The 288,358-nt window shown below is 44.4% G+C and overlaps 3 protein-coding genes and 3 pseudogenes across 3 annotated transcripts; 3 read left to right on the top strand and 3 right to left on the bottom strand.

The window, feature by feature from the left end:
* Positions 1 to 6,574: 6,574 nt before the first annotated feature.
* On the top strand, positions 6,575 to 6,691 carry LOC136642949 (5S ribosomal RNA; annotated as a pseudogene).
* An 18,900-nt stretch (positions 6,692 to 25,591) lies between these two features.
* ARSI (arylsulfatase family member I) lies at positions 25,592 to 34,584 on the top strand. The gene is made up of 3 exons (XM_066614914.1): positions 25,592 to 25,877; positions 26,868 to 27,359; positions 31,459 to 34,584. The coding sequence occupies exons 2-3, from the start codon at positions 27,037 to 27,039 to the stop codon at positions 32,858 to 32,860; spliced, it is 1,725 nt and encodes a 574-aa protein (XP_066471011.1). The 5' UTR covers positions 25,592 to 25,877; positions 26,868 to 27,036; the 3' UTR covers positions 32,861 to 34,584.
* A 40,116-nt stretch (positions 34,585 to 74,700) lies between these two features.
* On the top strand, positions 74,701 to 227,584 carry CAMK2A (calcium/calmodulin dependent protein kinase II alpha). Its single transcript, XM_066613330.1, has 19 exons — positions 74,701 to 74,762; positions 98,662 to 98,756; positions 147,530 to 147,589; positions 173,668 to 173,722; positions 175,719 to 175,784; positions 177,063 to 177,135; positions 180,808 to 180,910; positions 187,702 to 187,785; positions 190,997 to 191,091; positions 195,175 to 195,297; positions 196,708 to 196,791; positions 199,079 to 199,121; positions 203,100 to 203,140; positions 210,765 to 210,797; positions 211,907 to 211,955; positions 214,275 to 214,350; positions 216,602 to 216,696; positions 217,549 to 217,777; positions 221,446 to 227,584. The coding sequence occupies exons 1-19, from the start codon at positions 74,701 to 74,703 to the stop codon at positions 221,447 to 221,449; spliced, it is 1,470 nt and encodes a 489-aa protein (XP_066469427.1). The 3' UTR covers positions 221,450 to 227,584.
* Positions 220,921 to 221,036, bottom strand: LOC136643238 (5S ribosomal RNA; annotated as a pseudogene).
* Positions 227,585 to 234,210: 6,626 nt separating the features above from the next.
* Positions 234,211 to 234,327, bottom strand: LOC136642393 (5S ribosomal RNA; annotated as a pseudogene).
* Positions 234,328 to 257,703: 23,376 nt separating this feature from the next.
* SLC6A7 (solute carrier family 6 member 7) lies at positions 257,704 to 287,756 on the bottom strand. The gene is made up of 14 exons (XM_066612931.1): positions 287,724 to 287,756; positions 274,404 to 274,587; positions 271,053 to 271,184; positions 269,854 to 270,088; positions 268,390 to 268,528; positions 267,865 to 267,999; positions 265,942 to 266,045; positions 264,749 to 264,873; positions 263,606 to 263,718; positions 263,382 to 263,513; positions 262,419 to 262,518; positions 260,899 to 260,999; positions 260,533 to 260,703; positions 257,704 to 257,916 (listed from the first exon to the last, which is right to left on the bottom strand). Exons 1-14 carry the CDS (start codon positions 287,754 to 287,756, stop codon positions 257,704 to 257,706), a joined length of 1,917 nt encoding a protein of 638 aa, XP_066469028.1.
* Between the last annotated feature and the right edge of the window lie 602 nt (positions 287,757 to 288,358).

The following is a 288,358-nucleotide window of genomic DNA, read 5'->3' as shown; positions in this document are numbered from 1 at the left end:
ACTAAGAGAAAAAAATGGGATTAAAAAAAATGAGTCTGGAATGACCCATAACAGCTAAAGCAAAGCAAACCTGACAGCCATGTAGCTCTGAACTCTTTGGTTAGGTTTTACTGTTTTCAAAGGAGTTTCTTTCACTGCTTCTTGTTTTGGTTTCTGATTTGCCTAGACCCTTTCATCAAAAGCCCAATAAAGGGGAAAAAATTACACGTCGGCTAGGGAGAACGGAAGCCCTTAAAGATCTAAGGCTAAGAGATCAAGGCCCTCTGCAATTGAGGCCTGGACCCCATTGCCCTATTAGGTCAGAAGTCTTGCTATAAGGAAAGCGATATGGGGCTTATTAAACTCCTTTCATATATTCGCTTTGACTTCATGTTAGGTGGGATGGGAGGTTAAAAGGGTGTGGGGGAAACAGGGGAAGGCAACCAACAGCCTGTGCAACATTTTGCCTCGCACAGAGCTTTCATTGTAAAGCCCTGAGAGTTCTGCTTTCAATAATCTTGCTACTAAGAATGCCCCATTGAGGCCAGAGAGAAAGACAGCATTGAAGGGCTACAGGGCTGGGTTTCACACAAAGGGTTAATGACCCAAAAAGTTGGTGCTCGGTTTGGAATGGTGCTGTGTGGCCTATATGGTCTGGCATGGCAGTTGAGAAGTATGCACAACCCACTGCATAGCCTGTTGGAAGTCATAGTTTTATAAGGCAAAACACAAATGCCCAGAAATGTGCCGGCTGCTGGCACAACATTCATGGAGAACCTGGGTTGTTTTCATTTTTGCCTCAGGCCACATCATTATTTTGTTTTGTTTTTAACAGCTAATCTTAAATATGTGGTTTAAAAAAAAGTTATGTCAATGTGGGGCATTTTGCCAACAGCAGAGCCCCAGAAATTTTCACCCAAGGTCAACTCAACGTTTGGCCATGTGCAACCAATACCTGAACATGAATGTATGCAGCTCCTCGAAGGAGGGGGGAGCTGTTTTTCAAATGGATAATGAGTTCCATTCCCATCCTTCCAGCCCACCAACCACACATGGAAATGAGCAGCATTGCTCTGTCTCAAAACTTGTAAGGCTGAGGGCCCTTTCAGAGAGGTGCCTTGTAACACCAGTCACTGCTTTCCCACATGCAGTCATGTGCAGAATGGCAACACTGGTTCCGTGCCACAGAAGACAGCCTGTGTTTTGGGGGCAACCAGTTTTTTTTAAATCCAGATATCTGAAATTACCTTTTTAAAAACGGTACAAAAATTACGTTGGGGTCTAAGGTAAGAATGAGGCTGACTCTCCCACCTTATCTTTCCTGTTTTGGTTGGATTCTGTTGTATCTGGGCATGTGCATCTCAGAAAAGATGGATCAGTAGTGCTAATGATCATCCACATATCCTGGATTTTCCCAGTTGATAATTGGATAGTTTGAATGTGAGGAAGATAAGGGTGGCCAACACATCGATGACGATATCATGTGAATTGCAAATAAAGGAGTGAACAAAACGTGACACTCCTGGCCCAAGCTGGAATTGGTTCAGTCTAAAATTGCCTTGATTTGAGTCAGTTATGATGAAATTCAGTTGACCCCAGATTATTCAAAGCCCCAGCTGTTTCATAGGGGCAGTGGCAGACCTCCCATTATGTTCAATGGAGCAAATGCTCCAGGCACAAGCCTTTAGGACTCTGCGGAAGCCTCTCTGAGGCTCCCGATCGGGTTGGAAACTGTGCTTCTGGTCTTCCGGAAGCATAGTTTATAGCATTGGGGAAGCTTCAGGAAGCTTCCCTGACGCAGCCTAGGGTTGCGCGAGTCTCCGTGAGCCTCAGGTGAGGGGGGGCGGATTTCTGTGTGGGTGTGGCGGGTGGCAACAGCCCACAGGGGGCACCATTGCAGACCTTTGCTCTGGGACGCAGGGCTGGGGAGGTCCGTCACTGCACAGGGGTGGTGCTAGGGGAGAGACAGGTGAGGCACTGACCGAAGGACTACACTTATCAAGGAGCCCAACTGACTGACCCACGACAAATCAGTGACAGTAGTGGCTAAGGAGATGCATGGGTTCAAGACCAGGTTTTGTCCCTGCACCCATAGCAACCTGGCATGGGCACTGCTGCTTTATAAAGGCCCCATAAAGCTTTTTGGAACTCTATGATGAGCTGATTCCATAGATCCAATTTCTGCAGGCAGACAGAACTGCAGGATCAGTGAAGGTGGCATCGTCCACACAGGGTAAGGACACGCACAATGCCAGCTTTCATATTCTTGTACTTACATCATAATAAATGTTTGTCCTGCATTTGTAACAGTGTACACATTTTCCCTATGTGTAGAAAAACCTTCATGCATTAAGTAACTCTTCCTGGATACAGACCCTGAGTCAAGCTGTAATTAAAAAATAATAAAATAAATAAAAATTATGTCCAAAGATTGAACAATTTTGGAAAAATTCCTATATATATTGTTAGATTGATGACTGGATATATACTCCCGTTATGTCCTGTAATTGTATTACTGAGTTATAAAATGCAGTATATAGTCTCTGAAGATTACTTTGACTTGGTATGGAGTTTGTTAACAGTTGTCAAAACTTTGATGGCCAAATACTGGGAAGTGAAAGCATACCTACGTGAAATGAATAATTAGCTAAAATCTGGAAGCAGTCCAAAATGGTAACATTAACTTGAAATAGGGACAGTTAAGGGAAGCAGCATTGTGAATCCCTTCTTAAATAATGGTCCTCTCTGATTAATATTATGAAAATAAGATATAACTTAGATCAGTGGTTCTCAAAGTGATGGGCCATGACCCACCAGCCTGAGAACCCCTGCCCCTTTTAGGGGAGGGGGCAGGGGGAAAACAGAACATGATCCCCAGGATTGCGCTGCTGCTGGGGAAGGGGACGTATTTTACATTACTTACTTGCTGGGGGGTTCTGGAGGTGTGTGGGGAGCCCTGCGGAACACTCTGCAGGGCTCCCCATGGCTTGTAGAGTGTTATAAAAATTATCGCAACCCACTTCTGGTTTAGCAATTGCAACTGGGAACTGGGTTGCCATAGTTTTTTTTTTAACATTCTACAAGCCATAGGGCTCCCTGCACTCCTGGACCTCAGCAGCAAGTAAGTAATGTAAAAAAAGCCCCCCTTCCCCCTCAGTGGCACTATCCTGGGGATCGCATCACTGCTTTCCACCCCACCTCCGCAAGAACTTACCCTGGTTCTCGAACACCTGGAGAGTTTGAGAACCAATGACTTAGATATTATTACTGCAGTTTCACAATGACTTAAAACTATATAACAAGGAGCTAAACACTGATATAAGGATTAATGAACTGTTATTATTCTGTATATACTGTGTTGGCAACCTTCAGTCTTGAAAGACTATGGTATCGCGCTCTGAATGGTGGTTCTGGAACAGCGTCTAGTGTGGCTGAAAAGGCCAATTCGGGAGTGACAATCCCTTCCGCACCGGGAGCAAGTGCAGTCTGTCCCTGGTCTGTCTCCCTGGCTATGGGCCTTCCTTCTTTGCCTCTTTGCCTCAGACTGTTGGCCAAGTGTCTCTTCAAACTGGGAAAGGCCATGCTGCACAACCTACCTCCAAGCGGGCCGCTCAGAGGCCAGGGTTTCCCACCTGTTGAGGTCCATTCCTAAGGCCTTCAGATCCCTCTTGCAGATGTCCTTGTATCGCAGCTGTGGTCTACCTGTAGGGCGCTTTCCCTGCACGAGTTCTCCATAGAGGAGATCCTTTGGGATCTGGCCATCATCCATTCTCACGACATGACCGAGCCAATGCTCGGAATATATATATTCTGTATATAACAAGTACAGTATCAGTATTATGTTACATTTTTTGGCTGAATATTCCTTTGTTTTGTATGGTCATGAATTATGATGAAACAAGATGGTTTTGATTATATGTAAAATTTTATGTATAATAAAACTGCTGCTTTCATTGTTGAAACAAATTAATAAAGCATGCATGATGTGAGAGACAAAAATATATTCCATATCCATTCTGTGCTGCACAACATTGTAGCATTACACAAGACAATAAGTTGCATGGATTTGTGATGCTCATTTGCCTTCGTTCAATAATGAACATAATAATCTATAAATGCTGGCTGAAGTGCTATTATTGACATATGTTCACAAGACGCATGACCAGAAAAGGTGGTGATTAGTGGCCCATGATGGACCAATCAGCTTGGGGGCCCCACACACAGTACAACATGTGTTTCAAATGTGTAAGTTCTCCAGTTCAGCCCCTAGCATTTCTCAGGTAGCAGGACTGCAAAAATACCCTTGCCAGAGGCTTTGGGTTGCAGTCACAAATCTGAGTAGACAACACTCAACTAAATGACTCACTTTATAAGACAGTTTGAAATGAAAGACAATGTATTTGGACTGCTGAGTGCAAGCACCCACAGCTAAAACAACATCTTCCTATTGGCTAATGTAATAAAAAATGTAGTAAACGTTCAAGTGCTATCAGTAGGTGCCCCTAGACAGATAGAATGATAATGCTTAACATCTATACAGGTGTACATCGCTTAACAACCTTCCACTTAATGACAGACTGCATATACCATGGTGGTCAAAGCACAACAAAGAAGCTCTTAATGAGGCAGTCAGGACTCCCATAGCCTGCAGCATAGTGTCTGTTTACACAACAAAGAGGCTCTTAATGCAAAGAAGAGGCAATAACCCTGTAAGGTAAGTCTTATTATCCCCATATTGCAGGTGGGGAACCAAGGCTTCTAATGACCACCTGATGAATTCATGGTAGAGGTAGGATTTGAATCTGAGACCTCTTCTCATTCAGCCTCTATGCCAAACTAGGAAATAGGCATACCATATGAAGAAGAGATGACGTGGGAGATCACTCCTCTCTGAGATTCATGGGTCATTTGTTAAAAAATATTTTTCAGTTTCCTTTGGATTCTTCTTTCACCTATGTTGGAACTGTAGATTATTCTGATAATATTAAACATATAGTAAGTTTGCATTTATCTTAGGGCCCAATCATACTGACTCCAGCACTGGTGCTGCACTCACAGCTGGGTGTCGTAAGTCACTTTGCCCCTGCAATGGGGCTACTCATTTTACTACTGACCAAAAAGTCAGCAGTAAAGGCGCTTGTGTAGGGCGCGTAGCCCTCCATGAGTGCCCTGGATTCTGTGGAGCTCAGCTCTGCGGATCCTCCTCCCACCCACCCCTGGCACGTCTCCCACCCGCCCTCGCCGGCCTCCCACCTCCTCCGAATGCCTCCCCCACACCCCCGTCCACACCTCCCGTTCCGCAGTCCAGCAGTCCGGGAGACTGCCGAGCTGTGGAACTTGGGCCACCACCCGGCGCTAGCCCAGCACCGGCTGGCGAGCCCGCCGACAAGCCCCGCAAACGTGCCTTATGGCATGTTTGTGACTGTGGCCAGTGGCACGGAGCTGTGCCGCCAACTACAGGATTGGGCTCTTAAAAATTTGAAATCTTTTAGATAACCTGCATCTCAAGAAGCAGTACTAGTTTGTACAATGTTTTAAGTGTGGTGTTGTGGACTGAATACTCATTTGCTCCATTTTCAGGCATTTTATTTATAGGGCAAAGAACTTATATTCAAGACACTTTTCCACCACACTTAGAAATTCTGTGGATGCTTATCATCATTCTAAGACTTTGGTCCTGGGTATATTCACACCAGACTGGTTTACTATAACCATTGGTATGTTAACCATGTGCCACACATCCCCCCCCATCTGTTTCCCAGGTTTTGAAGAACAGTTAATTTTTGTTGCTACTATGTTAAGATTTTATTACACTATGCCACGATCAGTAATATCATCATCATTACTGATGCCATGATAATGAGAGTTAACAAAACAATGTGAATTTTTCACGTTGACTCCTAGCATGGATGAGGACTGCATGAATAATAATAGCATTTGTATGCTTCCCACATATTATTTTGTTAGAGTCCTCAGAACAACCCAGTATGATGAGTATTCTTATCTGCATATTGCAGCTGGAGTGGGTCACCTAAAGCCACATAGTACATTCATGGCAGAAATGAAATTTGAACTTCTATTTGCCATTCAGACAGTATTGAGTACTGGCCTAGTCCTATCTCTACCATTTTACACTATATAGCCATGCTCATGGTTTCATCCTACATCAGGTTTCTTGAAATGAACTATTTTCTGCTCTCACCTTAACCTGTAGGAACATTACAAAAGTTATTGGGTACATGTTTGTATACCAGCAGTTCCCAAACACCATGACCCACCGCATCCTCTGTAGTGGGCTGCAACAGTCCTGATGGTGCCATCTGGAGTTCAAGGGAGCCTTGGGGGGCTTCTCCAGATCACACTGGGCTGCAGTCCCACTCTATCTGTGGGCTTCAGAATGGCCTGCAGAAACCTCTGAAATCCACTTCTGGTTTACTTCTGAAAGTGCTTCCGGTGGCTTCAGCAGTGGCTTCTGTGGGACATTCTGAGGCCCATGGAGGTCAACAGAGTGGATCTGCAGCCTGGCGTGACTTGGAGAAGCCCTCCAGAGGCTCTAGATAAGTTGCTCAGAATGGCTCTTATTTGGAGCCATTAAGTCAGCAACTGTTACCCTGCACATGCCCAATCTTGTCTGATCTCGGAAGCTAAGCAGGGTCAGGTCTGGTTAGTACTTGGATGGGAGACCGCTTGGGAATACCAGGTGCTGTAGGCTTATAACATAGTCTTTTGAGACTGAAGGTTGCCAGCCAACCATCAGGAGTAAGGATGAGTGGGAGGACCCAACCCGCAACCTACCTTGAATGGGCTCATGACCCAAGAGTGGATCACGGCCCAGTTTAGGAACTCCTGCTGTACACGAATGGCCCAATCTTTTAGAAAGCTTATGGTCACCTGATCTGCTGCCTATCCTCTTATGGCATTTTGAATGTTGCATTACCAGTCCATATTTCAGAGCTGCTAAGGTAACAGTCTGTGGATCTGCCAGAGACAGACCCAGCCCACGATGGAGCAGTTAAGGTACTGGTGGGGGTGAGTTTTGGACTGTTTGGAGAAAGATTGGGGTGGGGAGCAGGGAAGGCAGGGGGCAGGATTGCTGTGGATCTTGGTGGCAGTAGCACATGTTGGCTCCTATCCTCGTTTTCCCTGCCTGACATGCCCCCTACCTCTCCTTGGACTTACACCAGCAAAATAGCTTGGGTAGGTCTAAGGAGACCCATTGAGAGCCAGGCAGTCTACAGAGAAGTAAGTCAAAAATATTTTTATCTCCCTCTCCCAGGTCATCTGGTCACTCAGCCACCATAGCATGCAATACACACTCCATCAGCATGGTTGCATAGTGTAAAATGGTAGGGATCGGATTGGGCTATAGATCATGGGAGAAGGGGTGTACCATGTATCTTGCCCTGAACACATTGGAGAAAGGATAAAAATGCAATCAAGAAAAATATTTGAAGATGTGTGAATATTCATGATAAAAATTATCACATTCATTTGGATCCAGCTGGTGCAGGAATTTGGATCAATCAACATGTTGAATTCCCTTAAAACGATATACCAAGAATTACATTCCTGTCAAAGCAAGTCTGAGCATTACCAGATTACTTGTTGTCTAGCAACAGCTGTCAAAGGAACAACATGGAGCCAGAATTAAACTATCCAGCAGCTCACCGAAAGGAGACCAGACCAGTTTCCTGATTGTCTGAAAGATTATACATAATCCAAAGGAACCTGATTTTAAGGTGTTCCCTGCATACCACTGTTTTCTGCAAGGGTCTGGAGAGAGCAGCAAAATGCTGGCATCTACTGTAATTATGTCCTAGCCTGTAACTGCAGTCTGATGTGATGAGCTCAGCACCTTTAGCTCTCAGTGTGCAGAAAACTATGAAAAACAATTCAGGAATCTGGGAATTTGAGAATTCATTGAGCAGCCAGGTATGCTCCTAGCACCTCCTAGCAGTGCAATTCTATGCTTGTTTACTCACATGTAAGTCCCACTGTGTTCAGTTAAGACTCGGTTCAGTCAGTGTTCCCAAGAAAGTGCATGCAGGATTGCAGCTGTCTCTTTTACTTAATTAATAAATTTACATTTGTGTCCTACCTTTCCTTTAAGGAGCTCAGCATAGTCTGGATATGACCATCCCATTTATTCTTACATTAGGTAGATTAAGATTTAGCACAGAGGTCCTGTTTAGAGTTTCACAGCTGGGTGGAGATTTGAATCCATATCTCCCCAGTATGCTATACTTTATGTGGCAACTTCTTTCTTTCTTTCTTTCTTTCTTTCTTTCTTTCTTTGACTGATTGATTGATTGATTGATTGATTGATTGATTGATTGATTGATTGATTGATTGATGTGTGTGAGAGAGCATCCTTAGGAAAAGTGTCATGTTATATTATAATCATTTTAAAAAACATAAATAAAACACCATAGAGCCATGGGGGGGTGTTAATTATTTCATCCAGAGAGACAGCCAAGCCACAGCACTATTACAGAGGCACAGAGGGTGGACATCAACCCATCACTCAAATGCCTGATGAAACAGGCATGCTTTAAGCCCTCGCCAAGCTATGAGGGAGGGGGTAGCTCTTAATTCCTCCAGAAGGGAATTCCATAGTTTTGGCACCACAGCAGAGAAGGCTTGTCTCTACTAATTTTTATATCACCCTTCTTCCAGGCAACTCAGGGTACATAAGTCTCCCTCCTCCAGCTTTTTTTAAATTTTAAGGCTGTACTTCATGGGACAGAGCCCTGTTATTTCACTGTGTCTAACCTGGAAACAGCAGTCAAGTCACCTGCAGTTCTTTCTTCGACTGTATTCTTATTCTGGAGTCTAATAGTAGCTAAAGATATAAGAGCTGGGAGTCCTGGGTTCATCTCTCAGTCAGCTATAAACTTCCTGAGAGGCCTCAGACAAACTATGATTTTTGAGACTCTGTAACATGAATAATGCTGGTCTACCTTAAAGGAGTGATACAGAAAGTGCTGAAGTAGAATATTCTGAGCACTTGAGGAAATTCTACAGAAATACTAGAGATACGATCTAGTATGTTGCATTTCACACCAGCACTTCTCACCACTGTCCTCTTTTAGATACAATGAATGATTCACTGAGAAATGACAGCTACTTGCTATCTAGGAGCAAAGATAACTCTTTACTTGATTGTACTGTACTGGGTCAAATGAACTCTGATATTATGTGAATCACTCTTTCTGATTCATGTTGTCTGCGCACATATCCATGCTACTTATCTACAAAGGATGCATTTGTCATGATTTCCCCAGTCATTGTCCTGCAGCTCCTTTTTTGAGTTCTGTGGTATTCTGGTTTCATATCCCACATCTTGGCCAAAAGTCTATTTGCATGACTGAAAATTAGCCTAGGCAACATCAGGAGTCAGCGGGCATTGAGTTGCAATTCATTAGCTGTCAGGCAAACAGTGGTCATACAATAGGGGTCACATTGCTTCATCCCATGGGTAGATTGATTTGCTGCCTGTGAATTGTAGTTTCACCCCTCCCCCCCCCCCGCATATCTCACTGCATGTTGAAAACTGTTCTGTATGCATGACAGAGAAATGAGATGATTACCTCTTCCTGTGTCCAGCTATAGGATACACTGAACTCACTATGTGGTTGGGCAAATGACTGGTTATGAGAATTGGGGCCAAGACAGTGACTATTGCACATATGGGGCTGCATGCAACCCTTCTTCTTGAGCACATGTTCTGAGTGCCATAAGGCTGCCACAACTCTGACTGACATGCCTGTTCCAAGCCTTTGGTGCCTGAAAACATGAGATCAGGTGCTGCCCTTCCCTGCACTGTCGGTGCCAAGCATCTTACACAATTTTTTCCGTCACCCCGTACCATCCTCACTTATCTCCCCTGCACCTCTTGCCTCTTTATTCCCCTGCTGCTGCCGCCTTCCTGTCCTCACCTGAAATTTCAAAAGGCAGAGGTGGTGGGGAACGAAGAAGCGGAGAGGACTAGAGAACTGGTGGCCTAGAGAAATTTCTCTCTACAATTCCTTCCCCCACCCTGCCTTTTGAAACTGCAGGTGAGGAGAGGAAGGCAACAGCACTGACTCCTTCATTACACCATTGCCACAACTTCTCCTAATGGGCTGCCATGGAGTCTGTAGTCTCACTGAGGCTGGTTAGAAAGCTGGTGTTGGCTGAAACAAGTCCTGAAGCATTTTTTGTGACACAACATAATGTCTTTGAGAGCCCAATCCTATTGCTCCCAGCTGCCAATGCAGAGACACCAAAATGGCTACTGCTCAGTGGCATAGCTAAAGCTCTAAATGTTGCCCCAGAAGTGATGTCACAACCAGAAGTGACATCATTCCCGGGCTTTTTCAAAAGTGCAAAGGCATCTATCTGCTCCCTGGGGTCAAAGAAGATTTATAGCCCCCCCCCCCGACAAAATCAAATTAATTAAGTAAATAAATTAAAAGTGTGCCCCTGGTAGGTTTGAGACACTGTGTTGGTGTGAAGAGGGGTGGTTATTCTTCTCTTGCTAAATATAAGAGGGGCACCTCTTGAACAACAGTCAGCCTCATAGGTCAGTTCTGAGTTAAGAAAATCCACTTTTTGTTCTATAAATTGTGTTTTTCTTTTCTGGTTAATTGGCCATAACTTTTTATAGAATACAGATATTTCAATGGGGTTTGTTTCATTGCATTCTACATTAAATTACCTTTCCAATGATATATAACATGATGATATTAATCATATACATCAAGATTGTCACAATTTTGGTCACTAGTGTCAAGCTCAGCTTGTTGCCCCCCCCCAAAGCTTGATGCCCGGTGCAACTGCTACCCCCTTAGCTACACCACTGCTACCACTGCATCCTGGCGAGGAGGGGGCAGACAGTTGCAGAGTTCCTCAAAGGGAACAGTTGTTCCCTTACCTAGAGGTAAACCTCCATAATGCTGGAGGGATCTCCTCAGACCTACACTAGCTAAATAGCTAGCTCAGGTTCATGTGGAATCGGGTCTGGGAAGAGAGTTAGGATTTAGTGGCTGCTACTTCCACCAAACATTACCCCTTCCCAGACCCAATCCACCCATCCTCTGTTGCCACCCTCTTCCACCCTCCCCCACCCCCATTCCACCCTGCCCCATTCCTCCTGCCTTTCCACCACCTTAGCTCCATCAGTGGCAGCGTCTGCTTCATCTGGAGCACAAAGGAAGGCTCCAGCCTTGCTACTGGTGCTCCAGTAGTGTGCAGCTTCATGCACTGTCAGAGTACTTTTTACAACTGGTCCTGACTGCATTATGGCAGTCAGTGCCAGTGGAAGAGATGTACTGAAGACAGCTGGAAAAAGCAGAATTGAGCTGTAAGCCTAGGAGTGCTTGTCACAATCTCCAGGACAATTTTCACTAGTCACCTGGAGATCAGTAGTGATTTTGGGAGACTCCAGGACAATCCCGGACAGTAGAGTACTGAACGGCAGTATACAAAACAAGGATCACTTGTACTATCGTGCATTCTTTTTTCTGCTCTCTGAAAAAGTTCCAGAGGAAGTGTTTACTTCCCTTTCTATGAGAAAGAAATGGACATGTATGATGGTGCATGCAGAAGCCTGTTTTAAAACCCAGTCTCTCTCTCTCTCTCTCTCTCTCTCTCTCTCTCTCTCTCTCTCTCTCTCTCTATTTCAGTGGTTCCTAAACTGTGGAGCAGGACCCACTGGTGGATTGTGACCTGATTTTTGGTGGGTCCTATAGCAGCCAAGCAGAGCCATCAAAAGGACATACTGGTGATGGAAGGATCAGAAAATCCTGAGGTTTTTCAAAAATCAGATACCTGCTAACTGCCCTGCAAAGAGCTGAGCCCCTGCAGTTTGCAAAGATTGTTGCTAATTGCCATGCAAAGAGCTCCTGCAGTTTGCAAGCTTCTGTAAGTATAGGGAGATAAATGTTGGAGCATCTTTTTTCTGGTTATTATTACATGTAAATAAATCTTGGTGGGTCCCGAAAGAGTGTCATTTTAAAAAGTGGGTCCTGGTACTAAAACATTTGGGAACCACAGATCTATTGCATTTATTTAACAGGGTTTACACTGAATTAGAGCCCGATCCTGTTGTCCGTGGTGCGACTCTGTGCCGCGGACCACAGTTGCAAATGTGCCATAAGGCACGTTTGTGGGGCTTACCGCCGGGCTTCCGCTGGAGCTAACCCAGCGCTGGCCAGAGCTGGGCTAGCGCACGGCGGGCACCTGGGTTCCGTGGCTCAGCGGTCTCCTGAGGCTGTGGAACGGGAGGTGGGGATGGGACCGGGGGCATGGGGGAAGCATTCCGGGGAGGGGGGAGGCATGGCCAGGGGCGTGGGGGAGGCATGTTGGGGTGGGGGAGCGGCGGATCCACAGAGCCGAGCTCCGCAGGATGCAAGGCACTCAGACAGGGCTGCTCACCCTACACGAGCACCTTTACCGTATTTTTCGCTCCATAAGTCGCACTTTCCCCCCAAAAAAAAGTGGGGGGGAAAGTGTGTGCGTCTTATGGAGCAAATACTGCAAAAAAAACACAAAAAAAACTCCGCCCCAGCCCTGGCCCCGCCCCCTGCCCGCTCGCTCTGCTCTGCTTCCCAGGGCAGTCAGAGGCTACTCAGAAGTAAGACTCAGAGTCACTGGGGCTCACTCCCAGGAAAGCGTGGGTGGGGTGGCAGTCTCACTGCCCAATCCTGTGCATGCCTACTCTGAAGTAAGTCCCATTAGAGTCAGGGGGCTTACTCCCAGGAAAGGCTCTCTCTCCCCCTCCAAGCCTGGAGCATCACAGCCTCTCTTCCCCCCCCCAAGCCTGGAGCATCACATCCTCTCTCCCCCCAAGCCTGGAGCATCACAGCTTCTCTCTCCCTCCCCCAAACCTGGAGCATCACAGCTTCTCTTTCCCCCCACCCCAAGCCTGGAGCATCACAACTTCTCTGCAACACAAACACTTTCCCCCTCTCTCACACACACAGGCTGCCCCCTTCTCTTACACACACAGATGCTCTGCCCCCCCACACACACTCACACAGCAGGGGAGGGGCGCTTTCACTCACCTCATCCAGCATCTGAATGTAAGCCCCCCCCCCCCATCACAAAGAAAAAACTGTCTCCTTGGTCAGAATGCCAGTGTTTGCTTATTGCACAAGCCCCAGGTAAGGCTCGGTTCTCACCATAAATCCAGAGGTTTGTTGTGTTTTGAGAATTCAAGTTGTGGTTGAACTTTCCACTTGTTCATTTGTATTGGAATCACGGAAGAACTGGCGAGGAGGTAGATGTGGTGTCAGCAGTGGCCCCTTTAAGGGTAAGGCCTGGGCATCCAGCAGAGTGTGCTGCACAGCTGCAGCCACTGGAAGGCAATAGGGCCCTCAGGGATATAAGGAGCACCTGAGGCAGAAAGGGTTTGTGGGTTTTGAAGGAGTGCAGGTTGGAGGTAGGAGAGGAGACTGACTGACTGGGTTTATTGAATTTGGAATCTGACTGTGGATTGTGACTGGACTTGGATACCCTGATGGATTTGACTGACCTTGGACTGTAATTTGGCTTATTGGTTCTGGACTCTGATTTGGCAACTCTGATTGATGGGACTGATTTACTTGGCATCTGTGGACTGGAACTGGACTCACTTTTGCTTGCTGCACTGGTGAGTTGCACAAGGGGGACTGATCAGCCTTAAGCGGGCACAAGGCCCAGTGGATTGGGATTTGGCAGAACATCATTGTAGCAGAAAGATAATGTGATCCCCTATTTGTGTGCACCTGCTTTTGTGAGCTTCATAAATTCTGACTCTAGCGATGATGAGTTCTTGGGGTTTCCAGAAAACTAGAGTACTCAAACCTTTTAGTCTCTCCGTTTGTTAATGACAGTGATAATGGTTCTTAATGCCACTGTTGACTGCTGCTCACTTTACATGGTTCAAATGTTATTCTGTTATAGTTTATTAAATATTTTATTACACTATTTGGTTCAGAATATTTTTTTTCCTGTTTTCCTCCTCTAAAAACTAGGTGCGTCTTATGGTCAGGTGCATCTTATGGAGCGAAAAACACGGTACTTTAGCGGCGACCAGAAGGTCGCCGCTAAAGTGAGTAGCCCCATTGCGGGGCTGCTTCCCTTACTCAGGGGAAGGGGACATTTGTTCCCTTCTCCCAAGGAGCCTCCTGCAGTAGCACAGGAGGCGCAGGATCCAGCGGGAGCCTGCCATGGAGCCGCTGGACCTGGGCACTGCGGGCAGCTCAGGATTGGGCTGCCCATCTGTAGATTTGACATAAATCTGTATGATATGTATCAAATCTGGCCCAGGGTGAGTGAATTGGAACTGAACCAGAGAGTTAAATACTGATGAACCTAAACTGAAACCAGCCATAACAGATAATATTAAGTGTAGGTTGAAGCAAAATTCTTTACATGATCTAAGATACACAAAGACGTCAATTTAGAAAAAACCCCAGACTTTACAATAAACACAGGAGATCAGGCATTATATATATCCAAAAAAGGAAAAGAAAAAGATTGAAAAGAGAAAGCAAATTTTCAAGGCATTTATGGAAATGTGTGGAGATGAATAGAGTTTCTACAATGAAAAACGGTTTTTCAGAATAGGTCAAACTGTTGAAAACTACTCACCATGACATCTCTTTAAAAAGTTGTTCAGTTAATGGATGCACAGTGTGTTCCTATGTATGTTTCCCCATAAATAAATCCTATTGTGTTCCAGTACTCCCTGATAAATGTGCAGAGGATTGCAGCACAAATGCGACACTGAGAAATCAAAGAACATGTCCAAGGACAATCCACATGTGATGGGCAGAGCCAAGTCCAGGAGTGCTGGTTTTCAGTCCCTTCCTGTGAAGCCTCTTCAGTGATACAAATTTTCAATTATCTACATGGCATGTATTAAGACCATCCCCCTTTATCCATACCAAGAGTATCGATATAAAGTCCAGGAATGGTGGGAGTAAAGGACCAAGGCTGCAATCCTATCCACATTTACCAGGGAGTAAGCTGCATTGACTTAGGCAGCCCATCCTAACTTGTGCTGGAATGGGGAGGCCGGCAGGTCTGCCCGTATCCAACACAAGGTTGGGATCAAAAGCGGTTCAGTCTGGGGCAAGGAGAATCGCTTCCCTTACCTCCAGTAAAGCCACAGCAGCCCCCAATGGTGCTATTCGGATCTGTGCCACCTAAAGAGCTGCCCTGGGCTACCCAGGAATGGGGTTAGATCTGGCATAAGTGCTGGATCCTGATCTCTCCCCCTGCACACCCGCTGCCTGCTCTCCCCCGCTCTCCCCCTGCCCTGAAATGACCTCATTTTCCAAGTGTGTCTCACCTAACTCCATCTTGGTTCTTTAGCTGACATGCCTGAGAACCAGTGAGGACTTCTCCCTGGAAGGGGGTGAGGCAAGGCTCCCTCTAATCAAGATCATGCTAACAAAGGGCTATTGATCAGAATGGGAAGCTGTAACATTGCAGGGCATCTGTGTGTCACCCTTCCACTAAGGCAGGAGTCACAAAACCCTGGCCTGTGGGCAGGATCTGGTGCTCCAAAATTAACCTTCCAGGCTCAGCAGTGGCGAAGCCTTACCATACTGTGCCATAGCCCCCATTCATTGCCCCGGATCTTCGCACAGACTCACAACAGTCAGCCACTTCCATCCAGAAATCTGGGCACAGAGCCACCAGCTACCCCTGGTTCAGCCCACTCTCTACTGTTTCCCAAACACCCATGAACTTCCCCCTCTACCATCTTTACTGCACTGACAGTACATCTGGGCAGTTCTGGTGCATGCATTGAACCTCTGATCATTTCCACCAGCAGCCCTGTAGCATGCAACAGCAGTGCGCCGTCACAAGGTGAAGTCCTCCATTAGACAGGTTAATTAGCACCATAAAGTCATAAGGCATATCTACACCACATGTTGAAGTAACCTAATGGTCATGACACTCAACCAAGAACATCTGGAAACTGTGTTTCTGTGAGAGGATTAGGGCTGCCTAAAGAATGATCAGCTCAAAGACAAAAATCCCAGGATTTTAGTTGTTAGCAGGCGGTGATTAGCCTGTTCCCTCTGTTGAGGAATACCAGGTGTCCTGCCTGGGACAGTGTACTGTACCCAGATTCATGATGCCTGGAGAGGGTATTAATACACAAAGAGCCTCTGGCATGTCTATCAGGAATGAAACAGATACACTTGTGGCATCCATTTACTGACTCTTTATGTTTTACAAGCCCGTTCTGATGTTTTACAAGCTTTGTTCTCCATCAAATGGGTTCACCTTGCAAAGTGCTGGAGGGATGACCATAAAGTTAATTCATTTGACAACAGTACCATCATCAAATATCAGTGCATACATAAATTGCCATTTTAATTGTGTGTCCCTGATCAATGTGAAAAGACTAATGGAAAATACCTTCATCATTATTAACATGCTTATTTTGGTATAAGAAATATGATAAAATCAATAAATATAAAAGATCATCAGGAACATAAAATGGGGCAAGGAGATTCAATCAGCACATGCAACAAATGTTTTAGTAGGGAAAAGAATCAATACTTATGGAAAGGCCATTTTTAGTGGCAAGTGGCAAGTGCTCAAGCCTTAGAATTCCACATCCAGCAGACATAAACCTCCCACTGTATGCTTGGTCTGATGGTGAACTCCCAGACAGGATTGGTAGCGCTTTGGTACCAATGCAGCCCAATCCTTTGCATATTTACTGAGAAGCAAGGCTCACTGAGAAGCAAACCTCATTGAGCTATACTCCAAAATGAGCGCGTGTACAACTGCAGTTTAATCCTTGGAAAGATGGAGCAACTGCCAGCTGGCACTTATAGGGAAGTGGTTGGGCCCACAGCAGAAGAGATCCAAATCTGACAGGACCTTAAGAGTATCAAAACCATCTGCTTTGGCATTTGACTTCTCATCCCCTAGAGGAGCCCTGGATAAACCAAGATGGGAGCAGAGACAGGCAGAGGACAGTTCTTACTTATTGGGAACTTTGCTCTGTGAAATTTTGCAGGAGTTTTAAAAATGTGGCCCATAAAAATCCTAGCAAGTACGTCTTTCTCGCTATGGGAAGCAGAATGCTGGACCTCTGACCTTGTGCAGCAGGGCTTTTTTATGTTCTTACCAGAAATATGCTCTTACCATATGTCTCTCTTAAGTCCCCTGGAAGAGACTGCTTTTGTGAGGAAAAAGTTTCAGTTTTAGCCAGAGTGCTGCGTGACTGAGCTCCAGGATCTGTTTTCAGCACCAAGGCTCAACCTTGTGTTATGTAGGATCGAAAGAGACCACTGGCACCAAGCTAAGTTTAAGGCTTTTTATTAGAAGGAATGGAACCTGAACCAAACAAATGGAAAGACCTTATTTCAAATTCCCTCAACTGAGAGAGGACCTGAGGCAGGCAGGCAGGCAGGCACTAGGCAGGCAGGAGGCAGCAGGGCTTGAGGCAGGCCAAGGGCTGGAGGCTTGATGGAAGTTCTCTCTGGTTCTCAGCTCCAGCAAGAGTCTCTCTCTCCCAGGGCTCCTTCCAGCAGCTCTCTCAGCTCTCCCGCTGAGCTCAGAGTTCAGCTCCTCTCTGCAGCTCTTCCCTGGTGGTCTCTCGTCCTGCAGCTCAATCTTGAAGCTCCTCTCGGCAGCTTTCCCCTGGTGGTCTCTTGTCCTGCAGCTTGAAGCTCCTCTGGGCACCTCTTCCCTGGTGGTCTCACAGCTCTCTGTGCTGGTGCAGCCCCTTTTATGTGTGGCTGTGTGGCTCTGCATCTCCATCCAGTTCTATGGCCTTCCTCCAGCGAGACACAAGGGCATGTATGCCCTGTCGGTACCACTCCTTGTTCTGGTCACGAAGCCATTTCTGCACTGTCCGAATCACCTCTTCGTCATCCTCAAAATGTCTTCCGCGAATGGCATCCTTTAATGGCCCAAACAAGTGGAAGTCTGAGGGAGCTAGGTCAGGGCTGTAGGGTAGATGGGGTAACACAGTCCAACCCTGTTTAGTGATGTGTTCCGAAGTCCTCAAATTTGTGTGAGGCCGAGCGTTATCATGTTGAATCAAACATTCACCTGGGTTGTTATGGCACCGAAGTCGCTGGAAGCGCTTCTTGAGTTTGGTTAATGTCTTCACATAAGCTTCAGAATTAATGGTGCTGCCTCTTGGCATCACATCAATGAGTATGACACCCTCACAGTCCCAAAACATAGTGATCGTGACCTTACCGGCGGAAGCAGTTACTTTGAACTTTTTCTTCTGTGGAGATTGAGGATGACGCCATTCCATCGACTGTCATTTTGTTTCGGGCTCAAAATGGTGAACCCAGGTTTCATCACCTGTCACAATCCTGGACAAGAACGCTTCCCCCTCATCTTCAAAACATTTCAGCAACTCAGAAGAAATGTTTTTTCTGAGAGATTTGTGGTCCACCGTAAGACAGCGCGGAACCCATCGTGCACACACTTTTGAGTAATCAAAAGCACGGATGATTGCATCCACACTTCCTTTGCTGATTGACAGCTTCAGCGCCAACTGCCTAGTTGTTATGCATCGGTCCTCGCGAATGAGCACATCAGCAAGCTGCGTCTTGTCAGGTGTGACAGCCGTGGATGGCCGCCCCGAACGCTGCAAATCTTGGAGCTCTGCCGAACCGCCTTCTAATGGCCTCACCCTCTGTGCCCAGCGACTAACCGTACTTCTGTCGCTGCAGATTCTCCATAAACTGTACACAAACGTTTGTGAATGTTCCCAACAGTTTTTCTCTGCAGTGAGAAATTCAATGACGACATGCTGCTTGTAACGTACATCACTTACAGACACCATTTCGAAACACTGCTGCAGCTACGCTATCTGTCTGAAGAAACCAAAAATTTGTGTGCGCACTCCTGAAAATTCAAATAATGTATATCTAAAGTTTCGCATTCGTACCATTACTGTAGGCTGAGAAAAAAAATGTGGTGCATTACTTTCTGGGCGACCCTCGTATCAAGGCCCTAGGTCCAACACAGAAGAAAATTGCGCCTCTGAAGTCTGCTGCAGGTGAGGTCATCCAGGATCGGGCGCAGCAGATGGAACGCTGGGTGCAGTACTACTCTGAGCTATATTCCAGAGAAAATGTAGTCACCGAAGAAGCACCAAAGAAGCAACATTGAGTGCCTGCCTGTGCTGGAGGAGCTTGACAGTGAACTAACCCTAGAAGAACTTCACGTGGCCCTGGACTCCCTTACCTTTGGCAAGGCACCAGGAAAAGACAGCATCCCTGCTGAAGTCCTAAAGTGCTGCAAAGAGATCATCGTCACTGAGCTGCATGAAATCCTTTGTCTCTGCTGGAGAGAAGGTGGAGTACCTCAAGACATGAGGGATGTAAACATCATCACGCTGTACAAGAACAAAGGTGACAGGGGCGACTGCAACAACTACCGCAGCATCTCTCTCCTTAGCGTTGTAGAAAAGCTGTTTGCCTGAGTTGCACTAAAGAGACTCCAGGTACTTACAGAGAGCGTCTATCCAGAATCGCAGTGTGGATTCCGAGCCAACAGGTCCACCACTGATATGGTATTCTCCCTTAGACAACTGCAGGAGAAATGCAGGGAACAACGACAGCCACTCTTTATAGCCTTCATAGATCTCACAAAGGCTTTCGACCTGGTCAGCAGGGACTGTTACGTGAAAATCCCCTTTTTCCCTTCCAAGTTGTGATTTTATATATATATCATGGACTAAAATGCAGGCCTAAAACTTCTCTTTCAAGCCACAAAAGGAGTCAAATCATAAGCTCACTCATTTCTCATGCTGTTGGCCACCTCCAATCTGAAAGACTCATTCTCTAGAGAGACACTGGAAATGTCTTTATTGTTTAAGTCAATCACTGAATATGCAAACACATTAAAGGAGGAGGACTTTGGCAGCAAAGTCTATTGTTAACTAAATCACAGCCATTAAGCCACCTCCAGACTCCAAAATCCAGTAGCAACAGGAAGCAAGCTACTCCCCCCCTCCCCCACAGTCAAGCTTTGCTGATAGCTGAGTTCTGGACCCTTCCACCTTTTCTTTACATACTCCACGTGTACCATTGTGTGTTACTGAGCATGCCCACAGCTCTGGGATACTTCCGGTCAGTTTAGATCAACTTCCAGGTCAAAGACAACTCTTATAAGAGAGAACTCAGAGCACATGCGGTCTCTCTCTCTGATTGCTCTCCTGCGAGAGTGGTCCTACATGGGACTCTTCCTCCAACTGCCCCCCCCGGACAGGTAAATATATCTGGCGTCTACACTCCCTCCCTTCTCCCCCATCTTTAGTCAGCAACTGGGTTTAGCAGATTAAGGAACCCCTAAATACTTCCCTACACCCTATCCGTTTCTGATTCCTTTTCGGATGCACCCAAATACATAGCACATGCAGCCACCACTAGCTAGGTACACTATACATAAGTACTAGAAATCTATACTTATCAATTATCCATGTGTATTATGTTTACCTTTATGTGTTTTTGCAATAAAAATATAATCCTTTGATTGAAAGTTACCTTCCTCCCAGTCTCCTCTTTAAGCTAGACTAGGGATCTCTTTGCTCTATGCTGTCTTGGTATCCAGCCTATGGTCCCAAAAGTTTCCAAAAGGCTAATATAATAATTCCCCTAAACACAATAGCCTTTTTGGTAACAGGACGGCCTCTTCAAGAACCTCCCCAAGATTGGATGTCCACCCAGGCTCCTCAGCATCATCAGATCTTTCCACAAGAACATGAAGGGCACTGTTGTCTTTGATGGCTCCATATCAGAACCCTTTGACATCCGAAGCGGAGTGAAGCAGGGCTGTGTTCTTGCGCCAGCCTTGTTTGGGATTTTCTTCACTGTCCTGCTGAAGCAGGCCTTTGGAACTGCAACAGAAGGCATCTATCTCTGGACCAGATCAGATGGAAAGCTCTTCAACCTCTCCAGACTGAGAGCAAAGTCCAAAGTCCAGCTGAAATGTCTGCATGACTTCCTCTTTGCCAACACTGCTGCTGTCACTACCTACTCTGTCAAAGATCTCCAGCAGCTCATGGATCATTTTAGCAAGGCCTGCCAAGATTTTGGACTGACGATCAGCCTGAAGAAAACACAGGTCATGGTTCAGGATGTGGACTCACCTCCCTGCATTACAATCTCTGCGCATGAACTGGAGGTTGTCCATGACTTTGTGTACCTTAGCTCAATGATCTCCGACACTCTTTCTCTTGATACTGAGCTAAACAAACACATCGGTAAAGCAGCTACCACGTTTTCCAGACTCACAAAGAGAGTCTGGTCCAACAAGAAGCTGATGGAACATACCAAGATCCAGGTCTACAGAGCTTGCGACCTGAGTACACTTCTGTACTGCAGTGAGTCATGGACTCTTCGCTCACAACAGGAGAGGAAACTGAACGCTTTCCACATGCGCTGCCTCTAACACATCCTCGGCATCACCTGGCAGGACAAAGTTCCAAACAACACAGACCTGGAACGAGCTGGAATCCCTAGCATGTATGCACTGCTGAGACGCCTGCATTGGCTCGGTCATGTCGTGAGAATGGATGATGGCCGGATCCCAAAGGATCTCCTCTATGGAGAACTCGTGCAAGGAAAGCGCCCTACAGGTAGACCACAGCTGTGATACAAGGACATCTGCAAGAGGGATCTGAAGGCCTTAGGAGTGGACCTCAACAAGTGGGAAACCCTGGCCTCTGAGCGGCCCACTTGGAGGCAGGCTGTGCAGCATGGCCTTTCCCAGTTTGAAGAGACACTTGGCCAACAGACTGAGGCAAAGAGGCAAAGAAGGAAGGCCCATAGCCAGGGAGACAGACCAGGGACAGACTGCACTTGCTCCCGGTGTGGAAGGGATTGTCACTCCCGAATTGGCCTTTTCAGCCACATGAGACGCTGTTCCAGAACCACCATTTAGAGCGCGATACCATAGTCTTTCAAGACTGAAGGTTGCCAACTAACTGCAGCCTTCTCTGCTGCAGCTGTTTTCCATTTGGTCCTCCAACTCTCAAGGGTTTGTTACAAGGTACTCAGTTCACTTTCCTCAACAGTGAGCTCATTGGCTCAAACAAAACTTTATAATGATTATAAAGGGAGAGCACCAGGATAAGGTCTCTTGTTATATGGTGTGCTCCCTGGGGCATTTGGTGGGCTGCTGTGAGATACAGGAAGCTGGACTAGATGGGCCATGGCCTGATCCAGTGGTGCTGTTCTTATGTTCTTATGATTGGCTCAGACAAACTCAGACTGACTGTCTATTGGTTCATGAAAGGCACAGGCTACGATCAGGCCAATTTACAGCAGTCAACTTGAGCCCAAGTTCTGCACATATCACTTGGAAGAAGTACAGTAACCCAAAAGATACAGTACTGGAGCATGTGCAGAGGAGCATATTTCATCAGAAAAAATACAAATAGCCTCTACTTATCTAGAACCAGGGGGATGACTTTGAGATCAAAAGGCATATTTTCCCAGAAGGCTTGAGTCCTGGCACTTCTCTTTGCAGAGACAAACTATCTTTTGGAAGGCTGATGTTCATTATTATTTACATGCTGCTCAGTGACAAATCATGAGGAAGGAGAGCTGAGCTGTTTAAGAGCAGGCTAACATAATCTCAAATGCCTTGTTGAGCAAGAAGGTTGCTTAATTGTTTCGTTGTGATTCTTAGCCTGCAGTGAGGTTAGTGGAAAAGGTTACTCACTTCATCATTTACCAAAAATTGATGTGATCACAGGCCTTTCAGAATGGCATTAAAAAACTGGATTTTCCTTTAGAGTGACACTCATTGCATCAGCTGTTTTTGATGATACTTTTTTAAAAAGCAGGAGAATTTTCTATTTCCTCTCTGGAGAGGAGAAATGTACACCCTTCAAAGGCCTAACCCTCTATAATGATGTCCCACATCTCTGCAAGGGCATTCTGTCTGGTTCCTCTTCCTTAACTGCTTTGCCAGAAGGGGCAGGAGATCCATCTGAAATGGAAGGGGAAAAGAATGCTAAGAGATTGGCTCAGGGGGATCTGCAACTTTTCAGCCAGGACAGAGCACCCCAGATGGCCCTTCCCCTTTTGTACTGCACTGGGAAAAAGGATGGATTGCCAATGCTTTGGGAGGAAAAAATGCAGCACCTTTTTGACTCCAACAGAATTCCCACTCTCACCTCAGACCTATTTGCATGCTTAGTAATGACACACCTTGTTCTAGTGAATGCAGCAAGAATAAATGTGGGCAGATAGATGTGAACAAAATTCAGCACCACTGCTATCTGAACACACAGCTGACAGCAGGAAGGACTTGAGGAAGCAGGATGTAGTGTCCTCGGTTTCGATAATTTGATGGGTATTTTTTAGGGGTGGTTATAGGAGTGGTCTACAAGTAGCACTGGAAGGAAAAGAGGAAGGAGGCAGCTGACTTAAGGGTATAGGTGAAGCAGCAGACAGAGGTGAGGGTCCCTACAAGTGACAGAAAGGGAAGAAGCAGGGAAAACAAGCACAGTAATTCAGGTCTGATTATTATTTCCATAAGCAACTGTAGCTCATCTTGATGTCCATATTCCCATCGTTTGGTGGGCATCTTGGTACTTGACTTTTTTTTAATAATTCACAAATGGAGTGACATTGCTATAAGAGGGCACCTTTCTGATTTTTGCCACAAAGTTTTGTTCCTTTTGTTTTGTTTTTAAAGTTACAGTACATAAGTACTAGAAAGAATTTGGGGGAAAACATCATAGAATGCTATATGCATGGGGTGGATGGATGGGAGAGCTGTGTCATTCATCACTAGGGAAGTCACAAGTTCTGTCCAATATTCATACAACCAAATTCCAGTTGGAGTTTTTTTCCAGCAAATGCCATGTCTGCTTAATTCTGGTCTGTCACGTAGCTTTCAAAACTCACAGGGACTCTGCAAGAAGAAAACATTGCAGGACTGAAGAATACATTTGTGATGGCAAAAAGTCACCTCCAAGTTCAGAGACATGAATATTGGCAACTGGGGAGAGCTATTGCCTTTATCATAAGACAATACCTTGGGGCAACAGTCCCATGCAAATCCCCCCATCTCAGTTCCCATGCAATTGCCCCCCACCCCATGATCTCCACTTGTACCTCTTTCAAAAAGTGCTGGAAAAATGGCATTCTTTGCAAGAGGGCAGTGGGGATTGCAGTCTCTGGCCGCTTGCTTCCCTTGCTCTGGGGGCTGGGGGGGTGACTGGGGGGGCTTTGGGGGCAAGCAGGAGGGGGCTGCAGGTGGGGGAGAAGTGGCAGAGCAAGGGGAGCAAGTGGCCAGAGACTCCAAGTGCCATTTGCACCTCTTGGGGGCAAGTAGGAGGGGGGCTGGGGAAGGCAAAAGATTTTTTAAATTTTCAATTTTTTTTAAAAAAGCGTGTGTAACCACACCTGGAAGTTACATCACTTCTGAGTATAATGCAGGGGGCACCATTTTTAACTTTGCACCAGGGTCCAGGGTGGCTAGCTGTATACCACTACCTTGATGCCATGCTTGTGGATTCTGGGAGGCATCTGGTTGACCGCTCTAGTCCAGCAAAACTTTTCTATTCAACTCTATCATGCAGCCATTTTCATCCTCTGTGCCGTGGCATACTGGTGTGCTGCGAGTGGTCCACAGGTGTGCCACAGGAATTTGGGGGAAGGTCATTTCTTAATAAGGCCAATGGAGATGTGAGCCCCCATGGTGTGCCTTGTCAATTGTCAAAAACCTGGTGGTGTAACTTGACCCTTTTAGTGCCTTGACCCTTTTAGTGCCTTTAGTGCCTTTTAGTGCCTTATGTCAGAATGCCAGATGCAAGGGAGGGCACCAGGATGAGGTCTCTTGTTATCTGGTGTGCTCCCTGGGGCCTTTGGTGGGCCGCTGTGAGATACAGGAAGCTGGACTAGATGGGCCTATGGCCTGATCCAGTGGGGCTGTTCTTATGTTCTTATGTTCTTGTTGAAAATCACTCCTATAATGGGTTGGGTTCAAACAATATTGGCCAGCACTCTAAAGGCAGGGCAAATGGGGACGCACAGTGCTAGAATTATTATTTTTTTTGGGGGGGGGGGTAAGAGGCCCTTAATGAAATCCACAACCCCACCACCGACCAGCCTTCTAAAAAACATCTGAGAGCCAGGATGGTGTAGTGGTTTGGGAGCTGGATCCAGGTTCAAATCTCCCCTCAGCTAAGAAGCTTCCTGGGTGACCTGGTTTAGTCACTTTTTCACAGCCTCACCTACCTTGCAGGGTTGTTGTGAGGGCAAAAGGAGGGGAGCAGCTGTGCACACTACGCTGAGCTCTTTGGGGGAAGGGCTGTATAAAAATGTGAAAAATCAATAAAAGGGAACGAGCGAGTCAGATGGACTGTGAGCTCCAGCACAAGAAGAAGCCTTGATGCAGGCAGGCGGCTCCTCTCTCTCCGCACAATCCATTCCCCCAGTGAGCCCGCAGGGAGCGGCGGAACCGACCCCCTCTTAGGACCCTGGAAGATCCCGGGCTGCTCTTCCCGGCGCTCCCCTCCTTGAATCAAGAGCGGGCTGGGAGGGGCTGCCGCCGGGAGCTTCCCATAAACCTGGCCGCGGGAACCATCCCCTGGGCAGATGTCTGACAACTTCTGTCCGTCTCCCTGGCTCGGCTGGCGGCTCTGAAAGGGGCAGCGAAGGGCTGGAGGGCGGCAGAGGAAACTTTCTTGCAGAGGACCCGGCAGCGAGGAGGGGAGAAGGACGGCCGGGAATGACATTCTACTGCCCCGGCCGGCCCAGCCATTCATTCCATCAGGGGGAAGCGGAGAGGGAGGGAAGGCAGGCGGGGGCTCGGCAGCGCTGCCCCCTTCCGCGTGTGAAGCTCGCCTGCCCCTCAGAGCGCTCCAGACCCGCAGCCCGCGCACGGGGGCAGCGCGAGAGAGAAGCCCCGCGCCTGGGGTGGGTGCTGCGTTCGAGTCTCGCTCACTTTCTGGAGCTGGTCCTCATCAGATCGCTAAGGAGGGTCCCCTTGGCGGCCCTAGGCTACAATCCTATCCACCCTTTTCTGGGGGTGAGCCCCATTGACTCTAATGGGACTTGCTTCTGAGTAGACATGCATGGGCTTGAGCTCCGAGGCTACAATCCTATCCACCCTTTTCTGCGAGTAAGCACCATTGACTCTAATGGGACTTGCTTCTGAGTAGACATGCATGGGCTTGAGCTCCGAGGCTACAATCCTATCCACCCTTTTCTGCGAGTAAGCACCATTGACTCTAATGGGACTTGCTTCTGAATAGACATGCATGGGCTTGAGCTCCGAGGCTACAATCCTATCCACCCTTTTCTGGGGGTGAGCCCCATTGACTCTAATGGGACTTGCTTCTGAGTAGACATGCATGGGCTTGAGCTCCGAGGCTACAATCCTATCCACCCTTTTCTGCGAGTAAGCACCATTGACTCTAATGGGACTTGCTTCTGAATAGACATGCATGGGCTTGAGCTCCGAGGCTACAATCCTATCCACCCTTTTCTGCGAGTAAGCACCATTGACTCTAATGGGACTTGCTTCTGAGTAGACATGCATGGGCTTGAGCTCCGAGGCTACAATCCTATCCACCCTTCTCTGCGAGTAAGCACCATTGACTCTAATGGGACTTACTTCTGAGTAGACATGCATGGGCTTGAGCTCCGAGGCTACAATCCTATCCACCCTTTTCTGCGAGTAAGCACCATTGACTCTAATGGGACTTACTTCTGAGTAGACATGCATGGGCTTGAGCTCTGAGGCTACAATCCTATCCACCCTTTCCTGGGGGTAAGCCCCATTGACTCTACTGGGACTTGCTTCTGAGTAGACATGCATGGGCTTGGGCTGTTGGTTGGCTGGGTGGCTGGCTGGCGGGAAGAGGGTTCCTGTTTAAAAGTCTTCTGCTTCTCCTCCTCCCCCAGGACCCATCCCCTTCTGTGACTCTGTAGCCGCCGGTGGGCTTGCGGTGCTTCTCCCGGTGCAAGTCGTCCCCGGCTCGGGCGGGACGGGACGAGGCGAGGCGAGCGGCGAGCAGGAGGGATCTCCCGGTAGTGCCTCCCCAATGCCTGGAGGGAGGCGCGCTCCAGCAGCATGGCTGTCTCTGCCCTCACCGGCTTCTCCCTGGTCAGCCTGCTCAGCTTCGGCTACCTGTCCTGGGACTGGATGAAGCCCAGCTTGGTGGCGGACGTGCCCGGGGGGGAGGCGGCGGGGAAGCCCGCCCCGCCGGCTCTCTCCAGACCGCCCCACGTCGTCTTCATCCTCACCGATGACCAGGGCTACCACGACGTGGGGTACCACGGCTCGGACATCCAGACGCCCACGCTGGACAGGCTGGCCGCGGAAGGCGTGAAGCTGGAGAACTATTACATCCAGCCCATCTGCACCCCCTCCAGGAGCCAGCTGATCACGGGCAGGTAAGCAGGCAGCCCGGTACTCGGGTCCAGTGAGAGGGACCAGCTCCCCCTCTCGGTTCAGGGTGATGCCAGGCAGTGCGTCTCTTGAGACGGGTGGTTGGAAGCACAACGTCTATAACATCACGCAACAAGGTTACACTGAAGCCAGGAACTTCTGAGTTACTTCAGTAAAACTGGACCCATGCAAAGATAAAATAAGGGGGGGAGCAGGGCCTAGGAGAGGGGGGTAAAGGGGTAATTTGTACCTGGACCCAGGGTCGGAAAGGGGGCCTAGGCGCCAAAGGAGGGGGTCCAGAAAGTTCCTGGGATCTGACATTTTCCTATCTCACCTGGATTCACTTCCTGTGCATGATGCTGGGGGCACAACTGCTGCCGCAAGCCATACACTCCAGGCCCAGGAAAGCACCCATGACCCTCTTTAACACAGTGTCATATCTGGGAGGGACTGGCCTGCTACAGTTGCTCTTTGGCTTGTGAATCTGATAACCATGGAGTGTATAGGAGCTCAGGGAGAGCACTGTTGGGCTACAACTGCTGCATAAGTTCATTTTGGTGCACACAGCACACTGTTCATTCTACTGTGAGCCCAAAGATGCAAATTTTCTGCAATGATTTTCTATATTTCAAAGATTTGAAAGAGAGTGTGTTTGGCTTACCATATTACTATATCAAGCTGCCAATGCCGCATTGTGGGGTAGACCTGGGCTCCTCATTAAGAAGCCTGCTAGACCTGGGCTCCAAATACAGTTCTGACTGTCAGCACCCTCTGCCTGCCCTATTTTACTCTCTTTACTATTATTTTACTAAATAATAATTATTATTTAGATGGCCTCTGAACAAATGGTAACATCTCAACTTAAGGTCTCTGTCTGTAAAATGAGACCAATACTAACCTAGTTATGATGAATGGCATATACAATCTAGCACTCTTTCCCTGTTAAGAATGACTTGGGTAATGCAAAAGAAGCACTTTGGGAAGTTGGTGGTCTGTGGCATTTCATAAAAGAGCATGTTATACCCCTTTCCATTTCTCAATAAAAGCCCCTGTCAACTGCTTCCTCCCTTTTTTCCAACTGAGAGAATAATTAGTCCTCACTTTTATATCATACTTGGTAATATAACTACTGTTAGAACCATTCACTATGGCCTAGGTAGACCACTGAGTGTGGTATGCTTGTTTAAGGGAAAAGTTCACATATGAGTTCTCTGCCAAAACATGAAAGAAGTTTAAGTTGTACTACCAGAAAACACTTACAAGAGAAAATATTATGGCAATGAGAAACCTACATTATGTATCATATAGTCACTGTGAGACTCTCGCTAGGGTTCAAGTTTTGCCATTTTGCCCCCTCTACCTACACTGCTGCATTCGAATACCCTCCAAAATTCTCTACACCCTTAAATTCACCAGTCTTAAATTCACCAGTGAACTAAGTCAATCCTAAAACTTTCTAAACCACCAAAATGAAGATTTAGGATGGGAACTCTTAAGTCATCCTCCTATGCCAGGTTTGGAGACAAAGAAGCCCCACGTACTTTTTTCAGTAACAGTTGGAAGTCAGAGGTCTGACCTTCCTGAGCTATGCATGCCAGGCCGAGAGAGCGGCAAAGATAAGGAAGGCTAAGAGAAGCAGATCCTTCTTTAAAAAGGGAAGACCTTCACAACTGGGGAAAAAGATGCACTTCAATGCCTGGTGACATGATTAATAGAATAGCCGACTACGTGAGTCATAATGACTTCATCTTAGGAAGCGGGCTACCACACCTCCAGAGTTTGTTGTCAACTCTGCTTACTTTAATGAGATTGGACAATTTGGTTGTACCAAGGAAGCAGGAAATCCTTGTTGTGTCTGGCTGGAGTGCCTTGCAGAGCACAATAAGAATACTTAAGAGTACTTGGACTCATGCACAGAACAATTAGCAGGAAGAAACCGTCCTGAGCTGTCTGTGAGCATGCATGCAACAGGTCTCTAGGAAACACAAGATCTCTCTCTCTCTCTCTCTCTCTCTCTCTCCTTGCTTTTCTCAATAGCTAAAATAGTTTTACTCTTCAGCTGAATCTGACTTTTCCATCTCCATTTTCAATATGGTAACAATGCAAAAATTAGCATGGATTACTATGGAATTATTCCACAGGCATAAGTATTAGAAGTGGGGTAAAAGGAATGCAGGGAACTCTAAGGCACCATAAAGACCAACAGATTTATTGTGGAATAAGCTTTTTGTGAACTAGAGCCTCTTTCCTGCATCTCATGAAATGGGCTCTTGCTCATGAATGCACAATAAGTGTATTGATCATTAAGATGCCCCCAGGATTCTTTGTTGCCACAAAAAACAAGAAGCACAGTGACATCTCTAGCATGGATAACACAATGGACATCAATGGGATTGCATCATGGTTAAGGGCTGCACAAACCGGCTCTTCCTCCTGACTAGTCACACATTTGGGGATGTGCAGAGCTCAGAAATTTGGCCCTAAATCCCTAAATTCATGTTTCCAAAAGACTATCCTAAAAAGATGTTCCTATTTAAAACATGAATTGCTGCAGGACTGACCCATCTGGTAAGTAAAAAAATCTGTATTAAGACAAGAATGATGGTGTATCTTGAAGGTGCTGAAATTCCAAGTTCAGAAAGATGCCAGCTGATGATTGAAGCTCTACAGTGAGTGTTTTGGAAGCTATGGTGTAAAAAAATAGTGGCTGTAGCTGGCTGGCTATAACTGCACACTTTGGATTGTTTCCTGTTGCCAACAGTATTCAGTGGCTTGATGTTCTTTACTGTGTCAGGCTGGAGGTTGAGTGAGTGAGATGGGAAAGATAACTAAGCCTGTGCTGGGAACCTGATATAAGACTTTTCATTTGCCATCCTGAAAATATGTAATGAGTCTGATCTGAAAATAAAATATTAGATAATGTTGTAACAGCAAACATTTAATCTCATGCTCATCTTCTATCCAAGATGCACTTGAGGTAGTTGCTCCTGTCTTTCCAACTGAGCTAGGCTACTCAGCAGGAGACATCTCTAAGTTAAGAACGTAAGAATAAGAATAACGTAAGAATAACGGCTGAGCAGGAGACATCTCTAAGTTAAGAACGTAAGAATAAGAAGAGCCCTGCTGGATCAGGCCAAAGGCCCATCTAGTCCAGCTTCCTGTATCTCACAGTGGCCCACCAAATGCTTCAGGGAGCACACAAGACAACAGACACAACCTGCATCCTGGTGCCCTCCCCTACATCTGGCAATCAGAGGTAGCCTGCCTCTAAAACCAAGAGTTTGCACATACTTACTATGACTTGTAACCCATGATGGAGGAAATTTTCCTCCAAAAATTTGTCCAATCCCCTTAAAGGCATCTAGGCAAGATGCCATCACTACTTCCTGTGGCAAGGAGTTCCACAGACTTCTTTACCCAGCATGTAATTAATATTTTCTTCTGTCTGTCCTAACTTTTCAACACTCAACTTTAGTGGATGTCCCCTGGTCCTGTTGTTATGTGAGAGGGAAAAGAGTGTCCCTCTATCCACTCTGTCCATCCCCTGCATAATTTTGTATGTCACAATCATGTCCCCCCTCAGTCACCTCTTTTCTAGACTGAAAAGCCCCAAAAAGTTGAATCATCTCATGGCTGGAATCTTTGGAGAGATTGCCGTGAAGGTCCAGAAGTGAAGCTTGAATTGCAGTGAGATTGGCTTCAGATGCACTATGAAAAACATGCTATTGTGATCCCTCTTATATGTCTGCCTGTGGCCTGAAACTGTTGAGTGTACAGTTCTGCAATCTTTAAAGAAAAATGCAAAAGCATAGCTAAGACCCTGTAGGAGAATTTATCCCTCAGGTACACACAGTATAGTTCTGGTGGGGAACTAGAGTTGCCCACTCTGACAGAAGCTATTCCTGGAGATTATTGCCCTCCCCAACAGGATATAATATTGGAAGTTCCGAGAGGTCCTCCAGGATTGCTTTCAGTAGTAGTGCCCTGGAGATTTAAGATTGATTCCTGGAGATTTCAGGACAATCTTGGAGGGCTGACAACCTATAGGAAACCGAGATGTTGTAATTAATCACTGCTTGTTGCCTTCCTTTTCTCTCTACCTAGGTACCAAATACACACGGGCCTTCAGCACTCCATCATCCGTCCCCGACAGCCCAACTGCCTGCCGTTAAACCAGGTGACTCTTCCCCAGAAGCTGCAGGAAGCTGGCTATTCCACTCACATGGTAGGCAAGTGGCACCTGGGGTTCTACAGAAAAGAATGCCTCCCCACCCGTAGGGGCTTTGACACCTTTCTGGGTTCCCTGACTGGAAATGTGGATTATTACACATATGACAATTGCGATGGGCCCGGTGTGTGTGGCTATGATCTTCATGATGGAGAAAATGTGGCCTGGGAACAGAGTGGCAAGTATTCTACGTTCCTCTACGCTCAGCGCGTCAGCAAAATTCTGGCTACCCATAATCCCAAGGAGCCCATCTTTATCTATGTAGCATTCCAGGCTGTGCACACCCCATTACAGTCCCCTAAGGAGTACATCTACCGCTATCGCTCCATGGGCAATGTTGCGCGCCGCAAGTATGCTGCCATGGTCACATGCATGGATGAAGCTGTGAAGAACATCACATGGGCACTCAAAAAGTATGGTTACTACGACAACAGTGTGATTGTATTCTCCACGGACAATGGTGGGCAGACATTTTCTGGAGGGAGCAACTGGCCTCTGCGAGGCCGCAAGGGAACCTACTGGGAAGGGGGAGTTCGTGGCATTGGGTTCGTCCACAGTCCGCTGATTAAACGCAGGCGGAGAATCAGCAGGGCACTAATTCACATAACTGATTGGTATCCCACTCTAGTGACTTTGGCTGGGGGCAACCTGTCTGAAACAGATAAATTGGATGGGTATAATGTGTGGTCAGCTATCAGTGAGGGCAAAGAGTCTCCCCGCACAGAAATCCTGCATAATATTGATCCCCTTTATAACCATGCCAAATATGGCTCTTTGGACCATGGCTTTGGCATTTGGAATACAGCAGTACAGGCCTCAGTGAGAGTAGGAGACTGGAAACTGCTAACTGGAGACCCCGGTTACAGTGACTGGATTCCACCACAGACCCTGACCAACTTTCCAGGGAGCTGGTGGAATCTTGAGCGGCTGACAGACGGCGTGCGCAAATCTGTCTGGCTCTTCAACATCACTGCGGACCCCTATGAGCGCTATGACCTGTCAGACCAACGGCCTGATGTCGTCAGAGCTCTCCTTGTTAGACTTGTCCACTACAACCAGACTGCCATTCCTGTGAGATATCCAGCAGAGAACCCTCGCGCTCACCCTGACTTCAATGGGGGTGCCTGGGGGCCCTGGGCTACTGAAGAGGAAGATGTGTGGGAAGGAGGACACGGAAAGCTGAAAAATAAAAACAGGAAGAAGAAGAAGTGCAAGATCTGCAAGCTACGCTCCTTCTTCCGGAAGCTGAACACCAGGCTGATGTCCAACCGTATATGATGGCGGGTGGGGGTGGAGTGTGGATGCTGCCAAACGCAACCTCTGAAAGGTGCAGCTCTAAACAACAGTAAAAAAGGGGGAAAAGAGACACAGGCAGACCTAGAAGCAATGGGGGAGTTACAAGTGTATGCTAGGAAATACTGCAGTACCTGTTTCCAACCTTGGAGAACCTGCTGCACAGATAATGGAGATAGTCCCTCCTTTCACAGTCCTTGTTTTAAAAAGGGGGGCAGTCCATGATTAGCAAGATTCATCAAAATTTATGTACAACATGCATTACAACAAGGTACAATACAGGGGAAATCTTTGTGCAGGTCATGGGGGGGGGGGGAGTCTTCACTTTGGCCAAGGTTCTGCGTACACAGTGACAATCAACTCCATAATACCTGTGCCTAAACAAAAGGCATTTCAGAATGTCTACATACGAAGAAGAGCTCTGTGTTTGCTGTTGCCTTCGGAAATCCTGAACATAAATAATTGAGATTATGTAATATTTTTTGACTTTGGGAAAGAATCTATGGGTTCTCTCCTCCCTCAAGGCTGAAGTTTTTTTTTTCCTCCTGATAACTTTGGAGCATGTGGGTGACAGCACAGAAGAGCTAGGAGAGTTATTTTCATCAGAAGTAGAACACAAACCTGAACGGTGTGAACATTTTATCCTAAATATACATAATGCAAACATCTTGTCAATGTGGGCAGGGACAACACTAAGAGGCGAGCGAGTGTTGCACGGGCTACAGGCAGTGCCAAAGATTTGCAGATTATTTTTAACTGTTGAGCAAATGTTTACATACTGATCCATGTATCTTGTATCTGTTCATATATGTAGAGGGAAAAGCTTGTACATCTATTTACTCAGCCACCTCTGCACACACACCCTCTTTCATAATGGTTCTGAAAGGATGTCACTGGTCTTGCAGAGCTACTCTTGCCATACGGGTCTTGTCTCTGAGTGGGTCTTGAGCATTTTGCATGTGTCTCTCTGATTCCTATACTGGAGTTCAAGGATGCATCACTGAAGTTCCTTCCAAAAGTCAACTTGCGTTTAAAACGAAACAACTTCCCATGGGGAATAACGCATGTCATGCGCAGAATTAGATCAGGAAGAGTTAAAAGAAAGATACTGCTCTGCTTGGGGAGTAGCTGCTTGAAGTTCTTCCTGGAGTGCATAATTAACTTATGGCATTGATTCCTACAGAGTGTGGTGATGACTACTAGCTAAGACTGCTTTTTTTAAAGTATCAGACAAGTTCAAGATGGATGAGGCTATTAATGGCTCTTAGTGATGACAGCTATGTGAAGCCTCCACAGTCAGAAGCAGAGTACCAGGCGCTGAAGACAAATAGGGAATGGCCATAATTGATTGATAGCAAGTTTTCCCAGGCCCAAGTTACATGCTAAACTACATCAAGAGAGGTAATTCTTAGGCTGCCATCATTTACAGGTACAAATTTCCTGGGAGTAAACCCCATTGAAAACAACAGAACTGACTTCTGTATAGACACGCATAGGATTGCGCTGCTACATTTTTACACATTTCACTGGATGAATCCAAGGCTGCAGTCAGCTGAAAGGGAGCCAGCCCCCCTGGAAAAACCAGGAGCTGTTAACTTGCCTGTTTCTCCCAGGAATAAGTGAGCCATACACACAATAGTGGGGTTGTTTCTGAGGGGTACATTTCCCAATTCTATATTAAAATAAAGTGTCTTTCAAATGCACCAAAAGAGATGTGATATGGCTGAAATATCCTGCAGTTCCTTGCTTCATCGGGTCATTCGATCCCCTGAACCCCAATTGTGTAAAGAAGCACACCTTTACCTGCCTAGCAATATGTAGTTATCCTTTCTATGCTACATGTTCAAACACAGGAATGACTTGCGACAGAAGCCTCTTTTTTATTGGCAATCACAATTTGGGAGTTGGCCCTTAGAAGCCTGCTGCTGATCAAATTTTACAAGATCGCCTCCATTTCCTCCTTGCTGAGGTCTGCTTTCCATTTAGCTCTTGATGTGCCACCTTGAAGTGATACCAGCTACAGGGTTCAGAAGGTGCACAAAAATTGCCTTTGGGAGTCTCAGCTTGAACACCTCTTTGGTAGACTACAAAATGCAGGTGCTTTAATTTCTTCTAACTTGGATGACTGTAAGGTGCTCTTCCTTTCTCACAGAGTCTTTCTCTCCACCTTACTAGCTATAGGGTGACGTGTTCTTTCTGAAAGACAGAAATAAGACATTGGACCATTCAGGCGAAATGAGTCTGGCCAATCCTTCACTTCCTTTCAGTTATGACTATTTTGTAGAAACTGCCTGTGTCCTGTACTTGCCACAGGCAGGTCAAGAAGAAAGGGTAAATGGCTCTAAAAGCCATTTCCAATGTGAGTCACATTTACACAATGCATTTTACATTTTCTCCCTACAGGTTTTACTTGGTGCAGTGTGTGTAGGCGAAGACCCTGCTGTGAATTTTGAAAAAAAGTAGTTATTTTTGTCCCTGGAAAATGAGCCTTGTTAGGACTTGTCAGCTTTTGGATGAGCTGTGTGCGAGGGTCTCTTTCTTTTCCTTTTTTGCCCCCAAAATAACATTCATTTAAAAATCTGTCATTGCAAAGATGTGACACTTTGCAGCATCTATTCTGTATATCTTTTAGGGATGCTTTTGAGATCTGTGTATTGGAAGAAAATGTGGATGGCAAGTACTACTTTGGGTTTTATCAGAATAATGGTTGACAACATTCTTGGGCTTGGGAAGGATGCCATTCAGAAAGAGATCAAACCATGTGAGAAGTAAAAGATAATTGTTACCTGTTTCAAGGGCACAAGGTACAGGCCATTTTCACTCCACCAAGGAGGTTCTGAATTAATGTGCCTGCATGTAAATGATGTGTAGGAGTGTACACAGCTGACTCTCTACTAAGTGGCAATTAGTAAGTGAGTGATTAACTCCCCTGGGGGCTGGGGATAAGAATAGGCCCTCAGTTTGGCTGTACTTGTCGTAAGAGGCGACTAAACAGCCACCAGGTAGATGGGGCTCGTCAGCCTGGGAAGGCAGCTCATCTGAGAGAAGGAAAACTCTGATCCCAAACCTCTACTGCCTTGTGGCTACATCCAGTTAAGGAAAAGGCTTCAGGAGTCAACCTCGAGGCAAAATCAGGAGCCGTAGTCCCTGAGGCAGTTCATGGCTGAACACAGTCACGTTCTGGCAACTCCTGCGACGCCGCTGGAACCAACCGTATTGGCCTCTGCCTTTCCATTGGACCATTTCAGTGACGTGGAGGGGGGGATTTGCTGCATGGGTAACAGCCTATCCTCCATACCTACTTTACCCAGGCTTCGCATACTGGAGAGGACACGGTTCCAGAGCCACCATTCAGAGCGCGATACCATAGTCTTCCAAGACTAAAGGATGCCAACAGATTAACTCAGTGTTTGTATCTACATGTTCCAATGAACTCTCTTGGTAACCTGTCACTTTTATTCACACTGAAAGATACTGTACTGTACTGAAACGGCAGGGAGGTGCTATAGTGCAAAATCAATGCAGCATCAAGTCAAGACCAGCTTCATACATTTGGCATTCGGTGAAACACGGACTTCCTTTCTGTTCATGAGCCAATCATGATGCTTGTAGCCTCTTTGCCCATCCTATGTTTTCCTGTGGCTTGTTAAACCTTGAAGGAATGTCTCTTACAAAACTTTTCCTATTCCTACTCCCTCCCTTCCATGTGGTAGGGTAGAGTCTGATCCCCTGCTCTACCACTTAGGTATCTATCTGTGTCATCAAATCTAGTGCCCTATTTTGCCCTTCCCATCTCCTCCATCCAAATTCATTCCGACCTCAGCTTCAGAGAAAACATGTGAAGGCCAGTTCAGGTGTGGCATTGAGGTTCCACCAAGTAAGGCACTGGCCAAAGTCCTGCACACACCTGTCCAGGTCAGCCCTTGAACCCATATTGGTGCCTGATCAGATCGTGCTATGGGGGTCCCAGTGCAGGGTCTTGCCTCAAAACCCCCAGCAATCTTGCATCAAAACAGAGACAGCGATAAGTTCTAGTTGAGGTTCACTTGCTGCACTGGCAAGATTCTTACGTCTTTGCTTGAGAGACATCCAGTATATTTTTCCCCCCATAAGGAGAGGTTTTTGTTTCTGGTGAATTTAGGATTACAGCCTACGGGGCGCAATCCTATCCTGCACTGGAACAGGCAAGCCAGGAGGCTTGCACTGTATCCAGAGCAGGATAGTGGCCATAAGCAGCTCAGTCAGAGGTAAGGGGAAACATTTTCCCTTACCTTCAGGTAAGGGCTGCTGGCCCCAATGGATCTCCTCAGAGTTGTGCCACCTCTTGAGGTGGCACAAGTCCAAGGAGAGTGGAGCGACTTGAAGCTGCTCCGTTCTCCCTGGGAACAGGGGTTAGGATCTGGCATAACTGCCGGATCCCAGCCCAGCCTCCCACTCCCTGCCTGCCCACCCCTGGGGCCGCCCACTGTCTGCCCGCCCAGGAACACCTCCCCCTGCTACTCCCCCCCCCCCCGCCCAACCAGGCCAACACAACTTCCAAGGAGGAAGCTGGTGTAGAGGCTTGCATCGGCCTCTACAGGCCAGCGCTTCTTTGAGCATCGGCCTGGCTTCTTCCTGAGGAGGCACAAACGTGCTTTACGGCACGTTTGCGACCCTCCCAGTCCAGTGCAAGGGACTTGCGCTAGCCAAAGTGCATTCTAGGATTGCGCCCTAAGTCTTACTGAACACGGCAGGCTTACTTCCTAGTAAAATAAATAACACTGTTTTCAAGCACCTCTACCCATAAGCTATTATATTCAGTCAAATACCCAACCTGTCATGAAATCAATAATACACTAATAACTGAGGGACAATAGAAATGTATGATAATAGGATTCGGTAACATAAAGGAGAGGTCTTACTTACAGTATAGTAGTTATTAGCCTTGATACCTCCGTAAAACCTTCTTGTACAGAGGCAGTAACCCAGCTATATTGCATGCTGGGGACAAACAGAATGCAGTCACTTCTGAGTGCTTCCCAGAGGCACTTCCTGATTGCTGTTGAAGAAAGGATCCTGCACAAGATGAATCTTGGTCTGACTGAGCAAGGCAGTTCTTATGTTCTCATCCCAATGTTTTTTCTGAATTCCTGAATTTTTAATTTTGAGAAATGAATATTTTTGGGATGATGAACTAGGGCTATTGGGGTGGTAACTGCATACCTTCTCCCAAATGCTCACAGCTGCACCTGCAGATGCCTACAAATATTACTGGCATTTTTCTCCTAATCATATTAGCACTTAGTATAATCATATGTAGTATGACACATTCCTGAGCCACCAGTTGATGGTCTTTGCATACTTTGGCTTACTAAAGTTAGTTTTCTTAGAGCCCAATCCTATTCTCCCCCCTCCCCACCCTGCTGATGCAGTGGCACCAAAATGGCCATCGCTGCATCCACTGGGAGGACAGTTGTGGAGGAAGAAACTCTGGGTACCTGTGGGTAAACCTCTGCAGTGCAGGAGGGGTCTACTCAGACATGTGCTATCTAAGTAACTGGTGCAAGTGGGATCAGGTCCAGGAAAGGGGTTAGGATTTGGCAGCCGCTGTTGCTGCCCTCCCCTGTTAAGGTTAAATCTTGTATAGGATGGTTGGTGTTGGTCCCTGCTTTGTCCCAATGTGAGCAGGTTGCAAGAAAAACAGCAAATACAGCAGAGTACTTTCAGCAGATGTATTTGAACAAGGGATATCACAAGTAGAGTAGTCAGTAAACAGTCCAAGAGTCAGCACATAGAGCAATCAGTCCAAGTATAACAAATCCAAATCAGTTTCCAACAATACACAGTCAAAGGTTCAGTCCATAAGTCAGTAATAACATATACATACAGTATCCAGCCTCCTCAGTCACTGGCAGCAGTTCCTCAGTTATCTCCAACAACTCCCCTACTGCTGCACTGGAAGCTCCAGCAGACTAACCTTATGTAGTCAGCTTAGCCAATCAGTGCTGGAAGTCCCAGGTGCCTGCTGATTCTGCTGACTCAGCAATCTACACCTGCTCCCTGAACTCCCTGAACCAACTTGTAAGCTGTGGTTCTGCTTCCCTCAGAACACAAAGCTAACATCCCCCACCCCCATTCCTGGTCAGGCTGCTTTGGTGGTCACTTGGAAAACTGTGAATACTTGAGAGAATATGACATTGCCTGAGGGAGCTGTCTTTGAATACCACCAATTTTCCTCTTGCTTGATGTCAGTCCACACACGGTAAGTGAGAAAAAGCAATTAAGTTCAAGAGAGCTTTGTGAAAATACAGGTTTTCAAAGAAAAATGGTTCCTTTTTAACTCCACAGAACAATCACCCCAGTTGCACATCAGCCATGTTCCCTGTTGGTGCTTCACCATTGTTGTGTTCCTTTGCCACTTTGGGAAGGTTCAGCACCAGCATTATTCTGCCTCCCTACTGGATACAGTAATGGTCTCTCCTTCTGTCTCCTCCTGTCTCTTGTTGTGTAATTAATTAAAAAATATAGATAATATTAGGAACGGTGTGATTGTAGTAGTGGCACCAACGTTGTAGAACTCCCTTCCCCTTGACTTGAGAATGGCTCCCTCTCTTGAGACCTTTTGGCGAGGCCTGAAGACCTTGTTGTTTAACCAAGCCTTCTGACGTTATGGCCTTTTTAACATCTTTTATATATCTTTTAGTTGCTTTTTTACAGGCCCGATTCCTCTAAGAACTGCTGTTTTATGCTCTTTTATTCTGACTCTTCTGACTACTGTTTTTATGGGTTCTGCTAATGTGTTTTTTAATATGTTTTTATCTGTTTGTGAAATTATGTTTTAATCTGTTTTATATGTTGTTAGCCACCCTGGGTCCCTTTTTGGGAGAAGGGCGGGATAAAAATAAAGTTTTTATTATTATTATTATTATTATTATTATTATTATTATTGTTTCCTTGGTTTACAATAGTGAGCGCTGTCTAGGTGTTTGTGATTGACTTCTCTTTTCTACAGACATACTCCCCCTTCTCCGCTCTTTTGATCAATTCCTGAGTGTTCAGTTGCCAAGCATGTTCCTCTGCTTCAGCTTCTGTAATACAGGCAAGGATGGCAGTAAAGCACTTTAAGTGAGATGGATGGGGCCATAGCTGATTTGTAGAGCACATATTGGCATGCAAATGTCTCTGGCATCTCCAGGTAAGTCTGGGGATGGCTTCTATCTGAGACCCTGGAATGCCACAGCTAGTAGCCAGTGAAATTTCATTGCAGAATGGAGACTATGGCTAAACTATGAGTGGCAAGGTACAAAAATGGGAATGAGTTTTCCAAAATTTCAACCTTTCCAAAATTTATGGGTGAGGCTTATGTAGGTATCATTAGGCACTAAGGGCACATAATAGGTACATAATTGTGGCTAGGATTTAATAGTTGTTTTCTGTATATAGCCCCTATGTATATTGCTTTGTAGGGGAGGTGCTTTAGACTGTTCACTGGCAGAGAAGATGCATTATATTCAAATGGTTCAGGGTTCAGTCCCCGGCATTACCAGATGGGACCATGCAAGTTTCGTACCTGAAACTCTGGAGAGCCACTGCCAATCGGTGCAGTCAATAGTTGGCAAGACAGACTAATTGTTGACTCAGTATAAGATATTTCCTGTGTTCCTAATGCACTCAGATGAAAACCACGACATCTTATGGACAGATGAAACTGTGATTGTCCTTAGAATAAAATTCAAACCATATAGTAAAACAAATGTATAACATGACCTAGAACATAAGAACAGCCCCACTGGATCAGGCCATAGGCCCATCTAGTCCAGCTTCCTGTATCTCATAGCGGCCCACCAAATGCCCCAGGGAGCACACCAGATAACAAGAGACCTCATCCTGGTGCCCTCCCTTGCATCTGGCATTCTGACATAACCCATTTCTAAAATCAGGAGGTTGCGCATATACATCATGGCTTGTACCCCGTAATGGATTTTTCCTCCAGAAACTTGTCCAATCCCCTTTTAAAGGCGTCTAGGCCAGACGCCAGCACCACATCCTGTGGCAAGGAGTTCCACAGACCGACCACACGCTGAGTAAAGAAATATTTTCTTTTGTCTGTCCTAACCCGCCCAACACTCAATATTAGTGGATGTCCCCTGGTTCTGGTATTATGTGAGAGTGTAAAGAGCATCTCCCTATCCACTCTGTCCATCCCCTGCATAATTTTGTATGTCTCAATCATGTCCCCCCTCAGGTGTCTCTTTTCTAGGCTGAAGAGGCCCAAATGCCGTAGCCTTTCCTCACAAGGAAGGTGCCCCAGCCCCGTAATCATCTTAGTCGCTCTCTTAGACCTATGCTTTGTGGGGATTTTTTTTTTTTTGTAAACACTGTACTGGGAGGTGGCTGAAAGAGGGCAAAGCCAAGGTGGGAAGATAGGGAGGCTTTCAGATGACCCCCACAGTTCTGATCCTGATTGCACACCATCCACATACTATTTTAAATCAGAGAAAACCTTCCACTGAAAATTACGTAATTGAAGAATTTTTTTAAATATTAAAATAGTGCACAAAGGGCACAATCAAGATTGGAATTCCAGTGAGGGTCAAGCCTTAAAGACTCCCTACTTCTCCTGCCATGGTTTCACCCCATTTCAGTCCCCCTGGAATGGTCTTTAACAAAAAAACAACAACAAAAGGAACATAAGAGAAGCCCTGCTTGTACAGTATAATAGTCCTTTTTGTCCATCATCCTGTTTTCCATAGCAGTCCACCAACTGTCTCTGGGTAGCCCACCAGTAGGTGAAGGCATATTCCCAAAGAAAACACAGGCCCACAGCACTATAGGATATGTGCTAAATCAACAGGCAGGAAATGGGTACTGATAGAATGGCCACAACAGAATGGCTATTGATGATGCTGGGACCAAGGGCACTGTAATGGATCAGTGCTGCATTATCAGAGGTATGACTATACACACATTGTTCATACCACAGGGTAATTAAAGCAAGGACATTAAAAGACATTCAATGAAAGCCTTCACACACTGCTGCCATTTTAGGCTGAGTGCAGAAACTAACATGCAGCACAAAGCATACATCATCTGTTAAAGACCTAGTTTCACTCTGCTACCAAACTCCTCCACACTCCTCCTATAACTTGCCAGGGAGGAGTACAGGGAAGCTAGAAGGGTCTGAATTATATGTAAATCAGACAGACATATGGTCTTCTTTCGAGACTGATTTATACATCTGTACTGAACACACACAGAGGACCAATCCATCTTATCTGCCTCTTATAAAGTCTTTAGTAGCGCTGTGCAATGGAAAGTGCAAACTTCAAGTTGGAAGAGCGGCCAGTTAAGGTTTGGGCATATATTGAAGTGGAGGTTTCCTTGATTTATCAGAATCTTTACCCTGCAGCATCTTGTTTATTTTCAATATGCTCATCCATGCGTATAGGAGAACCACAATTTGCAAAAGGATATCCTTGCCTCTGTTTAATGAGGGTTGCAGTGCCCCCTAGTGACATCTGCTACAAATTAAGCCCCTTGGCACACATGGTTGGGGTTGCATGAAATTTGGCCTTCCACTCTGGACTCATCAATATACAGTATGGAAGCCCCAAAGCCTTCCATATTTGTTCCCAGCCTACAGCAATATTGGCTTGCAAAAGTGTTTCAACAGGTTTTGCACACTTCCATATTGAGAATGAATTCCTAAATTGTCCTCTTCCTTCACCACACAAATCATGGGCACACACAGCCCTACTTCTACTTCAGCTCTAACTATGGTTTCATCCAGTGCTTTTTTTGTAAAAAAAAAAAAAAAGGTGCAGGAACTCACAACTTGTTAATCTTTTATTTATTTATTTATTTATAAACCATTTTTATTGGAGAAATAAGTAATAAGATACAACTAGACAACACGTGATTAACACGTACAGAGAGGATAACAAAAAGGCATTCAACACTATTGAATACAGATATATTAAAAATAAAATATTAAAATGAATGGGGACCTACCTGAAATTGGCTCATGACCCACCTAGTGGGTCCCGACCCTTAGTTGACAACCTTCAGTCTCGAAAGACTATGGTATCGTGCTCTGAATGGTGGTTCTGGCACAGCGTCTAGTGGGTCCCGACCCACAGTTTGAGAAACACTGTTCTAATGTAAAATGCACTCAAATACACTGTGCCTACAGTTATCAAGTTAACCACTCTTTGCTATTGGCAAAAGATATTTCAAGACAATCTTTAATCTATATCAAAGACTTGCAAAACTGAGGGTCAGAAAAACATTTTATCAAAATTTATGGTGGTTTTTTTTTATGAATTTGGGTTGCTGATTCCAAAAATGGCCATAGCATAGGCTTCCTCATGAGGAAGCTCCTTGAACCATTCACTGATGAGACTATGCCATAATTCCAAAACTAGAAATGACAGAGGAAAACTGATGCCATTTTTGGAATCAGCACCCCAATGGCGTCACTAGGATTCTTGTCACCCGGTGCAGGAGGCCTGTCCGTCACCCCATGCAGTGGGTGGGGCAACGCCTCAGGTGGTGGGCGTGGTGATGTACCATCGCCCTGCCCCCACTGGTTTATTGGCTGTACCTTTTGTTAGAACACAGATATTTCAATGTGGTTTGTTTCATAGAATTCTGCATGAAATTATGCATAGATTGATATAAAACATGATGGCTTACTCTGTAGCCTGCCTGCAATAACCCCCAAAAGAATCAGTGAGATTTCCAGTCCTCCCCAGTGCCCAGTTTAAAGTTCTTCTGTTTCAGGCATATCAAGAAAAAGACCCTCCTGGCTTTGTTAGTGCAAAATAGAAAACTTTCCCCTTACTACCTGAAGCCTCTTTTTTGTCCTTTTTAGTGTGGGGGGGGGGGGGAGAAGAGGCTGCCTTCTGGAGTATCTCCAGCTCCATGGGATCGGGACCATTCTGGTGTCCTCACATTCCCCTTTGCCTGGCCTGACCAACAGTCAAGGCACGCCTGCCTACTCACAAGTAAATGTGACGTGAGGCTGCTTGCTTTCCATAGGCTCAATAGACTGCAGCTGGGAGGGAGGCAGGGACCTCCTTCTCCCTTTTGTGTTTTTGGGGGCTGCATTCATTGGATTAGGACCATTCTGACGTCCTTGGAGTCCTCTCAGCTGCCCTTTCCGAGGACTATGACAAGTACACCTACTCATGAGTAAACACATGCTACGGCTCACTTTCACTTTCCATAGGGCTCCATTCATTTTTTCCTGGGAGGGGGCTGCATAAAAAAGGTGCAGGAACCGTTCGGGTGCGTTCTATTAGAAAAAAAGCCCTGGTTTCATCTGTCCTGTTTAAAAACACAGGCCTCCTACCAGAAGAAAAAGGTGGCAACTCATTCCCAGCTGTCCTCATAACTTGCTCCATCCCTGAAATAGTCTGTGATACAAATATAGCCCATTGTTCCTGCTAGCCAGGACACTAAAGTTGCAATCCTGTAGAGTACATGCTCATCTGGAAGCAGGTCCTATTTAACTCAGTGGAGTTTAGTTTTGCATAGGCAAACCTAGGATTGGGCTGTAAGATATCAAACTTTGCTGCATATGCAAACTGTGAATGTGGAGGTTTTTATGGCAAAGCAACTTTATTTATGTTCTCCTGAATCACAGATTTTTAAAGGCGCCCAGTGACAGGAAATGGTTGGCAGTCCTTTCTCTACCAGTAGAGAGAAATGTGAGAAATTGGAGAAATGATATTACAGATGATTTTCCAGGCTGGTTGATGCTCTATTTCAATTTAGGTTACAATCCAAACCTCACACTTTAGAACAGTGGTTCCCAATCTGTGGGTTGCAACCCAATTTTTGTGGGCCACAAAATTGATAATCTGATAGCTGACAAGCAAAATGTATTGAGCCCAATGGAAATTGAAATGGAGCAGTACGTGCATGTTTATGAGTAGGTGGCTGTGCATCAGTCCACTTCGAAGGGCAGGCTGAGAGGAAAGTAATGCCACCAAAATGATCCAATACAATGAATGCAGGCCCAACACACTCTCAAGAAGGAAGACTGACAAGGTCTGACAAGGTCTATGGAACCTATGGAAAGTTAAACTGAGCCACACGTGTGTGTTTACTCACAAGTAGGCAAACCTGCCCTGACTCTTAATGAAGGCAAAGGGGAACACAAGGCCAACAGAATGGTCCTGACAAATGCTCTAGAGGCAACACCCCCCTCCCCCTCTCCAGGACAGTAAAAAGGATAAAAACAGAAGCTTGAGCAGCTGGTAAAGTAAAACTTTTTTTTTTTTTAGTCTCATAAAGTTAGATGAATCCTGATAGGATATTGTTTTAAAAAGTGGGACTTTGTAAGTTTGTGAACTACTCCTCTAGAATTATCCCCTTTATTTGAATAGGATTAGTTTAGGTCATGGGTTTTGTTATGTATACAAGTTATGCAGGATCGAAATCTTGCATAACTGATTGGCCCAGACTTATGGCTGGCCAATTGGGTGATGGATCAAAATCCTACCATCCGATTGGCTCTCTAGTTAATGTTTCAATTGCACCAATCATGGGGAGTCTGGGCGGAGCTAAAGGCTATAAAAGCCAGGGGTGTTTGCCTTGTGTCAGATTCGTTGTCAGGTCCTGTTCTAAAGATGGAATAAATGTATTGAGCTGTTATCGCTATGCCTTCCTTGTTTTGCATGGACGCACTGTATAACAGGTTTCCAAACCTCGGCCCAGGGGCCAGATGCGGCCTGCAGCCAGCCTCTTGTCCCTTGAAAGCCTCTGGCCCACTTGGCCGAACATAACTGGAACTGTGTTCTGGTTGCATCTGGAGGGTATTCTATGGGCCAGAGAGTTCGGATGAATGAGCCCATTCATTTATTTATTCACCCATCTATGTTCCATCTTTAATTAATTTATTTAAATTTTATATTTAAATTTCTTTTCCAGACCTCAACACCATGCCAGATATTTTATGCGGCCCTCTGGCCAAAATGTTTGGAGACCCCTGGTAGGGTAAAATGAATTATAGCTTCACTTACTCAGATTAATGAAACATTGCTGCGATAAGGATTAAAACCATTAAAATGCAGAACGCTGACCATAACTCTTCCTGAACACTATGGCTACAATGCAACCTTTATAATTCAGCAGTGCAGGCATCCACTTGTATCCTCAGGGGATTTGTTCCAGCTGTTACCACAAAAAGTGTTGGGAAGCTTCAATGGATCCAGAATGTGGCAGTGAGAATTCTGGTTGATGGTTCATGCTTGGGAGCATCTGAACTTCATTTTGGCCTGGTTATCTGGGAGACTGTCTCCTCCCATATGAATCTGCCTGTCTACTTTGTTCAACAGCTGAGCAGGGCCAGCCCATCCACCATGCTGACTGAAGCAGTTGCCCATCTCTGTCTGCCTACTTGCCTCCACTGCTGCCGCCTCACCTCCTCTTCCTGGAAAAGAGAGCAGAGGATGGCACATTGAGCAAGAGGCAGGTGTCAGGTGTCAGGTGGTCTTGGGCCAGCCTTGCATCTGAAGCTCTGCTCTGCATTCCTCCACCAAGACAAGTTCAGTTGAGGCGGGGTAATGCAGCTCCAAGTTGTGGACTCCCTATCCTTAGAGCTGCGGTTTTTCAAACTCTGGGAGTTTGAAAGCTGCAGTGAGTGCTTGCAGAGGAGGGGAGGGAGGCAGTGGGGGTGGGGGAAAGGCAGCTACGTGATCCCAAGGATCGCATCACTCGGGGGCTGCAGGGACTGGGATGCACTCACCAGTCCCTGCAGCAGTGTCCTGGGGGTGTGGGGAGCTCTGTGCAAGCATCTGCAGGGCTCCCCAGACTGCAGAAAGTGAAAGTGGAGTGACCGCGCTCCACTTCTGCAAAATCCTGGGGATCGCATCACTGCCTTCCCCCCTGCCCCCACCCCTTAAGGGGACAAAGGCCAGGGCCCTCAGGCTGGGGCATCGTGATGGCCCAGTTTGAATACCACTGCCTTTGAGGTTCATTTGGTCCTGCATTATTGGACTTTAGGTACCTGCCAATGTTTCACCAGGCACTTTGGTTATGTTGTGTATCCCTTGCTGAGTTGGTTTATGTTTCCCTGCCTCTCTTTCTGTTGGGATGCTTTAATGATTGTCATTGTTCATTTAAATATTTATTTGTTTATATTGAGATGTAAAAAATGGTTTTGTTCTGCATTTATGAGTCAAACTCACAACCTTTCTGGGGGCTGAAAGTCGAGACAGAAATCCATAAATAAATAAGTTGAGAGAGGAGAGTAGGTTAGCATAGACAAACAGCTCTAGTCTGTAAAGCAGCATCAGTTCCCCAAAAGCAAGCAGCATACCTTTGGAGGCTCTCTCTCTCTCTCTCTCTCTCTCTCTCTCTCTCTCTCAATGGTGCTTCTTGCCAGTCATTTGCAGTAGTCACCCTTCTTTGTCTTTTGCTGGCTGGGTTTCAGATTATTTCTTTCTGTCCCATCCCCATCCCCAGAAGCCTGGCTTATCATTAGCTAATAGCCATCAGCAAACAAAAGCTATCAGTGCTAATGTCAATAAGCTCTTCTTGCCATCAGTGCTTATTAAAGAAACAACATTGCCATGAGGTGTGTGCAAAAGCTTCAAGAAAATGTCATCTCCTCACTTAGCACAGCCATCATCCCTGTATTCATCAATACAATCAGCTATAAAGGAAGCACTCCTGTGGCTGCACTTCTTTTCGCTATACTTGAGCAGTGTTCTTAACACCATCCTCGCTTTAAAACACATTATTCCATTTAATGCCACCTCCTCTTGTACCCAGACGGTTAATTGGAGCCTGTATTGCCTGCTCATATGGCAGAGCAGATCATTATGCTAATAGGAAGCCTGAGCCTTCCTCCACATCACAGTCCTGCTGGTATTTTTTTTTTTTTAAGTTGCCAGCCTTTTTCTAACTTGTACCTTCTGTTCTCTCCATTCACTGCAGAGCAGGTCTCCATCTTGCTCTGTTACTCACACTTGATGGACATTCCAATGTTCCCTTGGCAGCCTGCCAGGGTTTAAAGATTTCTTACAGTAGGGACCTCAGAGAGATTTTCACTACTTCCCATGCTGCTAACTGATCCTACCTCTCCACTCTGCTGCCCAGCTGAGCTTAAGGCCGATTTCACAGCTTCTACAATTCCTTGTCTCCTCAAATAGCTCTTGTGGTGTTACAGGTCACCCTTATGCCCGAAAATCCTGAAGTTCAAGTCCTTGTTTCTGCAGCCAGCCAGCCTGAGCCTTCTTTGTTCTTGCATGTTAATTATACAGTTGCCTATCTCACACAGTATGCACTGCATAGCTTGAGGCTTGCCAGATGTTTGCTATACACAAGTGTCTGCACACAGGGCTGCAGTCTCACACACACATACCCCCCCCCCAAGTGAAGCTGGACAACCAACTGCTCTTTTGTTTCTTATCAGATGTAGAACTCGCCCCCGGAGGCTCAAGGGTGCCTGTCTAAAGCTGGTATTGCAGAAATGAAGCAAGGAAGCAAAAAATACTCATGTTCCACTGGGCTTTTTTGGGAGCAGCCAAAATAACATGTCATTCATCCCTAATGTTTTCTAAAGAGGTATACACATACAGGTGTGCCCCCATATCTGTTCTGGAACCCCCTGAGTTTAAGTGAAACTGTGGATAAGGGTGAATGCTGCCCCCCACCCTCCAGAGCCAAGGGGAGCTCTGAGCCTAGCAGAGGCCACACAAGTCTGTCCACGGCCTCTGCCAGGCTCAGACTGAGCTTGGCAGCTCAAATCACTTGACTTCCAGTTTCACAGAGAAACCAGATGTGCCTTTTTAATGCTTTATAAGGCATTGGGAGGCCCAGAGAAGCCCCTGAGAGCTTCCCAAGGCCTCCTAAAGTCTTATAAGGCATAAAAAGTCACTTCTGGTTTTTCAAAAAACCGAGTCCTATGTTTTTAAGGTTCAGTCTGAGCCCTGTGGCCGCAGTCAAATGTGCGTAGCCTCTGCTGGGAGGTGAGGGGAGCAGAGCTCGCCTCAGCTCCAGAGGGTGGGGGAAGGCATTCATTTGGGGGGGCATGGGGAGTGTGCATGTGGGGCCCATTCTCTCTCTCTCTCTCTCTCTCTCTCTCTCACACACACACACACACACACACACACACACACACACACACACACACACACAAAGGCACAATAAGGTCCATGGGTCCCCCACACGGACACTCCCCATGCCCCCCTGGGTGAATGCCATCCCCTGCCCCATATGGGTAGTGGGTGAAGAGGAAACTGTGTCCTCTTGAAGTTCTTTCACCCCCTCCCAGCAGCAGGCACCTAAGTCCCATCAACTAAGAGTCTCTCTGTGGCACACTGCCAGCATATTCCTCCTCATTTTCCTTTCTCACCTCAGACAGCAGGCACAGCCACTATCTTTCACATGTATCCTGATTTGAAAAGATCCCCTTTTGTTCTCTGGTGCAAATTCTCAGCCTTTCCACATTGTTTCACCAGTGGTGCTGACAAAGGAAAGATGCTTGCAATTCACTTAGATAAACTGAGAGAGAAGGAAACTGTCACAGATGCTCCTGTTGCAACAGATGCCAAAGTGGACCCACCACAAAGTAAACCACCCCAGATTTGGGGAACCACAACACTCAAGCATGAATACAAACAAATGCCCCTCGAGCCACTCTCCTCCACTCATGCTTTTTCTTGAGAGTCACTGGCTTTGCTCAGAAGTTTATCATAGTAATGCTGCATACAAACTTTCCTGTTTTTCTGCATATGAGAGAGTAAAAGGACTTATACAAGGACCCCCATAAACACACACACACACAGTAAAATGTACTGTGTGACCTGCCATTGCCACCACTTTTACTAACAGTAAAAAACAAAAATAGAAACAGACATACGTACAGCTACGTAAAAAGAGTAGCAGTTATGTCTTCTCTCTCCCCCTAACAGTTAGTTGGAGCTTTATGCCAATAAAGATGGAATGAATGAATGAGTTAGTTGGAGCAAGCTCAGTACATAGCATTCGGAGGCGAGCTGATTTTGCCCTGAGAATGTTCCAGCAAGGAGAAAAGAGGGGCTTTACCTGCGAAACTGTTGGCATTATCTTGTTACCAAGATAATTAAAATGTGGTAGTGCTACCAATGGCGCAGGGAATTGTTCTAGAAGCTGAATCCAGCTGGTGACTTGTGAGTTGTGAGCCCACTTGGCCACCTATGGACTAGGCAACCGATTTCTTTCAATAATGCCTGCTGGTGTATTGCAGAGGTAGGCAACCTATTGCCCACAGACCAGATCAGGTCTTAAAAAAGAATTCAAGTTTGTAATTCTGTCTCTGTAAGGCTTACAGTGTAAATGGACCAGGGGCAGAAGCTTCCTTTGAGCATCATTCTCTGCCTGGGCATATGTCTCTCTGCTTTGTGCCCATGTTATTTTTCTTGGTCTATGGCCTAATCAGGAGGTTCATGCATGCATATCAAATGTATATGAGTTCTTACTATTGATGAACCCGATGTTTGATTCCTATGGCATAGCCAGGGAGGTACATTGCCCCATGTAGCACATCTTGAAGGGGTGTTAACCAGCACCTCGCTATGCTCCTGGATGCCCCCAGAGGGTGTTCTGGACATCTGGACCAGGGGGTGTTAAAAATTTTTTGTGCCCCTGGTGCCAGATCCCTCAGCTATGCTACTATCTATGTAGAAGAAGGTTGCCAATTCCTGGTATACTGTAATGTATCCTGGTGCCTCAAGAAAATGATGATCATCTTTATTAAGCTGATTGCTTGGTAATGCTCTGAGGTGTTTGACTTCTATTTTGTTAGAGGGAGCTACTGATTGGGAGATGTTTTCCTGAGTGGGTAATCTATGAGGACTATGAGGTTTGAGTCTGCCTCTGGCTGGCTGGCTGGCATGTTTAATGTGGAACCAAAAGCCACAGTTCTAGAAACAATTGACTGGTGGTGAAATGTCTTTAGACTTCAGCTGCTCTCTGAAGATCTCATATAGGATTAGGACGTGCTTTCTTCTTTAGCAGTTTGTATGCTATGCTTCAGCTTTTGTAAATAAACAGATATTACAAAGATGCCATATATTTTCCATCCAAAGGGAGTTAAAATCTGTAGTGTACCCCCTTGTCTTCTCACTGTTCAGGGAAGTGAGGGGCACATCAGGGTACGGATGTGTTATTCTTAATGTTATCCCATCCCTCTCTTTGGTGCTGGGTAACAGAAAGAGACTTTCTGCTTTGCTGGATGTAAAGATGAACTTGCCACGGATTCCAAGGACAGCCATCATTTTCAGGAAGTTATCGGCAGCTATGCAAGTCTAATTAGGGTATCTTTAGCATCAGCATGCTCCTGGTATTTCTGACTGGAACACAGAAGTGAGGAAGATCCAGATGGTGGAGGGATTTTGTAGGCAAACACAGAAACCAATATGAATTCTCAGCAGTTATTCCATGAAATTACTGGAAGTAACAGAGAGATTATCCCTGTGCAAACGTTCTGTGTGTGCGCGTGCATGATGAGAGGAACTGGGAATGTGTTTAGCCAAACATCTGAATAGACTATGCATGTCAGATCCCAGCCCTACAAATGTTCACTGTAGTTCACATACTGAACTCAGTGCAATGTGATAATGGCTGTGAATATGTCATCCATCTATGTGACATCCTAGCATGAAGGGGGCTATGATTTGACTCCATCTTGTATGGAAAGGGTTAGCCAAATGAGTGGTCCATAAGAAAGCTCAGATAGTCTGGATAGTGATGAAGATGGAAAGAAGGAACAGACAGTGAGTGGGAGGACAGAAAGATGGTTTCAGCTGAAAGAGGGTGACTTGTCGTAGATTTTTCAGAGAGTTGCTGAGTGGGCATTTGAACCTACATCCAATCCCAAACCCAGCACTCAGGTGAGGGCAGTGTTCCCTAAACTTCTGGTAGTGGTGACACTTCTGTTTAAATGTACACTGGTGGCATGCTTCACTGTTATATTTGAAAAGGCTTACTTTGAGCAGAGAAAGATGAGAATAGCACACCTCCAGAGGAGTTCCACTTTTTATGAGCTGGTCTGAGTGATATTGTCTGAGCTGACCCCCCATTAAGCCATTTCTGCCCAAGGTTGCATACACACAACAGGAATCAAATGTGTACACATGTGGGCTGGGCAGAAAGGGGTTAAAGACATGTGCAGGCATATCCTGCTCTCTCCTCCTACTGTGGCACTCTCACCAGAACTGACTACATTTATTCCACTGATGACATTTCAGAACCCAACTGTCTTCTACCCTGGAGCTCAAGGTGAGATATATGGGGTTCCAAGGTGGTCACCCACTGAAGTACAGATCAGACCTGGATTTGCTTAGCTTCTGTGGTCACAGGCCAGGGCCAGCCTATTCATGAGGCAGAGTAAGAAACTGCTTCAGGTGACAGGCTAGAAGGAGTAGTGAACAAACAGGAGGGACCCTGCACCTTGCGCCTGGCCACCACCTGCCTGGTCACTTATTCTGTCAGCCCTTTTTCCACCATGAACCTCCTCTTGTTTGCTATTCTTCCCACAAGGGAAGGGAGTGAATGGAGGCTGCTGCCACTGCCCTCCTGTGGGAAGGAGAGTGAGAGCGAAGCAAGTGGCAGCAGTGGCTGCCGACCTCGCCCTCAGCCCCTGCCCAGGTTAAGTAGGTGGAACCTGAGCAAAGAGTGGAGAAAATCCCCCTCCGCATACAGACTAGCCCAGGAATTTCCAAGCTGTGTGCTGGGGCATGTTTGTGTGCCGCAAGGGAACTGATAGTGTGCTGTGAGAAACACATGCATTCGCGAAATGAAAGGCTCCTGTCAGCCCAGAGTTCCCACCTACAAAGGAAACCACCCACTCCATCTCTGAGTGATTCATTGCTCTGCCTTTGCATCATTCTCATTAGCTTCTGTTGGTGGAAAGTAGCATCCTCATGATCTCTGCATTGGGCCTGAGAAGTGCTTTATAGCTTAATTCGGACATGAAGAGGTGCTCAAATCCGTTTTTGCGCTGCACACACTCAGCCACTCTCCCTTGCCACTGCTGCTGCCTCCTCACTATGTTGCTGTCTCCCCTCCCTCACCCTTGCTGGGTTTCCTCAGAGGCCCCTGTGCCATTGTTGTAGAAGACAAGCTGCAAAGGAGGAGGCTCAGAGAGAGCAGCCGGGGCACCAGCTACTTGATTGAGACGGCCGGGGGCTTTAGGGGTCAGCTGAGAGGGCCAGAGTCCGTCAGCCAGTACCTGACCTGGCAAACCCCTCATGAGTCCAATCGGTGGGGTGTTGAGGGCTGGGGCCAGTGGGCATGTTATCTGATGGTGCTAGTGATGATCCCTTCAGAGTAAACAGACCACAAACTCACATCATCTTAATTGAGAAACTAAGGGTGCAATCCAAACTTGCGCTGGAACAGGCAAGCCAGGAGGTTTGCGCTGTATCCAGCGCAGGATTGTGGCCAGAAACAGCTTAGCCAGAGGCAAGGGGAAACTCTTCCCCTTACCCCTGGGTAAGGGCTGCTGGCCCCAATGGGTCTCCTCAGACATACGCCACCTCCTGAGGTGGCACAAGTCCGAGGAGAGCGAAGCGGCTTGAAGCCGCTCTGTTCTCCCCAGGGATGGGCGTTGGGATCCAGCATAACTGCCAGATCCCAGCCCCATCTCCGACTCCCCATGCGCCCGCCCCCAGGGGTGCCCATTGCCCTCCCTCCCCCCTCCCAGGAACGCCTCCCTCCCTCCCCCTCCATGCCTATCCCATGCCTACCTGTCACCCTTGCGTCAGCTCATCCGAGCCGACGCAAGGAGCCGGGAGGAAGCCAGCATGGAGGCCTCCGTCGGCCTCTGCAGGCCAGCACTACTGGGAGTGCCGGCCTGGCTTCCTCCTAAGGATGTGCAAACGTGCTTTATGGCATGTTTGTGACCCTCTCAGGCCGGCCCAAGGGACTTGGGCCAGCAGAACTCAAGGTTTGGATTGCGCCCTAAGTGAAGGCTGTTGAGGAAGACGAAAAATAGCCATTAAATGTTTCCATTAGAACTTTCCATGTGACCCACTAAAACTGTGGTTGTGGTGTTTGCTGCTTGCTGCATTCATGCAGAGAAATTCTTTCTAAATTGATTTTTGGGGTTCTTCTTACCCCTGTTGCATCTATAAATGTTGCACCTTTATACTTCTGCATATAGTAAGATTTTGTGATGCCTCTCAAACAAGGGCCTTTAGATGAACGCTTTTACTTTGTTTACAAAATGATCTCTGCAAAATGTGTGTTTGAAGGTTGCCCCCTGGGATCTTTGTAAACAGTTAGCCCAGAACAAATGCAGATTTCGCTAAGTGGTAGCAAATAATTCATCTTAATGCCTTAGCTCCCATACATTTTTTGTCCATGATGTCCTTGCAAGTCACATTGTAAGGCCCAGTTCGTTTGCTGACTGTGGTTTGTTACATTCTATTGTTTCTGAAAAACAAACAGGTTAGAAGGCTACTCATTTTCTTGCTGTCAGTTTATCTCCTGCAGCTTCACTTGCAAAAGAAGGAAGAAAAATGACTGAACAGTATGTCATCAAATTACTGGAAGAGTACTCTGAATCTGATTTTTTCAAGTTCAGTGACACTGATTCAGATGAGAACTGTTTTTGAACCAGTACAGAACTGATAGAATAGAGAGAAGAAGAGAGAAAATTCATGTCAGAAGATGGTGACAGATGCAAGGGAGGGCACCAGGATGCAGGTCTCTAGTTGTCTTGAATGTTCCCTGAGGCATCTGGTAGGCCACTGTGAGATACAGGAAACTGGACTAGGTGGGCCTTTGGCCTGATCCAGCGGGGCCATTTAATGCTACATGCAGATTAGATGGAATTGCACGGACAAAACGCAAGCTCCCTGGGTCCTCCTGTGAATAAATGACAACAATTTAATAAAAAGAGACAGGACAGAATGCAAACCTATTGGAGATGTTCCTTTCTGCATGGATTCCAGTTTAGCAAAAGTGAAGAGCATCATGCCAAGGGAAGCAGGGAACAGTTTGTTTCCTGGACTGGAAAGAGCCACTGGAGAGCCACTGCCAGGGGTGTTGAAACATGGAACTAGAGAAACCAACGGGCTGATACATTTGAAGGCAGCTTCCTCTGTTCATATATTTAGTATTCTCTAATAAAATGATACCTGACATCTGTTGCCTTCTCAATATAGCATCACACAGCCACTAATGGGCTCAATATGCCAGAATGCTATGCATTATGGGTGCAATCAAGGCATGGTTAAACACCTTTCAGAGGCAGGGCTGTGAACACAGGCTGTTTGTTGTTTGTTTGATGGATGTTTGTTTTCTATCATATTTTGATACCTTCCTATTTGATACCTCCTCCTGGGCAGGAGGTCTGGTCTAGAGGGTAGAGCCTCCATTTGCCTGAAGATAACATCCACAAGGTCGCCAGTTCGAGGCCACCGGCACCGTGCAACCTTGAAGCAGCTGACAAGCTGAGCCGAGTTATTCCATCTGCTCTGAGCGTGGGAGGATGGAGGCCAGAATATGTGACCAGATCAGAGAGAAACACCTGAATGTTGTGGTTCTTGAAAGAAAGAACCTTCTTGCATTTGTAAAAATCCCTATGGGGATTTAAATAAGCCTGTCTATGTAAACCGCCTTGAATAAAGTCTTGAATAAAGACCAAGAAAGGCAGTATATAAATACCTGTATTATTATTATTATTATTTATTATTCTCTAAGGAAGGACCTCATAGCAGTGTACGTGCCTCCTCCCCTTTTTAATCCCCACAACAATCCTGTCAAGTAAGTTTGGGGTGAGGAAGAGTGACTGGTTCAAGGTAATCCTGAAAGCTTTTGCAGGCCAGTATAGTATATCTGTAAAACCTTCTTTGTGAAACACCAATTCTCCTACAGGTTGGACCAATTAATGTTTTCATTGAGTGGATGCAGTAACTATTAAAGTCCAGCAGAGGGAGCTGAGCTGCTACTCAAAAGTCTCAGCCCACAGATTCCCTCCTCATGCCCCCCCCCCAGTTAAACCTGGGGAAATTTGCATACTGGCTGGAGTCACTTAGCAGACAAAACAAAATAGTCCCAGAATGCAATATAGCTATATGGTCCCCAGTTAAGCTACTTACATTGCTCCAAGAATCCGTAGTCCTTGCACTTGCAGGTGAGCTAGTGGGTGTCTCTCTCTGAGATCCCAATAAATGGGTCACTCAGGCAGCTGGCAGAGAACAATGAACACTTCCTTGGGCTGGGCAATATATAACCTTACTTTGAGGATGCCATCAAGTTACACTGGACAATGGGTTCCTGCTACAATAAAACCACTTTACAATGGACTCACCACAGAAAAGCAAAGTTCACTATACAACATATTACTCACTTTACGATGAGATCACAATTGCCATCAATAGGACCTCATGCTATACACTAACAGCCAATAACCCACATAATGTGTACTTTGGTAATATTCTTCCTTTCGCATTACAGGTAACTTGCCCCAGGAGAACTCCACACGCAAACACTCAGCTAGAACCTCCACTCGAGTACCCCAACAAGGGGTAAACAGAAAATGCATCCCAGGCAGGTGAGCAAGGGAGAGGAGGAAAGTTCCTGCCTCACTACATGAACACTGCAATTCTCCATTTATCCAGTTCACAGGGGTATCCACTTGGGCTATGTCTCACTCTGTAATGCAATTCTTTGTGTAGTAGGAACCCAACACCTTCTGAGTGTGAGGAGCCTTTAGTTGGAATTTTATGTCTGTACAGTATTCTCTGAGTTCTTATCAGCATTCTTGTGTCCTTTATCTCAGTCTTCTAGCTATTGAACTTCTGCTTCTATAATTTTATTTTTCAAGCTGCACCAATGCGTATTTCATTTTATTTAGCATCTGTCAGTTTCTTTACTGTGTTTCATAAGAGGGAAAAAAACTTATTCTAAAAAATAAAAGCTTTATAAACCTTCAAAAAAAAAACACATTAAAAATTACTCTCTTTGTCCCTCAATCTGAAGTGCAACGTTCTATAATTCTACCATCTCATTCTGCATAATGTGAAGATGGACTATGAGTCAATGAGAAGGTTTCTGGGGAAACCTTGATTGAGCAAGTGCTGTTTGCTTTTGCAGAATCTGGTGAGCTTTGAAGATGCATTTCACAGAGGGCCAGGCAGCTCCGTTGGAGCCAGATCAAAGGACCTTGTGTTGGAATGTGATGGTGGAAAATTATGGGAACTTGTACTCATTGGCTAAGGAAGTGACTTCTTCAGCTGATGGGCACTTCTGGCTTTTTTTTGGTCTGTGCCTTCTTTGGTCCTTCACATTTGCAGAAGGCTGTGTTTATTTTCTTTGCTTATGCCATTCCATTTTTTCTTCTTTATTTATTCCAGAGACAGGTTACAAGATACTTTTGTGTCATTTGATCCTGGCAACAGCCCTCTGAAGTAAGGAGCAGTGATTTCCCAAAGGCCATCCAAAGAACTTGGAGGCTGAGTGAGGTTTGGACCAGACTCTGATTTCCATGCCCACTTTGTACCATGAGGATATTTCTCCCTTATTCTGACACTATAGTGTCAATTGGAGGATGTATCAAGTAAAGAGCAACCTTTACCTTCTCTTATCATGAAGGGATGACACCCTAAATCAGTGTTTCTCAAGCTTTGTTCTCCACTATACCACTTCACATTGTCCACCTATTCATAGTACCATCAGCAGTAACTGGTGATGACATCATCACCAGTTATTACTGGGTTGGGAGGCCAGATGCAATGTGACAAACACCAGTAAGGCTGAGGGTGGACGGGAGGACTTTCCTGGAAAATCATGCTTTGGAGCTCTGTCCACCAAGCTGAGCCTCCTACTGCTGTTTGTTTCATCACATTCCTGGTCTCACTGCCAGGTGACAGTGTTATCAAAAAGGGCTATTTTTGTGTAGGGGCATTATTACTGCCCTTTTGGAACACTGGGATCTCAGGCTGGATAACAAGATGGTGTAATGCAGAGAGAAACCCTTTTGCTTAAAGAGGAGACTGAGAGAAAGATAACTTCCAATGAAAGATTATGGTTTTATTACAAAAGTACAAAGGTAAAAAAACAATGCACATGGAGAAATAATAGGGGCATGTTTCTTGGTCCTTCTAATAATTGAATACAGTGTACCTAGCATTCATGGTGGTTGCATGTGAAGTATATTTGGGTGCACCCAGGAGAAATCAGAAAAGGGACAGATGTTGTAGGGAAGGATTTTAGGGGTCCCTGCCCTTCTACCCCAGCTGCTAGCCATTAAAGACAAAGAGAATGGGAAAATGGGGGGGGGGATAGTAAAAGGTTTTCAAGTGCAATTATATAGTTACCTGTCCTGTAGAACAGTTGGAGGGAGGGAGGGAGGGAGGGAGAGAGAGTTCTAGTGGAAGGTCTCTTACATAAGGGCTTAGGAGATTTTTACCACATGCTGAGCTGGGAGTAAGCAAGTATTTTTGATGGCTGGGTGCATAATTTATTTGCTGGGTGCTTGGGATACTGCTTTCATAAGTATCCCTGAAGTCTGAATGGGGATCAGGATGTAGATATCAGTTATCAGCAAAAGTTAATCAGAGGGTTGATGACTGGCTTCCTAGAAAGGGGAATTTAACAAAGACTGTGTGGAAAAAATACAGGATGTAGGTACAATACAACGAATCAGATACAGACACCAAAATACAGGGAATTCATGGAAGGCAATTTAAGTTTGCATACGTAGTGTAGGAGATGCATAAACAGCAATCCGATTAAGACACAAGTAAGAATTTCTCCCAGAATGTGTGACTATGAGGGAGGGGGTTGTGTAAACCAACTATGAGCTTGTGGCTTAAAGAGGAGACAGGGTTGAGCAGTGAAGTGGCTAAGTTTGCAGATGACACCAAACTTTTCCGAGTGGTAAAGACCAGAAGTGATTGTGAGGAGCTCCAGAAGGATCTCTCCAGACTGGCAGAATGGGCAGCAAAATGGCAGATGCGCTTCAATGGCAGTAAGTGTAAAGTCATGCACATTGGGGCAAAAAATCAAAACTTTAGATATAGGCTGATGGGTTCTGAGCTGTCTGTGACAGATCAGGAGAGAGATCTTGGGGTGGTGGTGGACAGGTCGATGAAAGTGTCGACCCAATGTGCGGCGGCAGTGAAGAAGGCCAATTCTATGCTTGGGATCATTAGGAAGGGTATTGAGAACAAAACGGCTAATATTATAATGCCGTTGTACAAATCGATGGTAAGGCCACACCTGGAGTATTGTGTCCAGTTCTGGTCGCCGCATCTCAAAAAAGACATAGTGGAAATGGAAAAGGTGCAAAAGAGAGCGACTAAGCTGATTACGGGGCTGGGGCACCTTCCTTATGAGGAAAGGCTACGGCGTTTGGGCCTCTTCAGCCTAGAAAAGAGACGCTTGAGGGGGGACATGATTGAGACATACAAAATTATGCAGGGGATGGACAGAGTGGATAGGGAGATGCTCTTTACACTCTCACATAATACCAGAACCAGGGGACATCCACTAAAATTGAGTGTTGGGCGGGTTAGGACAGACAAAAGAAAATATTTCTTTACTCAGCGCGTGGTCAGTCTGTGGAACTCCTTGCCACAGGATGTGGTGCTGGCGTCTAGCCTAGACGCCTTTAAAAGGGGATTGGACGAGTTTCTGGAGGAAAAATCCATTATGGGGTACAAGCCATGATGTGTATGCGCAACCTCCTGATTTTAGGAATGGGTTAAGTCAGAATGCCAGATGTAGGGGAGGGCACCAGGATGAGGTCTCTTGTTATCTGGTGTGCTCCCTGGGGCATTTGGTGGGCCGCTGTGAGATACAGGAAGCTGGACTAGATGGGCCTATGGCCTGATCCAGTGGGGCTGTTCTTATGTTCTTATGTTCTTATGGCTTGACCAAAGTCCAGGAAATGTGGCCTGTATGCCAGGACTTCTGGGAGAACAGTTCAGCTTGTATGCTGGCATGCAAATGTGAAATAATATTACTTGATATTAGAGTCCATAATAGAGTCCATAATAGCATAACCGGGCATAGAAAGAAAATCAAAGACAAAAAGAGACAAAGGTGGGATTTTCATGTAACAGCAAGTGTCGGGGCTTCCTGTGAGTACCACCAGACACCACCTCAAGTACCACTGGTGGTATCCCTACCACTGGTTGAGAAACACTGCCCTAAATGAAGCAATGAACTCAGGATGGGTTGCTAACCCTCCCCCCACTGTGGGTATATTGCTTTTAACATGAAGCAAAGGCTCATTTATACACTCAAGAGCAAACAAGCATGATTCTATTTAAGAAGGAAAGCCCCAAAGCAAATTCATTTAAATCGCACTGCAGTAGTCCAACCTCGTGGAAACGGACACATGGATGATGATTGTAAAATTTTGGGCTTCCAGACAAGGCCGCAGCTGCCATGCTGCTTTTGGATCAGATGCTAATCAAAAAGAAATCTCCACTTTGTTAGCATAAGGATGATATGCATCCTCCTGTCCTATGCCACTTGATTGAAAGTCAGTGTGAATAAAAAAGCATCTTGCACTGCTTCCAGAAGATGCTCAATGTTTGGCAAGTCTCTAGTGAAAATGTATTCCACAACCACTTAGAATACCTCACTGTGTGTCATACAGATGGCTAACATAAGAGGGACTTCCTCACTGACATTTTATTGTGAGTTAAAAGTTTCCTTCCCTAGCCCAAACCCAAGGGGAAGTGTGAGCTACAATTTTAATTTAATAACAGATGTAAAAATAAAGTATTGCAAATGCCAAATCCTCCTAACACTCTGTTCTCTTTTTTGCTGATAAGGATTTCTGATCCTCAAGCTGGAGCTCATTGCCCAGCTGGAACAAGAAGAGTGATGGGGGTCAGATTCTCAGGTCTGGGAAGAAACAAAGATTTTTGCTACCTACTTAGATGGGTAGGTTCTTCTTCTTTTTCCACCTGTGGAGCACTACTGCAAGATATAAAATTAATTTTTAAAACGTCAGAATTGATGAGGATAAATGTACATGTGGCCCTTAATGATGGAACTGTTTAAAAACACCATGCTGTCTTGAAGTTGCCCCCATTGGGTATTTAGGAATTTCTGAAAAGCTTTCGGGGGAATTTTTTGATCATATTCAGCAGTTCTCCTCCTAATGTTTCGCCCTCACATGTGTAGGGCATTATCAAAGGACTAAAAACACCTGAAAAGTTAAAAATCGATCTACTGATATAAACTTAAAATACCCCCATCTAAAGGTTAAAACACCAAAACCCAGGTAGTTCAAGTTAAAAAGTCTAGACTTCTGAAATAAAAGCCTTCTCCAATCAAATGCCAGAGTAAAAAGCAGGGTAGTTATAGCCAGAAGCTCCCAAACCTCAGGAAGTTCCCACAGGCACGACTCTTAGCCTTAGTTGTGCAGGGATTCCCAGTACTTAAAAATACCAAAAATTTTAAGATTTAATGGAGATCTGAAAGAAGTGTCAGGTACCTTTAACAGGGAATACTGTGTAAGCAGTAGATTAAACAGGTGGTTAAGTATGTAATTAGAGTCATAAGAAAAGCTGATAGGATTTGAAAATCCAGCCCCCCTGCCCAACCAGAGAGCCCTTTCCACCAGCTTTAAAGAAACAGATTCTTTCTTCAGTTGGATGATGGTAACCCTACTGAGTGTGAAGCCAAGTGTCACTGTAGAACCACCTTCTGCAAATTAAGGCAAAACCAAAGTTTCTTAATTTCTGTTAAAAAAAAAAATCTTCTTTGTTCTAATCTCACTCTTCTCTGTGCTTCACTGTGCATGCTGAGTGTGATTAATCATATAATCCTCCCCATCATTACTTCTTCATTAGCCTCATTTTTCTCAATGGCAAAAGCTCTCTCATTTTCCACCCAGCTCAGAAGAGGTGTTTCTCGCTCCTTTTTCTAATGCAACAAGAAGAATCTGGCTGCTCTGAAGCTGCAGTTTTACAGGGAATGCGCAGAATCCAAAATTCCAGCTTCGTCCCATACCAAGTTGCTGCTAACATAAGTTTACTCCAGGGAAGGGGCTGTAGCTCAGTGGTGGAGCATGTGCTTTGCATCCCGAAATGTTCCAGGTTCAACCTCTAGCATCTCTAGGGAGGACACTGTCTGAAACCCTGGAGAGTTACAGCCAGTCAGTGCAATAGACAAAACTGAACTTGCTGTATCTGTTGTTTGACAGGCAACTTTGCATGTTTTTCACAGTTTTAAAAAAGCAACCTCAAATAATAATTGTTGGCAACCTTCAGTCTTGAAAGACTCTGGTATCGCGCTCTGGATGGTGGTTCTGGAACAGCGTCTAGTGTGGCTGAAAAGGCCAATTTGGAAGTGACAATCCCTTCCACTTATTGAGGTCCCTTCCATTGTTGAGGTCCATTCCTAAGGCCTTCAGATCCCTCTTGCAGATGTCCTTGAATCGCAGCTGTGGTCTACCTGTAGGGCGCTTTCCTTGCGCAAGTTCTCCATAGAGGAGATCCTTTGGGATCCGGCCATCATCCATTCTCACGACATGACCAAGCCAGCGCAGGCATCTCTGTTTCAGCAGTGCATACATGCTAGGGATTCCAGCTCGTTCCAGGACTGTGTTGTTTGGAACTTTGTCCTGCCAGGTGATGCCGAAGATGTGTCGGAGGCAGCACATATGGAAAGCGTTCAGTTTCCTCTCCTGTTGTGAGCGAAGAGTCCATGACTCGCTGCAGTACAGAAGTGTACTCAGGATGCAAGCTCTGTAGATCTGGATCTTGGTATGTTCTGTCAGCTTCTTGTTGGACCAGACTCTCTTTGTGAGTCTGGAAAACGTGGTAGCTGCTTTACCGATGTGTTTGTTTAGCTCGGTATCGGGAGAAAGAGTGTCGGAGATCGTTGAGCCAAGGTACACAAAGTCATGGACAACCTCCAGTTCATGCGCAGAGATTGTAATGCAGGGAGGTGAGTCCACATCCTGAACCTGAATCTCTCTAATTATGTGCATGTTCACATATCATACAAACAGGCCTGAAAAATGGAGGCTCCCTGGGCAGAGGGAGAAGTAGCAGAGGCGAGAAGCAGCAAACAAAGTTTAGTTAGGTTAGATTAGATCAGATGGATAATCATACTTGCTTCTGATTTTGTTAACTCATTTTTGCCCGGCCCACAGGTGTACACATTTGGTCCCTGTTGCGTATATGCAACGTTGGACAGACAGAAATGGCTTAAGAGAACATGTCATCTTATACCACCTATTCCCAGTAACACAACAACATAAAAGTGCCCTGCTGGATCAAGCGAAGGGCCCACCTAGTCCAGCTTCCTGTATCTCAGAGTGGTCCACCAGATGCCTCGGGGAACATTCAAGCCAATGTGATACCTGGATCCTGCTGTCATTCCTTTGCACCTGGCATTCAGAATAAATAGGCTACCTGTAAAATCCAGAGGTTGCATATAATTATCATGACTTGTAACCTGTGGTGGACTTTTCTCCATATATCTGTCAGGTTGCCTGTTTTTGCAGGTTCAAAACATGGAAAATGTCAGGGACCTTGGACTGATTTTTTTGTGGCAAAGTCACAACCTAGCTATCTAAATACCATTAGAAAAAATCTATACCACCACAAATTATTTCATAGGAGACTGACTGCCTCCTAAGATTAGCTGATACGAACTTCTTGTCCTTTCCACCACTGGCAGAAGCATGTTTGGTGGTGTGACATGAGAGGGCCTTCTCTACAGTGGTACCTGGGCTATGGAATTCCTGGCCCCTGGAGGTAAGATTGGCGCTATTGTAAGATTGGCCCCTGGAGGTAAGATTACTTCCACTGTTCCTATGGCTTTGAAAATGTTTCTGTTCTATCTCTTTTTAGTTATGCTGTTTTGATATGGTATCATATCATACCATTTTGTTTTGTTTAGGTATATGCAAGCTCTTGGTTTTAGAGGCAGGCTGCCTCTGATTGCCAGATGCAAGGGAGGGCACCGGGACGCAGATTGTGTCTGTTGTGTGCTTCCTGGGGCATTGGTGGGCCACTGTGAGCACAATCCTAACGCCTTATGTCAGTGCTTTCCAGCACTGGCATAGCGGTGCCAATGGGACATGTGCTGCTTCCTGCAGTTGGGTGTCACTCACGGAGGCCTCCTCAAAGTACGGGAATGTTTGTTCCCTTACCTCAGAGCTGCATTGTCAGTGCTGGAAAGTACTGACATAAGGGGTTAGGCTTGCGCCCTGTGAGATACAGGAAGCTGGACTAGATGGGCCTTTGGTCTGATCCAACAGGGCTCTTCTTATGCTCTTATGTTCTTATGATATTTTTTTGGTGCTGCATACTGTGTAATGTGAGTTGGTTTTCTTTTCTTTTTTTTTGGTTAATTATTGCGTTTTAGGGTTTTTCTTTCACTATATTGTGAGTTGCTATGAGTGTCTTCTTTGCAGGAGGTGAAAGATGGATTACAAATATTTTAAGTAAATAACCATGTCCTCTCCCCAAGAAATCTTGGGAACTGTAAACCTGTGAAGGGAGAAGGGGTCAGGGACCTCCTATATTGATAAGGTCAGTATCTTCATGCGTTTTAACTTACTCACAAAGCAACCATTTCTAGTGTCTATAACGGGGGTGCCCAAACCCCAGCCCTGGGGCCACTTGCGGCCCTCGAGGCCTGTCAGTGCGGCCCTCAGGGAGCCCCCAGTCTCCAGTGAGCCTCTGGCCCTCCTGAGATTTGTTGGAGCCCACTCTGGCCTGACACAACTGATCTCAGCGTGAGGGCAACTGTTTGACCTCTCATGTGAGCTGTGGAATGAGGGCTCCCTCCACTGCTTGTTGTTTCATGTCTGTGATGCAGCAGTGGCAGCAAAGGAAAGGCCAGCCTTGCTTTGTGCAAGGCCTTTTATAGGCCTTGAGCTATCGTAAGACCTTCATTCATTCATATAAGTTCATCTTTAATATATTAATTTATGTAAACTTATGTAAATTCAAATTTTAAATGTAAATTAATTCTTTTTCCCCCCCGGCCCCCAACACAGTGTCAGAGGGCTGATGTGGCCCTCCTGCCAAAAACTTCGGACACCCCGGTCTATAAAACTGATACATGCTCATAGTGCAGAGACAATCATGGAATTAATATAGAACAAATATTGGTGCATTGCACACATTTAGCTGGCTGTGCATGAAGAAATAGGAAAAACCTCTCTTCTGCGTATCAACATACATGCCTGTGATTCTTTGCCACTTTTAGATGCCTGTGCAAATGTGGATGAACCATAATCTATAGTTTTATAAGGAACAAGCTCCTGGATTCAATTAGCTTTCCACTGTGCCACGGCAATAGGTACTCAGCTATCAGCTCCTGCTGCTGGCAATGACATACTTCTGTAGTTCAGATTTAGCACTGATGGCATTAGACATAATGTGTCTCTGTATGAGGCTACAATTATCTGGCAAGGTATAAGCTGAAAAGTACATGCTGTAGCGAACTCTCTCCCAAGGTGATTAAAACCACTTCCCAAGTTTCCATTCTTCAGCTCAAATTGCTCTCCTTTGTAAGTTGCACCCCGCAATTTGGTGGACGAGGATATTCAAGGAGCACAACCTTGGTTTGGCAGCTCTCGCTGGACCTGGATTGCAGCTGTTTGCTTCACACTGCCATGGATTTTTTGGAGGGACAATTGAGATTTTTCTCTCTACTAAGTTGAAAAGGGGATTGTGGACAGGTTCTGTTAGCGTTGCAGCATTGTTTCAATAAAAAATGGGGACTCTGAGAAAATAACTAAGCAGCTTGGAGTAGCTCTCAGTAGTGGGAACAGGGCCATCCCGTCCAGGAAGCAGCCTGAAGCAACCTGCCTAGGGTGGCACAACCTCAGGAGCAGCAGATTTTTAAAAATTAAATTTTAAAAAAGGCAAACAAGATTGCTTGACCTGTTCCGCCCTACCTGGCTTGGCTTTTCTTGTCTGCCTGTCCCTCCTCTTCTTCAGCTGAAAACTGAATGTGCACTGCTGGGACTCTGATCTGCTGATTGTCTTTTCCAACTGGCCTAGAAGGACAGGGGGCAGATAGCAGAATAGAATTCCAACAGTGTGCACCCAGTTTTATGGAGGAGGAAGAGCCTCTCTGAAGCTCTCGACGGGGTTGGAAACTGTGCTTCCATTTTTCTGGAAACACAGTTTATCGTGTCGGGGACACCTCAGGAAGCTTCCCCGATGCAACCTGGAGTCGCTGGAGGCTCTGTGAGCCTCAGGTGGGGGGGGGCGGACTTGTGCGTGGGGGTGGTGACAGCCCACGGGGGTGCCTTCATGGACCTTTGACCCAGGGCGTGGGGCTGGGGAGGTCCACCACTGGGCTTAGCAGGTCTCTCTTGTTCACTCACTCCCTGGCTTGCTCACCTGCTGGACCAAACTCACTGGGACAACTGCTTGGTCAAGCTGAAGGGATGTAGCCCAGCAGCAAGAACAGCTGCGACACATAAGGCTGATCCAAGGACTTCCAGGATCTGAGGCAGTGTGGCAAATGCAGCTCCCCTTACCTAGTGATTTGCCAGCCTCTGCTCCTCCTGTCCCTGGATTGGAAAAGGAAGAGGGGAACACAGAAGTGTGGAGAAGATGCTCTAGCCCAGGGGTGTCCAAAGATTTTGGCTGCAGGGCCACATCATCTCTCTGACACTGTGTTGGGGGCCGGGGGAAAAAAAGAATTAATTTACATTTAAAATTTGAATAAGTTTACATAAATGAATATATTAAAGATGAACTTATATGAGTGAATGAAGGTCTTGCAATAGCTCAAGGTCTATAAAAGGCCGTGCATAAAGCAAGGCTGGCCTTTCCTTTGCTGCCACTACTGCATCACAGATGTGAAACAACAAGCAGTGGAGGAAGCCCTCATCCCACAGCTCACACAAGAGGTCAAACAGTCGCTCTCACGCTGAGAGCTGTCGTGTTGGGCCAGTGCGGGCTCCAACAAATCTCTGGAGGGCCAGAGGCTCATTGGAGACTGGGGGCTCCCTGAGGGCTGCATTGAGAAGCCTCGAGAGCTGCATGTGGCCCCAGGGCCGAGGTTTGGGCAGCCCTGCTCTAGCCCACCACTCTCCTCTCCTCTATACTTTCTCATCAGATTAATCCCCCTCTTTCTTTCTGATTCTGGGAGTGGCAGGAGGAGGAGCAATGGAGGTGGCTGGGTGCGTAGGTGTGGGTAACCACCTCACTCATACTCCTGAACAGACTAGCCTTGACAGCAGGAAACCAAGTCAGAGTGGACACAGACTTAGAACCCCATCCTATCCAACTTTCCAGTGCTGATGCAGATGGACCAATAGGGCCTGTGCTGAATTCTGCAGGGGGGGGGGGGAATCACAGAAGCCTCCTCAAGGTAAGGGAAGATTTGTTCCCGTACCTTGGGGCTGCATTGCAGCTGCATCAGCACTGCAAAGTTGAATAGGGTTGGGCTGCTAGTAAAAGACATCTGTGTGCCTATTTTGTGTCTTTTCTGGACTCAAAGTGGTTTCAAGCACTATAGTTAAAAAAACAAGAACCAAATGTAGACCTAATGCTCCTGTTTGAAACAGCTCTGAGTGCCATAGGTGATGTGCCAGTGGGATGTGTATGAGTAAAATAGACACATGCTCTCACTTGAAATGATCTGGGGCAGTGTTTCTCAAATGGTGGGTTGGGACCCACTAGGTGAGTCACAATCCAATTTTAGGCGGGTCCCCATTCATTTCAATATTTTATTTTTAATGTCAAAAATGATGGAACTTGATGCTCCCATGGTATTTGACTGCATTTGGGGAAATGGTACAGACCTGTACTTTCAACAAGCTACTCTGTATATTCTTTTAACAATGATAGTCAATGGGACTTACTCCTGGGTAAGTGTGGGTAGGATTGCAGCCTAGGATTGTTAAAAATGTTCCTGCATGATGATGTCAATTTCAATGACATCACTTCCAGTGGGTCCTGACAGATTCTCATTCTAAAAAGTGGGTCCAAGCACTAAATGTGTGAGAACCACTGAGCTGGGGTACAATATATGCCTGAATTTTTGCACAGAGAATCTTCTTATTCTTTAATGAGTGAGGCATACATGACAGCGTATGAGTCAACTGAGTTGAGCAACAACATTCTGAACAAATAGCGACTGTTTAGACTATTAACAGAATGTCAAGACTAATTCTGTTCACAGTGTAGAAAGCTGGCTCCATAGGTGTGATGGGTTTTGTAGCACAGAAGTAGAACACCAAGAAGGTCTTGGGTTCTGTTTCCATCATCACCAGGGAAAAATTCCTGTCTGGAACCTTTAAGAGTCACAAACGGTCCATGTGGACACCACTGAGGTAGCTGGATCAGCCATCAGACCTTGGATAAAGCAGCTATCTGTGTTCCCTTTGGCCAAACTTTTTTAATAGCCTGGCTGTCAAAAGCCAATGGAAACTTTTTTTCCTAATTAAAATAGTGTCTGGAGCACCTTGTGATCTGGACTGGAGTTATACCACATGCAAAGTTATAAAGCCCCTCCCCCCCACTCTGTTCCACTCCACTTCATGCCACACCTGCTTGCTATTTTGAAAAAAATAGCATAAAACACCCTGGGCTGCATAATGTCTTCTTTGTAATGTCTGCATAGAAGGTTGTTTGATGAGCTCATTTGGATCGTCATGAAGATGATTTTAAAACATCTTGATTTAGAAAGGCATTTGGGCTAACAAGTGACTGTTGGTCCACTGGGTTTATTATGTGGTACTGCTGTTGAACTGATTTGTTGTCTTGATTGTGGTTTTAATATGCTTTTACATTATTGGTATGTGTATTATTGTAAATTCTTAACAGCTACCTCAGGATATAATAATAATAATAATAATAATAATAATAATAATAATACAGGTATTTCTATACCGCCTTTCTTGGTCCTCAGATTTCTCCTTAGACTTTATTCAAAGCGGTTTACATAGGCAGGCTTATTTAAATCCCCATAGGGATTTTTACAATTTGAAAGAAGGTTCTATCTTTCAAGAAATCACAACATTCATTTGTTTCTTTCTTGATCTGGTCGCACATTCTGGCCTCCATCCTCCCACGCTCAGCAGATGGAATAGCTCGGCTCAGCTTGTCAGCTGCTTCAAGGTCGCACGGTGCCAGTGGCCTCGAACTGGCGACCTTTGGATGTTATCTTCAGGCAAACGGAGTCTCAACCCTCTAGACCAGACTTCCTGCCCATTCTATTTTTCTGTTGTGTGGCAGGATTCAAACATTACAATTTTTTTTTTACAAATTCTACAAAACAAGCAAGCAAAAATTCCCTGGGTAGCATCCATCACTTCCTTTGTTTTTTAGTCAAGAGCCTAGCTTTTGAGTAAAATAGAGTAAAATTTTGAGTAAAATAGACGCATGCTCTGACTTGAAATGAGCTGGGGCAGTGTTTCTCAGTCTGTGGGTTGGGACCCACTATGTGGATCGTGAGCAAATTTCAGGTGGGTCCCCATTCATTTCAATATTTTATTTTTAGTATATTAGACTTGATGCTACCATGGTATGTGACTGCATTTGGGGGAAATGAAAAAGACCCCTAGTTTCAGACTAAGGAAATTTGGGGTTATTACCCACTAAATGGCAAGAGACTCAGTTCTCCAACCCACAGTGCCTGCAGTATTTTGAGTACAGGTGTTCATCGCTTAACAAATGTTCACTTAAAGATGGACCAAATATACAATGGTGGCCAAAGCCCAACAAAGAGGCTCTTAATGCAAAGGAGAGGCAATCTACATCCTATAGCCTGTGCAGCCAGCTAGTGTCTGGCAGGGAGTGTCTGTTTACACAACAAAAGCACTCGATTGGGCTGAATGTTCGCTTAACAATCCAATCGCATAACAGTAGGGATTGGAGAATGTATGCCCATTGTTAAGTGACACATACCTGCATAGCAATACCTTGACTTTCATCCACTAAAACTTTCATCACTTGGCTCTTTTACATCGCAATCCAATCTTGCGCTGGAACAGGCAGGCCAGGAGTCTTTCGCTGTATCCAGCGCAAGATAGTGTGCCAAAGTGGCTCAGCCAGAGGTAAGGGGAAACTCTTCACCTTACCCTTGGGTAAGCCACTGCAGCTTGTATAGGTCTCCTCTGACTTGCGCCACCTCCTGAGGTAGCACAGGTCCAAGGAGAGCAAAGCAACTTGCAGCTGCTTCATGCTGCTTGGGAGCGGGGGTTGGGATCTGGCATAACAGCCGGATCCCAGCCCCACTTCCCCCTCACCACCCGCCCGCCCACTGGGCTGCCTTCCACCTGCCCTCCCCCTGCCCCAGAACGCCTCCCTCCAGCCTCCTCCCCACCTCCTCCCTGCCGTTCCCAGACCGACGCAAATTAACTGGGGGAGACTGCTGTGGAGGCTGGATGCAGCCTCTGTGCTCCAGGACACCTCCATGCGCTGGTGCAGCTTCCGCCTGAGGAGGCGCAAACAGGCTCCTAACGTGAAGTTAGGATTGCGCCCTTAGTCATTTTCAGCTGTAACCACATTTCAAATTTCGTCCGTGTGCTTTCTTCTTTTGCCCAGTTTCATCCAACCTTCCACGACGTTCGTCAACATTCTTATGTTTATTTTTCTTTTTTTTCTGTTTGTTTAAGTTTTGCATGTAGGTGCATGTGTTATATAGTTGGTTATTTACATTTTTCACCAGCCAAAATAAATTTGCAAGCTAAATAAGACATGCTTTGACATTCATCCATTTTTGACTTTAATCCACGCTCTTGTCCCTAAACCAGGCAAAAGTGCCAGATATTACTGAATTCCTTTTCAAGTATATTGTATTTTTAGCTCTTTTTTTTTTAAAAAAAGTTCTTACTGGGACAACAGCTCTTCCCTACTCAATCACAAGAGTGCTTTCATAGCCCTTTAGAAAGAAAAAAAAGTTGGTGACTATTAGCATCTTATCTATGAGCAGCGATGCTTTGTGCTGTTTCAAAACATTTTTATTTTTCCTATAAAAAGGGCACTTTTTTCTCCAGCAGCAGAACATGGAGTTCCCTTAGTTTTTTCAAGGCGGAAAACTTCCTTAACCCCAGTGGAAGTTGCTTTCCATCAGTGGCGTAGCTAATGAAAGTATAGCCCGGTGCCAAGGACAAAATGATGCCCCGGAAGTGACATCATAACCAGTGGCGTGGCTAAGGCATCACTACTTGGAGTTAAAGAAGATTTTGTAGCCCCCACCCATGAAAAATCAAATTTAATTGATTCAGTAAATAAATAAAATGTTTTCTGGTTAATTGGCCATAACGTTTGATAGAATAAAGGTATTCCAATGGGGTTTGTTTCACTGCATTCAGCATTAAGTTACCTCTCCAATGATGTATAACATGATGGTATTATTCGTACACACCAAGGTTTTCACAATTTTGGTCCTGAGTGTCAGGCTCAGTTTCTTACTCCCCTAAAGCTTGTTGCCCGGTGCAATTGCCACTCCCAGTACCCCCTGAGCTTCGCCACTGCTTTCCATTGCTTTTGTACTTTCACTAGTGCTGCAAGACCTGGTGCACGGAGGAGGCACAGTGTTAGGGAAATAGTCATGGCTTTAAAAACAAAAAAACAAACAAAAAAACTTCTGCAACCCCTTACAAGAGAGGTTGCAATCTCAGCATCATGCCCTTCTTGAGCGCCCCCTGAAAGCATCAATCCAAACAGTCTTGTTGATGGACTCCTGGGTGTGGTGATCCATTGTTCTGACGCAGCACAGTGAATCTTGTGCTCGAAATTCCAAGACCCGAGTTTCAAACTGAACCTCCTGCCACGTGCTGACAAATTGTTCTCAACTCTATTGTCCTCTATGCCTTTTAAACAAACATCCTGTTAGTCACTGCTGTGGTAACAATGTCTGGAATGTAGAGACATGAAACCCACTCTTGTCTTTCAACGTGTCCCATTCTGCTGTCCCCATCATAGCGCAGTGGAGCTGCTTCCTGTCAACCTCCTCCTCCTGTGAAGAACTGTGTGCTCCACTTCGCAGTTGAATCTCCCCCACCTGGGCTTGAGGAAAGGAGCCTGTTTCTTTCAGGGAGCATGTCAAGAGCACTGTAATTTTATGCTTCTCTCGTCGAACTGAATCCAGCATGCTGGTAGATGGAGCTGAAGTGCATTGTGCAGAGGAATAAAAGGAAGCCGTTTGCACGAAGGTGGTAATAGTGCAATTAATCTGGAAAGCTGTTGCAGCTTGCCTTCTCCTCCCCCATCCCATCCGCTCTCTCTGACTGTCCTCCTTCATCCACAACCTTCATGGCCGCCCACTTTCTTTGCTCTTTTTCTCCTTGTTGCAATGCTGGAAAAGTAGCTGTAGCTCGAGATCTGATTTCTGCCTTGTTAGCTTTGCAGCTTTTCTCCTTTACACTTCCATGTATTTGAAAGCCCCAGAACAAATTCTTCTGACCATTCCTGTGCTCTTTTACCAAGTGTTCATACTGCTGTTTGAGAATGGAATATGAGGGGCAGGATGACTTCATGGTGACAAAAAAAAAGCACAGGTTTGTAACTGGACTGCTGTGACTGGTGGGGAGAGCTCAGAGAATTATTTGCAAGTCGCTGGGGGCTATGGGAACCAAGAGTGCTTGAGGCACTGGTATAAGTGGCAAAGGATGAAAGCAGAAACAATCCCACCCCCAATTCCTCTACTACAGCAGTTCTTAAACTTTTGAGACTCTGGAGCCCTTTACATTCCTAAACCAAGTCTCGGGGAGCCCCACTGGCACATGAGTGGAGTCTTGGGGAGCCCCAGACTGCTGGCACATGCATGGAGTGGCACAGCACCACGCAGTTGATGGCCACTTATGGTATGTTCATGGAGCCCCCAAAGAGGTCTCAGGGAGCCCCAAGGCTCCTAGGAGCAAACTTTAAGAAATGCTGCTCTACTGCAATTTGCCGCATGTCTTTCATCCTAATTTTCAATTTCTCTGTATTCTGCGCTTGAAAAAATTCTCCATCAAGAAGATGGAGCTGAATTCTGTGGCTTTATGGCACGTTCGTGACACCCAGAAGCTGGCGCAAGGGACTTGAGCCGGCTTAAGCGCAACTTAGGATTGCACTCTTAGTATCTGAAGGAAAAGAAGGTACACAATGATTACTCCTGGATGAAGTCTTTGTGACTTGTGGGAAGTCACTACCAGTCAGGCAGTCTTTCCAACCTGTGGAAAGACCTGCCTGTCAGGGGTGGCCCAACCTCAGACACTGCCTGGTGCCACCTCTGCCACAGTGCACTGCATGGAAAAAGCAGACTCTTACTAAGACCTGGGTGTGGGATTTCTGGTTTTATTTAAAGGGACTGTGCAAATGAAGGCAGTCCCTGTAAATAAAACCAGATATCCCACCCTTCCAGGTATGAGGAAGCTGGGCGAAGTGCGCAGTAAGAAGGTAGATCATCCACTTCTCACTCAAGCAAGCAAGTAGTGGATTGATGCAGATTGTGTCCATCCTGTGCTGGAGGGAGGGAACAGCAGATGCAGTGAAGGGCACAAATCCATCTCCCCCTTCCTCCTCCCACAATCCACCTCTGCTGCAAGCCACTTCAAGTAGCCTCATGGTTGGGCCACCCCTGCTGCCTAGACACATGTTACAAGGTGCCAAAAAACCTGAGAACCAGAAATAAGTAAGAATTTGCCATCCACTCACATGGAGAGCTAATAGAAAACTGTTTCTTACAAACCTTCTAAAGCCGTGGAAAAGCCTAAATATATGTAATATTTTTGTTCCTGTGTGGGCGACCTTTAATCTGTGACAAGGCTGTCTCATCACATGCCCACTGCTCGAGAAGCAGGATTTCAGAAGATCTGGCTCTTGGTCAACCTGCATGCTTTCCGGGATCCTTAACTCAACCCACGCACCCTAATCACTCCCACACAAGGACTGATGTCTGGAGGCAACCTGTCCCTCCATCTGGATGATGCTCTTCAATTGCAGCTGCACAAAACTAACAACGGCATTATGCAACTCTTCTCTCACACATGAAGTGACTTTTCTTTTTTTTTTTAAGCTCCGGTGGCAAAAACAGAAAGTGCATGAAATCTGGGCCAGGCACCCCACTGGGAATAAAGCTCAGTTGCTGCTTTCCAAAAGGTTTTTCACATTCTGAATTAGTTTTTAGCTGCTCCCTCTACAGGAGTTGAAGAAATTCCAACTGCCTTGTGCTTTATTTATTCTAAGGGCATGGTGTAGCACTTTAAAGGTAGCTGGCTCCCAGGGTCCTAAACCGAAATGAAACTCAGAAGACCCTGAAGAAGTATCTACCGTTCCCATCGTCCCCCAAAAGTAGCTGTCGCTCAAGGAAACATGCTTCTTTAAACCTTGCAACTATTGCAGTTGCCAAGGCAACACAGCAATACCTGTCTTTCTGGAAAATAAGATGCAGTTGCCAGGGCAACAGCATCCTGTCTTTCTAGAGACTATCCTGTAATATGGAAACAGCCGTTTCCATAGTAACATTTTTAAGGGGGGGCTGTTAATTCTCAGTTGCATGTCTAAATTTGCTTTTATGTTTATTTTTTAGATCATGCCATCCTTCTCCTTCATGTCATCCTCTGTTTTCCAGTTCAGGATGCAGTTTCCACAGTCACAGAGTCAGGGCGTTCAAGAGCTGCAAAGTGGCAGGCAAAGCAGGTGTTTGGGAGGCAGTTACCCGGGCAACAGAACCAGGGCGTTCCAGAGGTGGTTGCTATGGAGAACTGGATGCTGACGAAGGCTTGTGAGGCTGAGAAGACAAATTGCCCTCATCATTATCTCCAGGCTTGTCAATCATACATATTCGCTTATTTACCTCTGAGAGGGAGAGAGCACTAGGAGCGAAGAGGAAAACGAGAAAGTGCTTGCTCAAGAGAGAAGAGGTGTTCGTGTAAAACTTCACGCCAGGGGAGGCAGTCACCGTCTAGGATGGCAACCATCACCTGTACCCGGTTCACAGAAGAGTACCAGCTCTTCGAAGAGCTGGGGAAGTAAGTTGGAGACAGATTCAAGGGTGGGAAAATTGTTTTGAAATTGCATGGGAATATTGCGTTCTGAAGTGATAGTGGAGGTGGAAAATCAGCCAGAATGCAAAAAGCTGGCATCCCAGGAGGAAGAAGAGGCAATGGACTGAACAATAAAACAAACTCATGGGGGGGGGCAGGGAAATGCAAAGAGAACAGAAGGGAGATGCTAGGAAAGAGCATCTCCAAGCCAGGAAGGCGGCATACCATTTTAGCCAGCTGATACCAAATCAGGCTTCTCCATCCCTCCACTTTTGCAGAGCAATGAGCTCTGCATGAGAAGGGTTAAAACAACTTGCTGCCATCCTCTTTGGTGTGTGTGCATTGCTTTTTGTACTTCTGAGAAGACTCAGCCACAGCGGGCAAGGGCACTGTGATTCTGCTTCAAAATCACACCTTGCCACCTTTTCCTGGGGAACTTTAATGTGTTTGATTTGCCTAGTAAACAACTTCCAAGGGAAGTCCCTGTCTTTCTGAGGAACGGACAGCTGGAGATTCATAGAGGGGTCCTGGCAGCAGCCGTCCAATTGCTTATTTCCCCTAGACCCTGCTTAGAGTGAGAGAGTTATATAGATGCTCCTGAAAGCTGTGTGTGAAAGCACGGAGGGCTGGAGGGGGTGCAGCAGAGATTAGGGGGAGAGAATGTCAAGTTTTGTTTTTTGAGATACTAATGCACAGATAGGACTGTACTTAATTTTGCATATTGGACCCACGCATACCTAGGTTTGCATCTTTCATTGTTGGCTTGCATATTTGTTCATATACGTGTGTGTGTGAATGAGCACATGGGAGAGTTCAGTTTATATATTTGTTTCACTCTGTGAATGCTCTGGTAGTCTTCATTCCCTTTGAGGTGTGGAAGAATTCACTTTACCTGATGAAAACTTAGTGCCTATTTCTTGATATGCATCTGTCTTTAATGTATTAGCAGTGGGGTACATGTTTTTGTGGGTGTTTCATTCATCAGAAGACATTGAAACGATCCCAGAATGAGTACATGTATGATGAATTCTGTGCATATCTCTGTGTGCTTTTTAGAATCATGTATGAAATCTTAGTGTGTATTTGCATTCTACTCTTAAGTGTCCGTATATGCTTTCAGCACATTCCTTTGTTTCAGCCCCTATGGTGCACATATGCATTTTTCTATGTTGTAGATGTGTGTTGTGGATCCAGATTGTGCGTTTGTGCCTCTGATCTAGATAAGCAGATATGTCTATGTGGTTCATGTTTCTCCTGGAAGGCACATTATTACATTGAATGCTCAAATATACAGTATATATGTGATTCTTGGGTGCTTGGAGGTGTAGAAGTATATAGAACTATGGGAGTGTGTGTATGTGGCGGGGGGAAGAAATTTAGAGCAAAGAGAAATCAAGAAGAGTGGGAAAAATCTGTTTCCTGTATTAAAATAGTGGCTAGCACATGCAGCTTAAAGCAGAGAACAGGGCAGTGGGATCAATTCAGAAAGCATCAACTTCACAGAAGTCAGTGGAGTTGACACTGTTTTATGCTGGCATTATATATTTATCCCTCTGATGTGTGTACACAGAGGTACTTATCCAGGGAACGTACATGGTTTCCTAGATATTGTATTATGTTTTCACAAACATTTCGGTGATTGAATCATGCATGGATGGTGGAATGATGAGTCAGTGACCAGATCTCTGCAATAAGTGGAGATAAAACATCATTTCAGTCTAGGAGGCAAGCACTATCCATCCTTCCTTAATGGATACTTGGGAAAAGAGTTGGAACCAATTCCTTCAAGAGGTTTCTCATTCTTTTTCCAGTCCCTGCGCAGGCAGTTCTGAGGGGAGATTAGGACTTTGATTCTGTGAAGTGTTTACAAGAGCTTGTGACTTGGATGGAGGTATCAGGAGGAGAAGCATCTAAGTGATACGCTACCACTTCTATTCGCTGTAGTGATTATGTGGCACTGATCCACAAAGCAGCTTTCTTTGGTGATCTTACAGTGTGGTCACCAACATTTCTTATTGAGTTTTTTACCATCTTGAATCTTGGCTCACTTCTGGTTACTACCCTCTGCGGTTCAGTCAAGAATTCCTGTGGCCATCAGGGTGTGGAGAAGCCTCCATTTTCTTCCTCTAGCTCAGAAGAGGGTAGCAAAACCAGGAGGTTGTTGCCATATAGTCTTCCCACGGGTGGCTGCATGTGCCTGTGAATGTGAAATGTTGAAAATTGTGACGCAGGAAAAAAAGGATAAGAGTGGCATGGGATATGACTCTGTCTTTGCAGATCTGCCCTAATTACACTTCACTGACTACCCTGACTTTCCTGGAATCTTTTGAGCATTGAGGAACATTGCTATGGTACTGTCTGGACATTGCTTTACATGTTACTCAACACTGTTGCAAAATGGCCACTTAGGAAGGAAGGGCAATTTTCTGGAGATATTTTCATTAAACTGAGGCAAGCATACGCAAATCGCAAATTGGGTTATATGTATCCTAATTTATTTTGGGGTGTATCTGGGACACTGTATAGTTTCTGTGCTAGGCATTAAGAAGTCAGTTTGGTTTGTACCTTCTACCAAATACAAACAAATAGCAAAAAATGATGTCTTTGCATCTTAAATGTATATCCACACCCATATCCTAATCATGCCACCAGAGGATCCAGTGATGTGAAGGGACGCAGATTAGGGTTTGTTAGGATATTTTGGATATTTCATAATGGAAGTGGCTAAGCTCATGGCCTTCTCATATTGTATAAATATTTAACAGGAAGACAGCTGTCTTACTTTCAGATATGTCAATAATAGACATATATCTCAGCTGGATAAAGATGGACATTTAGCACCCATATTCAGTACCCAAATGAACAGTTTCTGTAAGTCTCCCCACAGTATTCTTCATATATGCATGTTGGAAAGATCCAAAACACCACTGGCTATACAGCGTGCACTAACTTGGAGACGTTGTGTCTGTAGGATGGTGAGTCCAGTTAAGAGCTCTGCAATTTGTGTTATATAAGACAAAATACACTCCAGGTTGAGAAAGCAAAACAATGTTCAAAGTGTATTTTGGCAGACTGGAGCAAGAAAAAGAAAACAGTTAGTGCACTACCCCTAAAGGAGATTGGGTGAAATACCCCATCATATGTACATGTTTCCTGTTCTTATGATGAACAATGTGGCTTGAGAAATGAAATATATTTTTCAAAGACAATACAGTACTGTTATTTGATATATATGCTCACATCAGATTGGACTAAAACGTAAAACTTGCACCATCTTGGGTTGAAGGAAATGTTTGAATTGATCCAAAATAAATACAAAAAAGAAGAAATTTTCATTTTAGAACAACCCAAAGTAATTTTTTTTCCCAAGGAAAAAAAAATTGTTTACTTGGTTTCTTTATCAGCTGGGAAATGTTTTAAACCAAAGAGTTTCTCAGCCAACTCACTGTATGGTCATTGGTTTCAGAATTATCCTCCAGAAAGGGTAGTAAAAACATAGGTCTCTAAGGAAAAAAATCCAAGCCTGGATTTCCTGAGCTACATTGGAGAAGTTTCTGCTAGGTTCATGGTGCATACAGTGACTCTGCACTGATTCCAATCTTGACAGATTGGCAGATCCCCCAATCTCCCATGTAATAGAGCTGCGTGGGTGATGGTGCCTTAGAGTCTGCATTGCTGTGGTAAGTTTACATGGCTCTGTTGTGTGTGGGAATAATGAATGGCTTTAAAACTACAGGAAGAGAGGTGAAGGTAAACCACTAGGAAAACTGTTCTAACACAAGATCAATTCATCGGTGGAATAAACTGCTGACGGCAAAAATGAAGCTGCTTATTTAGACTAGAGCATCTCAAGAAAAGGTTGAAAAAGCATGGAGATGTTTTAGACCAGAGGATGTCCTGCCTTCAACAATCACAGTTACAGGAGTTTGCAAGCACTTGGAATTCTGAATCAGTACACCTGTCCTCTGTTTCACATGGGGACTAGGGTTGATCAAACAGACTAGCTGGCAGGACCTGCATGGATAGCACACCAATCATGGCACCTAAGCTGCATCAGTACCTCCAGCCCTCACACCATGCTAGATACCACTTCCTAAAAGTTTCTTTCAGGTTCTTTCTTTCTTTAGGTGCCTCTCTTAGGTACCTTTTCCTAAAAGTTTCTCCTCCCCACAGAGTTCCTGTCAGGTAATACCAGCACAGGGAGAAAGTACCCTTAGTCCAAAGAGCTGGATTTTACGACTCACCTGGTCCCTTCCAGCTCTCAAACCCCAATTTGTAATGATTTGTCATAATGGCAGTACATAATTTACAGCCCAGTCCTATGGGCACACTGCATCACCATGTTCTGGTGGTGCCGCATACTTTACAGTGGTTGCAAAAGGCGACATGCCACTCGGTGCAGCTGGACCACCACCACAAGCAGTGAGTAGAACTTCCCAAAGAGCTCTGGCACTGGTAAGTCAGTGCAAGAGGCAGACAAGGGGGTAGGGGTGGGCCAAACAGGGTGTGGAGGGGACAGAACAGGACAGAGACCATGGCAAGGAGGGGAAGAGGGTGGTATTAGCGGCAGTGCTGCCACCAATATCCTATCCCCCTTCCTGACCTTGAACCGCCTTCCTGGATCCTCTTGGACTTGTGCCAATATTGCTGGTGCAGGTTGAGCAAGCAAGGGAATAAGTGTTCTCTTACTTGAAGGAGACTTTAGGATTGCCCCCCTCCTTGCAGGATGCAGCATGAGCTCTGGTGGCATGACTTCATTGGCAGGTAGGGGTTTAGATAGGAGGGGGCTAGAAGACTAACAGCCTGTATAGACGAGTGTTTAGTATCATATAAGGACCAGCCCTTGATGTTCCAGATACAGGATTCTTTATACCATAAGATAATTAGAGACTCAGTTCCCTGTTGTGATTCCCAGTTGTTGCCGTTGGCAGTGCCTCGCCAAGCTCATGTTCCTGATGACAGTCCCTCCCTCCAGGGAATTCATAATAAAATCACCAGCCAAGTTGTTTACATTTGCTCACATCTGAGACAGAAATTAAAGAACCTTTGGTGTGGTGCTATAAGCTTAGAAAAGCTGCTCATAATCTGGTGTTATGCTTTGCCACACCCTGAAAAATAAAAGAAGCAAATCACCAATTAGCATTTCCATCTTTTTCAATTATCTGAAATATGATTGTAGAGTGGAGGTTGCACTTTTATTTGGTTATTTCAAATTCTGTTTTATTTCCTGGCTTTTCACAGCCGGTTTGAGAAAGTTTGGATGTTCATTTTGCACTTGTGCGGTTTTCTGGAAGCTGAGACGAATGGATTTCAGCATGTTGCAGCTGCGGTTTTAAAAACAAAAGAACACTAGTTACAAGCTCTGACTTAAAGTTCTTAGTAAATGCAGTACCTGTGACCTTTCTGTATTAAACATCTGCTATTCTAGGAATGACAGAAAGAAGGTGATGACTAGTGCTAGTCAAAAAGGCCAGGTTCATTGCGCAAAGTGTTATACAACTGCTTGGTGCAGGATTTTTACATTAGTCTGACTCATTGGTTAGGTCTGGAGACCCCTTCAGAGGAATGATTTCTACGACTTCATTTCATTGCTGTGTTTACCCAGCTACATATTGTTTTAGTAGCCACCACATTTGGTTATGTATCTAGCTACCAAGCTGAGCCTTTGGTTCACACAAGGTCATGCTACCCTCTCCTCGGAACAAAACAAGGAGATTGACTAATTGTCCTATGAGAAGGGGGAATGGTGAGAATTTAGAAAGCAGAAGGGACCTGACCCCAAAACAAAGGTATCTTGGCTTTGCTGAATGGGTCTGTCCAAATGTCCCTGTTTTCTCCCAGCATGAGAAGGCAGCATTCCCAGAATTCAATTCTCCTTGCACTCCTCAGACTGGGCAGTCTGGCTGAATTCCCAGCCGTCTTTCTTCAGGAATGAAGAAGAAAAGTGAGCTTCTCCTGGAGAAAGTGCTGCGAAGTCTTGAGTTAAAAAAAAATATGGAGCTGATACTTTGAAAAACGCAGGTATTTTTCCTCTCTAATAATTTCTTTTCCTCACTTTCTTTTCCACATATTTTTTTTTTTTTGGTCATAAAATACAAATATAGTTGATCCCAAGGAGAATAGGGGTGGGGAAGATTACCAAGGGATATAGAGGGGAATGAAGAGGGCAGGATTGTTCTTCTGAGAAGCTGGAGGGAAGCAAGACAAAGAAAAGGAATAGAACGCCTCTTTCTGAGATCTTTGAATCCACCCCCATGGCAGGTGAAAGAAGGGGCTGAGTGAAATTATCATGTGGCACTATATAATCAGGCACCTCTCTCCCGGAGCAGTAGAAGAAGAGAAATTTACTTAAAAATAAGAAGAAAAAAAATCACAACCCACACTTTTCTTTCTAGAAAGGAAATAAACCCTGAAAATGATTTGAAGGAGGAGGTGTGGAAGGGAGGCAGGCAAGCAGCCTCACAGCCTGGTACTGGCAGGGAAAGTATGACGAGGGGAGAAGCAAACTGTCCTTGTGTCAGAGCCTCAGGCACTGTTGCTTGCGTGGCAGGGGCTTGTAAGCACTCAGGGGCAAAAAAAAAATAAGGCAGAAATTGCTGCCCTCCCATTGCCGGAGCGGATATTTTTAGTATTATGAATGTTGCAATTTTTTTAAAAAAAATTGATTCAATTGTCATGCATCATATCTTAAATAATAACCAATATTTCTTGCTTCACATTTTCATATGGTTTAATTTTGCTCTAATGCATCAGAAAAAGTGCCAACGTTCCAAAAGAAAAACAACAGTTGGTTGATTTTCATACATTCCCGCAGTCTCTTTTGATATGTACATTTATTCATTGACATGGTGTGCCCAAGTCTCCCTCCTCACTCTTCCAGTAAAAGATGCTTATATTATTTCAGTAGACAGAATTGAGATCTAATGCTACATTGTCTTTGTAACACTTCGAAAGGCTCACCTGAGACCTTGGTTCCTTAGTGGACCTCTTGTTTTACCAAGGATGAAAGGTGCAGTGAGGAAGAAGAGGAGAGAGAACAGGTGCTAGGTTTATTCCTCAGTTGTAGCTCTCCAATAAGACCCCAAATGGCACTGTAGTAGAAAGAGACTTATGGCCCAATCCTATCCCACACCATCTTCCACAATGCAGCCACACTGATGGAGCACATGCTGCATGCAGTGGTGGTGATGGTGAAATGAGACAGCCAGCAAGAGATAAGTAAAAATATTTTTACTTACCTTCCAGTAGGCTGCCTGGTTGCCAGTGCGTCTCCTCAGACTCATGCTGGTAGACTATGCTGGAGTAAGTCCAAAGAGAGGAAGGGGCAGGTTGGCCTAGAAAAATGAGGATGGGATCCTGGCTCACACTGGTGCTGCTGAGATCCACCTGCTCCAACTCCCAGCTGCCCTAACCTTGCCTAAGTTGCCCATAATATACCCCCACCAGTACCTTACCTGCTCTGGCATGAGCTGGGTCCATCACTGGTGGGTGCATGGAACTGCCAGACGTTTGCGTTGATGGCTCGGACTCACTTGGGAGTGGAACACAAGTAACACTTCAGCCTTTGACAGCAGCAGACTGTGAGATCCGATATCACAAAGGCCCCATAGGATGGGTTATTAATCACACATCCTCCTAGTAGCATTCTGGATGATAGATGTGATAGGCAGATATTTCCAGGTTAAAGTATTAGGCTGGAAACATGAGACAAAATACCTGATGACAAAATACTACCCCTTGCAAGACAATAGTACCAGCTGGATGTACGTCTTTGTTTCTTGTGGATGTTGGACAGTCATGGAAGGTCTCTCTTTAGGCAGAGACATATTGATGAATCCCATGTATGGATTGACACTAATGATTACTATGTACTGTTGTCACACAGTGATAATAGAGTGTTCGTAGCTCGGCTGCCTGGCCTCTCATCCAAGGGTCAACTACATACAATGTTAAAATAAGATGGAATTTCCATAAAACCCCTCAAAACTGTCTTATCTGTGAGTGCACCCATCATCATCATCACAGGTTGGCTATGACTAACCAAAATAATAATGAAATTATATAATAATAATTATTGGGCCTGGGATCAGGTCTAAGGAGGGGGCAGGAACAGTGGAGGTCTACTTCACCATTTCCTAACCACTGCTCCTGGGCCGGGCAGCCCTATATGAGCTTCCCAGCTATACAGATAGCTCAGATCCAAAAAGCCACATAGGGGTAACTGGGACATTACTCAGGATAAGGGGGAAAATATCCCCTTACCCTAAGGAGACCTCCAGCCTGCTCCTAAGTTGCACTGGATACAACACAGATCATGCAGCCTGGCTGTGCATGCACAGCAGGGGAGGGGAGAAAGCAGTCACTGGGTTGCTGGGGTGACCAGGTCACCAACCACCCCTTTGATGACATTATTTTGGCCAGCATCATGTTGGCATCCTTCAGTCTCGGAAGACTATGGTATCGCGCTCTGAATGGTGGTTTTGGAACAGAGTGTTCTCTCCAGTGCGCGAAGCCTGGGTAAAGTAGGTATGGAGGATGGGCTGTTACCCATGCAGCAAATCCCCCCTCTCCACGTCACTGAAATGGTCCAATAAAAAGGCAGAAGCCAATACAGTTGGTTCCAGCGGCGTCACAGGAGTTGCCAGAACGTGACTGTGTTCAGTCATGAACTGCCTCAGGGACTCCGGCTCCGGATTTTGCCTCGAGGTTGACTCCTGAAGCCTTTTCCATAACTGGATGTAGCCACAAGGCAGTGGAGGTTTGGGATCAGAGTTTTCCTTCTCTCAGATGAGCTGCCTTCCCAGGCTGACGAGTCCCATCTACTCGGTGGCTGTACTTGTTGGCCAGCATAGATCTGGGAATATTACACAAAGTAGAGAGCCTCTTGTATGCATGCACGGCTTGTTGCACTGTTTTATGAGCTGGATGCAGAAGAGGAAAGGAAGTGGCAGGTGGCTAGTAACTGTCAGCTGGGAGTAGCAGAGAACCTTGTCCCTCTGTTTCTGAGGCCCTGGGAAAGTTGATGCAAAGCAATACAATGGGCAGAACCTGCAGAGAAGAACCTTTTATCTGATACAGGGAATTGGGAGCCACCTAAGTAGGTATGGGGGCAGGACTAAGGCAGCAACACAATCCCCAGGATCGCGCCTATGTGGGGAACAGGAGGGGGGTTTTCTGACCTTTTACCAGCTGTGCTGGCCTCCAGGGGATGAGGGAAACCCCAAAGATGCCTCCATAGGGCTTCACAAGCCTCAGGAACTTAAAAAAAAAATCAATTGGAACCCACTTCCAGTTTTTGATCACAAACCTGGAAGTGGGTTTCCATTGCTTTTTTATTAACAATTCCTGTGGCATGGGGAGCCCTGCGGAAGCAACTGCAGGGCTCCCCTCACCCCCCGGAGGCTGGTGTTGCTAGTAAAAAGTAATAAAACCCTGTCTTCTGGGGATCCTGTCACTGTCTTTCCCCCTCCCCACCCCTTAAAGGGGCATAGACCACTGCTTCCCAGGCTGGTGGGTCACGACCCACCAGTTTGAGAACCACTGGTATAAGAAAAGACCTTTGCTGAAGCACTACTAATGTATAAACAATATATAGGAAGGGCATTGTTAGATAATATAGCACTTTATCATTAGCTGTGTGGGGGCACAATCCTAACCAGGTCTACTCAGAAGTAAGTCCTATTTTGTTCAATGGGGCTTACTTGCAGGAATATGTGGTTAGGATTGCAGCCTAGCACCACTTCCATGATTGCAGGGCTATACCTTAACTCAGGGGTGCTCAAACCCCGGCCCTGGGGCCACTTGTGACACTCAGGGACTCCCAATCCGGCACTCAGGGAGCCCCCAGTATCCAATAATCCTCTGGCCCTCTGGAGACGTGCTAGAGCCTGTGCTGGCCCAACGCAACTGCTGTCAGCATTAGGGCAACTGTTCTACCTCTCAAAAGAGATGTGGGACGAGAGCTCCCTCCACTGGTTGATGTTTCACATCTGTGATGCAGCAGCAACAGCAAAGGAAAGGCCAGCCTTGCTTTGTGCAAGATCTTTTATAGGCCCTGAGTTATTGGAAGACTGTCATTCATTCATATAAGTTCCATCTCTAATATATTTGTTTATGTAAATTTATTCAAATTTATTCAAATTTGAAATGTAAATTCTTTTTTTCCCGGCCCCCAACACAGTATCAGATAGATAATGTGACCCTCCTGCCAAAAAGTTTGGACACCCCTGCCTTAAGACATTCATTTAGATGTAATTTATGATCTCTTGTATGACTTTTGAACAATTCCCTTTCATGTTATACAACTATCTTTGGGCATTAAAAGGCTATCATGTGTCACTATGGCTGACTCCACTTCTAATAGTTGTTTGGCTTGGCTATTTCCTGACCCAGGCATTACATAAATGGTAGAAATCATGGTTGTGTTTATGTTGGGGGGGGGGGGAACCTGTAATTTTTAAAATTACAGGTCCAAGTGGCAAACATGGCAACTCCTGAGTCAACTCCAATCAAAGAAGTGAACAGAAGATGACAGTGGGAAGTGATGGGAAGGAGAAGATGGACCTGAAGTGCCTCTCCTTATCCTTGCAGTTTTAAATGCAGTACCCTGAAAACAGTGGCCAGATTTTCCATTCATTCCCTGGTTTTCTTAGAGAATTGTTTAGACAAATTTTCAGACTCAGTGAAAATGGGTGCTGTGACACACCCAGGGTTTATCGTAAGACACAGTCTCTCTTATCTCCCTTTTAAATTCGTACCACAGAGTTATGGGTTACTTACAAAAGGGAAGGAATACATAACTCAGGATCAAAGCAGGCTGTCAAAATCCGGCTGTGCACCCACTCTTTGAGCAGGGACCTGTTGGCAAAATGCTGCTGACTCACCACTTCAGGTGACTCTTAAATGGAGATGAATTCTTCATATGAAATGGAGAGGAGGCAAACAAGTTCTTGACTGTAGACACCTGTAGTATGAACTGTGCAGAGAAAGAAGGTGCAAGGGTAAAACACTTGGAGAAATGCTGAGTTATGTGCAGAACATTCTTTTACAAACAACTTCCAAGCATTAAAGACAAGAAGCATGAAGTCCTGTGAGACCAAATGAAAGGTCTTTGTAGTCCAGCATTCCTTTTCCAGTTGCTCTGTGTGTGTGTGTGTGTGTGTGTGTGTGCGAGAGAGAGAGAGAGAGAGAGAGAGAGAGAGAGAGAGAGAGAGAGATTTGATTTCACTAGTGCTGAGGCATATATGGATATGTATTTTCCAACCCAAAAAAGTAAAGGTACCTGAAGTGATGAGGGACAAGAACGGTGGAGGACACGTGATTGACACAACCCCTTTTCACATGGCCATACCCACAACCATGCAGGATCAACAACATAATGAAACAGCACACTATCACTAAATCATAGGAAATTTTTCTAATATCTTCCTGGGTATGTCTAGTTGCTGTATCTGATCACCTGCTGGAACTTCCCAAGCCATCTCGGCAACACCCAAATACTGTGGAAAATCACTTGAAAGGTGCTCACATACATCAGCTCTTGAAAGGATGCTTTCTGTATGTGTGTGGCTGTGCAAATGGTGGCAGCACAGATTCACTGAAACAGAACTATGTTATGAGCAGAAAGTCTGGGAGTAATGGATCTGAAAAGGATTTTATGAATAAATTGTGCCTGCACCCTTCTGTGGTTTGTCTTTGTGCTCTGATACTCAATGAAAGGTGAAAGACTCCTCTAGTGGAGGATTGTGTTCTAAGCCTGGAGGAAATTTGCCTTCAATGAAGGTGCAGTGCTCAGTTTCTGAAGTGAATACAGTACTCGAATGCTGCTGGCAAAGCTGGCCCATCCATGAGGCCAACTGAAGCAGTAGCTTCAGATAGCAGATTGGCAGTGATGCCCATCTCCATCTGCCCAATTGCCTCCATTGTTCCTCCTTCCTGGTTGGAAAAGACAACTCTCTTCTCCTCCACACTTCCTCTTCCACTCTCTGGTCCTTTTCCAGACCAGGAAACAAGAAGAGCAAAAGCCAATCACCAGGTTAAGGAGGGGCATCATTTGGCATTCTGCCTCAGGAGTCAGAAGGTTGTGGGCAAGCCCTGAATGCTGGTGTCTAGTGGCCTCTGGAACAGGTGTAGTAGCAAAGGTGAAATGCTGAAAGATGAAGCTGTTGGCAAGGAAATATACTCTGGAGCAGGGAGTAGAGGAAGTATGGACTCTTGGGCTTCCTTTTCTTCTGGGGAAGTCTCATGAAGAGATGCTGCTTCAGTGGCTGCTTCCTGAGATGATCCAATAAGAGGGTCTCCCCCATTATCAAGGCTCTTGGTGGCAAATTCAGACAGGCCCAAATCCTGGGCCCTAATGCATTCCTGGCTGCCACTGTAAATCTCATCCCCCACTTTCTGAAATGCAGATAGCCTCAAGTGTGTGAAAGAGGGCACCAGGGATGAGGTCTCTTGTTATCTGGTGTGCTCCCTGGGGCATTTGGTGGGCCGCTGTGAGATACAGGAAGCTGGACTAGATGGGCCTATGGCCTGATCCAGTGGGGCTGTTCTTATGTTCTTATGAGGAATTCCTTACATACATCCAGCCTTACATTGGATCCCATTTGTGCCTTGGTTGCCCTGTGGTGTGCTATGCATTATTATGAGGCAAGCTTCACGGTGAGGCATGGAGGTTAAAAATGGCCCATTTTTAGAATTTCCTTGAGTGTGCTGAACTGTGTCATACCAATCCTTAAAAAGGGAAAGAGGGGGACCCGGGAAACTATAGGCCAGTCAGCCTAACATCTATACCGGGTAAGATGGTGGAATGCCTCATCAAAGATAGACTCTCAAAACACATAGACGAACAGGCCTTGCTGAGGGAGAGTCAGCATGGCTTCTGTAAGGGTAAGTCTTGCCTCACGAACCTTTTAGAACTCTTTGAAAAGGTCAACAGGCATGTGGATGCAGGAGAACCCATAGACATTATATATCTGGACTTTCAGAAGGCATCCAACACGGTCCCTCACCAAAGGCTACTGAAAAAACTCCACAGTCAGGGAATTAGAGGGCAGGTCCTCTCCTGGATTGAGACCTGGTTGAACACCAGGAAACAGAGAGTGGGTGTCAATGGGCAATTTTCACAATGGAGAGAGGTGAAAAGTGGTGTGCCCTAAGGATCTGTCCTGGGACCAGTACTCTTCAATCTCTTCATAAATGACCTGGAGACAGGGTTGAGCAGTGAGGTGGCTAAGTTTGCAGACGACACCAAATTTTTCCGAGTGGTGAAGACCAGAAGTGATTGTGAGGAGCTCCAGAAGGATCTCTCCAAACTGACAAAATGACAGATGCATTTCAATGTAAGTGTAAAATCATGCATATTGGGGCAAAAAATCAAAACTTCACATATACGCTAATGGGTTCTGAGCTATCTGTGACAGATCAGGAGAGAGATCTTGGGGTGGTGGTGGACAAGTTGATGAAAGTGTCGATCCAATGTGCAGTGGCAATGAAGAAGGCCAATTCTATGCTTGGGATCATTAGAAAAGGTATTGAGAACAAAACAGCTAATATTGTAATGCCATTGTACAAATCTATGGTAAGGCCACACCTGGAGTATTGTGTCCAGTTCTGGTTGCCACATCTCAAAAAGGACATAGTGGAAATGGAAAAGGTGCAAAAGAGAGCGACTAAGATGATTACTGGGCTGGGGCACCTTCCTTATGAGGAAAGGCTACGGCGTTTGGACCTCTTCAGCCTAGAAAAGAGGCGCCTGAGGGGGCATACAAAATTATGCATGGGAAGGATAAAGTGGATAGAGAAATGCTCTTTACACTCTCACATAACACCAGAACCTGGGGACATCCACTAAAATTGAATGTTGGGAGGGTTAGGACAGACAAAAGAAAATATTTCTTTACTCAGCATGTGGTTGGTCTGTGGAACTCCTTGCTGCAGGATGTGGTGACGACATCTGATCTGGATGCCTTTAAAAGGGGTTTGGACAAGTTTCTGGAGGAAAAATCCATTACGGGTTACAAGCCATGATGTGTATGCGCAACCTCCTGATTTTAGAAATGGGCTATGTCAGAATGCCAGATGCAAGGGAGGGCACCAGGATGCAGGTCTCTTGTTATCTGGTGTGCTCCCTGGGGCATTTGGTGGGCCGCTGTGAGATACAGGAAGCTGGACTAGATGGGCCTATGGCCTGATCCAGTGGGGCTGTTCTTATGTGTGCCAAATCCCAGCATTCTCTCTGTTTCATTGAAATATAAAAACAATTCATACCCTTATCAATGACCCTGATGAATCCATCTCTTCTTCTCCTTCCATATAAATTAGCCTAAAACTTAGTGAATATAATAAAGTACAGCGTTTGCATAATCCAAGTTTCCTATTTATCTCCACCCAGCCTGGTGTCCTTGTAACCATAACTACAATGAATTCATGTTTCTGTCAACTTCTAAAACCAAACAGGCTGGATTTTTCTCCCATAGCCCTTTCACAGGGTACAGCAGAGTTGAAACTCATCCTTTTCCATAGAGAACCTCTTCTTACTCTAATTTGCATTGCCATAGCAACTAGTCTCCAGTCATAAAGGGGGTTCTTTATAGGTTTGAGAGATCTGTGGCAGATGGACTGTTGGGGGCTCTTTTTTCCCCCAGATCTGCAATGCTGGGCTGTTTATTTTTGTTTGCTAAAAGAGAGAGATCGAGAGAGAGAGAGTGTGTGTGTGTTTGTGTGTGTGTGTGTGTGTGTGTGACTGGGGAGGGGGGCATTGCACAAAAATGAAACCTAGAGATCTGGGATGACTGCTCCCTTTAAAAATGCATGTGGCAATAGATAACTGTAGATACACGCACATATAGTACATTTGCCCCTAACCATGTGAAACTTCCACAGGGAAGTCGGACAAGAGAATTCTCAGTGTGATGTTGCCCCATGTCGCATTACTAAGGGCACAATCTTAACCAATGTTCCAGAATTGACATAGCTGTGCCAGTGGGGTGTGTACTGCATCCTGCAGTGGGGAGGGAGTCAAGGAGGCCTCTTCAAGGTAAGGCCATGTTTGCCTCCTTACCTTGTGCCTGCATTGCAGCTAGGTCAGTGCTGGAAAGTTGGTTAGGATTGTGCCCTAAATGAGATGGGGGAGGAGGGGAAGAAATATGGCGCCACTTTACAGCATCTCTGGGATTCATTTTTTGGAATCACATAAGGGTGATAGTGATCATAGAAAAGTTCACCTAAAGCTGGGAGAAATCTGGTGTGGGTAGAGCTGTGCAGGTAATGTGGGTGGAGTTATTATTGCACTTTGAGCAGAAGGAGGGGCTGCACTGTTGGCATAGTTTGTTTTTTTTAATTGACAGTGGCTCCTGTTCTTAAGAACAAGCTCACCATCTTTAAATGGAGGTTGACATGTGAAAACCACAAATTTAAAAACCAGATCCGAGGTGGGGTGAAGCAGCACTGCATCCACTGGTCCCATTCTGGCTTCGTCCTTCCCTACCCCCTTGTATGGTGCTCCGAGGGGTTTTAGGGGAATTCCTCAGACGAATTGCTGCACAGCAAGTGTCATAGGATGAGACATGAGGGACTCTGTGTGTGTGTGTGTGTGTGTGTGTGTGTGTGAGAGAGAGAGAGAGAGAGAGAGAGATGTGATGCGACCAAGGCCATAGTGCAGTTTATACCTGAGTGAGGATACAAACCAGAATTTCCCCTCCCCAAGTCTGACATTGTGCCAAGCTGGAGCAAAACAGCTTTTCCAGAAATACGATTCAGCTCTGATGTAGGCACAATTTAAACTGGCAAAGGCGCTGGTGAGCTCCATGGGGATGAAATGATTGCCATCTTTCCTTCCGCCCACTTGCCCTCCTACCCTAACCAGGTACTGGAGCCTGTTGTGGAGAAGTTGTCACAGAATGATTCTCACATCCCCCTCTCCTGCTGCCAGGAAAGCAGATGTGATGAAGACAAAAGCACCAGAAAAAAAGAGACTTGAGGGTGGAAAATGGATTGGTGGCCCCTCTGTGGAGATGGAATGAAACATTTATTTCCCCTCATCCAAATTAAGCCCTTGGTCCTCTGGGTGAATGGGATATTAATAGTCCAGATCATACCCAGGCAAAGAATAATTCTCAGACTCCCACAGCTCAGAGAGCAGCAAGTACTGAGTCCACTCTGCATAGTTATGGCAGCTCCCTAATTCCTCCAGAAGGGTCTCCTTTTTCAAGCCCTGCTCTGTGCCAGGCCTGGCTGTCACGTGACCCAGAATGATGTCTTCCAGCAGGGGCCCTTTGTGCGTGGGCATGCTACACAACAGATTTCAATGAAAATTTTGCTTCTGTTCCTCACACCCCATTGCTTGCCTATTTGCATGAAGATTCAGATTCAAATTGCCCTCCCCCTTTCACCCCACCAGGAAAATAAATTATTCACTATTCTGCTCAAGAGGCCCTAAAGTTCTTTTTCTGTGCTTATTCCTTTGTGCTCTCTCTCTCTCTCTCTCTCTCTCTCTCTCTCTCTCTCTCTCTCTCTCTCTCTCTCTCTCGTGTGTGTGTACTTGCTGTGGAGAGATGGTTCTTCATACAGTTATTTTTCTGGGTTGAAAACACAGAGAGAGAGAGAGAGAGAGAGAGAGCACGAGCACACTGAAAATATAGTACCTCTTGGTATTTCAAATGAGACTAATCCATGCCTACTGCCTAACCCTAATGGGTTAAAAGTGGGTCATTACTTCTCACCCCAATCCATGACATTCAGCTCTTGCCCTCCGGAATACTGAATGGGTTATCTGCAGGGATGGGAACTTGAGTCACATGACTCAAACCAGACTCGTGTACACTCGAATCGCACATGTAGAAGACTTGGAAAGACACACTCGGCTCTTGGTCCCCACACATGCAGACTCGAGTCTGTCTGTGTCTAGGTGTGCTTGCTTACACCTTTTTGCGGTGTGAAAAACCTTGGGGGGCCATTATTCAAACTGAGCAAGCAGCAGGGAGGTTCCAGCCAGGAGGCAGAAAAGGGTTAATGTTTGCTTTTCCATTGGGCGGGAGTGGGCTCTCATGCCCATCTCTAAAGGAACCAGTGCTCACTGATGAAGGATGGGAGGTCTGATTTGTTTCTTTGGATGAGGGACCGCAGGAGGATGAGCCCAAGGTAGTTCTTGCCTTAGGATTGGCAGGGGACGCCCAGAGAAAAAGGAGGCAGGGAAGTGGGGAGGGGGGTTTCATAGCGATCACTCTTTCCAGTTGCATGGCTGCTGTGAGCTCCGTTGTTACTTGGTGGGAGGAAGCCCCATTGAATGACAGACTGCAGTGCAACTACTTTTGAGTACAGCTGCAAAGGATTGGGTTGTCCTGGTAATCCTCACAGCTGCTGCATGTGACACTCCTCCCTCTTGCTGCTTCTGTCCCCACTCTCTCGCAATCTGTCCCACCCCCTCCCACCTTGTTTACCAAAGGGATGGGACACCAGAGGAGTGGTTAAGAGAACTCTGACACCCGCACACACTCCGGCAGCAGCCCTGTTTTTTTTCCATGGCTGACTTTTTAAAGGGAACAGCTCTTGCTCTGAGTCTTTTTGAGTTGCAAAAACGCTCCATGCAACTCGGAAAGTGCTCCCGTTATGACATGTTTTCAACTCGAGTTGCAGCGGGGAGTGGAAACTCATGACTCGACTTGAGTCAAGCTGTGCTTGATTTGCCTATCTCTGGATATCTGCTTTCTGAAAGAGACATACATGAGCCCCCACTTCCTCCTACCTGGGCACTAGGACTCAGACCCTAGGCATTGTGAACTAGCAGGCAAAATTCTCTTGGGTGCTAGCATAGCTTAATCTGAGCCAGGATGCATCAAAGAACAAATCTGTTCTCAACTGCTTCTGAGAGTAGAACTCGATCCAGTGGGTTCAAACTGCAAGAGAAGAGATTCTGGTTGGATATCAGGAAGAAATTCTTAATGATAAGGGTGGTTTGGTAGTGGAACAGATTGCTAAGGGACTGCTGGATTCTCTCTCAGTGGGGATCCTCAAACAGAGACATGACAAGCACCTGCCGGAGATGCTCTAGGAGGATTTCCTACTACATGCAGGGGGTTGGACTAGATGACCTTTTAGGTGCCACTCAACTCTGCTATACTATGATTCTATAAGCCTTATTCTCTGAAGCCATTTTCCATTTCTGGACCCTTGAGATAATAAAAAGAGTGCTGTTGAGCAGTCACCTTTTTCAGCACTGAGTAACTCACACCCTTACATCTCAGGGAGCAGAGCTTCCAAGGCAGAAGCTTGAGTTCCAGTGCTTCTTATTTTAATTGCTGCTTACAGTTTCCCTGCCTCAGTTTCCCTGCGCCAAGCATACTTTGGGCTGTGAATGTAATAGGAGTCATCAGTAGTCTTAAGAATTTGCTATCTGTAGGGCATTACAGCATTTATAGAGAGAACTAATTCACCACAGTTCAACACCCCGTAAACCAATCAGCAGTTTGCATCCCAATTCTGGTTGAATGAACAAGACATTTATTATGGAAGGTAAAAGGCATAATGGAAATGGGTTTGTGATTAGAGGGAGCAAGCAGCTCCCTCAATAAACCAAGGCAGTTCTGCCTAACCTGGCACTAAGTCTGCTGCCCCCAGGAGCATTTTCTCATGTGTCACTCAAACACCCCGACCATTTCCCATTTAATTTGTGCACACGTGAACAATGTTAGTGCCAGGCAGATAGTGGAACAGTGCCACTTATAAAATGAATTTATCCTCTAGCATTCCATTTTATCAGCAGAGATTCAAGATATGAATTGGTCTTGGGGTACAGGCAGCAGTAGCACATTCCTGTGGCAAAGTTTTCCTTCTAGGCCAGCAGTAGTGAAGAACTATTAGAAATAAATGAGGATAAATCTAAAATAATGGTTTTTACAAAATCAATAAGAAGGACCAATGAAAGATGGAAAATTGGCCCATATAAGTTGCAGCTGGTTAATGAATTTCGCCATCTTGGAGTAGTGTTCCAATCTAACCTTGCATGGTCCGAACATATACAGTATCTTAAAGGAAAAATTGAGTTGACACTACTAACATTGAGAAAAATTTTTTACATCAAAGGAGGACAGTACATGCCAGCACTCCTAAAGGCATATAAAGCAATGGTATTGCCACGTATGTTATATAACTCACCAATCTGGTTTTTGGGACCAATAGAACAGCTTGAGCGACTCCAGCAAGTCTTTTTTCGGAAGCTTTTAGCCCTACCCCCATTTATAGCCTCTGAAGTTATACAGTTGGAATTGGGACTTCCAAAGATTTCAACCTTGATTTGGAAAGCTATTATCGGATTTAAATACAGACTTACACTTGCTGAAAATCTTCCTGTTTTCACAAAACTAGCAGCACAAGAACGCTGCTGGGTAAAATGGAATAACAACATTAATACGAAAATATGTGAGCTGGTCCTACAGTCACTAGAAAAATTTAGTGGAAGAAGCCATTCGCTGCCTGTTGAAAAGCTATTAATTCAAGATTGGGATTGCCTTCTAAGGGAGGCTAAGCGTAAATGCTCCCCTTCTTATTTCGGAATTAAATTTCCCACCAAATTTTCTTTACCCATTTATTTTTATGTACTGACGGTTCCCAAGTTGAGGCATGCTTATATGCTTGCACGATGTAATGCTTTACCAGCTGCACAAATGAAAGGTCGTTTTCAAAGGATCCCTCCCGAGCAGCGTTATTGTGATTGTCCCTTAACTGAATTAGACACCCCAGTGCATATCTTTTTCCGATGCTCAAAATATACAGCAGGGAGAGATCGATTCTTAAAGAAATGGATACATAAATTTTCTATGTTTTCAGACTGAAAATTGAAGATTTTCAATTTCAATTTCAAAAGACTGAAATTGTTAAGTGGTCTTTGCAAAGAGTGTGTTGTGGATATAACCAAATTCTGTTTCTGTGGTTTTAAACTCTGGTTTTAAGATTTTAGATAAATAAGTGTATGGCTTATGTGCTGATCAACCTAATAAACTTGAAACTTGAAGTGAAACAGCCACGTCTACGGGCTGAGGCTTTGAAAGGGGGGCAATGTGGGCAGAATACAAGGAGGAATAGAGGAACCCAGGGAGCAAGGTGGAGAAGGGGGATAGGATCCTGCGACTGACACCAGGGAGGAAGGGAGGGGTGGATGCAGAGGGGTCCGGCAAAACCCTTTATAAGGCAGGAGCAGGCCAGGGATCAAGGTCAGTGGTGGTGAGGAGGCTGGCTGGTGAGGAAGCTGGCTTACCTATGAGCCTACAAGGAGCCATGAGCAGGGAGAAAGAAAAGGGCAGGGCTTTTCAAACTGGGTCATTGTGACGCCCCAGCCCGAGAGCCTGGCCACTTTTCCCTAGAGGGGCGAGGCAGGGGGAGGCAGCGACACGATCCCCAGGATCACATCACTAAGGGGGCTGCAGGGACTGGGATGCACTCACCAGTCCCTGCAGCAGCCTGTCGGGGGAGCCGGGAGCCCTGCGCGAGTGTCTGCAGGGCTCCCCACAGCTTAAAAAGTGAAAGCGCAGCGATCGCACTCCACTTCTGGTTTTGCGGAGATGGAGTGCAATCACTCCACTTTCAAGCTGCAGGGAGCCCTGCATACACTCGCGCAGGGCTCCCTGCACCCCAACAGGCTGCTGCAGGGGCTTTTGAGGGCATCCCAGTCCCTACAGCCCCCTTAGTGACACGATCCTGGGGATCACGTTGCTGCCTCCCCCTCCCCCTGCAAGAACTTACTGCAGTTCAAACTCTCCCTGAGAGTTTAAAAACCACTGGATAAGGAGGAAGCAACTCCTTTCCTCCATAGCCTATCAGAGGCCTATTGTTTGGGTCCTGCAAAGTGGGAGCCTCCCCCTTTGACTGGCAGCCATGACCTCTTACAGTTAGCTTCTGTGCTATGGAATCTTGGCATCTTACAATCACTGTGCTTTACATTGCATTCCCCCTGTGTAGAAGAAGGAGCATTTCACTGAGTTCGCCTCCGCTTGGAGAACATGGTAGCAAAATGAATCCTGCTAAAGAGCTCTGCTTTCACAAGTCTCTGTCATAGAGCATTATTTTCCCCAACTTATGAGGCTACTGTGGATGCAATAGCCTGATCAACGCAACACTTTGCAGCCATCATTTTTAAACTGTGTGTCCAGAACCACCCTTCAGAGCGCGATACCATAGTCTTTCGAGACTGAAGGTTGCCAATACAATACAATAAAAATCAAAGACAGAGGAGCTGTGAAGTGGTCACAATGGTTAGGGTGACACTATGGCTGAAGTATAACGCAAGTTACGTGCGCACACACACACACACACACACAGAGCTAGGCTAGGGGGGAGATGCAAGCACTTTCCTCATCTCACCAATCTCGGTTTTCTGTATGTACTTTGATTGAGCTAGAAAGCAGCTCCAACCCAGTCTCCACCGTTACAGAATGACATGAATCCCTGAAGGTTTTAGTAATCCTCAAGCTAAATAATATGATTGTGATATGATTTGATTAACACAGAATACATAATATAAAGTAAGCATTTTTATGCAAGTTTCCTTAACTGAGTGCAATCTATACCAGCTGCAGAATTCATGTTTTTGGTTCAGAACATGTGTTACCATGGTGCAGAATTGTGATTTACTTATTTTTGTCACAGCATCACACTCCCCAAACCTGCTGGTGCCATAACCTTCTTAGTCAGATTCAATGTCAGTACCAGGTTTAATGCCGCTTGCACCTGTTTTCAATATACCACTATTGTATGGTGGAAAAATACATTAGAATAAACATTCTGGGCCCTATACTGCTCTGGGCCAGGGTATCTTAGAGATTGCCTACTTCCGTACAATCCGGCTCGTCCTCTTAGGTCATCAGAGAAGGCCTTTTTACAAGTGCCGCCGCCTAAGGAGGTACGTGGGGCAGCGGCAAGAAATAGGGCCTTCTCAGTAGTGGCACCAACGTTATGGAACTCCCTTCCCCTTGACTTGAGAATAGCTCCCTCTCTTGAGACTTTTTGGCCTGAAGACCTTTAAACAAGCCTTCTGAGTTTTTAACATCTTTTTTATATCTTTTAGTATTTTTACAGGCCTGATTCCTCTATGATTTGCTGCATTTTGCTCTTTTTATCTGACTTTTTATCTGACTACTGTTTTTATGGTATCTGTTAATGTGTTTTAATACGTTTTTATTCGCTGTTAAATTATGTTTTTAATCTGTTTTTAACATGTTGTAAGCCGCCCTGGGTCCCTTTCGGGGAGAAGGGCAGGATATAAATAAAGTTTATTATTATTATTTATTATATTCAGGCATGGTAACTGGGGGTTTTGCACAAAAATGACATGGGTGCCTTATTTTTCCTTCTTTATTGTGGACAAATGCTGCCGTTTGTACTTAGAAACATTTGATAAGACAGAAGGTGTTGTATGTTTTCCCCCAGTGGAAAAAGTCACCATTCAAGAAAAAAAGACAATGTGAAAAATTGAAAGGGAACATGCCAAATGCTTGACAGAAGGAAACATGTTGTCACTTTCTATAATAGGATTTTTTTTTTCTTACATTCACATTAATGTTTCTCCCACAAACGTCCTTTGAATGGAAATGCTCCCTGACTGGATGTAATACAGATTGACCATCTGTTCAGAAAGGTGCACCTTTCAGACAAAATAGTTATTCCCCACTTCAGCACCAGAAAGTTATGTAGGATGTGGAAAAGCATATTTAAACTTTAACACCCAAACTACAGATTACGTTTACTTTGTGCTGGTGTAGTTTGGGACTTAGTATTACTCATGTGTCAAAACCACATGGAGCTGCAGCTCAGATGGAGGCTGTGGTGCAGAGGTAGAGGGTGTTTTACCCTTTAGCTCAGCATGGTTTTCCTGAAGCAGCTACTTAAGGGCTATTAGCTACAACTGCACCTTAAGGATAAAATAGCAGCTTCCAAGAATTTTCAGCAGGGAAATGGTTAAGAGGTAGAAAGCTAAATACCCTCCACCTCCACACTATGGTCCTGATCCAAGCCACAGTGCTGTGCTGCTGCTAAAATTGAGAACCAAACTGCACTGTTATGTGTTAAAAGGAACATGCAGGGATGGGAATTCGAGTCACATGACATGAGTCTGAGTCGTGAAAATCAGCGTTTTTCGCTTACTCACGTACACTCGAGTCACGTGCATGGAACACTTGGAAACACACTTGAGTCAAGGGCCCCAGACTCGGCACTCAGTCCCCACGCATGCGGACTTGAGTCTATCTGTGCCTGGGTGTGCTTGCTTATTGTTTTCGTGCTTTGAAAAAGCTCTTTGTGGTCATCATTCAGACTGGGCAAGCGGCAGGGAGGTTCCAGCTGAGAGGCAGGGAAGGGTTAATGTTGCTTTTGCACCTGAGCAGGACTTGGGGGGAGTTGAGAGTGGGCTTTCTTGCCTATCTCTGATAGGAAGGTACCAACGATCGTACGACATAGGATAGGCAGTCTGATTTGGGGAGGGGAAGAAGCCCCATTAAATGACCGGCTGCAGTGGGACTACTTCTGAGTATAGCTGCAAAGGTTTGGGTCGTCCTGGAAAGCCAGTGTAGATAGAGCAAAGATGTGGCAGCTCTGGTAATGGAGGGGGCCCAAGTGGAGTAGGGAGAGGCTGGAGCAAAGGAAGCAGCGGTGTTGCAAAGAGGGTAGGAGAGGACAGTGGTACGGTAGGCATGACATTCGGGAGATCAGGATGGGCTGCAATTCCCTGCCCCAAGACCCCCAGTCTCTCCTCTGACATTTCACAGGCAATGTATTGTTAAGAAAAAAGTTTAGCAGAGTCTGTCTTTGGAACTTTCCACTTTTAAATATTCTAACAAGTTGTACGTGACTTTCTGCAGCCAAACTTCTCACATTCTGTTTTTTTTCCTCTCTCCTACAGAGGTGCTTTCTCAATTGTCAGGAGATGTGTGAAGGTATTGTCGGGACAAGAGTATGCTGCCAAGATCATAAACACCAAGAAGCTCTCAGCTCGTGGTAGGTGCTGTCTGGTCTTCTTACATATGGGAAAGGGATCCCAAGGCCGAGGCCTCTTAGCTTCTGTGATCTTATCTTTGAGTCTGTGTTTCTGTGGCTCCTTCTCTGCCACCATATATGCTTTGGGAGCTGCTCTGGTGATAAAACTAATGCAGGTATGAGAATAAGGAAAGAAGTCATATATGTATTCATATACGCTGCTGAGATAGGAAAACAAAATCAAAATGTTACGTTCCTAGGTATCCGCATCAAATTCCTAGTTTCTCAGGCAGCTTGGATTATTCCCTCCCTCCCCCATCCTCCATTATATATAAATTATTATTATAGCACAGTGATTTTCAACTCTTTTCATCTCACAGCACACTGACAAGGTGTTAAAATTATCAGGGCACGCCATCAGTTTTTTGACAATTGACAAGGCACACAATGCTGCTGGTTGGGGACTTACATCCCCAAATGGCCCTACTAACAACTGCAATTGTGTGCCCCCTCCTTAAAAAGCCATCTCTGGACTCGACCAGTTTAAACAACCATGGGCCAGTTTCCAATCTTCCTTCCTTAGGGAAAGTGATTGAGCGTGTGGTGGCGTCCCAGCTCCAAGAGTTACTAGATAAGAAGGACTATCTGAACCCCTGCCATTCTGGCTTCAGGCCGGGTTTTGGAACAAAGATAGCCACGGTCGCTCTGATAAGATGACCTTCACCAAGGATTAGGTAGGGGTAGTGCATCCCTACTGGTTCTGCTGGACCTCTCGGCAGCTTTCGACACCATCGACCACTGTATCCTCCTGGATCGGCTGGCCAAACAGGGACTCGGGGGCACTGCTCTGCAATAGCTCCAGTCCTTCCTGTCTAAAAGGTCCCAGATGGCGGTGCTGGGTAACACCTGTTCGGCACCCTGTCCCTTACAGTATGGGGTGCCACAGGGGTCTATCTTATCCCCGTTTTTATGCTTTTTAACATCTACATGAAACCGCTGAGGGAAATCATTCAGGGACTTGGTGTGGGGTGCACCAATATGTGGATGACACACAACTCTATCTCTCCCTATCATCTTGTTCAGAGGAAGTTGTGGAAGTCCTGGGGTGTTATCTGAACACCATTAGCGAGTGGATGAAGGCCAATAAGCTAAAACTAAATCCTGAAAAGACAGAGGTTCTCCTGGTCAAGAAATCCTCAATGCAGGCACTGAATCCTCTACCCACTTTGAACGGGGTTGTACTCCCCTTACAAAAATAGGTGTACAGCTTGGGAGTTCTGTACTCTCAGATCTCCCTGGAAAATCAGGTGGCAGCAGTTGCTAGAAGTGCATTCACCCAGCTTTAGCTGGTGTGCCAACTGAAACCATACCTGAGCCTTTTGGACCTAGCTACAGTGACCCATGCTTTAGTAACTTCAAGACTGGATTACTGCAATGCACTCTTGTAGGGCTACTTGCTAAAACAGTTTGGAAACTGCAATTAGTGCAGAATGCAACTGCCTGAGTGGTTACAGGGGCCAGACGTTATGACTCGGCTGGACCACTGCTCCAACAACTACACTGGCTGCCCATCCACTTCCGGTTCCAATTCAAGGTACTAGTTTAAGGCCTTCCATGACCTGGATCCAGGCTACCTGAAAGACTGATTCCTTCCATACATTCCAGTCTGCCCTCTCAGGTTAGCTGAAGGGGCTTTTCTACAAGTGTCACCTTTGTCCCAAGTGAGAGGGTTGGCAGCTCAGGGGCAATCCTTCTCTATGGTGATGCCACTGCTATAGAATACCCTTCTGGGGGAACTGAGAATTGCTCCCTCACTTGTGGGTTTTTGGCGACGGCTCAAAACATACTTGTTTCATCTGGCATTTGGCCGCTGAGTGGACATTTGCCCCCTGTGCCTCTGTCATACTGTTGTGACTTGACAACCTTCCTAGACTTATCTGTTCCTCACAGGTACAATGAGTTCTTTTTTTATTTTTCCCTTAAACCTTGCTCTGCTTTGATTTTTGTTTTTCACCATGTAATGTTAAAATTAATGTTCTTCTACCTTGTTTGATGTTTTTACTCTCTACTTAACTATAAAGCTTTGTAAGCTGCCTTGGGCATTTGCTTCAGTATGGGAAAGGCAGATTATAAATTTCTTTAAACAAACAAACAAACACCTATGGCCCATTTGTGGTCCACCAATGTGCCACAGCACACAGTTTTTGAAAATGACTGCACTCTAGTGCGCACTAAAACATTATACACACACAATTATTTTTCCAGAATCTCAGCAACTTTAGGGACAACTACACATGACATGAAATCTGTAATAATCAAACAGTCTAAAACTAGAGAATAGACCAGAATTTGTCCTTTTATGACCAAATACAACCATAGCCCCCCCCCCATCCAGCCTGGGACCATGGCAGGAAGTAGCACTTTCCTCATGCCATTTTTGTGCCAAAAATTATCCACTCCTGTAGCTATTTACAAAAAATAGTAATTTTGCAGGGGAGGCTAGAGAGACAAGGGCACAGGAGAAAAGTGTTGACCCCCATCTCATTGTGTATCCTAAGCTGAATTAGGGCCCCCACCATTTGGACATAAAAAGACCACTTGTGGACCACATCCTTGTTTAAGGCCATCTGATTCTAACAGATTGAATATCACATGTAGTTTGGTCCTAAACCAGAGGATCCCAGACTGGGGCATCATGATGTCCCAACCTGAGAAGTTCTGACTCTATCCCCTTAAGGGGTGGGGGAAGGGAAAGGCAGCAGCACAATCCCCAGGATTGTGCTACTGCTGGGGCTAATCAGCTCCTGCCTCCGTGGAAAGGGCAGAGCCCTACAGAAGCCTCTGCTCCCTAAGCCTCTAAAAAAAGCAAAAATAAATTTTGCTCCCCTCCCCTTATTTATTTATTTATTTATATTCCACTTTTCTCCCCGCAGGGCACCCAAGGCAGCTTAAAGCAGGGGTCTCCAAACCCCCTTAAAGCAGGGGTCTCCAAACCCCCTTAAAGCAGGGGTCTCCAAACCCCAGCCTGGGGGCCAGATGCAGCTTGCGACAAGCCTCTTTCTGGCCCCCATTTATTCACTCATCTAAGTTCCATCTGTAATTTATTTATTTAAATTTTATATTTAAATTTTTTTCCGGCCCTCAACACCATGCCAGATGTTTGATGCAGCCCTCTAGCTAAAAAGTTTGGAGACCCCTGCCTTAAAGGAATACAGGCAGAGATCCTCAGGCTGGGGTGTTGCGATATCCCAGTTTGAGAATCTTTGCCCTAAGCAATTGCTGTCCCCTTCTATAGGAGAGCAGAGGTTTACATGACTTGACTTGCTCACAGCCACACACTGGCCCATGGCTGTCAAGATGTTATTTTATCCACACTCAAAACAGAAACCAGTAACCCACACGGCCTCATTCAGCAATCTGAGTTCTAGGAGACCAAAGAGAAATCATGAAGGTTATATATGGTAAAGATAAAGGTTTGCATTTAAGCAACGGGAGTCAGCTGTTGAATCCCAGTGCCTAAATGTGACTCTTCCCTACAATTATGATTCTATTCGAGATTCAATTCAATTTTCTTAAACTTGGGGACTTTCCAAACTATAGTGGGAATTGATTCTAACCCAGTAATGGAGCAGCTATCCTGTTCTAGCACTAGCCTTGTTTGCCTCCTGTAGTTCACAGCCAGCTTTTATTGGTTTCTCCAGTAATGTTTAAAGCAGATAAACAAAGATTGTTTTCACACATCACCTTTGAGTCTCTTAATAATATGCAGAGAAAGTGGGAAAAGAGCAGTGCAATGAGAATGAGTATTCTGGCTATTGTAGCCTTCCCATTCACGTTACATTCTTTTTGAAGCATTAAACTTTTGGATGCCCATTAAACTTCATGGGTGAAAACACCTAAAGAAGCAGTTCATTTTTTTTCTCCAAGGCTTTGGCATTTTTCAAAGAGTACACTGGCTTTTAAAACAGCAAGCAGACAAAAAAATCTCAAAAAAGTAGGATTCAATTCATGGCAACTCCAGGTATTGCATCCTGCTCCAGGTAGGACTGGGAAAGAGGCTTGCCTGAAACTACAGCCAGTCATTGGAGACAATATTGAGCTAGGTGTATTGATAGCCTGACTTGGTATAAGGCAGCAGTATATGTTTTCATGTAGGATTAAGTGGTGTGATCCCCTGGACAGATGTCAGTTTTGGGGCAGTGGAGAATGTCAAGCATCTCTGCTATAAGAGTTGTAACAATTCCTGGACTGAGCTGTCTTCCAAACTGGTTGCAGCAGAAAACATTGGTCAAGGACTAGTTGGAGTGTGTTGACCCTCAAACCCTTGGTGCTTGAGTGTGGCCTGCCCGTTTCTTTCTTGATTCAATGCCCAATAGAGAAGCTGGGCATTGCCTAGTCAGGTGTCTTTCCTGATGCTTCTTGAGAGAACCTGAAGGAAGTTGTCACTGACCTCCACATCAAGCGAGTTTCGTGTGCAGAAGGTTGTAGGTTCATTCTTTGTTATTCTCCACCATCTCCAGGGAAAGACTGTTGGATAAGACTGCTGACAGTCAGGGCAGGAAATACTGGGCTGCATGAATCAATGGCATGTCTCAGAATACGGAAGCTTCATGCTGTCCTTTCTGCTGCTGTTCGATGAGTCTGCCCTGGGTGCTGGAGAAATGGCTTATTCAAGTGTCCATTTTGAGAGATCCTTATACTCCTCACCCAAATGTGACAAGTTATTTACAGCCCAATCTTACTCAGGGCTTACAGTGGCAGATCTTGCAATCCACCACCTTAAATCCCAGACTGGCAGCATGGAAGTTGCACCGCTTTTGTTCACTTTGGGGCCACTGGCACAAACAGCTCAACACCCCACGTGTGCAACAGCAGCTCCCAGGTGTCCTATCAGAGCAGGTAAGTCATGGCAGGGGCATTTTGGGAGAAGATTGTGCACAGTTTGGGGCGGGGAGTGGGGTGGGGGGAGGAGGATCTCGGCAACTGAGCCTATCCCCTTTCTTGCTTCTTTAACTGCCCCCAACAGCCCAATCCTATCCCAGGTGCCGCTGCAGGGTACAGCTGTGCCGAAATGGGGCCACCAGAGGTCTCCTTGGGGGAAGCCCCAGGCCCTGCAATGGTCCTCCTTGCATCTGCACTGGCTATTTTGCTGGCGCAGATGAGAGAACCTCCCTGTTGGGCTTTTCAGCTTGTCACAGAGGATAGGATCCAGCAGAGCAGGGCTCTGCTGGTTCCACCCCCTCCCAAGCTGGTTCCTCCCCTGCTCTTCCCCTGCCCCGGAATGCTTCCCCCCACCCTGCAAACCCACACCACCGCCTGGCAGGCGAACCTACCACCACCGGTGCCACGGAGCCTCAGCATGGCACTGAGGCCACCACCAACAGTTCCTCCTCCCTGTGTGTCGCAGATGTGCCTTACAGCATGTTTGCAACACTCAGCACCGGCACTGGAGCTCGGCGCTGGCCCTGGTGGCCCAGAGGATTGGGCCGATAGGATTGGGCCCTGAGTCTCTTGGACTTATGGCAGCAAAATAGCTGGCATTGGAGCCCAGGTGACCCACATGGAAGTAAGTAAGAAAAAGCTTTACTTACCTCTTCTGGGTCATCTAATAGCCCCTCCCCCATAGCATGCAGTGCACAGTCTGCCAGCAGTGCTGTGTTAGGACCTGGCTGCGGATAGGATTGGGCCCTTATTCTGTTAATTAATATGTATTCAACAGCAGGTTGCCCTCTGTGTCATTTAGAATGCCCTCTTGTACTTAAACTCCATTCAAATGGTTTAGAATTTATTTCAGAAAAGATACAGTCAGTCTGTATTATTCTCATCTTTTAATAAGGTCATAACATAGATTAATTAATGCAGTCAAAACCTCATCTAGACAAGCATTCAGCAGCAATGAAGCAGATTTCAGAAATGCAGCAGGGAGTTGCCTAGCTAAATATCATTCTATATCAGATCTTCCTCAGTCAAAAATTTAGTTCTGTGGGCTTAAGCAGTATTGTCACAGAGTATTGTCTGGGGACAGCAGCCAGCCAATTAGGTGAGACTGGAGCCAAAGAGGGGGAACTAGATTGAGTGCAACGAACTGCAAAAGGCAACCTGAGGGAGTCAGAGGAAGCAGGGTGACAAACTGTCTAAGGTCAGGTCTCTGGAGTTTCCATGACAGAAATCACTAGCAAAACCCTGGACGGCAGAAAGGTAAACAAGACTGAAAGCAGTTGTATAACCCCTCATTGGAGAGGGTACAGAACCAGGGGATCCATACCTGGGAGAGAAATAGTCTGAGACTCTGAATTAGCAGTGGTGTAAATAATGACTTTTACGTGTTATAGAAGCAAGGAAGTGCAGTTGTATGCCTGTGTGGGGACTATGTTTCAAAATGACTGGAAAAATAGTAGTAGGCAACCTTCAGTCTCGAAAGACTATGGTATCGTGCTCTGAATGGTGGTTCTGGAACAACGTCTAGTGTGGCTGAAAAGGCCAATTCGAGAGTGATAATCCCTTCCACACCGGGAGCAAGTGCAGTCTGTCCCTGGTCTGTCTCCCTGGCTATTGGCCTTCCTTCTTTGCCTCTTTGCCTCAGACTGTTGGCCAAGTGTCTCTTCAAACTGGGAAAGGCCATGCTGCACAGCCTGCCTCCAAGCGGGCTGCTCAGAGGCCAGGGTTTCCCACCTGTTGAGGTCCACTCCTAAGGCCTTCAGATCCCTCTTGCAGATGTCCTTGTATCCCTTCCAGGAACCACATAAGGAGAGATTATTTGCAGTCATTTCATCATGAGCTCTGCATGCAGAAGGTACCAGGCTTTACCTCCAGTAAAAAGCTGTGTTGGTCCATTGCAGCAAAAATGACAGAGCCTGAGAGTGCCTTGAGGACCCGCCTTCTCTATTTTTAATGTTGGGGTGTTGTAAAGGTCATTGACTACAACTTTACCATTCCATAACCCTTTCACCACCCCCCACCATTCTCAACTTTTCCTTCTCACTTGCCCCCATGTACTACTGTCACTTCATGCATCTGATGGCTGTAGTGCCATGAAAGTTGAGGCTGAAATAGCTGGTTACTCTGCAAAGAGCTGCAAGATTCCTTGTTTCCCCTGTGAAAAGAACCTTGTGTCCCAGCACTGAGAAATGTTTCCTGAGATCCTGATGACTTGCTGCCAGTCTATATCAGTGGTTCTCAAACATTTAGCACTAGGACCCACTTTTTAGAATGAGAATCTGTCAGGACCCACCAGAAGTGATGTCATGCCGGAAGTGACATCATCAAGCAGGATCAAGCCTGTTAAAAGTACAGATCTGTCACATTTCCCCAAATGCAGTCACTCTCTGCAGAAGCGTGCGCGGCCTCTGGGACACTAAGTGCCTCAGGAACAAAGTGCCAGGTAAGGCACCGCAAGTTTAACATCTGTGCGAGTTCGGCAGCAGGGCGAGGAAGCCGGGGCCCCAGATACCGCCCTTTCTCTTCCCTTGAGAAGAGGGCTGCTAACCAGTGTAGGGTTTTTAAGTACCCCTAAACAATAACAAACAAAATAAAAAAGCTATGCAGTCAGACAGCCAGTAGCAGGGTAGGGGCTATCCTCTGGGGCATAAGTCATGGGTGTGTCCTCGGTGCAAGGAGCTCCAGGGACTCAGGGAACGCTTCCACTCCCTTGAAGCCTTGGTGGCCAACCTGGAGAAGCAGAGGAAGGCAGAGAAGGACCATGGGGAGACTTCCGGGGATGATCAGGTTTCGTCCCAACCTCAGGCATGCAGCTCCTCAGCTGCCCAGGTGGGAAGTCTCAGGGCTGGAGGACGTCATCCTGGAGAGGAGGGAAACAATCCCCTAGGGGGGACCCCTTCTCCAGGGGACAGGCCCATATCCGAATGCACTCAGGATACTCCTCGGCGGGAGGGGTGTTGGGGGCTTCTTGTAGTGGGGGATTCAAGTATTAGAAACATAGAGAGGGGGGTTTGTGATGGATGTGAGGACCGCATGGCGACTTGCCTGCCTGGTGCAAAGGTTGCGGACATCACTTCTTGTCTAGACAGGCTGGTAGATAGTGCTGGGGAGGAGGTGGCGGTTGTGGTGCATGTCGGCACCAACGACGTGGACAAGTGTAGCCAGGAGGTCCTGGAGGCCAAATTTAGGCTATTAGGTAGGAAGCTGAAAGCCAGGAGCTCAACGGTAGTGTTCTCTGAAGTGCTACCTGTTCCACGCGCAGGGCCAGCTAGGCAGGCAGAGATCAGGGGTCTCAATGCATGGATGAGATGGTGGTGTAGGGAGGAGGGGTTTAGATTCGCTAGGCTCTGGGGAACGTTTTGGGACAAGCGGGGCCTGTACAAGAGGGATGGGCTTCAATTGAACCAGAATGGAACCAGACTGCTGGCACATAACATTAAAAAGGTGGCAGAGCAGCTTTTAAACTGATCCCTGGGGGAAAGCCAACAGGAGCCGAGGGGCATCCGGTTTGGGACTCCTCATCCCTATGGGAAGAGGATGGGGAGGTTAGAGAACAACAAGACAAAGGCAGAGTAGGAGAAGAAATTGGGAATGGTAGCGTGATGGGATGTGATAGACGGTTTGGCACAGTGAGAGGATGCGGGGACAAAGGAGCGAATAAGCAGCCCATCCTGGGGCATTCCATGTACAAATGCTTTTATGCAAATGCCTGAAGTCTCTGAGCAAAGATGGGAGAACTGGAATGTCTGGTGACAAGGGAAAACATTGACATAGTGGGCATAATGGAAACCTGGTGGAATGCGGAGAATCAGTGGGTTACCGCAATCCCGGGCTATAAACTCTAAAGGAGGGACAGGGAGGGGTGTGTTGGAGGTGGGGTGGCCATTTATGTTAAGGAAGGGACAGAATCCAGCAAAAGAGAGACTGAAGGTGGTTTCAACTCCATAGAATCTCTATGGGTTAAATTACCAGGCCTGAGGAGTGATGTAATACTGGGGGCGTACTATCGTCCTCCAGACCAGAAACCGGAAGGGGACCTTGAAATAAGGAAACAGATCAGAGAGGTGACAAGGAGGGACAGGGTTGTAATCATGGGGGACTTCAATTATCCTCATACTGACTGGGTCAATTTGTGTTCTGGTCACGAAAAGGAGACCGGATTCCTTGACATGCTAAATGACTGTGCCTTAGAGCAGCTAGTCATGGAGCCCACCAGAGGACAGGTGACTCTGGATTTAATATTGTGCGGTACTCAGGACCAGATTAGAGATGTCAATGTTACTGAGCCATTGGGGAACAGTGATCATGCTGCGATCCGTTTCGACAGGCACGTTGGGGGAATAATACCAGGCAAATCTCCCACAAAAACCCTTGACTTCCGACAAGCAGACTTCCCTCAAATGAGGAGACTGGTTAGAAGGAGGTTGAAAGGGAAGGTAAAAAGAGTCCAGTCTCTACAGAAAGCATGGAGGTTGCTCAAAGTAACAGTAATAGAGGCCCAGCGGAAGTGCAAACCGCAAAGGAAGAAGGGTTCGACTAAGTCCAGGAAGGTGCCCGCATGGCTAACGAGCCAAGTTAGAGAGGCCATAAAGGGCAAGGAAGCTTCCTTCCATAAATGGAAGTCTTCCCCTAATGAGGAGAATAAAAAGGAACATAAACTGTGGCAAAAGAAATATAAGAAGGTGATGTGGGAGGCCAAGAGAGATTATGAGGAACACATGGCCAGCAGCATTAAGGGGAATAATAAAAGCTTCTTCAAATATGTTAGAAGCAGGAAACCCGCCAGCGAAGCGGTTGGCCCTCTGGATGGTGAGGGAGGGAAAGGGGAAATAAAAGGAGACAGAGATGGCAGAGAAATTGAATGAGTTCTTTGCATCTGTCTTCACGGCAGAAGACCTCGGGCAGATACCGCTGCCCGAACAGCCCCTCCTGACCAAGGAATTAAGTCAGATAGAGGTTAAAAGAGAAGATGTTTCAGACCTTATTGATAAATTAAAGATCAGTAAGTCACTGGGCCCTGATAGCATCCACCCTAGAGTTATTAAGGAATTGAAGAAAGAAGTTGCTGATCTCTTGACTAAAGTATGCAACTTGTCCCTCAAAATGGCCACAGTACCAGAGGATTGGAGGATAGCAAATGTCACACCGATCTTTAAAAAGGGAAAGAGGGGGGACCCGGGAAACTATAGACCAGTCAACCTAACATCTGCCTCATCAAAGATAGAATCTCAAAACACATAGACAAACAAGCCTTGCTGAGGGAGAATCAGCATGGCTTCTGTAAGGGTAAGTCTTGCCTCAACAAACCTAGAATTCTTTGAAAAGGTCAACAGGCATGTGGATGCGGGAGAACCAGTGGACGTTATATATCTGGACTTTCAGAAGGCATTCAACTCGGTCTCTTACCAAAGGCTACTGAAAAAACTCCACAGTCAGGGAATTAGAGGGCAGGTCCTCTCCTGGATTGAGAACTGGTTGAAGACCAGGAAACAGAGTGAGTGTCAATGGGCAATTTTCACAATGGAGAGAGGTGAAAAGCGGTGTGCCCCAAGGAACTGTCCTGGGACCGGTGCTCTTCAACCTCTTCATAAATGACCTGGAGACAGGGTTGAGCAGTGAGGTGGCAAAGTTTGCAGACGACACCAAACTTTTCCGAGTTGTGAAGACCAGAAGTGATTGTGAGGAGCTCCAGAAGGATCTCTCCAAACTGGCAGAATGGGCAGCAAAATGGCAGACGCGTTTCAATGTAAGTGTAAAGTCATGCACATTGGGGCAAAAAACCAAAACTTCACATATAGGCTAATTGGTTCTGAGCTGTTTGTGACAGATCAAGAGAGAGATCTTAGGGTGGAGGTGGACAAGTCGATGAAAGTGTTGACTCAATGTGCGGCAGCAGTGAAGAAGGCCAATTCTATGGTTGGGATCATTAGAAAAGGAATGGAGAACAAAACAGCTAATATTATAATGCCGTTGTACAAATCTATGGTAAGGCCACACCTGGAATATTGTGTCCAGTTCTGGTCGCCGCATCTCAAAAAGAATATAGTAGAAATGGAAAAGGTGCAAAAGGGGGCAACTAAGATGATTGCTGGGCTGGGCACCTTCCTTATGAGGAAAGGCTATGGCTTTGGGCCTCTTCAGCCTAGAAAAGAGACACCTGAGGGGGCACATGATTGAGACATACAAAATTATGCACGGGAAGGATAAAGTGGATAGAGAGATGCTCTTTACACTCTCACATAACACTAGAACCTGGGGACATCCACTAAAATTGAGTGTTGGGAGTGTTAGGACAGACAAAAGAAAATATTTCTGTCTGTCTGTCTGAAACCTTTATTGGCATATCAACACAACACAATTAAGACATACTTTACAATTGTCGCAACAACTTGCATATCGACCCAACACTTAAAAACAAGATACCAGAATTATTTAAATTCTGACAACGTTATTTTAAGAATCTCAGATAAATATCCAGCAACAGCTGCGGTTAAAGAGTCACAAACATCACTCATGAACCTAGAGAGGGTAATATCAGAAGGGGTTAGGTCAGGAGAAATCCAAGAATTTAAATAATGATTACGAATGTCAAGATGAACTGGACAAAAAAAGAGTATATTAAACAAAAAATCAGGTGACTCATGACAAAAGAGACAGAGCCTTTTCTCCCGTGGAATGTTAAAAAAACGGCCAGAATGAACTGCCGAGGGGAAGATGTTAAAACGAGCTAACATAAAGGCTCGCCTATGTAATGGGTTGATTAATGTATAAAAATAATTTGATACATGATTAAAGGATGGGGCCAAGCCAAAAGAAAGAGGGGAACAAATAGGGTTAAGATTAATACTTAAATAATTAAATTCAAATGCTAAAAGCTTGTCTTTTATCAATGAGTGTGCTCTTGTAAGACTCAAATCTGCCAAGGATTCTAAAGAGAGATCAAGAGAAACAAGTTTATTTTCTATCAACCGAAACCAAGGAGAAGAATAAGAATCGCTTAACAAATCATATAAAAAAGAACCTGAATGAGAATTTAAAAACAATTTAAGCCAATATTTAAAGGTGAGTAACCAGGCTGTAGTTGATGGTAAATGAATACCTAATTCTAGGATAATTGTGGATACCCAAATTAAATTTGGGATCCCTAGAATTCTGCGAAAAAAAGATGTTGCAATCTGGTCAATATCCTTGTTAATTGCTTTAATCCAAATTGGAACACCATAAAACAAATGGGAGAGAATTTTGGACTGAAAGATCTGGATAGCACCTGGAACATATTGATTACCTTCATTGTAAAAATTTTTTAATATTGCTTTAAGTTGAGGGGAAAGAGACGAAATGATAGCTTTCTTATGAAGAGACCAAGAAAGTTTGTAATGAAAAATAAGACCTAAATATTTATACGACTGGACTTGTTTATATATGTTTGGACCTATCGTCCATGTTATAGGGGACCAAGAACGGGAAAACACCATAATTTGAGTTTTGTTCGAATTAATTGTTAGGTCATTTAGTTTGCAGTACTCCTGAAATGTAGCCAAGATGCAGCGAAGTCCCATTTAGTTAAGGATAATAGTACTGCATCATCTGCATATAAAAGAGTAAAGACAGGGACCCCATTTAAAACCGGAGTAGAATGAATAGAAGAAGAAAGAAAAGAAGGTAAATTGGATAAAAATAAATTAAATAATAAAGGAGCAAGAATACAACCCTGGCGAACACCATTGTGAATAGGGAATCTGTCAGAGAGAGTATTAGAATTTGGAATTCGAACCTGACAAAAATTCTGGGAATGTAATTGGCGTAACAAAAATAATAAGCGCAGATCTATTCCCCATTTGAGTAGTTTGGACCATAAAAGGTCTCGGTTCACGGAATCAAAAGCACCTTGGAGATCAACAAAGGCAACAAAAAGGTTAGCTTTATTATGAATGAAATATTTCTCAGCTAAATGAGTCAATGTAAAAATATGGTCAAGGGTAGAAGCTCCTGCCTGAAAACCAATCTGTTCCTTTCCAGGGAGGTTTTTAGAGGTTGCCCAGGAAGAGAGTTTTGTTAAAATGTACTTTGAATACAATTTCCCAATATTAGATAATAAACGTATTGGGCGAAAATTTGAAGGTAATGAAGAATCACCTTTTTTATAAACTGGAATAAGGATGGATGACAACCAGGCATCGGGAAAACGACCAGTGGAATTAACCAAAGTAAAAAAAGATGCAAGTGGTTCAGCCCACCATTTGGGATTATTAGTCAAAGTCTCATTCAAAATGTTATCGGGCCCAGGAGCTTTACCAGGTTTTAAATAAAGAATTAACTCATGTATTTCATCGGGGGAAACTGGAGGCCATTCCAAAAGATCCTGAGGAACATTATTAGAGGAATAAATTGGAGTCAGAGATGAAAATTTTTTTGAAAAAAAATCAATCCAAGTAGCTGCAGAAATAGATGGAAACAAATTTGAGATTGAGCGGGTTGATCTGGAGACTAAAGACCAGAAGGCCTTATGATTATGAGAAATAATTGCAGAATATAATTGATCCACTTACGCAGGGCGTACTGATGTCTTCTCATCAAATAAATCATAGCATGATCTGCGCAAATAAAAGTAATCTCTTAAAAATGATGGGATTGGATGGGAGCGAATGAAAAAAAAGGGAACGTATTTGTTTCTTTAATTGCCAACAGTCAGCATCAAACCAAGAATTATGGTTAGAAGGAGCTCTGGATGACTGAGAGGGACTAGAGGAACTAAGAAAATTAACTAGAGAATCAATTAAAGCATTATAATCTCTTATAGCTGAGGATGGGGAAGAAAGGGAAAAAAGATTACTAATAAGAACAGTAGTCTCCGGGAGATGAGTCCACTGAGAAAAAGCTTGTTGCGAAATAGAAGACCATTTATAAGAACGACTGGTGTTAACAGAAAGTGAAGAAGAATAAGGGACATCACAGGGAAAAGAAAATGTTAATATAAGTGGAAGATGATCTCCCTCAGAACGATGGCCCACTGAGAAGTCAGAAAGAAAAGGTAAGAGATCAGGGGAAACAAGGGCATAATCAATAACACTCGGGCCTCTCACTGAAAAATGGGTAAACTCTCCTGAGGAATCATTACCTCTAGAACCATTTAATGTAAATGGTTAGCATTACAGAAGCACATTAGCAGAAGCACATAGATCAATAAAGGAAGCAGCATAACTATTAAAAGATAAATCTTTGGAAACCCTTGGAAAATGAAACCAAGGGGGGATTTGGTCATCCGATACCAATTCATGTGTTGAGCGAGCGCAGTATTACTGGGGCCTATTCTAGTATTAAGGTCTCCTATTATTATCAACAGAAGGAAAAGCTTTTAAATTATCTTCTATAAGTTTTTCAAGAGATTCCCATAGATTAGAAGGAGTAATAGCAGCAGGGGGGATATACATATTGAACAACAAAATCTTAAAAAGATTAATCTGTAAAAGAAAAATTTGAAAATACACAGATTGAGTTGGAATATGAGAAAAGGAAAAAGGTAATTATAACTTTACAAAACAGCAGAGTCCAACACGTGGACGTCCCAAGATGTTGGTTTTGAAAGCAGGTAAGTGATAGGGAACTTAACCAGGGATGGTCGGAGAAGACAAAGACCATGTCTCTTGAAATAAAATTATATCAAAAGTTTTCAGATAACAGATGAAATCTTTATCTGAAGCTTTTCTGGACCACCCCGAAATATTCCAGGAGATTAAAGTAATAGTCATAACATTATGCAAAGAAGAACAACAACAATCAGTTAGTCAACAATTAGAAGAAGGAACGAACGATATAACTTTTAGGAGAAGCTTGAGGATCATAAGAAACCTCTAGCTGGTTTATGGTTGGAATAGGGGAGGAGTTCTGGATATCTAAAGGAAGTCCAGATGTAAAATTGTTACTCACAGATTATTTAACAGACTAGATCCAGGAAAATCGAAATTTAGAGGTGGGGGATATTGGGAAGTTGCATCAATTAAACGAAAAGAATCAGTTAAAGAAGTTTTCTTAATAATACAGGTAGGAAAAAGGGATGTATGTGGAAGGGGTATAGGATTAGGCTTAGGGGAAACAGCTGGAGGAGATAAAACATCATTTAAAACCATAACATCAGAAGGGATTTCTAAATTCGACATAATAGGTATTAAAGGAGGTTGACTGGAGCAAGGATCATTCGACCCTACAGAAGAAATGGACAACAATTTTTTTTTTTTTTTTGAACATACAATTTCTGGTTTAGCAGCCTCCAAAGGGCAAGGAAGGGGAAATACTTTGGAAGCAGACAGAGAACAATCCAAAAGAGGAATAGAAAAGGAACAGTTCTTTGGCGAGCAGGGAGACTGTACTGTCGCAGGAACGTCCATATTTCCTCCCTGAAGAGAAGTTTTAAATGGAACCAGTTTAGTTATGGTGGAATCACGAAAATAACGATGAGCAGATATACCTACTTCCTGAAGAGATCTAGTGGAAGCAAATAAAAGTCTCAGAATATATGAAGAACGAAATTCCAGGAGGAGACGAAGAGGGCGACGAAACGAAGATAAATGAACAAGATTCCGTAAATCAACCTTAAAAACAGGAATATTCAGCAGGGTAGCTAGATGTCTTCTGGCCAAATAGATTGTTGACCAGACTGGGTGCCTCCTGGGTGCCAGTTGATCGAAAGATAGCACAGCAGCAGAAGCTTGATAGACAAGTTGGCTTGAATGTTCCATCGGAATTGCAGAGGCGAACTTAGGATGAGATGTTAAGGATAAAGCAGAGTGTCTCGTCTCCAATGCAGATTGATGAAGATTATTAACAAAAAAGTTTGATAACTGGGAAATCATTTGGTGTTGCTCCTTTAAGAGGCTCGATATATGGGAAGTCTGAGAAAATATAGAAGATACCGTCTGGGCCGTCAATTGGGAATATTCCTTAAGCTTCTTGAATAATTCGCAAGGCTTTCCATCAATCATTTGTGCACTCCCCTCAGACTGAGCTGGCTGCTGAGTTTCTAAAGTTTCCAGCAAAGGTTGTTCTTTCGAAAGGGGAGACACAGGCTGGAAAAACTCTTGCAGAGGAGGCTGGCTCAAAGGAAGTTCTTTAGAGATAGGAATGTAGGAGGACATAAACTTCTCTAATTTAGTTTGTTTCAAAGAAGGTAATGATGGCTCAAGGTCGGGACTTGTCGGAGACAAAGCTCTTTTACGCCTCATTTGAAGAGATTAATTAACCGCAGTTATACAAACAATTGAGCTCTGCACACACACACAAAAAAGGCGGCCAGATAACTTCCAACTGACGGAAACAATCTCAAGGACGAAGCATAACAAACGTGCACATTTGAAGTCAATAAAGCAAAAAAAAGTGCTGGGAAGAAGTTCCTTAGTTCATGAGTAATCAAAAATAAAACAAAAAACTCTCTAATTTGGCAAGGAAAATTTAAAACAGAGTACTGTTACCGGAGCTCCAAATTCCAACGTCCTGTGGCTTGGACTCTCCCACGTGACCCCCCAAGAAAATATTTCTTTACTCAGCATGTGGTCGGTCCGTGGAACTCCTTGCCATGGGATGTGGTGATGGCACCTGGCCTGGATGCCTTTAAAAGGGAATTGGACAAGTTTCTGGAGGAAAAATCCATTACGGGTTACAAGCCATGATGTGTATGTGCAACCTTCTGATTTTAGAAATGGGCTGTCAGAATGCCAGATGCAAGGGAGGGCACCAGGATGCAGGTCTCTTGTTATCAGGTGTGCTCCCTGGAGCATTTGGTGGGGCCGCTGTGAGATACAGGAAGTTGGACTAGATGGGCCTATGGCCTAATCCAGTGGGGCTGTTCTTATGTTCTTATATACCATGGGAGCAACAAGTCTATTAAACAATATATTAAAAATGAAATATTGAAATAAATGCGGACCCACCTGAAACTGGTTCACAACCCACAGTTAGAGAAACACTGATCGATATATTGAACTCGATGGTCTATTTTCTAAGCATAAGGTCACTATAATGCAGCTGAATTGCAGTGCTAAATCTTATTACTAGAGCCCTGATTTTAAAATGTAAGAACATTTGGCTAGAATATGACTCCTTTTGGAAGTATTCAACTCTGTAACAAGCTCAAGACAAGAGCAGCCGAGTGCTGCTATCCCAGGGCCTTGTGAACCCTGATTGGGCATGAGCTTGCTGAGAGTGCATGATATAACGATATTCACAATGACCTCAAGACATCTGTACTTGTGCTAGAGGCCTAGAATGCCAGGGAATGTCCTTGGGCTGTGCCAAACCAATTTGTGTAGGCAAAGAAGCTGCTCGTGTAAGCCATTTCCAATCCACCAATCGAGACCAGAGTTCAGACAGACTGGAATTGCTTCGTTCAGCGAAATGTCAAACCTGGACTGAAAGTTAACCATTCTGCCCACCTCTACTGCTCTCACAGGATATTTTTGCACCCACTTTTTGTAGATAAAGAAGAGAACAATGAGTTTGGCCTGGGGTATCATTATTTTCAATTGATAACTGCAATTATTGCTTGTTTACATGCTGTACCATCCATCTCTTATCCTCATCAGGCAATGGCCTAACAATGGGAGGTAAGCAATGAGATAATGAGTCTATCAGAAGGTATTTGATAGTGCTTCAGTGGCTTGTGTGAACTCATCCTTGTCCTAACTGTGCAAGTCAGGTCTAGAAAATATGAACAGAATAGGTAACAACAGAAATATTGCTCTGCTAATAACACTTCTAATTGCCGGTAAGAATTTATTATTGTCCATTATTTATTTCTTTTTCGCTGATGATGATTATTTTACATAAATGCATAAAAAGAAGGAAGAAAACCTTAATAAATTGTTCTGCCTCGCCTTTTAATTTGCATTTACTACTCTTTTCAGATCCCTGCAGGGGGAAAAAATATGAGTGGGCTTGACAAAGTGATAATTACTGAAGGAACATTATCAGTCTGTGTTATGAAATAGGGTTAGCAAGCTTACAGCGGTCCTTTTTTTTTTTAAGTCTCAAAACCTCATCACCCTATAATAACAGAGCCATGAAAGCCTGTTACTTAACTTCCTCTAATGCAGGTTTTGACATAATTATGTGAATTTTTTTAGCATCCAGATATATGCCATTTTCAATTAGAAATACAAATGTGGCGCAAGTCTGAGGAGAACAAGGGGGCATGTCAGGAGGCTAGGGAAGAGATAGCATCCAGTGCAAGTCACTTGCACTAGGTGCCACCCCCTCCTATCTCCTGCCATGCCTTCCACCACCCCCTCATTCTGTTTCTTGCCCATTTCTGCCCCTGCCAATGACTCACTGTCATCAGTTGGTGCTCCTCTGTCCATTGGCGCATGCTGGGTGTCTGTGGCCCCTCTGGTGGCAGTTTGGCTCCAGAGCACCTTTTGTGATGCCAGAAAGCATGTTTGTGATGCCAAAAAGCATGAAAGCCATGAGAATGCTTGTTCAGGTGGCAGAGCCAACCAATAGGATTGGGCCTTCAATTCAATTTCAGGACACCCCTAGCAATTCTACGGGAGCAGAAGGCAGAATGGAAAAGTCAAGTTAGCTGTACCAGAGTGCAATACACACTTAGGCTCAGTCCTTTGAATGCCCAAGAAAACTAATAGGCGAGCCTGTTTCCACATGGGCATCTACATTCAGAGTTTCACAACCATCACCTACAACAACATAGTTAGTTACAAGTAGGTTAGGCTCACACAAAACAGAAGGTCTTGGAAATGAAGCAAAGACTTACCTAATCTAATTCCAGTTTCTGTGACCACACTTACAAACTTTGAGAGCTTAGAACAGAACTGTACAAGACTATCAGCCGAATCCTAACTGAATCCCTGTGTGGTGATTTAGCAGTGCCGGTGCGGGATATGCTGCAGCCTGTAGGGAGTTTTGGCTACTGGAGGTCTCCTCAGGGTAAGGGGGTATTTGTCCTCTTGCACTGGGATAAGCCACAGCAGTTGCTATGGGTCAACTTGGACTTGTACCAAGTATATCGCCTGTGCAAGTCTGCATTGATCCAAGCAGGCAGATCAGACCCAGGAAGGGGGCTTGGTTCAGTAGCTACCACCACCAAACCCACCAGCTCCTAGGCTCAATCTGCCCATTCTCACTCCATCTCCTCTCCATTCTCCCCATCCCGTACCACCTCCTCCCCACCCTCTCCTGCCCCATTGCACCACTTGCGCCAGTTTTATCTGTCACAGCGGGCCTCCTGATATCCACCGGTGCAAGTGGGAAGTCTCCAAACTTCCCACCTGTGCACTTGCAGTGCTGCGAAGTGTTTTACAGCTGCTTTGCCGCGGCCTGCACCAGTGGAACACATGTTCTGCTGGTGCTAGTCATAGATAGGATTGGGTCAAAAAACAGAAATGACTTCCAATCAAGGATTATAGATTCATTATAAAGAATAGATATAAAAATAGACCGAAAAATAAAAATAAATAACAGCTCTAACAAATACATGGATGTAACTAATTGTGGTGAGTGGATGTGCAGGTTGGACCTTGTTATCTGTGGATTTCTCATCTGTGGCTTTGACTCAACGCAGGTCCCTCGGCCCGCACTGAGACCCGACTGTTCCCTCTGAATGTGAGCAGAGCTGTGCTCCGTTCGCATCCGGAAGGTGTTCTGAGACCCAGGGAGGTCATCCATTGCTTCTCTTGGTCTCAGAGCATCTGTGAGAGTCATCTAAGAGCACTTCCTGGAAGTGCATCTTGGGGTCCTCCGGCATGCCCTTGAAGACCTGCAGAGCCTCAAGTTCAGAGGGTGCAGGTTGTGCTGACCGTGAATTTGCTTATCTGTGGTTTTTGGCATCTGCAAGAGATCTAGGATACTGAGGCACAACTGTATGTACTCGCAGTTATTGCATCTGAAGAAAAAGAAATAAAGGGTAATATTTAGGGAATGAGTTTAAGGACTCCTTATTAATTTACCCCACTCTCTGCTCTGAGATGTGGAAAGAAGGGGGTGAGCTAGAAGGTAGGGGTGTTGGATAGCAAAGCAGAAGAGTGGAAGCACAAATATAGTGACCTTAGGGCCCAATCCTGTTGGGCCATAATGCTGGTGTTAGGTGACATAAATAAGCCATTAGGCATGTTTATGGCACCATTGGAGGAGGGAGTGCTGGTGCTAGGCCCAGCACTGAAAGGACGCCGGCCAGAGGTGAGTGAGACAGCTGGGCAGCAGTGTCCTTATTCGGGGCAGAGGGAGGTGTTCCAGGTGGGGGAGGGAGGAATGGGACAAAGGGCTGGGGTGGGAGGTGGGACTGGCGGAGCCCCCCTCTGCTGGAGCCTTTCCTCCGTGTTGGCAGAAAAGCCCGAAACGGAATTTCTCAAGTCTGCACTGGCAAAATAGCCCATGAAGACACGAGAAACCCCATTGTGGGACTTGTGCCCTTACCTGGGGGAAGAGAACAAACATCCTCTTCCCCCAAGGAGACCTTTGGCGGCTTCCTGGCACCTCCAGGATACAGTGGTCACATTTTGGTGCTGCTGTTGCTTCAGGCACATAAGATTCGGCTGTTAGTCTAGGAGCCTTGCAGGTTGGGGGGTATTGTTTGAATCCAGAGGTTTTGAGCAGTATGGAGACCATACCTTAACACAACACATAGAGTTTATTGCATCAGGTTAGTAACCATTTGTTATTCAAAATGCTCTTGTATTTAAGAGTGGCCATGTACATGCAACTCTAGTGATAAGTGTCTTCGGGCACAATCCTAACCAGGTCTACTCAGAAGTAAGTCCTATTTTGTTCAATGGGGCTTAGTCTCGGGAAAGTGTGGTTAGGATTGCAGCCTTCATCAAATTACCAGTGAGTTACAAAGGACTTGGAAGGTTTCTGGATTGGCATGTAAATGTGTAACCAAGTGGGTGAATAGGGATTTAGGTAGGCACCGATTTGAGCAGTCCTGGCACAGGATTACAAGAGGTCCATTGCTACATGAGGGAAAGCCTAATACAGTTATGTGGGGGCTGTTACTCAATGGGTTGATCCAGAATGTCTCAATGAAAACAGCAAAAATGCAGGCACAAGGCACTTTTCACAGTGGATACAGGGATACAAGCAAGATGCAGTGATTACAATCATGAGATCTATTGAGAGGTTGCATTCAGTGGGGACAAGCAAAATGCAGATACAAGCAGGAGGTTACATAATGACACTTATTCAGTGGGAACAGTAGATGCATTGAAAGACTGCGTAATGGAATTGAATTCTTTTCTCCGGGCGGGTGGCATGAAATGGCAAACAGAGTGGAAGATGGAGTTGGAGGCTTGACCTGAGTTTCAAGAAAAGCAGTATCTGAAGTTCATATTGTCCATCAGAGGCTTATGGATTCACAGCACAAGACAGGGCAGAGTTGACAGTCATTGGTAGGGGCAAGCAAGGTTGGTCTGGCGGCCTGCTGCCTGGCATTAGATGGAAGCAGAGTCCATAATTAAATATGAGGGCATCACAAAATAAAAAAGGGGAAAATAATGCAGAAAAAACCTGACACGTAACACCTAAAGAGACCACACTCTGGCCTTGAGGAGCCTAGCATTTTTTCAGTGCTGTCTGGTTTCTTGACAGATCCATTGACATTTCAGGCAAGGAGAACTGGGTGAACCTGGAGTCCCAGATAGCTGCGGGGTAGTTTCCTCAGGGGGCTCTAGTTGCTTGCCTGGATTGTCTGCGCTGCCGCCCCCAGGATTTCTGTTTGATAGTGCTGCTTCTGTTCTTCCTCACTGCCAGACTGACCTGCAGGTTCAGCAGGGTTACAGGATTCCTTATTACTGTATATCCTCTCTTCCAGGCTGGTATCTGGGTCAGTGCTTGGGACTGGATACAGCATTCCCATCTGAAACAACTTGTGACCTTAAAGACTAACAAATTTATGTAGTGTAAAGTTCCATGGACTGGTGCCATTTTGTCAGATGCACAAAGTGGAACTCTTAGTAGACAGGTTGTGTGGGTGTGTGTTCATGCATGCATACATACACGCATATAGGTAAACAGATGGGGCCGCCCCTAGACCAGATGGTACCTTTGTGTACAGTAGAAAAAGAGGCCCCTTCCTTCCCCCGGAAGTGACATTCTGCCCGCATTCCTCCTCTTTCCTATGAGAAAGGCACCCCCTTAGATGTGGCACCCTTGTACAGTGCAAAACCTGCACAACGGTACAGAGTGCCCCTGTATGCAGGGCAGTGGTGTAGCTGGGTCATTTGACACACCCGGGGCCCATAAATTTTGGTCACCCCATGTGACTTTAATTAATTAATTATACACATTTTTCTACACATTTCCTACACAAAATCTACACATTTTTAGACTACCTTTCCTCTAAGGCATTGGTTCTCACACATTTAGCACCAAGACCCACTTTTTAGAATGAGGAACCACCAGAAGTGATGTCATGACTGGTAGTGACATCATCAAGCAGGAAAATTTTTAACAATCCTGGACGGCAGTGCTACCCACACTTAGCCAGGAGTGACTAGCATTGTTAAAAGCATGTAAGTAGTGGCCTGTTAAAAGCACAGATCTCTAACATTTCCCCAAATGCAGTCACATACCAGTCTGATATACTAAAAATAAAATATTGAAATTGGCTTGCAACCCACCTAGTGGTCTCGACCCACAGTGTGAGAAACACCACTCTAAGGAGCTCAGGGGGTGTGCATCTCGGTGGAACTCCTTGCCACATGACCAGATGCCTTTCAAGGGGGACTGGGGAGCTTTGTGGAGGAAAGGTCCATCTCAGGCAGCAAGCGTGCTGGGCACATGCCACCTCATGGGCTGAGAAGGAGGTGGCCAGAGGGCGAGGCCCCAGGAAGCAGGTCTCAGTCCTGCGTGCTTTCTGCAGCGGGGTCTGCTGCCACCTGCCCGCGGTCATTTGCATGTGCGGCGGCGCTGGCCAATAGGTGAGCAAGTCCACGGGGCGCAGCTTAAGGGCGCCTCCGGAGAGCCCCTTACCCTTGCCGCAAGGGCGTTGCTGTCAGGACCCCCACCTCGGAGCCATGCCTGGGATTTCCCTGGGACCGCCCTGAGGAGCTCTGCACAAGCGCTTAGCTTGATGGCTGTCCCGACACTCCTGGTGTCTGGGTGGCGGCTTCTCATCCGCTGGAGACCTCATCCGTGGAGACCTCCGGGGACGTCACTGGAAACATCACAGCCGGGGGCTTCCCCCGCGGCAGCACCGGCTGCGCGAGGACGTCGCTGCCGGACACTGCGGGAGACGCCGCCGAGTGCCTAATACAATCAATCAATTTTTGACTATAACTATTTTAATACCACATTTCCTCTAAGCAGCTTAGGATGGTGTACATGGTTCCTCCCCTTATTTTGTCCTCACAACAACCCTGTGAGGTCGGTGAGACAGAGATTGTAATAGTCATGACATGGAATGAATAATAATGGCCAAAAAATAAATGCAGTGAATATTTCCCCACAAGCAATGGATGAAACTCTGCATCAAATGGTATATAACATAATGGAATTATTCCTAAAAGCCACAATTTCCAGAATTTGGGTCACTTGGCGGTCACCTCCCAGCCCGAGGATGTCTCATTTATTCGTTTTTGAGTTATGGCAGCGTTCTCGAACTTTTAGCACTGGGACCCACTTTTTATAATGAAAATCTGTCCGGGACCCACAGGAAGTGATGTCATGGCTGGAAGTGACATCATCAAGCAAAACAAATAATTATAAAAAATTAAAGAAAAACAGCTCAATAAGGGGAAGCCAGCCCTGTTTCACCAAGTAAATTTTCTCTGTAGCCTGCCTGCAATAACACCCTCCTCACACACACACAAAAAACGCAGTGAGATTTTCAGCCCTCTCCAGTGCCCAGTTCAGTGTAAATTCTTGTATTTCAAGCATATCACTATCAGCTTTGCAAGTCTAAAAACACATAAAAGTTCACCTTACCAGCTGAAGCCTCTGTTTTGTTCTTTTTAAGGGGGGTGCTGCCTTCTGGAGCATTGGTTGAGCTCCACTTTCATCAGATTGGGACCATGCAGCCAGCCTTGCATTCCCCTTTGCCTGACTTGACCAGGAGCCAAGGCACGTTTGCTTACTCGTGAGTAAACGCGACCATGTGGCTTACTTTCACTTTCCATAGGGCTCAATACATTCGTCTGCTTGGAGGGAGGGTGATATTGCACACTGGTTTTTTCCATTGCATTCCGCTGGAAATTCCGCATTCAACGGTATCTAGCATCTAGCATAATGGGGTTACTCCTAATCTCCGCGATGTTGGGTCATTTGTGCAATGTTAGGTCATTTGTGGTGTCACCCCCCCCCCCAAAGCTGGTACCTGGGGCGGACTGTCCCCTGCCCCTTGCTAGCTATGCCACTATTGCAGGGGAAAAAAGATAAACAGTGACATCAAATGGCCTAAGGATGCAATCTGTGATAATTGTATATAAGATTAGGGGAGTGTCAACTGACAACAGCAACAATTGATTATGATTTTTATATCTGTGAACTGTTACTAATGCTGCAGAATTCTTGACACACAATTTGACCTCCTTCTAGGTTTTCCTCAGCAGCTGAGTCCAGCTTTAATGCTTTCATATGTTCTTCTGTGACTGTATGTTTTCCTTCTCCAGCAATATCAATTCTTCCATTCCTTTTTCAGTGTTGGCTGTTAGATCTTCGGCAGCTGTAAATTCCTTTTGCTACTTCAGATCATCAAGCAAGGGGTTTGGTTAACATTGCCAAGAACATCTGAACAGCCTCTGCTTTTGTTTTCTAAAAATTACAAGACTCTGTTCTTTTTTGCATGAGGCTTTTGGATCTTCTTTTTAATATGTTGTATTTTTTTTAATTTGCAAAACTTTATAGAAACACTAATTGATTTGTTCTTTCATTACCACATTGTTGGTTCCAGTAATTAATAAAGGGAGTTCATTTTTTTAAAAGTCACAGAGGTTTTCAGACACTCTTTATCTAGGTTTTCCAGTTCTCTTTGCCATGGCTCCCCTTCTATTAGATTTCCCACCAGGATTTCTCTCAGAATGCAATAATGTTCTAAGATTTTCTTATTAAACTTTTCAGTTCAACACCATCTCTGTGCTAATGGCTCACTAATTCAAAGAAATAAAAAAAACCTACTTTACTCCTATGCTCCTAATAATATGCCCCTTCTTTTATAGAAGAATTTCACCCCCCTCCAAAACACTGTGTAAACCATTCTGCCATTTTTATTCACACAGCTGTGCCACCAGCAATGAGTAACATATGCCTTTGCCTTTTAGGGACAGCCCAAACAGGTCTGCCATCCAGTATTGTCCCGACCCACCCCTGCTGACTCTGCTGGGCTGCAAGTGCATACATAACCCCCCCTCCCAAAAAGACCCTTACTGGTGTGGTCTCTTTCAACTTTACACTTTGCAAGGAAGAGGAGCATTGCCTTACCTCCTCATGTCACTCCTTCGTCATGTGGTCCCTTTAAATAAAACAGGAAGTTCCACACTTCCTGTTTTTGGAAAAGAACCACACAAGGAAGGAGCAATGTAAGGAAATAGATCAATTTGACTCTGTCTGTGGGCTGGAGGGAGGTGGTGGCACCTCAAATCTGTGGCTTCCCCCGCCTCCCACTGCTTGGTGTGAGCTACATCATTCACTAAAATTGAGTGTTGGGAGAGTTAGGACAGAAAATATTTCTTTACCCAGTGTGAAATTAGTCTGTGGAACTCCTTGCCACAGGAAGTGGTGGTGGCATCTGGCCTGGAATGCCTTTAAAGGGGGAATAGACAATCTTCTGGAGGAAAAGTTCATCACAGGTTACAAGCCATGATGGGAATGTGCAACCTATTGATTTTAGAAGTAGGCTACCTCAGAATGCCAGATGTAGGGCAGGGTACCAAGATGCAGGTCTTTGGTTGTCTTGTGTGCTCCTTGTGTGAAATATAGGAAGCTGGACTAGATGGGCCTTTGACGTGAGCCAGTAGGGCTCTTCTTATCCACTTCATGAATGGTTCAGCCCTGGTGACTTTCTCAGCTGATGTGGCATGTATTCTCTACTCACATGTCTTTTCCTATATGCAAATTGTTGGGGAATTGGAGGAGTTGGATTCATGATGCACAGATGTCTGGAAATCAACACTATACACAGATGGCTTCTGCTGAAAACTTGCAGAATGTGTTCTTCTGTTCTTAACCCAGGTTGATCCAATGAAACTGACTGGTGGGAAGATTTAGGACAGTGTTCCTCAAGGTTTGTCCTCCACCATACCACTTCACATGGTCCACCTATTTGCAGTACCACCAGAAGTAACTGGCAATGACAACCTCACCAGTTACTTTTGTGTTGGGAGGCCAGATACAATGCAACAGACACCAGTAAGAGGGTCAGAGTGGGCAGGAAGGCTTTTTTGAGCGTGGAGAAGCATACTTTGGAGCTCTGGCTGCTGAACTGAGCCACTATCACTGTTTGTTGCATCATGTTGCTGGTCTCACTGCTGGGCAGCAAGTATCCAAGGGTCTTGGCAGTACCACCAGACACCGATTCAAGTACCACTGGTGGTACCCATAACATTGGTTGAGAAACACTGATTTAGGACACATAAAGTATTTCTTGACACAGAACACAATTCATTTATGGAAGTTGCTGTGAGAAGATATGGTAATGACCACTTGCCATGACCATGTGGCTTTGGAAGCGCATTAGACAAATCATGTAGGACAAGACTATCAATGGCTAGGGGTCATGATAGCTCCATGCTGCCTCAAGATTCAGTGGGGAACAACAGCAGGAGAAGCCATCTCTGGCTTGAGTTTTTCAGAGGCTGTGGGAGACAAAATACTTGCCTACCAGGGCTTTGGCCTGATCCAGCTGGGCTCTTCTTAGGTTCTTCTGGTTTACCCTGAGCTTGCTTCAAGAGAGAAGACTCTATGGCAAGTTCTTTCCCACCTCTGAAATTATTTATGTCTATATCTATCAGAATAGGGCAGGGAGGGGGAGGAACAGGGGTCATCCCAGGCGAGATGGAGGGTGGGGAGGGAGGCAGACCAGGGGCAGTATTGGGGCCAAGAGCATAATCCCATTGGTCTCCCTTAGTGCCACTATTACACACCTCAGATTTAGGCTTGCTAAACAGCTGAAGTAAATCCAAGGAGACCCATGACAGTGGTGGATGCTTTCCCCAGGGTAAGCAACATAAAGTCACATACCCCAAGAAGACTTTTCCAACTGTCCCCCCCCCCCCTCACAGATACAGCACATGCTCTGTTGGTGCTGCTGCATTGGTGGGGGGCAGGAAGGAGAGGATTTGAGTAGGATTTGACTGTTGAATTCTGCCTCCAGCATACCAGCACACCAGAAGCAACAGCATACAGCCATCCTCGCTAAATTTCTGGCTATGAGCCTGCTTGCAAATAGGTACATCAGCAGTCAGTTTTGTGAATAATGCAGAGAAAAAGTCTCTAAGGATATGCTGGTGACTTTCAGGCTGGAGGCAAGTTAAATCTTCCTCCAGATTTGGAGGATCTGGAACATTGTCTAGATACCATGTGTGGCAGTCCTAATAAGAGACATTAGGGGTGACATTTACCAATAAGAGGGAGCAACTTGTGTCCTGTCAGAAATAAACTTCAGAAAATGTGCAAATCTTTCCCTTCAGTGGAGGCCAGGGCAGTTCAAAATTCTACACTAGTTAAGTCAGGCTGTCATCAGTGACAAGGATCTGCATACATTTTGTTAGCTTCTTGCAGATGGCATTATTCAAGAACACTGTGCAGGCTGTATGAGCTTCCTATTTCTGACTAGGATGCAGTGGGTTACCAAGTTGTCATGGAAATACATGATTGCAATTGAAAAATCCAGCAATCTACTATATTATTTATGGTGGTATGTTCGGTCACCCAAACAGAACATATACGGCCAGAGAACTTTCTTGACTATCTCCATCTATTTATCCTTGGGCTGATACTCAAGATTTCACTCTTCTTCACTCACGCTCTTGAGTTACAGGCTTTGGACACGATCCTAACCAGGTCTACTCTGAAGTAAGTCCTATTTTGTTCAATGGGGCTTACTCTCAGGAAAGTGTGGTTAGGATCGCAGCCATTTATATCTTGGCACTGGCAGGGAATGGCTGGTTTTAATATACCCTGATAGGTTTCCATATGTCTCTAGAACTCTGTGAGTTTTCACTGCCATTCCGAGGAGATTAGGTTCATGCTTTCAGCCTTTGCATACCTGAGAGCTGTGGGCTTCAGCTGCTAGTTGAGCCTCATGAGAGTTAGCCCAGCAGCACTCCATCAATACCCATTTCTCCTGACAGCTTAGTTTGATGTTTGGTGGCAGCTGCGTGTCTGAAAGGAAATGCCTCTAAATGCAACTTAGGGAGTGTTACAGGACAAAAGCCTTCTAGCTATAGAAGATTTATTGGTTGGAGCTGTACACCAAGAACAACTGCATTGGGTTTCATAACTGCATGGCATTCAGTGTAGAGCACATGAAATTGAGTCGAGCTTTATGTAATGCATTTCATACCCAAGGTGCCAAAACACTTTCTAAAGCAATGAGTAGGGGCGGTAAGGGTGTAAGCAAACAGAGCAGCCTGTATGTGTGCACAGCTGTCACTCAGATGAAGCTTTGTAATTTTCCTTATTACAAAAAGAATTGGCCAAGGCAACTCCAATTATTTTTCCCCCAGTAATTTTCACGCGTCCTTTAACTCCCACTTGAACAATCAGGGAGATGTAGTTGGGTGTTTTCTGACATTATATTGACTTTATAGGGTTGTCAGCCAATCAGGTGATAAATCTGGCATTTATGTAACGTTACATTCTTTATGTTACAGTCTTTTGTGGTGGAATCCATGCTTCAAACTATCAGTGGCATGCACAGATTTTGCCACATTTCTCACTTGTGATCACATGACTGGAGAGGCAGGTAACATGTCAATATGGCTAGCCATGTCTTCTTATTTTAGCCCTGTTAAAACAGAAACAGAGGACTAATTAGTGAGACTGGAAAGAACTGCACTGCCCATCACCACAAATTCAAATGGTGCCTTAACAACTGCTATATATGAATGAATACAGTGGATCATGCCAGGAGTGCATACAATTTTGAAATTGCAAATTAGTTTCGCATCATTTATGGGGGGAAGGGAGAACATGACATTTCAAAGGGTCTGAGGAAGCTCAGCACACAGGTCAGATTTGCCCATCTAGGTTCCAAAGATGCTTTTCCTGTATGAACATTGTTCCAGCCGGGCAGCTCCAGCTGCAGGTTGGAAGCTTTTGGGAGGCTGAGAGGAAGAAATATGCTCAGTTCAGGGTCAGGATGCAAAAAGGCACTTTATTTCTCTTAAGCCATTTCTGCCCAACGTTGCATATACCCCACAGGGATCAAATGTGTACACCTGTGGGCTGGGCAGAAATGGGTGAAGTCTGAAACAAAGCATATAGAGGTAAGCAAAATTTGCTACGTGTTATCAGTGGGCTCACAGATGTTGACAGTCAAGACTCTAAGTCGAGAGCTTACTGCAAGTTTATATAGGCTTATATAAACTTATTGCAAGCTTATTGCCCAGTTATCAGGAAATTGGTGCCAACTGATAAGTAATAGACTAATTAACAGCAAAATGCTGTGGGTTCTCATCATTTTACCAGACACATGAAGCAGGTAATGACCAGGGTGCCAGCAAGGGACATTCCCCTTATTAAGGAGAGGGGCTATGTAACGATGCACCTAAATTAATATACATAAAAAATAAAAGTAGTCTGGGGCTTCAGAATAGACACATATCTTATTGCCTTCTTCCCATAACATGCAGCAAGTGCAGCGGCTGAGGCCTTTGGTTGGAGTCCAACCTTTTTGCTTCTCATGGGAACAGCTCAGTGAGACGCGGGCAGCACACAGGGGCATGGAGACACACAGAAGATGGCTGAGAGGCACCAGAGATGAAAGATGGTTGCTGGGCTTCGCACTGGGCCATTGCAAACATATAAATGATTTCACTTGTCTTGTGTTCCACTTCCAAGAGCAGAGTGAGTAAGTACAAGAAAATTTTACTTCCCTCTCTGACCTGCATGGTCTTCAGCTGTCTGCAGAAAGCAGTGGAGTTTGTGCTGGTGCCACTAAGCTCTGCAGGCAGCATTTAGCTTAGGACTGGGCTGCAAGGCATGATGGGAAAATCCCAGCACATAACAGGTGGTGTCTGAGTACAGATGAACAACATAATAACTATATAAGACTGTTATTTTACCTCTTCTAACTTTGGAGAGGGATGCCCTTTTGGTCATCAACCACAGGTGTTTTAGATCACTTTACCAGATCATCTGAGGGCTGGTTTAGCTCATGGCTGATTTATCTCAAGGCAGAGGTGTAACTTGGGTGAAGTCTGAGGTGTTCCTGCCCTGGGCACTATGCCAAGGGGGGCGCATGACTGACCCCAGACTCTGCCCTAGTAACGAAGGAGTAACAAAGGAAGTGCCCTAGTAACCTGTGGAGACTCCCCAGAGAAGAAATGGGGCATGCAAAGCCAGCCTAGCAAGCACTCCTCCTCTGGGGAGATCCCAGAAGTGATGTCATGTGACATGATGTCATGCAATGCTGTGTTACACCTCTGCATGGAAATCACTTGAAACCTTTCCACAAGGAGGCTCTTATTTCCACAAGGATGGGTAATTTTTTCCTATGCAGTGGCTCACCATGTGGATGAGAGGGTGATCTCCATGCCACTTCGCATCCTTTGAGAGGGGAGCTGTTTGTGGTGATGTAGAGAAAATTTCCTGATCAATATGGTGAGCCAGTGTGTCACTCATCATATGGTAACAGCCACTCTGCAGAGCAGTATAAAGAGGTCTCCATAGGGTATCTTTTACATGTGCAGGTTTTCCTGAGTTGCCAGAAAAGTGCTTTGGGATGGCCAGCCCGTAGCACACAGCACAGCTGATGGAGAGCAATGTGCATGTCATGATGGGGGTGGTGACCAGACTGCCTGGGAGAGGCAAGTAAAAATCATTTTTACTTACCTCCCCATAGGTTGCCTGGCCTCCAATGGTTCTTCTCAGACCCATGCCAGCTATTTAGCTATTAGCTGCTGTTTAGCTGGCATACATTCTAGGAGAGTTGGGAGTACTCTGTCAGGCCAGCAAAAGGGGATAAGATCTCAGTGTGCACTGCTGTCACCAAGATCCTCCCCCTCCTGCCCCAAAGCCAGCCCTGGCCTGGCCTGGTCCCTGCCCTCAAACCATTAAATCCTCCCCTGAACGGCTCTGCCACTAACTTACCTGCTTGAACATGCATTTGATGGCTTGCAGCTGCCAGGATGGGGCTTCCCTGCTTCTGTGTCATCATCAGTGAGCTGCCTGCTGTCATAGCAGCTCATGTGATGGTGGCCATGACCTTACGCTGATGGATCGTGACATCTGTTAGTCTAAGGCTACCATAGGATAGGGCCAAAAGCCGCGTCTGAAAAACACAGCCCAAGCTTAGTGCGTGGCACATAAAAAGGCAGAGTTAATGGGAAAGGAATGGCTGGTGCCTGTGATACTGTTGCTTTGGGGATTCATTTTGACTTGTGTTTTCTGAAAATTCAAAGTGGGGGCGTTCCCTTCAGCAAAGCTCCTAGTACTTAATTAGTATGAATAAGAAGCCTGGAAATGGGTAAAGCTTTCCTTTTGTTTCTTCATGACACCATTATTCATCTCTCCAAAAGGTAAAAAAGAATAAAATAAAGGAGCTACTTTCAGGCCCCCAAAATAGAACAGCGCTTTGCAAGCTTCCCACACACCGCTCTGCCAATGCAACAAGCCACAGCACTGAAGATCCTTCTGTCTTGATCTACCACAAGGCTTTGCTCTAGTCTGGCTGAAAGCTTCTCCTCCTATTCCAGGTTCCTCCTCACCAAAGACATTGGAAAGCTCCTCTGCAGTAGCCTAAGGACCGCTGTGGTATAGCAGGCAAGTGTGTTGGTCTGAGACAGGAGGAGCTGGACCCAAATCCTTACCATGAAGCTCACTGCCCTGGTCACTTTCTCACTCTAACTTATGGGGAGGATAAAATAGAACAACCCTACGTATGCTGGCCTGAACTCCTACAGCGGTGGTTCCCAACCTATAGGAGCCCGTGGACCACTGAGGCAAAAATTGGAATAGTCATGGACCACATGCAGTGCCAGCTGTGGGCAGTCTCTGCCCTCTTTGGTGGTCTGTGGGGAAGCATCCCTCAAATGAGCACTCCCCCACAGAACACCAGAGAGGGTGGGGAATGTACCCCCCCACAGCTGCAGCCTTCAGTGTCTCCCCCCTCTCCGTCGGTCCACAGGAAAGCATCTTCCAAGTGAGCGTTCCCTTACAGACTATCAGAGAGGGTGGAGAGTGGAATACCCGCAGCTAGCACTTCAGTGCTGGCTGTAGACAGTCAGTTCTCCACCTTCTCTGAGGGTCCATGAGGGACTGCTTGCTCAGCAAGACACTGGAAGTGATAAAAGCTGATTTTTTTTTCCTGAGGCCTTGTGGACCACTTCTCAGTGTCTTGAAGACCACCTGTGACCCACATGTCCTAGAGCAGGGATCTCCAAAAGTTTTGGCCAGAGGGCCGCATCAAATAACTGGCATGGTGTGGAGGGCTGGAAAAATATTTTTAAATATAAAATTTAAATAAATAAATTAGAGATGGAACTTAGATGAGTGAATAAATGAATGAATGGGCTCATTCATTCAACCTCTCTGGCCCTCAGAACACCCTCCAGGCACAATCAGAGCACAGTTCTGGTCATGTTCAGTTGAGTGGGCCAGAGGCTTTCAGGGGACAAGAGGTTGGCTGCGGGCCGGAAAGAGGCTTGCTGTGGGCCACATCTGGCCCCCGGGCCGGGGTTTGGAGATCCCTGTCCTAGAGGAATGCTAGGTTGCAGATATTATTATTATTATTATTATTATTATTATTATTATTATTATTATTATTATTAACCTGCTGCATGCTGCCTAACAGAAAAGTACTGAGTACTTCCTACATACCTGTAATGCATCTTGTTGACAATCTCCGCTGATGAAAATGTATGTAACCAACTGAAAATTCAGGATAAATCTAAAAATGAAAGGCTGTGTTGAGAGGTACAAGTGTGTCATCACACTACGATCTCCCTAGAGTAGTACTACATCTCTGGCAGTTGTTTGCAGCAGTTGATTTGGAAGATCATTCCTCCTGTTCGTACTGCTGGTTCTGAATGTTATCCAAGCACAGTTTGGCCTATGAATCTAGGAAGGCTTGTTATACAGAGTGGTGTTGCAAAGAGGTATGGGGGCTGTAGACTGCACAGGGTGACACACACGGGGTGTGTGACACCCACTGGCGTTGCTAGGGGGTACAGGCTGCACCAGGTGATGTGCCTTGGGGGGAGGACGCGCTAACTTCATGGCTTTCGGAGCTACCCTATTGTGCCATATACCATTGGATGTGGAATGTCCAGCAGAGTGCAATTCAAAAAACAGAATTGAAATTGCTCCTTTTGTTCAAAAGCTATGGCCAAAAAACCGGAAAGAAAAAATGCATGGAGCCCTATGGAAAGTGAAAGTAAGCCGTATTGCGCATTTACTTGAGAGTAGCCATACTTGCCATAGTCCGTCAGAAAGGGCAGGCTGAGAGGAATCCAACGACACCAGAATGGTCCCAATCCAATGACTGCAGCTCCCAAAAACACAAGAAGGAGGTCCCTCCCTCCCAGCTGCGTCTATTGAGCCCGAAACGAAGCCACGTGGCCGTGTTTACTCGTGAGTAGGCATGCTTGCCTTAGTCCAGGCAAGGACTGAGAGGACTCAGGGCAGGCTGAGAGGACTCCAAGGACGTCAGATTGGTCCTGATCCAATGAATGCAGCCAGCGCCTCTGAGAGGATTTTTGGCAGGGGGCACAAAGTTTCTTTTGGGTCCCTTCCCAAAGGGGGAGGGGTCAATGAGGGGGGAGGGCAGCGACCGGGGTTGATGAGTGTAATAAATATAAATAAATAAAAGATGATAAGAAAGCACATTTGATTTGAACATATTTGTTTACGCTATAATGCAGATGAGAAAGAACAATACAGATAAGGAGACAGAATTCACCTTGAAACATTTTATATTAATATGCAGATATGATCATCAGAAGACATAACTATTATTAAGAAACTTACAGTGCAGTCCTATTCATGTCTACTCGTAAGCAAGCCTCATTGTGTTCAATAAGGCTTACTCCCTGGAACGCATGTATAGAATTGTAGCTTTACTATTTACTTTGCAAAAAGAGCTTTCCTGGCATTTTTCTGTGAAAAGTTTTGAATCACAACATGGAAATGAATTGTTCTGGCAACGCTTGATTCGATACTTAGCCTGGCCAAATCCACAAAACGTCCCTGAGACATTGTAGATCTTAAATAATTCTTAATTAGCTGTAGTTTGCTAAATGACCGCTCTGCAGAAGCTACTGTTGCTGGAATTGTTAACAATATTCTTAAACTAATACAAACATTTGGAAACAGGTCACCTAGTCTGTACTGTATTAACAAGTTCAACAGATCTAATGGTTTTAATTGTGCAGTTCCAAAATTTGCTTTATGCACTGATGGCAAATGTTCCATTTGTTTTCCAAAGTCATCACTATTAAGGTCAGCAGGATATTGTTCTGACAAAGATAAAACTTTTCTCTGCACATCACATGCAGACATGGAGAGATACTGCCACAAGAAATCAAATTTTTCTGCCAACTGCTTAACAGCATTGAAGCGGAGGGTTAATCCTGCTATAACATGGTCCACCAAAACACAAAACACACACTTTCTGAAATAGGCCTCTTCTGGAGTATCATCGGTGTCATCCATTTCTTCCAAGTCCGCATCAGATGTATTGTCATCATGCGGCCTTGCCCTCTTGCGCCTAGCTCCATCACCTCTGTGGGAGAGTGTTATTTCTATATTTACATTTCATGCAACCAATTTTGCTTCATTCCATATGCATTTCCAGCTGTTTCGAAGTTCTTTTATCTCTGTGATAAGAGTTTCTATGCTTGCTACTTCAACATCCAGCGTGGGATCTGTAGCTTGGATGACCTTGTTGCAAATATCTACGGCAGCTAATATTTTGTACCACAAGGCTGACATTAATGCACGTGCAAATGATGTGACATATACTAAAGCTCCAGTGACTTCATTTCTTGCTTTTGTTGTCAAATTTAGTTCTAGGAGTCTTTCAGTGCTAATTTAATGCCAAGCAAGTGAGCTGCAAAAGGTCGTGCACATTCGATGTGATCAGACCATCGTGTTTCAGACATACCATGAAGAGAACAACCAATATGGTTTTGTAGTAATTCCCACCTCTTAGGACTGGAACTGAATAGGTGGTACACAGTTTGAATTGTTCCAAAGAAGGTTCTGGCTTCAGGTAGGCATTCAGTAGCCTCATTTCCACATAAGTTAAGTATATGACAACCACAAGGTTAAAAAATTGCTGTACAGCACTGTCTAGTATTTGTGCTTGTGCACCGTTGTACTTTCCAGCCATATTAGCCCCATTATCATAGGCTTGAGCTCTACAATCACTGAGAGGAATACCATGTTCTTTCAATGTAACAAGTTGTCAACTGAGCAATTTCTTCCCCTCTTTTGTTGCTACAATCTGCAAATGTGAGAAATCTTTCTTGAATCTCATACTGCATTTCTTTTAAAAGTACATATCTCAAAAGAAATGTTGTTTGTTCAGTATGGGAGGAATCTGGTGTGGAATCTACTATTGCTGCAAAGTACTTTGCAGATTGCCTCTCAAGCAAAATGTGTTGTTTCACAAGATTTGAACATTCTGCAATAAACTCATTTTGTGAGTCAGGAGACAGATAATGAACTTGAAGCCGCTCACCCCTTTTCTGTGATTCCTTCACACATAGTACATGTTCCTGAACGATGAGGTCCCACCTGGAGAGCAGTTCAATGAGTCCTAAAAAGTTTCCATTGTCTGGATCACCAATTTGTTGGGATGAACCAGTAAATGGTAGACCACGTTCTCCCAAGACGAGTACAACATCTATTATACGCTTTAAGAGGTTATACCATTTTGCAGCTTCAGTTTTGATTGATGCTTGTAAGATTATGTCAGCTCCTGTCCCAGACAGCAGGCGCCTTTCCAGTTCTCGCCAAGCCAGGTAACATTCTCTGTGGCTATTGCCTTTTTCATGTTTTGGGATCCTGTAGGAAAGTTTCCGCCACTTTCCATTCTGACCCCAGCCTTCAGCAGATACCAGTGCAGATTTCTGTATAGCAGAAGTGCTAGTCTTGACTGTCTTGTGCCAAAATAATCTACATGGGAAGCAAAATAAAGCTTGTTTCTGTTGACTCCAAACAAGCCAGTCTCTTGAATGTACTTCTCCATTAGTGCTTTGATATTTCAGTATGCTTTCTGGGAAAACTGTATTGCAGGTATCTTTGGGGAATGTTTTAGGCATAGGGATGTGACCATTCATAACATACTTTTCTATTTCCTTTTGAGATGGAAACTCAGTTGTGATATATCCAGTGTCAAGGCCTACATTATGATCACTCCTCTCTCCTTCCAAATTCACTTTCACATGCATCTGTATGTCTGTTTCTTTCTGTTTTGCATTTTCATTTTTTGCATCTGCCTCTTTAGCAAAACTCTGTGCAGAAGCACCCAAGTCAATTGCTGCTTCTTTGGGGATAGGGCTTTCAACATCTTCTTCTTGTTCCAATTCTACAAGTGAGCTCAATGGAGAACTCTGTGCATGTGAAGCTGCACCTCACCCAAACCGAAATAGTGTTTGTTGACCCCTTCTATGAGTTTCATCTCGTTCTTTTTTGTCTTCTCTTTTCTGGGCTCCTGATTTATGAGAATAATACATTTTAGAGACAGACCAGACTGAAGAGAAGAAAAGCCACAAATTTTTTTTTTCAGACGTTGAAAATGTTGAGGGAATATTTAGGATGCCAGCAGGCCACAAGAACAGATCTCAGCCCCTCCCTTACAGCTCAGAGCACAGGTCCGCTTTGTGTACTAGTGCCCAAGCCCAGCAGGCGGCGCTGCCTCTTTGCCTTGTGGGAGTTGGAGGCCAGTTCACAGAGCCTGCTGCTGGGTTCTGGCATTGCCTGGCCTCTGAGTTCCAGGGGGCAAAGCAGCAGCGCTCCTGCAAGAGGCAAGCCTGCGTGCCGCCACCGCTAAGCTCTGAGGGAGGGGCGCGGGCCCAGTAGGCTGTAGCCTGCTGCTTTGCCTTTGGGGACTTGGAGTCCAGTTGGTCGGAGCTATTGTCAGCGTCCTTTCTCCCGTGCAGCAGTCTGCTGAGCTCTCAGGAGCTCAGAATTAATTGTTATGATTGATTGATTGATTGACTATAACCATTTTAATACCACCTTTCCTCTAAGCACCTTAGAGTGGTGTACATGGTTCCTCCCCTTATTTTGTCCTCACAACAACCCTGTGAGGTAGGCGAGACAGAGATAGTAATAGTCATGACATGGAATGAATAATAATAATGGGCCAAAAAATAAATGCAGTGAATATTTCCCCACAAGCAATGGATGAAACTCTGCATCAAATGGTATATAACATGATGGTAGAATTCCTAAAAGCCACGATTTCCAGAATTTGGGTCACTTGGCGGTCACCTCCCCGCCCGAGGATGTCTCATTGATCCGTTTTTGAGTTAAGGCAGCGTTCTCAAACTTTTAGCACTGGGACCCACTTTTTATAATGAAAATCTGTCCGGGACCCACAGGAAGTGATGTCATGGCTGGACGTGACATCATCAAGCAAAATAAATAATTATAAAAAATTAAATTAAAGAAAAACAGCTCAATAAGGGGAAGCCAGCCCTGTTTCACCAAGTGAATTTTCTCTGTAGCCTGCCTGCAATAACACCCCCCTCACATACACAAAAAAGTTCACCTTACCAGCTGAAGCCTCTGTTTTATTCTTTTTAAGGGGGGTGCTGCCTTCTGGAGCATTGGTTGGGCTCCACTTTCATCAGATTGGGACCATGCAGCCAGCCTTGCATTCCCCTTTGCCTGACTTAGAAGCCAGAGACACAGTTAGAAGTGGAATGGCATGTGGTGCTATGAAAGGTCTGGCTTTTAAAATATCACATTGGTGTGAGACTAGAAACCCATTCACAAGCTCCTGTGATGAGCTGCTGAGTCCTTAACCTGCCATGGATAAGTCATTGAATAGCATTGGGTTGGTACATATGTGAGAGAACAAGAAGAACTTGCCTTCTTTCTTGGTCAGTTTTGGGAAAAAGGATAAGAGTTTTAAATTAACTTTCTAGTTTAAAACTCAGCTCCAATGATAAGAGTTTTAAATTAATGTACTCATTTAAAATTCAACTCCCCCACATATTTTCATTATTCATTTGCCATCAAATGCTGAGGCCTTTGTTTCAAGCCACATGTGCAGTACCAAGAAATCTGTAACTTTATGTATTCATCGGCAGAAGGTTCCCTGCTGCCCTGTCATACTTACAGTGACACCAGCTTTTGTTTGGATAAAGAGGGATTCCCTCTGCTTCTCCCTGCCTCCCTCCCCCAGATAAGTGCAGATTGTGCGAAAGGACATGGTGACATGCTGTACTTAACGCCTTAGAAATTCCCTTTTCTATTTCCTCTCACACTTTGCATTTGGATTTTTTTGATTGCACAGATTTTTTTCCCCCTTCGCTTTTGAAGCCTTACTGCCAACCCCTTCCTGGGACTGATAGTAAGTAAGGACCAGTTTATCACAGCAAGGGAGAAAAGCTGCAAAGCACTTTGTGCTTTGCAAAAAATATGCCACTTTTCAGAAGTGCCAGCTCTGTGCTGGCTCTTTCTGCTACACTGTGGATATGGATACCAGTAGCTGCTATTGAGTGTCAGGGCGATTCAATCATATTTGGGGCTAACGCAGATATTTATTGAAGATGCATGAGTTGGCGGACAAACATGAGAACATGGAATATGTGGGTTGTTAATAAATACATCTGCAAAGTGCCAATTCTCTAAGAGCTGGAATTCCAAAACTGGCTCAGATGTGGACAGGTGTCTTAGAATCTTGTTCATCACCCTGGAAAATCAGTTTCCCTCCTTTGTCCTTATAGCTGCCTCTTAAGGATGCATGTTCAAATTCTGTTTCTGTGTTACTTGTGGTGCTGTTCTGTACAGCTCCCCTCCCAACGCCAGATCTGGAAATTAAAGCTCTGAAAATGCAGTCCTTTACATGTTTGCTCGGAGGTGGGTGATGGTGGGTTTTCCTCCCAAGTGACTGTGCACAGGGCTGCAGCCCTATGGGGAAGGAATGCGTCCTGTTGAGTGCACGTGCAGGAAAATGCAGGCATGTGAACAGCAAGGCGCCGTGCAGTGGGCATCCTGCTGTTTCACACACTGCAGCTGTGCAGTAGTTTGAACAGTTGATAATATATTATTTATAGAACAATAGTGTTTTTCTAGTATTTATCTAGGCAAAAGACTAATTGTCCTTAAGCTTTAAATCAGTGGAGGACTGAGGACAGACTATTGTAGGGAAAAGGAACACCCAGGAAGACTTTTCCTCACTGGATATCTTCAAGCAGGGGCTGGATAGCCATCTCTTGGGGATGCCCTAACCCTGGATTTTCTGCATCAAGCATGGCATTGGACTTGATGGACTACAAGACACCGTCTGACTCCTGAGTAAAGGGTTCCTAGCTTCATACCTGTAGGTATGGATGCCCAATACTTTCATCCCAAAGTAGTTTATACCAAGCAAATAGTTTGTAGTTCAGGACTAGTATGTCACTCTTACGTTGCTTCTCCTGTTTCTTTCTCACAGAACATTATCTCTTTAGGACTGTGTGAACTTAGTGCTGATGGCCAGCAGTAGAAGTGGGGAATATAGAAGTCACCTTATTGACAGCCCAGTCCTATTCACACTTTCCTGGAAGTAAGTCCCATTGACTCTAATGGGACTTACTTCTGAGTAGACATGCATAGGATTGGAGTGTGAGTCATTTGGATAATGATCCATTCTAGCCCAAGACTATTTCTAATAGTGGGTGCAAGGGGCAAAAGTTAAGTTTTTTGTATGACTGGTATTTTAAAAGATATTTTGCTGTTTGAGAACAACAACAGAGACTTGTTGTGTCTTTAAAAGAACCAGTTTATTTTAAGGTGCTACAAGACTTGTTTTGGTTACAACACAGCAACAGCTATGGAAGTTGCTATGTAAGGCTGCTCTGTTCTTGTCAAGTTGTTCTCTTTCATGATTGTTCCTCTTCCTCCTTCACTACTTCTGTCAGGCGGCTGCTGCCCATGTGCAAGAGGAGAAAGAAAAGCTGTTCCTTTTGCTTGAAACTTTGTGCAGGCTTCAACAGGTGTCCGGTAAGGTATCTGGTCAATACTGTTTCTGAGCATATAGGACAGTCACATTGCTCAGGATGTGAACAAAAGGGCAAAGTGGGAGGTGAAAATTCTCTGACTTTTTGCTCCCTGACCAAGAAGGTAGAAGGAAATGCTTGGTAATCACTCTTTGCAAAAGAGACATTTCTGAAGAGTGAGATCTCACCTGTCCATCTCAGTTAAAGAACGCACACACACCCTTCTTCATCACAGAGATTCATACTGGCAATAAAATTTTGCTGTTCGCAGCCTTTGCACTTCATGCTGGGAACTGGCTGTTCTTTGTCACAGTGAGCAAGTTGTACTGGCTTGTGATTGTCCAAAATACGCTGTTTAGGAGGATTATTTCCTATGGGGGGAATCTTTCTGAACCGGAGAATGACCCTCCACATGTACACTGTCCACAGGCCTAGGCAGAAGAGAGCTCGTGGGTGGTGGGGAAGACCAAGGACAGAGAAGAGAGAGTTGTTTGTGGATTGGAGAATCACTCTCACATACCTCATGTAGTTTATCACCTCTCAGATTTTTGTTTTCTTAACAATCAGAAACAATGCTGCTGTGTGCAAACCCAGGGCAAGCTTCTTGCAAAGTCTCCTTTTCCATATTATCCTGCAATAATTCTATCTGAGGAGTCTTATTCATTCACACAATTATTTCCTCTTCTCAGAAACTGATGGGAACGCACATTTTTTGTTTCTCACAATAGAAACAGTGATAACTGCAGCAAACTCACTACTTTTTTCCCCCTAGGTACATGTGGCATGTGGGGTTAAATTAATTAGCAAACACCTGCTTAACTCATTGGACATTACAATGGATGCACCTGCGGAAAGTTTTATACTAATAATGAGGCCCTTGCAATTCTCCCAGGCTTGGGGATTTGAAGAAACATTACAGTATTATTATTACAACTATTAGTAGATAGTATTAAAGGTATAGTAGTAGTATAGCTGTAGTAGTTGTAAACATCTTGCATTTATATAGCATTCTAGAGCAGGGGTGCCCAAACCCCGGCCCTGGGGCCACTTGTGGCCCTCGGGGGCTCCCAATCTGGCCCTCAAAGAGCCCCCAGTCTTCAATGAGCTTCTGGCCCTCTGGAGACTTGCTGGAGCCTGTGCTGGCCCAACACAACTACTCTCAGTATGAGGATGACTGTTTGACCTCTCACCTGAGCTGTGGGTCGAGGGCTCCCTCCACTACTTGCTGTTTCACATCTGTGATGCAACAGTGGCAGCAAAGGAAAGGCTGGCCTCGCTTTGTGCAAGGCCTTTTATAAGCCTTGAGCTACTGCAAGACCTGCATTCATTCATATAAGTTCCATCTCTAATAAATTCATTTATGTAAATTTATACAAATTTTAAATGTAAATTAATTCTTTCTTTTTCCTGGCCCCCGATACAGTGTCAGAGAGATAATGTGGCCCTCATGCCAAAATGTTTGGACACCCCTGTTCTAGAGTGTTTGAAGCACCTCATAAGAGACATTCTCTTGTAACAAAACAGATGTCTGAGGGTCCAATCCTATTCAGTTTTCTAGTGCCAGTGCAGCCATGTCAAGAGTCCTCCTTAAGATATGGGAACATTTGTTCCCTTACCTTGAGGCTGCATTGTGGCTGCACTGGTGCTGGAAAATTGGATAGGATTGGGCCCTAAGGTAGCACAATCTTCCCACTGTAAACAGAGGATTGAGAGTGGCTAGCCTAAGGTCACTAACACTGAATCTGGTGCCAAGTCTTTGTCTGCACTATCACACAAAGTCTGTCTTGGTTAATCCCAGAACAGTTACAATGTCACAGTAATTCTGACTTAATTGCATGCATTTTCAAGAGTTGTCTGTAATGACACAAGACAACTCTGCAGAGTTTGCTGTGCTACTGATCACCCATTCTTCACACCATTTGTCAGATAAAAGAGGTACATTTAGTCATGTACGAGGTGAGAGAAAAGCTCCTCATGTTGGAGTACACAGTGAGCTATATAAACAAGCTACTTCCCTTGGTGGCAGCTGACATAACCCATTGGAGAATTTTAGAAGGTTACACTTGAGTTATATTTCTCTATCACTTAGCAAAATTGTTCTTTACTGTAGTTTATTCTAAATACATTATGTATTGCTGTTATGGAAAGGAAGAGTTGTTAAATATGGCAAAAGCCCAAAGGATGGTGTTGTCTGACCAGTCAGAATGAAACATTTGGAGGTCATGATTACGACTGGGTAATTTTTCAATCCCCAGTCAAACATTAATACATCTCATGATAAAATTGCAAGTTTGCACTTCTTCAACTGGTGTATCTGGAGGGTTAATGTAAACAAAATTAAGAGTTTAATATTTGTCCAGATTAAGGCTACAATCCTACACCTAACAATCAGTTTAAATCCACTGAAGTCAAGGTGATTTCAAGGAACAACACATTACTGTACAGAGAACAGAAGGCTGCCACTGAAAATGGCTGTTGAGTTTTTGTCCTCACCTTTCTACCCATGATGTCTACTTCAATTTACTTCATGTTCTGCCATCATTATGATTTGTGTTTCCCATCTCCTGTCTATATAACTGATTGCTTTGGAAAGAATGGAATTGCCACCTAAATGAGTTTCGCGCCTAAATGAGAATTGCCACCTAAATGCCACCTAAATAAAATAAACTGTTGCAGCACAGAAATCAAGACTATCTTGTGATAGCTAGACCAGAGATTTCCAACTGGTGACCTTCAGGTTGGGTTGTATCTTGCACTGTGTGCTCTTCTTTACCAACTACTCTGGCACTAATTGTACATACAAGATGTCAAGACTGTCAATATTTTTGTGGAATTAAAAAAGCTAAAGAGGTTTTCTAGAGGCCAGACAGATTACCTGAGCATGTCAGCAAGAGGAATGGTCCTTGTCTCATTGGTTCATTCTGGTCTGTCATCTCCCCCCCACCCCGCTAGCACCCTGCTTCAGCTGCTAAATTATTTCCACCCACAACCAGTAGGCAAACCTGCTTCCCACCCTCTTTAGCAACCCAAATGCAAGTTTCCAGAACTAGTTATTTTTTGGCACCGGGGCTTCTGGGAGCCTGGAACTTTGCACTTTGCATATTGCTCAGCATTATCAAGGATCACCAGTTCTTGGGTTGATGTCTCTGAGCTGCAGAAAGAAAACATTGACAACTGGTGGAATCATGAATAAACGACATAAACTGGGTGGGAAAAATTTAAGAGCTGTGTATATGTCTAGTTTGGCAGGAATGTGCCGCATTGATGAGTCTCTAGAAGTCATATAAATGCCAAGGATTGAGAGGGATTATTTTGGGCTTTGCATGGCAGATGCATAAGTAGAAATGCAGTAGAACTGAAACAGGGAAAATATGAGCTTTGTATTATGAAGAGCTGCCTGCCTGATGCAGTGATTTAAAACTGTGAAATCATTCTTGCATTTAAAGTATGAAGGGTGACATCACCCAGGAATCCTGCATGGTCAGGGAGACAAGTGTATCCCTTCTCAGCATCCATCAAAGCAAGCTGTGCCTAATGATGATGATGAAACACTTGCTTCACTTGCAGCTCCTGGTGCAATAGAACATTTTTGTTGATGCTTTCAGGGGGAGCCTTCTGCTCCCAGGAAATTCCATGAACTAAGAAGCCAATAAAATGTAGAGAGACAAATGCAAGATTCTACATTTTAAAGTCCTAGAATAAAGCACTTGCCAACTCGGCTAACAAGGCAGTTTTCAAGGTACTGTTCAGATTCTCTGCTGAAAACAGGGATGTTTGAGAATCTAGGCTTAGAACAGGGGTGGCCAACCTTTCAACTTTTGGGCTCCTGGACCTTTAACAATTGTGTAGAAGAGGAAATTTCAGCAGGTACAGCTTGTCATCTTTGAGAATGACAAGAATCTGTGCAGTGTCACAGATGACGTGGCATCTGCTGAAATTCCCTCATCTGCACAATTGTTAAAGGCCCAGGAGCCCTAAAGTTCAAAGGTTGGCCACCCCTGGCTTGGGTTATAGCATTTCTCCCTAGGTTAGAAACATCTTCAGTTTCAGTGGCACTGGGATCCCAGAGTTGTCCCTGTCAGTTACACAGTGATGATCAAATTTGTTGACTATGTAGCAACACTGGCTGTTACTAGACATCTAATACCTCATTTATATATTGCTTACAACTCACTGGGAAGGCCCAGGGCTAAGATATTTATAGCAAATGTTATGCATATCTACTCAGAAACAAACCTTATTGATTTCAGTGTCGCTTACTCCCAGGTAAGTGTGTATAGGATTGCAACCTTAGATTGATGAAATGACTATAATTTATTTGATGATGGTCTCTGGCTACTAATTCATGTGGACCTAGATTCAGCCCCTTGAAGATTTTATACAGACTCACCACTGGTACAAGCCAGTGGTGTAGCAAGCAGGGGAGGGGCAGGGGGCGGTATACCCTGGGTACCATGCTGGAGTGTAACATGAGAGGGTGCCATATGAGGCCAAGCAATGCCACCTTTAAGTGTTTTGGTGGCTTCCCAATTGGCCATGACTGCCTCCTAGTATTTTTTTGTCATTTTTGTCCCTGAGATATAGTGTAATAGTGAACACAGGTGGCTAACAGTATGATTGGGTTGATAACTTCCGACTGTTTCCAATGACTTTGTGAAAGTTGTGGTTCCTGGGGAGTATAACTGTTTTTCAGGACTGAAGAATCCTAAGAGAAAATTAAACTTGAATTTTTATCACCATATGCCCATGGGAAGAGACAGACTGAAAGATAACAGTGGAGCAACATGGAAAGATTGCTGATATGCTCACACATACACATTAATGGGCTGCTGGAGCTTGCTAAGCTTTTGATGTTTGGCACCTCTCTGGTGTGGTGTGAGACTGTTGTCCCCAAGCACCAAGGCACATTACAGTACAATGAAGAAAGTTCACAGTGCTGGGTTCCAAAAACCTGACTTCAAGGCAAAGCTAATTCTGTGTATGTTGCAGACAGAAACAGGAGAATATTTTGCCTTTGCAGGAAGGCAAATGAGAAAGTGGGGAGAGGAGAAGCAACTCTAATGAAAGAGCTATAGTGTACTATGTAGCCACAACTGTGCTGAATTCACTGCACAATCCTATGTCATCTATTCAGACATAGGTTCCATTGTGTTCAGTGGCACTTACTCCCAGGAAAGTGTCTATAGCAGTGTTTCTCAAACTGTGGGTCAGGACCCACTAGGTGGGCCGTGAGCCAATTTCAGGTGGATCCCCATTCAATTTCAATATTTTATTTTTAATATATTAGGCTTGATGCTACCGTGGCATGTGACTGCATTTGGGGAAATGTTACAGACCTGTTCTTTTAACAAGCTACTATGTATATTCATTTAACAATGAAAGTCAATGGGACTTGCTCCTGGGCAAGTGTGGGTAGGATTACAGCCTAGAATTGTTAAAAATTTTCCTGCTTGATGATGTCATTTCTAGTCATGACATCACTTCTGGTGGGTCCTGACAGTTTCTCTTTCTAAAAAGTGGATCCCGGTGCTAAATGTGTGAGAACTACTGGTCTATAGGATTGCAGCATTATAGTCCAATCCTATCCAACACTGGCACTGCGGGCCTGCTGGACCCACACTGTATCTAGCGTTGGATTACAGCAGGCAAGAGATCTCCTTGGGGTAAGGGAACATTTGTTCCCTTACCCCATACAGCACCCCATTCTGCTCAGTGGGGTCCCTCAGATTTGCGCCAGCTATTTAGCTGGCACAGAACCAAGTAGCCCCATCTAACACTGGCAGGCCCAGGACGGTGGTTAAGATGTGGCGGAGTTCGGCTCTGCCATCCCCACCCCCCTCTCGGGCCCTACCTGCCTCCGTGCCACCCTTCACTCACCAAGATATACCCCCTCTCTGCCTCTGGAATGTCCTCATGCCACCCTCCCCCCACCTCTCTGCAGTCTGGCAGAAGACCTACCTGCCTTGGCAGCCATTGTGTGGGATATGGCGCCCACAGAACAGTGCAGGACGTCCTGCTAGTGCCTCTTGCTGGGTGCCAAAAAGTGCTTTATGACACTTTTACGACACCCAGCCCTGGTGCTGCAGCTGGAGCCCACCAATACGATTGGGTTCTCTGTATCGTAAGAAAATAGGTTCTTCCATCAGTCACTATGATTTTGCTGGCAAAGATGATAATGAAATCAGTCCTTGCCAAGAAGAGGCATCCTTGCTTTGAGACTTAACTGGTAAGAAAAAAGTGTGCTGACTTCCAGGTGCACATGCTACTTGAGAACAATTAATTCTCACTGTGCTTGCTGTTGCCTTGTAAACAAATAGGTACATGTCAAAAGATATGACAAAAATGTAGCATTGTCCCTGGAACATTATGTGGAAGAATGGGGTATGAATATGTGGGGAGGAGAATGTTGCTGCAGGATCAAAACGGGTTTGAAGATTCTCCCTTGTGGATTTTTCTGATTGGAATATTGCATAATTTCATCAGCTTTAGCCTAGATGTGCATTACCTATGAATATTGTAAAGAATTCAGGGTGCAAACCTAACCAGCTTTCCAGCACTGACTTAGCCACAATGCAGTCTCAAGGTAAGGTAACAAACATGCCCTTACTTGAAGGAGGCCCCCTTGGCTGTCTCCCCACTGCAGGATGCAGTGCATGCCACATTGGCACAGCTATATCAGTGCTGGAAAGTTGGTTAGAATTGCGCTCTCGGTGGTATATCAGATCTTCCATAAGTTCAATGACATTGTAAGAACATAAGAACATAAGAACAGCCCCACTGGATCAGGCCATAGGCCCATCTAGTCCAGCTTCCTGTATCTCACAGCGGCCCACCAAATGCCCCAGGGAGCACACCAGATAACAAGAGACCTCATCCTGGTGCCCTCCCCTACATCTGGCATTCTGACTTAACCCATTCCTAAAATCAGGAGGTTGCGCATACACATCATGGCTTGTACCCCATAATGGATTTTTCCTCCAGAAACTCGTCCAATTCCCTTTTAAAGGCGTCTAGGCTAGATGCCAGCACCACATCCTGTGGCAAGGAGTTCCACAGACCGACCACGCGCTGAGTAAAGAAATATTTTCTTTTGTCTGTCCTAACCCGCCCAACACTCAATTTTAGTGGATGTCCCCTGGTTCTGGTATTATGTGAGAGTGTAAAGAGCATCTCCCTATCCACTCTGTCCATCCCCTGCATAATTTTGTATGTCTCAATCATGTCCCCCCTCAAGCGTCTCTTTTCTAGGCTGAAGAGGCCCAAACGCCGTAGCCTTTCCTCATAAGGAAGGTGCCCCAGCCCAGTAATCATCTTAGTCGCTCTCTTTTGCACCTTTTCCATTTCCACTATGTCTTTTTTGAGATGCGGCGACCAGAACTGGACACAATACTCCAGGTGTGGCCTTACCATCGATTTGTACAACGGCATTATAATACTAACCGTTTTGTTCTCAATACCCTTCCTAATGATCCCAAGCATAGAATTGGCCTTCTTCACTGCCGCCGCACATTGGGTCGACACTTTCATCGACCTGTCCACCACCACCCCAAGATCTCTCTCCTGATCTGTCACAGACAGCTCAGAACCCATCAGCCTATATCTAAAGTTTTGATTTTTTGCCCCAATGTGCATGACTTTACACTTACTGACATTGAAGCGCATCTGCCATTTTGCTGCCCATTCTGCCAGTCTGGAGAGATCCTTCTGGAGCTCCTCACAATCACTTCTGGTCTTTCCACTCGGAAAAGTTTGGTGTCGTCTGCAAACTTAGCCACTTCACTGCTCAACCCTGTCTCCAGGTCATTTATGAAGAGGTTGAAAAGCACCGGTCCCAGGACAGCTCCTTGGGGCACACCGCTTTTCACCTCTCTCCATTGTGAAAATTGCCCATTGACACCCACTCTCTGCTTCCTGGCCTCCAACCAGTTCTCAATCCACGAGAGGACCTGTCCTCTAATTCCCTGACTGTGGAGTTTTTTCAGTAGCCTTTGGTGAGGGACCGTGTCAAACGCCTTCTGAAAGTCCAGATATATAATGTCCACGGGTTCTCCTGCATCCACGTGCCTGTTGACCTTTTCAAAGAATTCTATAAGGTTCGTGAGGCAAGACTTACCCTTACAGAAGCCATGCTGACTCTCCCTCAGCAAGGCCTGTTCGTCTATGTGTTTTGAGATCCTATCTTTGATGAGGCATTCCACCTCAACACTACTATGTGAAAACACTATTGTGTTTTCACATAGTAAACAGCTTCTCAGATTGATCACAGGAGCCTTGTGGGTGAACAGCCAGAAGATGGGAGGAAGATTTATTTGCACATTAAAGGCTGGGAATTCTCTCAAGTATGCCCCAAATTTCCTTTGGTAAATCCCTCTCAGTAAAAGTTTGGAATCTTTCTCCAAAATGAGCACCTTTGTTAGTGTACCTTGGTTTGTATGTTATCAATCCCTGTAAAGATGACGTATAGAGATAACATATAGCAATAAAATGAGAAGACTACACTTGCTGCTGCCTGCCCAACTGATTTGTGAACTTCTTTCCTTACAGATCATCAGAAATTGGAACGAGAGGCTCGGATCTGTCGTCTCCTAAAGCACGCTAATATAGGTACAGAGAAACCCTCTTCTTTTTATGCTGGCTGCGTACATTTGGCAAGATAATACCCTTCTGAGCTTTCCCCACTCCTGCTCACTTCCAGGAACCAGTTTCATATCCATATAGGAATGGCTTGTCTATATCGCCTTAAACCAGTGATTTTCAGTCTTTTTCATCTCACAGCACACTGACGAAGCACTGAAATTGTCAAGACGCACCATTGGTTTTTTGACAAATTGACAAGGCGCACCATAGTGCTGTGGTGGTGGGGGGGCTCACATCCCCCAGTGGTCCTACTAATAAATAACCCTCCCCAAACTCCCACAGCACACTGTGGACCATTCATGGCACACTGGTTAAAAATCACTGTGTTCGACATTTCAAAGATAAACAGCTCAAGATAACGTTGATGTCTTCACCAAGCAGTTGTACTGTTCTCTTCTAAAAGGCAAACTGAATGTTCTGTGGAGATGAATATTCTGGAATCACAGAAGTCTGTCAAGTTCATTGTGTTCCATGAAAGCATGTGTTGTCTGGAATGCAATATTTGGATCCTTCAACTACCTCCTCTAGTGTCTTAAGGGCAGCTCCACTGCAATATCTAGGTGTTGAACAGACATTTTACAATAATCTTCATCCCTGTCATTGTCCTATCTCCTCCTCACCTGCCTTATTGAATTATTATCTTTTTCTTATGTTAAAAAAATATGATTTGGGGTATATTTCCATGTGCACTAATCCCCATTAGACTCTTTGTTTAACCACACGCATGGTAGAGGGAACTTTTGGTATCATCAGGAAAAGGGACTCCCAGGAGGAGGCCAGCTGACCAAGGGGAGTAAGTGCCTAGTGGTTAGTGCACATGGACCCCTTCCTGCTCCTTGCTTCCCTGTTACTGGACCAGTAGCTGAACAGACAAAAACTTTGATAGGTTGTGTCCACCGCCAACATTCCATGTTACAGAGACCAGGCAGAGCCAGGCTGCTTGGAAAAAAAAAAAACCCTCCCAGGAAAGCACTGAAACTCAGGGGTTCTAATCAAAAATGAAACCCACAGTAGCATCTGCAGGATGAAGAGACATGACAGTCTACTAAATTACCCACGATCATGGACCAGGTAGACCCAAGGTCAAGGCGGGGCTGGGATCCGGCTGTTACGCCAGATCCTAGCCCCCATATCTGAGCAGTGCGGAGTGGCTTCAAGCCACCTCAGGAGGTGGTGCAAGTCCGAGGAGACACATAGGGACTGCAGTGGCTTACTCAGAGGTAAGGGAAAAAGTTTCCCCTTACCTTCGGCTGAGCCACTTTGCAGCCCTATCTTGTGCTGGATACAGTGCAAGCCTCCTGGCTTGCCTGTTCTAGCGCAAGATAGGATTGCACTGTTAGAGATTTCTTTCCTGATGTTATGCTTGTTCAAACCTCAGAGAAGCACCAGAACATTGCTATGATATTCTCCATGCAATATTGAGGTGGAAGGAGAAGGAAGAGTAGCCTCTGTGCTTGGGAATGGCCTGGTTGCATTCATAATTTATTCTGGGATGGTGGTTACAAAAAAAAAAGAGAGAGAGAGAGATTGAACAAGTCCAGGCTTTGCACAGCAGTGCAGTTCAAAGGAGCAGGAAAATTAATGCAACATTCCAATAATGATTCTTGAAAAGGCCAGCGGATGTGTAGTAGTAAGAACATAGCTTGGCTCCTTTTCAACTTACTGTTATTTTTTTTTAGTAATTAGGACTGGATCAGGGGTTTCCAAAGTTTTTGGCAGGAGGGCCACATCATCTCTCTGACACTGTGTCGGGGCCGGGGAAAAAAAGAATTAATTTACATTTAAAATTTGAATAAATTTACATAAGTTTACATAAATGAATATATTACAGATGAACATATGAATGAAGGAAGGTCTTGCAGTAGCTCAAGGCCTATAAAAGACCTTGCACAAAGCAAGGCTGGCCTTTCCTTTGCCGCCGCTACTGCATCACAGACGTGAAACAGCAAGCAGTGGAGGGAGACCTCATCCCACAGCTCACGTGAGAGGTTAAACAGTTGCCCTCATGCTGAGAGCAGTTGCATCGGGCCAGTGCAGGCTCCAGCAAGTCTCCACACGTCTAGAGGCTCATTGGAGACTGGGGGCTCCCTGAGGGCCACATTGGGAGTCCTCGAGGGCCGCAAGTGGCCCCAGGGCCAGGGTTTGGGCACCCCTGGACTGGATGATCATTCTGTACCAGGGAAGTACATTGGAACTGAAAACAAGGGAAATATCCAGGGACGTCCAACTTGTTTCAAACAGAGGGCCAAAGTTAGCATTCATGGTGCCTGCTGAGGGCTGGAAGTGACATCATTAAGCAGGAATTGACATCATTAAGTAAATTTGTTCTCACATAGAAACTCATTAGCTGCAAATGACAGAAGAGAAAATGTGCAAATTTTGTTCATATTTTCAAGATATGAGAGCCTAATTATCAAGCTGGGAGAGCCCAATTATAAAGGGACCCAGATAAATTGCTTCCAGGGGCAGCATTTGGCCCGCTGGTCTTATGTTTGACATCCCTGACATAGACACTGATAATTGGGAAGATGTCCAAACAGACATAGGCATTGTGGGACTAATGTTACTTGTTGCTAGCAATGTCAGAATCAATATCCAATAGTTGCCAGTGACATTAATTTAAGTCAGGAATTCCTAACCTGGAGACCATGGACTTCTAAGCGATCCATGGATGGGCTTCAAAGGGTCCATGAATAAGTCACAAATAAAATTTTGTGTGTATGTGTTTATAGTCATTTTTCTGGAGAAGAGGTCCATAGCTTTCATCAGAAGGATCCATGACTCAAAAAAATGTTAAGGGCCACTGATTTAAGCACATTCTACATAGTATACTCAAGACAAGAGCAATGGAAACAATGACTAGAGATGGAGGAATAGTAATTTCTCAGTGACAGAATATTGTAATGTGAGCATTTAATGAATGCAATATCTCAGCAACCAAAGTGTTACTTTTAGTCTTTGTCTCTAGAGTTTTTGCCATTAAAATAGCCCTAAGTCTTGCTTAAAATAGTATTAAATACATTAGAATGGTATTCAATTGCTTCACTTGTTCTCTAACAGGCTTTGTATCATACCTTTACTGTACTACTTGGTTATAGGTTATGTTTCAGAAGAATGAGAATGTCAGGAAAGTAGGTGCATATTTAGCTTCCTTCTCCTTCTACTGGCCCTTTCCAGAAGATTTTTCTTTTTATTCACAGAGAATTGAGTCTCTGGGAAAGAATGAGGTGTTGTTCATGTGTATATGATAATTAAGCTGAATGAATGCAAATTGAAAGTTATCTATTGCCAGTCACTGAGCTGAATTTTTTTTAAAAAAATACATAACTGGGGGGAAAAAAACCCAAAGCAGGCAGATCAGGTTAAAAACAATTCAGTAAGAATCCTAGAAGATGGTTCTCCCCTCTAAAAAACTGAGTTCAGATAATCGCATGTGGGATAGTTGCACCTTTAACCAGCTAAGGGGCTCACAGTGGTTACTGTTGAACCAGACCATGGTAATAATTCTGGGTTAACTGACTCAGGGCCAAATCCTATCCAATTTTCCAGTGCCGGTGCTGCTGTGCCAATGGGGCATGCACTGTGCGGGAGGCAGTCTCAGAGGCCTCCTCAAGGTATGGGAACATTTGTTTCCTTACCTCTGGGCTGCACTGCAGTTGCACTGGTGCTGGAAAGTTGGATAGGATTGGGCCCGCAAGGTACTGGCATATAACCTGATCTACATCGTATGAAAGATGTAGGCCAGAAGGAGAGAAAAGAAAATGGGCACCAAAACGCCAAAGCTACAACTGTGACGCTGATTCACCCTGTCATGTTCCCCACTCTCCCAGAGTTAGAGCTATTCATGGCTTGACAGTAGCCAGCGACCACATGGAAGCATCACTCAGTGGGAAACTATATGGCTTTGAGGCCAAGCTGAGAGTTCTCTCCCTTTCCTGAATACCACTAGTTTAGTTTAAGTAGCAGTATAAAATGTGGAAAACCTACTGAGCTTGTGTGTGCTGTACAAAAGCAAAGCACACTTGGTAGCACAAATTGGGCCTGTAGAACCAAAAGGCACACATAGCATACAAGTCTCTTACCAGGAGGATGGATGCCAGCCCAACAGGGATTTGGAGCTCTGGCTGTGATTAAGGAATATATATTTTTTTCTTTTATTATGCTGATTTAATTACACTTGCTTGGGTCCTGCATTGCAGCAGGGAGCTATAGTTCAGTGGCAGAACACATTCTGTTTATGGAAAAGGTCCCAGGATTAACCTCTTGCACCTTCAGGTGGGAGAGAGAAAAATTTCGGCATGAAAGCTGGAAGAGCCACTGCCTCAGTCAGTGTCAGCAACACTGTGCTAGATGGACTCTAATTCAGCATCAGCTACCTGCCTATGAAAGCTGTCAAAAATTATGCTGCTTTACAGACAATTAGGACCTAAAAGGAGTCACCCAGTAAACATTACCTGCAATACTTGGTTATAGTTACCAAATATAGAATTAAGGCTGAGATCCAATAAGGGCTTACTTCTGGTCAGCCCTGGTGAGCCTAATCTCTGAGAAAACAAGTATAGATTCAAGCTGCTGGACTCTTCTGCCTGGCACTTGATTCTAGCAACCAAGAAGGGAATAAGAAGGCCACTATAGTGGCTTGTAGTAGCCTGCAGCAATTCATTGCATCTTAGCTCTTGATTGTAGTGAAGGTTACCATCTTTCTAAAGGGGACCTTCTTCTGGGCCTTCAAGAGTCATCCAACATACAGGCATTAACCCATTTTTGCCCGGCCCACAACTGTACATATTTGGTCCCTTTTGTGTATATGCAACTTTGAGCAGAAATGGCTTTAAGCAAGTGAAACATTTTCAACTACTTAACCATTTCCATACCAGGAAAAGCTTCAGCAGCTACATTTCTGGGTGTTAGGCTGCTGCTCAAGGATGAAGGATCATTAAAAAAAGGTTGTAAGATCAAGAGTCCCTAACATCCCACCCCATCCCTAAAGCACAAGGAAGTGTACCACAGCAAGATTTACTGACTGATGTCAGTCAGCTGTGATAAACTCTTAGCGTCCAGTGTGCTCTGCTTCTCCAGCCTCAAGGGGTACCACTGTGCCTTTAGCAGCTGCATGAGTGGCAGAAATTCAAGAGGTACCATGTTTCCCAGCACTATGCTTGTGGCTACTTGAAACCTGTGCCTATTAAATTTAGTTCGTAATGTTTTTTTGAAAGGAAAAATGGTGGAAATGCCTTCAGTTCTGACTTGGGTGGTTACTATTTTTCCTAATTCCTCTTCTGTACCTTTGATCGCAGTCAAATATTTGGCCGCAGAAGCATTCAAAAAAGGAAAAAAGAAGGGGGAATATAGAATTTCTGCAGATCACCAAAAAAGAAAAAAGAAAAAAAGAATCAGAAACCCCAAAGTGTTGAGGAAAAAAATGTGATTGAGCCTTCAATAAAAAGAATGTCAGATGTATTTTGAGCAAGCTCTTTCTCAAAGGCAAGAGATAAATGATTTCATCAAAATCTGGAATATCCCCCCCCCTCTCTCTCATGTACTCTACCGAGGCTGGCAAAATTGGTTAGTCTTTTGACTCAGTGCCATATTTCTAGTGGAATCCTTTATCCTCTACCTTTGAGGAAGAGCTTGCTCAAAATGCATCAAGTGTTGTTTCTATGTGAGCAACCCTATACATGTCTACACAGAGGTGAACTTTATGAGGCGGCACTTAAAACCTGCCAGTAAGAAAGGATGACAGCCTAAGCACATAGGGTCTCCTAAATGCCAGGGATTAAGGTTAATAGGCACTGGGGAGGATATCACTATCGGACAATTAAGATAAGCCATGAAGTGAAGCCACTTGTCATTGGATCCTATATAGTTAGTTGATCAGGAAATCAACTGATCAGGAAAACTGATCAGGAAAAACCTGCCTGGCTGGGGCTCATGCCTTAAGCAGCAGCTTGATATGCAGAAATCAGCATGTGACGCTTTTCTTGGCATGGGGTAAATGCCATCAAGCACAGGAGCAGGGACTGGCTAAAAACACTGGGAACACTGTAGAGCATCTGCATCAGGGTTTGCCCAGTCTTGCTCTCCAAAGCACTTCCAGTTGCTCATAAACTGCAATGACTTGCCACATCCATCTTTATTCAGCAGCGTGAGAGGGATACTCTGGGAGAATCGAGAAGTGAACGCAGGGAAGTTCACGCTGAACAGACTTCACCGAATCCCCATTCCTCACCCTGTCTGTAACTGTGCTCTGTGGCCAGCCCCCTTGTTTCCACCTCACCCTCCTTCTCTTCACACACTCACGCATACATGCTCATACACATGGCCTCTGCTTTATAAATGTTGCATATCATAAAGAGCCTGTCAGCTTCAATCTGTCTTGGGCAAATGCCTGCACAGCAGCGTCAGGTCTCCTCTACATCAGGCTGAACCACAGACCGCACTGGACCAAGCGGTTGCTATGACAACAGAGGCATTTTCTCTTCTTCCTCCCTGTCTCCCGCCCCCCCTTGCCCTGCCTACAGGAATGCTTCCCTAGACAGGAAGATAATAGAACATATACAAGGGCAATGAGTAGAGATGCAGAGGGCAATAATCAGATGTTGGGACAAGAGAGCAAGGAAACCATCCTTTCCCCCCCCCCTTCTAAAGTTTTTGGTTTTGAACATTACATGTTTTAGATGAAGTTTGCAGACTATTACAATTTAAATTGAATATCGACACTGACACAGAAAAAAATTCCTAATGGATCAAAAAAGTCATTTTCTTTGTTTTTTCAATGTCTATCCTGTTATGTGCTTTTTAAAAGCCTCAAGGTAATTAACAGCAATGAAAACCACCATAAAATCTCAGGAACACAATAAAAGGGTTTGAAAATGAACAGCATTAACAACTGTGCAGTGAGTGGCTGCATCTGGCACTGACTTAAGATCCCTGGCAAATTATTGTTGGCTGTTTTACACATGCTGGACTTCCACAATCTTAGAGTTTGACATCTTTTAAACATATATTCGTGTGCCCCCCACTCTGTTAACATCCATACAAACTTAAAAGTTTGCTGGTTACTTCATGATACCGTAAGTTGGTTCTAATAAAAGGCACCACTCCTCCTGCGCAAACCACCAGAAGAAGATCCAGCTTGCAGTAAACTGTGAAACACTGCAGCCCTGGCTTTCCTATCTTCCCTAAGGCATGAGATAGTTAACACTGCTGACATCTGAATTCACATCACTGCTTTTAATCCCCTACTGAAGAGGAGTGGGCAGCTTCTCTCTCGGAAGACAATAGAATAAGGCACTATACAGACTCAGACATCTCAGCCAGCTCTGTTACCAAGCTTCTCTCATATGCATTTTTCTCTGTTGCCATAAGGCTTTTTTTTTTTTTTAAATAAATGAAAGTCAAGATTAATTGGTGCCACTTGCATGCTTGCATCAGCTACCAGGTCTTTCAGATTACCCATTTGTGATTCAGTCTGCTTTATTTATTTATTTATTTGGCACATTCTTCTCTCATCTCTGAATTTCTTATCTTTCTTATATTTTTTTTTTTGTCTCATTCATATTTTCTCCTTAGTAGACAGGAAAGTGATGTCCATATGCAAAGGACTCATGTCTCTTTAACAGAAGTTTGTCAGTTGCAGCTTGTCATGCAGGGATGAGCAAGACTTCACCTATGGTAATTCCCTCTTTTACAAAATGAAGTACCCAAACTCTGTTCTCCTTTGCACCAGGCTACCTTACTTCCTACAAGAGGTGCCAGCCTTTCAGTTGCCCAGTGTGACTGCATCTTATAATGGCAGCTTGATTTTCAGAAACCAATAGGTGGTATTTTTTAACAGCATGGAGATAAACATTCGCACCTGCATGTCATCTCCATGGGTAAAAAGCATCACCTGCTGATTTCTGAAAACTCAACTGCTGCTAAATACATAGGGGTTACCATTGTTTTTCCAGGTCAGCTGACAACCTACACCAGGGTTGCCCAAACCCCAGCCCTGGGGCCACTTGTGGCCCTCTAGGCCTCTCAATGTGGCCCTCGGGGAGCCCCCAATCTCCAATGAGCCTCTGGCCCTCCAGAGATTTGTTGGAGCCCACACTGGCCTGATGCAACTGCTGTCAGCGTGAGGACGATTGTTTAACCTCTCACATGAGCTGTGAATGAGGGCTCCCTCCACTGCTTGTTGTTTCACATCTGTGATTCAGTAGTGGCAGCAAAGGAAAGGCCAGTCTTGCTTTGTGCAAGGCCTTTTATAGGCCCTGAGCTATTGAAAGACCTTCATTCATTCATATAAGTTCATCTTTAATATAGTCATTTATGTAAACTCATGTAAATTTATTCAAATTTTAAATGTAAATTAATTCTTTTTTCCCCAGTCCCGACACAGTGTCAGAGAGATGATGTGGCCCTCCTGCCAAAAACTTTGGACACCCCTGACCTACACCAACCATTTTGCTTTTTGTCTCTCTGAGCCATAAATTCAGGCTGCATAGAATACATATGTTTCTCTGTTGGGACAGACAAGATTGTGTTCACTGAGCAAGATAAAGAACAAAGCCAATCTGGTTGCTAAATATTCCCAGAAAACAGTTCTCTCCTTCCCCCCCCCCCCACTCTTCACTGCTGCCTAGAAACTCAGGAGTACAGTTTCCATATGAAAGCAGTACAAAGGATCTTCACCTGTATCATCTTCACCTGTAAAAATCATCCCTGGCTCTAGATTTCATTGGTATATGAAGCTACTTGGATCCTGTTGGTCTATTCTAGAGTTGAAATGCATGGATCTGGAAGATTTGATCTGATTTATGCTTCTGTGACATTGTAGGATAATAGTCATTCTGATCTGCCCCAACTCTTCCTTTGTGGCTTTCTAATATACCTTGTTGGAACTTGCCGTGCTTGTTGAATAATTCAGTTGCTTGCTGTTTGTGAGACAGAATGGCCTTTTATTGAATTGCAGTTGCATCAGTGGCGTCGCTAGGGGGCGCGGGGAGTGCGGGACGCACTGGGTGACGCACGGGGGGGTGACATGCTAAAATTGTGGTGGTTAGGAGCAACAACATCATATTATATACGGTTGGATGTGGAATTTTGAGTGGAATGCAATGCAAAATACCAGAGTGAAATATCTCCTTTCTATCAAAAGTTATGGCCAAAAAACTGGAGAACAAAAAATGCATGGATCCCGATAGAAAGTGAAAGTGAGCTGTATTGCGCATTTACTCATGAGTAGGTGAACTTGCCTTAGTCCGTCAGAAAGGGCAGGCTGAGAGGAATCCAACGACACTGGAATGGTCCTGATCCAATTAATGCAGCCCCAAAAACACCTGAGAAGGAAGTCCCTCCCTCCAAGCAGATGAATGTATTGAGCCCTATGGAAAGTGAAACTAAGCCTCATGGTTGCATTTACTCATGAGTAAGCAAACATACCTTGGCTGGTGGTCAGGCCAGGCAAAGGGCAATGTGAAGCCACCAGAATGGTCCTGGTCTGATGGAACTGGAGCTCAACAAATACTCCAGAAGGCAGCCTCCCCCCCCCCCAAAGGATCAAAACAGATGCTTCAGCTGATAAGGTGAACTTTTTGGAGACTTGTCAAGCCAGGTGGCTCCTGACAGTGATCTGGTTTAAACAGCAGTTCTTAAATTGAACTGGGCACTGGGTAGGGCTGAAAACCTTACTAGTTTTGGAGGGGGATGTTATTGCAGGCAGGCTACAGAGGAAATTCACTTGGTGGAACAGGGCTGGCTTCTACTTATTTAATTATTTGTTTTACTTTAATTATTAATACTTATTTATTTTAATTTGCCTGATGATGTCACTTCCACCATGACATCACTTCTGGTGGGTCTTGGGCAGATTGTTATTCTAAAAAGTGGGTCCCAGTGCTAAACGTTTGAGAACTGCTGCAATAAAGTGTTAGTAAGTTGACACCCGGGTGTGTGTGTGTGTGACACCACTAGTGACCAAAATCACTAAAATCACAATTTGGAAGAAGAATACCATAATGTTATATATCAATCAATGCGTAATTTCATGCAGAATGTGTTCTATCTTTGTTCTATCAAAAGGTACAGCCAAAAAAGGAGTGGGGGTGGAGTGATGGTACATCACCACGCCCACCACCTGGGGTCTTGCCCACCCACTGCATAGGGAGTGAGGTGCTGGCATCCCACACTGGGTGACGTGAACCCTAGTGATGCCACTGATTTGCGTTGTGACTTTCAGAAAGATGAAGCACTGAAAGCAGGCAAATCATGTGGACCCTTCCTGATAGAATGAGTGGGAGGTTCTCACTGAGCATAGTTAGAAGCAGCAGAGAGTTCTTGTAATATTTCCCAGAACAAATCCTTATTGGCTTATTGGTGGGAACAAAACCCACCATGGCTCTGGCAAATGTGCAACATCTTTTCAGGGAGTTTCACACAATAAAAAGCTGTAGAGGATAAGTTTTGAACAATGGCTTAAGAGAGGTCTTGAAAGGATTAAGCCCTCATGAATATATGCTTCTGGAATAAACTCTCCATTCTATGCTATTATTCAGCTACGCTGTTCCTGACTGTCTTGCTTTGCTTGCCTCCTCTGTTCTGGATTTCATCTACTGTCAGGCCCCTTTGGTTCCTCCTTCTTCGCCCTTACATTTTTGCCTAGTTTTTCCTTGATCCTGGAAAAGTCTCCCCCTATCCCTGGGACATGCTGGCAAATGCCCATGGATGCCAGTGCAGCATTGGCCTCAGCAGGGTAGAAGGCTGCAACCTGATGTCTGTGCCCCAGATGTTGGCATGACAGACACATCCCCAATGCTGGAAAAAACAAACAACACAAACAGTCTGCTGCCCCTGCAGCATTCCTGGCAGGAGTCTAGCTAACATGTCTCAAGGATGTTGACAGCCTGCTTGGTTGTTGTGAACCTCATGCTGGCCCACCACCTCCCTGCCTGCTGCCTGCCTGGCCTCTCTGCCCTGCTGCTGCCTCACCCTCTTCTCACTTACTCTACTTCCAGGAGATTGATTATGAGAATTGTCACAGCCTTCCACCTCCTTCAAAACATAATAGACAGGGAGCAGATCTTCCCTGCCTTACCAGGGCTGAAGAAATGGTGAGTGGCAGAAGAGAGATGAAAGCGTAGTGTGCCTGCACACTCTGCAGGCTGCACAGAGTGTATACCCCCACCAAAGGGGGTGGAGAATGTGGACTCTGCTTTGACTTGGGCCAGGCCTGAGAAGGAGAATCCCATTGTCTCTTAAGACGGTGATGATTTGCCAATTTCCCAAGACTCCAACATTGTGTAAAGAGGTTCTGACAGTTTTGGGCTTGTGTCCAGTTTCTCCTTTCTGGAAAAGATAATAGAATGTATCACAGCAAAACAACTCTGGACATTAGTGGATGAAGCACCCTCTCTCACTTTAGTCTGGCTTCTGACTTGCTTATGGGACAAACAGCTTCGATTGCCCTAGCAGATGATCTCCATCTAGAGACTAAAGATGGTAATGCAGCTTTGTTGACCTTATATTTCAGCACCTTTTGGTACTGTGGATCTAATACTACTGTGTTATCATCAGTATTACTCAAAGTGCTGGTCCATGGAGGGGTGCTGGTTTGCTAGCCATCAGCTTCTGGTCCATGGCAAATTTCTAGGAAAGAAAGAAACTATAATATAATTTAAAAATCACTCCATATCCACATACTGTTTCATGAATGCCCTTATTTATAGCCATCCCCTCTTCTAGAAAGAAACCTATATGTTTCTGCCAGGAAGTTCTCAAAATTCCTTGATTTCTTGCATTTTTTATGGTACTGATCCCTGGCATATTGGGGAAAAAAATTTCCACCACCAATGGACACCAGGGTTGGTGTCACCCAAATTCCACTTCTGATCATAGGTGTACAAATGCACCTGTGGTAAAGCATCCTCTGATAGTGTCACCCGATGCAGTCTGTACCCCATAGTAACACCACTGTCTGACGCATCAGTTGATTGGCAGTGAGTAGTCTTCAATAAGGTGATGATACCCAGCTCTATATTTTTATTATAACTGAACATCTATGAGTCAAAACATGCTGACTGTTTTGAACTAGTGTCTCAAGGTGGTGTCAGGAATGGCTGTCTGTTTTCATTGCTGACTTGTAGTTAGATAGGTTTTTTAATTATGTTTCTTCTTTGTGAGCCATCTTAGGGCCAAATCCTATCTAACTTTCCAGCCCTGGTGTAGCCAATGGGGTGTGCACTGCATCTTGTGGTGGGAGGGTAGTTATGGAGACCTCCGCAAGGTAACGAGACATTTGTTCCCTTGCCTTGGAGCTGCACTGTTGCTGCACCGGCCCTGGGAAGTTGGATAGGATTGGGCCCTTAGGCATTTCTTGTAAATGGATGGGTAGGATGGAACATAAAATGAGGGTAAACAGGCTTAAGTTGAATCCAGACAGGTCAGAGGTGGTGATTGTGGGATGCCCTTGTGCCTTGAAGTGGATGAAATAAACTGTGTTCAGTGGGGTTACAATTTTCTTGTCAGAACAGATACAGAGTGGGAGTGGAGTGTTCCTGTTTTTTTGAATGAGGCCTGGTTTTTGATAAGCAGGTTTCTGTGATGGATGTCTTTCTATTCTAAAATATATTTCTTTCATCTTCATCTTCATCTGCAGACTCTCTCCCTTCCTGGTTAGAGGAGATCTTGTAATCCTGAGCCATACTTTTGTGACCACAGGGCTTGATAGATGTGTTCTATGTTGGGTTGCCATTGAAGAGTACTCAGAAGCTTTAGCTAACACAAAATGTTGATGTTTGTTTCCTTATGGATACTGGGAAATGTGAGCATATGTAGCCTATATTAAGGCAACTGTGAGTATGCTTCTGGGCCTAACATACAGCCCAATTCAATGGGCCTTGTACATCAGAGAATCTACCAATACACTGTCATAAAAGGCCTCGTGGTGGCACAAATATTGTGCTGCTGTTGTGCGTGACAGAGCTTCTGGAGGAAATGGCCAGCAGTTTCCCTTCATGCACCAGAACTGCTTGGACATTGCAATGGAGCAGGTAGGTTGGTGGCTTGGGCTATTCATTGGCAGTTTGAGATGGGGAAGGGGAGGTACCTGGGGTGATTCAGAGGAAGGAGGTGGTAGATCCTGATCACAACAACTTGTGCAAGATACTATCCTTTCTTTTGCTGCCCAAAATACCCTCTTCCTTTCCTTGGACTTATGCCAGCTACATAGCTCCCACAGGTCTGAGAAGACCCATTGCTGACCAGGTGGCCTACTGAGAGTTTTTTTTTATTTTATTTACCTCTCATTGGCCTGTTGGTTGCTTCCCCCAATAACATGCAGTGCAAACTCCATTGGTTGTGGCTGATTGGCTATTAATTAACTTAAATGGGTTCCCATGCCAACTGTATTTCTTTACTCAGGTTCTCTTTCTTGCAAGGTGACAGAACAGTTGCAGTGAGAAGTAGGGACTTTTCCAGCAATTGCCCTAAGGTTGTTGCAGTGACATTTTCATCTCCCTCCGGATTCATGGCTTTGCTTCCTTACTTGCTTTTAGAAGATCCTGAAAAGCACACCTTTTTTGTTTTGCCTTTGGCTTGGCTTGCTACCTTCCTAAGTTTACTGAAGGGCACTCTGTTATTTTTGTTTGTAGTTGTATTTAGTTTTAACTGTTTTCTCTGTTTGTAAGCCACCTTGAGCTATGAAAAGGCAGCACAGAAATAGTACATAAATGAATAAGTCTTGCCCTTGGTCCATTACTACAAACTTCTCCCATCTCAGCTTTGATACTAGAGAGAGAGACTGAAGGACAGAAAAGCAGGTTTCAAAGCCAGAGAGGATACAATCAAAGAAAAGTTGAAAGTAGTCAGTTTGGTAGGGTGGGCTGAAGAGGGGGACCTTAGGAAGCAACTGGGGATAGCATGGGAGAGCTGCTGTGACCTTTCTGTAGATGAAAGCTCTTGACTTCAGATGGAGTGTTGATTAGTCATAAAAGCAGTAAGGAGATCTAGCCCATTAGAGTAAGTGGATAAGCAGAGGTATGGATGATTTGCACAGGACAGAGTGGGCATTCCAAGGAAAGTGGGAGGATTGAACCTGCAAGGCTGAGTGGATGGAATAGGAAGTCAAGAATGGGAACAAAGTCAGTGAACAAAGACACTAGGAAGTGAGCCAAGTTCAGAGGTGGGTGTTCTTAGAGAAGAACAAAAAGAGGCAGAAGTGGAAGCAAAGATTAAAAGGGTGACTAGGGGGCCAACAAAGGGAGGCATGAAATCAAGATTAGATAAGATGTCATGGGAAAGAGAACAATCAGTGGATAAAAAAGGATAAAATGGAAAGGCAGGCAGTGATTGGATGGGAAGAACTAATGCAGTTGGCTCCTCCTGTGTAGTTTCTTCCTATATGTAAGCACTTACTGTGATGAACTGGGATGGCACCCTGAGGAAATGCTAACTGCAATTATGAATGGAGTCAATGTTCTCTATGATTTATTATGCCTCTATAGGGAGCCATTTTTTTAGCTGTGCAGCAGCATCTCCAGACACTCAGTGATGATGTCATATGTCATTGCCAGCTTCTGGGTCTTGAGCTGCAGCTGTGCAACTTAAGGGGAACCCTGCTCACAGTATCGCCTTACCCTGAACATTCATGCATTGTGCATTGCTGCATACTCTAATGAACAAGCTTAGCAAGTAATGAGTTATAAATCAGGACTGTGACTTGTTTTTCTACAATCATGCTTCATACTTAGAAAATGACAGATGTTTAATAACAACAGCACAATATTGTTGAAATTTGGTCATTTCTTTTTGGCCCCTCAACAAAAACTCTTTCTACATCCTAATCACCTCTTGCCTTAACTACTGCAGCATCCTCTTTGCCGGTCGTCCATTGGTTCATCTTCATCCCCTTTTTCCAATACTTGGTGTCTAAGCTCCTTCATCTTGCTTATCACAATGATATGCTATACCCCTTTTTAAATCCCTTCACTGATCTGTCTACTCCCAGATTCAGCTCAAGAACATAGGAACAGCCCCACTGGATCAAGCCAAGGGCCCATCTAGTCCAGCTTCCTGTATCTCACAGTGGCCCACCAAATGCCCAAGGGAGCACACAAGACAACAGACACAACCTGCGTCCTGGTGCCCTCCCCTGCATCTGGCAATCAGAGGCAGCCTGCCTCCAAAACCAAGAGTTTGCACATACCTACTATGACGTGTAACCCGTAATGAACTTTTCCTCCAGAAATTTGTCCAATCCCTTCTTAAAGGCACACAGGCAAGATGCCATCACTACATCCTGTGGCAAGGAGTTCCACAAAGTAATTACACACTGGGTAAAGAAATATTTTCTTCTCTCTGTTCTAACTCTCCCAACACTCAACTTTTGTGGATGTCCCCTGGTTCTGGTGTTATGGGAGAGGGAAAAGAGCATCACTCTATCCACTCTGTCCATCCCCTGCATGATTTTGTATGTCTCAATCATGTCCCCCCTCAGGTGCCTCTTTTCTAGACTGAAGAGGCCCAAACGCTGTAGCCTTTCCTCATAGGGAAGGTGCCCCAGTCCAGTAACCATTTTGGTTGCTCTCTTTTGCACCTTTTCCATCTCCACTATATCCTTTATGAGATGCAGCAACTAGAACTAGACACAATGCTCCAGGTGTGGCCTTACCATCAATTTGTGCAACAGCATTACAATATTAGCTGTTTTATTCTCAATGCCTTTCCTAATGATTCCAAGCATGGAATTAGCCCTCTTCACTGTTGCCGCACATTGGGTCGACACTTTCTTCAAGCTGTCCACAAGGACCCCAAGATCTCTCCCCTGATCTGTCTCAGACAGTTCAGAACCCATTAGCCAATATATAAAGTTTTGATTCTTTGTCCCAATGTGCATGGCTTTACACTTACTTACCGTATTTTTCGCTCCATAAGACGCACTTTGTCCCCCCAAAAAAGTGGGGGGAAAAGTGTGTGCGTCTTATGGAGCGAATACTGCAAAAAAAAACACAACAAAACAAAACAAAACCAAAAAAACTCTGCCCCAGCCCTGGCCCCGCCCCCTGCCCGCTGGCTCTGCTCTGCTTCCCGGAGCAGTCAGAGGCTACTCAGAAGTAAGTCTCAGAGTCAGTAGGGCTCACTCCCAGGAAAGCGTGGGTGGGGTGGCAGTCTGCCCAAGCCCACTTGTCTACTCAGAAGTAAGTCACAGAATCACTGGGGCTCACTCCCAGGAAAGCGTGGGTGGGGTGGCAGTCTCGCTGCCCAATCCTGTGCATGCCTACTCTGAAGTAAGTCCCATTAGAGTCAAGTGGGCTTACTCCCAGGAAAGCCTCTCTCTGCCCCCCAAGCCTAGAGCATCACATCCTCTCTCCCCCCAAGCCTGGAGCATCACAGCCTCTCTTTCCCCCCCACCCCAAGCCTGGAGCATCACAACTTCTCTGCAACACAAACACTTTCCCCCTCTCTCACACACACAGGCTGCCCCCTTCTCTTACACACACAGATGCTCTGCCCCCCCACACACACTCACACAGCAGGGGAGGGGCGCTTTCACTCACCTCATCCAGCATCTGAATGTAAGCCCCCCCATCACAAAGAAAAAACTGTCTCCTTGGTCAGAATGCCAGTGTTTGCTTATTGCACAAGCCCCAGGTAAGGCTCAGTTCTCACCATAAATCCAGAGGTTTGTTGTGTCTTGAGAATTCAAGTTGTGGTTGGACTTTCCACTTGTTCATTTATATTGGAATCACGGAAGAACTGGCGAGGAAGTAGATGTGGTGTCAGCAGTGGCCCCTTTAAGGGTAAGGCCTGGGCATCCAGCAGAGTGTGCTGCACAGCTGCAGCCACTGGAAGGCAATAGGGCCCTCAGGGATATAAGGAGCACCTGAGGCAGAAAGGGTTTGTGGGTTTTGAAGGAGTGTAGGTTGGAGAGGAGACTGACTGGGTTTATTGAATTTGGAATCTGACTGTGGATTGTGACTGGACTTGGATACCCTGATGGATTTGACTGACCTTGGACTGTAATTTGGCTTATTGGTTCTGGACTCTGATTTGGCAACTCTGATTGATGGGACTGATTTACTTGGCATCTGTGGACTGGAACTGGACTCACTTTTGCTTGCTGCACTGGTGAGTTGCACAAGGGGGACTGATCAGCCTTAAGCAGGCACAAGGCCCAGTGGATTGGGATTTGGCAGAACATCATTGTAGCAGAAAGATAATGTGATCCCCTATTTGTGTGCACCTGCTTTTGTGAGCTTCATAAATTCTGACTCTAGCGATGATGAGTTCTTGGGGTTTCCAGAAAACTAGAGTACTCAAACATTTAAGTCTCTCCATTTGTTAATGACATTGATAATGGTTCTTAATGCCACTGTTCACTTTACATGGTTCAAATGTTCTGTTATAGTTTATTAAATATTTTATTACACTATTTGGTTCAGAATTTTTTTCCTGTTTTCCTCCTCTAAAAACTAGGTGCGTCTTATGGTCAGGTGCATCTTATGGAGTGAAAAATACGGCACATTGAAACGTATCTGCCAAGCTCCTGGTACTTACTGTCAAAACCCTCCATAGCCTTACTTCTTGCTGCCTCTCAAATCTGATATCCCACTACATGCCTCCCCCATGACCTTCCAGCTGTATCAGCGTCAATTGTCCAAAATCTTCTCCTTCAACCAACTCCGTCATTCTCCCTTGCTGCCCCGTATGCTTGGAAGTGGCTCCCAGAACACCTGCAGGATGCTTCCTCACTCCCTTCAAATCCCTTCTTAAAACCCACCTTTCCATGAATCTGTGACACCATGTCTTAGTTCCCATTCTCTACTGTGACTAAAACCCAACCACAGATCTGCTGTTGTAAAATGCGACAACAGCCATTTAAGGAGTTGGATGACTGTCCCCAGACCCAGGAGTGTAAATTTAATGGTGGTGGGTGGAAAGGGAGGGGTGATGGCAGCAGGGGGAGGAGATGGGGTGGGGATCAGGTAGATAGAGGCCAGGAAGGTGGTGGTATCAGTGGAAGAGGTGCCTCTGATTGCCTATCCCCCTTCCTGGTCTTGATCCACCTTCCTGGGTCCACTCAGACTTGTGCCAGCAAAATTACAAATGTCCCCTTACCCAAGGAAACATCTGGGGTCTAAAACTCCGCCGCAGGATACAGCACATGGCCGGTTGATGTGGCTGCATCACTGCACAGGAAGCTAGGTAGGACTGGGCTGCCTGTTTAAGTACAGGAACTGGAACGGTAGAACGTGTTTCCTTTATGTACTCCTTCCTCTATCCCTCTTCTATGTCTCTGTTGCTTCCCTTGTGTTAATAGCTAGACTGGAAGTGGCTTTTCACCCTTTCTAAGGTGCTCTGCACATTGATGGTTCTATATAGGTAAATACCTGGAATCTGTGTCAATAGTGTGTATTCTGAAATATGTCCTGGTGCTGATTGCATCCCTTCTAACTGTAGCCAAATTGGAGTCCAATCCTATGCATTTCTACTCAGAAGTAAGTTCCATTGCAGTCAATGGGGCTTACTCCCAGGAAAGTGTGGATAGGATTGGGCTGCCAGTCATTCTAAGAAAATAAAAATTTGCTTCTCTTTTTTTCTTATTCTTCCATTAACTATCTGAGTTGACCAGCATCACTTGAATGGAAAAACTGGTACTAATTTACTGAGGTGTGAAATCCAATTAAGAAGCCATTTGGTCCTTCATAAGAGCATAACAAACTGCATCTATCTATCTGGATATAGCTTCTGGTGTCCCTTTTTGGGAGAAGGGCGGGATAAAAATAAAGTTTTATTATTATTATTATTATTATTCTGGTGCCCTTCTCTCTCTGCCAACCTCATAGATGGTTTCCTTTCTAATTTTTGTGACAATGGGGGATGGAAGAGAAAAAGCTTTAATGTGGCTTAATGAGTAACAGTGCTTAGTTTGTACTGATGGCTGGAAGAGAGAGCTCATGCCCTTGAACCTGAAGTATTCAGTCTGTCACGCCTCCCTAAGGAGGTGTGGCTAGCCAACAGGGGCATCTTGAGGCATCTGTCGAGAGAGGTGGCCGTAACTGTGCTGCTCTGCTCTGCTGCATATGCTGCCAGCTGACTTGCTGCTTTTCTGCAGCTGAGAACAAGGTGGGTGGGGCAGTGTGATGTGGGCGGGGTGTGTGAAACATGGTGGGGGAGGTGGGAGAGAAGGCTGGCTGGGTAGCAGCAGAGGTGCTGCATCTCATCAGCTCAGGGCGCTCCTGCCAGGCCTCAAACTGGGAGGGAAACTGACCTAGAGAGAGCTCTTTCCTCTGCTTGGGAAGGAGGGAGCTAGCCTGCTTGGGGAGGGGGGGGTGTTCAAATGCCCCAGCCTGCATTCCTCTGTCTTGCCTGGGGGGAATATGGGTGCCATCTGCATGTTGGGGGTGTATGTGTTTGAGCAGCCCCCATCTACTTTGGGGGTGAGTTGTAATCTTGCTGGGTGTGGCTGCAATCCTTTCCACACTTTCCTGGGAGTAAGCCCCAGGACTCAAATGGGACTTACTTCTGAGTAGACCTACATAGGCTTGGGGTCTGTGTCAGCTTAACAAGGATCCTCACCTTTCTCTTTTTTCCTCCCCCTTCAAAAGAAAAAAAAAGCCACTCTTGATGGCTTTGTCTCCAAAAATTGATTAAAAAATAAAAATACCCATTCCTTTTCAGCCATCCCCCTTTTTCCTCCTGCCTCCTTTTTTTTTTTTTGGGGGGGGGCTACTCGGTTGGCTGCTATTGTAAGACAAAAGGCACTCTAGTAGGTCTACTCAGAAGTAAGTTCTATTGTGTTCAATGGGACTTACTCCCAGGAAAGTGAGGTTAGGATTGGAGCCAAACAGTCTCTGGGTCTAGGTTTGCATCAGTTTGCAATTAGCAGATACACACAAAACAAAGTCTTCCCCTCCCCCAGCAAATTCATCACTGCCCCCTCCCTTTCCAAAACCCTCCAGGTGTGCTGCTAACAAACTCAGGGCACAAGCCTAACCAGGTCTACTCAGACATAAGTCCTATTTTTTCACTGGGGCTTACTCTCAGGTAAGTGTGGTTAGGATTGCAGCCTCAGAGTGCTGGCAGCTGTCTTTTTGTTAGTAGTGTATGATTATAACACATTCATCCCCATTTTGGGGGTCACTGAGATGAGGTGTTGTAATGGGGAGCGGTGGCCAATGGCCACAAGGATCAGGGGAGGCATGAGCCGGAAAAGTTCAAGAACCACTGCCTTGAACCAACAAAGGTACCTAACCTCAGTCCAAGCACTGGTAGAATATTGGTTATTAGTGGCAACATCTCTACAAAAATTCATCAGCCCTGACACCAAAGGTGATGAAGTGACTGTGCCCCACTTCAACAAAGGAAACTGGGAAAGAGCAGGACAATTTTGCCCACTGACTATGGGCCCAATCCTATCCAATTTTCCAGTGCTGGCGCAGTTGTGTCAGTGGGATGTATGCTGCATCCTGTGGTGGAGGGGCAGTCACTTGGGCCTCCTCAAAGTATGGGAGCATGTGTTCCCTTACCACAGGGCTGCATTGTGGCTACACCAGAGCTGGAAAGTTGGATAGGATTGGGCCCTATGTTGGCTTGGCATGATTGAAGCTCACCTCTGGCTGGGTCTTCAAGAAAGGCCCCAAGCCAAGACCTGACTGATCTGAATCTCTATTTTGTGTGAGAGCACAAGTGGCAAAGTTTACAGGAAATTGAGAAAAGGGTATTCTTTCTCAGTTTCTGTCACTCTGCTAGCCCTGATTCCAGTCCTCCTGTGGTTTATAGAGATAGGGATGAAAGTATCAAAGCAAAGGACCCTACCATAATATGATTGTCATTAATCATATGACATCAAGATGAACATGTTGCCAGTGCCAGGTTATAAATTAAAACTACACTTACTGTTTCAGGATGGCTAGAGATAAGCAATAGTTTCTCTCAGAAGTGCACTCTCTTAAAAAAAAGAATTTGCACAAGACTTCACTTCCCACAATATATGACCCATATTTGCTTCATCCCAATGTCATCTCTGGTCAGACAGGTTTTTGAACAATACAAAAACTGTTTATCACAGGCAAAAGAGGATTACATGAATATAAGCAGCAATCCATCTTTCAAACTACCTTCAGCTTTTGAGGAGAGGTGAGGAGAGGGGAAAAATAATTGTCTCCAACTCAATATCTATGTGTTTATGTTGAAATAGCTATTAAAATACATGATGAAAGGAAGTCATGACCTGAAAACAGCAACGGAAAATGGGATAAGCACATATCTCTGTGCACTAACAACAAAATACTGGTCAGTGATGAAAAACAACATATTGAATAGAGAGAAGAAAGAGCCGTGTTTCAAATCTTCAAATTCACAAAGAAGGAAAGGAAAAAGGATTCTATCAAGCATGGCAAAACTCATTCTCTGTGATAATTTTGAATGAAATACAATCATAACTCTTAGAGCAAATTCAGTGCAAGCCAGAACAAGGCTTTAACATTTTAATAAGGTTGCAAGGTTTTTATGATAATTTTTATATGAAATTTCATCACAAAATTACAAGGAAATAAAGCTGAGACGTCATGAGGAGCATTATAAAGTACAATAGAAAAAATTCTTTGCACAGGATCAATCGACCCAGTGTTGCCCTTTTCTCTCTCTCTAATCTCTACCCCACCAGCTCCTTCCTATTTTGTTCCTGACTCGCAGATGTTGGTACTTTACGTAGCCTTTTGTCATTCTGCACCATCCATATACTAACTTGGCATTTTGTACCATATTTTAGAGTGTTTAGAACACTTGATATATATGATTTCAGTAATATTTACAACAATCCTGTTGTGATCCCTATATTGTAGATTGGAGCTGAGACCAAGAGATAGAGGCTTAGCTATTTAAGCTGAGAAGAAAGGGAGGAAAAAGAAGAAAGGGAGGGAGCTTCCACCAGGTGCAATAAAGAAAGGTTTATTTGCAAGATGTTTTGATCTGCTCCTGCCCAATCCTCTACCCTTTGAAAAGGAAACTGGGTTTCAGTTCTCTTTGCTTTCCATTTCTATACTAACCTCAAATGCTCATGTTGTTGTGAGCCACAGTGAACAGAAAACACTGTGCTTTATATATCATTATGCTGCTTTGCAACACCATAGCCTCTTGTGAAAGTGATTTGTGAAAAGACCTGCATTTTTCCAGAGCATGCTTTAATGAACACAGAAAATAAACAAGTGAACAGGAGGATTCCCCCCTCAAAATCAATAAGCAAATATGTAACCTATCTTTTATATCAGCATCTGTGACAAGTTTCTGGGAGACACCCAATTTTACCCATTGCTGAATCTTATTTCTCCCCCACTGGGGCAGCCATGCCAAAAACCAACTGGGAGGGTTGGGAGGCTTCAGCAGGGAAAGGAGATTTAAATTTGCTTACCCCCACATGAGACTCCCAACCCACAATGGGTCTCCTTGGACTTGCACTAGGGAAATCACTAGAGCAGGTCAAAGAAGCGAAGAGAAGAGGGGAGGCAGTGATAATGAAGGGTAGGAAGTGGGGTTCCTTAAAGAGCCGCAGTGAAATCTGTGATTAAGCTGTTTCTGCCCAATGTTACAGATATACAACAGGGACCAAATGTCCCTGTGGGTTGGGCAAAAATGGGTTTTAACCTATTGTTTCTTATTTTTGGACACTTCTACTGTCCCTGAAGCTCCTGTGCAGTTTCAGCAGCATAAAAAGCTACTGGAGCATTCTTCTGCAAGCAAATCTTTTTCCTTTGCTTATTTGAAACTAGGAAGCACAGTTTTGTGGATTCAAAAAAATTCTTAACCGTCTTGAGAAGCTATTCTGCTGAGCAATAAGAGCTGCCTTGGCATTGGGCAGTTTAACCTGTTAATCTAGGTAAAGGCGAGGTGAAGTGGGTTCTGCTCCAATCAGGTAACTTTATGGCATCATCAAACCAAAGTTATTTAGGTCCAAGCACCATGAACTTTTCTGAACTTTTTGTGGAAAAGCAGTATATAAATACTGCTAATAAAATAATAATAATGAAGCTCTGTGCACTTTTCTGTCAATCTTCTGTGGGGGTGCCTAATGCTGGCACCTGGAAGACACCCACTTACTGGAGAATAACTGAAGGGACTGAGGATTCTTGGGACAAATGTAAGTTGCAAGTGCTAGGAAATGTTAATTTTGCTTTGTTTACTAGTTTTACTCCAAGCCTAGTTTACCAGCTTAACTATCTACCTGTGGGTCAGGGGTCTGTGGGATGTGTTTTTGAGTAGTATCCCAGCTGCATCTGTTAGGCGTTACTGGCTGAGGTATCCATTTAAACAAGCTTCTGCTGTGTGCTTTCCAACCAGGCTCCGGGATTTTCCATCAGCCTGCTTGTACTTTTACCACCCACCTTCCTTTCCATTTTGTTTAATTCCTTTTCTTTTTTACTTTTATTAAACTAGTTACAGTTCGACTCTTTACCTGCCTAGCCCATGTTGACTGATAACACAGGCCTACAAAATTGAGAGTCAGAATTTTGGTGTAGGCTGGTGTGGGCTTCCTCATGAGGAAGCTGCTTGAACCACTCACAAATGAGGCTATACTATATCTCCAAAACTAGACGTGATAGGGCAAAACGGATGCCATTTTTGGAATCAGCACCCCAAATATACCCAGGAATTGGTGTAACGTTAAAGGAAGCAAAATGTGTGTTGGCCTGTGTAATTAGTCTCTTTGCCCTAAAGGTGCTAGATTTGATTTTTAGTAAGAACCTGTATGGTTCAGTGCTGTCTTGGGAGGGTCTTTTTCACAAATGGGCCCCCTCTGTCTGGTCTCTGTAGCCTGGGATGGTGGCAGCAGATAAAACCTACCAAGAGTCCCCCCTGTTCAGCTGCTGCTTCAATAAAGGGAAAGCAGGGAGCAGGAAGGGATACTACTCATCTAGACTATGGGCTACCTCCGGATTCCGTAGCACTATGCCATTGAATACCAGTTGCAAGGGTGCAATGGAAGGAGAGAAGCGTGTTCACTTCCCAGAGGTAGCTGTTGGGCCACTGTGGGAAACTGAATGCTGATCACGATGGCCTTACGTTCTTAACACTGACATATATCCAACTCTTGTCAATCCATTGATCTAATGCCTGATTTCTGCACTCTTCATAATAAGCTGTAGCTTCCTCAGTGATTAGGCAATTATGGTCAGGTAATCTGGATGACTTGGCTGCCTTCTCAGGCAGTCTTTGTTACAGGTTGTTAAGTTCTTCTTAAGTTTATGACATTCAGAAACCATTTTTATCACAACCTATTTTTCTAGTGAAAGCAGAGCTCGGATAAGAACTGGATTTTATCCAAAGAAAATGCAGAACTTGTGATTAATGTTTCAATAGCACATAGATTCTTCATAAAGACATATACGATAATTTTTTTTTGGTCTTTCATTATTCCTTTTTTTCAGTTCCTCAATTGTGAGTGTATGCATGTGTGTGCACACCATTTTCAGCAACATCAAGTCATTCTGGAACATATTTGAGATTAGACTGAATTGCATGGTGTGGGCTACACTCTGACCCCTGGCTGACCAGGCTGGAATGGAAAAATGCAGCTGCCCACCTGACCTTGTGACACACAGTGCCAGCATATTCACTGTGTGCCTGCCAGCCAGCTAGGTGGGGAACAGACAATCATTCCTTTTTATTTCCCTTCCACTGAAATCTACAGTAATAAATGTCAATTTCACCTCTATGGTTCTCCTTTTCTATGGGTTGTTTCCTTCAATGCATCTCTTAAAGTAGGTGTGTCAATCATAAGGCCTGCGGGCCAGCTATGGCCCACAGAAGCTGTTTATCTGGCCCATGTGATATTTGGGCTCTCCCAGTGCTCTTCTTTCAGCAGCACTGCTCCTGCAAAAGCTCTGGGGGGAGAGACAGAAGGAAGCCTCAGAAAGCAAGGAATGCTCCGAGAAGGGACCAAGAGAAGCAAAAGAAGTGTGTGTTTTTTGTGTCTTGTCCTGTCAAACAAACAAGGAAAATCCATAGGATCTGGGGAAGAAATTAGACATTGGGAGGAGAAAAGTATAAGTAGTTGTTGTTGTTTGGTCTGGAGGCATCTACCAGTTATTATAAACAGCTGAGTCCTAATCACAGAATCCTTATCAATCTGGTCTGATGTATGTCTTGAGTCAGGATTCCCTGTCACCTGGGCACCTATCTAATGTTTTCTTGAACAGGCACTGACCTGCGCCTCACACTAGTCTGGTGGATTTAAATAGAACTGTCTGATCACTTCTTGGCATGCCTAGATTGCCAGTCAATGAGCAAAATGGGGGAAAAAAGTAATTGAGTGGCTCGTCTTAGGCTGACAAATGCTCCAAGAGAGTAGTGCAGCCATTTTCAACCACAGTGCCATGGCACACTAATGTGCTGCGAGAGGTCCACAGGTGTGCCACAGAAATTTGGGGAAAGATCATTTATTAGTAGGGCCAATGGGGATGTGAGCCCCCCACTGGCAGCATGGTGTGCCTTGTCAATTGTCAAAAGCCTGATGGTGTGCCTTGACCATTTTAGTGCCTTGTCAGTGTGCCATGAGATGAAAAAGATTGAAAATCATTGGGATAGTGAATAAACAAATGAACACTTTACCACGTACACCTTCCTATTATTTAAATCTGCAGCTTTCCTCCCTCCCTCTTTTGTGTGGCATCCAGACTGTTGTTACTTGACAGTCTGCAGCTATAAACACTTTCTGCAGAAGTATTGCAAATCACTCTTCAGAGCTTTCGGTGTGATTGCAGGATTCTGTGTGTGTGTGTGTGTGTGTGTGTGTGTGTGTGTGTGTGTGTGTGTCCTATGAAGCATCAGGTTTGTGTCCTATTCAGCATTTGGCAGCATTAAATAGGTGGCATGAGGGAAGGAGGAAAACAGATGGAATAAGGTATGCAGTTCCACTTCTATTTCCTGCATTTGTACCAAGCATTGCACAAATGTGGTGTTTTAAGCTCTGCTTAAAATTACTGATCATGGAACTACTGAAGGATCAGTGCCTTTGTTTGTAAATGAGAAGTTTATGACTGGTAACCTGATTCATTTTGTCTCTGCAGTAAGGCTTCATGACAGCATATCAGAGGAAGCACACCACTATCTGATATTTGACTTGTAAGTAATGGTGACAAATCCAGAAATAGTCATATATATGTTGAGTATTTTGTGAATCACCAGGAGCAGCACCGCCTTTTTTTCTGCCAACTCAAGACTGCTGCACAAACAGTGCAGCCCCTTGCAAGTCCTCCCAGAAGTACCATAAGTTCCATGGATTTCAGTGGGACTTACTCCAAGCATGTATAGAATTTCAGCAAAAGACGCTGGCCCCTCTACTGCTGGAGATCAGCAGTTGCTTGCTTCCCGCCCCAGAAATGGCATGATGGAACTGCTGTTGCCCATGGAGTGAACACCTTCTTTTTCCCCCATCCCACTACCATCCAAAGTCAAACAAATATTCTGTTGTGCTTCCAAAATTGTTTGACCAGAGACCATAGTAGGACATAATAAATGAAAATGTATATCATTGCCATGAGCAGTGATGGCTTTGCCTAACCACACTCAGTTTTCTTTTCCTTCAAATCTTCTATAAAAACTCTTGTCCATCTCCAGTCTGTGGCTGTGCCCATCCTTGCTAGATAGCAATTTTGTGTAGGCTTCGTCCACAGCTGGTGAAAGAAGCAGCTCAGTGGCTTAGATTTTACATAGTATTGTGCAACGGACAGCTTTAACAGAATTAGCATTGCTCTTTATGCAGATCAGCCCTTCAAGCCCTTCTTACAGCAACAATTTGCATACTTAATGTGGAGTCTCTAGAGGTCTGCTGCTCCTGCCCTGTTCTCCAACTTCTTCCAGAGCTCCTAACTGTGGAGTTTTTCTTCCTTACTCCTTTGAGACAAAGGAGCCTGGCAGACATGTAATCATAAATTTGTCTCTCACACCAGTCCTTCCTTGTGTGGCAGCTCTTGTTTCTTTATTTCCCTTTGCTATCCAGAGATGGAGAGACTCCAGTGGAAATGCAGTACAGGAATTCCAAGAAGTCATGAGATTAGCTGGCAAGGAAGCAGTGAGACAGGCAAATTCGCCCAGAGGAGATAAATGCTATTCATGCTTTGGATATAGTCCAACATTTTGAGACTGTATACTTTGTAATGGCCTTCAAATGGCTGATTCTAAGATCTGCTGAATAAGACAAAATGCAGATAGGATGAAGTGTTAGGGACAGTGCACCCCCAAAGCACTGCAAGTTGAGGTGCTGAATGGCCCAATCTTAATCTTATCTTGTGTGCTACTGCTAAAGTACCATAAAGTGCTTTGCGACAGCATGCCTTCAAGCAGCACCAGCAGGAAGGCCAGAGCCTTCCTAGTAGTACCAGCACATGGAGGGATGCGTGCCAGAGCAGGTAAGTTCAGCGCAAGGGCAGGGGAAGGGTGGGGGAGGGCAGGGAGGGGTTGTAATGGGGCCAGGGAAGGGTGGCAATGGGGGTGGGATTGGTGTGCACCATATTCTATTCCCCTTTCTGGGCCTGATCCACTAACATTGATTAACGTTGACTTGCACAAGTGATATTACTGACACAAGTTTGAGTTGATCCATTGTGGCTCCTGGGGCTGACTCGAGGCAAGCAGACAAATGCCCCATTACCCGGAGACATCTTCAGCAGCCAAAATTCCCCCACGGGATGCAGCGCTGGTAGTAGCCAGCGCTGGTGCCGCTGCATTGGTGAGACGGAACTTAGTATTGGGCTGGAAATGATGCTGTTAAATGCATGGGACAGTGCACTGGTTTATCGGCACGAGACAAAGCAGCCGCACTCTGCAAGACCTGAAACGGATCAGGTACAAGTAGAAAAGGGGCACTAAGAGGGTGAAATAGCAGAGTCGTGGTGCTTCTAACTTTAATTCAATCCCTACCAACGAAACCAGGAACTCCCTGCTCTAGACTTGCATAGCATTACACCCCAAAAATGAGTGAGGACTACAAAGCAGGTGTCTGAGCCCAGTGCTCACAGAGGTCATACAAAGCACAAGTGTTCACACAGGTGGCAGCGCTGTGCCATTGCAGCAGAGGATTTCTAGAGCTGGACCAGATACTTTTTAAATTTCTTCACAGGGTCACTGGAGGAGAACTGTTTGAGGACATTGTAGCCAGGGAATACTATAGTGAAGCAGATGCCAGGTGGGTATGAGAAGCTAACCCAGGTGTACAAACCTGCTACCTGATCAGTTTTGCCTTATCCTCTTCTTGCACTGACTCATTTCTCTGATGCACCCTCCTTCTCCTGTTACAACTCTGTTATGAACAATGAAGGGGGGAGGGTGTTCAGTTTTTTTCAGAGTTGGCACAATGTCTGATGCCATGTGAATCTAGACCAGTGTTTAAATTACAGGGGAAACAAGGGGTATAATGAAATCCACAAGCCCCGTTCTCTCACACCCCAACATTAGCCAAATAAGGCCCTCCTCAATAGCATTTTAAAAACAGTAACTAAAAGGGTTACTGCTCTCCTGCCTGCTTGTAATTCTGACTGAAATTCAGACTCTGAATTTGCAAAGCAAACTTCTTTTGGTGGTTTTGAACTGAGCTTGGATGCAATGGCTGACTGACTGGCTGACCAGGTCTTCTATTTTGCAAAGCAAATTTTGGGGCATATCTGTGCATATGGCAGTCTAAAGGGAACATTTACCATGCATCAGATTAAAGATGTGTAACTTGATCTTTTGCATGTTTACTTGAAAGTAGATCCCACTGAGTTCAGCTGGACTTCCTTCTGAGTAAGCCTGCGTAGAATTTCAGCTTTACTGTTACGCAGAGTACTAAGAGAATCTTGCATTAGATTATCCACGTTATTTGCTTCTTAGCAAATAGTTTTCTGTATGCTCAGATTATTATAATCAATTACTTTATTAGCATCTGCCAAAAATGAAAACAAAGTCATTTCATTTGGCAGACAGCTGTTCTGTCTGTTCTTACACCTGGCCCTTCATTTTCTGTTTTCCACATGTTTGCAACATGATGAGTATTTCTTATTAAACCATCATGGTGAGACCAACATGAGAAAAGTGATGATGCTGTTGTCATCCCATCTACTGCTGTTACTTCTGTGGAAAACTCATCAGGTTGTGTGTTGCTCCTTACTTTCAGCAGTCCTACAAGCTCATAAAGTAACCATCCATTTTTCTACTTTTCACAAGCAAAGGCTGAATAACTCCCCCCCCCAAATGCAATTTCAGTGGCAATAATAGGATTGTTAGTTGCTTGATTTTCATTTTGTCAGTAAACCAGACTTTGTGAAGAAAGGCACTGAGCTATTCTGCACACTTCTTAACCACAAAGAGAAATGGGAAAAGGGTGTGAGGCAAGGATATAAGTGCAAAATGGGAGTCCTGAGAAATGCTACTTCAAGAGATTTTTCTACCCTGCCTACAATAATGGGACAATGTTTCCTCTCCCCAGCCACTGCATTCAGCAGATTCTGGAAGCTGTCTTACATTGCCACCAGATGGGTGTGGTGCACCGGGACTTAAAGGTAAGAGATTTTAGCAGACTACAAGATTGAAAGTGTCCAGAATAGGGGTGGGGACCTTTGTCCATAAGGTCACGTGTGGCGTTTTAGGTTATCAGTTGTAGTCTTTTGCATATTTGTCCACAAATACCAAATCCAACTTTCTTTTCATAACGCCAAGCTCAGGGTATTTTGTTGTATATATTAAATTCTCAGCATGTGACCTAATAGTCAAAGTCAAAAATTGTTTATTGTATTAGCTAAAAGCCATCACAATAGAATAAAATAAGATAAAATATATGGATCCAGGTGTACATCAAAATACAAACATTGATAAAATGATAAAATTAGGTCAAAATCAAGCACAAAGGCACCTACACCCATCATATTAGGGAATCTCCTTTACAATCTACTGCTATTTCCCCCAAGTAGTTGGCATGAATAGTTCTGGCAGCTTTGGCAAACAATGCTGTGCTATAAGTGACCAGTGGGTCACAATCGGAAAGTAACCAACACAATTTCATTTGTGTGTTCTCCCCTTGAAGGGTAGCCAAAATAGACTCCAAAAATCTTACCCTAGAGTTTTGATAAAGCTGGCAATGAAGCAGGTAATGTACAATATCCTCAATCTGTCCTGCTCCACAAATACAAAACCTCAAATGCCTGGGAATGGACAGATATCTGCCATCTAGAACTGTCATGACATTGTTTGGAAATGCAGTTCAGTAAACGCCTTTCATGTGACCTAATAGGATCTCATTTAAATAAAATGTGGCCTTCTAATATAAAAAGGTCCCCCACCCTTAGTCTAGAACAAGTGCCATTTGCAGCCCTTGAGGACCCCCAATTTGGCCAATGAGCTTCTGGCCCTCCAGAGACTTTCTGGAGCCCGCGCTGGCGCAACACGACTACTCTCAGAGTGAGGGCTGACTGTTTGACCTCTTGCACAAGCTGCGGGCCGAGGGCTCCCTCCGCTGCTTGCTGTTTCGCATCTGTGAAGCATCAGTGGCAGCAAAGGAAAGGCGGGCCTTGCTTTGTGCAAGGTCTTTTAAAGGCCTTGAGCTATTGCAAGACCTTCATTCATTCATATAAGTTCCATCTCTAATATATTCATTTATGTAAATATAGTCAAATTTTAAATATAAATTAATTTTTTTCCTGGCCCCCAACACAGTGTCAGAGAGATGATGTAGGCCTCCTGCCCGAAAGTTTGGACACCTCTGGTCTAGAATATGCTCACTCCATGGTTTTACAACTTGCATTCCTAAACTAGCCTGAATAGGGCCTTTTTTCTAGCAACTTGCAACCCAATCCTATCCAATTTTTCAGTGCCGATGCAACCGTACCAGTGGGGCGTGCACTGCATTCTGTGGTGGGGAGGCAGTCACAAAAGCCTCCTCAAGGTATGGGAACATTTGTTCCCTTACATTGGGGCTGCATTGTGGCTGCACTGGTGCTGAAGAGTTGGATAGGATTGGGCCCTTAGAGTCTCTGTTTATATCAGTCCATCTCTCACCCATGCTCCTCAGACGTCCTTTTGCTTTATTTACAACATCCTGAGAAAAGGAATAGGAAGGGGTGGGGGAAGGAAGCACATTTTCTAACGCTCAATGACCACTGCACATTAATTACGGTGCAATAAAAATATATGCACCATAACAAAGCATCATAATAATACCAGGTTCCCTCTTGACATTGCACCAGGTTGGCAAAAAGCCCCTTAACAAGCTATCAGTCTTGACAATGGAAATTTTTCCAATGGAGCCTTAATGCTGCTTCTCAAAATGGTCTTCACCTGGCTCTGTCAGTAGCACGCATACCTCGTATGCAGAAGGTCCCAGAATCAGTTCTTGGCATCACTAGGTAGAGATAGGAAAGAAACTAGACTCAGACCCCAGGGAGTTGCTATCTGTCAGCCTAGCCAATAATAAGGCAGACGGACCAGTGGCTTAGTAGCATAAGAAAGCTTCATATGTTCAGGCAGCACTTTGTAGCAGATGAGTTTTGCTAACCATATCAAGTTTCCGTATAAGAGATTCTGCAAGTTAGCGCAGATGGTGCCATGGGGCTAAGAAAGAATGCAGAAACCCTGCCCAGTTTAGGACCCTTTTTTCTTGGGTGTTTTTCCCCTCTGCTGCTGGTTTGCCAACAAAGCACAAAACCAGGAATGGAAGAAGCTCACATACAGACTTTTCCTAATCTGTGTATTGTACAGTATAGCTAAAGAGGCCCTTCCAAGGAAAGATTTGAGCAATTGGAGGGACTGATTTTACATCTCCCTCTGGGGTACTCATGATGTAATTTGGATGCAAGAAGGAAGAATAAGGGCAGTTGATTAATACCTGGGAATCAGTAAAGGCTGTCACCAGTTGGTCAGCTTGCCGTTTTTCTTGGGATTCTGAGCCAGTCAGTGCTTCCTTGCTAGCTACTACACTCAGAAGAATGCAACTCAGCTTTAATTCTCTGTAATAAATGTACTAATAACATTGCTGCTGAATGCTCTGCAGAGAAGAAAATCCAATCCATGTTTCTTCATCATTCTCGGTATAAGGAATGATGTGTCCTGAGGCACAGCCATTAGTATGCTATTAAATGTCAAAACATTAGCCCAAACTCACTACCTCTTCATGAACCATGGAGTTGCATTGCATCTGGGGTGGTCACTGAGCTCAGGAAATCTGAAAGCACTTGCTTTTGCAAAAGCTCCTATTCCATTGGCTACAGAAGAACACATCCACACTATTGGCCATTTAAAAGGCAGTGGCCTATAGCACTATGTCACTTTTTCTCTACAGACTTAGGGCACAAGCCTATGCATATCTACTCAGAAGTAAGTCTCATTATATTCAACAGGACTTACTTCCAGGAAAGGGTTAGTATAGGATTGCAGCCTTGACTAAATAAAAATATACTATTCACCCTCTTTGCATCTCACCACAAACAAAACAAAAAAAGGTGGTTGGTCTTCATTGGTAGCAATTTGTGTGAACTTAGGCAGAGATGGACTGGGATACAGCTAGAAATCAGAATGGCCATGGACGTACTCGATAGCATGGAATCTGTTTGGTGCTTCATTTCATGGAAGATGTAGTCAAAGAATCTCAGTTTTTCCCTTTGGAAAAGTAAACACCCAGACTTATAGTACTGTATCTTTATTTTTCTTTGTCCCCAACTTTTTCTCATGAATCCCACTATCCCATATCTTGCTTATGTTTGCCTTGATGTCACACAGCCCAATCCTATGCATGTCTTTTCAGAAGTAACTCCCATTATAGCCAATTGGACTTACTCCCAAGTTTGGCTAGGATTGCAGTGCTCTGGACACACTTATTCTTTAAACACTCTGTTTACTGGAATTAATGAGGAAAAAACACAATAAATGTCCTTAAATTTCATAATTTTTTTCTGATTGTAAACTTTTGGCTTTCTCACTGTAAAAAATTGAGACTTGGTAATTCACAAGGCACGTGTTTAATTAAACTCTTGCTTTGCTCATCCTAGCACAATTGTCTGTGAAGGAGCTGAGGGCCAGAGCAGATATTCTGGGCCAGAGCCGAATCTTGTACTCATGTTCTTCAGACAGGAGAAGAAGTTCTCAGTTTCTTTATTTTTAGTTAGTTGTCTTATCCTGCAACATCTTTGCTGCACTTCTTTTGCATTTGTTGGTGGTTGTTCTTTGACTTTTTCCTTCCATAGCCAGAGAATCTTCTGCTGGCTTCCAAACTGAAAGGAGCTGCTGTGAAACTGGCTGACTTTGGCCTTGCTATTGAAGTGGAAGGAGAACAGCAGGCGTGGTTTGGTGAGTGGCGGAATGCTCAGTTTTGAGAGTACAGTGAAACTTTGATTTCATGAACTTCCATTTAACAGACTTCGGAAAAACCGCATTTTCTGCTGCATTAAAAACTAGTTATATATGTTTTGTACATGTGAGTCTTCACTGACTTCAGTGAATTCAGATATAATACTGGCAAGTACTGTTTAGGTTCCTAGCATTTAGCATTATCTGCCTTATGTTTTTGCTATGAGTCAGTGTGATTTCAGCTGCATGAAAGGTACATCTGATTTGCATCGTATGCTGGTAAGCATTTGGGGAGCTATATAAGTAGTGTTGCTATGCTGAAAATAGTATGAGTTTGCAAACCTGCCTGTTTCAACATACCATGTTTCAGAAACATTTGCGGACTCCTATCTATGGATAGACTGTCTTATGACCTCGCTGCTTCCTACACACACTTGTTTCCTTGTGCTATGCATCAATCTCCAGTTCAGAAAATGTGCTTAATAGTTTTTAAAAGCATTCTTTCTATTTATTTTTTAATATTCCACATAATCGTACAGTGGACCCTCGGTATCCATGGGGAATCTGTTCTTGGACCCCCCTACGGGGATTTAATCAGCCTGCCTGTGTAAACTGCCTTGAATAAAGTCTGAGGAGAAATCTGACGACCAAGAAAGGCGGTATATAAATACCTGTATTATTATTATTATTATTATTATTATTATTATTATTATTATTGAATGGGGGGGGGAACCTAGAAATTGCAAATATTTCTCCAAAGTGTCCAGGAGGCCTTCTGAGACACTGGAGCCCTTACACAACTTCCCCACACCTCAGAACACTTCCTGGATGCAACTGAAACTCACTTCTGGTCGCATCCGGGGGGCCCATGAGGCCTTCCAGAAGTGGGTTTGGCACCCATGTTGAGTCAAATCCACAGGTGCTGAACCTGCAGATAAGGACAGCCCGGTATATAATCCTGCAAATCTGAGAAAGGAGCTTTCTTAAAGTCTGTCATGAAAAATATAGAAAACACAGGCGAGTCAGAATTGCAAACTCTGAATTGTGCATTCAGACATGGCTGGCCTGATGCAACTTGCTTTAGGGTGGCTGGTGGAAGGAGCAGTGAAGTCAGGGTGCCCTTCACCCTTTCAACTTTAAAGCTCATGGAAAGATGCAGTGTGGTGAGGAAATAAGGAATTTTTTTTTTTGAAGTCTGCATCACTTATATTCATAACAAATAGTAGTGGTGTGGAACAGGGAGGTTGCATGCTGTGATCCTGAAAAATAAAGGGCAAGGAGGACGGGGCTGTGTGCACTCATTCACCTGCCTGCCTCCCCCCATGTGCATGGTGGCAATTGGGTAGGATTGAGGGTAAGAAGATGGGGAGGCAGGCGAAGGGCGGGAATGAAACAGAGCAAGGAGGGGGCAGGACATGGGCAGATGAGGTCTCAGGAGGGGGGTGGGGCCAGCAGTGCCAGTGCTGCTGATATCCTAACCCCCTTCCTGGATTTGATCCTGTGGCACAGGTTAACATAGAACTGTGACAGTAGAATAACTCTTGTAGGTCTGAATAAATCCCCCTTTGAATGATTGTTCCCTTACCTAGACCTCTGCATCTGCTCCCCATAGGATGCAGTGGTCACCATTTGGGTGCCACAGCGTCAACAGGTGGTGGAAAGAATAGGATTGGGCCCTTTGTATTATTCTGAGTCTGTTTCATTATTTTTAAGGGGCTGATTCTTTCACAACTGGGTGTGCAGAACAAATGTATCTCTGAAAGTAATGCAACATGTTCACCACCTGTGGCTTGACATCATTTATGCAAAATATGAGGATTATGTACTGCTAAAAAGAGATATAAAGGATTCTACATCCAATTATTCCAGTGTAGCCTTCAGTTCTGAACAAGTCACCTCCCTGCTTTGGATTATATAGCAGTTGCTGAGTTAATTTGGCTTGTGATATCTGGTATATTGAGTTAAAGCCATATTAAGTCTCCCATTAGGTTTCTTTTAAGAACATAAGAACAGCCTCACTGGATCTAGACCATAGACCCATCTAGTCCAGCTTCCTGTATCTCACAGCAGCCCACCAAATGCCCCAGGGAGCACACCAGATAACAAGAGACCTGCATCCTGGTGCCCTCCCTTGCATTGGCATTCTGACATAACCCATTTCTAAAATCAGGAGGTTGCACATACACATCATGGCTTGTAACCCATAATGGATTTTTCCTCCAGAAACCTGTCCAATCCCCTTTTAAAGGCATCCAGGCCAAATGCCGTCACCATATCCTGCAGCAAGGAGTTCCACAGACTGACCACATGCTGAGTAAAGAAATATTTTCTTTTTTCTGCCCTAACCCTCCCAATACTCAATTTTAGTGCCCTGGTTCTGGTGTTAAGTGAGAGTGTAGAGAGCATCTCTCTATCCACTTTATCCTTCCCATGCATAATTTTGTATGTCTCAATCATGTCCCCCCTCAGGCGTCTCTTTTCTAGGCTGAAGAGGCCTAAACGCCATAGCCTTTTTTGCCTAGTTTGGGTGGCTTTTTTGAATTTGTTTAGCCATCTTAACTCAAAAAAGTATACTGTGTATCTGGCTTTTAGACCAGGTTTAATTAACTCTTGATAATTTGCAGTAGTAAATGCAAGATAATTGGGTCATCATGATTTATGTTGCTATTGTATCCTTGAGCTGTAGACTCAGACTACTGTACTAAGGGAATAATAAAGGCAGGTTAAATTTGTTGGGGGGGGGGGGATAGCTCATGCAAAAGTTCTTAGGTTCAGTTTCCAGCAGCTCCAATTAAAAGATCTTGGGTGACAAGATAGGGAAAGATCCTTACCTGAGACTTTGCAGAGCTGCTGCTAGTTGGCACAAGTAGTAATAGGTTAGAACAAGGGTGTCAATCTGGCCCAAATACAGTGGGCCAAATAGCATTCATGATGCCTGCTGAGGGCCGGAAGTGATGTCATAATACAGGAGGTTATGTCATTAAGCAGGACATCATGACCAGAAAAAGCACTTTTTTCTGGCTTAGGACCTCATTAGCTGCAAATGGCAGAAGAGAAAATATGCAAATCTTGATCATATTTTCAAGATTATCATGTGGGCTGCCCTTTTAGCAGTGACATCTCAGCACAGCTCAGCAGCTGAGAGCAGCTGATGGTGATCTGGTAGAGACTGGAGGCCAGATAAAGAGCTCCTGGGGCCGCATCCAGTTCTTAGGCCTTATGTTTGACACCCCTTAGACTGACCAATTGTCTGACTCAGTCTAAGACAGTTTCTTATGTCCTAATTTCCTCAGACCAAATTAGACATGATATAGGAAATCCATGATTAGGATCTTCTGCTTGCTAAACTGAAAACTAATTAAAGGCATATAAGAGATCCTAATCATGGATCTCCTACATCAAATTTGCAACAGTTGTAATAACCCAAACCCAAACACTTACTTACTGTTGGCCCTCAATATCTATGGGAGATCTGTTCTCGCACCTCCCACAGATACTGAATCCCCTGGACAGAGGCAGTCTGAAACAGTTTTATTTTTTCATGGTTGACAGTGTTATCCTACAAAAGGGGGGGGACGGGAAGCAGTGTTATATATTTTTATTCTGAATTAATATTTTAGTCAATTTTAAAGCATTTTTATCAAGTGTAATCACTGTCATAAAAGTGTTATGCTGTGTTTTATGCCTGTGGCTGACAGCAGACATAACCACAGGAATGAAACAGGCATAAAACACACATGCGAAGAACACAACTACATGGTCAATGACTTGAATTAAACTTACAGGACCCATTTAAGATTTGCATATTACTTGTATGAACTACAATGATCCTAATGCAGCCAAACACAAACAAATTAAAAAATAGCCAAAACAAAACATTGAGAAGACTTGAGCGACTTGAACTAACAGAATTGAATATAACATTGAATTGCTGTGGAAACACACTGGTTTTAAAGTGCAGAGGTAAAAAACAAACCAACGTAGCAAAGAACCATTAAACATTTGCTTACTCATGAGTAAACGTTATAGGTTTCACTACACTTATCAGCTTGGAGGGAGGGACTTCCTTCTCAAATGTTTTTGGGCCTACATTCATCAGATCAGGACCATTCTGGTGGCATTGCGTTCCTCTTGGCCTGTCCTTTCCAAAGGACCAAGGCACGGTTGCCTACTCATGAGTAAACATGAACTGTGGCTCAATATCACTTTCTATTGGGCTCCATGCATTTTCCTTGGTAGTTTCTGAGCATGCTAAAGCAACAGAGCTCCGAGGGAGTTAGGGGCTTAGAAACACAGTCTGAAGCACTTGGGACGATCTACAGATGCTCCATAGCCACTTTAATAGATACATATCGGTGTTATTTCATTAATGGAGCAGGATTTCATGTTTTATAAACCCAATTTTGCTTTATAGTGGTGTCATTTCGTTTTTACCATTTTAGACTGTCCCTGGATAACTGAATCCACAGGTGGGGGCCATCACCCGCATCCAGGGAGATGGTCTGAGGCCCAGGGAGGCCACATGAGCCCATTTTTAGGCCAGATTTGGAAAGGGTCTGTACAAAGCAGAGATGTGTGTGTGTGGGGGGGGGGAACATATTGTGAAACAGCCCTTGTTCACTTTTAAGGAAATTCATGGCCCAATTCTCTCAAAGACTTAAAGTGGCAAATGTCCCAATCTGCCGCTGTAAGTCCTGGAATGACAGCACAAAAGTCACTCCATCATTCTGCAAGCCAGGCATGCTGGTCCAAACAGCCAGAGGGCACATTTGGGTCTCACCAGTCCATAGAATCTCTCCCATCCTCCACTGGAATGGGTAGGCTGACAGCAGGAATGGTTCAGGAGAGGATTGGTGTGGGGAATGGCCTGGGCCAGGGGTGGGGGGCGCATTGGGGAGGATCTCTGCAAGCTGAGATCCTATCCCCCCTTTCCTGCCCAGCCCCCTGAGTCTCTTCAGACCTACACCAGCTAAAGAGCTAGCACTGGGTCAAGGAAGCTCCTTGGAAGCCAGTCAGCCTACGGAGAGGGTTTTTATTTTTATTTTTAAATAAAATAAAGAGGGTTAAATATTTTTATTTACCTGTCTTCAGCTGTCTTGTTTTCCTGCCGCCCCCCCCCCCCCCCGTATCCAGAGTGTGCTCTGTTGGCATTGTAGGTTAGGACTGGGCCCTTAGAGAATGTTTTGTTTTCCCTTCATTCACACGGCAACTTTGTAATCATCACACACAACAAGATTTCCGGGGAAGTTTCACTGAAGAGTCACAGAATAACCAATCACAGCAAATCCTTCTAATATAGAAGCAGTGGAAAGTGAGATTATTGTTTACCATAGCAGTACATAATGCCAAAGGACAAAGACCTGACCTTAATAACAAAGAGTAGAACTTCATATATCCCAGAATGGGAGTGAAGAGTGTGCATTCTCCCTGTCACACATGCACGCACACTCCCCTATGCCCATGCCATAAGCATAAATACCTTATTCATTCTTAGACCTTGGCTAAAAAGCTGCTTTTTGTGGTTTTACTTACTAATTTTCTTTTTTCCATTGCCCATGTATCTGCTCATGAGCTTGGTTTTCTAAAGTCAAGGTAAAACTGGATATGAATCCACTACAGCATGAACACCATGTTCTTATGTTCTTAAGCTCAGTGGGAATATACTGTAAGAACATAAGATGAGCCCCGCTGGATCAGGCCAAAGGCCCATGTAGTCCAGCTTCCTGTATCTCACAGTGGCCCACCAAATGCTCCAGGGAGCACAGAAGACAACAGACACAACCTGCATCCTGGTGCCCTCCCCTGCATTTGGCAATCAGAGGCAGCCTGCCTCTAAAACCAAGAGCTTGCACATACCTACTATGACTTGTAACTCATAATGAACTTTTCCTCCAGAAATTTGTCCAATCCCCTCTTAAAGGCATCCAGGTGAGATGCCATCACTACTTCCTGTGGCAAAGAGTTCCACAGACTAATTACATGCTGGGTAAAGAAATATTTTCTTCTGTCTGTCCTAACTCTCCCAACATTCAACTTCCGTGGATGTCCCCTGGTTCTGGTGTTATGTGAGAGGGAAAAGAGCGTCTCTCTCTATCCACTCTATCGACCCCTGCATAATTTTGTATGTCTCAATTATGTCCCCCCTCAGGCGTCTCTTTTCTAGACTAAAGAGGCCCAAACACTGTAGCCTTTGGGAAGGAGGTGCCCCAGTCCAGTAATCAGTTTGGTTGCTCTCTTTTGCACCTTTCCCATCTCCACTATATCCTTTCTGAGATGCGGCGACCAGAACTGGACACAATGCTCCAGGTGTGGCCTTACCATCGATTTGTACAATGGCATTACAATATTAGCTGTCTTATTCTCAATGCCTTTCTTAATGATCCCAAGCATGGAATTAGCCCTCTTCACTGCTGCCGCACATTGAGTCGACACTTTCATTGAGCTGTCCACAAGGACCCCAAGATCTCTCTCCTGATCTGTCTCAGACAGCTCAGAACCCATTAGCTTATATGTAAAGTTTTGATTCTTTGCCCCAATGTGTATGACTTTACACTTACTGACATTGAAATGCATCTGCCATTTTGCTGCCCAGTCTCCCAGTTTGGAGAGATCTTTCTGGAGCTCTTCACAATCTCTTCCGATCTTCATAAAATGGTCTGGTAAGATTATCATTCTCTTTGTCTTTCTTACTGTCTGAATTATGAGTGATAATCATCTTGTGTTTAAAACTCCAGACTCTCCTGGGAGTAATGACATAACTTATTGCGTCATATCACTGTTTGTTTCACTAGGTTTTGCAGGCACTCCAGGTTACCTTTCTCCGGAAGTGCTTCGAAAGGATCCCTATGGCAAAGCTGTGGACTTGTGGGCATGTGGTAAGTGAGTTTTTGAAAATGGCTAAAGTGGAAAAAAGATACAATTGGGAGAAGGAAAATGAAGGCCTTGTGATCCCCTCCACCTTGTTTCAAAGTATTTCCAAGTCCGCAGTGCTTAGTTATTCCTGATGGGTATTTTGCACAGTGACAGTCTGTGTCAATGCTGCTCTTTGAGCTACATACCTAATGACAACAGATGGGTAAGCCATATGTATGATAGGATCCTATGAGTACAACATGAAAGGGGAAGTAAACACCCGTCATAGTCCCTGCCATGGCTCTCACATGGAAGGCCATGTGTTTTCCACCTCCAGAGTAATTCATTATATACAAGATGTTTTGAGAACCTGGCACATGCTCAGTGTTTAAACTTTGTCATAAAGTCCTTGCGGTTGCCTTTTTCCTTCAGTGCCTCTCCATCTGATGAAATGGACTGTACCGTTTGCTTCTGCAGGTCCAGACTCCCTAACAGCAGATTTGGAATGTTCAAGTTTAACTAACTGCAGGTTCCAAAACTGTGATAGAAGCCAGACCTGAGCTCCTGGACAGCACTGGAGGTACTCTCTGGTGGTGTCCGGGAACCTTTCTGAGGCCCTTAGAGGCTGACCACTGCACCACCACCCCCATACTCACCCTCACGCGACACCAGAAACAACTTGGAAAGCCTTGTGAGGCTTCTCGCGCATTCTTAAACAGTACTTCTGGGAAGCTAGCTACTTCCATGTATAGCTAATGTGGCTATCCCTTTGGAAGTAGTTTCTCCTGAATAGGTAGCTTAATAGTAAAAGTGATAAATTCAATATGACAAACAGGATGGCGTAAAACATCTGTGCGTTATGACTTCACCACCAACATCTGTACCATAAACAAAAATATATCCAAGATGTTGGGCAACCATGTCAAGATTATTTTATAGCAGACGGTATGAAAATCTTGCAACAGCCACTTTCACCCTACATCCAATGGTCAAAATAGTTGCATGTTAGATTGAGGGCCTTTTAGCTACTGGGAACTTATGGATTTATGGAGATATTTAGTGGACATAAGAAAAAACTTCCAGAGTTATCAACAAGAGCATCTGATTAAGAATTGCATTTCTACTCTTCCTGTTGCTTTGAGAGTTCTTTATATCTTCCATTAACATCAAAGAATCTCTCATTCATTAATCAGTTAATCCTCATTATTCCTCTGAGACTCATGGAAGAACTCTTCCCATCACTGAACAAATGAAAAAGGAAGAATACTAAAACTAAATCTCTTGTTCAGCCAAAACAAAGAACAGAAAGTGAATGCAGGTGTCTTGAATTAAAATTTATCAATGATTGCTGTCATAAGAAGGAATGTTACTCTTCTCTAGATCATGTATTTTATATTCAGAGTGGATACTGAATCATAATGATCTTCTCAATGGTAGAGACTGAAACAGTTCATGTCCCAACATGATGGTTTAAACCAGTTCTGCCCAATATGCATATACGCAATCAAATGTGCACACCTGTGGTCTTAATGTATTCTCCTGAGTAAGGCTGTTACTGAAGAACAAAGTTTGTAGTGAAACTTCTTGCAGTCTTTATTGTGTGTGTGTGTGTGTTGGGAGAGGCAATTCCTCCTGTGGTGGATTCTAAGATGTTACAGCAAACATGAACATACATCTCAAGACACATGTTCATCCTGAAGAAATGTTCAGGCTCAGATCCACTGGGTGTCTGTATTTGTATATACTGTATAATTATTGCTTCTGGTATGGATAATGGGACAGTCCTTGCAAATGGCTGCCAATAGATTACCCACTAGATCAGTGGTTCTCACACATTTAGCACTGGGACCCACCGGGACAGAATGAGAATCTGTCGGGACTTACCAGAAGTGATATCATGACCGGAAGTGACATAATCAAGCAGGAAAATTTTTAACTACCCTAGGCTGCAATCCTACCCACACTTACCCAGGAGGAAGTCCCATTTACTATCATTGTTAAAAGCATATACAGAGTAGCCTGTTCAATGTACAGGTCTATAACATTTCCTCAAATGCAGTCACATATCATGGTAGCATCAAGTCTAATATATTAAAAATAAAATATTGAAATGAATGGGGACCTACTTGAAATTGTCTCGTGACCCACCTAGTGGGCCCCAACCCACAGTTTGAGAAACACTGCACTAGATTGTCAAAAATCATTCCTGTCCACATGGTGTTTTGAAGAAGATTTCCTGGAGAGCACACCAACTTGGACCAAAAAGGGAACACATGCAAATACAACTGATGCAGTTACACTAAGATTACATTTCCCAAAAGGTTTCCTAAGTAGCATAGTTTAGATAAAAGCTTATCTCACCTTCCAAGTCAGGAATGAGGTTCTGCCGAAGTGTGGGTCAAGAGGTAGAGAAGGAAAGTTGGGGGAGATAATAGGATTTCCCCCTCCAACTGCTGCTTTTTGAACTAAGAAAAGCATTGTTGATAGGGAAGGAATAATGGGGAGACACAGCTAAGAACCCATATAGCAGACTACTGTCTTTTATTCCTGGATTTTATCTTTATGAGCAAGAAAGATATTCTGCAAATTTGACAAAGTACGCAGTATGACCAGTGCCACAAAGTTGCTGCAATCAGATAATTCAGCCATGCCTCAGACCAGGGGAGGGGAGGCAGTGCTGCCCAAGAGCTGTCACTGTGGTGTCGATCAGACTGGGATGATCAGGAATTCGCTCTACTGCACATGGGCGCCAGCCATAGTATCAAAGAGGGAACGTCTTAGTAAAGACTGTCTCTACTGTGGTGTAGCATTCTGAATTCATACATACCTGGCAATTCGGTGTGTATGTATGGCAGTTGGCATCCCCACACTTTTCATATGCTTATGCTGCCCCTGCGCTTTGTAATTCCCAAAAGGTATGAATGGCTTATATTTTCATATCTAGAAGAGTCTTTGGCAGGTGAGTGAGTGGGTTGTGTGTCCAGTATGAGCTATGGAAAGCTCATACTGAGGTCTGTAGGTCCTTGATATTTTAGCCAAAAAGAATCCATATCACGCAATCTGGCATACTGCTGGGTGTCCAATAAGGTGAAGAGCTCCTTTACTCATTGACTTCAGTTTTTCATCTCACTGACAGTAGTGCCTGGTCTAGTCTTCTGAGTCAGTGAAGTGACCAGGTTTACCACCTGGACTTGGCAGGCAATTGTGTAACAGCAGTTTCATTGTCTCACACAGGAGTCATTCTCTACATTTTGCTGGTTGGCTATCCTCCTTTTTGGGATGAAGATCAACACCGACTTTACCAGCAGATCAAAGCTGGAGCCTATGATGTAAGTGCTTTTTTTCCCCTCCCTTGTTTTTTCCGCTATCAGGAGCAGATCCCCATAGGCTCAGTTCCATTCATATTTAGAATTGGTGCATTAAATTATATTTCAGTCTTCCCTGTGTTTTTATGAAAAGCGAGGTTAAAATACTATTCAATAAACATAGACCTTTATTTCTTGTTCAGAAATCAAAGGTGTGGGGAAAACTTCCCCACACAAGAAATGTACATTCCCTTTCTGTGCTCTTTCAATATTTTTTCAGGTGTTTCCACTAGTGGTTCTGTAAACATTTTTACAAAGAGGATTTTTTGAACAGTGAGTTTGTATGAATCATTAGAAGGCATACCAAGATCTGAAGTTACCTGGATCAGGTGCTATGACAAATATCTATGTACCTTTCTTCTCCAGGCAGACATAGAGCAAGGGCTTAAAATTTTTCCTTTACTTTCACATGGTGGGCTAAATGGGTCTGTGACTGGAGTCACACAGAAGGTGATTTCCTTTTTTCTGTGTGTCTTCAATTGCAAGCTGGCAAACCTGGAACAGGATGGCAGTTGAGCAGTGCCCAGATTTTGACTGAGCACTCATAGCACCTGGAGCCCACCCAGTGGTCATTCTGTGCCATGCTTACTACGTTTTACTGAGTGTGCTTAGTAAGATGTGTTTCCAGACAGTGGCGTCACTAGGATTTGCGTCACCCAGTGCGGGAGGCCTGTGCGTCACCCCATGCAGTGGGGGGGGGCAATACCCCAGGTATTTTTGCTGTACCTTTTGTTAGAACACAGATATTTCAATGTGGATTGTTTCATTGCATTTTGCATGAAATTATGCATTGATTGATATATAACATGATGGTATTATTCCTCCAAAATCTGATTTTAGTGATTTTGAAAACTTGTAGAGTCTCTCTCACACACACACCCCGTGTCAACTTACTAACAACTTATTGCAGCAGTTAATAAGAACATAAGAACAGCCCCACTGGATCAGGCCATAGGCCCATCTAGTCCAGCTTCCTGTATCTCACAGCGGCCCACCAAATGACCCAGGGAGCACACCAGATAACAAGAGACCTCATCCTGGTGCCCTCTCTTGCATCTGGCGTTCTGACATAGCCCATTTCTAAAATCAGGAGGTTGCACATACACATCATGGCTTGTAACCCATAATGGATTTTTCCTTCAGAAACTTGTCCAATCCCCTTTTAAAGGCATCCAGGCCAAATGCCGTCACCGTATCCTGCAGCAAGGAGTTCCACAGACTGACCACACACTGAGTAAACAAATATTTTCTTTTGTCTGTCCTAATTCTCCCAACACTCAATTTTAGTGGATGTCCCCTGGTTCTGGTGTTATGTGAGAGTGTAAAGAACATCTCTCTATCCACCTTATCCTTCCCCTGCATAATTTTGTACGTCTCAATCTTGTCCCCCCTCAGGCGTCTCTTTTCTAGGCTGAAGAGGCCCAAACGCCGTAGCCTTTCCTCATAAGGAAGGTGCCCCAGCCCAGTAATCATCTTAGTCGCTCTCTTTTGCACCTTTTCCATTTCCACTATGTCTTTTTTGAGATGTGGCGACCAGAACTGGACACAGTACTGGAGGTGTGGCCTTACGTTCTCAAACTTTTAGCACTGGGACCCACTTTTTAGAATGACAATCTGTCCAGGACCCATTGGAACTGATGTCATGGCCAGAAGTGACATCATCAAGCAAATTAAAATAAATAATTATAAATAATTAAATTAAAATAAAATAATTAAATACGGGGGAGCCAGTCCTGTTCCACCAAGTGAATCTACTCTGAAGTAAGTCCTATTGTGGTCAATGGGCCTTACTCTCAGGAAAGTATGGGTAGAAGTGCAGCCTGTGAGCTCAAGCCTATGCATGTCTACTCTGAAGTGAGTCCCACAGTGGTCAATGGGGCTTACTCTGTAGTCTGCCTGCAATAACAACCCCCCAAAAAGAATCAGTGAGATCTTCAGCCCTCCCCAGGGCCCAGTTTAAAGTTCTTCTATTTCAGGCATATCCATATAAAGACCCTCCTGACTTTGCAAGTGCAAAATAGAAAACTTTCCCCTTACCATTCAAGCCTCTTTTTTGTTCTTTTTAGGGGGGGAGGCTGCCTTCTGTTGCACTCCAGCTCCATCGGATCAGGACCCTTCTGGTGTCCTCACATTCCCCTTTGCCTGGCCTGACCACCAGCCAAGGCACGTCTGCCTACTTGCGAGTAAACGCGACTGTGAGGCTGCTTTGCTTTCCATAGGGCACCATAGACTGGGAGGGAGGCAGCTGGGAGGGAGGAATCTCCTTCTCCGGTGTTTTTGGGGGCTGCACTCATTGGATGAGGACCATTCTGACATCCTTGGAGCCTCTCAGCCTGTCTCGACTAAGGCAAGTCTGCCTACTCGCGAGTAAACGCGGCCACGTGGCTTCATTTCGGGCTCAGACTTGCAGCTGGGAGGGGGGAGCTTCTCAGGTGTTTTTTTGGGGCTGCATTCATTGTATTGGAACCATTGTGGTGTCCTTGGATTCCTCTCAGCCTGCCCTTTCCGATGGACTATGGCAAGTACACCTACTCGCGAGTAAACACGAGATACGGCTCACTTTCACTTTCCATAAGGCTCCATGCATTTTTTCCTTCTGGTTTTTTGGCCATAACATTTGAACGAAAGGAGCGATTTCAATTCTGTCTTTTGCACTGCACTCCGCTGGCCATTGTGCATCCAACGGTGTATGGCATGATGCGGTAGCTCATGATGCCGCAATGTTAGCACGTCCTCCCCCCAGGGCCGTCACCCCCCGGCGCGTCACCTAGTGCGGCCTGCACCCCCCATGCCCCCCTAGCGACGCCAGTGTTTCCAGAGCAGCCTCAGCCCCCCCATGTCAGCCATGTGGAAATACTTTATGTCACTGGGTGTAGATCCAGCCATAAATATGGTTGCTAAGTCCAGCACTATCCTACAATCATAGAGTTGTGCATTCAAGGTTATCTAGTCCAGCCCCCTACTTGAAGCAGGAAAAGCCTCCTTTAGCTTCTCCAAAAGTTGCCTGTTACACCTCTGCTAGCTGAACTTCAGTGAGAAAGAACCCACCACTTCCCTTGGTTATTGATTCCATTGTCAAGCTGCTCATGTCATTAAGAACCAGTTTAAGTGATTAAGGGTCAAATCCTATCCAATTTTCCAGGGCCAGTGCAGCAGTGCCAATGGGGCATGCACTGCATCCTGTGGAGGCAGTCACAGAAGCCTCCTCAAGGTTTGGGAATGTTTTTTCCCTTACCTTGGAGCTGCACTGGTGCTGGAAAGTTGGATAGGATTGAACCCTAAGAGTGCAATCCTGTCTGACTTTGGCTGGCACAGGTCTCCTGTGCTGGCTCAGGAGTTTCGTGAACATGCTGTAAAACATGTTTGCACCTCCATTTGAGCAGGCTGGGCCAGTGCAGAGGCCTGCTGTTGCGCACAGACTCTCAATCAGTGGCCTCCGCAGATAAGTTTGTGCCAGCCAAGGGAGGCCAGAACAGGGGGTGGGAGAGAGTGGTGTGAGGGTGGAGCAGAGTTGGGGAGGGGGTTTGGGAGCAGGGGATGGTGGGATGCTGGGTGGATTGGGGCCACGTCATTGCAGACCAAATCCTAATCCCTGGCCGGCTCAGTTGTACATCAGACTGTTTGGATTTGCAACAGCATTTTTGCTGGCACAGTTCTGAGGAACCCCATAGAGGTGACTGGGGCACAACATGGGGTAAGGGGAAAAATATCAATTTGTGCTTCAGCTGCCACCTGTCTTGTGCTGGATGCAGTGCGGACCACTCAGCAAGTTAAGATTGGGCTACAGAAGAACCATTTTAAGCAAAATTCTAAATGAAACAAAACATTTGTCATTATGCATTTAAAAACAGAAGAGAAAATTCCACATTCTGAAATGACTCTCTTAATTCAAATTCACAGTTGCCTTGTGGCATGAATAGGATAGATAAATCAGGAATAAATTAAGGATAAATAACTAGGCCCAACTTCATGGAAGATGCAAAAGGGCTTTGATCATGTTGTTATGACTCATAGCTTATGAGACATTTGTTCCCTTTACTTTTGCAGTTTCCTTCACCTGAGTGGGATACTGTCACTCCAGAAGCAAAAGACCTCATCAATAAAATGCTGACAATCAACCCATCCAAACGTATCACAGCAGCAGAGGCTCTGAAGCACCCATGGATATCAGTAAGTCCAGTGTACATTTCTTACCAGACTGAGAGCCTGGTCCTACCATCAGGCTGCACTGCTGGAACTTCTGTTCTGGCAGCACAGCTTGACTAATGGCATCTCAAAACACAATACTGGGTTACTGCCAAAAACAGTAATGGCCCGATCCTATGGTTGCATTGCGCTGCTGGACTGCGTTCTGGCAGCAGAAAAGCGGGGCCACTTTCATGAGCTGGTGGGTCACTGTCACAAATGGGCAGCAGCACGACACTCACAGCAGCATCTCCGAAAGTGCTGGTAAGTTGGCAGCAGAGGGGTGTCAAGGGCATGGAGGGGGAAGGCAGGGGGAGTTTCAGGGTGGGGAGGAGGAGGGACAGGGTAGATCCTGGCAGTAGCGACTTGGATCCTGGCAGGTTCCTTGCACCTATCTCCTCTTTCTCAAGCTGCCTCGCCCCTTTTCTTAAGGACAGTTTTGCTACTTCCAAAGCTAATATTTTAACCCACATATTAAAAGTATTGCTTATAACTTTGAAGTAACTGAAAAAAATATAATACAAGCCCTCATCCTCTCATGAGGCTTATGATGGCAACTCAAACAAGGATGCTTCCCAAAGCCCACCTGCTTTCTATTAAAGCAAATCACAGTTAATTCCTGACTGCATTTTTCCACTCACTTCCACACTCAGATGTGAACTGTGGCTGCAAAACTTTGTAGATTATGAAACTACTCAGATTGCTAAGGTGGATGGAAGAGGGAAGAAGTGGCGATGGTGACTTGGGCCCATAAACAGTCTCTTCCTTAAAGGCACAACATTTATCTCAAGGCCCCAGCCTTGAATGTTCCTTGCCCTAGAAAAGAAGAGCTATTTGAACCATTGGTGCATAAAAAAATTAGCTCAGGGAAGGTTAACTAAGCTTCTAATGACCCTTCTCCAGCTGTGACATCCCCTGCTGTGACAGAACAAGGAACAGATGAACAAGGAGGGAAACTAGTTCACACAATCCATCAAAGTTTTATTTGTAGCTGCTTGGAGAATTCAAACATACGGTTGTGAGGGCTCTGCCAAACACACGAGTGCATATTTAAGAAAAATGGTGCAGTTCAGACTTGTGTGTTTAGCAGTGCCACAACTATCCTGTGCATGCTAGGCACATGCTATGCCTAGTTCTTCATAAAATGGTAGAGCTGAAAGCCATCTAATCCAACCCATTACACACAGGTTGATGTCTCAGTATTCAGATTCCCCAACAGATTTTACTGATACCATCTTCTTGAACACTTGTCATCAAAAAACAGAAGGCAGCCAAGGTTTCCTATACCACAGTAACTTGCAAGACAAAGAATACAACTAGTAAAACGTCTAGGTGGTTCTCTTTCAATCTTCTGTTCGCTTTCATTTCTGAGAAAACATTCTTTCTGTCTTCCAGCATCGTTCCACTGTGGCTTCTTGCATGCACAGACAGGAGACCGTGGACTGCCTGAAGAAGTTCAACGCCAGAAGGAAGCTCAAGGTAAGGCATATCTGCTGTCAGACTCATAAGTGGTCCTCTCGGAAATGAAAAGCCATTAGTGACTTGTTTCCTCTTTCCTCTCATGTTCTTGAAGGCTTGGCTCTGCTGTTTTCAAGACTTGACGTTCATGCTGACCACCTTGCCCAGAATGACTCAATGCTATAGGAGACCAATGGCATTCCAGCCTGTTTTTGTTTTTGTATAACTGAATCTCTTAAATTCCATAGAGGAGATAACCTGTTTCAAGTTCATCTTTGCTATCATTTCCTGTTCACATAAAAACTGTTTCATGGCACATCAGGGACCCTGCTCAATGATAAAGTCCATTAAAATTAATCCCTAATCATTGAAGGTGTGAAGCTATTGCTGATTAGACGAAACCCCTTAATTAAAATCTTAGGATAAATTAAAATCGCCTCATAAGACGCAACAAAACTGCATCCATAAACATAATTTCATTGATGAAAGTGGATCTTACTTCCAAGTAAATGAATTTAGAATCAGTGTCCACATTCTGTATTTTCAACTGCCTCCATGCTGGGGGGAAAGCTCAATATATTAATTAAGAAATTTACCAGTCAGCTTCTTCCTTTAACACTTTGTTGTTCCTTGTATGTTTTGACAGACTAGAATTCTATCTCTTTAGTTTGTAAGCTTTATGCTGGTTTCCAGTGAAAAGCCTTGGGGATAGAGCCTTAATAGGATTACTGAGCAAAGTAACAGACAGTAATCTGTGTTTACTTTTCATCCAGTAATCTGTTACCGCTGCAATTGTGTTAATATAATCTTGTTATATGGCTTCTAACTAGCTTGTGGACTGGATCAGTGAAAAATATTTTGTGTGTACTGTACAGTATTTTTTTTAATCAAAAAAGGGAAGAGTCAAACCGAGACATACCCAGGTGCCCTTTTAAACTTTTTTAATTTTTTTTATTTGGGGGGGGGGGGCTGAGGGTTATATTTTGACAAGAATTTTTATTCTATTGTCAGTATAAAACTTTATAATGTGGGAGTAAATGCTGATCCTCCATCATTCTAATTCAGGCTGCAATCCTATGCACACTTTCCTGGGAGTAAGCTCAACTTAACACAGTGCGGCTTACTATTGAATAGACATACCTAGGATTGCGCCCTAGGGGCAACATGTGCAAGTACAACCCATTTTTCTTCTATAAGTAGGGAAACTCTTGGTGTGCAATAATTCCTGTATGTGTACGAAGTGTTTCCTAGGAAATCCTTGCAGCAGGAGCTTATTTGTGCTCAGTACTAAGTAGAAAGGATCTATAACCAGTTCTTTTATTGATTTACAGAGAATGGCTCTGGACATGTTGCTTCAGTACTGTACCTTGTCTTCCCATCTGTAAAATGGATGTGAGGAGACCGACCTGCTCTTTGACATCCATGGGACAATGTGCTATGTGAGAGATATATGTAGTCATAGTGATAGCAATAGTGGTAGTTGTGGTAGAGCTTATTCTCAGATGCTAACATAAAATGGCTGTAGAAATCAACACCAAAGATGAGTCAGTGACTGCAAGTCCATTATACTTTTTTGGTTCACGGGTAGTTTGGAGCACTGTGTTGTGGTCTTGTGATTAGGACCCCACACTAAATGATAGGAGAATAGGCTTTTAGTAGGTGGAGAAGATCCTTTATGTTGCTGCTGTGAGCAAAGACTCATTGCAGGTGCTCTTCTTAGGCTGTTACCCTGTACATGCTTACCTGGGAGTAGGTGCCATTGAACTCAGTAGGACTTACTTCTATTTAGCCATGTACAGTATAGGATTGTGCTGTTAAGTCTGGTAGGTATCCAGAGGGTAGATTGAAATACATGGCATTCCATCTGTAATGAAATAGGAAATCTTCCTCAGTAATTCATGATAGAAATCTATAGGTGAGCTTAATCCCATCACAGCACATTGGCTGTTAGCTGAACGCCTAATTCCTGTACAAGAAAATACCAGACCTGTATATGGTAGTTATAATAAACCTTTGCCACCACCGTTTGGAAACTTGCAGAGTAGCTAAAATCTCTGAGCCACTATCCAGTGACTTGTTTTTTGCAAACTGTTGGCTATATCTATTAATATCATCTTCGAACTATATTCATCATGCCCTTGGAACAGTGCCAGAGAGACATCCCTAGTGTAGCTCCAGCCAGATCCATTTTCCACTGGATGTATTTAAAAGAAAGGAGATTGGGGTGGGGGAAGGGATGGGCCTGATTCTGAACCAGTGATTTGCCTTTTCTCCCCCCCCCCCTTTTCTGTCTTTTTGTGTGTTCCAGGGTGCAATCCTCACTACGATGTTAGCAACCCGGAATTTTTCTGGTACGTAACACAACTCTCGTCCTGTTCACTGTGGATACGTGGGCTCTTCACTTATTAGTCATCAGCTCTAAGTAGGAGATGTGAGAGAGGCTCTGCAAACCCTGTCCCTGAATAGAACACTTGTTGGAAAAGTCTGGCCACTGGGCATTTTCATACACAATACTAATAGGGGTGGGGAGGGGGTCAAACTGGGCATGGAGGAGGATGAGAAACGGGGTGGGGTGGCTGCAGGAGGGATTGGATCCTGTGGTAATGGTGCATGCTGGATCCCATCCCCTCCAGCAGCAGCCTCCTCACCCTCTTTCTTTCCTTGGACTTGCGCTAGCGAAATCACTAGTGCAGGTCCAATGAAACTCATTGCAGAGTGGGAGCTTATTCAAGAGTAAGGAGATTTAAATGTACTTTCCTCTCAGAAGTAGGGTAGGGAATGTTGCCCACAGACCTTAAATTACCTCCCTATGAGTTATGACTTCAATCTCTGAGCTCCAGACATAGATCACATATTACTTAAACAGATCCATAGCCAATCTGAGCCAATGTGGTGTAGTGATTAGAATAGTGTTTCCCAAAGTCCTCCTCAGATGTTGGGAACACATTAAGCCTTGGTGGGGGTGGGCATGAGCATAAGAACATAAGATGAGCCCCACTGGATCAGGCCAAAGGCCCATCTAGTCCAGCTTCCTGTATCTCACAGTGGCCCACCAGATGCCTCAGGGAACACACACAGTAACAGGAGACTTGCATTCTGCTGCCCTTGCTTGCATTCTGAGGTAGCCAACTTCTAGAATCAGGAGGCTGCACTTTCTATCATGGCTTGTGACCTGTGATGGACTTTCCTCCAGAAATTTGTCCAATTACCTTTTAAAGGCATCCAGGCCAGATAGCATCACCACACCCTATAGCAAGGAGTTCCACAGACTAATTACAATCCATGTGGTTTGGGATTGGGAGGGTGTCCCAACAGCACTGCAGTGATTATGGTGCTGCATAAAAGATTATGTATCTTTTAGCTAAACCGATCTTTATGGTTTACTGCAAAGATTAAATGGGGGTGGGAAGAAGAACCATGTAGATTGCCCTAAGCCCTTTGAAAGGTGGGTGGGATATAAATGTTATAAGCAATGTTATCAACTGACAAGAACTCACTATATGGTTTAATGCAAGTCATGTATTCTGCACATCTGAGGGGAACTACTGAAAAGAATGCTTTCGTCTTAAAGTGAACATCTTGTCATTTTTAATCACAAACACAAATGCTACTTTTTCTATACATCTAATTCACACTCTGCAACGTTGGTTTTGTATACCATTACCCAGAAAGCATTCTCCTCAACTCTTCTCTTTCCTTCCTTCCTTCCTTCCTTCCTTCCTTCCTTCCTCCATAGGTGCTAAAAGCAAAAAGCCACTTTTTGAAAGTAACTACATTTTAGGGCCACAATTCATCCCAGAATTTGGTGTACTTAAACCCCATGGTTTCAAGGGGCTTCAGTGTGGCTAACTCTGTACTGCACTGTGGTCTAACTGTGTGTGTACAAAAGGTGATACAAATTTTTATCTCAGGCCAAGTCTTATCTCTGATTTGGGTCTTTTAAGCTCAATTAATAAATAAGTACTGTACTAATCATTTTCCCATAAGGAAAATGGAAGGAAGAGTCAAAGCACAACTGAGCATTGTAAAATGCTTTGTTATATGCTGGTTATAGGTTTTCTCTCAGTGGATCATCGCAGCTGCCAATTTTCTTCTCCTTACACAGCCTTTTTTCCCCTAGAACAGGACATGGTGCTCACGCCTTTATTTGGCAACACTTTACAGTACCTTTAAATTACTGATGACATAAGGAGAGTTTTGGAGTTAGGCTCTGGAGAGGAAGCAGTTATTCAGAGTGGACATACAGCTTGGTGACTTGTGCCCAAAATATAGAACAAGAGAAGGGGATATTTAGGGAGTAAAGGATAGCAAAAGGTTCAGAATGCCTATTAGACAGAGGGATAGAGGCATTTAAAAACTCCTTAGCACACAGGAATGGATTAAAAATGAATTTTAAAAGCCAATACCTAAGAAAAGGCATTTCTAAGCAGATTTTTTTAAGAAAAGATTTTATGGAACTTGTATGAGTAGAGGAGGCCTTTGATTGCATTGTTTCCATTGGTTAAGATTTTTTCCAAGACACAGAAAAACCGGATTCATAAGAAACAATTAGGAACATATGGTTGAAATGAAAATTCTGGTATAGTGAATAGCAGTGGAATTATAGTATGTATTTGGGGGAGAATAGCGAAAATCCACCTCTTGGAAGATTTGATTAGGCTCTTGAAAGCCCTTTTTGATGGGAACAGTTGTGATGAAATATTTTGTCTCTTACAACCTTTTCTTATGCTACTTCTTTTTCTACATAGAAAGCATTTCCATGTGTGCTAATGTGCACTCTCCGTGTATGGCTTCACAACTGACAATCATATTTGTGTATTCTATTATGGGTACATATGTTAAGAAACCACAATTGGTTCTGGTTGTGCATGCATGCAGTACCACATGTGCAATCTTCACTTGTGACAACATGCACACATTTTGCATGTTTTAAACAGCTGAGTATAAGAAAATTAATGTAAGATGCAATCCTAAACTCACTTTCTAGAGCAACCATTTTCAGCCACTGTGCAGTGGCTCACTGGTGTGCCACGAATGGTCTGCAGATGTGCTGCAGGAGTTTGGGGAGGGTCATTTATTAGTAGAGCCATTAGGTAATGTGAGCCCCCCACCATGGCACCTTAACAATTTTAGTACTTTGTCAGTGTGCCGTGAGATTAAAAAAGAAGGTTGAAAATCACTGTACTAGAGAGTAAATCCCATCATACTGGGACTTACTTCTGAGTAAACATGCTTAGGATCGCACTGTTAGAGCATGAAGAGGTTGTTTACTGACTGGAATCAGTGAGATGAAGTGAGAACTTGTGAAATACACAGGTAAGGTTCAGAAACCAGGTTCCCATAATGTTTAGGGTGGATAAATGACTGAACCTTCAATTTTTAGGGAAATATGCTCATAAAACTAGAGAAGAGTTGAGAGTGTCACTGAGATCAAAGACCAGGAAATTCAAATCTTTGTCCTTTTCTCATGACCAGAGCAATAATTGTTGATGACAATTGAGTTATCTGGTTCCTCTGTTTAGTAGCTCTGCCCTGCCAAGTACACTTGTTCTTCCTCAGTATACGTGTGTGTGAGTGTTCAGAATCTATTTGAAAGCAACTACGAGAAGAGGGAGGGATTAGGAATGGGCTGTAGGCCCAGGAGACAAGGCTATGTCTGTGATAGTGATAGGGGGCATAGGGGAAAGTGTCTGCTTTTCATCATTGTCAAAATGTGGGCTGCAGCTGTCAGGATGTCATAATTGTATCACATGACCCCCGCCAGCATGGGGGGCTAAAATTAGCGAGAGACGCAGAGAGCAAGTGAGGAAGACAGGCAGTTGCATGCTGCTCTTATCTACAGTTAAACTATTAGCATTCCCATCAGAGACCACAAAGGAAAGCAGGCAAGCCCTGAAAAGGGGTGACAAAGGGCAGGACTGGGTCCCTAGAGCCATGTAGGTGAAAGATCTTTAAATTCCATCTGGAAGAAAAAACTGTCAGAGAATGCTCCTTCGGCTCTGTTCTCTTTCCATTGCTGGCCTTTGTTTTGACTTCTTCAAAGACTGGGGAGTACAGGAGTTTAAGTGGCTGTGGTCTTACTTAGTTACCTGGATGAATCCAAGGAAGAGAAATCCAACGTGCGAGCCTCAAAGTTTCTGAAAGAGACTTCATCCAGAGCTCTGAGTTGTGGAGTGAGTTCTCTACAGAGGAGGCAGCAGCATTAAGACAGTGATCTTCAGTTCCCGTATTCTGCTGCTCCTGGCCAACTTGACTCATGCTGCCAATTCTTTCCGTGCTGATTTTGATACCTTGCCTGGCCCTCCTGACATGGTATTCTTTCTCTGCAGGAGGGAAAAGTGGTGGCAACAAGAAGAATGATGGTGTGAAGGTAAGGCCCTTCATTTCTGGACCAGAAATGGAGCCACTAAACTGCCTCTCCTCAGGGAAGCAGAACAAGATTAGGCTCCATGGTGGGTCCCAACGTGGCTGAAGGCCTTTGTGTTAAAGGCACAGTATTGCTGGCATTAACATTGGTGGATCTCTTGCATCATTCTATTCTCATCTTAAGAAACATTTTACCATTCTCCGCATTTCCTACAAGACTGCAAAAGTGAAAATGAAAAATTACTTTTATCTGGGTAAAGTTTGCAGCTTGCAAAAAAAGAAAAAGTTTGCAGCTTGCACTGCTTAGATGAAGTAATGGATGCCTCGGCTCATGCTCCGTTTGCTTGGCTAATTCATACTTTAGAATGAAAGACAAAAAGAGGGCAGTGAGTACTGTGAAAAGACCATTCTGAGGAACTATCAAGGCTGTGTCCTGATCTTACAGAGCCAGGGGAATAGCCTATGAATCTCTCACCCACTAAGAACTCCTACTTAATGTTCTTCTACTTGTCCTACTTAAGTCCTTCTACTTAAGTAGAAGGAAAGGTTGTGCCTTTTCCTTACTGTCTTAATAATGCCACACCATAATGTCCCTTCAGAAAAATATTTTGGTCAAAGAATCAGTTGAAATACAGCCTTCTTGTGGAACTGTCACTTGCAGGTCCTATAACTTGCAGTCTTGTGGGACTGTCACTTGCAATCCTCTTGCAGAAGTGTATGATCCCACAACCCTCTTGTGCGAGTGTGTTTTCTCACAGCACACCTCAGAATGCAGAGAGATTTGATGAATTATCTCTCTAGGTGCAGGAAGGCTTTGATGTACGATAAGCCTTTTCTCATGTGCATTTTGAGGTGGTGGTGCTGTGAGAGGGATGTACACCACATGCACCTCTGACAGTTTGAATATTTGAGATCATTTCCAATCCTGTGCAAGGGGCTGTGACAGGTAAGACAAACTGAAAGACACTTCATCTGGAAGAGAGGGAGATGGGATGGGGAGCAAGAGCAAGGCTAGCTCTTGGTTTGGTTGGCTAATGAGGATGTTGGCTTAGAGTCTCTGAGCAGTGATGAAGAAACCAGCTCTTGCTTTTTCTTGGCTAATTGTTCGTTTTGACTTTTTGGGAGTTCATGAAGCTGCCCCGTTGCCATGATAAGCAATCCTTGGAACCATAAAAAATGTGGGAGGGTTGAGAAAATCAAAGGTTTCCAACTTATCAAGCAAAACAGAGGAAAAAGCAGTGAACCACCAGGAGAAAAATGGAGGCACAAGAAATCTGCCTCCCAGTAATATGTCTCCAGGATTCCAACTTTGCATCAGTCACTCAGGTTTATACACCATACATTTTTAAACCTGGTTCATTTTTTGTTACTGTTGAGGTGTGGACAGGTTTTGTCACCTCAATAGCATTAGTCCTTTCAATACTCAGCTTTGAAATACTTGTGAAATTTAAAGATGATGTTGAATGACTTTGTGCTGACATTATGACCGCATTTTCTCTGGAAGTCAAATTGAGTCATTCAGAGGGATGATTGTCTGGCTGCTCTTCCAGAGTGTCAACACACAATGGTGGCTGGGGCTGTGCAAAAGGAGTACTGCTTCAGAGAATGATCTTATGCCTCGAAGAACAGCCTCACGACAAGGCTACCTGGCCAGCACATATTCTTGCTACCTTGATATTCCCTGTTCTAATTGGCTTTCCTGGCACTGGGCACTTCAATCTCTTTCCTCTCAGAAACACCCCAGGAGGACAAACCTCCATCCCAGAAGCCTCAAGGATAGAGTTATCACTGGCTTTCCTGTGGATTCTCATTTTTGCTTGTTCAGTTTTTCCTTTTTTGGGGGGGGAGGAGATGGCTACTGCATTTGCAGCTTTTGGGGCCTGGTTTGTGGCCACATGGTTAGTGTGCCTTTCTGAGAAGAATCACTGGTTTGACCATCTCATGGTAACAGAGTGGCCCCACCATTCCTGAAGTACTGTCCCATTCATGAAAATGGAAACAGTTCTATTTTGTAAAGCAGGTCAGCGTTACCCAAAAGTGGGTCACAAGCCCATGCGTAGTGGGTCGTGAGGTGGGCTTTCCCATCTGCTCTTGTGCTGGTTTGGTTCCAAATAGGAGCCAATCCAGCTGCCAGCCCAAAAAACACTGGTAGCTAGAATAACTTACTGGGAGCCTCCAGAGGACTCTTCCAGGTTGTGCTGGAATCACAACCAGCTCTAATGGCCTCTGCGGGCCTCAGAATGGCCCGCAGAGGTGCCCAGAAGTTACTACCACTCAAATTGGAAGTTGCTTCCAAACACTGGAAGTCGCTTCCAAACACTTCTATGGGCCATTCTGAAGCCTGCAAAGGCCAATAGAGTGGGTTGCAGACCCAGCACTACCTGGAAGAGGCCTCTGGAGGTGCCCAGTAAGTCATTCCAGCCAGCAGCATTGCGACCCAGCACGGAAGATGAGATGGGTTGCAGCGCTGCAAAGTTTGGGAACTGCTGAAGTAGGTTAACACTTCTGCCATCCCTGTCTGCAATGGACTACATATCTTATGTACCACTTCCATTGAGTTGAAAACTTACTGTCTCTGAGAGTAGAAGAAATGGAGGATCCTTTTTACCATATGTCCCTCTATCTTACTGACAGAAGAAGCTTTTATCCAGTGGGTACACAATGACTTTCACTGCCCTGTTTGGTGTCACATCCTGTTACATTGTAAATGAATGCAATCACTGCCCCATGTCACATCTGTCATGTCCTAAATTAATAAACTCGCTGCCTCATCTTGCATCTTTTTATTGTATGTATGTCCTCCTCAATGAGGTCACTGCTTTTTGTTGCATCATGTTATGTCTGACTGCTTCTACAATTACCACCCAGTAAGATTTTGTAGCTAATTCATTCTAGCATCTTGCTAGGTTATAAATCAAAGAAATCACATGCTTCTGAACGTAGTTGACACATTACATGTAACTTAAGCACTGATGGTTGGCATTATCATAGATTCTGTTCCTTGTCTTCTTATTTACTTTGGATAAGATACTATAAGAAAGTTACAGTATCCAGAAAATAATAAGGTTAGGTGATAGTATGTGACAAGCAGGTGAAATAGGGCAGTCAGGATTACTCAGTGGCTATGGACATTAATTGCTTTTCATATCACAGGTCTTATGGGGAACAGTCTGTATATCTTCAGGAATATCTTCAGGAATATGCATATGTTTAAAGATAAGGAGAGGGGTTAAAATTGTGGTAAAATTTTGCCTTGTTTTTTATGTTTCTGCCTAATTTAGATGCAACATTTTCCAGATCTCATCTAGTTCTTGTTGAGTAAGCTTTTAGCATTCTTTGTTCTGGCATTCTAGTCCACTATCTTGCCATCGGTAAACAAGGGAATATTCCTATACAGGTCTAGCCTATTTATACACGGATTTTTTATACACAGATTTGACTCAACACGAACGGCCCCTGTAAATGAGAAAGAATGTGCTGATCCCATGCATCCCCTTTTTAAAAATCAGTTTAAAAAACTGAACAGTCCTTTAACAATAGCCTCCTTAATGAGAGAGAGAGAGAGTGCAGCAGGCTAACAATCCGTCAATCCTTCTCTCTCCTGCAGACCCCTCCCTTCCCCCAGCTCGTGAAAGAAAGGGATCATTTTGCATTGGTGAAGGGAGGGGCTGAGTGAAGTGCTGATGGAGTGTCTTCTTAATGACTTATCTTAGAGTCAAAGGGTCAGCAAGGCTGTTTTTCAGTCACTGGAGCAAACACAATTTGTTTTTTAAATTGATTTGCTATAGTGCGTTTTTTTAAATCCACGTGAGTGCTTGGAACGGAGCCCACACGAATAATTAGTCTCAACCTGTACTATGTATTTTCATTTTTTAAGAACTGAAAATGAAGAATGTAGCAATTCTTTCTACATTCTACATTCTAGATCAGAATGTAGAATGTCTAGATCAACATTCTAGATCAGGAGAGGTCTCCCGATCACTGTAAAGCTGGGATGGCAAAGCCCAGCGTGGTTTGACTTGAGTCAAGTCACCAAGTCACTGCCCGCCATGACTTGACTCAAAAAAGAGTCATAAGGGGGCACTTTCCGAATCACCCTTTCGTGACTCTAATGGACTTGAGTCAAGTTGCCTCCCCTTTAAAAAGCCTGCCATGGAAAAAATGGGACTGCTGTTGGGGTGTGTGTGTGTGTGTGTGTGTGTGTGTCAGAGCTCTCTTTACTCACTCCCCAGCTGCCCCCTTCCATCTGTAAACAGGGTGGGAGGGACTGAATGAGAGGGGTCAGAAATGCTGAGAAGGAGGACGATCACAAGCAGCAGCTGGGAGGTGTTCCAGGATGACCTGATTCTTGGCAGCTCTACTCACAGGTAGCTCCACTGTAGCCAGTCATCCAGTAAGGCTCCTTCCCCCCACCAGCCATGCTGGCTCCTCCTCCTGACTGCCAATTTCCTCAGCCAATAGAAATATGAGAATGTCTGTCCTTTGCCTAATGATCATCCCTTCCTTCCTTCCCTCCTTCCTATCAGAGACAGGAAAAGAGAACCCAGTCCCACCTCCCCCCTCCTACTCACATTAACCCTTTCCTGCCTCCCTACTGGAACTCCCTGCAGCTTGCTGGTCAGAATTATGGCCACACGAGGTTTTCCATTCTGCAGAAACAAGCACCCCCAGATGCAGGCAGACTTGAGTCAGCATGTGTGGGGACATGTGCTGAGTTGGGGGGGCCCTGACTCTAGTGTTTTTCAGAGTCCTCCATGTGTGCGACTCAGTAGTCGCCACGTCACCCAAAATCACGCATTTTCACAACATGAGTCCCCAATACCGCTATAAAGAAGATAGAAAGAAGCAAATTAGGAAAATTAAACATGAATTGCAAGAGTAGGAAATACAAAACTTTTTCAAGAGGTCAGTAGCTTTTTGAGTGATAATTAAGAATCTGTGCTTCTCTAGAAGTGTTTCTCTCTTCTTATACATGAAAGCACTGTGCTGAGAGAAGCTTGTCATGAATCAAAGGAAAATATTTTGAATCTGGTCCTAGGCCAGTGCTCCCCAGTCTTTTTAGCACTGTGACTCACTTCCAGTGCAGGGCTCTGCAGTCCAGAAGATCAGCAGTGATAATGTCTGATAATGTCACAGCCAAACACTGCCCAGATGCCTCAGGGGTCTGTGCAGTGGTGTAGCTGCACAAGGTGATGTGCATGGGGGAGGGGGTGACACTGCTACTGGCCAAAATTTTTAAAATCTTGATAGTTTTGAATAATGCCATCATATATATCAGTGGTTCCCAACCTTTAGGAGCCCGCAGACCATTGAGGCAAAAATTGGAATCACCATAAACCACATGCAACCCCCACCCACCCTCCTGCACACAAAAAAAATACAAATAAATGTGCAATAATTAAAGAAGATCTGTTAGATTTATTGTTTATAGAAAAGTTTTGTGGGTTGCTACTTGGCTGTGGATGCAGGAAATGCACTCTCCACCCTCTCTGGTGGTCTGTGGGGAAGTGTCTCCCGAGTGAGTGCTCCCCCACAGACTACAAGAGAGGGCAGAGAATGGACCTTCCACAGCTGCAGCTGGCACTTTCTGCTTTCTTTCCTCTCTGGTGATCTGGAGCGGGGGAACGCTTATTCGGGAGATACTGGAAGTGACAGTTGCTCTCTTTTTTTTTCTGAGACCTCGCTGACAACTTCTCAAGGCCTCATGGTCCGCAGACCACAGGTTGGGAATCAGTGATATATATCAATCGATGCATAATTTCATGCATAACCATTGGGGACAGGGCAATGGTACATACCACGTCCACCACCCATGGCTTTGCCCTGCCCACTGAATGGGAGGAGGTCGATCTTAGGGGTGACATGCTGGCCTCCCACACTGAATGAAGCAAACCCTAGTGAAACTGCTGGGTCTAGGTATTAATTTTCCCCCTTGAATTATTCTGTGGCTTGAGGTGCTTGATCACAAATAGAGTGGAATCAGTGAACACGGCAGTTGAAAATTTCCCCATGCTATTAGCCCACCCACCTTCTCTTGTTGTCAGCCAAGTTTTTCGCAACCCACCAAAATTGGGGCAAGACCCACTGGTGGATTACAACCCACAGATTGGGAACCACTGACCTAAGCTGTTAAAGAACAGAATGGTCTTCTAGACATTGTCTACAAATAAGCCCACCATTTGGTATGGTGTTGATACCCCAAAGCTGATGCAATGCTGGGAAAACAAGAATCTGACCTTATACTTCTAAAAACTATAATTGAAACCAATGACCCTTTTATAGCTTGGGACTGCTTATATGGATGCCTGCCCATGGTTTTGTCATGTCTTGGGCTGCAATCCTGTATAGACTTAACTGGAAGGAAATTCCATTCATGGGGCTTACTTTTGAGTAGACTTGCATATTATTGCACTATTGTGCTTCCCCTCTTAAAAAAAATTATTTAGTGAAAGCCATGCACTGGCATGTTCACTCATGCTGTTCAATTTTCCCTCACAGAGAGATCAGGCCTGGGAGGGGGGGGGAATAGGATACAGTGAGAGCTGCTACCACTGATTCTACTCCCCTCCCAGGCCTGAACTGCCCACCCTACTCCCATTCCCCTCCTTCCCCACCCCATTACACCCGCTCCTTTCCCCTGTTTCGCCCTCCCCCATCAGTGTATGTGCAGAGCTTACCTGCTCTGGCATGCACTGGCCTTGTACTGAGGCCAGCGCAAGCTTTCTCACCAGCACCACAAACCCCTATGCTGTTGCAATGTACCTTAGGGCACTCACTCCACCAGTGCTAGTAGGAATAGGATTGTGCTCTGTGTTAGCATGGATACAGCAGATCAGATGTGCTTCACAGACGCCTCAAATTATTACTGATTTTCATTTAAATTGTGCGGACATAGGGTTAAAAGAGTAAAATCACTAAGGGCAGGATAGGAAATAATGGGTTTTCATTATAGAGAGAGGATGCAGGTTAAGTTTAACAGTAGGAAGTACTGTAAGAGCAATTCAGCACTTGTTTGGGTTGTCTGGTAAGGTTTTGAAGTCTTCCTTTAAGGGTTTCAAAGATGCTTTCAGTATAAATATCTTGCCTCGGGATGTTGTGTTTTGGATTGTTAGACTATCACTTGAAGTCCTTTAACCTTTACTTCTCTGACTCTAAATGGACACCTAGTGAATATTAATCACCTGTCAAAGAACAGTTGATTGTTCTGGAAGCCTTTGCTAAAAAGAGGCTTACTGGGATTAGAAAGTATTAGACTAAGGAATAAGGTGCACAGGTCAAGCTTTGTACAGTGTCAGGATATCAACATCAAGAGAGAGGTTCATAGGATGCAGAGATGAGCTGCAGTGATGTGGAGATGCGTAGGATCAAACTTAGACTGTTGGAAACTGGACAGGTCATTTGTGCAGGCAAGCTAGATTAGCTCAAAGTTTGCATGATAGGGCTTTCCCCCCCCTTTTGGTCTTAGTCCAGGATATGGAACTCTTGCATCAGCTTTATCTACGGAACTCTTCATCTTGCCAGAAGGATCACAAACAGTGTCCCAGGACCCACTACATCCCATGTTCTGCTCTCTTCCTTCTTTCTCACTGTGTCTCTTCTTGTCCCATCCCTTCTCCTTGTTTTTCCAGAAAAGAAAGTCCAGTTCCAGCGTTCAGTTAATGGTGAGTGTCCTTTGTCTTCCTCAATGCTGATAGCGTTGGGCTTCTCAACATGCTCCAACCCTCCCTATTCTTGGGAGTTAACAGGGGTAGAAAGTGGGAGTGAAGGCAACTCCTTCAGAGCAGTATCACCCCTGCAGATCCTATGAACAGGGACGGCTGGTGCAGAAGGATAGTTGAAGCCCAAAAGCACTGAGAACATAATTCCAGTTTCCAGTGAAATGTTCTCAACGGAACGTCTCCTTCAGCAGGTCTGCATCAATCGGCATCAGTCCAAGGAGCCATGAAAGAAAAAGCCATCTTAGATGGCTCTGCTGGAACTGTACAATCACAGGAGACCAAACAGCTGGCTGCCTCAATCAACCTGCTTTCTGGGATTGTGTGTAACACGTAAATAAGATTGGTGGGATGAACTAGTAGAGTCAAGGCTCTGGTTCAGCTGCCACAGCTGTTGTGATGAGAAACTCAGAGAGCCAACGACTCCCTCTCTCGGCATTAATTTGCGTACCAGCTGGCTGTTTATGGAAGGGGGTGTGTGTCGGCCTTTGGTGGTCCGTGTGGCTGTTGGAAGCCTTCTCTGTTTTATTGTACATTTCTTTCTTCACTATGCGGTCAATGTGGTCACTTTCACTCCTGCACAGTCCCCTCACTCTCTCATCCTAGCTCCCTCTCTTTGTTAATTTGTACATTCCGCTCCTGATTGTACAGTCCACATGGTGTCTTTCACTCCTACACAGCCTCTCTTGCCCCTTCTAGTTTTAGTTGTATGAAAAGCTCCCATTACTATTGGATCTATCTTTGTACCGCTGTAGCGTACTGTAAGAAAGGTGAATCTATTTCTGAAGGATTCGTCATGGTCAAACCTCTTGTTCATTCATGATTAGAAGATGTAAAAATCAGGGCAAGTATTACAGTTGCAAAGCAAGAGCTGTGGTTACCGATTAGTACTTTTATCTGATGCTTATCTAGATTTTGTCCCTTTGCAGTGTTTGGTGCTGTTGGGTAGCACCTGGGTAATAGGTTACCAAATTAACAAGTTCTTTATGGGAAAAAAAAAATCAACATTTAAGATGGGTCTTATTTTGCTCATTTCCTTTCTGTTCTTTGTCCAGGAATCTTCAGAGAGTACAAACACCACCATTGAAGATGAAGACACCAAAGGTACAGTTATAGATTTGGGCAGAAAAGGTACAGAACTATACCTGAGGGATACCTTCTGTAGGCATGACTTTTAATGAATCCTCCACTGTGAATTAAGATTTTGCCAACAGGTTATCAAGACTATGAACCCCTAGGCAATTCTCAGATTTTTCTGGATTCTACTAGATAACCACGCCGATATTCTGTGGTATCTGTTTTTGCAGTGTTTGAGTTCACTTCTGCCATTCTGCCGTTGAGTTCACAACGGCCATTTACTTGTTCCTTCTATCTTCTTCATGTTTCTTTGGAAGTATTTTCTCTTACCATTTTAAAGAACCATAGGAAAGACTGGTTCCTGTAGCTTGACAGGGCCACTGTTCCCATAATAGCCTGGGAAGTAATTTCTCTCTGTTAATTTGTAAAGTCTCCCCCAATGAAAATAACTCATCTGCTATGGAGAGAGACTTTGGCCTGACATTAATGTTAATTTAAGCTTTGCCTCATTAGAATTAACTCGTGAGGGAAAGGCAGCAGTATGGTGTGTGTGTGTGTGTGTGTGTGTGTGTGTGTTGAGTGGTGAAAATTAATACTTAAAGTGGCAGAAACTCTGCAGACAGGAGAAGGCTTCCCAGCTTCGCATACATTTTATTAACTACTTTCACTCCTTAGCATACGAAATTAAAGCCCTGTAGTTTTAGCAAGCTTTTTTGGAAGATCCAGTTCATTGAGTGTACTGATGAATTTCTGACAAGTTTCAGCTCTCTGCAAGTCCAGCAAAAAGTAAATGTGAGGAATCAGAACAGAAGATGGCCTTCCTGAATTGTCTGTTGTCTGGTTGTTTTCTAGGTAGTTCAAAGAGGGAAAAGGTTTCTTGTTCAAAACAAAACAGCTAGCATTATTTGAAGGCAGGTGAAAGCAACACAAGGAGCTAACTTAACTTTTATCTACATTCCTTTGGCTGAGAAAAACTCATAAAGAAGCTGTTTATGTTAGCTGAGTTACAACCTACAGATTCTTGAGAAAATGATCCAGCTGAGACCAGTAGTCACTATTTAATGTCTACTGTTCAGCCGTGCAAGAATAGCAAATCATCTGGTAAAGAAGGTACAAACCTTGGATTACAATAAATTCTTTGTGAGGGTTTAGGGCCTAACAATACATAGCACGCATGTAACTGAGCCCCAACGAAGGAGAGCAGCTTAAAGTGCAGCTTGCAATTTTGCACAACTTTGCTACAAAAGTTTTGCTAGAAGGGCTGCTAGCGCGCCTCTATGGCACGCTAGCAAAGATTGCCATTCCTGCCCCCTATCAGCCGGCAGCAGTCGCCTGAGGGGGCGGGACAACTGGCTAGATCTAGTGCGCAGGCGCTAGATCTAGCTCAGTTCGTTCCTGGAAGCGACGCGCCCGCCCGCCCGCCCGCCCTGTAGCTAGTCTGGGATTAGCTGGTCGCTCTCCGGAGGACCGGGTAGGAATTTTTTGAGCATCATCTGATTGGCACCATGATGGTGTTTGTTTTTGCCTACCTCAGACTGGCTATGGAGCGCGTTTGGGTCTGTAGTATATTTTTCAAGCCCTGGTCACTGGCGGTAGAAGTGCGGGGGGGGGGGTAGGCTGAGGACCTTCTCGGTGTCCAATCTAAGTTAGCAAGGACAGGGGTGAAACAGAACCGCTCTCAAGATGCTTGACCGGCTCGGGGAGGCAGGCTGGCTAGCCCATTGTCTGAACTTGGGGGCCTTGCAGGGGTGACCTGAAGGCATAGCGGTTCGGCTAACTTACCCTTTTCGGGTGACGGTGAAAGGCGGGCTTAATAATAATTGAGCTATGCCTGGAGTCGGGTGGACGCCCTATGAGATTGGGGGATGTAGACGGCTAGTGCCGTTTCCCCCACTTAGAACCCCGCACTTGGGATGGGTATTGTTTACCCTGTTTTTGCCTTGTTGTAATTCAATAAAGTGGCCCATTTTAGTCCCATACCTGTTGTCGGCTGTATTTATTTGGGGAATGCATGGTAACATCTCATTCAGCCACCATCCTTGTTTCTATTATTTCAGCGAAAGGTGTCCCCCCCCCCCAATTCTTTCAAACATATTTTCACAGAAATAAGAGCCAGAAATTTGCTCTTTTGAAAGTGAATGCTGGGCACTTCAGGCAGCTGAGCTTTGTACCCACTATTACATCCTGTACTATTTCTGAGTTTCTCAGAATTGCAGCATACATACAGCTCTGGAAATATTCTTTCTCCCAGAAATCTCTACCATTCTTCTGCCCTATACTTTGTTGCTTACTGCCCTTTTACATTCCTTGTTTTCACTCTCTCTGTTTTTGTTTTAAACCTGACAGTACGAAAACAGGAAATCATTAAGGTGACGGAGCAACTGATTGAAGCAATAAGCAATGGGGATTTTGAGTCCTACACGTGAGTGTGCCCAGTGGGTGTTTTGGCTTTGAGGGGGAGGGGGAAGAGAAAACTTCTGAGTTGGCCCAGTGTGTAGGACAGAGGTTCTCAACAAGGCTTCCAAATGGCTTCAGCTGTGAAAGACAGCGTGGTGCCCGTTGTCCAGTTTTGAAATGTCAGGTTGCCCGGAAGGTAAGCAAATTAATGATTTCTTTTCTGGGTCTACAGAGCACAGCTAGAGATGTGAAACTTCAAGAACTTATGTTTTCCATTTCTTTGCTCATACAAAATCACAATATCATTGTTACATCCCATCATAATTAGAATAGATGGATTTCTTTAGCCATTTGGACAAGGGTAGATCAGAGCTATTTATGTCAAGCAAGCATAGGCCTGGATTTTTAGCTGAGAGAACAAATAGCATGAATATACTGATGAAGAATCTAAGATACTGAGCTTGTATTTTCTTTTGTGCACAAGGAGAAACATAAGACACAATCAAACAAAATAGGAGCTTTGCAGATAACCAGCTAGCATGGTAAAGGAATTATATGTAACTCTATACAGGTTGGGCATCCCTCATCTGAAGTGCTTGGGACCAGAAACATTTTAGATATTGGGTTTTTCTGTATTTCAGAATACTTGCATATGCATAATTGGGAATGGGGCCCAAGTCTACACACAAAATTCGTTTATATTTCATATATCCCTTAGGGCACAATCCTATCCAGATCTACTCAGAAGTAAGTCCTATTTTGTTCAACAGGGCTTACTCCCAGGAAAGTATGGTTAGGGTTGCAGTGTTATACATATAGCCTGGTGGTAATTTTATGTAATATTTTTAATAATTTTGTATATGAAACAAAGTTTGTGATTTTATATCTTTAGGCAAAAAAGTAAAAAAAAAAAAAAAGGCATGTTGGCGCTCAAAAAAATTCCATATTTAAGAATATTCCATATTTCAGAATTCCAAATAAGTGATGCCTAACCTGAACCAGCGTTTCTCAGTGTTTGTCCCCCACCATGCCATGGTCCATCTGTTGAAAGTACCATCTGAAGTAACTGGTGATGACGTTATCACCAGTTACTTCCAGATTGGGAGGCCAGACACAATGTGACAAACACTGGTGAAAGGCTCAGGAGAGACAGGAAAGCTTATTCAAGCATGTGAAAAGCATACACTGGAGCTCTTCCCACCAAGTCGAGTCTCCTACTGCTGCTTGTTGGGTTGCATTGCTGGTCTCACTCCCAGGCTGCAGGGGTCTGCCAGAACCAAGCGTACCACCGGACACAACCTTAAGTGCCACTTGTTGCTCTATATACATATCTTTGTAACTTCTCATGATGGCTTTGGAAAGTTAGCATTTTGTGCTAACCTTCAGGCAGCCCAATCCTGAGCTGCCCAGTGTGCAGGGCTGCAGGGGCGCCAAAAATGGCTACTGCTGAATCCAGTGCGCCCCAGGAAGCTGCCACCACCTCCTCAGGAGAAGGGGACTTTCATCCCCTTCCGCTGGGTAAAGCGAATAGCCCCACAATGGGGCTACTCAATTCTACAATGACCCAAAGGTTGGCGTAGAATGAAGAACCTCTGGTGGAGCGCCTCCCTCCTACCCCGCTCCTTCCCCTGGCCTGCCTCCTCCCTGCCCTCTCTTCACCCTCCCTCCACCTCACCCCGCCCTGGAACACCTCCTCCTCACCTCCACCCACACCCACATTCCCACCTACCTCTCTGCTGTCCGGTGGTCTGCACGACCGCCAAGTAGGTCTGGTGCTCCACCGGCACTAGGGCCTGCAAACCTGCCTTATGGCATGTTTGCGACAGTGTGCGCTGGTGATTGGGCCCTAAAACTGCAATCCTATGCACACTTTCCTGGGAGTAAGGTCTATTGGACTCAGTGGGGCTTACTTCTGAGTAGACATACATAGGATATTTCTGTAAGACTCCTAACTTGTACCTGCTAACTGGCAAAGAGGCACTTTTTCAAGGTGTGCTCCTCTTATATTTAGCAAGGAGAGAGTAACTGTGTTACTGTGATGTCTTTGTGAGACATTAGATTGTGAGCCCTTTTGGGACAGGGAACCATTTAGTTATTTGATTTTCTCTGTAAACTGCTTTGTGAACTTTTTTGTTGAAAATAAATTTATACAGGTATTTATAAATATTTATATTTATATTATTATTAATAATAAAGATAATCGGGTAATTTTCCTTCTCTTTGCCTCATACCCCTCCCCCACACCCTTCTATCTTTCTTTCCCTGGACTTCTTCAGAAAGATGTGTGATCCTGGAATGACTGCTTTTGAACCAGAAGCTCTTGGGAACCTAGTGGAAGGGTTGGAATTTCATCGGTTCTACTTTGAAAACTGTAAGCACCCTCTACCCTCTCAAGAGGCCACCTCTTTGCTATTTTTTTTTATATACAGTCATTTTAACAACCTCTTTGAACACTATCCAGTCTCTCACAATAAGCTGTATGAATACCTCCTAATGAAGTACTGTATATCTGACGCCCTATGTAGGGTCATCTAGCCTATCATTCACTCCCAAATTATGGCTGTCAGGAGTTGAAGGAGTCCCTGGATGAGAAATGACGTCCTATAACCATTTTGGTTTATAATAGTTGATAGACCCAACCAATTTATGGTCATAGTTCAGTGGTAGAGCATACACTTTGTATGCATAAAGTCTGAGGTTTAAGTGCTGACATCCCCTGTATGGAAGAAAAAAAAAAGGGCTCCAGTATCAGAGCTGGAAAAGAGCCCTGCCTGAACAGCCTAGTCTGCTGGAAAAGAGCCCTGCCTGAACTGCTAGTCATAGTAACAGTGCTAGACAAGATTATCTACGACCAACGCAGCAAAAGTAAACTATGTCTGTTGTTTGTATGTACTCAAGGGCAAAAACATTCCCAAAGTTTCAAACCAAATGTTAAATGATTGAAGTGTAAGGTAGATGTTTTCATTTTGTCATATAAAGTGGTTCACTGACACCATTTCTGAATTTATAAAGGGGGGCTTTATCCTGCCTTGACCTTGGTTGGAACATAAATTCCTATGAAATATGCGTAGAGAAACACATCGCATACTTTCTCTTTCTCGTTGCCTGCAATGACTTTGTAAAGACTACAGGAGATCTCTCAGTTGAAAAAACCAGGATTTCATTGACTTTTGCCTTGATTGCAAACTGCATTGTTTTCATTGACTTTTCCTTTGACCCATAGTGTGGTCCAGAAACAGTAAGCCAGTGCACACTACCATCCTAAACCCACACATCCACTTAATGGGAGACGAGTCTGCCTGCATCGCTTATATCCGCATCACACAATATGTTGACACAAGTGGGGCCCCACGCACCGCACAGTCTGAGGAGACCCGAATCTGGCACCGTCGGGATGGCAAATGGCAAATTGTGCACTTCCACAGATCTGGAGCACCTTCTGTTTTACCACAGTAAGTCAATGTCAGAGCACAGAGCAAAGCCACCTCAGGCAATTAAGGACTCTTGGCATACCAATGGAAATGGAGAATTCATTTTATATCATGTGTCAGTGTACAAGGTGTATGAATAAACGAGGCAGTGCAAGAACAGTTAAGTCAAATTTAATGCCCTTACCAACTTACATCAGTTGGTGTAAAAATATTTGTCGTTAATGTATTGTAACTGCTCAAAATTTTCTGGAGATAACTTTTATGTAAATGCTGTCATAGACATAGATGATTCAGGGCCCAATGGTGGACCTGCGCCAGCACAGAGTGTCAAAATGTGTCGTAAAGCACATCCGTGACACCCGGAGAGGAGTGAGCACCAGCGCAGGTTGATGCTGAGTCTGACACCAGAGGGATGCCGCCCGGACCATGGTACGAGCTCCTGGTGACAACGAGGGCCTTGGAGGTGGGGGGAGGCATTCCAGGGCAGAGGAAGGCAGGGGAGAAGGGGGTGGACTTGGCGGAGCCCTGCAGCACTATATCCTAACCTCTGGGTCGGTCTGCAAAGCCCAACACTGAGGTTCTCAAGTCTGCACTGGCAAAATAGCTAGTGCAGACATGAGAAACCCCATTGCAGGGCTTGGGGCTTGCCCCAGGAGAAGGGGATGAGAGTCTCCTTTCCCCGAGGAGACCCCCAGCAGCCCTGATGGTGCTGCTGGATGCAGCGATACCCATTTTGGCGCTGCTTCCTGGCAGCGTTGCTGGGGATAGGATTGGGTTTACCCCTTGGCTTTAGACAAGGATCTCAAAACATTTTATCTTGTTTTAATTGTTTTTAAGTGTTTTGTATTTTTAATGTTTATTTGTTTCCTTGTATTTTAACTTGATCGTTAGCCGCCCTGGGTGCCCTTCAGGGTGAAAGGCGGAATACAAATCTAATAAATAAATAAATAAAATAACCATTGGAATTACACCAACAGTTTCTAAAGCATTCATGTAAGATACAGAACTATCCTGTGCATGTTAACTTGGAAGTAAGTTCCAATGAGTGTGCCCCCAGGTGATTATGATTTGAATTGGAACCTCGCAGCAGAAACCTGTACATGTTTACTCAGAAACAGATCCCACTATGTTCAGTGGGCTTATTCCCAGGTAAGCATGTATAGGATTGCAGCCTTACAGCCCACTCCTAAGCTGCCCAGTGCCCAGAGGAACAGCAGCACTGAAATGGCTACCGCTGCATCCTATGGGAACCATAGCAGCCACCAGAGTCTCCTCAGGGGAAGGAGGCACTTGTCGCCTTCCCCTGGATAAGAGTGAAAGCCCTACATTGGGTCTCCTCCAGACTGCGCCAGCTTTTTACCGGTGCAGACTGGAGGAGCTCCATGTCAGGCTTTTCATCCTGACACGGAGCAGAGGATCTAGTGGAGCAGGGCTCTGCCAGTCCCACCCCCTCCCTCCCTGGTTCCTTCCCCTGCTCCGCCCTCCCCCCACATAGGATTGCCTTCCTTCCTGCCCAGTAACCCTGCAGTGCCACCTGGTGGTGCACCTTACTGCAGACTCTCCTCTGGCATCGACCTCCTGGCACTGGGCTCAGCAACAACTGGCCTAGAGCCACCACTGGCACTCCTTGCTCTTCTAGTTCCATAAACGTGTTGTAAAGCACGTTTACGGCACCCGGTGCATGCGCTGGAGTTCAGTGCTAGCACTGGGAGAGCCTAGGATTGGGCCCTTAATCGTTTACGAGTTTTACAAAAGTACATTATTGTTTTTCCTTTTGCTAAAACACAGGTAAACCTACTAAAATAGTAAAGACCTTGCTATGTGAGGGGCTAAGAATGAACATTCTTAACATTCATGAAATAATAGGATCCTAGTGACCAGTTCTTGCAAAAAGAGCAAATTTGATTCTCTCTCTTGGACCCAGTTCACAAGTTCCTTTTTTCATGTGATGATAACACAATATAGTGATTTCACCATATCAGACTTCTATAGCAAATACTGTAAATTTGAATAGTTTGGTGATGATGATAACTGATATTTATCATACCAGAGCAAACCACTGAAGAATATGCAAGGGACAAACTTCTGTAAAAACTGGAATCGAAAACTGGAATTCTCTAGAAACAGTACCTAGTTTCCATGTAACATTTAGGGCCAAACCACACATTGCCTACAACATGTGTTTTGACTTTTTCCCCCTTTCCTTATAACAACATGCAGGGTGAGAATGGGGGCTTTAATACTTTGTAGTTAGCATTGGGAGTGCAACCCCCACCCCATGCATTTTCTGAAAGAAAAGGGCTCTTCTTATGTTCTTAAAAAAGTTTCCTTTAATGCCACAGTAAATATGTAGTTTAGCCCTTTGTGCTTCATTGAGGATTGAGGTTCCCACACTACTCTTCTCCTCCACATTCATTCTTTTCTTGTGATCTTACCTGACTGTCTGGATTCCTTTCTCTGTAAAGTAGATCACATCCTTAGAACTTCATGTTAATTAACTATCACTTTGCTCCATAAGAAAAATCATTAAGCCATTTTTTTGCCCAATGTTGCATATACGCAACAGGAATAAACTGTGTACACCTGTGGACTGGGCAGAAATGGGGGTTAAATTGGATTAGAATATCGTCACAGAAAGTGAAAGGGTAGAGAGAGACATTAAGCTTTTATCAGTCTTTAATTTAAGCTCCTGGATTAAAAACATGGGAAACTGCTTGAGTAATGTTAGAAGTATGCATTATTTTTTAGCTTTTAGATGGACAAGCATTCAGACATGCAATCTCTCACCTGCAGTCCAAGAATGATACATGAATTGATCATTTATTTCTGCTCTCTTGTAATGAGATTGCAAGAAGGTTCTACTCCATATAGGCATCTCTGAAATTGAGCAGAATATGAATTAATTCATTTATAGTTCAACCCGGTGCATGTCTGCTCTGAAATAAGTCCCACTGAGTTTAAAGAGATTCCCTAGTAGTTTTGTAGAGGGTTGCAGCCTTATTGTATTTATGTATTGTCTCTTTATTAAAAAATAAAATGTCAGAGGCAATGTACAAAAAAACCCTAATCACTGGGTTCAAAAATTTTGTCTGCTGTTGCTGCTTCCAGATCTTGCTGCAGGCTTAAATGGTTGGCAACCTTCAGTCTCGAAAGACTATGGTAGAAGCCTACAGCACCCGGTATTCCCAGGCGGTCTCCCATCCAAGTACTAACCAGGCCTGACCCTGCTTAGCTTCCGAGATCAGACGAGATCGGGCATGTGCAGGGTATTGCTCTTGCCTGCTTTTTCCATTTATTTAGGCTCTTCTGTTTTCTCTTTCCTCCATTCATGCTCCTTATGTAGCTTTGTGGTAGCAGTTGTGGAGGGAATGACCAACTCAGCATGGTTCACCTTGAGTGCCCTTCATTGGATAGAGATGCGGGATATAAATAAATAAATAAATATTCACTTCCTCCACTGGATGCCTTTGTCACCTTGTACGACTCTTCATAAAAACCCTCCCCCCCCCCAAATAACCCTCTGCAAGGTGGATACCAATAGATGTGATTTCCTAGTTGTCTGTGAAGAAGAGTCATAGGCCTTTGCACAGATGAGAAGGACAATGATGGAGTGAGCTGGTTACTTTGAGTCAGATGTAGAAAGGACAATTGTGATAGAGTAAAAAGCCATTTCCCTTTGTGTTTTTCAGCTGAAGCATCAGCCGCCAAGGCCAGGTTTCTTACTGCCTCACCTCAAAGGGAAGACCCCCTTCTGTCCTTTATCAAGGGAACTTGGCTGCTGACTCTACTATTTGGTTCTTGCTGGAATTCCTTTCACGCACCGAGCTCCTCACCAAAATAAATGAGAATTAATAGATGTTACTTCTTTCTGTTTCACTCGCTCCATGTTTGCCACTTTGTGCCGTTCTAGTAACAATAGGGCACGCGCCAGGCCCACGTCTGCATGAAACAGCTTTCTGTATAAAAGGAGGAACCAATGAGCAATAGCCTGAGGGGTAGCCGTCAACCCATATTGGCCCTAGATTTTGTGGACCCACCCTCTTTAAAAATATCCTCACAATTAACCATGTTCCTCACAGAGACAGAATTTGACATCTGTTTCATTCTCTACTAGGTCTTCTGAGGAGTGAGGGAAAGGGGGGCATGTGGGGAAGGTTCAAACTGTCCTATGCCAGTGGAGGCTTGGCAGCAATCTCCTTTCACTGGTAGATTGACATGCATGTAATGCAGAGTTCTTCCTCCAATATTCTCCAATAGTCACAACTTTGCTGCTTCTGAATACCTTCTTTGCAGCATTAAGCTGAAACCTGACAAGCATAAAGTTTAAACCCTAGCAAATGTCTGCATGGGGTGAATATGCTGCTGTTCAGAACGGTGTGTAAAATAGCACCATTCATTTTTCTTCCCATATAAGTTTTCGTAACTTGACGAGTTGTTTATGACAATTTGAACAATATAGGTGATCATTCCTTTCTCAAGTGATTTTTAATTCAGTGACAGCTATCTCATAGCATGAGGCAGTTTCTGCCACCATGCAGTATACAACCTGAACTTGTTTTATTCCTGCCCAGCTTATTAACAACCTCCTCCAGTGCAGGATGGTTTCGCCCTGTAGTTAATTCAGTTTCTTTCTTTGAACTGGCGTTTTGCTCCCTTACCTACTGCATTAGAATCATGCTTTCCCTCTGCTCCTCCAAGACTTGGTTTTATCATCAAACCAAATAAAATAAGCCCAAACCCTTTCCCGTCCTCTCTGCTATTCTCCGCATATAGAGCTTCAGGAAATTTGATAGTATTGAAGATGCTGGCGCTATGGAAACAGAACTGCCCCCTTCCATCTGAAAATATAAAGAGAAGCCAACGCTTTCCAGCAAAGAAAGAGAATGCAAGCTTTACTAATGACACTTTGAGGCGCTGATTATGCTTTTAACAAACAAAATGAAACCTTTCGCTATCTCTTGTACTTTGAGTGCATGCCTTTTTATAGGAGAAACAAACCCCTTCCGTGTTATTTCGTAAATGGATTTTGAGTATTTGCTGAAATGGATTTTATGTAATACCTAAAAAATTGTTTGGGTTTGTGGCTGATTTTTAATGAAGTTAGGGTGGGCTTAATATGTTATTGTTTACATTTGGAGTTATTATAATAACAAACTGTTATTGAAAGTGCAAGAGATTAAAGAAGCTAGTGGTGCAGGAAAGATTTCTGATGTGGATTTGGGGCAAGCCTATAGAGATCTTTATGGCATAATGGGACTCCTTGTAGTATAGTATATGCCATGGTAAAGTTGGGAAATCAGAATTGTGCGTTCTAATGGAACCCAATGGAGACATTTCCATTTAGGACATTTCCAAACTGGGAATCCAAGGACTGTGTCAGCTTTAAAAGCACATTCAAGTCAGGAACTTGAAGGAACATGGGAATGAGTCCTCCTCAAGCCTGTGTATTTTTCTGAATGTTAATCAGTGTGTCTCTGATGCCACTGTTGTGTTGCTTTGATGGCATACGGAGGGCTGAACAATTTCTGTTTTTGGCATCATCTTACCTTCAGTGCAGAGGCATGAGAAGTGGGGTGGCTGTTATTTTTTGGTTGTCTTTCTGTTTTCTTGTTCCTTTTTATTTATTTTTTTTAACTTTAAAGATCTTTGCTCTTTGATGTGAAATTAACTACAGTGCACTTCTACTACCAGGGGAACTTATAAATGGCACTTTCTTCATTTGCATGACATTTAACTTTATTGACAGCTATGTGTACTTCAGAGCAAACAAAAATGCTTGTTTAGGGACAATAGCAACAACAAAAGGGGTATACTCTCTGTATAACTTCTGAATGGTGTAATTTTGCCTTTTCCGTGGTTTGAAGTGCTTAGCTTGCCATCTCGTAAGGCAGGGTTGATGCCTGCCAATATACAACCTTGTTTGCAAAATGCAAGAATAATTTCCCATTGGAGCTGAGGGGAAGAAATTGTAATGATTAAGGATACAGGAGGCCCATTTGATAGGATTCAACTGATCCATTTAATAATCTCTGGACCAGTTGATAAAAAAAGCATAGCATGATTGGATCATTGGAGTTATGTCAATGGAGTTAAGTCAATCCTCAGTGGAATTATAAAGGGAGGATATATGCTCCATGCTCTTTCCTTAAAGAAAGACTTTCATGCTAGGGAAGGCTTATCATGAGAACATGGACTTTATCATAAGAGAAGAACATGTTTTTCGTGAAACTACTTAAGTTTCTGGGAAGATCTTTGGCTTCATTATCCTCTCCTACCACCAGCATTTAACATGATCATGGTGGCACATCTCACCACTTTTTGTCATGGTATCCATTTTTTCAGCTGCCAATACTCACATATCTTAATCCTTATGCTGATCACTACCTTATGCTGATCACTACCAAGTCTGCTAGCATAGCCAGGTCTTCTGCTCTCCAAGGGGAAAGTGGTGTGATGGAATAATCCTTTGGAGTTGAACATCAATGAAAATAACTTCTGCCATGCAAGCCTCTGCCTTGGTGATGAATCAGAAATATTTGTCACTGCTGCAGAACCTAGACACTCTTCCTATTTTGGGCTGTGACCTGTCAAATTGATTGGGCTTTCACTTCCAGAATCTTTCAGAAATGAGTAGCCGCTTTTCTCTTTTCTACCCACACCCTCTATCTAGCATTACCCTTGACTGGAGGGGGAGGGGGTGGTAGCATCAATCCTATATCCTGTATGAACTTTGCTCAGTTCCCACTCAATTATAGTGAACACAATAAGGCACCTAAGCATTTCACAGAGAAGCAGAACCCCAGCAGAGCTGCTGGTTCAGTTCTTTTAAGTCTTCCAGTAAAGAGGGAAACCTGACTGACAAGGCATTCCAGCTCCTTTTTCTGCCCACTCTATCTGATTAAGCACCTGCACTTTAAGAGGGGTCCTGCTTCCAGGGATATGTCTTCATGACCCCTTCATGCATTGCTCCTCCATTTGTACGGTGAAACTGTTGAACCCCTCTCTCCATACTTGCTTAGCTCCTGAACTCCATGCTTTCTCTTTACCCTTCCATATCACCATGCAATGGCTGTAGCTAATAACACTGCCTTTCGTGACTTCCAAAATAAAGGACACCAGCACTTTCTTTCTTATCAGCCAGGCCCTCTAGACCTTACATTCATCAATCCTAATAATGGCCTGTTTTCCAGCAGGAGCCCATCATCTTGGCTAATGTTGTAATTCTTCCAAGTGTGATTCTGTTCCATAGGTTAGAGGAGCCAGTGATTTGGTACCTTTCTGGGGGCCAACTACATGTGACATACAAATGTGTATAATAAGGCATTTTTATAGCTCTTTCTGAATGTGGCGCTTTATGCATATAGGCACTCCCCGACTTATGTAAGGGTTCTACATTGAGATGTATGAATGCCCTTGGCCTTGTGTCCTTAACAGACAGGGGAGAACAGCATCCACACCACGTGCACTGCTTACAGGACAAGTTGAACTGTAAGTGGTCTGCCGTGCTTGGCATCATGGCTCCGCCTTAGCTTGGTAGAGGCCAACTTCTCAATTGAGTGAAGAGAGATGCTGGTATAGAATGTGTTTTACACGCTAATCACCAGGACTCTAGCATCAGCCAAGTCAAATATATAATGACATCATGCCTGTGAGAACAGAGGCATATGACCCAAGAGGCAATTCCACTTCACTTTGATAATTCCTTTCCAGTGCCAAAATATTTGGTAGCTTAGGGTGTACCCAGGCTGGCTAATGTTGTCATGATTGGTCTGGGGAAATACTGCAGAAAGGTTGCACACTTTATCATGCAATCCATCTTAATTCTGTACCATTTGGAGGTGTGTTTTTTTTCCCCCTTGGGGTGTGAAAACAGGTGCTAATCCTCCCCACCACAACGTCCTTTGTTTATATTTGTTCAAAAATCTCATAATACCTCTTATCTAGGGTACTGTGCTGCCCCACCCCATACATTATCATGGCTTTCTTTTTTTGTACATTTGTACCCAGTCACCAATGAAACCTCACCCATTTCTTCTTCTATGATTCTTTCAGATCCAGTCCTGCCTCAGCGTCTTCACAATTGCACATAAATGTCTCAACAGTCCCCTCCCCCCTTTTGCATACTAATTCTAAATTACTGGTGAATTTTCGAGTGCACAGCTGTATTTTTGCATATTTAATTTTAAAAAACCTACAGTCCAATGCTATTCCCCCCCACCAAGGCAATGGCTACTGTTGCTTCCAATGGGGGGAGTCTGTTGCGGAGGTCTCCTCCTCCCAGAGTAAGCCTCCACAGCATGGGAAGGGGTCTACTCAAACCTGTGCTAGCTGAGTAGCTAGTGCAGATCCACATGGACCCGTGCTGTGGGATTGGGTCTGGGAAGGGGGTTAGGAGGAGGTGTGGTTTTGGCATGCCAGCTACTCCTGCACTATGTAGAACAGGACTCCCCAACCATATGAAGCCTACGGATGTCATAGGAATTCTGAGAAAGGATGACAAGCACCACTACAAAATTGCCATTGAGGTGGGTGAGGCCAGATACAAAATGAGATCTCACACACTTGCACAGTATTTCACCTGTCCTTCCATAGACATGCATTTACCTTCTTACCCACTCACCGATTCATCCCTTCAGCCATCCTGTCATCCTCCATAGCCCTCGAGGGAGAGAACTGCTGTACCATCCCTTCTTCTATGGTCTGTACAGTACCCTCTTACAAATGAAGGTAGAGTGGAAGCTAGACAGTAACTGCAGCACCAGGTGGGTCCCACCAGACATCTCTCTGGGTGCATATGTGCTCGCAAGAACCATATTGGAGGATGCCTGGTCTAGAACTAGGGTTAATGTGCACAAAATCTGTTTTGTCATCTCTCTGTAGCTGCACTAGATAACACCCATATCTGGAAATTTTCAAGATGAGTCTGTCTATACCTGTATCAGGGTTCATTTATGTCTACTGGATTGGACGCTATGTTTGGATTATCTTTTCTAATCTTATGATGCTATAATTGAACACAATTGTGGAGGAATTTATTTGCTTGAATATCGAGTCATATTAATTACTTCCCAACTAAATACCAGACATTAATTTCTAGCTATAGATGAAGGTAAGAATTACATGGGTTCCAAAACAAAATGATCCCTAGCTAATGCTTTCTGCTACACACTACAGTTGCCACTATGCTGGTGGAATGGAAAGAATATTCAAGCATTTTTGCAGACAGAGGGCCCAATCCGATCCAACTTTTCAGCACCGATACAGCCGCAATGCAGCCCTGAGATGAGGGAACAAATGTTTCCTTACCTTGAGGAAGGCTCTGTGACACCCTGACACCCCCAATGCAGGATTCAGTGTGTGTCCTGTTGGCATGGCTGTATTGGTGCTGGAAAGTTGGATAGGTTTGGGCTCAGAATGAGTCTGAAGCAAAGTCTCCTATAATCATACCCAGCTTCCCACCTACCAGGGAATACAGGTGGTCCCTTTCTCCTCCAGTCATCCCACATGTTATCTCTTTTCTTAGGATGGGTTTACTTCCTTCTCCTCAGTTCTTGCACGGCTGCAAACTAGCCACCTTTTGTCCTTTTTTGTAATGTAAAACCTGTGAGAAGATGAAGTTCGGGATTATTTTTTTCTAACTGTTGCACAATTTTAGGGCTTTTTGTAACTTGGGGGGGATAAGCAGGAAAAAAAAAGTTAAATGGTTTAAAATGAAACTATAATTGTATATAGACACACATATATAAATATATAAAAATGAAATCTCTATGGAAATATTTATTTCACAGGAATGCAGCAAAAATTTAAAAAAATATTAAAAAGGGGGGGGGGGGAAACAGCTTTGTACTGTAAACAAATACAAGCTCCAGAGAGTGTCCCTCTCATGTTTGTTAATTTGATGTGGCTGGAATATTCCAAAATCTTTTGGTATCTTTTGTAAGTGAATCAGAACTGTAAAGCGGTGTGACCGTGTTGGATACTTTGTTCCAGTTTTTTGAAGCTGTAGCTGTGAACAAGATGATCACTGCTCAAGTTTATGCTATATTTTTGTGGGGGGGAGGGAGGGGATTGGGACTGTCAGTTTTATTCTTGGTGTTTCAAGTGCAATAAAATAGCTACAAACGCCTGAGTATGGAAAACACTGATTCTCACTAAATGACTCCTGCTCTCATTTCTTTGTGGTGCTTCTTCTGCCTTTGAGATCCAGAACACAGGAAGACACCAGGCGATGGGAGACTCACTTCTGCTTTCTGACTCCATTTTGCAGCCTGTCTACTGCTCTCTTTTTCAGCTCAAGGAAAAGATCAATTTCTTTTTTTTAATTTTTAAAAATAATTTTTTATTAATACACACAAACATACACTACAAACACATACTCCACAAACAATAGAGGTTGCAGGACATCATCTACCAAATTATTTAATACATCATTCTACATTCCTAATCTGCTATTCTCCTACTTTTAACCCTCATTAACCTAAAAAATAATAGAAAATAACAAAAAAATAGAAAATATATAATTATCTCTACATACCCTATATTATACTTATATAATATATATACTTCTTATACTTTCTATATCATCATTTCTACCATTCCTGTTTATATCAACCTTCTAGACTCCTTCCAATACCTAACATACAAAATATGTTTTATTAATATATGTTGCTTTATATGATATATAAAATCCTTATCTACCTTTCCCTTTCTAAAAATTAAACATTATTTTACCACACTAATAACCATTTTTACTATCTCTAAACTTAACATCCCCAAGTATATTTTCAATTCCATATATATTTTTAACATACAAATTTAACCGTTTTTGCTATCATATCATTCCAAAGCAATCTCAAACACTTTATTTCCAATTCTAATTCTTCTAAATTAACCTATAAAATACTAACATATCTCTTATCTCAAATATCAAAATATCTACCAAATCATTACTCTATTTTGAATATCAATTCTTATCTCAAATTCTGTCCACTCATCTTAATATCTTACATTTCTTCCATCTCTTTTTCCTAGTAAACTTCACATAAATCTCCACAATTGGTGCTTTAATAAATGTCCTTGTTACTTCCATCAAATCCAAATTCTTGCAGATCCTCTCCTTCTCTCAATCCATTTCTATGTTTGTCAGTCCAATTGTTTCTTCTCCACTCTGATCCAATGACATCTGAATACTTGTCTTCTGAGCTGTTCCATCAGTCTGCAACTCTATCAAAGTTCCTCTTCCAGGTTGTTGATCAATAATCTTCTCCTCCATTATGCTTTTTTCTTTTGTGTCACTCAGTTTATTTATCTTTTGACTTAAGATTTCCACACTGATTTGAATTTGTAAAAATTGAATTCCTTGCTGACGACTCAATAGAATTAAAGTTTGTAATTTTTCTTCCATGAGGTTTCCCCATTCTTCCCCCAACATTTTTCTCTTTGCAATTCTCTTTTAATCCACTAGATGTCATAAGCAGCTCTTTTTACTGTGGAATGTGAAATACAAGACCTTCAGACTAAACAAAGTCAATTCGCAGCTCAGTATCCTTCTGCATATTTAAATAGTCCAAAATAGTCCAAGATAAAGTCTAGTAACATTTGTATCCAATATCCATTTGCAAAATTTGTCAAGTTATATCAATCACATCATAGTCCATATAATATCAAAATCGCACTGTATCGTCTCAGGTTTAAAAAAATACACCAGTAAGTTGAGAGAATATCCCCTCTTTCTCCTTTTTCTCCAGAACATTAACCCAAATCAACACAAATCAATCATTTGAAGCCAAGATTTGCATAATACAGTCAGCACTTACTTTGATCTCCCAATTTCCTTCTTTCATAGATGGTATCACCGCAGGGGTTTTCACAGCTTAGTGGCGAATATCGCCATTTCTCCTTATCTCCTTATCTGCCTCAACAGCTCAAAGCCCCCCCCCCCCAGCCAGGCTCTGACCTTCTCGAGACACTTCATACCGTTAGGATGACAAAACCTCTCCTGGCTTTGTCCTCGGATTTCCTTGAATCCGCAAAAAATAAGGAGAAAAACAGACTAATTCCAAGAGCTCTGGAATCTGCTGCTCATGCACTGCTTGGCCCCACCTCTAGAGGAAAAGATCAATTTCTGACAAATTTAGCAAGCTTGACTACTCAGGCCAATTCATGGTAGGTGTTTATTCATGCCCTTCTGTTTGTCTATGGGATCTGTTCAGACAACATGCTACTGAGCAGGTGTCATAATAACAGGGGCAAAATTTTCTCAAGTCAGATTGCACCTATCACATCAGATGGTAAGTGTGGATCACAAAGGCCTGCAATGTGGGCACCCCCACTTCCTTCAAGATCTATTGTGGTGCCAGCAGCAAAGGGACAAAAGTAAAGAACTTACAGTACTCTCTGCGCCCAGGGTTCAAGTCCCTTTATCCAACCCATGCAAATTCACACATACAAGGATTATTTTTGAGCAGAATAAGACAACGGTAAAAAGAGGCCAACTTTGTTGGAGGAGGCCAACTACAGGCATGCATTGCTTAATGATGGGGATACTTTCTCTGAACCCTGTCATTAAGCAAGTTTTGTTGTTATGTGATCCTTACCTCTGTCTTGTGTTGGTGTTGTCATTAAGAGGCCCCAGAGGCCTCTTCTGGGTCACTCCGGAACTTCACAGCCCTCAGAATCGTCCAAAGAAGCATCCAGAAGCTACTTCCAGTTTCTGGAAGCCAGCGCAACCAGGAAGAGGCCTCTGAGGCCTCCTAATGATAACTCCAACACCACTTACACAAAGGCAAGGAGTTTCAGCTTTTGTACAGTAAACCAATGACAGTCCATTGTATATGAGTTGCTGAGTAACACATGCCTGTATATGAAACAAACACACAAGTCTCTCCATGGCACAGGTTTGAGTACCTGTGGGAGCATTCACCAGCCGGACAGAATCCTTTTGCCAAGGGAGGGATTGGGATGAGTCACAATGGGAGCCTCAACAGCACACGGGCAAGGCACTTAGGCATAGCACTTAGGCACTTAGCACATAGCAGTTAGGCATAGCACTTAGGCATAGCACAAGGCACAAGGCACTTAGGCACTCAGTGAACTGGGAGCTCATGGCACAAAGACACAGGGGCATAAGAAGAGTGGAAGGCAGGTCTAGAGTCCACACTGACTAGTTCACAAGACTGCTTTCTAACAACCCAGTCACAGATGAAGCAGGCAAAGAGCAACTCATCCGGCATATAACATCTTGCATCACTGGTGTATGTGCTGTATGGGCCAATACACCATTGGACTGGCATGTGACATAGACCAACAGCCTGGCCAGCAAACCATACCCATACACTTTGCTTTATCACAGGTACCTGGTGGTATGGCTGTCAGTATGCTGCCTTTCTTGTCCCCTTGCAACCATCAGCCATACACTGTGGCAGCAGGAAACAAGGGGCTCATGATCGCTGAGGTGTATTCCTCTTCCCTTTGGAGCACAAGCAGTCACAAGAAGATGCTGCAGACCCTGGGGCAGAAAACTCCCCTTCCCTGCCACCACCGCCAAGATTCACCTGAGGCCAATTGAGGTAATAAACAACTAAGGTGGGAAAAGGGGATCTCTTTCTGCTAATAAAGTAACAAGTGTAATTCAGTCAAGGTTTTTATTGAGCAGAGTCAGTGGTAGAGCAGCATCTGAAAAAGAAACATACAAGTTGGGTTGCCAACTTTCTCCTCCCAGCAGGGCAGTTGTGCCATTGCAAGTTATCCAACAGATAGACAAGCAGCAAATGTCAGGGAGAGCTGGCTGCATTTGTTGGTTCGCTGTTTGCCATGGAGTTTGCAAAGCCAGACAGACCTAACCGGAAGAAGCAGGTCAGTGACCTTGCTGAGAAAGAGCTGGGCTCACACAGGTTATGGAGACAGGCTTCCTTTGGTCTGCATGGTGGCTCTGCCTGTGGGACAGTTGCCTTTGGGGAGCAAGGAGACACACAGAGGGAGTAACATGGATTAGACAACAGCATCAGTCACATCTGGTCACATCAGTCACATCTGTTCCCTGGCCTGAGATGCATACTCCATGTTTGTGATGGAGAGTGGTAACACCAGAGTGTACATGGAGAGGTACATATAGAGGTGTCCTGTCAGAGGCAAGAGCATGGTGGCTGGGAACGTTACATTGCATTAGCTTTGATGATACTGATGGTTTCCATGACTGGGAGGGAGGGAGGTAGAAACCAGACTGAACTGACAGTACTGACCAACTGTTCTTACGTATAGGTCTTGGACCAAGGCTAGGCAGGTGTTTGTTATTCTTACATGCTGAAGAGGCATTTTAGAAGGTGACTAGTGAACTCTTAGAAGCTGTCAAGTGGAAATATAATTTATGAAATGCCGTCATTAATTAAAGTGACTGTATAATCATCTAGGGACAAGAGAGCACATGGATGAAATTGTTCATGAATATTTTCTATACTGAGAGGCAACAATCCTGGGTATCTCCAAGAAGGACTGAGGAAGATCCTGATCTGTAACCCTGAAAAGTTACTGCCAGTCAGTAAAGACAATACACTGATCCAGCAGAGCTCTTCTTATGTTCTTCTAGTACTGACCTAGATGACCAATGCACCACAACCATCTCTAACATTCACCATGACCCACCGTTTTGAAACCACTGCTGTAGAATAAAGTGGAACGTTAACAAAGTTAAAAAGAAAGAATCACCTCTGTGCAAGAAATATTTGTTACTAACGACAATAAGTGCAATCTCAGTACAAGAAATTTTGAATGAAACTGGAGGTTTTCTAGGATATCTGTTTACAGATTAAATATTGGTGAATGGAGGAAATGGCAATTAATTTGGATAATTGTGTAAAGCAGACTTATGTAGGTCAGCAAAGTAACAACCTGTTACATGTTGGGATTCTTCCTGCTCCATGTTCTGGTCTGAGGCTGCAGGGGTTACTTAAATAATATGCTACCCAACTTCCATACTTAAAGATCACATACATGGCTCTGTGGGTGTGTGTTTTTAAGGATTATTCTTTTGCATAATTAACCAAATGGCAAAAAACTTTGAAACCCCTCACAGTTTTAGTGAATTGCTATAAGAACTCTGTTCTAAAACACAGTAAAGCAGTGGTTCTCACACATTTAGGACACTTTTTAGAATGAGAATCTTTCAGGACCTACCGGAAGTGATGTCATGGCTGGAAATGACATCATCAAGCAGGAACATTTTTAGCAATCTTGGGCTGCAGTTCTACCCACACTTACCCAGGAGTAAGTCCCATTTACTATCATTGTTAAAAGCATATACATAGCAGCCTGTTAAAATACAGATCTGTAACATTTCCCCAAATGCAGTTACATTCCATGGTAGCATCAAGTCTAATATATTAAAAATAAAATATTGAAATGAATGGGGACCCACCAGAAATTGGCTCGCAACCCACCTAGTGGGTCCCGACCCACAGTTTGAGAAACACTGGAGTAAAGAATTAATTTCATAGCGGGCAGAATGTTGATCGCTACACTTCCAAGAGAAACAAAACTGTTCTAAGCATGGAAGAATAGCTATTTAAAGTTCAGGATACTGTCAGAATGGAAAACTTTACTTTATAGCAAGGCAAAAGTTGGATGTTTCTCATGTTACCTGAAACCCAGTTTAAAGTGTTTTGGAACCTGAGATATGTTGGCAATTTAACTTGTGTTTGTAAATTATCTTCTTTTTCAATTGTTATATTTTGCTGAAAAATCAAAGAGAGTTTTTTAAAAACAAAACCCAAATAATTATGTCATCCATTTTCTGATTTAATTAAGGATAACAGCTCCTTTTGAGTAAGGGTGTCTGCAGCCATTACTCTGCAGCCATTGTTCATTCTAACCAAAGTGACCTGTTCATTTCCAAAATCCAATTTAAAGACACCAGAAATCATCAGAATTGAGGAACACTTGTAAACACCTTTTAAATCCTCTTAGGCTTTTTGCCTCAGGACCACAGTGTCACTTTAAATTTTTTTTTCTTTTTAAAGAAAATGGGGCTGGGGTGCTGCTTGTAAGAATACACAACTAAGTAGGACCTTGGAGAGCTCACAGTGTTTGTATTGATTTTTAAAGAAATAAAATCATTCAATCCAAAGCAAATAATGTAGCTGCTTGTGATACATTAAACTATGATTAAAATGTTCTGTGCCATTTGATTTATTTTGGATCCTTTATACTGCATGCATCCTCCATAGACATGAACAATAAGATGGTTGTGTATGTATGTGTATTTACAGACCTGTATCTATAGATTCACATGAAAAATGTGATGTGAAAAAAGAACACATGGCTACACCTTGAAAACTGGGATATGTTGACATATGCTGTGAATTGTCACTGTACTTTATATAATAATGGTTGCTGACTGCACTTTTTCCATCCCAGAGCCCCCTGGTTGGCAACCTTCAGTCTCGAAAGACTATGGTATAAGCCTACAGCACCCGGTATTCCCAGGTGGTCTCCCATCCAAGTACTAATCAGGCCTGAGCCTGCTTAGCTTCTGAGATCAAATGAGATCAGGCATGTGCAGGGTAACAGTTGATGCCCCTGACCCCACTTTTCACAACTTTTCTTCTATATGTCTGCTCACTGACGGTTTCACATCATGCAACTGAAGAAGTGGGCCATAGCCCATGAAATCTGACTCTTTGTTTTTTTTTTTGGGGGGGGGGGGGAATGACACAAATATACAGTTCACAATCTAAGCACATATATCTGATAAGGAAACAGTGCTCCTTGGCACATATGGAACAGGTCTCCAAGTCCTGGAACTGATTGCTCCAATCCCATTTCTTTACATGTGAATGTTGAAGAATATTCCTTTTCTACATTCCTAATAAAACTACTGCATCTGGTCACAACTCCAATCCAACTAAAGCCTCCCCTGTGGGTCTGTGGGAGCCTTGCATGGGAGTTGGTAAGTTGCCAATACTATGTGTATTAGGAGTCAACACATCACAAGGGCAAATGGGTGAGTAGCATCTGCGGTAAAAGGTAAAACTAACAAGTAACTAGTACTGAAGAAACACCACATTTGCTTTTTTTTTTTTTTTTCTTAGCAAGACCTCTGATGCTAGGAAATGTTGAAGGATCTGTGTATACTTTACCCTAAGAGAAAATTAAAGGGGCACACTTGAAAGATAACACTTGAAAATTTTGAAATATCACCCCAAAATGGTTGAATGTTACTGAAAACATCTGAGTATCTCTCCCTTTTTAGGATGTTCAGTACAGGAACTACAACCAGCCAAATATACATCTGGATTAGTGGTAGAATATCTGGAATGAATAGAGAGGGCATCCAGGGCCATAGGCATTTCTATTTCAAAACATTAATTACAAGTCACTTCTAGTTCTTTGAACTCAACAACATTTGACCTCAGAAGCAATTGGTCCTTAAACGCCAGTTGCAAAGATAATATGAAGAGGTGGCATTTGTGGGGGGGAAATGATGACAAGGTGCTTAATCCTGCCCACACTCTTTGATTGTCCTCTGAATATGTCTTCCCCCTTGGTTTTGAATGCTGCTGTTTTATGTTAACATTGTTATGTTGCATAGATTGACCTGCTTTTCCTAGGTATACAGCAGAAAAGCAAATTAGCAAGTGCTGATTTATATCACACTGGGGGTTGGACAGGGGAACAACCCCCCTAGAAAGAGCTGCTGATATTCATGTGAGGGTGGAAGTAGATTTCTATGTGTTTTTCTAGTAATGCTAGAACATCAGGAGCAGGGAAAAGGCAACTGCAAGGAAAAATCAGTGGATAGGGATTAGGAGGGAGGCATTCAAGCCTTTCCCTGCTCACCAATCTTTTCCAGCAACTTTTTCCAGCAGTTTTTAATATTTATATTTTAATATTTCTTCAGTTGGATTCCAAAACTACTCATGAATCCTGTTGAGGGGAAAATAGCACCACCACCACCCCTTGTCACTTCTCTCAATCTGTTGTTTTCCTGGTAGGACTCTGAGATCAAAGTTAACCCTCACCTGAATCAACCAGTGTTGTAGAGAAGTGGTTTCCATAAGGAAAGCACATGTGTGGGAAAGTTTCAGCATCCCCAGGACTATTATGCTTTAAAATAATAAAAATAATAAAGTATTAAATTGCCCCCATTCCACGCCACCTTTATAGAGATTTGATACAGCCCAAATAGGTTCGTGTGAATGCCACTAACACCTCTAATATGTTCCTTAAAAAAAAACCAAGAAACATTCCTTATGTAATACCACCAATGCCCACCAGATGTCAAGAAAGGCCCATAAAGTATCTAGTTGCATTGACTGTGCACTTGGAGTTGTTAATAGGAATTCCTAGAGGGTAAGACAAGCTGCATTGAATGACTTCCAAATGCACGCATGGATTCAATTGTCTGAGTTCTCCTCCACGTAAAAAGAGAAAATTCTCCTGCTTGTAGAAAGCTAGCATGCAGGGGCTGGTGTTTTTTTTTTTCTATACACTGGGGAACATTGGAAAATGCCAGTCCCCACAGTACTGACACCCACCCGCCCACCCTTAGAGCAGTCTGAGTTCTACTGGTCGCCGTTTGGGGCCCGGTGGGAATTTTTTGCTGCCTGCCAGGATTGGCCAATGGCAGGTAGTGTTTTCGCCTACCCCAGACTGTCAGGGGTCGGGGAGGATTTTTCCTCTACTGACTAACATCGGTCACTTTATGCGGACAGGTGGTGCGGGTTAGAAGGAGTGAGATGGACTGTGGCGCGCACCTTCAGACAGCATAGGCAGGGCAGAACCCACTTGTAATCCTCAGGGGTCCAGCAGCACAAAGACATAGACAGGGCCCTGGGCTGCGACCGCGGGGTCCGCGTCAGAGGCTCAGCGGCTCAAGGTGTCACGGCTCACGGTCTGGCTGCCTTCCCCCTATGGGATAGACCTGGATGAGCTGTGCCGCCTGGGAAAGGGGCGTGGCTCGGAGTCGGGTGCATGACCAGCCTGGGGGACAGATGTGATTCTAGCGTCTTCCAGTGGTCCATCCTCCGCACCATAGGGACTTCACTGACACAGCAACTGCAAGTCTCAGCCTCTCCCTTCTGAATTATAACTGCTAATAAAGTGGACTTTCTCCCATGACTGTTGTCTGGAGTGTTCATTGGGGGGGGGGTGCACAAACAATTTATTTGTAAATGGCTTATCTGAGAGATGTTAGTGCTTCAGAAAAAAAAAAAAAAAAAAGTGCTGGTCTGACCCTCACACAGTGTAGCTGTTCCCTTTGGATGTTGGTGTCTGCTAGAGCTCATGTCATTCTAGCAGTCTAGGCCTTGGGAGGAGCTGAAGCCATAAGCCCGCTGCTATCCAGAGTTCATGAGTGGAAGTGCTTTTCCTCCTGCACACACTGCTCCAGGCAGCATTGGCCCAAGACTCCTGAAGCTTGAGGTGGCAGGTCAAATGCTGCCCTCCCTTACCAGACGATGTGTCAGCCTCTGACACTGGTGTGTAGCTGCACCAGTGCTTGAAAATTGGATAGGATTGGGCCCTTAGTTGGCCTCATGGATGGAATCAGCCCTGGCTCCCACCAAACCTTGCCACATACTGAAACTAACGTAGCATCTTGTTGTATTTGAAACACAAATGTTTCCTTCTGTCTGTCTCACCCTGTCATCTTCCCACAGATTCCCCCCTAACTTTGACTCAGAGAGTAGATCAATAACACCAGTGCAATTTTTCTCCACATAGCCTATCATTGCTATCACTCCCTGGCCCTTAATTCTGCTTTCGTTCCAACTCCCAGCAGCAGAGGGACAAAGGGTGCAATCCTAACCCACTTTCCAGCACTGACATAAGGGCAGTGCAGCTCCAAGGTAAGGGAACAAACATTCCCTTATTTTGACGAGACCTCCATGAGTGCCATCTGCAGAATGCAGCACATGTCTCATTGGCACTGCTATGACAGTGCTGGAAAGTTGGTTAGGATTTGGGTCAAGGTTTATATAAATTACAGACACTGGAGACGGATTTGTAGGTGCTGCTAAGGCCAGGAAGTTGGAACTTGCTCATCTCCTGCAATGGCAAGTCAATGAAAGTCATTATATGAATAAAGGCTACAGCAAACCCTTGATTTAACAGACTTCAGAAACAATAGACATTTTCTGCTTCATTAAAACTAGTCATACACTTTTGCGTACATGCGTTTCCACTGACTTCAATACGTTTAGATTGAACTGATTTTTGCCATTAATGAACTCTCCTTCCCCCTTATAGGGCACAAGCCTAACCAGGTCTACTCAGCAGTAAGTCCTATTTTGTTCAATGGGGCTTACTCTCAGGAACGTGTGGTTAGGATTACAGACTGACAGCCCAATCCTATTCACACTTTCCTGGAGTAAGCCCCATTGACTCTAATGGAACTTACTTCTAAGTAGACATGCTTAGGCTTGGGCTGACATGCTAAGTAGACATGCTTAGGTCTCTTAAATGGAGGATTCACTGTATGTGTGTTCTTTATAATGTCTCTGTAACCCTTTAAATCAGGTTACTTGGGTACTTACTATAGTCCTAGTAATCTTCAGGAACTGCAAGATAACTCAAATCTGAATGACAGAGGAATTCTTGTTTGTTACTGTAACCTGGAATGAAAATGTGAGTTACTGGAACTGACTGAGATGTTCAGCTCAGGAATGGGCAGTTTAAATGTGATGAGACATACAATGCTAATGCTTAACTTTAGCAAAGTAGGCAGGTTTTTAACCATCACTAGTGAACACAGGCCTTAACCTCCCTCAGGTAATAATCAACCCCTCAGCATTTGTTGAATTCTTTGGAAAATTCTACATAATACACCCCCCATAGATTATATATTACAAACAAGCTAACAGCAACAGTTGTAGTAAAATACAATAACTCAGATATGTGTTTGAATATCTCTCTGAGGCATAAACAGTACCATAAGGTCCACTCTGACTATAACCGTACTGAGGCCTATACTGACAGAAATAATAACTGTCTTCTACTGAATTTTAATGACAATAATAGCAGGGGCTTCTTAAATAGGAAATGAAACCCAGTGAGAACTGCAAAGACAGAGGTTTAAATGCCACCACAGACCTTCACCTCCCTTCAGGTGATAGAATTTCCTCTGAACTGACTGAACTGTCAGAACAGCACAGTCCAAATTTAAGCAGCCAGGGGTCCATGAGCTGCTGTGACTCCCAGCTGTGCTGACCCAGAAGTAATTGGCAGTGATGTGATAGCATCACTGCCAAATACTTACACACTCTAAGCCACTGAAGTCATTCAGCAGGCTCAGGAAGCAAGCGGCGGAAGCAGTAGTGGGTAAGGTGGGGCTTTTCAGTCTTTCTGCCACACCATTCTGGCTTCTTCTTCTAAGGAGAACCTAAGGAGTTCTTCCTTAGTCCTTCTAAGGAGGAAGGCGCAGCAGGGGAATTAAAAAAAGCCACTGAAGTGAGAGGAGGCAGTGGTGGAGCTGTGGTGGGGCTTTCAGGGGTTGCCAAAAAGGGCCTCATAGGCCACATGAGGCCTGCAGGCTGTGTGTTGGACCACCATGAAACTCAACAGTGATTTTCAACCTTTTTCATCTCACAGCACACTGACAAGGTACTAAAATTGTCAAGGCACACTATCAGGTTTCTGATAATTGACAAGGCACACCATGGTGTTTGTGGGAGGCTCACATCCCCCAATGGCCCTACTAATAAATGACCTCCCCCAAACTCCTGCGGCACACCTACAGACCATTCACGGTACACCAGTGTGCCACGGCACAGTGGTTGAAAATGATTGGTCTAGAAAGTTCTGCATATCCTGCTCCAAAGTCCAGTCTCAGATTCCAGTTATTACCTAAGCAGGCTAGCTGGAGACTAGGGAGATGAGGCAACAGGAGTGGGCGGAGACACTGTTTACAAAAGCAAAGAATCTGGGGTTTATTTCTTTCTCACAGCAACTATTATCTGCTACAGTTTACCAGAGCAAGGGCATAGGCTATGCTTATGCTGATGTGGCATAAGCAAAAAGTGTCACTCAGCTATGAAGATCATTGGGTGGACTTGAGCAAGGCATTAAAGCTAAGCAACCTCACCGGGAGATCATGGAAAAAAACACACAGATTCACGCTGTGTGTATTACCTCGCACTCCTTGGGAGAAGGGCAGGATAAAGTTTGATTAAATAAAATGTGGCCCTTTCATTTTTCTCTGCATATGATTTTGAGTGTCCTCTTCCTTCTTCTCTATGGAGCTTCTGGGACGGTTACAATTAAAAATGATGTTGGATGGTATAGCACAGCATTATGCCCAGTATAAGTTGTTTTGGAGATAACTCAATGGGTGGGTTTTTTTAACACACACAGTCTAATCAGTTATGCTACTTGGGGGTTGGGCATACATTTTTGCTCACATACTCCCCAGTCAAGTTTGCTGGAGATCTTGAGAAATTTTCTTCCTTATCATGAAGCGTATGCTTTACTTTCCAGTTTTAGTCAAGAGGGGGGCAGGAGTCGCATCTAGCTACCAACCCTTGCTGCTACTGCTCGACCATACAGCAGTGTCTCCTATATTACCCCAATGTCTCAATCATCTGGACTTCAGGAAGATTCAGAAGGATGAGGGGCTTAGTTCAAAAGCCGCAGTTGCATTAAACTGGTGCAGCCTTTGAACTATGTATTCATAATTCTAACCTAAAGCTGTTTGCTTCTACTTTCTTCTCATACACTGTACGCTGAGTTGAATAGGTTGAACTTTTTGAAGGGGAGCGTGTGGGTGGATTGTCCTGACACTGGGCTGGAAGTTAGACTAGGTGACATTTTGTTCTGTTGAAGTGTTACCAAAGTCATAGGGAACTCCAACCAAAACACAGTATGAGAGTTCAAGCAACGCAGGAACAGGCATTTATCTGTCTTTTGCTTCCTGCCCTCCTCCCATAACATGTGTGATGGATATATTTGACACAAGCACCTAGTTCTGTAAATGTTTTATAGACTTCTGTTCCATGAATCAAGCGGAAGTATAAGTTCAAGCCAGGGCAGTTCAACTTTATTCCCATGAGAAGTCAACAGCAGACTGTAAAAACTCCTTCCTATGGCAACTGACTTACCACTTCAGTTCACCCTCAACTCCTGTACTATTATTGTGGTGTGCAGAAAGCCTTGGCCTTCTTATAAGTGAGTGGCTGAATAAAGATTTGAATGTAGGTCTGCCTAGGCTAATTTCAATACTCTAACCCAGTATTTCACAAACTGTGAGTCAGGACCCACCAGTGGGTCATGAACCAACCTTTGGTGAGATGAGAAAAGTTTTTGAAACATTTTTTAAGAACCCTTTGCAAGCACCCACTTTGCAGAAGAAAATTGTTAGCCTTCTCACAGCAACCTCAAAGTGCCTTACGGTACATTTGTGATGGCCATTTCTGGGCAGTGTGCGGGAGACAGGCGCAGGCCGAGACCAGGGCTGGGCCATTAAAAGTTTCTCTGCAGCAACTAAGCCTAAGAAAGTATACATGAAATAATTACATAGTCTTCTCCATCTACCTGGCACCACTTCTGTCTTTTCTGCTTTTGTATCCCTTGATTCTTTTGTAGATGTGAGCTTCTCAGGGAAGGGATCTGAATTCTACTATAAAGCGCTTCTCACACAGATGGCACTATATAAGTAAATAATGATGCAATGTGGTTGTGGAATAAGACAAAAAGTGTGGAGAGAGGATTGTCTCTATTTCTTTAAAAAATGGCAATCTGGAGAGGGAGGAAGAGAGAGATGAGATGCATCATATGATCTGGAGACAGGGGTGAGCAGTGAGGTGGCTAAGTTTGCAGACGACACCAAACTTTTCCGAGTGGTGAAGACCAGAAGTGATTGTGAGGAGCTCCAGAAGGATCTCTCCAGACTGGCAGAATGGGCAGCAAAATGGCAGATGCACTTCAATGTCAGTAAGTGTAAAGTCATGCACACTGGGGCAAAAAATCAAAACTTCACATATAGGCTGATGGGTTCTGAGCTGTCTGTGACAGATCAGGAGAGAGATCTTGGGGTGGTGGTGGACAAGTCAATGAAAGTGTCGACTCAATGTGTGGCAGCAGTAAAGAAGGCCAATTCTATGCTTGGGATCATTAGAAAAGGTATTGAGAACAAAAAGGCTAATATTATAATGCTGTTGTACAAATCGATGGTAAGGCCACACCTGGAGTATTATGTCCAGTTCTGGTAGCCGCATCTCAAAAAAGACATAGTGGAAATGGAAAAGGTGCAAAAGAGAGCGACTAAGATGATTACTGGGCTGGGGCACCTTCCTTATGAGGAAAAGCTACGGCGTTTGGGCCTCTTCAGCCTAGAAAAGAGACCTCTGTGGGGGGACATGATTGAGACATACAAAATTATGCAGTGGATGGACAGAGTGATGCTCTTTACACTCTCACATAACACCAGAACCAGGGGACATCCGCTAAAATTGAGTGTTGGGAGAGTTAGAACAGACAAAAGAAAATATTTCTTTACTCAGCATGTGGTTGGTCTATGGAACTCCTTGCCACAGGATACGGTGATAGCGTCTGGCCTGGATGCCTTTAAAAGGGGATTGGACAAGTTTCTGGAGGAAAAATCCATTACGGGTTACAAGCCATGATGTGCATGTACAACCTCCTGATATTAGAAATGGGCTATGTCAGAATGCCAGATGCAAGGGAGGGCACCAGGATGCAGGTCTCTTGTTATCTGGTGTGCTCCCTGGGGCATTTGGTGGGCCGCTGTGAGATACAAGAAGCTGGACTAGATGGGCCTATGGCCTGATCCAGTGGGGCTGGATGTGCTTATGTTCTTATGATTCTGCCGTACTGCTCAGGAGAAGGTGCCCACTTTTAGCTTTTGCTTTAGCTAACATTGCAACACACAAACCAGGGGATAGGATCTGGTTATGAAATAAGACATGTAACCACCTGCTGGAAAATATAACCACTGACAGGCAAAAATAGGAATACTTTCTATTGGCCTTTTTAGATTTTGTAGGTTACTCCAGAGGAATATCACATCCATTACTGAACAGCCCTGTTGATGTTGTCACAGCAAGTGTTTCCACTGAGTTGGAATTTGCTTTTCCACAGCACTGTAACCATTAAATCCTGTTGCTAGGAAACGGAGATTTTTGGGCTAGCAAATGTAATTCTCTGATTTGCTGTGGGGACAGTGGTTGAGCTAGTGGACTTTCTCCAGTTTTGCCCCATTTATTCCTGATTTGCCGGTTTTGTTTTTTGAAATGGCTGTACACTCTCCCTCTTGTACCAGGGTTTACATCTCCTGGTATGAGAAAAACTCATCTGTCCTCTCCTGAAGCAAGACCACTTCACTAAGCAGAGAGTCGATCCCCATGCACCTGATGTGGGCAGAAAGATATGACTTGGCTAGGATAAATACAATGTGTGGAGATAAATATATTACTATTGCACACACACATCCCAAACTCCTGCTACCTGGGTAAGAGACATCTCTTCCAGTGGTGATTTAGCCAAAGGAGAACAATGTGCCCCTCTTCACCCAGACACAGTGGCTTTTCTAGCGGCTGTTTGCTGGTGTTTCTTAGGCACCTTTTTAGATTGTGAAGCCTTTTGGAACACAAAACTATTTTTTGGGGATAGAGCAAGCTATCTATTAATTTGCTTTGTGTACATTTTTGTTGAAAAGTAGTATATAATCACCACCACCACCACCAGATAAACTGTGGTTAAGGAGAAACAAGTGATGCTTATTGGTGTGGCCATTCCAGGAGATAAACAAATCGAGGAGAAACTATAAAATACAAAGACCTGAACATTGAAATACAGCACCTTTGGAGAAAGAAAACAACCTCACTTAGGAAATATCTGGCCAATATAGGCATTGACAAGATAACAGTCAAACAGCTGCAATGAGCCATACTACTAGAACATTGAACATTATATGGCACTATCTCACCAGTTCTTAAACTCTTGGGTAGAGTTTGAACTAGTGAGCACCCAAAAATCCCAGTTTAAGCGACTGTTGGGCTGTGACACCATCACCAGATGCTTAAACTGGGATTTGGGGGGCTGTGACATAACCACCACTAATAAAAGCACATAATTCAGAAAGACCAGTATTTCAGTAACTATAAGAAAGTGTGGGAAAAGTTAATGCAGTATACTGTAGCTGTCATTAGAAGAATCTATCCAATCTTAATGTGAGACTCCTCATTTCTGGTACTGAGGGCGGGGAAGGCAAGGAAAAGAAACCCTTGGTGTGATGGTATGGTACAATGTTCTCCAAGAGGTTTATCCAGTCCTTTACTGCATGACAGCATAATAGCGCACATGCACTATAACTGGAGGATTCATGCCCTTAAAGTTAGTTCACACTGTTCACATGGAGAAACCCTACTGAGAACTGTGCACTTGGATATTTGATTGTACATAATTTCCACAACTAGGACTGTAGTTTCTTCAGCAATCATGTTAACCGAAAGGGCAACAAACTTTATTTATGCCAGTCCTCCTCCTTGCTGTCACACACATTGTATATGGCTGTGTTGAGGAATGCAACAGCGGAAACAATGTGAACTGTGCTCATTGTGTCATTGAACATTAGTCTAGGGTTCAGAACAGTTCAGCTGTTACTCGAACCATCTGTACACTCTTATTACAAGACACAGTACTAGTCACATTTACAAAACTCCAACATGACTTGTAAATTCAGTTTTTAATACGTTCCAAGCTCTAACTGGTGTTCCACACTTCCTCTCCTGCTCCACCCTTCGCTTCCTTTTCCAATTCAGGGATAGGAGGCAGGGCAGCAACAGTGCAACCAAGTGGTGGAATGGAGGTGGGTGTCTCTCCCTGTCAATCTGCTGCCTCAGTCTCATGGATGAGCCAGCCCTGGGGAAAGAATGTTGCTGCAAGTGTCAAGAAGAAGATTTGGCATTTACTGGAATAATCTAAACTATGTGCCAATCAGAGTCTGTCAACTTGTTCATTTTCCTAAGAGTATGCTTGATGGAGTCAGGATATCCCAGTGACTCTCCTCCTTGCACTGAGCAGTGGTTAAACGAAATGGAAAATCAATCACCAAATCAACAAACTTCTTCAGTACTGTCCCAACCAATCTCTTTCAGAGCCAATCAGTAACCTCTTGGTTAACTAGTCACCTGTACATGAACCAATGGTTTTCATGTTTTTTTCTCCTGAAATCAATGTGTTCCTCGATTTCCCAGCCCTCACCCAATCAAAGGCAAATTGGATCATAAAGTGGCCTCTCCTTGCGTAAACAGTGTCAAGGTTAGAGCAAGTCATTCATTGGAGTCATAAACCTTTATTGCAACCCCTGCTTCCCATCCCCCACCATAGACTAAACTTTCCATAAACTCCACATTTATGGTAAGCTTTCTAATGATTAACTTCATACTTTTCGGCTTGTAAAGCCTTTCAAAAGCCTTGCTCTGCTAGAGGCACTGGTGATCCTCAAGCTTGAAAGAAATGGGATGAAGGAGGAGTCTCACAAAGGTTGTCCAGAAGTCTCTTCTTAGCATCACCTTGAGGCTTAAGTACAAATTTTTAAAATAACATGTAACTAATCAGTCCAGTTCCAGCAACCAAAGATTGGCTGGGAAAACAAAGGGACTTGCTAATGTGCTTTTTAGTTAATTTGCATGTAAATAACATTGCTATACATTTACAAGCCAGTTTCTAAAATCTGTTAGAGAAAGAAAAATATTCAGATTATCAATATTTTTGGCTTACCCTAAAGTAGGCATGACCTGTCTTCTGAATGGATTGAGTACTTTATGCCAAAAGAAACATCCATTGATAAGTAAGTAAAAAGATATCTAAGTTTATCCTGCATACTTGTCTACAAAATGGTCAGGAGCTTGCCCAAGATTTGTAATTTGCTAAAATTTTACTTCTCACATGAGCACAGCTGATGTGTATAGTAGGCTCCTCACTTAAAGGCGTCAATTACAACAAAATCATTTGCTTTTTTTTGAGTACAATTCTCAGCGAAAATCCATTTGCTACTGTTTGTGCTTAGCAAAACTTTAGGACCAGGAAGCAGTACAAATCAAGTCCTTGAGAACGTTAGTCGGATACCCTGATGTTTAACATCTGTCCCATTAATTAGAACAGAAGGAACATAAGAACATAAGAAGAGCCCTGCTGGATCAGGTCAAAGGCCCATCTAGTCCAGCTTCCTGTAAGGAGGAGAAGACTTTTGTCCTCAAAGGCAATTTCATATTACCAGTTATTGGTTCAGACTTCAGGTGATGGGAAGCGAAAGGTTCCAGAGTTATTGAGCACTACAAAGAAGTATGTGTGGACACACACAGTTCTGGGACCAAGTCACCCTAATAAATTCCTCCCTGTGGCCTTGTATGCTAATGCAGGAGCACCTGGATTCAAGTTAGTGTATGAACTGGGTTGTACTACTGGTAAACCATGTTTGCAGCAGCGGAAGTGCACTGTTAAAATGGTAATGGCTACTAGCTTATATATAACTTATATATATCCAGTTCAACCTTTCCCCACAAGATTGTGAACATGAACGCATGTATGTGAAGCAATTGAACAGTCTGAATTGGCTGTTGGTTATAACAGCAGAAACATAATTTTACAGTAATGCCATTTTTCTGGATGTTTACCTTAACTCGGTGAGAGATTTTATGCCATAACAGCAATTCAGGGCTAGGATCTATGATCATGACAATCTGACAATCTGACAATCATTACACTTACTGGCAAAATGGCAGATGCGCTTCAATGTCAGCAAGTGTAAAGTCATGCACATTGGGGCAAAAAATCAAAACTTTAGATATAGGCTGATGGGTTCTGAGCTGACTGTGACAGATCAGGAGAGAGATCTTGGGGTGGTGGTGGACAGGTCGATGAAAGTGTCGACCCAATGTGCGGCGGCAGTGAAGAAGGCCAATTCTATGCTGGGATCATTAGGAAGGGTATTGAGAACAAAACGGCTAGTATTATAATGCCGTTGTACAAATCTATGGTAAGGCCACACCTGGAGTATTGTGTCCAGTTCTGGTCGCCGCATCTCAAAAAAGACATAGTGGAAATGGAAAAGGTGCAAAAGAGAGCGACTAAGATGATTACGGGGCTGGGGCACCTTCCTTATGAGGAAAGGCTACGGAGTTTGGGCCTCTTCAGCCTAGAAAAGAGACGCCTGAGGGGGGACATGATTGAGACATACAAAATTATGCAGGGGATTGACAGAGTGGATAGGGTGATGCTCTTTACACTCTCACATAATACCAGAACCAGGGGACATCCACTAAAATTGAGTGTTGGGCGGGTTAGGACAGACAAAAGAAAATATTTCTTTACTCAGCGTGTGGTCAGTCTTTGGAACTCCTTGCCACAGGATGTGGTGCTGGCGTCTAGCCTAGATGCCTTTAAAAGGGGATTGGACAAGTTTCTGGAGGAAAAATCCATTACGGGGTACAAGCCATGATGTGTATGTGCAACCTCCTGATTTTAGAAATGGGTTATGTCAGAATACCAGATGCAAGGGAGGGCACCAGGATGAGGTCTCTTGTTATCTGGTTTGCTCCCTGGGGCATTTGGTGGGCTGCAGTGAGATACAGGAAGCTGGACTAGATGGGCCTATGGCCTGATCCAGTGGAGCTGTTCTTATGTTCTTATGAGTGATCTTGTTGCTATCATTTTCTCATTTATCCCTTGGCATTGGAATAGTAAAAATTCAGTATTGTCTTGTAGCATGTGACTATCATAGCAGTTATATTACTCAGAAAGTGCAAGGTCATTTTGGTTATTTAATTGAAATTAGACAATGCATTTTTGGGAACCATGGGAAAGTTAGGACGGTAATTTCTAAATGTTTGACTGAAATGCATTGCTGGGAGAAGTCACTGGCATGAAGGAACTACAAATTTTGGTATGGAATTGTAAGTTACTTAGGGGAAGGAACTTTGCTTGCAGTATGCATAGCTGAAGATAAGTTTCTGAGATATTCATTTTGTGGTTTAAGACACATTTCCTGTGCACTAGAGTAAGAATTAATCTAAAAATAGAATTTCTTCATCACTGGGAATTCAAACATGGAATTGCCTCTCTTCTGGTTTATTTGAGTAACTCAATGACTTGCTTTTTTCTGGGGGTGAAAGAATTCACCCAGAATAAAACTCAAAAAGTGTGGACACTTTGCACGGGAACAAGTGAACAAAAAGAACAGGCTTGTGTTCTCTGTAATCTGTTTGCTTAACAAGCATTGGTGTGAGTGAGAGGCTGTTTATCCGATGAGGATGGAATTTTCTGCAGAATGCAGTGAAAACTGTTGATTTTTCTGGAGGGAGACTTGGTTAATCCTCGGTAAATCCCAGTTTGTTGTGTTTTCATGATGTCACTGCAGTACAAACACAATCACTAGAGAAATTACAGAGGGAGATACCAAAACCAAAGGTCAATGAGCAAGCAAGCCTAAACATGTTCAGTTCAAATAAAAAGTCTGAAAAGCCGGGGGCGGGGGGTGTTTGGGGACAATGTTGGCACTTAAGGAAGAAGAGAGGATGAAGTATGGTACAAATGATATAAAAATAATAAATAGGAATATAGCAGCATAAGCCCTGATTTGGAAGGGGAGGCACAGCAGGTACTGAAATTTGAACTGTTGCTTGATTTGTGCTTGTGAGTATATAAACTTGCTGCTCCTTCAGTATTACAGCTTGAAATGAACAAGGAGGTTGTCCTGTTTTGCTTTTTATGGGGTTTGGGATGGGGAAATATTGACGTTTCTGCAAATGTCATAAATTAATTGCTTGATGAAGCAGTTCAAAATCCAGTGAGTGATCAGGTTGTTCAAGCTGATGGTCCGCCCTCCTGCTAGTACATCAGGCATTAATTGTGTTGGCAGTTTCCATGGCGGCAATCCTATGCAGAATTTTGTACTTTCAGTGTGCCCAGGCATTCCTAATTCTGCGTAGACTCAGGCTGAATGAAGGCTTTGTTCATGCGTTGTTTGCAAGAGAGAGAGAAAAAAGACCACTAAAAGAGGGAGCAAATGGGATCTTGAGCAAGGGTTCCCAATCCCATTGAAGTTCTTATGAGCATTTATGTGTCACACTGAACGGGTTGCTAATTTAACTGCCAATGTGTGGCATACAGAGTCTTTCCCATAGGAGATAGACTCGATAGAATGAATGATGCCACCTATTAGTGTCCGTAGAGAGCCACAACCAATTGCAGCTTTCAGTTTGGTGCCACAAGTTCCAGGAGAGTGTCCCAGTAGACTTCTTTGTATTTCTGTGATACTGAGCTCCCCAGTGAGATCCATTTCCTGCATATTGAATGAAGAGAAGCCATGCAACAGGGGAAACAATTAGCAGCCAGACCTCCATTAAGACAAAGCTACAAAGAGTAAATTCAATCCAGGGAGTAGGAAATAGTTGTATTTTTTTCACTACCACTCACTGTAACTTCATCCTAGTGAACAGGAATGGGAGGGAGAGGAGCTCCACACTGCTGGAATAACTGTCTTCCCTTTACAGCCATTTGTTAGCTCTGTGTCGTGTGTGCTGCAATGGGATGCCACAATCTCCAGAGGATGAAGAGGCTTTATTTGGCTTTAATGTTCTTTGCATCCAACATTACTTCTCTGAATCTCAGTCTGATGCTTTGCTTTTTTTATTTTTGCCCGGAAGCAAGGAAGGCAACCGGGTGTGGGAATCTGCCGACATTATGAACTTACAGCTGGAGTCAATTATGCACTGTCAGTGTTGCTGTCCCACAGCGCTGTTTGGCAATGGAATTTCTGCCCTGTGGGAAACCTTAACATTTGTTTTAAAGGCTCTTGTGGAGCTGCAAGTTCTATGTATATATAATCTCTGGCAAAAACAATGAAAGTCAAATTGTTGATGCCAAGGTGAAAACTTGGAACATTTTCTTAAGAAACTGCCTCATACCAAATCAGATCATTGTTCCATCACATCCATGTTGGTGTTGTTGACACAGACTGGCTGTGGCTTTCCAAGGTTTCAGGCAGGAATTGTTGTCTGGGCACTGTCCATTGAACACTCCAGACAACACACATGGGAGAAAGGGCCACTTTATTAGCATTTTAATACAGAAAGGAGGCTGAGACCTGCAGTTGCAAGGGCAGCAAAAACCCCTTTGTGGCGCAGAGGCAGGACCACTGGGTGGCCCCAGAACCAAATCTGTCCCCCAGGCTGGATGTGCACCCGACTCCAAGCTGCGCCCCGTTCTTGGGCGACGCAGCTCATCCAGGTTTGTCCCATGAGGGGAAGGCAGCTGGACCGCGGGCTGTGCCGCCTCGAGCCTCTGAGGAGGACCCCTGCGGTCCCAGCCAGGGCCCCAATCAATGTCCTCATGCCGCTGAGCCCCTGGGGACTGCCATTGAGTTCTGCCCTGCCTATGCTGTCTGAAGGTGCACTCCAAAGTCCCAAGCACACCTCTACCGCACCACCTGCCAACATAATGTGACCGATTATATTTATAGGGGCACAACCCCATACCCATGGCAATCTGGGGTAGGCGAAAAAACTGCCTGTCGTCCAATCTTGACAAGCAGCAGAAAATTCCTACCCGGCCCCAAACGGCAACCAGTAAAACTCAGATTGCGTAACAGGTGGGTGGGTGGGTGTCCACTCGGTGCCCACGAGCAAAGAAGGAACGGGGGCTGTTGCTGTGTCCTTAAAATACCTCTACTCCCCCCAGCAACAGCCCTCCACCAATCCCCTCGCAGGGGAAGGAGCTTGTGTGTTCCGACCAGGCCATACAAACTCTGGTCTCCCTGCTTGTAACTGGGCGATCGAGATTCTCTGCCCTATCTATGTCAGGGATTGAACGAAGGGCCTTCTGCATGCCTGCCATCTGCGTTGCTACTGAGCCTAGGTCCTTTCAGCCAATGTGACATCCCCTCAACCCTACTGGCATTTTGATTCAAAACGTTGAATGTTTGCATCAAGCCCTCAACAGCCTGAGCCACCAGTTTGAAATGGGTGCTGTTTTTGCTGTACTCTGATGTAGGATAGCAGTTTTTCTTTCTGTGCATGGGGCCAAATAGACACTTGTATGATACTTACAAATGAAGGTGTAAAGAGATGGACATGTTTTTCCTCTCTCTCCCCCACCTCCCACAACACATTAAGAACATAAGAACAGCCCTGCTGGATCAGGCCAAAGGCCCAACTAGTCCAGCTTCCTGCATCCCACCAAATGCCCCAGGGAGCACACAACATTACAAGAGACCCACATCTCTTGCATCTGGCATTCGTGGCTTAATTTCAAGAAAAAGCAGTGCAGGGGCTCAGGTCTGTTCGGAAGGGTCTCTTTCAGATCTAGAAGCCATACGCCCACATCCTCATATCTGAGGACTCTTCGTAGTGACTCAACGACAAACGCAACTGGGTACCTGCTTATAACCTTAGGGATGAATTGTCCCTAAACTCATATCATATGGTTGAGAACTGGAATACCAAACAGATACCAGGGTTGAGCACTGCTGACCCAGGCACAGATTAGGCCTACCCATTGTATATCCCACTTCTGAAAAACATTTTGTTGAGCAGGTTTATTCGCAGTCATTGCTACTGCCTCAGCTCATGCCAGTAGAAGAAGACCGGAAAAGAAATCTCAAATCTCCTTCTTCTTAAACTCTGGAAGTTGAATCTAATAATGTAGCTCCTAACACGTAGACCCATTTTATCTTTCAACACTGTGCTTAGATCATGCATCACTCCATCTGCAAGGCGTTATGTAAACAGGATGTTGCTCTTCTGAAGTATCTCCTCCGTCTTTATTTCCAGCTCTGAATTCCATTTACATTATCCACATGGCAGGCAGGCTCTGTCAGATTTCTCTGTGTGACCTACCTGTGATCACAGCCTTCTGAGGCTGACAGAGAGGGAATGAAAAGACATGCATTTATATGCCTGGGAACAGGGAAGGGAAAGCTATCTGAATAAATCTGGGCTGTGAATCTGCATCCCCAGATGATTAACACATAAATCTCTGGTTACCCCCTCAGAACACCTGCCTCGGGGTGGGAGGAGAAAGAAACCCGGAAGGAATATTCTGCAACCATGTATGAGGGCCTGATACCATCAACATCCCAATTGCCATGCACCTCACAACCAGCATTTCAAAGCTTCCTTCAGAAAAATGGGGAGGGGAGAAATTGGCTACAGTTCAAGGACCTGATGAGAAAATGTGTGTGCTCCCCCAGCCCTCCCTCCTACCTACCTTCTTATTTGTTTGGGAAGGTATCTTTCACTTTGTTTTGCTGACTTAAAAATTTAGATATGTTTTAAATGTTGAGTCTTTTATTCCACATTGTTTGGATTCTGTTAATAGGATCTCCCTTTCTCATAAAGGTCTCACCAGCTTAGTTTTTGAATTTGTAACATATTAGTCCAATAAGTATTAACAAGAGGGAGGTCGCTGTGGGTTTCACTTTAGCCATTTCTGCTGGTGCTTGTAGGATGATTAGAAATAATTGCTGGCAGGCCTACACTCTCCATATTGATGTTTCTAGGGAATGGTTCACACACACCCATGTACACTTCTACATTTAGGGCAGGGGTCTCCAAACTTTTTGGCCAGAGGGCTGCATCAAATATCTGGCGTGGTGTGGAGGGCTGGGGAAAAAAATTTAAATATAAAATTTAAATAAATAAATTAGAGATGGAACTTGGATGAGTGAATAAATGAATGAATGGGCTCATTCATTCAACCTCTCTGGCCCTCGGAACACCCTCCAGATACAATCAGAGCACAGTTGGTTATGTTCAGTTGAGTGGGCCAGAGGCTTTCAGGGGACAAGTTGGCTGTGGGCCGGAAAGAGGCTTGCTGCGGGCCGCATCTGGCCCCCGGGCTGGGGTTTGGAGACCCTTGATTTAGGGGATGGAGCTTGCCACTGTTAAGAACATAAGAAGAGCCCCGCTGGATCAGGCCATAGGCCCATCTAGTCCAGCTTCCTGTATCTCACAGTGGCCCACCAAATGCCCCAGGGAGCACACCAGATAACAAGAGACCTGCATCCTGGTGCCCTCTCTTGCATCTGGCATTTTGACGTAGCCCTTTTCTAAAGTCAGGAGGTTGCACATACCAGTGCCTATGAGAGGAATATTAGCAGGGGGTACAAAGTTTCTTCTGGGCCCCTTCCCAAAGAGGAAGGGGGGCAGTGGGGCAGGTAGAACGGGGGGGGGGATGACAAAATAGGGCAGGAGAGGGTGCTGACAGCCACAATACTCTTTGGAGCTCAGATCTACTAGGCTTCTTGATGCAGAGCCCAGGTTTGCCTGACCATGCGGCAGTGGCAGCTAGATAAAGTAATATGAAAAACCAAACACACTCCTCTCTAAAAAATTTTGAAATATAGAAAATTGATTGCAGAAAATTAGCATCATAGTATTTAGATTCACACTAGAATGGATCAAAATGAACTTTTGCAGCCACTGTAGCTCCACAGCTGGGTCCCTGAGCTTCTATACACTCCTTCATGGTTATGGGATCCACAAGCTAAAGAGCTACTGCAGCAGGCCAGTTTCCTCCCAGATTTGACACTGTGTTAAGGAAGGTCATGGATGCTTTCCTGGGCCTGGTGTTTATGGCTTGCAGCAGCAGTTAACACTGCAAGCACTTGGTTGTGCCCTAGCATTATATGCTGGCAGCAAGTTCAGGTGAGATAGGAAAATGTCAGGTCCCAGGAGCTTTCTGGGCCCCCTCCTTTTGGCTCCTGGGCCCCCTTTCTGACCCTGGGCCCGGGTACAATTTATCCCCTTTACCCCCTCTTCTAGGCCCTAGCACATTCCCATTATGGCTTGTAACCTGTCATGAATTTTTCCTCCAGAAACTTGTCCAATTCCCTTTTAAAGGTATCTAGGCCAGATGCCATCACATGCTGTGGCAAGGAGTTCCACAGACCAGCCACATGCTGAGTAAAGAAATACTCATATGTTGATGTCATATGTGCATTTTTACACATTTGGGATCCACTGGTGCCAAATGTCTGAAGCAGACTAAGAGGTTAAAGGTTTTAGCAGATACACAAAGAGGAATGATAAGCATATTGTTTTCAGGTTTTAAAACCAGTGTTCCATAAAAATGCAACATTTACAGAATTGGTTCTTCCTTACTTTAATATCAAATAATACATACATACACTCAAGAACCACATGTCATTGGCTGGCATACAATATAAACACTGAAGAGTACAGCTGAGCCCTGGAATTTCCCTTCAAAAGGGGGGAATGCCCTGTTCACTTCATCATAAATAACAATGAAATTCCACCACACAGACTCTCTCTCTCTTTCACACACACACACATACACACACATGCATGTACACACACAGACAGAGCAATGAGGTCAGGCCCCTATTGAGCTTTAGAAATTCCAGAGCAGGATAGACAATGTTATTTGTCCAGTAACCACACAATCCTATGAATGTCTACTCAGAAGGAAATCCCTTTAATTCAGTGGGACTTATTCCCAGGTATGTGCGTATAAAAATGCAGCCTGAGGGCCCAATCCCATCCAACTTTCCAGCTTCAGGGTAGCCACAGCACAGCCCCATGGTAAGGAAACAAATGTTCCCATACCTTGAGAAGCCCGCAGTGACTGCCTCTCCACCACAGGGTGCAGCGCACACCCCACGGACACAACTGCACCAGCACTGGAATATTGGATAGGATTGGGCCCTAAGTTATTCATTTTCTAGGTGAACCAGGAGGGCTTCTCTATCTTGACAGGAGTTTCATAAAAAGTGAATATATAAATGTTTGTGAATCCTGAATTTTCTGGTAATTTTCATTGGGGTTTACTATACCCCATGCATATCTTAGATGTCAAAGTCATGAAGATGAGCCTTTGTGGGGAATTTATGTTTGCCCTATTAAAGTACCTAGAGGCAGCCAACAGGAAATATATTTGTGTGCCAAGCTGGGGCCCAAGAGATTTCTTTCCCACTTTCCTGCCAATTATTTTTAGCAAAGTCTGGAAATACTGCTCAGTGCTGTGTTGTACTACTTTTTTTTCCTGACCTATATCTTCAGAGGAGCCACACAGAAAAACTCATACTGCAACTCACAGAGTGTATCTTTGCTAGAAGATGGTGGCCATTCTGCATTCTACCATTCTACAAAGGGTTAGTCCATTAGCCAAATCCCACTAGTTTAAGGAGGGACAGAAAGGACCAGATCTTAGGGTCAAACCAGATATTATGTGAAGGTCATCTACTGTTAGTGATGAAAGGCTTAACTTTTCTTTTGAAAATAGCCATCACAGGAGAACTATCTGGATCAGAAGCACAGGCATTTGCTCCTTGCTATTTGACAAGGAAAAATCCCTGATAGTGACACCAATAAGAGCATATTCCCCTTTTCATGTAGCAGCTGTAGGTGTACTTGATCCAAATTGGGGCCATGGGAGAGATAAGAAAGCCATCCTATTTCCCTTCACAGTCCCCAAACAGACCCTCTTTGCTTACATTCTTGAAGCAGCCCATCAGCTCAGTGATAGACTTTACATAACATCTAGTCTGGCCTTTAGAAAATGAGGCAATGCTAGGAGAAACCTCTCTTGCTACTCATCTCCACCCATTGCATTCAAGTAACTATAAAGAACCCTACCTACTAAAATGTCCCACACAACTTAATAGAGCCCCAGACTGCACTTTGGATGACCAAAGCCAAACACGATGTAGCCCATGGCCTGGCAATAAAGTTCTTTCCTCCTTCAGGGCTATTGTGGGATATAACTCTTCATTCTGCCAAAGCCAGGAAGTGCAACTAGACTTTTAAAATCCTGCTTTTATAGACTTTCTTGGAAATGGGACTTATATTTTTCCCTGTTAGAAGATGAAAGGTCAATAATTCAGTTTCTATTGTTTTATAACTTCATGGCATTTTGTTTTAAAAACAAAGGATTATTAAAAAGAGGTTAGTGTAAAAATAAAGAATAAAAATCACACTTTTGGTGGGGGGGGGGGAATGGAGGACTATACCAGGTATTACTTTTCACCCCTTACATTAAAAGCTGGCAATAAAACCAAACCACTTAGGCTGCAGTCCTATGCACACTTTCCTGGGAGTCAGTCCAGGGACAGTGCAACTGGGGGTGCTGCCTTATGCCATACCATCCCAGGTCTGCTGCAGCTGCTGCAGCAAGCTAAAAGAAAACCTTAACCATCTCCATTGTGCGGTTTTCACAAACCACAAAGTGAAGGACTTAAGGTTTTATTCAAAAGGAAGCTCCTTCATTCATGCAGTCCTTGTAAATGAAACCGGAAGTTCTGCACTTCCTGGTTTAAGAAAACTGCACAATGGGACATGGTAAAAAAGTGGATGATCTGCTCCTCACTCACTCTTAGCAGGGGAGAAGCACACTGATGCAGCTTATGCCAACGGATGTGAAGGGCACTGGAATCCACAGCTCCCCACTGTCTGTTGCTCATGACATAGCTGGGCCAGTAAATCCCATTAAAATCAACAGGACTCACTTTTGAATAGATACATATAGGATTGCACTGCCCATTTCTCTAGCTATACAGATTGTTTTCACATGAGACCTCTCTCATGCTATTTATGACATTCTAGTTAATGCAAACTTGTACATGTACATTAATGACAGATTTACACACAAACCAACTGAAGGCTCATGTGTGAAACTGCCAGTCATACATTTTCACAAGGGGAAACAGAACAGCTGAAACTATGGGTCAGTTTAACCCATTCATCAACTCTACATGTACGCCCTTCCACCCCACACTTAAGGTATTGGGTGACATCACGGCTTCATGCATATAGCCAAGAGTGTGCAACCCAGTTCATGCAATTGTTCCCCCTCAGAAAGGGAGGCGAGAAGCACTGCACAAATTGGATGTATTTGTATATGATAGGGCATGGAATCCCTTTGTGTCATGTTACCATTCTTGTGTGACAGAGGTGAGCTTACAAGTCTGCTTTTACACCATCCATATAGGACTGATGGCAAATGGGGTGTATGAACCAACCTTCTGGACAGATGCAGAAGTGATGGAGGCTCACAAACAATTGGCAGAGAATGCTGTATGTCCTTTTTTGCAGTTAATCTTGCAGAGCAGGAGCACAAGTTTATATTTTCTTCATCAGCATTACCCCTCATCTGGGCATTGTTTCCTGCGACATATTTGGTTCACTGCTTCACTTCCTTTCCCTTACCTGCACCGATCCATGGAGCAAAGGGGAATTTACCCTTTCCTTGGTGAAAGAAATAACTTCTACTGTAGGCCACAATGTCAGTCCACATATGTGCTATGGGTAATAGTTTCATGCCCCACCCTTCTTTCCATGGCCCCTAAAACCTGTATCTTTAGGTTCATTGTGCTTTAAAATTAGACATCAGAATTCTTTACTTCAGCATTACTTCAGCATTTAGTGTTGTACCTGGGAATTTTTGTATTATTCATACACACTTCTAACCTTGCCAAGCACCTGAGCTTCTAAAGATTCCAGAAGCAATACAATTCAGCCTCATTTCATACTTCCTGGACACCTGGGCAAAGTTACTACTTAGCTGACCACAGAAATTAGAGGGTTAACAGTGGCAGCTTTGAAAATACTGACACACACCACAAACGTTGTGGACGGAAACTATCACTAAACACTGAGGTGCTGCCAAGGCAGGAGAAAGATTGGATGTCTGTGGGCCCTTATCCTGAGGCATCATATGTGGGAGGGAAGGGCAACATGGATGGTTCCGAGTGGCTTCCACCAGCCACTGGAGCACTAATACTCAACTTCATGTACATCTTGCCACACTGAACAGAAACCTCAACACTGGAATTCTCAGCAGCGTTCACTGTTGTGAGATGCTGAACAGTCAGCTGCCTTTGGCTGCAGCTGAAAAGAGACTGCCAATTGGTGCACAGTGCAACTTTGTGCCAGGCCTCTGCTCCCTACAATCTCTACCCCTTCCAGGAGGTGGCTGCCTCTTCACATCATGGACTCGTCTTCATCCTCTTCAATCTCTTTATCCACCTGGAAAGCTATGTTTTCGTAGCTGGTTGCTCCCCCATATTTTCTCATGTGAACCATTAAAGGCTTTGGAGACTGGCTGCCTGCCAAGGTGGCCACATACATGCCAGTTCTGTTCTCTTCCAGAGAAGGACCCCAATCCATAGTTGGTCTGCTAGCTTGCTGGATTCTCTGCAGGAAGAGGAGCAAACAGGAACAAATCCAATAGCACAATAGCAGCTGGAAACCAAAAAAGCAATCCTTCACAGTAGATGGGCATCCAAGTACTAAGCAAGCACAACTAAATCCACAGCATGCCCTCCAGGGCTACCCCAGGCCTTCCAATGCCTTAAAAGGCATTAAAAACGTTACTTCTGGTTTTCAATTTTTTTCCGTTATTTTCCATCATTCTGAGACTCACAGTGGCCGTGGGCAGACACACACAGCCTCTGTGGGCCTCCGGAGGGTGGGGGCATCCCCAGTTATCCCGGTTTCACTTAACTGTGAGGGTTCCAGAACGGAACCCGTAAGGGTACCGAGGCATGCCTCTATTTTAGTCTCACAGTGTACATCAAATAGTAAGGGTGGGACAAGGAGCATCAACTAAAATCTTCCTATAAGGGCTACTATAAGTCAGCTTTCTGAAAAGCCACTGGAACTTTACAGAAACTCATTTCCCCAGTTTTTACATAATGAAATGGTTGCTTCTTTCTTAAGACCTGCTTGCTGTAGGCTTTGCTGCATAATCATTTAAAGTGTTCCCTATCTGCAGTCTACTCATTTTCCAAGGCTTGCTCCTCCCTGAGCCCCAGCAGTCAACACAAACGGAATTTCTGTTACAACAGCACTTTATTCTGCCACCTACTTCATTTAACATGGTCTAATTTAATCTGAATTCTTAGCATACTTCCATCAACTTTTTTACAGAATAGTGTAGATCGGGGTGCTCAAGCCCCGGCCCTGGGGCCACTTGCGGCCCTCAAAGCCTCTCAATGCAGCCCTCAGGGAGCCCCCAGTCTCCAATGAGCCTCTGGCCCTCCAGATATTTGTTGGAGCCCACACTGGCTGGATGCAACTGCTCTGTTTGAGGGCGATTGACCTCTTGTGTGAGCTGTGGGTGAGGGCTCCCTCCACTGCTTGCTGTTTCACGTCTGTGATGCAGCAATGACAGCAAAGGAAAGGCCAGCCGTACTTTGTGCAAAGCCTTTTTATAGACCTTGAGCTATTGCAAGGCCTTCATTCATTCATATAAGTTCATCTTTAATATATTCATTTATGTAAACTTATGTAAATTTATTCAAATTTTAAATGCAAATTAATTATTTTTTCCCTGGCCCCCGGACACAGTGTCAGAGACTGATGTGGCCCTCCTGCCAAAAACTTTGGGCACCCCTGGTGTAGATGAATGGTAAAAAAGTGTGGATATGTCAGTTTTTTCAATGTACTTTAATGTCCTAAATCATGATTCCAATCCAGATTCATGAACCTGAAGATACAATGAAGGTTCAGTAGATATTTCAGATACATTAAGTGGGAATAAGTTAGCATAATTTTATGAATGCCTGACTGCTAGTGGAATCACAACACTGTAAACAGAAATGATGGCAGGCCACTGGGGGTGGGGGGAGAAACATGTGAAAAGGTAGCATTTTACATTGAAATACTATAATGAGTTGACTGGAATACATTTTAAGTTGTGCATCACTTAAAGCTGGGGCTGCCCTTTATACAGAGTGTGCGCAAACACTGACACAAGTGTTTATGATTTGTATTGCACAAACAATAAGGTTTCATTAGTTAGCACTGGTCTTAGTTCAGAGGTGGCATTAACTCCTTGAACTTTAGAGTACTCATCAGCACCTGTTGAAACAGGCAGTTCTGCTAATGCCATATGGCACTTTTCTGTTCAGCAATACACAAATGAAACCTGTCTGTAAAACAAAACCCACACAGGGTCTGCACTGGATCCCTTTGAGTTTGAAACACTCAGTAGTCTCCTGTGTTCTTTTCACGCAAAGCAAAAGTGAGAGACTCTTCTATCCATCATCTTGGTTCTACACCTGAAAATTATTCCAAATCTTTGCAATATGCACAGCCACCACCAGAGGACACCAGCTGCCCCAGCAAAATGAGATGAAACGGGGCATAAGAACCTTAAAAACTAATTACAAATGAATGTAGGGGGGAGGGTTTGCCGTTAATGGGACAGGTCCACAAAATCAATTTCAAAAATGAAATTGGGGGAGGGGAATGAAAACGGACTGTAAGGAAGATTCCTCGGCTCTTGCCACTGATCCTTATGGCTATGAATCCTAAAAAGTGGCCTTTTGATCCCAAATCACTAATAAAAATGAAAATGGTTATTAAGTTTCGGTTCAGCGAGAGAGGCCAACCCATGCTCCCAGCATGTCCTATGCTGCCTTTCTATTTAAACGAACCACAAGGAAGGTGGGAGAGACATGAGTGGGTAGGGAAGCCTGTGCAAAAAACAAAACACCAAACAAGCAATGGTGATCTGTGTCACTCATCTCACTTCTTCCTCATGTGATCCATTAAGTTTAAAAGGAACCATGCAGGGAATGAGTGAGATAAGTGGGAAGGGAAGCAGGTCAGTGCATCTCCATCTGTGGTGGGCTGGAGGGAGGTGGTGGCATACTTGGAGTGAAGGGGTATCCCGAGTCTGCTGCTCCCTCACTTACTGTGAGCCACATCATTCATGTCAAGGATGGGCCAATACTGGGTTGAGGACAAAATGGTGACATTCACACCTTCTTGTACCATATGTTTAACCCTCTTTTTGATGCTTACCTGCCAAAGTGTCCCTTCTTCTCTGAGAACAGCAAAAACCATCCCTGTGGGGATCATCAGGCAGGAGAAGAGCCCCATCAGGATGCCCAGGACCTCAGCCCACAGTGGAAAGCGGTAGGTTCCATTATATTCTGAAGGTTGGTACTTGACTATGCTGTATACCAGTAGGGCCTGAAAAAGAACATTGGGGAACATGTCTGCACCAGGCACTTGCCCTCCATTTCAAGCTTAGTCCCATCATGCTATAACAAACATCATATAGAGGGGATGCTACTCTACAGATGCATCCTCATAATCCTCACTGTGACTATAGACAGGGCAAGACTTTGCAGTGCCGGGAAAATGCCTCAGAACTAGCATAATTACCATCATTGTTACTGGGGACAGGAACAACCAGCAGGCTCTAAAATATATCCCTGGTTTGAACCCCAGCATCATTTGAATATCACGGCAAAACCTCTTCATGCCTACAGAAAACAGAATGAGAAGAAGAAATGGGCTATAAATCAGTTGTCGAGATTAACTTCTCAAAAGTCTTGCTTGGTGAGTATAGCTAAACATTTGTGCGTGTATTCACACACACAGGTATGTGTTGTTTAATGAAGGGGATACGTTTTGTGAACCTTTTTGTTTTGTTTGGCAACAGCTGCTCAAATGGCAGCTGGGTGGCAGCCTTGCAGGGCCAGAGCCATGAGGGACAAGGAAGGCAGGCAGCTACTGACAAAAGCACAAAAGGAAAGGGTGTGTGTGAAGCACGAATTAGCTGGTTGAGGTGGTAACGAAGAAGGGAAAGAAGGGAAAGAAGCGAACCCAGTGAGTTTGACAGTACCACCATTGTATATGTGGCCCGTTGTTGGCTAGAATGTTATATAGTGCATACCTTTGTGCAGAGCCATCACTGGGGGCAGCAGTGCTCAAGGCAATGACATCATGGTGTCATGATGTCACTTCCAGGTCTGCTTCCTAGGAGCAGGTGGTGGTGACAATTCCACGTCCGACCACCTCCTTCATTCCTTCTCGTTTGGAGGCTCTCGTTGAACCGCCAAAGGAGAAGGAATGGGGCAGGGCCGCCAAAACAGGAGGAGGAGGTGCTGGCTGTGGTGACAATCTGGTTGCCCCCCTCTGTTCCTTCTCCTTTGGAGACTCAGCTGGAACATGGGGTTGCTGCGGCAGCCACCTACTCCTATTTCGGTAGTCCTGCCCCTGTTCCTTCTCCTTTGGAAGTTCAACAAGAGCCTCCATACACATGCATAGCAGAGTCACAGCACAATTTTCTCCAACAATTCTGTGTTTGGGATGCAATTAACAAATGTTTGGAATCAGCAATTCCAATACTGATTTTATCATCTGTCTTACCCCTCCCATTCAGATTGCCCTTCTCCCCTTTTTAGTTTTTTAAAGTGCCTATGTACATTTATTAAATTAAATGTACAGCCATCTGTCACTTTTTAAAAAAAAGCAAAATCAGTTTCCCAAAGTAGGTAGGAAAACTACCAGAGTGAGGGGGAAACGGTTTTGTGATATCACTGCTTCCACAGTGCTTCCACAGTGATATCAAAGCTATACAAAGCAATACAGTCCTTTCCTGCTAGAAACACGTTTCATCTGAGCTTGATTTAGAAGAGTAGTTGGCACGTTTGAAAAACAAAACTGCAGTGAATGCATTTGAGTATGTGTGATTGTAAACACTGTTCAGATCATGTATATCATTAGGTACCATTAAATATGTTGAATATCTGACAGAGAAAAAACTCAGGGCAAATTCAAAATGGCCGCTGTTTGCAGGTGCTTGCAGAAATTCCAAATTTCTGCTGTCCCACAAATGTCAGTGTGCACTTCTTTGTGTCTCCAAGACAGCATATAGGAGTCCATGTCTCTTGTCTTACCATAAACACGTGTCACCACTAGGCATGTGGTGATGACCACTACCATAAGTCCAAACCCAGCACTATAGTCATCCAGCAGAACCAGCCAATACATTCCACCCTAGGGAGAAGAAACAGTAAATGGCCAAAGCCTCTTCCCAGTAAAACATGTGACTGTCAAACTAGAGTGGCACAACTCTAAAAAAAAAAATCTTCATTGAAAAATTTTTTCACTTTTTGAATGAGTTTGAGCCAGCACTCCCTACTCCACAGTCCAGGTTTAATAACCTGAATAGTCAGAAGGTGCTAACACTTTTAGCCAATCCAATGCAAATCAGGAGGAGGGAGAAACAATGTGATTTACCTGACCTATCACAGCTCAGATTGAATCTTGGGACTGAATTATTTCTATTAACAGCTCAGTGCCCAGTATTTAAAATCTGAGCCATCTTGGTTAGATACATAAGCCAGCAATCTGTACTGCTCTTCCTCTCTCTTAACTCTTGCTCTGCCTAGACCAGTATTTCTCAAACTCTGGGTTGGGACCCACTAGGTGGGTCGTGAGCCAATTTCAGGTGGGTTCCCATTCATTTCAATATTTTATTTTTAATATTTTAGACTTGACACTACCCTGTAAGTGACTACATTTGGGGCAATGTCACAGACCTGTATGTTTAGCAGGCTACTATGAAGATGATTTTAACAATGATAGTCAATGGGACTTACTCTCCTGGGTAAGTGTGGGTAGGATTGCAGCCTAGGATTGTTAAGAATTTTCCTGCTTGATGATGTCACTTCCAGTCATGACATCACTTCTGGTGGATCCTGACATATTCTCATTCTAAAAAGTGGGTCCCGGTGCTAAAGGAGTGAGAACCACTGGCCTTGACTGTATGGGAGCCTCTCGTTAGTCCTTTTGCTCTTTTATCCCAACACCAATTTTCCCTGCTAAATGAGCACCCAAATAAAGTCCACTTAGCTTACCTCTGTTGTGAGAATGAGTCCCAATAGGAACATCACAATGCAAACAATGCCTGAGAAAAACGCTTTCTTTGGCCGTAGGTAATATGGGAACTCATCTGTCACTGCAGTAACAATGGTCTCTAGAAAGGCAAACTGCATACAAAACAACAGAAGCTCTTGTAATCTGCACAGAGCACTGAAGTCATATAGTTCAAGTTCTACCTTAAAACAATCTGCACCCTCACCTGGCTGTCAAGGCCAAGAGTCAGTAGCATGAAGAAAAAAAGGAAAGACCAGAAAGGAGAAAGAGGAAGCATCGTCATGGCCTGTGGGTACACCACAAATGCCAGGCCTGGACCTAGAAGACAGGCAGAGAGAGAGAAGAACCATAACTTCATAGATGTGCAGTCAAGGAGATGTTGCTGAAGGGTAGGGTTTCATGGGTTCAGGCCCCGCAGCAACTTAGAACATAAGAAGAGACCTGCTGGATCAGGCCAAAGTCCCATCCAGTCCAGCTTCCTATATCTCACAGTGGCCCACCAGATGCCTCAGGCAGCACACAAGATAACAAGAGACCTGCATTCTGATGCCCTCTCTTGAAGACTGAACTCTCTCACTCAAACAGCCTGGAGTTTCATACAAAGCTGAGGCATACAGCATAGGGTCCAATGCAAGGCAAGCACAGGCTCCCTGCCTGAAATACAAGGACGGATCATTCCCATATATTTGAAATGCAGCTTCTAGCTCCCAAAGCAAGACTTACTTGCACATTCACTCTTGGTCACCACTGCTTGTCTTTCGAGGTGCATATGGTTCATGAAGTACATCACTGATACACTGCAACTTATCCCGCATATGTGTCGCTCACCCTCCTACAGTAATATCTGGATTTAGCCCTAACAGTGCCAGCATGCGAGCAATGGTGAACTAGTCATATTGTTCAACTTCTTGCTATTCAACATGTGTCCATTAATTACAAATCAGAGGCAGTTTCTTTTCTGCCAGTGCATCAGTAAGTTACAGATAAGTCACCAACAACCTGAGTGCTGAATACTCAGTGGATAATAAATAGTAGTCTGGGCCTGGAGCCCAGCTGCAATCCTGCCTTTGAATATTATCTACTGCCCTGCAACTCTCCGGAGCACCGCATTCCAAACAGCAAACTGGGCAAAAGGAAGGAGCAGTTCATAAAATGCTTAGATGCCCTTCAGAAAAGGAATCTGATCAGTACTAAGCTGTATATTTGTCTCTAGACAATTTCATCTATAATGTTTGCAAGCCGGTTTCAATATACAGTACACACACACACCCATCCATGCCATGTAATGGCCTACATCATACATGAACTTTCACAAAGGAAGGAAAGGAGGATTTTTTTTAGGCCTTACCTGCTTTGGCCACTTCCTGTACAGGGACATCAAGTTCTTGGGACATGTAGCCCAAAACAGAGAAGATGGCAAAGCCAGCCAAGATACTGGTGACGGCATTGCCCACCGTGACTATGAATGTATCCCTAAGGAACAAAGAGTCCAGAAGTTGAGTCAGCCGTCTCTGGCATGGTGAAAAAGCACAGTGGCACCACACAGTAAGACTCTACAGAGTATCTGGAGAGGCATAAGGAAGGAAAAAAGGATTGGCCACAGCCAAAATCACCCATATCAGGACATAAAGCAGTCATGCTTCATATCTAGCATGGGTACCCCTGCTAACAGGGCAAAGATGCACTTCAAGTGGAGCTCACCTTATATTTAGCAGGAGAGTGGCTGTGCCTTTTCACCCCAACAGTGTCATTTCTAGTTTCTGTTTCTGGTGTTTCTTCTGCATCTTTTTAGATTGTGAGCCCTTTTGGGACTGGGAGCTATTTCTTTATTTGATTTGCTCTGTAAACCACCTTGTGGACATTTTGTTGAAATGTGGTATACAAATATTCTTAATAATTAATAATAATATTCCTACCTTGGCTGAAATCTAGTTGCCAGCCAATTGCATTGGTGCTTCGGTTTTGCTCGTGGTCATTGTGACTGCTGTGTCAGCAGCATGGGCCTTCCATGACAAAACACAAGTTCCAACAGCAGAAATCCCAAATACCATGCATTGTCCTTTAAATGAGACAGTACTTTGGCATGCTGGGCAGTGGCATTTGTCACATGCTCCTATTTTAAGCAAAAGCAGTCTTCTCACAGAGAACTACTTTTAACTCAACTGACAATGCAGAGAAGAATTGGGCTAATGGAGGCAGTACTGAGCCGTACATAAATATGTATACGGAGAATCTGCTCCTTAGTTGGTTCTTCAGGAATATGTGACTCTCTTCGCTATTTCTTGGACGTTTCAATCCTTTCTCTTCTACAAAATATATATATATATATATTCCTATCCATTTTACACAGCCTGTATTCTGCTTGTTTTTCATTTGTTTCATGTTCATCTCCCTCTTCCGATGATTCTCTTTTAAAAGTGAATAGCTATCCATTTTCTACTCTACATCACTTCTCTTCTGGGAAAAGAGAATGTTTCAAAAAAACAGATCAGCCTCTCTTTACGGTTTCCATCTCCATAAAATATCATTTTGAAAACATACCTGTAAATATTCTGGTGGAAGGTGTTATATGATGCAAAGGTAAGAAGTCCCCCAAATCCTACCCCAAGAGAGTAGAAGATCTGCAAAGCTGCTTCAATCCACACCTGAAATGGAGTTGAAAACAAGGAAAAAAGGGAGCAGCCATGTTCAAATACAGGTTGAGTCTCATTATTCATGAGGGTTCTGTTCCCAGGACTCACATGGATGGCAAAAAACTAAAGCAAATCAATATAAAAAACAAAGTCCCTTTGCTCCGGTGATTTAAAACAGCCTTGCTGACCTTTTGAAATGCACACAGAGGCAATCAGTCTCTCTCCAGGTGCTTAGGCTTCACTAAGAGGCAGCAATCCCTCCCTTCACCAGGAGCCCCAGAGAGGAGGAAAGAATGGGTGATAATCACTGCCATTTAGCCTTCTTTCATGTGCTGGTGGGGGAGGGAAGAGTGAATTATTGATGGATTGTCAGCATGCTGCCCTCTCTCAAATTAATGGCTATTGTTAATGGATTGTTTTCCTTTCATTTAAAGGGTACTTCTCATCACTTTGAGATAGAAAAATCTGTCGATAATTAGGTTATACCTGTAATCACGTGCATGACTTTCTCTCTACAAGAGTAAAAAGCAGTTTTTTAAACTGTGATTTTAAAGGGGTGCATTTTTTCCCTTCTCCAGGGATCAGTACATTCCTTCTCATTTGCAGTGACCATTTGTGTTGAGACAAATTCATGTATATAAAATCTGTGTATAACAAGGTTGGACCTATACAGGGAAGTCAAAACTGTGCTGTGAAGAACAAATTAATTCATCTGTACATTCGACTGTGCATTGAGTCGAATGTGACTGTGACTATGCACTGTGTAATGAGTGTATCCCAGAGTTCTCTTGTGCTCTTTTCCAACAGCTTGGACCCTCCTTACCACTGCAAATGCTATTGGCGCTAGCGAGTGATGTACTCTCAGAACAGGACAGAACTATAATTTATATTTAAAATGTGGCTGCCCCCTCCCCAAAAATAGCAGCTGTGTACTTTTATTATGTTCATTACGTTTTATTAACAAAACCCTGTAAGCCACTCTGAACCAATGAGAGAGAGAGAGCAGGATACAAATCAAATATATAACTAAATAGTTTCCCCCTTCCCCTATGAAATATCTAGCACAGTTCCATATTATTGGCTGCCACTGGCGTGTGTTATGAGTGTAGAAGTGGGGAAGGAAAATGTTGATGTGAGGATGCAAACATAAATTGACCTAGATCTTACAAGGGGGGGGGGAGGGTATTAAATGCATGGTTGCATTTAATCAATTTAAGCAGGCATAAATTTATTGTAAGTTGTAGTTCTGGCCTCACTGAAGCAAATGTTACTTACATTCAAAGGATGAATCTGAGGCTGTAGTCTTGTATACATTTACCTGGGAATACATTCCATTGAACTTAATGGGGCTTTTATTATTAACGGTATTGTTAATACTGTTAATTATTATTATTATTATTAATATTAATATTAATATTAATATTAATATTAATAATAATAATTATTATTATTATTATTATTAACGGTATTTTTAATACTGTTAATAATTATTAATAATAATAATGGGGCTTATGACCCATAGGATTACACATAGGATTGTGCTGTAAAAAAACTTTTCTTCAGTGTATTTTGAGAATTCTATCTGAATGTGCACACGTGCTGTTCTGCTAGTAAGAAGATCAGCAGGAGCCAATTAAAATGCAATTGACCGATCTGGGTTATAACATTTTAATACAGTTACAAACTTCCTCTTATTCATCTGCAAGACTTAAGGAGCACCCTGCTGCACATACCTGCTTTGAAGGTGAGGACTGCTTGCATGTGGCAGACAAAAGGGCAGACTTGGGTAATTAAGCTCCACTCTGGTGAAAGAACACAGCACAAATCTTACCTTGGGAGACAGCAGGAGATCAAACTGAGGTGTGAGATAGAACTTGATTCCTAACCAGGCTCCTTCTAGCGTCACACCCCGAATCAGGAGCATGATCAGGATGAGGTAAGGAAATGTGGCAGTGAAGTACACAACCTGCAAGAGGAAGATGGTGTTTGTGTGTTATATTAACCCTGCTAACTGGTTAAGAGGCACTTTTTCAAGTGGGTGTTCCTCTTTTATTTAGCAAGGGGAGAGTAACTGGCCCACCTCACCCCAGCAGTGTCTTTTCTAGTGGCTGTCTGCTGGTGTTGCATCTTTTTAGATTGTGAGCCCTTTTGGGACAGGGAGCCATTAGATATTTGATTTTCTCTGTAAACCGCTTTGTGAACTTTTTGTTGAAAAGCGGTATATAAATACTGTTGTTGTTGTTGTTATATTTTGAAACCCTCAATTTTATTTAGCACAGGACAAATCAGTCTCTGGCTTGTGGTCCAGAACGAATACAGCACAAACACATTGTGCCAGTGTTAATTTGTACCTTACCTTGCCAGAAGATTTGACTCCCTTTAAGATACAGAGGTACACAATGATCCAGGCAAGGAGGAGGCAGAGGCATAAATTCCAGCGAATTCTCCCAGGATCTCCAATCCCTGAACTCTCTTGGATATGCAGGACATAACGACTAGGGCAAAAGAAAAGCCATTAGTGGGCAGGGTATCAGCCCATTAAAAATATATCCGGTGAGCCACTGTGAGGTACAGGAAGCTGGACAAGATGAGCCCTTGGCCTGAACCAGCACATGCTCTTATGTGCTTCAGGGATAGCAGATCTTTCTTCCAAGTCAAATAACATATGATGAGACATCTAAGGGCAGCTTCCAAACATTATGCACGTCTTATGGGGAAAGCATTTCATTGTAGGAAAAAAGATAGAAACTGTAAATAGATATTCACATATGATAACTGAAGAGGCATCTTTAATAAATGAATAAATACAGTAAATAATTTTCACCATATGGGCATGCAGCATACACATGGTAAGAAGCAGCAGCCAATCATAGCTTCCCCATGTGTGTGCATACAGTGAAATAGATGTATAAGATTATCATGTATGTGATTTTACACGTGGGCTTGATATTTTTCCTATACAGAAGTGCTTTGCCTACACAGTGTCTTAACCGCTATAACAAGAAACTGATTCATATAACGTGCCTTTCCTACATGCATACACATTACTTCCTGTATGAATTCTGTCATGATTTCACATTTTTATGCTGCCAGGGGCCATATCTGTGCACCACAGGGAGCCCATTAGCAATCAAGGCTTCCCACTGCATGTAGACATAATGACATAGCCACTTATATGCTCATCGTGATGGTACACACATAGGGTACATGAAAGAGATGTTGCACAGTATATTTTTCTTTATATAAAATGGATCTTAGGCCCTCTGACCATGAAGACTTTGACAACGAAGAGCTTGATAATCTGATCTTGTTAACACAATACGATTTCTTCCTAGAAAAATGAATACTGTATTGCAATCACACTATACAATCATAATCACACCATATATTGCAATCACATTGTAGTGGGCTGAAAGCAAGGTCCCATCATTTCCATGGGCTGAAAGCAAGGTCCCATTATCTCTTCCTTTACCTTAGTATATTTTAACTATATATGTGGATTTATATAGACTACCCAGCCTGGCTTTCATAACCCACAATGCTGATAATAAGTACTGGAGGAGAGAAAGAAACAACTTGTGCATGTAATAAAAAATATGTTACTAAATATGCTAAATATGGTACACAGACTCTACACATTTGTCAGTGAACATTCAGTCCAAGAAATGTTTCATGGGTTGCATTACGTGTATTGTACTACAAAGCCATCTGTTATAAAATCTAGACGAGTGTGCCGCAGACCATCAGTTCTGTTCTGTGGAATATAATGCTGTCATAAATTTCCCCACACTCTTCATTTTATCTTGCCTAAACTCCTCACCTCCAATATTCCTCACTTGGGCTGACAGTGTTAGATATGTTGAAAAGGACAGTACCATTCCCTGTCCGCATGACATGGTGGTCCAGGCACCGGTCTGTGTTCCACCAATTGCTGCAGTATTGCCAGGGCAAGTTGTTTGTCAATGAGGCAAAGAGGTAGAAGAGAACATAGGCAATTATCATGTTATAGTAAATGGCCACCAAGGACACAATCAAGATTGTGGCCATGCCAACACCTAAAGAGAAGCAGAAATGAGAGAGAGAGAGAGAGAGAGAGAGAGAGAGTCTCAGTACAATGGTAACACAACACTCAGACATCTGAGGGGACTGTTTATCTGTTGCACTGTTCATGATGCACATTACAGCCCTAGAAAGTTTGACAGAAGTCACAGATAACTACTATTTATTTGTTGGTCTATTATAAAAAATCCAAAAGTAAGCATCTGATCACATATTTATTAGGACCAAAATGAGGTAGCCATAACCATCTTTACAGCTATTGCAAATCATCCTTCGCTGACATGTGCTGCAGGCCTGCCAGTGAAGAGGCCAAGATGGTTTCCCATGCACTGCAGACCAATGGACACCACTGGAGCAGGGAAGCCTTTGCAAGGGGTTGGAGGGAGGCGGGGAGGGGACTGAATGGGGTGGAGGGCAGGAGGGGGTGGTTGGAACAGAGAAGTGATGGGGATGGGAAGGAGGGTGGTTCAGGCTTGGGAGGGGCAGGATTAGAGGCACTGACACATGCCGAATCCCAAACCCTTCCCAAGCCAGATCCACTTGCATGGACTTGCACCACTGATCAAGCAGGCACAGTCTGAGTGCCATAGCAGCTGCTGGAGTACAAATGTCCCCTTACCCCAGAGACCTCCAGCAGCCAAAATTCCCCCATGGGATGCAGCAAAAGCCATGCCAGTGCCGCTGTATCACCACGCTGGGATTTAGTTAGGATTGGACTGTCACTGAGCAGTTAAGCCTGCTTCTTCAAAAGCTTTGAAAGTACAAGAGGATGCATCCTTTGTGCTTCCCACCCTGCCCCTTCACTGATTTCTTTGTGCACCCTCCTCTCTTGCCCATTACAAAAAGAGGAACACTACAGAGGCTCCAAAGTGTACAAGGGCTGCATGTCAATTTCCTACACTGCAGAAAGAGAAAGGGAAGGGGGACTGCTGAGGAAGCTGGGGACTGAATCACACCCACCTTTAAAGAGTGGGCTTATCTTCCAAACAGCAAGTGGCCCCAGGCTTGAGAACTGGCCCAGTGAGAGCTCCATGAAGAAGATGGGAATCCCGCATATTGCCAGCATGATGAAATAAGGAACAAGGAATGCCCCTGAAGGAGATATTAAATCAAAGCACAGCATGCATGATTATAAACCTGGGGGCAAACCTGAGAAAGTAACGCATCAGTGTGAGCATTCTGAAAGAGAAGGAACAAGCGTCTTCCATGCTTTTTAGATACTTACCTGATTATCATCATTCAGATTGCCAGGTTGTAACTCTGAGGTCTGCACTTCGACTTAAAATCACCAACAAAGCAGGAGATGAAGCAGTGTAGCTTCTCCTAAACATTTCTTTACTAGCCTCAGTCTCTCCTCCCCAACCTGCTCTAATAAGTAAGATTTCAGGTAGGCTGTGCAGCAGTTCCAGAAGACAGACAGAAGACACAATCCGAAAGGAAGGAGTCAGAGAAGATGTGCTGCTTTGCTTCTTGTTTTGTCATTGATGTAAATGCACAGCACAAATCTCCAGGTAGAAAACTAGGCAACTCTGTGTCATCACCCTACACTGCAGCACCTCACAGTCTTCTGTATCCTTATCACCACAACCTGGATGACCAGATACAATAGATGACAGAGTGCTTATACCCTTAGCCATTGTATAGAAGAGGGAATTTTGGCAGGCAAAGCTTTTTAAACCCTTCTCTATTGAGTTGCACCTGCCCAAATTCTCTTTTCTATACCATGGTTAAAGTAAAGGTATAGGCACTCTGTTCTCCACTGTATCTGGTCACCCTGATCACAACCTCCTTGAGAAGTGGGCTATTGTTACTGAAACTTCAGTTTTCACATTGAAGTGCCTGATGTATTTTTCAGGTATTAAGCCAGTTCCTAGATACTACTACTACTACTACTACTACTACTACTACTACTACTACTACCTAACTAACTAACTAATTTTGTGGTAAATAGGAGCAGAGATGCAGTAAAACTAGAGTGCCTTATCCTGACACTAGCTGGGTAATAATAATAATGTAAACATTTCTATAGCACATTCTGAGGGTAGAAAGTACTTTGTGTGCATGAATTTGATGCAGTTCTTACAAGAACCTTGTAAGGCAAATATCATTATCCTCATATTGCATCTCAGAAAGATTAAAGCTGAAAAGGAGTGGGTTGCCTAAAGCCACCTAGTGAGTTCATGGCAGATTCAAACCACATTTGCAGGGGAGTCTCTTAGCCACTAAGCTATATCAACTCTGGCTACTGCCTGCTGCAATTGCACTGCTGCGACTGTACTATGATTGGTTTGTTTGCATGGTTTCTGGTAATTGGTGTTAGTGAGGACTTGTTGGATTTTATTGAATTTATTTTTTATTGTTTTAAGCATGTTTTTGTTAGCCGCCTTGAGATCAGTTAAGATGAAAGGCGTGGGATATAAAGGTAAACGATAAATAAGTAGACGCTCACCAGCTCAGTACTTGAAGGACACAGCAAGGACTTCAATGTGAAAATGGAATCCTAAATGACTTGATAACCAGATCACCTTGGAGTGCCTCTGAAGTCCATTAGCATCCTAGCCATTCCTCTGTCAATACCTAAAAATCCAAAAAAATCTATATTTTCCATATTTTCTAACACACATTTGTTTTTTGCAGATGATTAGTGCTTCTCAAAAACTCCAAGTGGCACCTTGTCAAAGGAAGCCAGTTCCAACCACAGTTCTTTAACAAACTATTAAAACACAGTATTCATTCAAAGCTGATTGGGAAATTCAGTTAGAAGGAGAAGAAGGTTATGATTTATCTTAATTCTGTCAGTATCCTGGGACTTGTACCTTCCTATATGCAAAACACTCTCAAAGATTTACAGAGAATGCAATGAATAGACAATAGTAAGAATCTTTTATTGGTCTAGTTTGGAAAGAATAGCATCTCCAGGAGTGTGCTGCCCTTTTACGTCCTGTAATCATGCAAGTGGTATTATACACTGGCTCAGAAGGATGCATGCCACCTCCTGAGTTGCACAGCATTGCTTTCAGGAGCACACAGGACACTCAGTGGAGCAGAGCTGTTCAGAAACAGACTGGCACCTGCTTAAAAGTGAAAACTTCACAGAGAACTATGGTCAATTCTCTTGACAAAAGTGACCTTGCTTTTATAGCCTGGAATTCTTCACAAACAAATTGGTAAGGAATTCTGAACTTATTTCATCCTTTCAAAATCAGGAGGGCAAAAACATCTCATTCGGTTGATAACATTCATAAGTAAGTTCTTGGGGAGCTGTGTGAAATTCGTAGAGCAGATGGAGAGACAGAGTGTGGCAAAGGCTCCAGAGGAGTGGTGCTGAGGCATATGGTGTGAATAGAAGGCCTTGCATCCTCGCATCCATCACAGAGTGACATGGAGCCCAAAGCAGGAGCCTGAAATGGCAATGCTGAATCAATGTACTGTATATATGGTGTTGTGAGCAGAAGCACAGCTAAAGGGGGTGGCACAGTAAGCATGGCAGACTCAGCAACATGCTGTGTAAGTGTACCCTCCCCCTTGCATTGGACCATTCGGCTCCAATGTTGCAGTGACAGCAACACTGTAGTACGTTGCCTTCACTGCCCTGAATGCTTTCATTGCCAAGAGGGAGGGGCTGCTTACACCAGGTGTTGCTGAGCCTGCCATACTTACTATGCTGCACTCCCTCTAGCTATGCTTCTGGTTGTGATCTTCAGTTCCTATTAGGATACTGGAGAAATTAAATGCTATACAGCAGAACTAGAAATATTCTGGGTACCTCCTCAACATCTCTGTTGTTTTTTTCTTCTGAATTCCATCTTCCTCCCCATTTGACTGTTTCAGACATGCAGGTTTGCAGGAGGCTAGGGTGGAGACAGCATATGTCACTGCCTCCTATAATAATGCCATCTATGCAATCTGCACAGAGACTGTAAATTGGCACACTCCCTGGACTTCTGCACTGGGCCGATGCACACCTACCCCAAGGGATCTGCATGGTAATTCGTGACCATGTGAAACTGAGGCAGCAAATCAGATGGCACCATGCTGTCTTTACTGGAGCTGGGAATGAAAGGCACTGTTGATCTGGGGCCCTTCCATGCCTTATCACTGCATTTGTCTGAGACTCCTCTTCTTCTGTATTACAGAAGCTGCAGAGGGAGCTGAGTACATTCCCAAGCTGCCCATGGTACATTTGCTAACTGTGTATATGCCTATTTCCATTGGCAGTTTTTTCAGGGTAGATACACAGCTCTCAAGCATAAACTGTGAAGGGCATTGTAGACCCCCAAAAGGACCCATGGGACAGATGGCATGACTCACCTCCCCCATTAGTGTAAGCACGGTATGGAAATCTCCAGACATTCCCTAATCCCACACAGTATCCAATACAGGACAAAAGGAAATCCAGCTTGCCCGTCCAATTTCCTCTATCTTCAGGGTACTCAATCTCCAGATCACCATCTCCTTGATCACTTGGAGTCATTAATAAGTCTGGAATTATTGGCTGCAAAAGGGAAAAGTCCAAGTCCAATATTAAAGACACATATTGAAGAAATTAAAAAAATAAAAGACAAAGAAATGCAAGAAAAACTTAGGAGAGAAGTTAATAGAAAAACCAGGGTCAGTGATGTATTTGAGGTATTGCAGGTAGCACACATGCCCTGGGTGTCACTTGACAGGAGACCAATTGAGCAGATTCTATTAAAGTTGAGTAAGTGGAGGCTCTCACTGAGCCTCAGAAGGAGGACGAAGGGAGCGAATGCCAGACAGCAAGGCCGCCAAAATACGAGGAAATCTGGAGAGGGGCAGCTGGATCATACAGCAACAATACCACCACCAGAATCTCCTCAGAAGAGGAGAACCAGGAACTGACATAGACATACGCAATGTCATGATATCACCGCCCCGGGCACCACAGAGTCTAGCTACACTGCTGACCGGGAAGAATGATAAAAATATTGGTCGAAATTATAAAACTGTACAGAAACTTGGCACTCATCCCACTGAAAAGCAATCACAACGAACCTTAAGGTGGTCTTAAATAATGTTCATCATCTGATGTAGCATCAAGTGATAATTTGCATGTGGGACTGAGGCAACAGCAGATCAAACATCTCAGAACATTCATCTCACCTCAGTGCTTTTCTATGGAGACAGTTCACACGACTAAGCTCTGAATCATTATGGGTGACAGCTGACAATCCCCATACAGTGGCCTCTGGAAGTATGTGGGGCTGTCAGCAAGCTCACAACCTAGCTGGGCTCACACAGAGGTGATGACTGAATAAAATGATACGGGTGTACAGGGAGTGACACTGCTGCTTCAATTTGTGCCATCACAGCGGCTTGAAAAAGGGTGGCTACAAAAAGTTAAGTGAACAGCAACAAATATTATGAAATGTGAAGTGAATGACATAAACATTTTCTATTATTATGTCCAAGCATTTCAAGAGTTAAAATAGCCTGTTTTTAACATAGCAGTATCAGTGCTGTATCATGAAGTAAATCTATGAATAGACCTGAACTCTGTACCTGGTTCTTGTTCCTACTGTATGAACCTCATTTTTGAAATGTTTGCATAAATAAAAAAAAGACCTGATATGCCATTTGTGAAATACAAGCTGACAACAACAGTGAGAAAAAATTCTGACAGCACTTGGTCTAAAATACTGAATGTGTATTTTTAAATCTGCTTTTATGACTCATTGCCACCTTGCTTCCCCCATTCTCCATCCTCCTGCCTTTCATTTTAGCTTTTGCTCCCATTTCTTGTGTGTACATCTATGTATCATGGTTGCCTTAAGAGGCTGTGTGTGTGTTTGTATAGGAATAATTAAGAGCATTGCTTATTGATCCGATTGTGCAGTTCAGCTGGGGATAGGAAAGGGGGGAAGGTTTTATTTTGGGTAGGGCTGCAGTCAGGGCCCTACTCCCCTTAGTCTCCAGGATGAGTGACAGCAGTGAGGCACCCAGCATAAGAGCATAAGAAACATAAGAACAGCCCCACTGAATCAGGCCATAGGCCCATCTAGTCCAGCTTTCTGTATCTCACAGCAGCCCACCAAATGCCCCAGGGAGCACACCTGATAACAAGAGACCTGCATCCTGGTGCCCTCCCTTGCATCTGACATAGCCCATTTCTAAAATCAGGGGGTTGCACATACACATCAGTGGTGTCACCACCAACTGCTTCCAGAGAGAGTGTGATTTCAAGCCAATCAGACCCAAGGCTGGGTGTCAGGGAGGACCATCAAGCAGTTATGCCCCACTCACTGCGCTTTCCTTGAAATGCCTCAGCATGAAAGATTCCACATCAGAGTGTCAGTTACAGAGCAAGGTACCAGCTACAGCTATATGCACTCTGCTCACTACCCCCATGTGGGTCCCCACTGGGCATGGGGCCCAATTTGGTCAAATTGCCCTAAGGCCGTCCCTGAGTTCAGTAGTAGAGCACCTGCTTTGGCTGCAGGAAGTCCCACATTCAATCTTCTCACTATCTCCAGGCAGGGCTGAGAACGACCTTCACCTGAAACCCTGTAGAGCAGTGGTTCTCAAGCTTTTAGCACTGGGACCCACTTTTTAGATTGAGAATCTGTCAGGACCACCAGAAGTGACGTCATGACCGAAAGTGACATCATCAAGCAGGAAGAGTTTTAACAATCCTAGGCTGAAATCCTACCCACACTTACCTAGGAGTAAGCCCCATTGACTACCATTGTTAGAAGCATATACATAGTAGCCTGATCATAGAACAGATCTATAACATTTCCCCAAATGCAGCCATACAATGGTAGCATCAAGTCAAAGATATTAAAAATAAAATATTGAAATGAAGGGGGACCCATCTGAAATTGGCTCATGACCCACCTAGTGGATCCCAACCCACTGAGAAACACTGCTGTCGAGGCACTTCCAGTCAGTGCCTCTATAGAAGATGCTCAAATAGGTGGACCAGTGGCCTCACACAGTATAAGGGAGCTGGAAAGAGGTGATGAGGCCTGTTTATGTTACGCATATTGGAACATTCAATAAGTTCTACACAATAATTTAAACACCTATTGTAGCTTCTTGCTTGTTCTGGCCACATAGAGAGCCCTCTTGTGGTCTCCAGCTTACAAAAAGGACACACCTTATTGGCTTCTATTGCCCAATTAAAGAACAATCTAGCTAGCAATAGACCACCTGATAGATTTTGTCATACACTCCAGACATGCGTGGCCTCTTGGCATTTAGATGTATCTTCCCAGAAGACTGAGCCATTTCCTTCTCCATGTTTAATTTCTATAAAGGGGACTCAAACCTAGCCCATACCACACACTCTGACCTGGAAGCCCTTCCTTAAAACCCTAACAGGAGGGGACAGACAGGCTCTGGTTCCCTAGTGCTCAGTATGATGCTCTGCAACTGCTCAGAGTGTGTCACGCTTTATCACCATTTCATATATTCTTTGGAAACAGATTCAAGGCCAAGTTGTATAGAGCCCCATCCCAAATTAAGCTATGGGCCTTCTTTTACTCCAACAGCTGGCCTTTCAACTTCCATAGCGGCACAGCAGCAAGCAATGCTTCTCTTGTTCCATTTCCATGGAGACCAAGGGAAGAGAGCATGTGTGAGGAAACTGGCCTAGTCATTAAAACATAGATTTACCTGCCATATGTCTATATGTTCTCGTGCTGATAGAAGCCCATCCTGTGCACAGGAATCAGCAAACATGCCTGTGTACACAGTCAGATACATGCATGACACAAGTAAATGACATGTACACATACGGAAGCATCATGTAGTAAACAGAAATATGTGCCAATGCACACCACATAAATGTGATTATGTACACATGCACATATATGGGTACAAGCCCAAGACAAACTTCTATAATATCTGCCCTTGAAGAGTATGGTATTTGGAAGCTGCAGCTAGACCAAAATGCTCATCCAGACTGCTGATGGGAGCATGCAGGAAACATGTTACTTCTATCCTGCAAGAGTTGCACTGGCTTCCCTCTAGTTTCTGGGTCCAATTTAAGGCTTTGGTTCACATGAACAGAACAGTGCCAACATCTTTATAAGAACATAAGAGGAGCCCCGCTGGATCAGGACAAAGGCCCATGTAGTCCAGCTTCCTGTATCTCACAGTGGCCCACCAAATGCCCCAGGGAGCATACAGGACAACAGACACAACCTGGATCCTGGTGCCCTCCCCTGCATCTGCCAATCAGAAGCAGCCTGCCTCTAAACCAAGAGCTTGCACATGCCTACTACGACTTGTAACCTGTAATGAACTTTTCCTCCAGAAATCTGTCCAATCCCCTCTTCAAGGCATCCAGCCAAGATGCCATCACTGCTTCCTGTGGCAAAGAGTTCCACAGACTAATTACACACTGGTTAAAGGAATATTTTCTTCTGTCTGTCCTAACTCTCCCAACACACAACTTTCGTGGATGTCCCCTAGTTCTGGTGTTATGTGAGAGGGGAAAAGAGCATCTCTCTATCCACTCTGTCTATCCCCTGCAAGATTTTGTATGTCTCAATCATGTCCCCCCTCAGGCGCCTCTTTTCTAGACTAAAGAGGCCGAAATGCTGTAGCCTTTCCTCATAGGGAAGGCGCCTCAGCCCAGTAATAATTTTGGTTGATCTCTTTTGCACCTTTTCCATCTCAACTACAGGTTGAGCCTCATTATTCGTGTGGGTTCCATTCCAAGCACTCAAGTGGATGGCAAAAAACGCACTATAGTAAATAAATTTAAAAAACAAAGTTTCTTTGCTCTGGTGATTTAAAAACAGCCTTGCTGACCTTTGTGATGTAAGATAAGAGTCAGTAAGAAGACAATCCATCAATCAGTCCTCCTCCAAGCACTTACAAAGGCGCTTCACTCAGTCCCACCCTTCACCAGTGCAAAGTGATCACATTTTTTCAGGTGCTCAGGGGGAAGGGAGGGGTCGACTGGAGAGAGAAGGATTGATGGATTGTCAGCCAGCTGCCCCCCCCCTCAATAACAAGGCTGTTGTTAAAGGACTGTTCAGTTAAACTGATTTTAAAGGGATGCATTTTTCCCTTCTCCAGGGATCAGCACATTCCTTCTCATTTGCAGTGGCCATTCGTGTTGAGTCAAATCCATGTACAAAAAATCCATGTATAAATAGGCTGATCCTTTTTGAGATGCAGCAACCAGAACTGGACACAATACTGCAGGTGTGGCCTTACCATCGATTTATACAACAGCATTGCAATATTATCTGTCTTATTCTCAATGCCTTTCCTAATGATCCCAAGCGTGGAATTAGCCCTCTTCACTGCTGCCATGCATTGGGTCGACACTTTCCTCGAGCTGTCCACCAGCACCCCAAGATCTCTCTCCTGATCTGTCTCAGACAGTTTAGAACCCATTAGCCTATATTTAAGGTTTTGATTCTTTGCCCCAACGTGCATGACTTTACACTTACAGGTCCAGCCTATTTATACACAGATTTGTTATACAGGTGCAGCCTATTTATCCACGGATTTTTTATCTGAGGATTTGTCTCAACTCAAATGGGGTGGGGGTACTGAAAGTCACACACACCTTTGCCTCCTTTGCCCTGCGCTGGCGTCTTGTTTCCAGGCAGCCCAAAACACTACAAAAAGGCTCGCCCAGGCAGGGAAATAGCCGTGGAGCCCCGGAAGAGGTTCCCCTTGCCAAGGAACAGTAACATTCCTGGAGCCCTGAGCCAGCAAAGAGGCTGAAGTGGGAGAACATGTGCAGCAAGGTGGAGCTCTCTCTCTCCCTCACTCACACACACACAGGGGCAGGTGTGGTAGCAATAGAGGGGATTGCTTTAAAAAACCCAGGGAGTGTTTGCCCAATTCTCCCCCGCCCCATGGTGCAGGCAATCACCAACACAAGCAAGCCTTCCCACCAAGCAAAGCATGAGATTTAGCCTACAATCCTCTCCACACTTTCCTGCCAGGCAGCTGGCAACGGGAAGGGCTGAGTACAGAGCAGGAGGGGAGGCAACTGAGAACAGCTGCCTTAGTTTTTTTCCATCCAGAAGTGTCAGGCTGCAGTGTATTTGCGTAACTCTACGGAATTTAGCACAACACGTTTTAAAATTGAGTGTTGGGCGGGTTAGGACAGACAAAAGAAAATATTTCTTTACTCAGCGTGTGGTCGATCTGTGGAACTCCTTGCCACAGGATGTGGTGCTGGCATCTACCCTAGACGCCTTTAAAAGGGGATTGGACAAGTTTCTGGAGGAAAAATCCATTACGGGGTACAAGCCATGATGTGTATGCGCAACCTCCTGATTTTAGAAATGGGCTATGTCAGAATGCCAGATGCAAGGGAGGGCACCAGGATGAGGTCTCTTGTTATCTGGTGTGCTCCCTGGGGCATTTGGTGGGCCGCTGTGAGATACAGGAAGCTGGACTAGATGGGCCTATGGCCTGATCCAGTGGGGCTGTTCTTATGTTCTTATACATCACAAGATTTTCACAATTTTGGCCACTAGTGTCAAGCTCAGCTTGTTGCCCCTCCTAAAGCTTGTTGCCCGGTGCGACTGCTACCCCCTGCACCCCCTTAGCTATGCCACAACTAAACACAATGGGCCTACTTCTGAGTAAAGTAAATACAGGTGGGACCTCAGAATCCATGGGGGTTCCCCCCCACGGATACCAAACCTGCCATAAACATTATCCCTTAGGGTAACAATATTCCTTAGAGTTCTTCCAGATGTGACCAGAAGTGTTCTGAGGTGCGAGGACATGCCTCAGAATGCATCCCAGAGGTTTTTGAGATGCATTTTTTGTAAGGGATCCATACCGAGGCATGCAAAGGCTGTGTGCAACCTCTGAGCACCTCAGAACACCTTTTGGACACGAACTGAAGGCACTTCCAGTTGTGTCCAGAAGGTTAGGCGAGACCCTCCAGCCACAAGTTTGAAACATTATATTGTATATAAATATTGTAATAGTCAGAACTTTTGTCTCTAGAAATCAGATGGCCTGACTGTCCCTGATATCAAAACACATCACTGAGAATCTCAAAGAAGCCAATTTAGAATTGTTTAATCAAACACACAGCTCTGAGATATGTTCATGTGGATGAATGACAAAGAACACCGAAGTGTGAATGCTTTCAACACAAACACCTACAGAGACACTTTTATTAGCAGCATCAACTGCCTGATATCTTTGACAAAAGGAGGAATAATTCAATATCTAGCCCAGATGATACTGTGTACTGAGCCAGTCAATTCTTCACTCAGAAAATTTAAAAGGTAAACAAAAGCAGATCAGAACTGTTACTTTTTTGAACAGATGAAACAGATAAATGGAATAAGATCATATTTCTGCTTTCTGCCTGGTGCAATGAAAAATTAAGAATGGTGCTGTCTTTTTTATTATTGGGCAAATAGAGTTAGCTCTCCCTGGTAGCTTTAATTGCACAGTTGTCCCTGCCTGTTTGGTCCCTAAAGCCACCACAGCGACTAAGCTGATAGGCAGCTCTCCTTGTTCCCTCCATGTTTGTGTGTGTGGAGCAGAAAGGAGCAGCTTGGGAAAGGCAAAAGGTGCAGGTTTTTCTTTTCTTTTCTCTTTTAGGGTCTTTTGAGATCCTTTTTTAAGGTTTTAGGGTCCCTTTTTTACTTGCTGGGAGACTGTGCCTACCCTGACTACACACCAATGTTTGGGGTGTGTCTGTCATCCAGAGGGGGCTTCAGGATATGGCATAAGTTAACTCCTCTCCATCTTTCCTATGTCCCACTCACATCTCCAGTCCATTTTGGGGTTTACACTGCCTGTAGTTGCAGCAGCTTAAAGGTGCATCAGCATAACCTTGTGTCAGTGTCCACAGCATCCCCACCAGCAGAACCAGGGCTATGACAGTGGGGCTTTGACATTGCTGGGTGCAGCTGTAGTTGCACTGGGGAAACTGGTTGCATATGCCTGACTGCTCAGAATTGAACTGTTTAATATTGGTTGTAAAGATAAATGAAGACTGCAATGGAAAGTTGACTTAAGGACACGTAGAGTGGAGGCAGATTAATACTGGCAACAGTACTGGCAACAGTAAAGTAGGTTGTAATCCTCTATCTCTGCAAAAGTAGTATTTTAAGAGAACTTTTATAAGTGGATGTATCAATGTTATTTCACTCCTATATATCAAGAAAACATAAGGACCTTTAAATGTAGTTTTCTATCATTGAAATTCTACTCAAGGTTATTTTCTGAATATCAGTGTCAGAAATTACAGAACACTTGGAGAGAATGGCGGAAGTTATGTGAGAGGTTGTGAATGTATTATATTATCTTCAGGAATGGCTCTCTTGAATTATATTGGAATAAACAGAATAATAAATTAATTCTAATAATGTTAAGGTGATTGTCAATATGTTTACTGTAGCCTGGTGCTTCTCAAACTGAGGGTCGTGCCAAGGTGGGTCGCAAATCAAGAGTTACATGCACTTGATGTATCGTTTGACCCTTAGAAACACTAATCATGCTGAAATAAATTTACCCACCCTTCTTGTATTCGCTTCTGAAATAAAATCTACTTATCACTCCTTCCTTTCCCCCAAACTTTGAAAGGGGCAGGCTGTACGCATAAAATTCAGCTTGTGTAAATCCAGATAATCAACATATTGTTGTGGTTTCCATTAAAATATGTGATGAGAATATGTGAGACAGAGAAACATGGACTAGACTTCCTGCAGTGGCGGGGGGGCAGTCATGAAGGCCTTCTCAAGGTGAGGGAACATTTGGTGCCTTACCTCTGAGCTGCACTTCAGCTGCATCAGTACTAAAAAGTTGGATAGAATTGGGTCCTCAGTTTCTTATCTGGCAGATGCCTGGCACTGAATAAATATTAGCTAGTTATCATCATCATAGTAATACTAATACATCTTTTGAATCCCATTTACAACTTATATTATGGTCCAAACAATTTACCTTTGATGTCTTAATCTCCTCCCCTCTCCTCCCCACTCTCTGTTCTCTCAACGACCTTTACCTCTCAGAATGTTCTGCGTATGAGAACTCTACCAATGTTTCCAGAGGACTCCTTTCTTATCAGTGTCACTATCTCAGGGCTGATTCATGTGGCCGAAAATTGAGCTTTTTTTTTTTCAACCCACACAGACTTCTTTTTCTATCTGCACGTGTGTGGGTGGGCTGGTGAACTAGCAGCCACTAGGATTTTAAATCTCTCATGTGCACAAAAAGTGGTGTGATTCATCATTGTCAGGCACATGAAGGCTTGTTCAAATGCCCACAGTTTACCAGGTGTACATTTCATTAAGACAGAAAAAATGGCAGCATGTGCAGCTTTATTTTAAACAGGGCTCACAATGACTTATTCTTGCTTTGCTGAGCCCAGGAACAACTGAAAAAGTATGCCTCGGGGCACTGTAGAGTAGATATCTGACATCACTGAGTAACCACAGTCCATCCCACAACCGACATCTAGGATTAAGGTTAAAGGGTTTTCAGGTTCTCCAGACCATGAAGAATCAAGCCAGTACCTCTCTTTGTACAAATTTACCATTAGTACAGATGAATGAAATGATTTCAATCTGCAGTTCTGTGAATCAGCCTGAAGTTCATTCGAAAGGAGACTCTTCCATATAATTCCACAATTTTCTGACTCTAACCAATTGCCACTAAACCCAGTTTCAAATATGCTGAGGAGAAATATGCTTGACTATTGGTGCTAAAACCTGGCATCTTCTTTCTGATCCTCTTAATATTGGCTTTTAATTATTCTTAGAGGCCAAACTCTAATCCCGAAAAAGTATTTATTTGAATAATAATCATGATCCTTCTGTTGCTCAAAATAGCAATGAATTTTATGCAAGAAGCTTTTCACCTCAGGCTTGAAAGTTTACATGTTGCGCTTTCTCCCTTTTCCTAACCACGCTGTGAGGCAGAAAGGAGAGCAAAGTATGGGCTTCTTAGCAGCAGAGAACTGTAAGAACATGTTCCCTTGTTCCCTTCTCCTCTCATAGGAGGTGTGAACTTCTGTGAAGGTCTCCTAGAAGGGAGACAGCCCTTCTAGAAGCCCTTCTAGAAGGGGCAGAAAATAAGAGTAGGAACAAGGAGTGAGGTGGGAGAAACTTTAGGACAGATGAAGCAGCAGTGGATATCTGGCCTTACATATACATGAAAAGGAAGTAGGACAAGGTGTTAGTAGGCATGGTGGTGAAAATGTGTCTGGGGTAAAGTGTTAACAGTGGACCCTTATACAGGCAGATACTTCCACAAGTTTTTCTAAGGCATCAACCACCACTGATGGTAACTGTTGGTCAGGTAGAGAAAAATGCGTAAATCTGTCAATAGCTGGTCTTTCCATCTGTTACTTACAGTGGGAGACACAAGTTTTTAATCATTCTTTTGTATTTTTTTTAATAGTAAGAGTTGTATGTATGCATTTGAAAATATTCCAGTCTTTCAAGGAATCTTGGCAGAAGGCATAGAGGCTAAAATACAACAGGTAAATCACATCATATGATTTCGATGGGATAATTCTGCATTTTTGATAAGATTCTCATCTCAACCTTCTTTTAATCTGGGGTTGACTCCCCATTTTCCACTGTCAAAATGCACATTTTGATTTCATGGTGCAGGTACGTAATAATAAAATATGTGTTCACACTGAATTCTTATCCAAAATTATTGGGATAATATTTGGGATAAGGTTGATGAATGTACCTAATATAGCAGGCCTCAGATGTAAGCAAGAATCATTAGATATTCCTACGTCAAGACTTACAATTGTATTATTCTAATAAGCCTCAGCTGGAACTGATACAACCAACCATTACAATGTGTGGGTAAAGGTCACAGAAGCTTTTCTTTTGATGATTGTGATCATCAGTTCCATGTCACGCTTAAAATACTGAGTTACTGGGAGAAACAATCCTTCACTTTGAGAAATATGTCTGTGTCACTACTGAGTCACAAGCAAGCAGCTGGAGAATTCAACAGATATTTTTCCCCATAGTACTTTGCAAAATCTTGCCACACATGCAAGATTGTTATTCTTTGTTATTTTTGGATCAGAAGATTAAGGCAGGAACTGGATATGTGGCACAGGGTTGCTGCACAAAACGGTTATATTGTGTTGGTATTCTGTGCTTGTGGTACATTTTTGACTGCTCTGGGGGTGGGGGGAAGGAGGGCTGAGAAATGCACAATGCGATGGTGTCATGACACTTATTTCCTAAACTACATATTATAGGGCAAGACGTGGGCTCTCCACATGGGGTTGTCGTACTGGGCAGTAAGCCTATGATAGCTATCGTGTCTACTCCAGCTTAAGTGTACTTCTAGATGCCAGTTTTCCAGAGGACAGTTGTCACAAACTAGGAAATGCCTCATAGAAGAGGTGACTGTTATCACAGGAAGAACTACCACTGTCACGGTTTTTGCATTCCAATGGTGATGGTCTTGTGGGTATGCTTTGATATTACTGATCCCGGTGTCTGGCATGCTCGCCTGTCAGCGTGATGGTGGCCTACAAAAGTACTGTGATTGCTAGCAAAAGGTGATGGTTAATAAATTATCCTAAAAGTTAGATGATTCAGGTCCATGCAATCTATTTAGACCAACCTTTTTTCATGCCATGACCCCAAAAAACAGATAAATAAAGTATGAGACTAGGGATCCACTGCCGACCCCACCTCCTCGCAGGACCCAATCTGCTCACCTTCTGCCCCCACCTGTCCCACTTCCCCCTACCTCTTGTGTCTTCACAATAACCCTATGAGAGAGCAGCATGAGCAGGGGCAGCCTTAAGAGCTGCGGGGCAAGACAAGCAGCAAGCAGATGCTGTGCAGGATTGTATCAAAAACTCAGTTTTGAAAAGGCAGTACCACTATTGGATTGGAACCTCTCTTGCCCATTCTTGCACTGATTTTGAAAGGTTGCCGCAAACCCCCAAGTGAGCCTTCACTACCCCATTAGGTTCATGACCCACAGGTTGAAGAACGCTGGTTTAGACCACACAGTTGAAGGGCTATGTAGCATCCCTACTGCACTCTAAAGAAGTTCCAGGTTCTGGGGGGAAATGGCAGCGGTGCTCTTCGTTCCTACATTATTGTGTTCAGCTTCATTGGGTCAGAAACAACCTGTTCATTCTTAGATTTCTCAAAAGTCAGAACAAAAATGACTTCCTAAAGTGAAGTTTGCACCGAAGTCATCTTAGAAGTTAGTCCAAGGCTAAACAGGGCTCAACACTTTGTCAAAACCTCAGCAAAACCACCATCTGCTTTGTCCACTAGGCAGTCTCAGCAGGCTGCTGTCAGTGGGTGGTCAAGTGTTCTAATGTCAGTGGGTGGTCAAGTGTTCTCCATTTGAGGACAAAGAAAATTCTTAAAACCCACAAAACTAAAGAACTTTCACAGAGGGAGCTCTCTGACTGGCTGGTAGGCCTATGTAGAAGGAAGGTCAATAGATTCAGAAAGCCAAGAGGAAACAAAGACCTTGAAGTGGTTTGCATGACACAAACACAGATGTACATGATGTGATTTTCAGTGTGAGTAAGCATTTTTGACCATGCCAATGTTGTCACATTTTCTGGAATGTACGTAGAGCTCTATGCACACACTTATTCTGTGCTTCTAGTTTGTGCTTCCTTTATTTTTCACAACAACCATCAGCTCTCTAAAGCCCACAAGATGCAGTCATGGAACTGACTAGCTGGATGATTGGTTTGAAAGAGTTAGCAAACAACCTAGTGGAAAAACACACCCATTTATTTCCATGTCTGTAAGGCACATTGTAGCCAGGCTGTCTCCCATTTCATGTTTACACCTGGGAGGGGGACATTCGGCTCCAAGGGGAGTAGAGATAATCTCCATGTGTGAAGGTACAAGGTGAAATAAAAACCATCAGCAGAGGAAAAGAGGAAGCAGCCAGTCAGGAGATGCAAGCACAGAGGAAGTGGATATGCACAGAAAGAGAGAGAAGTTCATAGGAATTGGTGCAGTCGCTCCAGCAATTCTCCATGTCAGTCTCCCTGGAATCTCCTGCTGAAATCTGAACTGGCCTACCTTGAAGCATTCACCTCTAGTATCCCCCTTCTTTCATGGTACAACCCAAACCACCTGTTACACCCTGCAGTGGCAGGACTGTGAATGATGCAGGCAAACACCACAGGGAACAGAACCTTGCAGCGGAGCGGCTCTCCCTCTGCAACCCAAACTTTTGCCTACCCAAATCCCATCCAGCCCCAACATGAATTATCCTGATGGAAACACCTGCCTCCTAGGAAAAGCATCTGCACCCACAAGAACCGGTGTGTGCAATTATCTGTGCTGCACTTGTGTTTGCTGAACTTGATAATTAAAGGGAGCAAGAACAAGCTCATTCTGAAATGACAGCCACCCACCTGCCACCCGGCCACCCACCTGTTTCATCTGCCTCGGGTCCCAAGAGCAGAAAGCGTTGCTCTTTCCAAGCATAAGCATGCATCATTACTAAGTACCTGGTCCCTAAAGAGGCATCCCCTGCCATGTGTGCCTGGGGAAGTGAGGCAGGGCTGTGCTGCTGCCTTCCAGCCTTCATCAGCCTTGCCTGTTTAGCATGAAATAACACATCTGCCAAAACTCCCCCTTCTCTCCTTTTGTGGCATCCAATGATGTGCCTTTGGCACACACTGCTGCCTCTTACCTTTTGAGGCTGGTGCTGCTGGTCCGTCTTCATCTCCGAGTCGCGTTGCTATGCACTCTCTTGCTGGGTCTCTCTCTCTCTCTCTCTCTCTCTTCTACTTGTTCAGGAGACAGTCTCAACAGCAACAGAGGATAGGGGAAGCATCCAAAAGCAAGCAGAAGAAATCCTTTCCTGCTTCTCTTTTGCTGTTCCTCTCTGGACTGCTTCTTCTTGACTGTGTGCTACTGGCACTGTGAGAAGATGTATCAACACTATCTGGAATGAGAGAAAATGAGAGGGAGCTGCCAGGGAGGGCCAGGAGCAACGCAGGCAGGCAGGCAGGCAGGCAGAACACAGGTTTGGAGTATGAATGAAAGTAACAAGTGAGGAGTGGGCAAATGCCCCTGTGCCAAGGGAGTAGATACTTGATGCATGGGTCCACCAGCCACTAATAGTCAGAATAGCTGGATAGTCTCTTCATGTTCAGAGTCAACATGCCTCAAATACAAGTTCTGTGGGGACAATCAGCGGAGGAGGGTTGTCGGTTTCATGTTCCATTTGTGGGTTTTCCAGAGACCTGTTGCTTGACACGATTGGAAACAGCATGCTGGATTCAATGGACCATGGTCTGATCTAGCAGGCTTTTTTGGGGTCTC

Source organism: Tiliqua scincoides, chromosome 2 (assembly GCF_035046505.1).
Source record: "Tiliqua scincoides isolate rTilSci1 chromosome 2, rTilSci1.hap2, whole genome shotgun sequence".
In the NCBI taxonomy this organism is placed as follows: domain Eukaryota; kingdom Metazoa; phylum Chordata; class Lepidosauria; order Squamata; family Scincidae; genus Tiliqua; species Tiliqua scincoides.
Note: the sequence above shows the minus strand (reverse complement) of the source record. Positions and strands in the feature narration are given on the sequence as shown.

Bases quoted from the DNA above. Each gene is read 5' to 3' on its own strand.
- SLC6A7 (XM_066612931.1), bottom strand. From the start codon at position 287,756: ATGAAGACGGACCAGCAGCACCAGCCTCAAAAG. The intron at 268,529-269,853 runs GTGAGGAGTTTA...CTTTTGCCCTAG, and splicing joins CCAAGTGAGGAATATTGGAG to TCGTTATGTCCTGCATATCC. The intron at 263,719-264,748 runs GTAAGGCCTAAA...CCTGTCTTCTAG, and splicing joins ACAGGAAGTGGCCAAAGCAG to GTCCAGGCCTGGCATTTGTG.
- CAMK2A (XM_066613330.1), top strand. From the start codon at position 74,701: ATGGCAACCATCACCTGTACCCGGTTCACAGAAGAGTACCAGCTCTTC. The intron at 195,298-196,707 runs GTAAGTCCAGTG...TCTGTCTTCCAG, and splicing joins TGAAGCACCCATGGATATCA to CATCGTTCCACTGTGGCTTC. The intron at 196,792-199,078 runs GTAAGGCATATC...TGTGTGTTCCAG, and splicing joins ACGCCAGAAGGAAGCTCAAG to GGTGCAATCCTCACTACGAT.
- ARSI (XM_066614914.1), top strand. From the start codon at position 27,037: ATGGCTGTCTCTGCCCTCACCGGCTTCTCCCTGGTCAGCCTGCTCAGC. The intron at 27,360-31,458 runs GTAAGCAGGCAG...CTCTCTACCTAG, and splicing joins AGCCAGCTGATCACGGGCAG to GTACCAAATACACACGGGCC.